This window comes from Peromyscus leucopus, chromosome 5, assembly GCF_004664715.2.
Source record: "Peromyscus leucopus breed LL Stock chromosome 5, UCI_PerLeu_2.1, whole genome shotgun sequence".
Classification (NCBI taxonomy): domain Eukaryota; kingdom Metazoa; phylum Chordata; class Mammalia; order Rodentia; family Cricetidae; genus Peromyscus; species Peromyscus leucopus.
The window spans coordinates 58,228,808-58,517,165 of record NC_051067.1 but is presented as its reverse complement, the minus strand read 5'-3'; the positions used below and the strand labels follow the sequence as shown (position 1 = coordinate 58,517,165).

General features: G+C 43.0%; 1 protein-coding gene and 2 pseudogenes across 4 annotated transcripts; 1 reads left to right on the top strand and 2 right to left on the bottom strand.

Moving 5' to 3' along the window:
* Positions 1–61,168: 61,168 nt before the first annotated feature.
* LOC114708825 lies at positions 61,169–61,590 on the bottom strand (annotated as a pseudogene).
* A 4,492-nt stretch (positions 61,591–66,082) lies between these two features.
* Positions 66,083–252,641, top strand: Sfmbt2 (Scm like with four mbt domains 2). Of its 4 annotated transcripts, none has more exons than XM_028891484.2 (21): positions 66,083–66,364; positions 87,145–87,291; positions 94,762–94,856; positions 97,136–97,376; positions 147,272–147,360; positions 149,331–149,577; positions 154,106–154,203; positions 174,542–174,643; positions 179,355–179,502; positions 189,491–189,573; positions 197,212–197,338; positions 204,869–204,982; positions 206,784–206,826; positions 208,585–208,655; positions 211,262–211,401; positions 221,118–221,227; positions 230,379–230,554; positions 232,862–233,028; positions 234,196–234,459; positions 235,635–235,763; positions 247,792–252,641. In XM_028891484.2, the coding sequence occupies exons 2-21, from the start codon at positions 87,195–87,197 to the stop codon at positions 247,930–247,932; spliced, it is 2,682 nt and encodes an 893-aa protein (XP_028747317.1). In that variant the 5' UTR covers positions 66,083–66,364; positions 87,145–87,194; the 3' UTR covers positions 247,933–252,641. The 4 variants fall into 4 exon arrangements, with proteins under 4 accessions (XP_028747317.1, XP_028747273.1, XP_028747284.1 ...); XM_028891440.2 differs by having other exon boundaries at positions 66,085–66,364; positions 211,259–211,401; XM_028891451.2 differs by lacking the exon at positions 66,083–66,364 and adding an exon at positions 66,604–66,907 and having other exon boundaries at positions 211,259–211,401.
* A 22,510-nt stretch (positions 252,642–275,151) lies between these two features.
* LOC114708816 lies at positions 275,152–275,724 on the bottom strand (annotated as a pseudogene).
* Between the last annotated feature and the right edge of the window lie 12,634 nt (positions 275,725–288,358).

Genomic DNA, 288,358 nt, shown 5'->3' with positions numbered 1-288,358 from the left:
ATTTGAGTCACTGGTGTGACTGATGGCCAAGGAACTTTATGTAAATTCTAAAGAAAAAGTGATGGTGGCCCCCATCTGTAATGTGGATTATTTGCATTTTAATGTCACTGAGGTACAAACAGTCCGCACGCTTCTGTTTTGGTAGCTGTTACATAATTATGCTGCCCAAATAAATGTACAAATTCACCTCAAAGAATACCGTAAAACGAACCAGAAAATCCAGTTATAATTCCAGAGCTGTCACTTTTGGTTGGTGACTCTTCTCTGTGTTACTAATCCTCTTTGAGCCTTGATTTCATTTTTTGAACAAAGGACACAGATAATAGTATCCATGTATATTGTCGGAAGGTCAAATGGTACGTGTGGCACGGGTCATACACATCTCCGTGGCCTTTTTATCTGCTTGTTTGTTGGTTTAAGAACTGAGGGTTGAACCCAGGGCTTTCTACATGCCAGCTAAGCACTCTACCTGACCTACCAGTCATTTTTTTATATTGCATTTATTATATTTATTTATTTTGTGTGTGAGAGAGACTATGTGTTCATGTAGTGTGTATGTGGATGTCATCGGACCATTTGAGGGAATCAGTTCTCTCCTCCCGTGTGGTCCAGGGGATTAAACCCAGATTCTCAGGTTGGGCAGCAGGCACCTTTACTTCCCTGAGCTGCCTGGTAATGCACTGCAGTGTTGTGCCCACAGAGGTCAGCCGAAGGCATGGAATCATCTAGAACTGGAGTTGTAGAGGGTTGTGAGCCGCCAGATTGTGCTGAGCACCCAGCCCAGGTCCTTTGCAAGAGCAGCCAGCGCTCTTAACCACTGAGCCATTCTTCAGGTCCGTTTTTTTTTTTTTTTCTTGAACTCAGAAATCCACCTACCTCTGCCTCTCAAGTGCTGGAATTAAAGGCTTGCACCACTACTCAAGGTCAATTCCGTTTTTAAAGAAAGATGGATGCTAGAGTATAAAGTTAAGAGTACTGGCTGTTCTTTCAGAGGACCAGGGTTCAATTCCTCTCACCTACATGGAGGCTCACAACCATCTGTAACTTCCATTCCAGGGAACCAGACACCTTCTTTCTGGCCTCTGAGAGCACTAGGCACACACATGGTGCACGGACACACACACGGGCAAAATGTCCATACACGTAAAAAAAAAAAAAAAAAAAAAGCCTGTATTAAAATTAGAATTGAAAATCTCACTGAGCCCAACGAATGCTTATAAGTGTATAAGCATGGACACATCTCCCGGAGCATGGGCAACCTGCCAGTGGACACACCCCCAAAGAAGAGGTCTCCCTGCCATCAGCAGCTACCAATTGCCAAGAGTTCCTCAGCGGGGGTGGTAAGCCAGCCGAACTTCCCGGGTATGTGCGGAGGTACTCACAGCACCCCAGTCCTAACTGTCATTCAAATTTCCATAAATCCCTCTAAGGTATCGATAGCATGAGACTTCCTTATTGAGCCAAGGGGACAAGGTAATGGGCCCACAGGGGGTGGGGGGTGGGGGTGGTGTTAAAAACTAACTGGAGCATCAGGAAATAGCTGCACTTCATCAGCACCATAGGCAGAAGTGATTTCTTCTAGAAGGCTTCAAAAGCAGTGGGTAAGAGGAGAGTGTTAGAGGATGCATGTGACCTTCCTCTTGGGACCACCAGCGTTGGTAGGAGTGAGCTGGAGCTGTTCTAGTTTTCACTGTCTGGGGAGACTCAGCCAGAAGGATGGAGAAGGACATACGGCGTGGAAAACAGTTTGATTTGTTTCCTTTTCTTAGAAACCCGAGCAGGAAATCGCTAAGAGCCTGAGTAAGAAAACATGAGTGTTTTAATTTTTAAAATTGTAAAATAGAAGTTGTCCTTGCTCATCATGTGATGTACAAACTGTCACTGAGCTTCAGGTAGGAGCTTCAAACAGTAAACCGCTGGCATTTGCCCTGGGTCAGAAGGCAAAGGGGAACAGGTCTCTTTTGAGTTGAAGCTGGGCTTGGTCACAGGCAGCAGAAACCTACAAAGTTAACAGTTGCTTAAGCAAGGTAAATGTTTGCCTCCCCACCACAGTCCTTTGCAGCTCTGTAGCACAAGCCGGGAAGGTAAGGCTTACAGACCGACACCCTCAATGCATATATAGATTTTTGGCTCCAAGGTCACTTTGTAGTCCAAAACAGCTGCTGTGGCTCCAGACATCACATTTTGAAGAACATAAAGAGAAAACTAAAGGGACAAGATAAAAGAGCTCTTTCCTGTCGTCTATGCTTTTCAAGGAAACGCCTTGAAAGTCCTGTTCAGCACATTTATTTATATCTTACTGACCACGGCTTAGTCATGTGACCATGTTGAGCTGCAAGAGTAACCAGGAAATGCAAATATTTAGCTCTCAGATAAACAGTGTTTAAGAAGGAGGAAATGAGTTGGAGATGTATATATCTCAGTTGGGAGGATACGTACCTAGGCTGCAGAAAATCCTTGGTTCCATCCACAGCACCACACAGAACCTGACATGGTGATGCACACCTATTATCCCAGCTCTGGAGAAGCAGAGGCAGGAGTCTCAGGAGTCTCAGGAGTCTCAGTCATCCTTGGCTACATGGAAAATTTGAGGCTACCATGGGCTATGAGAGGTATCACATCATAAAGTGGGAGGAAAAGGTAGAGCAATGTTGGAAGATACCCAACCTTAACCTCCACTCACACAAACACACATGAATACACACAAACAAAACACATTTGTATACACACACACATGCACACACACGTGCACCCCCATACACACCCATGTCACACACACAGGGATGGGGAGCTGTTGGTCTTTTATTTTCCCCCTTCTTTCTTTTTTTAATTTATATTTTAATTTTTTTCATGGTTTATTTTTATTTTATGTGCATTGGTGTTTTGCCTGCATGTATGTCTGTGTGAAGGTACCAGATTCCTTGGAACTGGCATTACACACAGTTGTGAGCTGCCATGTAGGTGCTGGGAATTGAACCCAGGTCCTCTGGAAGAACATCCAGTGCTCCTAACCACTGAGCCCTCTCTTCATCCCTTCCCCCTTGTCTTGCTGTCATGGTCTGGGAAGCCCCACAATCTTGCATCTGTAATCTGCAGACCAGGAAACCTGGTGGGTAGGGCAGCTCAGCCAAATTCTGATGACCTGAGAGCTAGGAGATCAATGGAATATGTCTCAGAAAGAGAGGGGTCAGCAGAAGATGAGATGAGATGTCCCCTACATGCACAAAAGACATACTTTATGAAAATGTACTTATATAACACAGTACTGCGAACAATGCATATACACAATGATTATTTTAAAAACATTTAAAAAATTCCAGCTTCAGGCAAAATCAAGTTGCTGGCACCTCCCCACCTACAGCATCCCTAGCATTGCATCTTTCTGCATTGGAGGAATTATTTGGATCCTTCTATACAACTTTAACTCCTCCATGAGAATAGTTGGAAATAATTGTTTGGCAGATTCTTATTATTTGGAGCAATAATAGTCCTATACCTAAGTAAGAAAAAGGAATACAAAAGAGGAAAATGAGCATAAGACAGACAAGAAGAGCTAATATGGGAGTCTGAGTTGGTTCAGCTCAGGCGTTTTTTATGAAGCAGTCTGTCAGCCTGAGCTTTCCCCAAATGGAAACGTGGCCTGCTTCAGAGCTCCTGCTTAGAGCCCACACATTACAGAAATGGATCAGACTTACAGAATTCTATGTACTATAGTTTTCTGGTTATCTTCTATTATCATAAGAAATGAAATCAACAAAACACCAAGATATGGGAAAGGGGATTATTGTGTCTAAAGGTCAAGGTCTTCATTGCCAAACTTTGACTTCAAAATGGCTGTCTCTGTTTGTGAAAGGCCATGAGGAAGCCCACCTTCTTCAGAAATTTTCTGTTCAAGTTGTGGGTTTTGTGAAACTCATGTATTCCTTGCAAACCTCCAGATGACTTTAGGGCTCACTCTACACAGACATGGAGACATCTTCCTCGGTTTTGTGATGCTATTATAAGTCTTTGCACCTTCAGAGGACACATTCCCTAACATAGCATAACTAGAACTTGGCAAACCAAAGCAATCTGGAACAGGAAATTGGGAAATCAATTAGTTACCTTTGCCCTTTCTGTAGCTTCCCTGTGAAAAACTGGGAGCCTGGAGCAGATGCAATGTGTGATTCCCTCTGCTTTGCAGAAATTCTGCAGTGAAAACGCTCATCAGCCCTGATATTTCTTTTTGCTTTCATGTCGGCCTCCTTGATGATATGGCCAAGTTTGAAAAGAATGGCTTTTTTCTTCTTTCTGGATTTTTGTTTGTTTGTTTTCTGAGCATTCTCAAAATAGGAATTCTCTTTCAAACTGTTGCTCAGATGGTTGGCTGGCTGGCACAGCACGTGGACGCCTAATTGCTTCAGAAATGGTGATGTGTAAGTGTGAACACTTCCGCGCTTTCTCTGATTTTCGTCTTGCTTCCTGAGAAGACTGATTGTAATGCAAACCTTTGATGGTTGATCTCTTCTACTGAGTTAGAGTTAGAAAAAAAGAATTTAAAATGTTCTTAAAATGTTACAAGTTGCTACATATTGTGTTTTTTAATGGAAATTTCAGGCATATGGAGGCTAGTTCAGTTTTCTTTGGCATCTTGAAAATCGCCTGGGATTGGTTTAAGTTTTCCTGTTCTTCCTCAGTTTCAAAATACTTAAATTTAGAAGGTGCTTTACAGGGTTTCACAGGTCAAGGACACACGCTTCTGACAATGTCCTGCTGTTAGGTCAGAGAAGATATTTGCCCATATATTGCCTTTTTAACTCACTGCCCTGGAATTCAAGATGATGTTATGGCTCCTTGGCTTCCTAAGTATTCACCCACTTTGCCTAACTGAAGTTCTGAGTCCAGCCTGTAAGCTTCAGCATTCTTACTTCCCAGGAAGCTAACAGTGAAAACACATCTGTTGAGGGTAAATCATCTCAAGATACAAAAATACATAATCCTGAAAGAGAAAGTCTGCAAGGGATGCCCGTGTCTCCCATCTCTTGCCACATGGTCCAGGGTAACAATTGCTGACTTCAGAATTAATATTTTTTTCTGCTGTGCTGGGAACCTACCCTAGGGCCTTGTGCATAGTTATGTAGGGACTTTACTGCCCAGCCACTTCCCTAGTCCCTACTAGGGTAGCTTTGGAAAACATTATGTCACCTCTTAAGCCTCAGCTTCCTCATTGTGAAAACGGGGTGGTAAAAGTAGACGTTGGAGGTTTGTTGTGTGCAAAGTGCAAACTAGCTTTTTTTAAAAAATAATTTCTGTGTGTGTGTGTGTGTGTGTGTGTGTGAGAGAGAGAGAGAGAGAGAGAGAGAGAGAGAGAGAGAGAGAGAGGAAATATTCAGGTGCCCAGCAAAGTCAGAAGCACTGGATCCCCTCGAGTTGGAGTTACACCCGACATGGGCGCTGGAAACTGAGCTCTGGTCTTCTGGAAGAGCAGCAATCACTCTTAGCCATGAAGCCATCTCTTTGGAACCCCCGAAGTATTTTAAAAGCACCCTTCTATGGTTGGTTCTTTCTGCTTGGTAATGATTGCCTCAGCACCCTCTGCTTCTAGTCACACAACCCTGCCACTTGTTCTTTTAGAAATCCCAGAACGCATGTGGTTCTGGAACCAGGCACATCAGTGCCTCAAGATGAATGGAACCCAAAGTTGTCAGTTATGAAGAGCTCAAGACCAGGCTGGAATAAACGGAGCAAGCAAACAAGCAAGAAACACAAGCCCCCAGCACCTAATAATCCTGCAGGAAAGAGAAAGTATCATAGCTGACTGTTTCCTCAGTGATGAACGGCGTGGATGTGACTATAGTTAGGTATCTGCGAATCCCAAACCAAACTGTGATGCAGCTACATTGAGAAGGGCAGCTGAAAATGGAGGTGGGGAGGTGGGGGTGGGGGTGGGGTGGGGGGTGGAGGGGTGGGAGTGAGGGTCAGGGCAGTGAATTTCCAGAATAAGAATTCAGCGAAACAAAATCTGAAGAACCAAGATGAAGCAGAACTATCCTCTTTCTGAAAATGGGAATACTTTCCTACCAAAAGAGGCAGCTGAAAAGATTGAAAATTCTCATTTCTAATTATTTGTGTATATAATTTTAATAAAAATGAAAGTGACGGGAAAAAGCAGCCAAGTGAGAAATATTAATTATGACACTTCCCGAGTAAGCATCCTTCAACAAATAAACAAACCAAACTCGCTTTAAGAAAGAAATCACATCTCGCTCGTGTGACGTGAATTTTTTTCTCCTGTTTTTTAAATAGTCCTCAATAGAAAAAAAAAAACATATTCCTAGCCCTGAGAATTATATTACTAAGTCAAAATTTAATAAAGTATGAGGTATAGTGAAGGCTTTGGTTTCTCAGTTGAAATGTAATTTTCTTACAATAAAAAAGTGCACTCATGAAATGGCATTTTGTGTGCAACTTTTACACTGTAAAGCTATAAACAATGGAGAGTTCTCGTCATTCCTCTCTCCTCAGACTTTTCCTTCCTGCACTCCCAGACAACTCTGCCTATGCTCTGTTTCCTTACATTACTTATATTTATTCTTATATAATGGGTATGAACGTTTGGCTTGCATGCATGGATGTGCACTATGTGAGACCAGAAACGGGCATCACATCCCGGGCACGAGTTCCAAATGTCTGTAAAGCAGCTATGGGAATGCTGGCATCCAAAGCCTGGTCTTCTGGCAAAGCAGTACTGTGCTGTCTCTCTAGCCCTAGACTTACCTTTTTCTGGAGTTTTATGACAAAATGAAACATATTGAGCTGGTTTGAATGAGAGATGTCTTCCACAGTTGAGGTATTTGAACACTTGGTCCCCAGCTGGCGATGTCTGGGAAGGTTGAGGACCTGTTAGGAGGCAGAGCCTTGCTGGAGGAATTTCGTCACGGGGTGGGTGGGGTTTGAGAGTTGTGTTTGTCATTGAAGATGTGATCTCTCAGCTTCCTGCTCTGGCCACAATGCCTGCTACTTACTGCCGTGCCTCCCTGCCATCATGGACGTTCATTCCTCTGGAACTGGAAGCCCGAATCCACGTTTTCTCCTGTAAATTGTTTTGGTGGTGGTGTTTTAATCACAGCAAGAGACATGTAACTAAGATACACATAATCTGTACATCTTCATTCCTGGCTTCTCATTCTGCAGTCAGATACAGCCTAAAACTCACTCAGTGGTCATCACAGGCCTCCACCTCATGGCGGTCCTCCTGCCTCAGCCTCCTGAGTGAAGAAATGACAGGAAAGAGTCCCTATGCCTTGCATGTTTCTGGCTTTATTTTAGCATGTTCGGATTTTGTCCTTGCTTCCATGTCCTACTGTACGAATACACCAGAATTTAATATTAAAGTATTTTTAAACAACTCTGGACAGTCAATTGTTGTTGTTGTCTGCAAGTCTCTTGATGATAGCTCCTCTTCCGTCCCAGGGAAACTCTCCATGGTCAATTATCAAAAAGGGAACAAGGAACTGAGTGGAATCAGCTGCTTCTAGGTAACCCAGCTCAGTTGCTTAGCAACAAACTGAAAAACTGTATTAGTTTAGTGGGTTCTGAACAAAAAGGTAATCATCTTTTATCCCCAGATAGATAAGAGATGATGTTATTCCAAGCGAAGTGTAGGGGAAATAAAAACCACGGAAATAGAAAGGAAACACATTTGGTAAATAAAGATATCGCCTGTACTCACACCTCTGGGTCTCACTAAGTGTTCTGTGAATGCTAAAGAATCTGCATTTATTTTAAATACCATGGAAGAGCATTTAAAATTAAATGCCATGCAAGGGTATGCAACATCTTTTAAAAGACACAAAAAGGTGATGCAGGAAATAATTGACTATTCAAGTTTGAAACAGAAAAAAAAAACAAACCACGTGACTCTTGGCTAATGTTATTTCTGCAGAAAATCAAGAAGATGCAGAAGGGGAAATTTTGTCCTCTCTGCGGCTCCTTCCAAGCGGAAGTCAAGAATTCCAGCACACACTGTTATCCCACTTACCATACTGAGTGAGTAACCTCTTCCCCACCATAAAGGCAATTGACGCACTTCTGTTCATGGGAGTTCTAAATCTGAAAAAAGCATTACAGGGCTGAAAAGAAGGCTTGCTTGGTAAAGTACCTGTGGAGTGAATGATGGATTTAAGTTTGGATCAGCAGTCACACACACACATACACACACACACACACACACACACACACACACACACACACACACACGCCGGGTGTTGTGGTACATGTCTGTAATCTCAGAGTCAGGGAGGAGGAATCAGGGGACCCCTGATGCTCACTGGCCAGAGCAGCTCACTCACTAGCCAAGTGGAGAGCTCCAGGTCAGTGAGTGACCTTGTCTTAGAAAATAAGGTAGAGAATTCTTGAGGAAGACACCCAGCATTGACTTTTGGCTTCCACAAGTGCATGTACATATGTTAACCTGCACCCACAAGCACATGGACATGTGCACACACACACACCACACACACGTAGAGCATTGTTGGCAGTCTTGCTGACAAAAGTTCCCTGGGTTTGGTTTTTAGCTCCCCCAGGACTTTGACCTGTTGGATGCTCTGACATCCTTTTCATTACTGGTTCCTCCTCCCAGCATCAGACAATATAACCCTAGCAACAAAACAAAACACACAGACAAACAACAAAAAAACCCAACCAAACAAACAAAAAACTCAGCTGAGAGTGGTTTTTTTTTTTTAATGGATACTCCCAGCCATTTAATGCTATGTCAAGTAATCAGAGATCATTTTCACTTAGTTTAATTGTAAAGAAGAAAAAAAAAGCCCTTCACCCTTGCTTTTCAGCTGTTCTCAGGGTGGATCTTCCTTGTCAGTCCTGACAACAGATTCCTTGTTTAAATCATGCCTCAAGGGAAGGATGTGAAACTCTGATGATGTGGCTTCTGTCAGTGCCTGGCATCTGGTAAAAGGCAGTTTCAGAGTCTCATTCCTTATAGGGACAACGATGATTACCAAGAAATTCAGATTATACTTCCCTAAGTTCCAGGATTAGAAGGTTACTTCTTCCATCAGTGTGTCTAATTGTAGCCTTCCCAAGAATATATACATGTATGTATGTGTGTGTATGTATGTATGTATTCCATCTCATTTCAAATGCTCTGATCTTTTCTGGTTTTGAGTTGTAAAAGACATCCACATGTGGTATGAGTTGGGTGTGCTGTGGAAACATACCAAGGCCCATGAATAAAGAAGTTTGTAAAATCAAAGTACACCCTCTCCAATTAATGATAACTGAACAACCAATGCTGCTGCAGGGTGGGCAATCTACCTGGGATCAAAGAGAAGAGATGTGACAACTTTTGAATGAGGACGTGTCCAGTTTTTACCTGCTGCTGGTGACATTTTATGGCTGTGGTTTCTGCTCAGGGAGATTTCTCCATTGGTAGAAAAGCCTCAATAGAAAAGTGTGGTTTCATACATTATCACACTCTGAGTCACAGCGGCCACATTTACAGCAATTTACAGACATCTGTTCCTCTCTGAGTTCAAGAGACTTGCAACTCCCGGTCTGGTCTGTGTATTTTAACGTACACAAAAGGAGAGATAATTCTCTTCTTGCTTACTTTTTAGCTTTGTGTTCCTGGGGGATAAATAATAGTGAAAGAAAAAAAAATAGCTGAAGGCTTTGGTGACATCTGAAGAATGACGTAAAAATCAGATTTGTGTCAGTTAGAAACCAACAGCGTCCCAGGGTGGGGGAGGGAGAAACAGCTCTCTGGACAGCAGCAATGAAATGGAAACTGAAAACTGCTGCTGGGCAGAGTGTGAGCCAGTTAGAACAGATGCTGGTAGGCTTCCCTGGCACGTGCAGCTAGGCTGGGTAGCACACTGAGTTCACCAGTATTTGTAAGTGCTTCCTGTGTGTAAAGCATCATGAACACTCAGGGACAGTTCTTTAGAAATTGCTTTTTCAAAGATTCTTCAGGATCCTGCAAGGAGAGCTATATTAGTCAGAGTGTGTTCAGAGGGTAAAGGACACGGATGCTGACTGAGCTCCAATGTCCTGAGTGGTCTGGCCAGAGCCAGGGATGGCATGGAGCAGAGACTACTTACTAATCTGTAAAAGCACAGTCACCAGAGGCTGGAGAGATGGCTCAGCAGCTAAGAGCACCTGCTGCCTTTACATCAGATCCCAGTGTGCTTCCAGCACCCACATCTGGTGGCTTACAGCTCCTCTAACTCCAGCTCAGGGGATCTGACACCCTCTTATGCCTCTAAGGACACCGCATTCACATGGAATAGGTTTATATGGATATATACACAAATTAAAAACAAACCTCTCCTCTACCTCTCTTTGTCTCTCTGTCTCTGTCTCTCTCTCTCTCTTTACCTATATTCACTAAAAAGGTTTCTGCACTAACTTTGAGGATTTATCGCAACGCTAGTGAGAGCAGGCCCGTGGACTTGCTGTCATGGCGTGTATGGTCTGGAATGAACTTTAAATAGGATTAGTGGTGATTATAAATAGAGAGATTGGAAGCTAAGAAACGAGTATGTGAAATGGTCAGAAATAAGGACTAGTATTGGGGAGCTGTAGGTAATACAGGGGTGTGTGTGTAGGACAATATCCCTGACTGTCAGGAGGCAGATGGGGAGGGAGTCGAGGAGAAGCTAATAGAGCTGCACCAGGGCGTCCTTGTCCCCAGAGTTTGTGTTCTGGGTTGGGTAGGGACATGAGAGCCAGGAGTCATCCACACATGGAGTTTTCACCTAGCTGTACCCACTCAGGCACCCAGATACGTCCACCAACGCACTTCCTAGTGACACACCAGGTGTCTACCGTCAAAACCAGTTGTGCCAACAGTGACATCTTCCAGGGATTTCTATGAACGGAGCAGTGGCTTCTCGACTGGACAGACTGGTTGATATCAGAGCCTGAACTGCAGCTGAAACATTTTCAAAGTCTCTCCACCTGCCACAGGCTCTCAGAACTTCTCTCTCGTTTGCGAAACTGGCAAAACCAGATTGCAGGGACAGAGCTGGCTCTGGATTTACCAGAGCAGCGTTATGATGGTCAAGAGTGGATGGGTTTCACCACCTTGGCACCACTGGCATTTGAGTGTGGGTGGATCTCCACTGAGGAGGCTGTCCTGTGTCCTGGGAGGGTGTTGAGTACCAGCCTGGGCCTCTGCCCACTGAATGTCGGTCATATGCCCTTCCCTGAGTGTTGACAACCGAGAGTTCCTTGACATTATATCTGATGATAGAGAACCAGCCCTGGCTGGCAACCACTGCCGCAGCGTATTTAGACTTGATGATAATGTTCCCCACATTGTGTAACTGGCGTCTCTAAAGCCGGGGTGACGTTGCAGAGACAAGGCTGAGTAGAGTGGTGTCTGGCAAGGGACACCACACTGAGTGAGTCCAAAGGCGGACCTTCCTGCTCTGGCCCTCATTATTTTTTAACTGTGAGTGGTTATGGGAGAAAAAGATCAGCTACTCTCTTATCACAGTGTTTCTTGTGTTCACTGGATTAAAATAACTTATTTTATATGTTGTATGTGAGTGTGAGTGGGGTGTAGACACCCTTGGTGAGGTCAGGAGTCAATATCAAGTGTCTTCCTTAAGTACTCTCTATTTCTTGAGATAGAGTAGGTCACTGAACCTGGAGCTTGCCAATTCAGCTAGACTGGCTGCCCAGCAAGTCCCCGGATCCTCCTGTCTCTGCCTCCCAGTGCTGGAATGACAGGCATCTGCTGCTGGGCTCAGCTTTTTCCATGAGTGCTGGGGATTCTGACTCGGGTCCCAGAGCTTGCACAGGAAGCATTTTACCCACTGAGCGTTCTCCCCAGATCCTTCACGTCACCTCTCGCTTTCTTGTCCTGTTAGTAGGAATAGGGATGCGTTAGGCTTTAAGGAAAAGGGAAGCCACTGTCTGCAGTGTGAGAGAAAGGAAGAAAGAAGAGAAACCACTGTCCGGACGGTAAAAATGGAAGAAAGAAAGGAAGCGACTGTCTGGAGTGGAAAGAATGGAAGGAAGAAGTGAAGCCACTGTCTGCAGTGTGAGAGAACGGCTTCCAGCCCAGAAGGAAGGAATGGGCTGATGGAGGGAAATGAACCAGCAAGAAAGACTGAGTGAACTTCCTGATGTTTCTCCTCCTTCCGCCGCCGCCTTCTCTTTCCCTCCCCTTCCTTCCTTCCTTCCTTCCTTCCTTCCTTCCTTCCTTCCTTCCTTCTTTCTCCTTCACTTTCTCTTCCTCCCCTCCCCCCTCCTTCTCTCCTCCCCCATTCTCATCCTTCTGGTCCCCTTTTCTTTCTGAGTGGTCAGGCAACTCACTAGCCATGAGCACTTGCAAGAAAAAGAGCGACCCTGATGAGGTGACGATGTTTAGGTAGTTTTTGTTTTGTTTTGTTTTTCCTCGTCCTTTTTTGTATTTTGCAAGGGTTCAAAATTTTTACCCAACTTATAAGGCGTCAGATACTCATAAGCACACGTGCGAGAAATGCGTAGATTTCTAGGAATTAGTCCACTTGAAGTAATTAGCCCACAATGCCAAAGTCATTCTGCCTTCAGAGGTTGCTGTGGAGAGGAAGTGATACTCACCACACAGATTCCAGCTTCTGATAACAGGAGGGAAGGCCATTGCAGGCATCTTATTTTGAATACGAATTAGTAAAAGTTAAACAGGGAGTTATACTTTGAGCACCGTAGTTTATGAAAGGAACAACCTGCTTTCTCCTCCTATGAGTGGGAGACAATAGTGCTCAGAGCACAGGCAGAGTGGCCAGAACCCACAAGCATTGCAGAAGTGGTGAGCTTCAGGGCAGGGTCTGATCTCGCGGGAGGTGCGGCAGCTGGTGTCTTATCTGTGGGACTATGATTTACTCTGAACACTCATGCTGTTTATACAGTAGCAGTGTTCATCCTACAAAGAGAAAGCCCACGGAAAGGGGGTGTTTGGGGGCTGGGAGAGTAGGTCAGGTGGTAGAGTTCTTGTCTTGCAAACGTGAAGGTATGAGCTTGACCTTCAGAACATATATATATATATATATATATATATATATATATATATATATATACATATAAAGCCCAACATGGTGTTTATGATCCCAGTACTGGAGGGATGAAACCAAGAGGATCTCTGGAACTTGATGGCTAGCAGGCCTCGCCTGATAGGAGAACCACTCATGCCAGCCAGGGAAAGAGCCTCCCTCATCTGGAAAACAAACAAAACCACAAAAACCAAGACAGCTCCCCAGGGGTGATACTGGAGGTTCACCTCTGGCCCCCATGTACATGCACATACATCTTCATACACATATACAGTAATACACATACCCGCATATACATACACATATACTACAGTGCCCCCATGGGATGCTTGTGGAAAAGCAGAGCAGACAATTAATAAAATAGAAATAAGCCAATAAGCTGAGTCTGCAGAGAGCATCATCAAAGCTACACAATGGAGAGAGGATAGTATAACCCTCCTTTGAGACATATTTTTTCTGAAGAAGTTAATATTTCTCTGTTTTCTATAAGAGAAGATCTTGACTGGGCGTGAGTCTTGTACAAGAACCACTCATAACGTTCCAACATATTTGTAGAAATTCATACTAAACCAATTAACAACCACTTATAACTGAAGCAAAGGGCTGGTGTAAGTCCTGATATCTTTTAGGACTGTGGCCAAAGTAAAATGAGGTGACCTCAGTGCCAACATCCTAAACATGGTAAATGAAGAAAGCAGTTGAAAGCTTGCATTTTTGTACTCTAGTAGGAAGTCTTGACCATCTGAACATTACCCATCAGGACTGGGGAGAGATATAAGAGTTGTTATTATCCCTATAAGGAGGTGTGTCCTTGCTAGAGGAGGTGTGTCTCTCTCTGCTTCATGGTTGTGGATCAAGATGTGAGTTCTCAGGTGTTCCTTCACTCTGCTATCATGGACTCTGGCCATCTGAAACTCTAAGTCCAATTATACACTTTGTTTTATAAGTGCCTTATAAAAGTGTTTTATTACAGCAATGGGAAAGTGACTAAGACAGAAATATTATGTTTTTCAAATATTAAGTGCTCCCCTGGCTGTGCGACCGTAAGAAGTGGCTGGGCCACCTGAGCTTCTGTTTCTTCATCTAAAGCCATGAGGTGATGCCTCGTGACGACACTGGTCCTTGAGCTTGAGAACTGAATGGTTGCCAAGCCATATCTAGAAAGAAAGAGCTGGGATTAGCATGAAGAACCAGATACTTGGCAGGAAACGGACAGGCAAGAGACAGAAGAAGAAACAAACGGTCTGAGGTGTCAGTTTAGCTTAGGATGGCCCTGGCTGCTACCAAAGCTGACCGCCATCTTTATCTGAACGATCTGTAGTTTTGGGCTACCTCATATAAACCCTAGTAGCCAGGGTACCTGAAACACGGTCCTCACAGTGGGGTGAGCTGGGTAGAAGTAGTTGGGGACTGTCAGTGACAACTTTGGCAGCTACTGTGGCATCCCCTGGCTGAAGGCCAGTAGTTCCTGCAAAGAGTCATAAACCATCAATGTTAAGACTATTGCTGTGTAGCTGGATGGTTCAGTCATTTCTCCACAGTGCCTTCAGCCTCCTGCTGGGTTCTGAGTCTCAGATGGGTCAGAAAAAAGCCTGCTAATGGCTGTCTCACTAACATGCAGCTAGAAAACCCGCTTGATTTCACTGCATCTCAGACCTGAGATGGTACACTTGGATATTTTCTGCCTTGTTTAAATCTACAGTGCACGCCTTTGATCCCAGTCCCTAAGAGGCGGGAAAATCTTTGTGAGTTTGAGGCCAGCCTGGTCTACAAAATGAGTTCCAGGATAGTCAGGGCTACACAGAGAAACCCTGTCTCAGAACAAATAAAAAACAAAATACAGCTCTTCTCTTTTAACCTGTAAATTACTTTATACTTCATTACCAAGTGTGTTGTGGGTAATGACTATCTGATGCAGGAGGAGCATGTGTCTATCCTCAGATATTTCCACCTAATTTGTCTTAAAAAAAAACAACAAGAGCAAAGTCCATTAATTAATGAGAGAAGACTTATAATAAGAATGCAACAAATAGTGTGCAAACACCTGTTTGGGAAATGGGTGATGGAGGTGTGCCTGGGGATGGAGGGGAGCAAAGGATATGCCTAGAGCCTTTCATAAAGGAAGTATATTAATCCCGAAGGATGAAGAGACACATCACAGGAGTAGTCTGCCAGTATAAACACTATCCCTCTGAAACCATGAGCCAAAATAAACTCTTTCTTCTGTAGTTGCTTTTGGTCATGCTATTCATAGTAACAGAAAAGTAACCAGTTCAAGGGGTGAACATGGTATGCAAGACAGCATCCCTTCAGTGGGGTGAATCACACCCAGGAGGCCTTGGAAGTGCAAAGACAGGTCCTCTCCCTATATCTCAATACTAGGGCTGCTCCCAGTACCCAGAGCACTTGGGACACACCCACAGCTATGACATCGGCCAGTCAGGAGGTGTGGCTTGTGACATAGCTAGAAAGAAACAGATTTTGCCAAGCCCTCAGAATGCAAGCTAAGTGTGACCAGCTCAGGCCCTGTGTATGCAAACGAAGAAAAATCCCACTGTGCTGGCAGCTCTTTGGACACCAGACACTTGTCCACTGCAGATACCACAGCAGTGTAAACTCCAGGAAAGATGAGATGCCACAGTTCAGCTCAACCCAACCTCCAAGTAACTTTCTAGGACCCAGAGGAAAAAAGAAGTTCTAACATCTCATTTGCTTTTCTCTTGGTTTTGCCATTGGGAACCCCACCTTCCCTTCCCCAACACATACTATTACTCATTTAAAACTACTACACATTTTAAACTACTCATTTGTCAGTATTCTTAGTTTACTGTGCTTTTAATCAATTTCATTTTTGATAGCTGCTGTGTGACAAAACTTTCCCTGTATAGATGCTATACACACATCTTCTCACCCCAAATAGGGATTTCACAACAGACTAAAGTACGGATACCACTGAAGTCCAGCTTGGGGAACCAATGGGCTTTATTGGGTTACTTACAGGAATATGGGTGAGGGGTTACTTACAGGAGCAGAAATGACTCAGTCACCAAAGCCCATTCCAGCATGGATGACACCCCACAAAGCTAGGATCCTGGAGCACACTACACACCCTGCAGGCAGCTCAACAAGCTGTAGATTGTCCTTTCCAGGTGCCTCAGTTGGTCTAAAGTTCTTCCAGGCAGCTGGTCTGGTGGCAGCTCAGTTTGTCTGAGATGGACTCTCAGCTTTATTTTATTTTATTTTTGTTTGTTTGTTTTTGACATAGGGCTTCTCTGCCTAACAGTCCTGGCTGTCCTGGAACTAGCTCTGTAGACCAGGCTGGTCTCGAACTTACAGAGTTCTACCTGCCTCTGCATCTCGAGTGCTGGGATTAAAGACCTGCATCACCATGCCCTGCAGACTCTCAGCTTTTATTGCGTACTCTGGCAGGGAGGGGCCTAGTGAATCTGGTCAGTTTCAGGGACTTCCTGAAGCCATTTTGAGTTGTTTGCTTTACAGCTTTAGGAGCTTCTTGCAGGAAGGAAATTGTTACACAACAATAATATAGATTGTCTAAGTATTAAATGAGAGTTCATACAAGTAACAGGGCTACACCTGGCACACTGTAAATACTCAATAATCTCAGCTCACTCATATAAGTGGTTGAGTTTTTCAGCAAACCCTGGAGCTGGGAAGAAGTGGGTTGATGATGCTTTGTTGCTGTAACTGGTTGAGCTGACACCAGGACCTCTTCATTGCTTTAACATTCAGAGTGAGTTTTTTACGCACTTACCCTTCAATACATGCCCTGTGGCTGGAGTACTCCACAGCACACAGGGGAAGCCCCAGTGCTTCCCCGCCTTGTCCCACAGCTGCACAGGCTCTCTTGGGAAGGATTCTCTCTTTTGCACTTCTTTCAGTCTCCAAAGGGACCATCAGAAGATGCACACTTTTCATAGTTTTTTGCTTTACATAGTTTGTTAAACTCAGTTTCACTTCTGTTTCAAATGCTCCAGGTTATATTTAAAACTGTTTCAAGACCAATATGACTGCGGTTCTTGAGTTACTGGGAAAGATGGTTATTGTTAGCAACCTAGGAAGAGATAGAGTTAAGCTTTGTGGCTCTCTCTCTCTCTCTCTCTCTCTCTCTCTCTCTCTCTCTCTCTCTCTTTCTCTCTCTCTCTCTCATACACACACACACACACACACACACACACACACACACACACACACATGTGAACGTTAATGCATGCATGCACATGTACATATCATCTAACCAGGAACACCTCTATGAGATGCATCACAGAGCTGACCCGTCCAGCGCCCCCTACAGCAGGAATAATGCGTAGCCGCATAACTGAACTTGCTAACTGGGAGGCTGACTCTTAAGGAACACCACATTGTTTGGGGCAGAGGAAGAAACACTGCCTAACCCTCAGGCCAAACAGCTTTATAGTTTTTGCCATTTTGCATAGGTTTTTGTGCACTTTCCAAGTTGATTTTTTCTAAGTGGTAGGAAGTGTGGACTCACATTTATTTACATTATTGTGAATTTGCTTCTGTGTGTCTGTCTTAGAACCATTTGTTGAAAAGGCCATTCTTTCCCCCCTGAATTACATAGGCACACTTGTGAAAAAAAGTCATCTGACCTTAAATTGATCATAAGTATAGGATTTGTTTTTGGACTTTTTAATTCAATTTAACTGATTTTTCTTTTCTTATAGCATTACCGCACTCCCTTGATCATTGTAGTGCTGTAGCAACATAATCCCAATCAAAATCCCAGCTGTTCCTTTTTGTTTGTTTGTTTTGTTCTGTGTTTTACAGAAATCAGTAAGCCAGTCCTAAAATTCATATAAAATCCCAGGGAGACAAATAACCAAAACAGCTTTAAAAGACAAAAACAAAGTATGAGATGAAAACTTCCCAACTCCGCTCCAAGCGTCCCTCTTCCCGGGCCTATAAAGTTGACAACCAAGGTTAGCCATCCCAAAGGCTGACTACGGTCAAAGCACCTTCTGTGTGTGCATGGAAGCTCATGATGAAGCTTCCCATGCCCTTACTGTGCAAAGGTAACGTGTTCTGAGAAACATGCAGGTGATGTACATGGAGAGAGACAGAGCAAGAGAGGGAAGGAGAAAAAGGACAGGAAGGAAGGTACACGCCCAGGCACCCACTGGGACCTTGAGCTTCCTGATGCTGTGTCCCAAACATCACTTGAGCTAAAGTAACTTCAAGGCCTGAAAGCATGAGGCATTTGGTCACATGGCATCCAAAGCCAGGGAGTGCTTTCTCCTTTTTCGTCATTCTGGGACCCTTGCCCATTGGGAGTACGACCCATATGTAGGTGAGTCTTCTCTCTTTGGTTAAACCTTCCTGGAACCACCCTTGTGGGCATTCCAGAGATGTGCTTCTGTGGGTATTCTAAACCCAGGCAAGTTGACAATGAGTGTTAACATCACAGGCTATGATTCCCTGAACTGTGAATTGTGTGCCAATAGGCTTCTTCCTTTTCTTGTTTTGTGTGGCATGGACATCCAAGTCACCCAGCACCTAACGGATGCCGAACATATTGATGGAAAGACTGGATGCAAGTGCCCAGCTCGCTTGTTCTTTGTTCCTTCTGCCAGGAACCTGCAAGAGTTGAGAGTGCACTTTGAAGAGAGTTCTTAATTTTTCCTTGGTAATTTGTAGCAGAGAGATGGAGGATCAGTTTCAAAGCCCCAGTCTTGGCCTTGACTAAAAGAAAAGCCCTCTCGCTCCTGGTGATGCTGGCAGCAGATTGGTGAATCAGCTGTGATGTCAGACACATTTTCCTCAGAATGGTGTTCTGTGCAGTGTTCACATGCTGTGTGCTGGCACTGAGAGTCGCTGCCACCAGAACTCAGATACTTGAACAAAATCTCTTTCCATGACTCTTTGTAGAAATAGCTCGTTCTTTCCTGGCATTTCATCAGTGTGAGCAATTTAAAGGGAAGTATATTTTTGGTGAACTATGTTGCTTAGGAAACTTGGGCATCCCTATCCTTCCTAGTCTCCTGACATCTCTGTTAGTGGATTCTTGTGTTTGGATTCCTAAGGATTTTTGAACCAGACTTTCCCCTTATAACTACCTAACGTTACTGTCTGAGGAAACTGAGGCCCAGGGAATTTCGGAGCTGGGGAACCACAGGCTTTCTCACCTGTGCCCTGTTCAGCCCTTCGTCACCACCATCTGCTGTACGTGTGTTCTCATGATCACATGGGATATTGTGTCCAACTACACGACTGGGGTTCTGTATCTCCTAAGAGCATGTTTGTAAAAGATAATAACTGTTCTCGCTTGTTTCTTCAGTGTTGTAGTATTTGATTTGAACAGTTTATTACACCTATTTCACAATTAAAGCCGGCCAGGACGGTCCATCCACTCATGGCTCATTCTATCCTGTTCGATGCAATGTAGTTCACCTTGAGTGACCAGCCCCCTGCGTCTACAGCCCTGTGACAGCTCCTTTTTTTTTTTTTTTTTTTTTTTTTTTTTTTCGAGACAGAGTTTCTCTGTGTAGCTTTGTGCCTTTCCTGGGACTCACTTGGTAGCCCAGGCTGGCCTCGAACTCACAGAGATCCGCCTGGCTCTGCCTCCCGAGTGCTGGGATTAAAGGCGTGTGCCATCACCGCCCGGCGACAGCTCCTTTTTAAAAAGGTTTTTCTTTATGTTTATGTATGTGTGTCTATGTGTATGTGTTTACACACATGCTTGCAAGTGCATGCCAGCTGAAAAAGAGCATTAGGTCACCTGATCCTAGAGTTAAAGACAGTTTTGACCCATCTGATGTGGATGCCGGGGAACTGAACTCAGGCATTCTAGAAGAGCAGTGAACACTCTTAACCCCTCGGTCATGTCTCCAGTGCCCTGTGAGAGGTCTTAGTGCTTCAAAGATGGATGTCATGGGGATAGTCTATTGTTGATGCAACCACCATTCTTCCTGGGTTCCCTTTGTCTCTCCCTATCATAACCACCATTAACTTTTCGGTTTGAAAGGAAATGGCAGATAACACTAGATTATATGGTAGAACATTGTAGTCCTGCTTGGGAGCTGAGCCCACATGGCCGGCCCTCAGATGTGGGGAAAGTTTAAATTGCACTCCAGGTGTGGAGCAATCGCTTGTGAAACAAGTTTACCAAAGATAGTTCTCCTACTTATCCTCCAGTTAAAGTGTAACTCTTAAAAGTAGCTTTCAGAGTCACATTTTCCCTGTGGGGCCAGTTCCACCAGGTGACATCTGAAATCACCAGATGGTGATGTTGCAGATAAGTGGTCATGGAATTGGGTCTTTTAGCCTCTGACAGCACCTTTCAAGTTCTCCAAGCCCTCCAGAGGCAGGAACTGATAGTGAAACAAATCAAACGTTCTTGTTTGATCCTGGATGAGGAAGGGGCACAGGCAACCCCACCCCTAGCTGAGGAGCTATTCAGAGTTGATGGCTGCAAGGGAGGGAGAGTCAGTTTTCTTTAAGGGTATGGTCCCTTGTAGCTTGACCATGCCCCCGTGGATGACCCCACACTGTTGAGTATTTGGACAGCAATGGTTATGCTCAGTATCACACACACATACCACTCACTCACTCACTCACATATGACATTAAGTTGGAAGGGGAATGTGAATGGTACGTGCAGGATGAATCAAAATATGATTGAAATACATTGTATGCATTCGTTGAATTCTCAAAAAAAAAAACCAACCCAACAATTTTAACAATCACTGATATTTATACTGAAGCAAATATGTGAATAAAATCACAAAATATGAAGTTTATTGTGAATGATATTATGAACCCATCATTTATGTTCTATATGATACTTCATGTGAACTAATCATAAGTAATAAAATTACATTTTTTAAAAGTTTTTGTCTGGAGCAGAACAGAGAAAGATGTGGATGGGTTGGTGACACTGTCAGCCATGAGTCCTTTGAGCACGGCCTCTGCTGAGTGTCAGGACGGTAACCACATGCTTGAAGACTGGAACAGGCGGCAGAACAAGTCTGCAAGATGAAATCTAGGCTCTCGCACTGTCACTCACACTTGCTCATGTTGATCCATGTGACTGTGTGAATGATTTATAACAGTGTAATGGATACAACAGAGCTGCGATAGAAAACTCGAGGCTGCTCAGGGATATCAGGTTGGGATGCAGATGTGGTTGCTGTGGGTGTGAGGAAGGTCTTACTTAGGGATAAAGGAATAAAGTAGATCAAATGCAACCAGTAATTATCCTAGAAACCTGATGTTTGTAGAAGTCCTCACTCAACACTGATGTGTGTGTGTGTGTGTGTGTGTGTGTGTGTGTGTGTTATGTATATGGTGGAATCTATGTTAGAGGGCCTGTACACATGCACTTAGAGGTCGGAGGTCATTATTAGGTGTCTTCCTCAGTTGCTCTCCACCTTATTGTTTGAGGCAGGGTCTCTCACTGAACCTGGAACTTACTGATTCAGCTAACCTGGCTGGCCAGTGAGCTCCAGGGACCACCTGTCTCCACCTCCTCAGTGTTGGGGTTACAGTTTTGCATTACTGAGCTCTGTTCATTCAACGGGTGCTGGGGATTGAATTTAGGTCCTCATATTTTTGCAACAAGCACTTTACTGACCGAGCCATGCCCCCAACCCCTCTACACTGATGCTTGCTGAGTACTCCATATTGAATCTAATCTAGGCAGTAAGATAGCATTCGATGCTTTGATTATTCCTCAGTTTATCTAATAAATATTTATTAAAAGCTTATTTTGCCAAGCATTTTTCTAAACTCTGGATGTAATAAAATAGAAAAGAAACAGAATCTCTAATCTCTTGGAATTTGCTCAGTTAATATGAATTCTTTCTGACTTTGGAATACTTATATGTGAATACATGAAGTGGGCCTGGGTAAGAATAAATCCAACATTTATGTGGCAAAGATTGATGGGGCTATAGACTTACTACAAAATGCCTCTTGGAGGCCCCATATTTCTTTCTTTTTTCTTCCTTACATTTTTTGTGTTTTTTTTCTTTCTTTTCTTTTTTTGAGACAGTCTTTCCATGTAGCCCTATGTTCTAGTTTCATTCTGTTGCTCTGTTAAATCACTGAGATATAAAAACTTAAGGGAGAAACGAGTTTATTTCCGTTTACAGATTAGAGTCCATCAGAGAGGGAAGTCAGGGTCGACGCTCACGCAGGAAATTGAAGGAGAAACCATGGAGGAACACTGCTTGCTGGCTTGCCTGCATGTGCTTGTATTTAGCTAGGTTTCTTCGCCCAAGCGATGAAGCGCCCCACAGTAGGCTGCATCCTCCTGCATCAAGACAGTACTCCAGAGACATGCCCACAGGCCAAACTAATCTAGGAACCCCCTCAATTGAGACTCCCTTCTCAAGTGACTCTACGTTTTGTCAAGTTGACTGTTAACGTTAACTAGGACATCATGACTGGCCTAGAACTTACTATGTAGCTCCAGCTGGTCTTGAACTCAAGACCCTCCTGTCTATCCCTCTTGAACATTGTGATTACAAGTATGTGTCAATAAGCCAATACATTTATTTCTTGATGAGTGAGAAACAATGCTACAGTGCTATTTATATAATGTAATCTTACTTTTTCAACACACACACACACACACACACACACACACACACACACACACACAAGCACACACAATGTACCAAAGACCTGTAAAGTTAAACTTGAAAAGTCACTATGAGATAATGAGTACACTTCATCATCTTCTTTAGGATTTCCTGTATTGTCCAAGTTTTATAGAGTGATTGTGGTATATAATCAGAAAACACTCTTTAAAAACCATATAATTTCAGGTTGGAGAGATGGCCTAGCAGTTAGTGCTTAACACTCTTTCAGAGGACCCAAGTTTTATTCCACACACCCATGCCGGGCAGCTCACAAACCTGTAAAGCCAGTTCCAGCAGACCTGACATCCTCTTCTGGCTTCTTAGGGCACCCTTGCTCATGTGGCAGAAATACACATAGATGCGTACATATAAATAAAATTAATCTTTAAACACTTTATACACACATATAAAACATACACACACATATATATAGTTTAGTATTTTAAAATAGAATTTAACATTTGCAATTCATTTCTTATTATTAATTACTGCTTTTAGTTTCCTTAAATATTAGATAAGTTAGACTACTCTAATTTAGTGGTCCAAGCACTAGGGATACAGATAGAGGTATAATTCACAGTCTTTTTTGTTTGTTTGTTTGTTTGTTTTTTGTTTTTGTTTTTCGAGACAGGGTTTCTCTTGTGTAGCTTTGCGCCTTTCCTGGAACTCACTTAGTAGCCCAGGCTGGCCTCGAACTCACAGAGATCCGCCTGCCTCTGCCTCCCGAGTGCTGGGTTAAGCACTCTTTTTTTTTTTTTTTTTTTTTGGTTTTTTGAGACAGGGTTTCTCTGTGTAGCTTTGCACCTTTCCTGGAACTCACTAGGTAGCCCAGGCTGGCCTCGAACTCACAGAGATCCGCCTGGCTCTGCCTCCCGAGTGCTGGGATTAAAGGCGTGCACCACCAACGCCCAGCAATTCACAGTCTTAAAAGTGTTATGCTACATACTTTATTCATTCATCCTCATTCATCGTGCACGGGAGAAATGAATGCCAGATTTATTCCGTGTATCTACTTGGCTCCACACAACAGTAGGGCAGTAAAGTAGGGAATTGGGTGTTAGTTGTTTATCTGAAAAATGACCCCAGGAAGCTACATGGAGGAGTGAGGAAGTGGAATAAGAAGGAAGGAGACCTCAAGCTCGCACTAATGACGAAGCAGCTGCTGGGACCTCAGTCTTGCTCAGAACTCCAAATAATAAGCAGATTGTCCCCGGTAGTCGTTTCTCCAAGAGGCCAAGCAGCTGGGATCCTCAGGCACCAACCCCTTGTTGGTTAAGGGGTCACTTCTAAAGGTATCTGTTTCCAGGAATCTTTTACAGGATGAGCAGTCTGCTACCACCAGAGAAATCAGAGTTAGAGGGAAGGCTGATCTGTAGATGAGATTCTAGCATACTGAGGACACAGGAGAGTTCTATGGTGGACTTAAGGGACCAAGGACGGAACTGGATATATTTCTATAACAGTTACAAACCCAGTGCTTCACACAGATCATCTTCTTTTCTGTTTCTATAAACTTCTTCGCACATCATGCAATATTGTCGGACAGTTCTTCCTCAGACCTAAATCTTCTACTGCTCAGTTCTCCCACCTCACGCTTTCTGCTTTCTGGTCACATAGATATGGAGAGAGGGTGTAGATGATGGATACAGCATGAGATGTTGGTTGGTCCAGATTGGAATCACAGGATACCACTTAGGCATGCATACATTGCACTTTCCAAAAACACATTGAAGGATCTCCACCCACCTGCCTTGAATGTTTGGAAATTCGTTCTTCACACATGTTCAAGAGAATGAGGGTGCTGGCCAATATCTAGCAATACCCTGATGCGGGTCTCCCTTCCTTGTCTGGACTCACGAGCATCTTTTAGTTCTCTTAGTATCTAGTATTTGGTACACACTACAGTTTCACCAGAATGAGCTTGAGTCTGCTGTACAGACTGTTTCAGATGCGATTGAGTCTATGTAGTTATTACTAGTGAAGGAAGCAGAAGAGAACCCACATCCTTAACCCTATCCTTGCTCTAGTGTAATGAGCACTTTAGCTGGAGTAAGAACAGCTCAGAGCAAATGCTTGACCACCTTGAATGAAATATGTAACTTGGGATATAACAACATCTAGATCTGGGGAAAAAGTTTTCTTTTAGTTAATGTTATTCTACAACTGCTCAAAGCTAAGTCTCTGGCTGAACGGAGAATAGACACTCATATTTTGCTTTCCATGTGGAGTTGGCTCTAAGAAACTCTTCCCTCCCATTTAGATAATCAACAGTCAGAGATTCTCAAGTCCTACAGATATATCTACATGTGACCTACACATCTTAGCACATCTTCCTGTATACTTCAAATCATCAGAATGTGAATAGATTCACCCAAATAGATTTAGTATAGCACTTAGTGTGTGGCAAATCAAATTTATGTTTGAGGAACTTTCTAGAAAAATTTTTAACTTCTTTTTTTTTTTGAGACATTCTACTGTGTCCCAGGCTGACCTTGGTCTCCTGATCCTCCTGTCTACATCATAATACTTTTGTTGCTTAATTGGCTGAATCCACACTGAGGACCCAATAGGCATAGAGAGCCAACTGTATTTTGTTTGTTTGTTTGTTTGTTTGTTTTTTCGAGACAGGGTTTCTCTGTGTAGCTTTGCACCTTTCCTGAATCTCTCTCTGTAGACCAGGCTGGCCTCGAACTCACAAAGAACCACCTGCCTCTGCCTCCAGAGTGGTGGGATTAAAGGCGTGCACCACCACTGCCCGGCTCCTGTATTTTTTTATATGTCATTAGATTCCATAGGCACACGTGTGTAAAAAGCTCTTCACATATAATGAGTCCATTTGGGGTTGGACCTGGGACTGGAATTTCTATTGGTAAGTGCCCTCTAATTAAACTGCCCTGTCAATCAGTTTTTTAAAAATCTTGTCTCTCTGCAGAAAAGCACAGGAAAGCTATGTCTCTGTGACTAACCAGGCAGGCATGTGTCACCAGAATTGACCAATTGCCTTCAGCCATATCAATTAAATCCCCATTCTAGGTAGACTCAGAGAAGAAACAACACAGGTCTTGTTGCCAAATCCGAAGAAAGCATACCCTTGTAGCCAATCTCATCTCACCCACAGAAGCATAAGCATTTCTCAGCTCTAATGTTTCTGGGGTGAGAGGCACTTTGGGTATTTATTGTACACCAGAGAGCAGTTAAGCACATGCCTTTTAAAAGGCTGCATTTTCGAGCTCGCAAAATAGTGCATGGTGCTGAAGGACAGGGAAGGCTTTCTTCCAGTTAGGTTTTTTTTTTTTTTTTTTTTTTTTTTTTTTTTTAGACAGTCAAACAAGTTGGTTGAGAGCTAGAACTAGGTTGGCAGAGTGGATTTGAGGTCAATCGCCAGAACCCTCAGAAAAGGGTCTGGTGCCGGGGCATGCCCTTGTAATCTCTTCTCTGGGAAGATGGAGCCAGGCACATTCCTGGGGCTTTCTAAGCAGAGAGCTGATCCAAATCAGTTAGAGACTATCTAAAAACAACGTGGATAGAGAGTACGGAAGATGTCTGAGGTTAATCTCTGGCCACAGTTGCAGAAACACCAATTCAAAGAATTATACAGGAAAAAAATGTCTAGAAAAGAATTGGTATGGGTTCCTATGAGACACATGAGCCAACAACAGTACTAAATGGTTTCAGTAAAAGTTCCATCATTCATTCATGAATTCCTTTACTTATTAATTCTGCAGGGATTTATCAAGCACCTGCTGTAGACCAGAATCTCCTCTTTTGGGTGATGTCCAGATAAAGGAGATTCATTAGCTCTGGCCACTCCACAAGCACAGTGTACCAGCTACTTTCCTTGTGGCTGTGATAAAAGCCTGGTTTTTTTTTAAAAAGCAATTTAAAGAAGGAAGGTAGATTATGGCTTACAGTTTAAGTGGCTACTGTCCTTCAGAGTGGGGCAAAGTATGGTGGCAGAAGTGTGGGGTGGCTGGTCACAGCCAGGAAGTAGAGAATAGATGGAATGTGGGGCTGGGAAAGAAACCTCGGGTCCTAGTGGCCCACTTCCTCCGTTGAGGCTCTGTCTCAAGGCGTATCAGGAGCTGGGTGCCATGTGTTCAAACTCATGAGCCCATGGGACACATTTCACATCGAGCCACCACAGAACTGGAATTAGAGATATATTCTTGGAAAGGTGCACTTGAATTAGAGGAAGATTTCCTTTTTATGAAAGTTAGCAATAGGACAATGGATTTTACTATGACAATTTTATACATACTTTGTTCTTAATTCCCCTCATCTACTCCCCTCCTCCTAACCGTCCCCCTCTTGGCTCCCTTTCTGCCTCCCAACAACAGTCTGCTTCTTTCATAGTGTTTGTATGATATCACCCTCTGGCTTGGCTCTCCCTCATTTAAGATCTCATCTTCCCCCTGTTATGGTACTTTGCATGCTTTTATGATCTTTTCACTCCTCTGCACACCACACCACACACACACACACACACACACACACACACACACACACACCACACACACACACACACACACACACTAAAACCTGGGAATTGTCTTATGAGAGGAATCCTGGGGTGGTTGTCTTTCAGGGTCTCATCTATTTCGTTTAACATGAAGACTTTCAGTACCACTCATTTTCCTGCAGGGCCGGGTCATATGGTGACCCCACTTTTCGCTTTTTAGGGAGTATGCAGCCCTGGGTTTCTCTTCCCTCACATCTTCACCAACATATATTGCCCTTTATTTTCTTCATGTCAGCCATTTTGACCAAGTCAAGAAAGCTAGAACTTTAGGGCAAAGGTTGCTCTGTGATTAAGAGCTGGAACTGAGCTGGGTGGTGGCGGCACACACCTTTAATCCCAGCGCTCAGGAGGCAGAGGCCAGACAGAGGCAGGCGGATCTCTGTGAGTTCAAGGCCTGCCTGGTCTATAGAGAAAGTTCCAGGGTTACATAGAGAAATTTTGTCTCGAAAAACAAACACAAAATAACAACAACAAAAACAAACAAACAAAAAAGCTGGTACTGCTCCTGCCAAATACCAGGGTCTTCCCAGCACTCACATCGGACTGAACAACTACCCAGAACTCAGCTCACATTGGGCATCTGACGCCTCCAGCCTCTAAGGGCTCCTGCGCTCATCAGGCACATAACTACATAGAGACACACAAACCTTCACAAAACTAAAAACAAAATAAATCAAAATAAAAAAAGAAACTGTAAGATTATAAAAGAGGGTTTTTTTTCTTTTCCTAAAAAATCTCGAAGTAGCTTTAATTTGCATTTGGCTGGGGGCTAAGGACAATGAATGCTTTTTCAAATATTTAGTGGCCGTTTGTGTCCCTTCTGAGAACTGTCTCTTCACTTCCTTAGACAGCCTGGTGACTGGAAGATTTGACTCTGGTGTTATTTTTTGCCATTCTTTACCCATCTAGACCTCTCTGGACATAATAGAGTTGGCAGATGTCATCCTTCTGCAGACCTCTTTGCTCTGGTGGTTCCTTACCCTGGTGCAGAAGCTGTTTAATTTCATGCATTCCCATTTGGCAATTCTTAGCGTTATTTCTTAGGCTGTTAGAGTCCTTCCCATCAAGTCTTTACCTGTGCTTATATATTGACATGTTTCTTTTTTGTCTTTTTCCAGCAGTTTCCAAGTTTCATGTCTTATGTTAATATCTTTGACCCAGTCCTAATTCATTTTTGTCTGGGGTAAAAGACACAAACATAATTTTATTCTTCTGAATGTGACTATCTACTACTTCCAGCATCATTTATTGAAGAAGTTACCTTTTTTCTAATTTAGTATTTTTGTCAAAAATTAGGTGGAAGTAGCTGTGTGGTTTTGTTTCTAGATGCTATATTTGGTCCCATTGGTCTGCGTGATTATTTTTGTGTTTTTGTCAGGCTATAATTGTCACTATGGCTCTGTAGTATAATTTGAGACCAGGTATTACCATGCCCCAGCACTGTTCTTTGCATGTGAATCTTCCTCCTTCTTTCTCCTCTTCTTTCTTTTCCTCCTTTTAAACTAGGTTTGACTGTGGTGTCCAGCAATGCTTTAGTTACCATGCAATCTTAAGGGCAGCCAACTGAGGACCAAATTGATACAGAGAGGAGGAAGCTTCAAAAGAAATCGAGAAGAGCTTTTGTCAACTGTGGATTAAACTAGTATGTATGTAGAAGAAAGGGCATCTATTTTTATGCCAATCCTAATGCTTAAGGGGAGAGAAAAAAAAGCAAAGTGAAAACATTGCCTTCAAAGTAACTGGAGACATGCCACCGTTGCAATTCGGGTGATGCTAATAAGAGCCACACTGTTAGCCGGGCGGTGGTGGCACACACCTTTAATCCCAGCACTCGGGAGGCAGAGGCAGGCGGATCTCTGTGAGTTCGAGGCCAGCCTGGGCTACCAAGTGAGTTCCAGGAAATGTGCAATGCTACCCAGAAAAACCCTGTCTCGAAAAACCAAACCAAACCAAACCAAAAACAAACAAACAAACAAACAAAAAAAGAGCTACACTGTTTGCTAAAAGAAGCTACAGATAAATGATAACTGCCCAGAGGACAGTTAATTAAAATTGTAGCCGTTTAGAAAAGAGTCCCATTTGGCTTAGAATTAACAAATCAGTGAGAAATTCTTTACTGTTCTTCTCTTTGTTACATGACTATTCCCCCCGCCTCACCCCATCCCACTCCCCGTGACATCTGTCTCCATTTGTACAATCGCATTAAGGGCAACGTCACCCATCTCTGAATGGTGACAAACAGTGGGTAGTATTGCATTCTTTCATTGCATTCTCCTGAAGAGAGTTTGTGAGAGTTAACATGTTTAACTGAAAGATAATTTATGTGCCGGAAGGAAATAAGGAAATGGTTTACCTAGAGGTCCACAACCTCTGGAAGAGATATAGTGTTCTCTTCTGTGCCAACTTCTTCTCTGGGCTTCAGTACTAAATGTGAGCAATTAAAGCACAAATTAACATTTTATGAAATACATCTAAACACTTCATAGTCACAAATACAAAGCTGGAAAAATTATAAGTGAGGAACCTCTGTCTCAGAATAATTATACCCTTAACACTCTTTCTGGGTGCAAAGTCTAGATGTTTTCTTTAATTTCTCGTGGTGATTTGTTATTACAAAGTGAAAAATGAAGAGAAAGCAGAGGGTTTGGGAAAATATATCAGCCACTAAGCAGCCACTACTGGAGGGAAAAAAAAAAGAACAGTGATTTCTTATCGGGGAGAACATGACACTAATATTCATGACCCAACAGGAGCTCTGGGGACCAGACGTCTTTTTGTGCCCTCAGAATCAGACATCTGCCATTCCTTGCTGATGATGGCCACACTTTGACTGTTCCTTTTGTATCTGGCTTGCCCATCTGTGTCTCAGAGGTGGCTTTACTGTATCGGAGTTCTGGGTTGATGGTGTTTTTTCTTTTCTTTCTTGAAACTTACTCTTTTGTTGTCTTCTGGCTTGCATCATTTCTGATGAGAGGTCAGTTATGATTCTTATTGCTAACCCCGTGACTCCTTTGATTGTTAATCTTTTTCCCACACTCTATCCCAACTGGGCATGTCAGCCTGTGTTCAGGTTTACTAATGCTTTCACTGAAAATGCAAGTGACTGTTAATGGCATCCAGTATATTTTAAACATTTTGTCTTTGGGTCCTGAAATCTTTCTCCTGTCTTCTGAACTACTTCTGTATTTGCCAATTATATATAAATTCCCCTTACATTATTTAAAATGTTTATTATAATGGTTCTAAAATAATTGCAGCTGATTCCAATAACTGGACCTAACTACAGGTCTGTTTCTATTAACCGTGCTTGTGTTTTTTATTATCGTTCAGTATTTCCTGTTTATCTGCCTTAAAGTTTTTATTGCATCTAATATGTGCATGTAAAACACAGTGATGATCAAAATATGGTAACGTTTTTATTTTATTTGCCAGAGGATGTAGGACCTTTCTCTCTGAGAAGTTAAAGAGAAAATACTCAGGTTCTCTCTCTGGCTAAATCTGCCTTAGATCTGAACTGAAGCTTTAACTCCTTTGAGGTGATTTGTGTGCTAGCTCAGCCTCGTTCCTTCACTACTGCCTTCTTTTGATTGTCATCCGTATTTGATTTTCTGGGCTTCCGTTCTAGACATTTGTCTTGTGTTTTTAGCTGCAACTCAGTAGGATCCTGGAGTCCAAGCACTGGGGGAAGAGTCCCTGGGTCTTCAAAATTCTCCTCTTTGTTTTCGACCTTTTCTTTACTCATACTGCTTTCTAAGTTTAACTGTGAGAGGGGGGGAGTGATGTGAGAGTAATTGCCCAATATATTTTCACACTGAGGGCATTTCTGTGCGACCCACTCCTGAAGCCTCAGCCACCATCCACAGCTCAGCTGACTTCTCTTTCGGGTGAGGGCAGCCCTGCAATACCTAGATCAGAACTCATCAGGAAAGGAAACTGTCCCCATTGTCTCTTTACCCAGTGGAAAGCTCATTTTAAGGAAATATAGCTCAGAGGGTCTTCATCTATTCCTTAATCTTTGTTTGTTATTCCTGAAAATACTGTTATTTCCTTGATGTTTTGGTGTTTTGAGGGGAAACAAAGGCCTTTTGTGCTGTTGTGAAGTAGGCATTTGAGCCAATGATTTGAATTTTCTAAATTCAAAATATCACTAGGAGAAAATATAGGAGAATTTGTCATATAATCTTGGATCAGAGAAAGTCTTTTCGATGCAAGACACAACCTCAGATCCTCATGAGCTGTAGGGAAATGTTTTAATTTCCCTTCTCCTTTTAACTTTCTTTCTCTACAGATTTTCTATACATATATATCTTAAACTAATACTGTGAGGTATACCTAAAGCAAATGACAAAGGAAAAATTGGAAGATTTTTGTATATAGTCTAAAGGGGTTGGGAATTTTTTATATGCAATATAGAAGGAAAACAAAAAGTGGGCAGCTGATATTAAAAAAAAAAAAACCCTATAAAAAGAGCATCACATTAAAGCACCCCCAATCTCACCGGTAAGAACTTCAAATGAAACCTGGACACTGTTTTTCCTTGTCTCCTTGACAACGTTCAGTGCTAAAGAGGCTATGGGAAATCACCCCTCATGTATGTCATAGGTCAAGTATAAACTGGCATGATGCTCTTAGATGTACTTGTTCATGCTGCCTTAGAGCAGTGGTTCTCAGCCTTCCTAATGCTGCGACACTTTAATACAGCTCTGTGTGTTGTGGTGACTCTAATAACAAAATTATTTCGTTGCTACTTCATAACTGTCATTTTGCTACTTTTATGAATTGCAATGCAAATATCTGTGTTTTCTGATGGTCTTAGCCGACTCCCTTGAAACGGTAGTTGGACCCCCCAAAGGGGTTGTGACCCACAGGTTGAGAACTACTGCCTTCGAGTTTTGTTTGGTGATGTCAATCAAAACTATATAGTCATTATATGCTTTGATTAAGCATATAATACATGGGAGATGTACATAAAGGTTTATACAAGAACCTAACAACTGTTTTTCAGAGCAAAAGCTGAAAACAGTCCCAATAGGCACAGTGCAGGCTGGAGTAAGGGTGTGTAATGTAGTCTCTGAGTGGAATACTCTTCAGAAGGAAGTGGGGAATCCTACGTGCAGACATACAGAGACTGGGTTGGGGAGACGGTTCAGTGGAAAAAGTGTTCTCTGCACAAACAGAAGGATCCTCAGCATCCATGCAAAGGCCAGGCATGACCCCACAAGTCTGCAGCTGAGGAGATGGACACAGATGAATACCAGAGGCTCACTGGCCAGCCAGGATAGGCAAAAATGGCAATCCCCAGGTACAGTAACAGACCTGGTCTAAAATAATTAAATAAATAAAATGGGGAGAGACAGCAAGATGGCTCAGCCTCATCAGGTCAAAGTTCTTGCTGCACAAACATGATGACCCAAGTTCAATCCCTGGAACTCTCAATAGAAGAAAAGAACAAACCCCCGAGGGCTGCCCTTTGACCTCCAAATACATACCATGGCACACACACAGTCATACTCAGTCACACACACACAATAATAACACATTTAAAAAACAAGGTAGACAGGGATGGGAGAAAGGTCTCCAATGTTGTTGACTTCTAGCCTCCATAAGTACCAGCATAGGCAAGGTACCCCTTATATCCATTCACACATGTAGACCCACAAAAAGAAATATTATCAAGCAACATTGGCAGTTATGAAAATCATGACATAGAATAACATAATTTGTAGGTCTCCACTTATACAAAAACATGGGAATGAATTTATAGGGCTAACATTGGTCAGAAAGCTTGCAAAAAACTGCTGGTCGATGGCACTAGGAGTCTGACCTGGGAAAGGCCCTGGTTGTTTCATTTAAAATCATATCATTATTTGAATTGTTTTCATTTTAAGTCATATCATTATTTGAATTTTTTTTAAATAAAAAACTATGTTGTTTCCCTGAGCACAGAAAGTTACCACCGTTACAGAAAAGGGCCTGGGCGAGGGTTATTGTGCATGTGTGCCATGCTCCTTGTTGAACATCCTGGAGCCGGGTAAAGTGAGTTATGTAACTTGGAAGATTCTTCTGATGAACCTCCAAATGCTAGTCAGCTTAGTGAGCCCCATTCTTAACGCTGACCAGACAGCAACTGGTTTCACTGATTTGAGAGTGGACTTCCACTTTGGTGTGAGCTGAGCAGATACCTCAGAGGAAATGGGTGTCTTGTTTTGATTGAATTGTGACATTTTGGAAACCAAAAAATTTTGTTCTGGGAATCGATAGTGTAGTCTTGGCCTGGCCACTGCTTAGCATGGAACCTTCTAGCTCTCTTTTTCTTTTTTTCCTAGACCTCCTTTATAAAACATTGACTGATGACTATTTATCTTTCTAAAATTATGCACCTTAAAAGAAGAAAGGAAACTTAAAAAAAAAAAAACAGAATAAACACAACATTCCACATTTTAAAAATGTATTAACATCTGTTTCTGAACAACATTTCCAATGACAGATTATTGCCAAGCGAGCCCCTGCCCAGCAGCAGCCATGGTTTTGGCTTCTCTGAGCTTAGATTTGGAGGGTCTGGAAAGTTCTTCCCTCTCTGATCTTTGACTTCTTCCATTACTAGTGTTACACAAGCTCGGAAACACCCGTTATGGTGTGGGGAGGTAGATGGCCCAGTCAGGGAAGTGCTCCCCGCACAAGCATGAGGGCTCCAGTTCAAGTCCCAGAGCCTCCATGAAAAGCTAGGCATGGCAATGCATGCTTGGAACCCAGCACTGGGAAGGTAGAGACAGGTGTACCCCTGAAACTTACTGGCAAGCCATCCCAGTCTACAGCAAGAGCCTCCAGGCTAGCTAGAAACCTCTGCCTCGAAATCCAAGATAGAATAGGACTGAGGAAGACATGTAAAGGTTTATATCTAGCTACACACATGAGCGCACAGGCATGTACACACACGCACACACAGACACACACACACAATGCATTCAATATGTTTTTGGCTTGTTATACTATCTCTGGATAGATGGCAGGTACACATACCCATTTCATAGTAAATTTCATCTTACTCATTTAGGTAGAGAGAGCAGTGGTTACCCAGTGATATCAAGCACATCCTACTTTAATTAGAATGCTAGCAAGAAGCTACATTATGGCCTGACTATTTCTATTAAAATCTCCAACAAGGCTCCCAGGTGAGTGTGGGAAGTCCATGCCTTTGTCAGGAAAGCCATTGTGTATTGGTGTCTGAGGCTTCTGCGCTTACCTGCTGGACCTGGCCAACTCATTTTGATATACATTGATTATTTGCGGCACAGAGCCCTAGACTGGGAACACCATCCAGGAGAGCAACCAGCTCATCCGGGGGTTAGTTTAGCTTGCTAGGTGGACAGCGAAAGACCATCCATCACCAGGTGAAGCAGAGATGCCTGGCCCACAGCCCACAGGACTTCAATTAGGCCAAGACAAATGGAGGAGGCGGCAGTGGTGGCACCCTGCACTGTCTCCTGAGAAACACATCTGCAAAGAAAAGCCACCTCAGACCCCACGGGTCTGTCCCCAGCCCTGATCTGCAGACACACAGGGAAGGACAGAACCAGCCAGCCAAGGCAGCTCTCTCTGCCGTAGACAATGACCGGGCAGCCACATGGCCGGGTGAAATATATTTAGGACAGAGACAGTGAGGCTCCCTGCGTGGTGGTCCTGGTTCTGTTTGCTTGTCTGGGTAGTGCGTTTGTCTGGCAGCATTTGTGAGGAAGGAGCTGCTCTTGGAAACCAAAGCAGTGTTTTTACGAAGTCCCCTTTCCTGTGCGCTGGATCAATGGTTCTTAATCAGGGAGTTGTTGATTAAATTAAGGGGGCGGGTAAGTGCTGACAAGGTTGACCTGACTGCTCCTCTATCCCTCCCCTCTTCATGGACCATTTATAATACCATCCTATGCCAGTTCAATAGCGCGTGGTTCTAGTCTACAAGTAAATAAATATGCACATAATAGAAATCTTGCTATGATGTACTATATAATTTTGGAGTCCACCACTATACTCTCTGAATCATGTGTTCTCACACTCTCACCTTATTCTAAAGAGTGATGTGCAGAGACAAGGAAACCCCAGATACTGTGACCATGTAAGTACCTCCTCAGCTCAGTCAAATGCCTTGAAGTGTTTCTACGGGAAAACTTAACAAGCGGATACAACAAAATTAGAGTTTAGAGCTGGTGAGATGGCTCAGGGGGTAAAGGAACCTGCTGCCAAGTCTGAGGACGTGAGTTCAGTCCCTGGGACCCATATGCTTGGAAGGAGAGAACAGACTCTTGGAAGTTGTCCCCCGAACTCCACATTATGCCTTGGCACCTGCATACATTTTCCCTTGCACAGGTTTTACACACACACACACACACAGACAGACATGTAAAACTTACTTTTTTAAAAATAAGAGGTTTAGAAGAATAAAAATATTTAAAACAAATTACCACTATAAACATTTAAAGTAAGCATAGGATTTAAAATAATTAGCTTTCTATTCCAGATAATATACTGGTGTGAATGCTGTAACTTACTCTTCCGTTCATGCCACGACCACTTCTCTCTCTGCGGTGTGACAAATAATTTGCTTTCTTTCTATTAAAAAGAAATCGTTGTTAAACATGACTTATTCTTCAGTATGGAAAGGAAGGCCCTGAAGATTCCGATTCCACTCCCTATTTTGTGACACTGTAGAGGACGTCGCGCTGGGAGGGTCACGTCCACAGGTGCATCACTTGCAAACAGTTTCTCCAGCCCCCGCGTCCATCTTAGCCTCGCATCCATCTCACTTGAAAGCCATTTGACTTGTTTGTTGAAGGGAATATTTGTCTTCAGAACTTCCCCTCGGGCTATGGAGGGAAATGAATAATAGACGAGGACGCAGTGAAACGTGCACCGTATTTGTGTCGGAGACTCTTGGTTTCATCGGCTCCGTTTCTTTCACCAGGTCGTGACTTGAGCTTCAGGGTTGAAGTGTAGGTGCTGGGGAGATGCTCGGCTCCCCAAGCGCATGCCATGCAAGCACAAGGACCTGAGTTTTACCCCGCCCACCCAGGAACCAAGTAAAACACACAGAGATGGTAGTACCCAAGTGTAATTCCAGCGCTGGGAGGATGGAGTGGATCCTTGGGGCCCATCGGTTAGCAAGCCTAACCCAGTCTGCAAGCCCCCAGGTGGCAATAAAAGACGCTGTCTCAAAAATAAAAGGTAAGTGCTCCCGAGGAACACCTCCTGAAGTTGACCACTGTCACCTGTGTGCACCCACATACACAAACACACACACACGGTCGGGCACACGGGGAGGCCCACAGTAGTTCCTCGCCTTGCAGATCATGACACCTGGCTCATCTCCAGACCGACTCTTGTGATGGACACTGGCCATGTCGACTTGTTGAACTCGAGTCTCAGGCTGCCCTCTCTGGGTGTGTTACGTTCTTTCCTCTCTTCTCCCCCTCCCCTCTCCTCTTCTGCCTCACGAAAACCTAGGGCTGCAAACCTACCGAGAAAGTGTAGTTTCAAGAGCATTGGGTGGGAAGGTGGCACCCGGGCTTCCAAATTCAGGTAGTGGCTCATTTAGAGAAGCTGAATAAACGGAGCTCGAATCGCTGCCGGGCCAGCAGATTTGGGTACAGAACACAATCAACTGTTGGAAAAGCAAATCCCCAAATCCCTGTTCACTGAACACAAGGTCCTGAATTGGAAGGCAGGACTGTCGGCAGTGAGGGGGCTCTGACCACACCTGCTACACCATGGCCTAGGAAGGGGGTTAACTGACTGGCATTTGACCCTTAACCAGCCAGGGACCAGATCATCTATTCAAGCTTACATGGCCACTTCTTACATTTTGACTGTTTCCCTTCTCACAGATCTGCTGACAGGTTTACTGTTTGTTTACAGGAGTTGGCAGATTGTCTCCAGTTGAGGCAATATTTCATTGCCAGGTTATGACGTATTACTATTTGTACATATTGCAGGGCTTCAGTCTGCAGAGTCCTGGTGGCTTTTGTAGACTCTGGGTTGAAAAGTATTAAATGCAGGTACCTGAGACAGGAAGGATTTTTGTTGTTTTTAACTTTTGCTTTGAAAGTGAAAAATTCGTGGTGTGTGTGTGTGCGCGCGCGCGCGTGTGCGTGTGTGTTTGTGTGTGATATGTGCTCCAGTGTTATTACACCTGTGTGCATGTGCATATGGAGGTCAGAGGTTGGCATCAGGTGTCTTCCTCTGTCTCTCTCCATCATCATCTATATGACAGGGTTTCTTCTCAGTGTAGTCCAAACTGTCCTGGAACTCGCTTTCTAGGTGAGGCTGGCCTTGATCTCAGAGATCGACCTGCCTCTCCCTCCTGAGTGCTGGGATTAAAGGTGTGTGCCGCCACCACCCAGTTATCCATCTTATATTTAGAGACAGGCTCTCTCACTGAATGGAGAGCTCACTGTAGGCTGACTGTACAAAGGTGCCCCAGGGATCTGCCTGTCTTTGCTTCCCCAAGGCTGAGATGACAGATGCATACCACCTGTCTTTTTATGTGCATGCTAGGAATCTGGACTTGGGTCTTCATGGTCATGTGGCAACCGCTTACCACCTGAGCGATGTTTCAGCCCCAGACTTCATTTTAAAGCTGCTATTTTAAATCACACTCTCACTTTCCATTCCCCAGATGATGCAGACACGTTGGACTTCAGAACACTCTGCATCAGTCTCATCTTTTGCCTAGGCATTCCAAAAGGCATGGGCGAGCCAGATATGGCACACGTGATTTCAAAGGAGAAACAACGTGGGAAATTCGAGAGGATCATTTTTCTCCCCTGCCAGTCCTTTCGCTTTCTGGGGATGCTCCCGGAGACAGTAATTGCACTGGTAAAACCTGATGGATTACTTCACAACCAGGGGCAAATGGAGGCAGTGACCCGCCGTCTGCTCTCGCACTTTCTATTCTGGTCTCATTTTTGCCTCGCTTTACAAAGTCCCCCACCATTCCTACTCCCAGTTTCTTCTGTAATTGGTGCGAGTGCCTTTCCCAAAAGCAAGGCAGAAAACATGTTTAGAGGGTAACATAAAGGTCTGAGAAAGATGTTAGGGGACAGATCCAGGGTTGTGTGAAAGGACAATTGTCTCTATTCTTTGTTCATTGCAGAAAGTTAGGCTAACTGTTTTGCCTAAAGGGGTTTTATTGCTTGTCTCTTAAAAAAAGATGTTTTGTGTGTCTGTTCATGTGATCTCTCTCTCTCTCTCTCTCTCTCTCTCTCTCTGTGTGTGTGTGTGTGTGTGTGTGTGTGTGTGTGTGTGCATGGAAGGTGGTGTGTACATGCCTCAGCAAATGTATAGAAGTTAGAGGACAATCTCTGGTCTTGGTTCTCGCCTTCCATGTTTGAAAGAGAATCTTATCGTCATTTTTCTGCTGTAAACTGGGGCAGCTGCTCCCCAACTTTCAGGAATTTTCCTTGTAAGAACACGGGTTACAGAGACGCAGGTTACTGCACTTGGCTTTTGCATAGGCTCTGGGTATTTGAATTGAAATCCTCATCCTTCACCTACTGAACCACCTCCTAGCTCTATGGCTTGTCTTCATTGTTATCCCTGTTTTTGCCTTTTCTAATTTAGGTGACTGCGAAGCATTATTATTACTCTGAAAGTCACAGCCAAGACTCCAGAATTCACTGGCTTCATCTTTCACCCCAGGCTGCATTACGTAGTAACAGGCAAATCATGAGGCTTATCCGAGACTTGTAATTTTGATCACAAACATGAGAATGAGAGGTAAACAGAGTTAGAATCAGCGTACTGTTAAGAATGTCAGATGTGTTAAGTTTTCATAATATGCATTGCTGCAGTGGCCAGATTTTGCATTTGAGCTGCAGCTGCAAGATTTGAGTAACAGATCTGTCCATTTTCAAAATTCCTAGAGCTTAAGAAGCATGACATGTTCTGAACATCTTTGTTCTCAGCTCTCCTGTATGCCCAGCAGAGAGACACAGGCCCACATGGGGACAAGTTAACAACAACAACAACAACAACAAATCTTACTTCTTCCACTATTGGTACAGCTCTTACCAATATTTTAAGTCATAGGAAAAAAAGAGGGGTGGCATTAAGCACACCCGCCAAGGTCTATGAAAACTGTGCAATAGTTGTAGAAAATTTCTAAACAAGAACCTAAATAATTTGTCAGGGCTTTGGAAAGAAAGAAAGAAAGAGAGAGAGAGAGAGAGAGAGAGAGGGAGGGAGGGAGGGAGGGAGGGAGGGAGGGAGGGAGGGAGGGAGGGGAAGGAAGGAAGGAAGGAGGAGAGAGAAAGAAAGAAAATATGTTCTTTGCTTGAACCAATTGCTAAGTTAAGTGCCTGCTCCTCGCTCATTTTTATTAGCAGGCTAAATATAGTCTGTTTCGATGAAGGCCCTTTACAGCATAGAATAAAATGCGTTCATGACTCATTTTCCTCTTATTATCCTTCAATTGCTCTCGCTCTCAGCACTGTTGAAAGTGGACATTAGGCCCCAGGAGCCAGAACATAACAGAGTGCAATTGATGGTAATCCTTAACAACCCAAAGCGCCCAGACCTGCAAACACTGCACCTGATCTCTTAGTCAGTGCTGAGTCTCCCGACATTAACTCCAGTTTTTTCCTCCTGTAAAACAGGGAGTTCTCCTCTTCTCTTCCATACAGCACTCGCTCCTGTTCTGTAAGTGTCACAGGCCCTATTCAGTTAACTTAAACAATTTTCCCTTAACACACATGGTGGGGGGGTGGGGGAGGGTTCACAGAACTAAGGTTAATATTGCTAGAAACAACTGGACAGTCACTAAAAAAGTTCATTCACAGACTGGCTTCAGATGCTACATACAAGTGCTATTGTTTTTGGATGACTGCCAATAATTGTGTTATAAATTAATCCAAAAAGAGGGGACAGTCCCAGACCATGCATTTGTTTATTGCATGGATTACAACCTGTCTCCAAATATCTGCTACTTCCTCACGGTAGATTACAGCACCCTCATTATGACATTTTATCTTGATCCCTTGATGTAATAGAGAAAAGTTAGAATCGCATCTTAAGGAGATAAACAAGACTAGCTTTGGTACTTTAAGTTAATGTCACTTCATTCGTAAGTAGAAAGTTTAAATTTTCATTTGTAAGAAGCACAGGGCTTTCTCCCTGAAGCAGCAAGCTATTTATAAATCTCATAGTCCTTATGGGTTGGTAACACTCCTCTGTCAATCACAAGTGGAAACCCCACCTCCTACTCCCCATTCCTGAGTAACTCAGGTAAGTTCTCTGTGGCTCCACTTCCCTGTTGGCCAAATGAGTATATTTCTAGCCAGTTCTTCAAATTGTTGAGAGGATGAAGAAAGCATCCCCATAAAATACTTACCAAAGGGCTGTATTAGATACTCATAAAGATCAGACTGTCATATGGCATGCCCTTTTCCCCTTTGATTCTTTTTTAATGCTGGAATTGAAGCCTGGGCACCTTACACATGCTATGTGCATACTCTCCCACCTCACCACACCCCAGCCTTGAGATGGCTGCTTTGATATTTGAGCTAGGTCAATCCTCACAACATGATGGAGTCAGTCTTGCTGTTATTGTCCCAAGCATCAATGGGAAATTTGGTGAAAAGGAGTAACTAACATCTTCCACAGCCGCCTGTAAAACCTACTTCAGGTCCCAGTACAACATGCTTCACGTCTGAGTCCACGCTCTGAGAGCATGAGAAGGGCTTGGAAGGCATTGTACCTCTACTCGTTACTTGTCTTGTTGCTGTGAACAAAGACCTGAAAAAGCAATGTAAGGAAGCAAAGGTTTATTTTGATGTATAGTTTTACAATACAGCTCACCACAATGGAGGAGTCCAGTCAGCGAGAGAACAAAGCTGTTGCTAACAGTTCATCTATAGTTAGAAGCACAGGGAGATCAATGCTGGTGCTCAGCACACCCTGTTCCCTGTGATGTTCAACCCACGACCCCAGCCCACAGAATGATGCCACCCACATTTTTGGTCAGTTTTCCTACCTTAATTAATACAATCTGGAACCCCCCTCATAAATACGCTTGTGCCCTTGGTGATTCTAGATCCTGTTAACAGTGAACATCAACCACCACAGCACCTATGCTGTTCATACTTCTTGAGTCTGTTATGCCCCCAAAGGCAACCCTTTGTCCCCAACTAAAGTAAGAACCCACGGAAGCGAATCATCATTAAGGGATGAAATGGGAATAACACACTCATGAACACAGAATGAAGCTGCTCTGCTGCCTCCTCACCCACCACGGAAGGATGGGGAAAACTCTGTACCAGCCCACCAAACCATGGCATCAGGAAACCTTTCTTGTCCCAGAGAGAGTGAACTCAACTATCCTCAGTTCGTACCCGGTCACATAACCAGACAAGACCATGCTCTAGGGCTAGTCACTCCAATACCATTGGCTGAACGGATTGAATTCCCACAACACCCAACCTTGTCCAACAGAGCTATCCCACTGAAGTTTTTTGGGTTTTTTTTTTGTTTTGTTTTGTTTTGTTTTGTTTTTTTGAGCCTGGGGTCATGGAAGAAGTCCATCCTCACTGGAACCATATATTAGTGGTTAAGCGAATAAGAAACTTAATGTTTGGTTCTAAAAGTAACACTGTCACATCTTGGGTGGTTTATTAATACTGGAGGTAGCACAAGGGGTAGGTTAACAGAGAAAGGGCTTTCCTATGGCATTGATAAAACTGAAAAAATGAAACAAGGAGTGTCACTGGGGTCAGCCTCAGTCCTCCGACTGAATTTGGCTTTATTGTGATGAAAACTGGGCTTCAGGACATGTGGTGAAGATTTAAAACGATTGAAACACCACTTCCTCAGAAAGTCGGCTCCCTGGGTCAAAAAGTTAACTTAGCTCTGATTTTTATCCTTGGATAAATGACCATGGAAGAACTTGCTTTTATAAGATGAGCAGTCAGTGGCTTTGGATAGGACATCTGGAAACCTTAGGGTTTTGAGCATCCCATAGAAACATCAGTAACTTAATGAGCATTTGAAAGCAATTCAGTTGGGTCAGGTGGATTTTTAGCAGCCCTGTGAGCAGCTATGATGGGAAGCAGAAAGGGGAAGAAGAAACAAGAGGAACTGTTGGGAGAGTTGATCTTCAGAAGCTCTAGGTGAGACTCTTATCTCCTTTCTTCTTCTGCCTAATCTGCTCACATCCTCCTAGGCTCCCTGAGGTACCCCAGCGATAACACATCCTGCTCTGCCCTCGCTTCTCTATCCCCACCCACCTTTTGGAAGATGCCTGTCACATGGGTTTGACAAGTGTGATTGTCTTGTCAGCCCAGCCACACGATGTGTCTTTTGTTCCAAGTTCCATCCCTGACTATTTCCTCTGCTGCACCCCATGGTCCAGCCAATCTTCTCCCAACTAGAACCTGCAGGTTCCACTCTGGCCTCCTTGGTCTTACCTTGAACATGACTGGGGGCAACTCCACAGGCCAATGAGGACAAGCTATACCAGAGGAGTTAACCATTGCTCAAGGCCACATAGAAAGTTGGGCACCAGAGTTTTCTAACTTCTAGTATATGTATTTAGTTTAATTTTCATTCAAATTCATATTCTGTAGTTTCCTCCCAACCCACTACATTCCTTCTCTCTCCTGTTAGTTCTCCTTCCCCCAGGACACTTCAACACTAATGCCATATACTTCTACTATTTTATGAATCTTTATAAAATCTAGGGAGCGCAAAAGAGAGAAGACATGATATTTCTCTGAGTCTGCTATAGTTTGCTTAATATGATTATTTCCAGTTGAATCCATTTTCCTGCAAATAACACAACTTTCTTTTTTCTTGTGTGGAGCTAGGATGTGACTCTTGAACTCATGTTTCTGTTAGTTAGTAACTTGATCCACACCTATGTACCCAAGTCATTCTAAATCCATAATTCATGGTCTTAAAGCTCGACTCCACACAACACGGAAACACACCGCTGGTTGAATCCCTGTCCAAGGTGCCAATCTTATCAACTCTTCCCCATGCTTTGAAATTTGATGGTGCCAGAAACTTGGCTCATAGAGATGTGACACAATCACACTGGAGGCTGCTGTGACTTGCAGTTAGGGAAGAAGACACTTCTATGAAAAAAAACATGAACCCAAATACACCAACGATGAAGAACCAGGGAAGAGAAACTGATTTCCAAAGGTCCTTAAACTCTGAAGTGAAACAATGACTATCAATTCCTCTCCCCGCTATTTCTGTGTCCCCAGTCCTCACATCTGTATTCTTACTTCCAAGTTAATAAATGCCATCCCTTGAATTGAGGTAATTTTCTTGACAGTTTGAATAGCCAGCTCATCTTCTGAGAAAATGGGATGGATCGGGATGGCACTGGCTTAGCTAATGAAACTTAGATGACAGTCTGAGGAGAGCGTAGAGAAACTGGAGTGGTGTGTGTGTGTGTGTGTGTGTGTGTGTGTGTGTGTGTGTGTGTGTGTGTAGGGCAGTGTGTGTTCTTAGGTTGGCTCATGTCGTGTCAATGCTGAGTAGCTCAACATTTCCTTCTTTGATGGTAGCATTTCTACCTGGCTCCCTCAAGAAGGGGAATATGTGGCAGTGTGTGTTGCAGCCTCCATTCATGGTTGGGCTTGGAAATATTGTGAGCTTTGGTATCGAGGAGATGAGTGTTTATGTAGCAAAGTCTTTGATGAGCTGTGTGGCCTTGGGTGAATGATTAAACTCCTCTGTGTGTTTCTAGAGCTATATAAACACAGATAATGTCTACCTCCCCTGCTTTAGAGGAGAAAGTAATCAAAGAATGATTATTAAAATTCCTAGCTTCCAGCCGGGCGGTGGTGGCGCACGCCTTTAATCCCAGCACTCGGGAGGCAGAGGCAGGCAGATCTCTGTGAGTTTGAGGCCAGCTTGGGCTACCAAGAAAGGCGCAAAGGAAAGGCGCAAAGCTCCACAGAGAAACCCTGTCTCAAAAAAACAAACAAAACAAAACAAAAAAAAATTCCTAGCTTTCATAAGCAGATAAGGAAGAGGTGGTAGGTTTTTTTTTTTTTTTTTTTTAAACAAGTATTGGCTTCCCTTTTCTTTCAAAATCCAGCAGAGATAAATGTTTCCTAGTCCTCAAATGTAAATACATGCCAAGGAATCCTCATAGCCATCACACAGCATCATGCAGAGAGACGAATAGCCCCCCATGCCATAGTCAGCCAACTATCTCACTCAGCAAAAGGACCTTGGAGATGGATCAGTTTCTCTTTGTGATGTCCTGACAAAGGGGGGGTCATGGAAAAGAGATGAATAGACTTTTCCCAGAACATAGCCAGGATGTGGGAACAAAACAGGATGGAAACGAAGGAAAAGGAAAATGAAAACAGCCAGATTCCAAGTCTACTGGACTTAGAATTTTCAGTCTTATGAACCAAAATATTTCCAGAATTGCTTGTTTCATTTGAGACCTAGAAGAGTTATTTGTAAAACACTTAGGACCTGTTTCTACTACAGCAAGACTAAGCTTGTGACATTCCGTTTGGCCCTGGGGTTCTCATGCTGGCTGCCCTTCACTTTCCATGGGGAAAGCATTTGTTCTTCTCTCCTCAAACACACATCTCTGTCCCTTCCCCTGCCCCCCTCTACTCCCCTCACTGAGCACCCTGTTCTCTCTTTGTTTATGCTAATGTAATAACCTGTCCCCAGGGAGTGCCACTAAACATAACCTTAACTAGTCAACAACATAATCAATTATTCTCACTGGCGGGAACGGCTTGTTTACTTAATCTCTCTTTTAAAAACAGTCATTTCTAGAAAGGCATTTAATACCTTACTTATTTTGACAGCATCAGGAAACTCCATTGTTAATCAGAAGCATGTTAAATCAAACAGACATACATAAAAGCAACAGCCGAGATCTGTCAACCGGATCGACTTTTACAGCGTAAAGCTGTAAAAACATTTTATAAGGACAAGCCATTTAGGGTCCGGGAAACTCACACTGAAGGACAAAACTTAGGCCAGATGAGTCCAAAAGCAGAATCACATGTTAAACACCCAAATTTCTTTTAATACACTCTTTTTGTAGGAAGAGATTTCAGAATGAATGAATTTATAGGAACAATAAAATGTTGAGTTCTGAATCATGAAGTGTATTTGGTTGATTTATTTTGACAGGTGCCATTTAGTTTTAATGATTCAAATAACACTTTGTAGGGATTCTAAAAGTCTGCCCTGTGTGATTTATGTGTGCACTGATGAAATCCTGGCCATATGAATCTTACTGTATCTTACTGTTTAAGTCATCATTGAGGAGTTGATCTCTAGGTTTGTACGTCAGGGAAATGGTGCAATGCTGGCCTCCTCTACTTGATGATAAGAGGTTTTAAAAATGTCATTTATTTACTTTGTATGTCCATGCATGTATGTATATGATTGTGCATATGTCATGGTACATGTTTGGAAGTCAGAGAAGAATTTATTACAGTCAGTTCTCTCCTGCCACGTCCAACAAGCTTGGCAGCAAGTGCTCTTTCTTGCTGAACCATCTCACTGGCCCATTTGAAGTTTTTGTTTGTTTGTTTGTTTGTTGGCTTTTGGTTTTTTAGCATGTTTCTTATCTCAATTTCTTTCTGTATAGGGAATACTGAGAATTGTATTCGCTGTGTAATTATCCAAGCTCTGGTGTCAATTTTTGATATGACTGTCACAGACCACAGAATCTTCTTACACCAGTTGTTTTCCCAAATGGAAAAATAAAAAAGATGTTTCTGCTAAGAGAATTAACATCTGGAAGGAACTTTAAGATCTCTTTATGAAAGAACTCTTCCTGAGAGAAAAAAATGATATGCCTTATGAGATAAAAGAACAGACTATAGATTTCAAATACAGTGGAAGGTATTGAAGAATTATAAAAAACATAACAAAGGGATATAATTATCTCCAGAAAGACACATCACATATCACTAGATAGACTATAATGCAATGATAAAAAGAGTTAGTAAAAGGATGTTGGATGGAGCTGTGCAGGGTTTAGGGGCCACCTAGTTGGCTCTGATGGTCTGCTTGAGAAGACAGCCTCAATTGAGGAACTGCCTAGATCGTGTTGGCTCATGGGCATGCCTGTGGCAGATTGTCTTGATTATTAATTGATGTAGGAGGGCCCAGTCTACTGTGGGCAGTACCACTCCTAAGCAGGAGGTCCTGGATTGTGTAAGAGAGACAGCTAAGCAGGAGCCTGGGAGCAAGCCAGAGAGCAAGACAGCAAGCAGCATTCCTCTGTGGTTTCTGCTTGAGTTCCTGCCCTGACTTCCCTCAATACTGTTCTGTGAAGTGTAAGCTAGATAAACCTTCTCCTCCCTAAGCTGCTTTTGTTCATGGTATTTAACACAGCTACAGAAAGCTAACTAGGACAGGGCCTATGCCATCAGCATGAGCCCCTGTTTGGAAAGCGCTGAATCAAATAGAATTATTGTAGTAGGATATTTTGTTTGTGTTCTGACAAACACAGCTTGCCTGAAGATCAGAGGGCAGAGCTAGCCACTAGTTAACCAGAAAGGCCAGGCAGTGGTGGCTCACACCTTTAATCCCAGCACTTGGGAGGAGGAAGCAGAAAGATTAGGAGTTCAAGGCCATGCTGGGTTACATGAGATTAAACTAGTGTAAAAGAGAAACAGAGCCAGGTGGTGGTCCACTAGGGAGGTGGAGACAGGAATGTAAGGTGGGTGGAGACAGGAATGTAAGGTGGGTGGAGACAGGAATGTAAGGTGGGTGGAGACAGGATCTTGGCCCCACCACTGGGTCTGAGGATTCGTGGAGGTAAGAAGTTTCTAGTGGCTGCTGCTCTGCTTCTCTGATCTTTCAGCTTTCACCCTCGATATCTGACTCTGGGTTTTTATTCTTAAAAATAATTAGGATTGTGTTTCATATGATCCTGAAAAACAAATGCAGCCCCAGCAAGTTGACATCTAAACTGCAAGAACCCTGGCAATCACTAATCACTGAAACTTGGTGTGTGTTGGGGGGGGGGGGCTCATGTTTTTTCCTTATCTCTGGTTTTTCTTCTACGTATCATTACTGATTCCGAATTCTCAATCCAGAGTACCTTGTTCCAGCCTCCCTTATAGGTCTGAGTAGCCAGACAGTTAAGTAACGCCTGTGAATTCTTGTCTCCATCATGTCCTGGTCTTTGCTTAACGGAGAAATAGTCTACCTGTTTTACTTACATAAAAGCTTTCATTTTCACGGAACTTCCATTTCTTCCCATCAGCTGTGTTTGTTTAAATCGTGTTCACAAAATGACTGGATGTTTTTAGAAACCCACATATTTACAACCCACTTAGTGAAGAAAGCATTTGGCTCTCTGATGGTATTGGGCAACGCTGTGTTGCGTGCTACAAAGGAACAGATAACTGAAGCCAAGAGGGCTGAGTCGGTCTGTTCTTCATCTCTGTGATAAAATGTCGGACAGAAAAGGCTTAGTGTTAGAGGTGATGATATCAGGGCTCTGTTGAGGTCCATTAAGAAAATTCTATTTCCTCCTGGCCAAAGGAATAGATGGAAATATGACATTCTTATCTTCCCCAGAGACTGGAACAGTTTACACTATTGCCTTTTCTCTTAAGGGTTACTCTACCTGGGCTTGTCAATCACCTGACCATCCCCTAGGAAAGCTGATTCACCTAAAGCCATAATAAAGAGATGGGAGGAATAATTATCCCCTTAATTACATAATGATTTTCCTTCTAAGAAACCTCTCCCATGGTGCAGTGGGTTAGGAAGCTGTCGCCATGACGTGCCGTTAAGTCTGCCTGCTTTTCTCAGTCCTGACTTTAGACAAGCAGTTTTCTTCTTCTCTTCTCCCATCTCTCTCTTTCAGCATGGCTTCTCTGGCATTGGAGCTTTCTCACTGTTTTTCTAACCCTACCCGACTTTTGCCATCTGACTGCCTACTGCCCTCTGTGATGAACGTGGCAGCCTCACTGAAGTGATATGGCTTTCTCTCTCCTTCATCTTCCTCCTCCAGGCAGCTTTTTTGATTTACAGCTTTCATGCCTCGTTGTGTTTCTTGCCGATTCTAGTAAAAATGTCCTTGAACTTCCTTCTGAATCTGGCTTAGATTTTTTTTTTTAATTTATCTTTTTTTTTTTTTTTTTTTTTTAATGTGTATGAGTGTTCAGCCTGCATGCATGTATGTGCGCCACATGTGTGTGCCTGGTGCCTAGAGAAGCCAGAAGAAGGTCCCGGGTTCCCAGAATCGGGGTTAAAGTGTGTGAAGTCCTGGAAACTGAACCAGGTTCTTCTGCCGAGAGTGGCAAGTGCTCTTAACTGCTCATCTAACTCTCCAACCCCCTGAGTCTGTTTTCAAGCCATTTCGTTTTGTTAGAAATTTAAAACGCAAGGTGAATTCAGCCAGTAAACATTAACAGAGGAATTGGTGAGAGAGTGTGAGTGGAAAAGTGAAAAAAAAATTCCAGTTAAATCTTTTGCCCAGAGGAATATATTAAGAGACACAAGCACAATGTTGTACTCTGTGGGAAAATTAAACAAGATTCTCCAATGAAACCTGCGTAGAAAGTCAGGCTACTGGAATTAGGTACTACCTACATTGGCTGTTGTCTTCAAATTCTTCTTTCGTTTAAATGAATAAATGCCCCAATTTTAAGGCCGACTATTGTACACTTTAACTGTCTTTTGTTATTCAAGAAACTATTTCCATTTTTAATGTTTCTAAATACTAATTAATCATCTGACCCTCCCAAGACTTTAAAATTGAGGTCAGAAAAGTTTTTAAAATTGTAATCACTTGATTTCCCCTACAGGCCTAAACATAAATGCTTCTTTTTTTTTTCCCAAAAAGAAAAAGAAAAAAAATCTTCTAATAAATACCTAGTTGATTTGAAACTGTTTGGAAAAATCAATTGAGAAATTAAAATGATGGATAATCACAGTGTAGAGCTAAGATGTTACATTAACATTCATATTTTTAGAAGAGGATTGCATTTTAAATATGGCAATAATTACCATATCATAGAGAAGACAGCCTGTATTTTTTTAATTGAAGTTGCACCTGAGGCCTTCAGGGGTGGGGACCCTGATACTGGGGAAATTATCCTCACTAAGGGATGGTACATGCTGCTCAAGAAAGAATAAGTGTTCATAGGGGTCAGGAGGTATCAGCTGGCTACGTGGAAACAGAGGTAACTCTTCCATTTGAGAGAGCATCACCCTAAGCTTCTCCTGACAGCCACAAACCGAGCATGCCCAGCTGTCAGGGTGCAGCTCAATCGTCTGGAACAACATCATATTGGTCCTTCCTAGTCTTCCATGTAGACTTACGTCTTAAATTCACCCTGTATGGTTGGTTCTTTCAAAAGACTAGTTTTTATTTCCATCTGTAAAGAGAGAGAGAGAGAGAGAGAGAGAGAGAGAGAGGGAGGGAGGGAGGGAGGGAGGGAGGGAGGGAGGGAGAGAGGGAGAGAGAGAGAGAGAGAGAGAGAGAGAGAGAGAGAGAGAGAGAGAGAGAGAGAGAGAGAGAGAGAGAGAGAGAAGTGGAGCACGGTTTCATTTTTTTTTTTCCTCAAAATATCTTTAATTCTCAAAACAGAGTCCTATGAGAATGGAGAACTCTAAGCAGGATGGGGACCCCAGAGTGACAAAGGACTTGGGTGTGGCCAGTGCTCTTGGGGTGCACAGTGCCTGGTGGCAGTGCTGGCCTATCCAGGGCCACATCCCCAGAGACACTGGTCAACTGTTCATCAGGGTGCCAGGCAGAAGGGTGCTGGGGAGCTGGGACACAGATCAGCTAGCTCCCAGGGGTCCCAGAGCATGACCCACGCTGTGTGGAGTTCCTGTTTACTGTTTTTCAGACGAGGGTCCAGAACGCTGGCGCTGGACCACTTCTTGCTAAAATAAAGAGTCCACAAACTTGAAGTTGCAGTAATCCTCCTGCCTCAGACTCCAGAGTGCTAGGATCTAACCTGGCAACAGTACAGTTTGTTTGATTTTTTAAATAAGATCTCAGGATATAGCCCAGGCTGTCCTGGAACTCACGAGATCCACCTGCCTCTGCCTCCTGAATGCTAGGATTAAAGACGGGCCTGCCATTGGTTTTAATTTTTGTGGGTACACGTGCAGCTGCCATGGTGCGTGTGGGTCAGAGGACGGCCTGCTGGAGTCAGTCTCTCCTTCCACCAAGGGGGTCCACTCGGGCGGCCAGGCTGGGCGACGGGCGTCTCACCCAACAGTCCTCCTTTTCAGAATGGGGCGGTGTCCTGGGCTGGGATGCAGCAGGCAGTGTGCTGGCTGGGGAGGCGGCTCATCTGGGGATGCTGGGGATGCGCACTATGGCGAGGCTCCCCTGCGCTGGCTACTGGACCAGGCGGTCTCATTGGGTCGGATGATCTTCACGACCTGTCCTCGCTTGATCCCAAAGTAGCGTGCTACTGGGTCCCCGGCCTGGATCCTGGGCAGCTGGGGAGCACGGTTTCTTAAACTCCAGCTTGTATGTGTGCCACACTGGGATCTTGTTAAAACTGTGGGTCTGAATTCAGGAGGTCTGTGAGATGACCTTACAAGTCAGCTTTCCCTCTCAGCTCTAAAGTGATGCTTGTGATGCTCAGGGGAGCAAGACCTGAATTTTGGGCCTTACCAGGTCCTGCATTTCCTCTTATCTCTGTAAGGGACTTCTTCATTTGACCCAGGATTTCTGTTTCCATCACGCATTGCTTGAGTTGTCCACGGAGCTTAGAGCATTACCTCTCCTCTCCCTGGAAAAGGCTCAGCTTAGGTTTTTTTTTTGTTTGTCTGTTGTTTTTCTGGAGATGGGGTTACATTGTGTAGCCCTGGCTGGCCTTGAACTCAAAGTTCCACTTGCCTCTCTACCTCCTGAGTGCTGGGATTAAGGGTGTGGGTCACCGCCGCCGCCCAGCTTTAGATTTTGCTTTTAAAAAGTTCTTTAGAGTCAATCTTTGGGTTAGCAGATAGTAGGCATTCTCAAGTTTTAATAAAAGCCACAGGCTGGGAAGAGAATATATTCTGAACCAGTGAGAGGTCAGTGGGTAAAGTTATTTGTCATTCAAGCCTGACAAGCTGAGTTTGATCCCTGGAATTCAGGAAAAGGTTGAAGGATGGGAGCTGACTCCACAGTTCTCCTCTGATCTCCATTTGTACAATAGGTACCCTGGCCCCTCCCTCTCCACATGTCAGGCACATACACACAGTAATAGTGAATAAAAATAAATAAAAGGAAGAAAGGAATGAATGAATGAATGAATAATATTCACCTTAGCTGACGATCACAGGCTCAGGTTCTCTTCAGACTTCTCCAGCCATGGTTCATGTGATGTGTTCTCTTTCTCCCTCCCCATGTACATTTGAGTGTGTTCATGTGTGTGTAGGTGTACATGTGTATATGTTTATGGGGGTGCCAGAGGACAACCTTGTCTATAATTTCTCAGAAGCCCTACACCTTTAAAATTCATTCTTTTTTAGAGACAGGGTCTCTCACTTCCTCGGAATTCAAATAAGCAGGCTATCAAGAGTGGCCTGTCTCCATCTCCCCAGCACTGAGACTACAAGTAAGCACATACCACCCCCTTTTTTTATATACACATTTACAGGTTGTCGGGATTGAACTCAGGACCTTATGATTGTAAAGTGAACACTTTACTGGCTGAGGCATCTCCTCAGTCTATGATGCTTCTAATTGCCTTGAATATTTGATTGACACTCCATGAATACAAAATATTCACTGTATTTCCTTTCGGCTTCCTGGACTGGTAGATGGCTAGAAGAAAGGGCTGCGATCTGGCACACTAAGCTCAGCTGGAGATGCTGAGATAATTGAAGTGCAGCCTCAGCAACAGCACTGCACTCTTTAAAGTGTAGGTTTGTGCTTATTTATCCATTTCAAAGGACTTGAGTTCAAATCCCAGAGTAACGGACATGAGTCTGCTCTAGAGCTGCGCTGCAGGACGTGCCCCCTGGTCTTCAAATGACTCCTTCTGTTTGTGCTTTGGTTTCCTTATCTGTCAAGGAGAGAAAGTTTTCACAGTTAAGGGGATTAAGTGATGTCATTCTTGTCAACTATGAGAAACCTGTCACACCATGAGTGACTGTCATACAAGTTACAACTTTTGAATCTCCTTTCAGACTGTGGGCATTTGTTTATCTATGAAACGTGTAATTCCTGCTGCTATATACAAAGTATATATAGTAGTGATGATGACATCTAATATTAATAGAACCTTAGCACTTATAAAATCTTGGTAACTTGCACATTTTAGAAATATTAAAAATGTGTTGTACGGCCTGTAGACACTATGGAGAACATAAAATTGTGTGGGACCAACTGCATCATCGAAAATGTTCTATCTTGGGCTGGATACAGCTCAGTGGTAGAGTGCCTCCTAGGAGATTCAAGGCCAAAGTTTGATCCACAGCTCTGACGGAGCAGGAGGAAGAGGAGAAAAAGGGGGAGGAGAAGAAGGATGAAGGGGAGGAGGGAGAGGAGGAAGAGATGTCCCTTTGGCATAGTACCACATACCTATAATTAAAAGCAAGAGCGTCAGAAGAGAGTTCAAAGTCAGGCTGAGGGGAGAAAGGGCTTACACTCATGTAAGTGTGTTTTTCACTTCATAGCTCACATCTGTAATCCCAGCACGTAGGAGATAGAGACTAGAGGATCATGAGTTTGGGGCTAGCCTGGGCTACATACCAAGTTCCAGATCAGCCTAGGATACATAAGAATACATAAGGTTCAGTTTCAAAACAAACAAACGGACAGACAATTGAACACGTGAATGAATTGATGGAATTTAATAAGGAGAGAATGTTAGTCATCACAGAATTGTTCTTTCATTTTGTTCTTTCATTTTCTTTAACTTCTAAAGACTAAATTTTAACTTTGCCAAAATTATTCTGAAATTATTCTTTTCAAAGTGGACTAGTGTTATTGTTTTCTTGATTACAAAGGTAACATGTGGAAAGGCAGAGCCTACCTAGGGGAGACTGGGGAGGCAGGATTACTGTTAGGAAGGGAACAATAGGCTACCTTTGTTGCTGTTTTCTGCTCTCTTGTCTCCTTTCCATTTGAGCACTGCAAATATTATTTACCAAATTAAGTATTTTTCATAAATCAAAATGCATCTTATAATATATATATTACATAGTATAGAGAGTTAAAATATATATAGAAGGTGAAATTACTCATTTTACTATCATTCAATTATTATCTTATCTGTTTTCAATTTCTAAGAATCTTCAATTCCAAGCAGAAATGCATTTAAAAAAAAAAACCTGAGATTTAAAAAAAATGCTGAGATCATGCTATACATGCTATTTTAAAAATATCTTTCATGTCAAAATGGATAAATTGAGAATATAAGTTTTTAGTGCTTGTTTTGTTCTTTTGTATGTATGTAAATCAGTTGATTCAATCAGCTCTCTAGAGATGAGTTTTTTAACAACTGAGTCATAAATACGTGCATGTTTATGTCTTTGTCTTGTTTTCTTAGACCAGCTTTGATTGAGAGGTAAAGATACACATGTGAAGTTGAGACTTCTTGGACCCCAGCATCGGCTCAGCAGGTAAGATACCTGAAGTCACCAGTTCAATCCTTGACTCCTACATGGAAGAAGGAAAGGACTCACATGAAGGAAGGTGAGAATAAACTCCTACAAGTTGTTCTCTGACCTTCACATGCACACCCACATACACACACCTGCACATATACACTAAGTAAATAAATTCAGTTAAACTTTTCTTCTCTTTTTAAAGTTGAATATTTTCTTTTCTTATTCTTGAGAGGCAGGGTTTCTCTTTGTAACAGCCCTGGCAGTCCTGGAATTCGCTTTGTGGGCCAGGCTGGCCTCTAATTCACAGAGATCAACCTGCCTCTGCCTCCTGAGTGTCGGGATTACAGGTGTGCACCACCATGCCTACTTAAAGTTGAGATTTCAAATGATAGCAGGAGCAAAGAAATGCTGACTTTAGCTCTTGCAATTCTTCCAAAATGGAAGAGGTGCATTGTGCTTCAAGGCCAGGAGCACAAGGAATCGGACTGTGGAATCTGATGAGAGGTGGAATCTGAAGGGGATGAGGACAGCACTTACAATCTCCCATGGTTGAACAGAGTGTGCCAGGGAAGAAAATGGTAGGGGAGAAGCTGGATCTTGGACATTCTAGGTTGAATTTTGCTTTTGTTCCTTCACTTTCCAAAAGGAAAAACCTCCTCTCATCTTTGAAGCAGCTTTAGAGTTGTCTTTGCTTATAGTCCTGTAATGTTCCTGTGACTGTAGCTAATGTGCATCTTAATGAGGAGAGGTGGAATCTGAAGGGACAGCACTTACAATCTCTCAGTCAAGATGACAGCATCAATCCAAGAAGAGAAGAGAAATGGACGGATAGATGGAGACAAGACCTGATGGCAAGTTGGTTCTTTTTTCCTCTCTTTTCAACCGGAGGATATTTAGACTAAAAGTGGTGAAATCGCTTGTCCAAGATGATAATGGAATGTGGAATGAAGAGAATCTAAACTGTAGTTGGGGTTATTTGAACCATGTCAGACAAGTCCGAGTCTGAGTGGGCAGAGTGTCGAAAGCCTGGGCACAAGCTGGCAGAACGGTTTTCTCCATTGTTTTCTCCATTACTTCTTACGAAAGCATTTAGGAGTTCCCTCTGGGATAGTCAGTGCTTCAGTTTTGCTCTGGTTAGGCTCACATATGAAATGAAGGAGCATGCACAGTTTAGCTAGGACAGCACTGAGATGCCTTCAAGGTATTTACATCTGCACTGAATGGGAAGCAGACTTCTTGATCTTTATTTGGGTCTGCAAGGGGCAGAAGTGTCTGTCATTGCAGTGTTGTGGCCTCTGACAGAGGGGGGCTCCTGGGAAGATTGAGTTTGCACCCGAGCATTCATCCCTCCTCTGCCAACCCGTACTTCTGGCAGTCCTCATAGAGCCCAGTAGCCTCTTAACGAACCGCTCTTTACAAGTGACAGCCATTGAGCTCAGCATTATAATCAGGGAGGTAATAAATGCAAGCTTGGAGAAGGCCTGCAGTATAATTGGAAATCTGCTGGAAAAAAAGGAGAGAGAGAGGAGGGAAGGAGGGAGGGAGGAAGGGACGGAGGAGCCGAGGGACGGAGGGAGAAGGAAGATTTGTGAGCAAAAAGAGCTTTAAGATTATTTTATTTTTTGGAAGTGTGGAAGTTTCCAGAAAGAGAAAAGGTCAATTTGCAACTCAGTCTCAAGTTGACATACAAGGTTAACCATGAGAGTGCTCATACTCTAACTTCTGTGCCCCCACACTTTTGCAAAAGAGAGAAGAAAGCAAGTCTCAGGACTGATAGTGCTGGTCTGTTTGTTTTCTCCTGGGTTGTAGCCTACAGTGGTCAGTTTTCACTGTCAACTCGACACAACCTAGAGTCACCTGAAATGAAACTCTCAATGAGAAACTGTCTAGATCAGGTTGGCCTGTGGATGTGTCTATGGGGCTTTGTCTTAATTACCTTAATTATGTGAGAAGTCCCAGACTGAATAAGATAGGACCTTTCCCTGGGTTTGGGCCCTGTACTGTGTGAGAAAGCTAGCTGAATACTAAGCATGCACACATTGAGGCCCTCTGCTTTTGATTGTGGATGTGATATGACTAGCTGCCACAGAATTCTGCGTTTGCCACTCTTCTGTAAGAATGAACTATGACCTGGGATCTTAAGAGAAAAGAAACCCTTTTTCCCTCCATTTTTTTTTTCAGGGTATTTTATCACAGCAGTAGAAATGACATTAGGCGCAAGTAGGTGGTCTGAGCATATACCCATGTGACTTTCTCCCATGATAAATTACAAGTTCCTCTCTTCTAACTCCCCCCGTTACTACAGAGACCTTCTACATTAAAATGCTTGGACAAGGCCATTACATCAGAGGACTGGTCTTTTGTGGGATAATCTTTTTGCACACTGTGAAGATGTGTTTTTGCCAAGGCACCTTTTGATTAGTTTAATAAAGAGCATAATGGCCAATAGTTAGGCAGGAGAGGATAGGTGGGACTTCTGGAGAGAGAGAGGAACGGTGGAAGAATCTGAGAGGCGAGAATCTGTGTCAGCAGCCAGACACAGAGAACGTGGGATGTACTATATCGAGGAGAGGTAATGAGCATGTGGCAGAATTGCAGATTAATAATAAATGGGTTAATTTAAGTTATAAGAGTTAGTTGGGAACAAGCCAAAGCTAAGGCCAAGTTTTCATAACTAGTAAAGAAGTCTTCATGTCATTATTTGGGAGCTGGCAGTCCAGTTACACAGGTCAAAGGTAAAGAGCCCCCAACAAAAGCTATGACAGTGTGAGCTGTAAAATGCTCCTCATGGCCCAAGTAAGGAAGACTGTGGGTCATGGCTTTGGAGTTGAGAGTCCACGTCTTGGGAGGTTTGTTTCTGTCCAGTGTGCCAGGCAAAGGGTACACTCGACTTCTTAGGATGGTACTCTCAAGTCTGCTTTGAGATGGAGCTGCCAGTAACCCAGCAGGCGTCCTTGCTACAGGCTCCTAGGACCAAGGCTCAAGATAAAGTAAGAAGGCTGCTGCTGACAGAGGCTCCTGGTGGGCCGGAGCCACAGCTCTATAATCCCAGTTAGCGAGGAGGCTGAAGCAGGAGGACGCCAAATTCTAGGTCATTCTGAGTTACAGAGTGAATTGAAAGTCGTCCTGAGCAACTTAGTGAGACTGATCTCAAGACTGAGGAATAACACTCAGGGAAGTGGCTTTAGTGGGTAAAATACCTGCCTACCGTGAAGGAAGCCCTGGGTTCCATCCCAGATGTGATGGCACATTTCTTTAATCCCAGCACTGGGAAGCAGAGGCAGGCAGATCGCCGTGAGTGTGGGGCCAGCCTGGTCTACACAGAGAGCGACCCTGTCTCAAAAAACAAAAGAAAACTGTAAAAAGCAAAATAAAAAAGGGGGTGGACAGGGCGGTGGTGGCGCACACCTTTAATCCCAGCACTCGGGAGGCAGAGCCAGGCGAATCTCTGTGAGTTCAAGGCCAGCCTGGGCTACAGAGTGAGTTCCAGGACAGGCACCAAGACTACACAAAGAAACCCTGTCTTGAAAAATATGGGGGAAAAAGAGGCTGGGCAAATAAGTCAGAGGTAGAAAGCCTGCAAAGCCCCTTGGTTCAATTTCCACAATAACAATAATAAAAAAAAAAAATCCCAATTTGTGTTGTTCTTTATGGCTGAGACAGGAAGGAAGAAAACTACCCTGAGAAAGACCCTGGGACCTTTCTGCCTCTACACTGGATTATCCAAATGAGAGTCACACGGAGGCCTCTGCATCCTGCAGATTGTTAGAGTGCTGACATTCATTTGATAAAAGTAGCATTCTTATGAAAGGCACCAGCAGCCCACTGCTGTCACATCCCCACTGGCAGGATCCACCCTCTCTCCCCACAATGACAACACAAAGAAAATCACATCAAGGGCAAACCTGCATTTACGGAGCCCACGGGTCACTCAAAAGCCGTGTAAATAAACTTTGCTTTGAGAATCCCAAATCTGATCTACACTTTCTTCTAAGAAGTTAAGGAAAGGCCCTGAACGATTTCTAAACAATCTTCTCTCAAGTGTTCTTTCGACACCCTACTCTTGTTTACAGAATGAAGAAGGAGGTATCAATCCATAGACGACATTCAGGTCAAGGCTCTGGCCTTGACCTTACTTTGCAAATATTTACTGAGACTCTTCAAGGAACAAATTACTGAGGTCAATATCAGGTTCAAGCTATGATCTTAAGATATGTGTGTTATCACTGCCCAACGTTAGCTAGGCAATGGGGGAAATGACTCAGCAGATAAGAGCACTTGCTATACAAGATTGAGAACATGGGTTCGAATCCCCAGCACTCACCTAACCTAAAGTATCTGGTACCCCAGCACTGGGAGGGGTGGTGGAGGAGACAGAAAGATTTCTGGGGTTTGCTTACTACCAACCTAGGCTGATGAGAGACCCCGACTCAAGGAAATAAGTGGGAGGGCAATAAAGCAAGGCATCCTAAGTCTGCTTCTGTATATACATCCCTAACACACACACACACACACACACACACACACACACACACACACGCTAAATAATTTTCCTCAATTAGTAGGCAGAAAGAATCAAAACTACCTGGTGGCTTTTCAAAGTGGAAACTATTGGTTCATTCAACATGGTTTCTATTACCTAGATTGAAGACTGTAAGAAGAGATGAGGATATTTCTGTCTCACAGAACTTTTTGATTTTACAATTTTTCCTTCTGGTTTTCCTCTTCCTCTTCTTCTGCTATACCAGTAAGAGACACCCTTTCGAGAGTCACAAGAAATGGCATCCGTAGGTGGGCAAGTTGACTCAGCCAATAGTGGTGTTTGCTGCCAAACTTGATGACCTGAACTAGGTCCCCATGATCACCATGGTGGAAGGAGAGAACTGACTCCTATGAGTTGTCCACTCACCAACACACACACACACACACACACACACACACACACACACACACACACACTAAAATTTTTATAATTCTCTTCTATCTAAGAAGCCGAGGCAGTTTGAAATATGAGCACAGAACAAGTAACTAAACGAGATGAGTGGTGCTGACAATAACTTACTTGGATTAGGGCAAACTTTATGAAGCACCTGAGTAGGAAAGGGTGCAGATGGCTGTCTCTAAGTGTCACTTTGCCCAAGGACCAGCTAAGGCAAAAGCAGTGTTTGCTCCCATTTATGACTCAAGATTAAATTTTAATTTGGGGATTTTTGTTAGACTTTTGTTTCATTTCTGGTTCCATAATAACATGTTTCTATGGTTTCCTTTGATTTTTGATAATTTAGTTAATTATCAAGTTAAAAAGGGAGAGTAGCTCAGTTGGGAGAGTGCTTGTCTCCTGTGTTGGAGACCTTAGGTTCAATCCCCACTATTATATGAAACGGATGTCCACATCTGTAATCCTAGCATTTGTTAGGTAGAGGCGGAGGAGGTTTCTTTGCTGCAAGTTCACAGCTTTGGGCTGTCTCAAAAATAAATATAACAACACCAGCAAAAGAAAAATAACAAGAAAGAAAAGAAGAAGAAAGAGAGGAAGGAAGGAAGAAGGAAGGAAGGAAGGAGGACTATGTGGTTTCCCATCTGGAATTCTGAACACATTGCTTAGTTTGGGCAGGTAAAGTTAACAGTTCGTGCTCATGTGGTTGAACAAGTGTCATCAACTTATATAATTCTTCCTTCCAAACAAGGAAGTCTAGGACATTGGAGGTCTTCAGTATTGCTGAGTGAGTAGGTGTGAACACAGTCGTTACTGTCCTTGGTTGTTTGTGGTGATGGGACCTGAACCCGGGGCCCGGTACATGCTGAATGACAGTCCTATCACTGAGTCACAACCTGCCCCTTGTTTTTAGCTTTCATTACTTCCCATTCTTCTAGACCTAACTATAAATATTTATCTCTTCAATAAATTGGCTTAGGAAAACTTTGAAAGGGTTCCTTCCCTTCAAGGTATGAACATAAGGTTGGCACCTTCAAGAACTTAACATGGTATTCATTTCATGGGCACTTACAAATATTAAGAAAATTCTTAAATGGATGATAAAATATAGTACTCTCTCAAAGAGCTAGTTTAAGTGATTCATTTTCAAAATTGGAAGCAATTTCACTTTTCAAAGAGCATTCAAGTACTTTATATGCCCAACACTTAAAGGACAACTGATTTGAAAGGATTATATTTCAGCTTCCTTCTACATGAGATGTTGATGCATTATATTACATTAAACATAATCAGGACCCACGTCTTCCCTTACTACTGATGCTATATTCGCCAATGTTCTTTCTATTACAAACAAATAATAACAAAAAGACTACCTTTAGCCAGGTGGTGGTGGTGGTGGTGGTGATGGTGGTGACGCACGCCTTTAATCCCGGCACTCAGGAGGCAGAGCCAGGAGGATCTTTGTGAGTTCAAGGCCAGACTGGTCTACAGAGAGAGATCCAGGAAAGGTGCAAAGCTACACAAAGAAACCCTGTCTCGAAAAACCAAAAACCAAACAAACAAAAAAGACTACCTTTAAACAATTCAAAGGCAAGTCAGTATTTGCTTCCAGTAGATGGCAGTGCAGAGCAAGCCTTTGTAGATCTAGTGATACCTCTTTGATTATGAGAATAATTATTCTGTTATAAGGTCATACAAAGAAACTTACACAGTGACAACAAACACCTAGGGGGACTTTGTGCTGTGTTCTGTCACTGACATCTCATCTATACACAATAGCTAAAATATTGGGCGCCCTGCCACTGAAAGGACCTACTATATGTATGCATGAAATCACTTTTTGATGTTGGATTTTGCCTGCTTGTTTTAATTTGTTTATTTTATTTCATGTTATAAGTCCAGTGGGGCTGTATACATTAGCACAGTGCCAAATTTGATCTCATTCAGGCCGGTCAGCATACACAGAGGAAGGACTGTTCTAGAATTAGAAGCCATATCCCTGACCAATGTGTGTGTGTGTGTGTGTGTGTGTGTGTGTGTGTGTGTGTGTGTGTGTGTGTGTATGTGTGTGTGTGTCCGTGTCCAATACCTTTAATCATTAATATGTTGTGTTAAAAATGCTAGTGGCTCCAGAAAATGCCATTTCCCTAATTAAAAAAAAAAAATCACACAATGTTTCAGGTACAGTGATGGTAAGTTGGAACTCAGATTGTGTAACAAGGAATATATGTTTACCCTATTTTTTTTTGACACCACAACCTGCAAATGTGTTTATTACAACTGCCATCCCAGCATATGAGGTCCCACCTGTGGACCCTGAACATGGAAGCCACGGGAGCGGGCAGAGGAGTGCTTCCTCCCAATCCATCTCCAGAACTCTTGCAGATTAATAGCAGTCTTGATGAGTCCCAGTGAGAGTTGAGCCCAAGACTAGCTGTCCCTGGAACAGGAAGAACTGGTTTCCAGGGACCCAATGCCTGACCACTGCGAATTATGGTCACTTCTTTTACACGTGGCCACAGTCATACTTGCCCCTCACAACTTTGAGTATAACCCCAGGCAGGTCTTGGGTGCAGCTGCTCTCCATGAGGATCACATGGTGCTCCCGCAGGGTGTGGCCCTCCCGGGAAGGAAGCAGACGGCTTTCTTTGCCTGTGCTGAGGAGCTCTAGGCGGCTCTTGCGCTCCACAGAGGTGGCCTTCTTTGGCTTTCTGATAAATGTGCACAACACCACACCCTTCTGCTGTGGCATGCCCTCTGTGGGACCCAGACGCTTAGGGGGTTCCTTCGGGCAGGCAGCCTAAGCGATGTATCTGGTTCAAGGTGGCCATGGAACCTGTGGCCCAGAGTTGGGGGACCTAGGACCAGGCCAGGACTGAGGGACTTGGTGAGACCACGGAGAAGGTTGGGCCAGCACATCTGGCGGTATGGTGCATCCCTCACCAACCTAGCAGGGTCATAGACCTACACTATTTCTTAAAACCGTTTAGAAGAAATGTTACACATGATATTGACTAGTAGTTACTACATGCTATCATATATAAAAATATGCCTAGACAAGTGTCTGGGGCTAGGGATATGGCTCAGCTGGTGCTTGCCTAAGCTCAAAAGGCTCTGGGTTTGATCCCTAGAACCCCATTAAAAACAAATGTGGCCCAGCGGTGGTGGGGTACGCCTTTAATTCCAGCACTCAGGAGGCAGAGGCAGGTGAATCTCTGTGAGTCGAGGCCAGCCTGGGCTACAGAGTGAGTTCCAAGTAAAGGCGCAGAGCTACACAGAGAAACCCTTTCTCAAAAAAACAAACCAAACCAAACCAAACCAAAACAAAACCAACCAATAAACAAAACAAAACAAACAAACAAAAAACCCACAAATGTGGTGTTGCTTTCGAGAACTCACCATCCTCTAGTGTATAAGTGAGTTTAAGGTTAGCCTGGGCTATATGAAATCCTGTCCCAAAGCAAAACAAAACTCCCTTTCTTTCTCTTATCACTCAGCACATAGAGAAATAATGGAACAGAAGCCCAGGAAGGAAGAATTATGATCCAAAGAATATCTTCCCAGGACGATCAGGTGAAGAGGACCCTACAGATGGGTCTACTTGATTTTTCTTTCCTCTTTGTGACCCCCACAGTTTATGCTTTGCCCTATATGTAATTGGTAGAGATAGTGTTAGGATATTACAGAAAGCAATTTGTGGCATTGGGGTAAAGCGAATCACTAGATAATCTTTGGAATCTTAAAAGGCTTTATGGAACATCTAACCTCACGTCTTTAGTTTACTCACTGGGAAAAAATGCAGCAGAAAGGGAGGCCACTGGATTCCCAGAGGTCACACAGATAATTAATGATAAAGCAGGGGCCAAGGTCATTCGATTCTTGGTACTTTGAGCAAGCACTATAATGCTGGTAAGGGATAAAGAAGAAGGTGAAAAAGAGAGAGAGAGAGAATTTAGACTTGGTGACTTAGGAGAGAATGGAAAACGCTCTTTTACATAGTCTGAGAGAAAAGATGTTTTAGGGTAAAGGTTCCAGAAAGAGAAGATTGCACACATTGGTCAAATATTGGTTTTGGCTGTTAGCTCTCCTGATTTTGTGTAAGCTTCTATGTCCTGTCAGTTTTAAAGAATATTCACATACAAAGAGTTTCTGGAAAGGCGATTTCCTTTTCTCCTTTGAAAGAAGTGATGTTGTAAACAATGGATGTGGCTACGCAAAGAAGCAAGATTTATTTACTTACTTACTTATTTATTATTTATTTTAAGAATGCAACAAGATTTAAAACACTGTGTTCTTTTAATAAAAACACACTTTTCCAACTCTGCAAGTTCTCATGATGCAATTGTTAGGAATGTACAGATGATGAAGGAGAAACTTTTCTTCTCCTAACTTCCAATTTTTTCCCAGTGTCATCAAAGAAATGGAAGAGCACACACATATTTTACAGTTATCAAAACTAATGTAAGTATTTTAACATAGTGATGAAATCCATGGCTTAGCCAGAATTTAGGAGTGCAATAGTATCCATAGACAGTGCTATCAAAGACTTATTTGAGAGGAGATTTCCAGTGTTAATAATGCAGAGACAAATCTTGTATTAATCATGAGACTTACATGACTTTCTCTGAGTTGGAGTGCAATTTGTCTTTACTTTGAAAAAACAGTCTCTGTTCTTACTACTTTATTCTTGGCAGAGGTTACTGTTTTATTGATTTGAGGTGGATCCCACATTTGGAGTCCCACATCCCTAAAGGGTCTGGTTGTGAAGTAAAAATGGAAATTGGAAGGTATGGGAGTGGGATGAAGGGGTCGCTTTAATTGCCTGAGGGAATCTGTTAACCACTTTTCATTTGTCTCCATGGTGTCCTTGGATAAAAGGGAATAGTGGGAGGTGGTTTAAAAAAAAAAGAAAGAAAGAAAAGGCAAGGGACGTTAAGAAAAGTCACATGCAAAGAATGAATCAAAAGTAAAGGAAACTGAACTTTGAGACAGTTCGCTGTAGATATCATTGAAGTTCTTTGTGTAAACAATGCAGCCATTGTGTGCTGTGGTAGCGCAATGTTTTTATTTCTTAATCACGACAGGTAGATAAGTAAGTAAATAAATAAATGGAACTCCGAGCCATTTATTCTAGATCCATGGGCAAATTTACATAACGTGGTTCTGAATATCAACCATCTAAAGAGATTGCTCAATTGCCTTGGAGAATCGGGTAAGAAAATCAGATGTGTGTTTTCAATTTTTGATGGAATAACGTTCTATGGGGACTCATGACTTAAAATCAGTAAACAGACCAGAAACTGCGTACCGGTGGGTTACAACTCAAGTTTCTTGGCTGGTGGACTGGTAAAATTCGATTTCCTTCCAAACAAGAGCTGCCCGGAAGTCCTGTGGCGATCTGGGAGCTAGGTGGGCGGTCTGGGACGCACAAAGGAGTCCTGCTGCCTAGGGCGCCTTGCGCAGCCACAATCTGCGGCTTTGGGGAGTTGGGAGGACCCAGTGTGAGCTCCAGGCCATTCCGGTTCAAGAGCGCTTTGCATTGGGAGGGGGGCGGGGGATGGACAGGACCGTGACCACTGTCAGGACAGAAGAGCAGGTTGGGATTTGTGCGCTTTAAGTCTCCAAAGATGACTCTGAATCTTGTTCCCACCCCTCTCTGAAGGCTCCACTGTGTGTTGAATGAGAGAAAAGAGGTGACTTGAGATTTTGAGACCCAGAGCTAGCATTGGAATCCTCGGATTCTCAATGGATCCATCACCTAGAACCACCTCCGGGTGCTGAAAGGGGCAATTGCGGGTGCGGGTGGGATGGGTAATGTTCAGGGGTCTGATACTGTTGTTTTGGGGACTCTCTGCCATCAGTGGCTTTAAGGGGCATGAGCTCAGAACTACGGTTTGGTGTTTCTAAAAGTTGGACACCGGTAAGCTTCAGGAGTGGCAAACTCGGACTGGGGATTCAAGTGTGCACCTCAGAGAGTACTGACAATCGAATGACTGGGAGCTTTTGGGTCTCAAGTGGCTCAGGTACTAAATGGAGGTGTAAAGGCAAATGAGGCGCTTTAGAGCTCCTAACGAGTTCTTCAAAAATGTTAAGGAAATAGGATCTTCCCAGACTAGCAGTGCTCAGTCTCTCCTAACTTCCACCACCCTCCCCGAATCTCTAACCTTCGGCCACGGTTTTTTGCGGAGGTCCATCTGTGCTGTGGCAAGAGCCATTTCTGGGTACATCCCTTCCTGGTTCTTCCAGAAGAGCTAACGCCTCATAGTTGGTGATTTCTTCTGCTCAAGGTTAGCTCCTGGTCCCTTCACTCCATTGGAGATCTCTAGCCCTCACCACTCCTTAGGGAACCACACATGAGGATATATAAATATATGGCTGGGATGTTAGGATCGGGGAGGATGACAAAAATCCCAGGATGTGGTCGTTTTTTCAGCGAGTGGCGCAGAGAGAGATGGGCAACAGGAGACTGGGGGGATGGGGAACTTTTATCCAGTGTTTCAAAGGCAAAGACCTTGAGCAAGTGTGTCTGTTGTCTCCTAGTCGATGTTACCGGCTCTACACTCGCACTTCCCCACTGCTTCCTAGCTTCATAAGCCCGCGGATCTTGACTACCTGAGCGTCGCCAGCTTTTCCGCACCGGGAACATTTCGTTTGTGTTCTGTCCAGCCATTGCGCCTAAGACCGGGGAAGCTCTTCAGTCCTCCCACCACGTCTGTGACAAAGCGCGCGGGCTGACCCCGCAACCCAGGCTGCGTTGATCTTCTTCCGCACTCTTCGTTTTTCTCGATCTGGCCCAAGGATTCTTATTCCCACCCTATGGGAACCCATCCTGGCCACGAGAAGCCTGGAGAGCTTTGTCACACGCATCCCACTAGATCACAGCTGGTAGATCTCCCCGACAGTCCAAACTTAATTTCCAGCTTCTCAGGCGTGGTGAGAGCCCATGGAAAAACCTCTTCTAGATCCCTCGTTCCTCCCCCAAAAGCAGGAGACTTGAGAATCTTAGTAGAAAAAGCACAATTAAAGACCAGGGCAGGGCGGATCAGGCGGGACAATCGATTTTGTTTTGGGGTCCCCATCCTCCCCACTTAGGAAGCTCTTGGGCAGATATAGCACAAGTTTGTATACTGGGTCGACCAGGGGATTGCAAACCCAGAAAGCAAACAGCCGCGGAGGAATTGCGGACTTAGTCCAGTTGTCGGTGCAAATGGGTGTTCGGGGACGCTTGCGGTGTGAACTTTCTACCCATCACTTATGGAGGGAGTTTGAAGGAAAGGAGGGAAGGGAGCGGCCCCAGGGGGGCCGCGTGGCGTGGACGGTGCCTGCCTGGGAGGTGTCTGTGTATGCCAGAGCGTGGGGGTGGGAGGATTTCGCGCTGTGGGCGGAAGGAGTCTACCACGAACAGCAGGCTAATTGGCTTGAGACATTTTGCAAGCGCTGGAAAAGGTCGTTGAAGGAGTTCGCTGTACAGAGAGAAAGAGAAATCTTAAAAAAGAGTGCCGGGCATGCGCATAGAGAGGATGCCATATTGGAATGAGGCTGTAGTGGGAGCTGGAGGACCCGAGCGGGCGCGCTAGGGAGGCGGCGGGTAGAGAGCGAGTGAGCTTGGAGGGCGGGTGAGCACGACCAGCGCCCACTCCCGTCGCACCCGGGGGCCAGGCTCCACTCTCCGGGGCAGGACGAACTTCATCAGGTAAGACGCCTTCCCAGCCACTGTTCCCTCGCCTAACCCGGCCCGCAAGCAGATCTCTGGCCCGCAGGTTGAGTGCGCCGAAAGGCGTCTTTTTTCCAGTTTAGTTGGAGGAAAAAAAAAAAAAAGAAAGAAAGAAAGAAAAAGAAGGAGAAGGAGAAAGAAAGAAAAAGGAAGCCCGAACCAAGCTAGGGGTGGAGGTGGGGGAGGCGGGGGGTTGGGGAGGAAGGAGGAGAAAAACCGAAGAGCAGGGGCTGGAGAGGAAATGAGCAGCACTTGAGCGAAGCCTCTAACTCCTCTCTGCGCTCTGGGTTGTCATTTTTTTTTTCTTTCCCCACCCCCTTTCCTCTGGCTCCGGGCTCTGAAAAGCCAGGCCTTGCGGGAGTCTGTCCGGAGTTGCAAAGTGACCTCGTCCTCCTCCGGGTGCAGCCCGTTCTCTCCCGCCGCCCACCTTCCTTGCTTGTGCACTCGTTTTAGCGACGCAGCCGCCTCTGCCACCTACCCCGCGTTCCCGCGTCTCCTCGACTCTGGGGTCTCCCTCTTTTGGTGTGTATTTGGAGGTTTGGGGGACTAGGGAGAGGAAGGTGGTGGTGGTGGTGGAATTGGAGATCAGCAGGGGTCGGGTGGGGGCTGTTTCCAAAATCGCGCAGACATTTGGAATCGCCCGATTGGAAACATTTGCCTTGTGCAGCGGAACTGAAATTGTCAATAGTAGTTTCGGAGCGAGCTCTAGCAAGGGCGATCTTTTTGTTCATTTTTTGTCACCGTTTAAAGTAACATCCCGTCACTTGGGGCTTTCTTGTGTACACTCATCCCGTCTCTTTTCAGAATTACTAACCTGATCGGCTCTGGAGTTTATTTATTTATTTTTATGTGCGTGTGTGTCTTGCTGAAATCCTCTTTTTTTTTTTTTTTTTTTTTTTTTTAAAAAAAAAAAAAAAAAAGCAACCGTAGGGACTGCTAGATGTATGTTTTGATTTCTGACCTGGAGCGGTTGAAGGGGATTAGGTTCGTAAAGGGAGAACATTGGGTGTGGGAAGTGGTTGGTTCGCAGTGGCCGGACACACGTCCCCAGCCCAGTCCATACTTGTGTTTTCTTGGAAGCGCTACAGCAGCGGGGAAGGAGTCTGTAGACACCGTACCAGTTCCAATATGGCGGGCTAAGGTGGCTTTTAAAAACTGAAAATAAAGGTTTTGAGGTGGGAAAAAACCCAACTGAAGTGGCCACGCCTTAGTTTCGACTCCTTTTGGTTACTCCAGGAGCTTCTTTAGCGAATTAAGTAGGAAACAAGAGGGGGAGCGAGCTATTCCAGTTTTTTTTCCGTGGTTCATTTGTATCTAGTCCAGAGCTAGAGGGTCCAGGGTGGAGGGGTGCCTTGGGCCGGGATGAGGGCATCCAAGCGCAACTGCCTCGTGTGTGTGTGTGCCTGTGGAACCGTGTACAAGCCTGTATGTGCAGTCGCTAGGGTGTGTGTTAAAGAGGCCCCCTCCCCCACGTCAATGTATGTGTGCGTGCGTGTGCGTGTGTGTGTGTCTCCGAACGAGACTCTGCCACGTTCTGATGTGACAAACTGCTGAGGCGAGGTGCAAAATCCACGAGGGCAGAGGGAATGATTAATTTCGCCCCTTTAGGGGTCGTGTTTTCTTGTTCCCTCAGTGTTGTTGGATCCTGCGTGGACTAGGCGGAGCGAGGAGGTGCTTATTAAAAAGACTAACTGTCCAGGGTACTCGGTGCAATAGGCAAGGCTGCATGCAGTCAATGGGATTTTGTGTCCGGGGGAGATGAGGTTTGTGCCGAATTTAGTGATAGACTCGGGCTTTCCCTGCACTCCCCGCAAAGGTGAGAGGTTGGGGACCCCGGGCGAGGCTCACAGAGGATGAGGAAGCATGGACCTCCCAGCAGCAAAAGGCATACAAGGTCAACCTGAAGAGTTGCCAGGTCACTTTCGGTTTTCCCGTTCTAGGGAAGGTCAGGGATGGGAAGTGAATTTTAGGAAAAAATTGTCTCTTGCTCAGTTTAGCAACCCACCGGACTGCTGCGGGAGGGGAGCCCTCCATGGGTAGGCGCTCGGGGCTAGGCTGGAGTCTTGGGATGTGAATGGAAATCCGAGTGCTGGGGAAAGGTCTGCATCCGGGGTCTGGATGCGTCTGGAAAGGTCTAGAAGTGGAGTTTGGAGATAAAGATTGGAGCAACTCTGGGGTTCTTAGGAAAGCCAGTAAACCTAGACCTGGAAAAAAACCACTCAGAATGCATGATTGTAGTCGCCTAGCTTGGAAGAGGGGTCCCCGACAGGGGTCGCCCGTGTCCACGGCGCAGCAAAGGAGTAGGGTGTGCGCCGCGGGTCCAGCAGAAAAGACCCTGGGAGGAGAGTGGGCGTGAGCCACGTGCCAGTCGCTCGCGATCTCTGGGGAGGGTTGGTCCGGGAGGACGTTCTTCCGCCAACGAATGTGAAAGCGCAAGGCCAAGATCGAGGAAGAGGCATTTTAAAAGGATTGGATTAAAAACAGGACTGGCCAGGTCTGTAGTCACTGCAACAACGTGGTCACCTGGCCGTTGCAGGGACCCAGAGGGTGATTTTACTGGGTCTCGGACTCAACTCAGTCGGTGGTGGGGATGGGGAGAGGGGGATGGAGCGGTGTCTAGTCCGCTCCAGGGTGTCAGGTGGGTGGGAGATGGGCATTCGAGACTCCACCGCAGGTTATTTCTTCCCACTTGAGCGATTGTTGACAGGCGCGGGACAGGAAGCATTTCATCTTCCCAAGTGGAGCGCGCGGCGCGTCCCCAGCACTCCCAGCCTGCGCGTCCTCGGGTGGGGGTGGGGGCATCCGTGGGCTCAGTTGAGGTGAGGATAAGCACAAAATGGTTCTGTGTTTGCAAACTGCAATTTCAACCAGGGTTCCCTCCCCTCTTCCTCCCGACGTTGCTGCTGCTGAGGGCACAACTCATCCTAAGGCTTCGAAACCCACAATTTTGCACCGGGTCGGGCCATGGACGTGAGTATCCAGTTAATTCCAAAGAATACTCCACAGGGTTGTCGCAGGGCCCAAGTGTTCCTTTCTCATGGGGAGCGGCGGGAAGTGGGCGCGCGCGGGGGGGGGGGGGAGGGGAGGGGAGACTGGAGTGGTGCAAGCCACCAGCGCTGCACAGCGGGGACTTGGGGCACTCCAGTGGCTGACGTGTGGGGACCTTTGCGCATAAAAATCCTAGGGAGATCCCCGGGGCCCTGCGACGAGAGGCGGCGGGCGGGTGATCCTTCTTGATGTCAGTGCGGCATCCAGGAGTACCCCAGACAATGCCAGGAAACAGGGTTCCTGAGACACTTCCCAAACTTTTCAGTTTTACTTTTGGAATTTCAGGGATATTGAAGATTAGATGATTTAGGTGGGATTTCGGGAAAGGCTAGGGACGTTCGTGCACCTGTAGCTCAGTTCCAGGACTCCTAATCCAGTCCGGTTAGCTCTAGTTTGCGCCATATGCCTGGCTACCGCGGGTTCGGGGCACCCAGCCTACAGATGCTGACTGGGAAGGGAAGGTCTTAGCCCCCGGTGAGAAGGAAGCTACTTTGGACCAGGGCTCACTGCCCTTGTAAATCATTGTCAGTGCCCCTACTCTCACCCCTCCATCCTGTACCATAGTCCAAGGATCCGGCTTAACTACACCAAATGAAGGAACGCAGGCTCCATCAGGTTTGAGGAAAGGGCTACCTTCCTTTCTGGGGAGATGGTGGTTGAGTTGTTTGGTAATTGGAATAGGGTGTTTTAAAGGAATTGTTGGCCAAGCTGTCTTTGAGACAAACTCCTGCGACTTTCTCCCTACTGAACACTGAATTTGCACTCCCTGGGACCCTCCAAACCATCAAGAGATGCTTTTAGATCATTTGTCTTTGCTCTTTCCTGGGACAGTCAATGGCCAGGAAAAATGTGTGCATACCCTAATAAGTCATTTGTGCCATAGCAAAGTTCTACTGCTAGCAAGACTCACTCTTAGGCTGGTGTCAGACCCAGTGAGGAGGGATGGGCATCCGGGCCATCCTCATCTTAGGAAAAACAGCACCAACTACCCCTCGCTCTCTAAACACTAGCCTAGATCTGCTTCTGTGACAAATTGAGCGTTTCCCATCTCCAGTTAAGGTACAGAGACCATGGACCTCACACAGTAAGTTTGCCCGAGATATTACAGACTACATTTTAAAAAAACGATGGCCCTTTGTAGATATAAATAACTAGTTCCATGATTCCTGAAAAAAAAAAACTACAAAACAAAACAAGACCCCTTTTCTTTTTGTCAAAAGGTTTGCTGTATGTGTTCATCAAATCCCTTTTCTGCCCACTCTAGCTGAGGTGACATTTAACTCTTTTTTGGTCCTCATGCCAATAATGCCCCCAAATAACTGTGGGAAGAAACAGGAAGTGTAAGCAACATTGCTCTGAGCTGAACATGAGATTTGGTTTACTTAATATAGCATGCTCTTGAGAGTAAGTCCATACAGCAAAACCCCAAAGCTCTACTGTGGGATTTAAATGCCCTCCAGTTTGGTATAGTCAGTTTCAGTTTGGATAACACTTTCTCTCTTTGTAGTTCAGGATTTGGAACTTTTGTGTTTATGGAACAGTGTAGGTCTCACAAAGAAATTTATCTTGTCAGGAAGTTGAAGCTCATAAATCTTTTGTACCAAAATGATATTGAGGTTTGTAATTCAAAATATGTTTTTATGCCCCATTCCCAATTCATATCCATATTGCTTCAATAGCAGCTTGGTGTCTCACATCCACAATTGAAAGAAAACAGGGAAATTAAGTTCATTAAGTTTGATAACCCAGGAATGGCTGCCTAGTTTGTATAGATGAAAAATTGTTGATAGGAAGAAAGAGAGGAAATTTAGGAGGCATGACCTTTATTTAGTTTCAGAGTCTGTTGAGCTGTGTGACCTGGGATGAGTATTGTTATCATAGCAAGTCTGAGCCTTCTTGTCTGCAAGAGGGCATTGGACTGGAGTTTCCCTCAGTGATGTCCCTGTTACCATGAGGGACCAGAAACAAAGAGACAAAGACGAACATGCTCAAGCGATGCTTGAGCTTCCTGTCCCCAAAGTGTAGTAAAACACACTGGCCTTAGGTGACAGTTGTGTGACCTAAGGTCCGAGAGCAGCTGGTAGTTGTGGGTCACCGTGCAGAAATGAGTGCTGTACTGTTCAGTGATGTAAGGGCCACATGAGGCCTTGTCTTCATTTCTGCTCTGGAAAGTAATGCACATACTGGGTTTCGTGAGCTTTCTTTGAATGCGAGTCATGAAGAAATGCTTGATTTGATTTGCGACTACTTATGCCTAGATCTAAAAGGGGCCTTTCCAGAAAGCACTGTGTACACCACTATCCCAGACTTGGTGGGGGTTGTTTAGCATGCCTTGGCTAATGGCTGTAGTGTGTCTTTATGACGAAGGCCTACTGGTAGCCAGTGAAAGTGTTCACTGTCCACTGGGAGACTTAAAACTTTCTATCTCCCGTCTTTGGGTTTGGCTGCTGGGCAGTCCATCCTCTGTAAGATCGGGGCAGTTCTTTTCCTTTTGTTGCTTTTTATGATTTATTTTTATTTTATGTGTATGGGTGTTTTACCTGCATGGATATCTGTGCACCATGTGCGTGCTGTCCGTGGAGGCCAGAAGAAGGGGTTGGATCCTCTGGAACTGGAGCTGCATGTGGTTTTTAGTCACCATGTGGGTGATGGGAATAGAAGCCCAGTCCTCTACAGGAGCATCAAGCACTCTCTTAGTTGAGGAACCATCTTTTCAGCCCCTAGGCAGTTCTTAAAAATAATTTCTTACTAAAGTAAATGCTAACTGTGTTTACATCAGTGTAAAGATAGTTAATACGTAGGATTGTGTGTTGTAAATAGACACTCTGGATAGAACTTTGAATGTAACAGGGAATATTGCATATTCATATTGCCAGTTCAACTTTTTTTTTCTTCTGAAAAGATGCTGCCCTTGCTCTGACCACCTTGTTGTCCAAAAGCAATGAGTTAGAAGTGATAATATGCCACTGCACGTTGATAGTTCTCTGTTAGGCAAGGTGTGAACCCTGTGTTAAACCTACATTCCATTGCTGTGACAAATAGCTGACGTAAGGAAGGAAAGGAAAGGAAAGTGTATTTCAGCTCACTGTTCCAGAGTTTTCTATCTATAACCCTTGACTCTTGTTTTGGGGTCTGTGGTCAAAGCATCGTGGTGGTGGGGGCGTGGTGCAGAGACTAAGTGTGTGGGGATATGAGGGCACAAGAGACAGCTCCCAAGAACATGACCCTGGTGACCCAATTTCTCCTCCTGTTTCCAGATAGCCCCACCAGCTGAGAACTGAGCCCTGGAATACATGCGCCCCCAGGGAGGGCAGTTTATAGCCAAACCCCACCATCGCCAATAGGCTTTTCTTATAGGATTGGATGGATGTTTTTCACACTGACTAAAGAAAAATCCATTGTGTTTGTTTTTCTGAAAAAACAAAACAAAACAAAACAAAAGATAAACAAACAAAAACCATAAAGTAGTTTAAAATAGAAATTGTTATAACATTTGTAAAATAATTTGTAAATTGTTATAACATTTGTAAAATAGAGCAAATGTCAGTGTAGTGATCGGAGGAAGATGCATGAAGCTATTATTTAGTTAACTTACCAGCTCCCTCCCTCCCTCTCTCCCTCCCTCCCTTCCTGTTTGGTTTTGGCCCACCCTTTTCTTTAGTGTCCCTGTATTTGTTCAACACACACCCAGTGGTCTTGTTGGGGGGGGGGGAGGAGAGGCTCTCACAGAGTCTGGTGAATCATCAGAAAGGCAGAGGGATGGTCCATGGTTATCAGTGCGCTCTCTGTGCGCATAGGCAACCTCCCTGTACTTAAGGCGGGCACATTTTTATTCTGGGAGTTTGTTTTTCCCCCTGCAGTTTTACTTCTTGAGAAGAAGAGGAGTCAAACTGTGCCTTCTCTGTTCCCTGGTAACTGTAGTCATTTGGTTTTCTTCCCCCCACATTTGATCAAAACTAATCCATGAACTGAATGGTGTCGCTGGGGTCTGAATTTCAGGTGCACGGTCCTGCAAAGTCTCCTATTAATGGTAACTGAAATCAGCAACAGGTCACTTTGCTAGAGGGCATCCTGATCTAAGGATCCCAGATGAGCCTGTGAGCAGATTGTGGGTCAATCTGATGGCTCAAAACTTCTCTTAATGTAACGGCTGCTGAGTTAATCATTGGCTGTGTGGCAGCCACTCGTCCTAGTGTGTTGCGTTCTTCTTTTGTCTTTGTTTTGTTTTATGGAGACAGGATCTCATTCTGAGGCACAGGGTGGTCTTGAACTCTTGCAATCGTGTTGCCGCAGCCTCCTAGATGCTGGAATGTTGGGAGCCAGCATACCAATTACATATATTTGTTGTAGTGAGAAGTGTGTGTGTGTGTGTGTGTGTGTGTGTGTGTGTGTGTGTGTGTGTGTAGGCCAGTGGTCATTCCTTAGGTACTCTTACCTTGTTTTGAAGACAGTCTCTCTCATTGCCTTGGAACACTCATGGACTGAACTAAGCAGGCTAACCAACAAGCTCCAGGGACCTACTGTCTCTACCTCCTTAGTTCTGAGATTACTAAAGTGTGCTACCACGCTGGACTTCCTCACACGGATTCAGGGCACTCAGCCCATCATATTTGCCTGGCAGGCACTTTACTGGTAGATATCTCCCCAGCCCTGCCTTCAGATATCATAAGCAGTGCTACGGAAATTTTCTTGCAGAACTCTAAGTCTCTGCTTCTTTGTCTTTTGTGGTGTGTGTCTCCAGAATCTAAGCTACATCTCCAGGCTAGTGAGGGGTTCTCTCCGTTTCCTAGCTGGGAAGACTAAGGCCCTCTTTTATTTCAGTACATTCCTTGTATTTCCTTTTACCATGTCTGTAAGGAAGGGAAGCAGGCACGGAGACTCCTGTGAGTTGGAGTGGGAAGGGAGATTTGAGAAGGCTTCCAGAACAGCTCTGTTTTGCAGCTCAGAGCACAGTTCTTGGAGGGGTTAAAAAGTCCATCTCATGTTGGTAAGTCGTATTACTGTACACTATCAGGCTGGTCCAAACTACAGCCTACGGGTTGCACATGGCAAAGTACAGCTATGAATGTGGTCTGACTCCGAACCTTAAGATACTTTGCTTTCCTTGTGTGGTCCAATCGTGCGACTTTTGGGTATGACAGTAGTAGGTGACAATTTCCTGTTGCGGAGTAACGAGACTGGACAGTCTGTCTTCTGAAAATTCCTATACATTTTCTAAATTCTTTCCTAAGTAAATTAGGGTGTTTTTATTTACTCTGCAAAAATCTTCAGTTTACTTAGTGAGTTCCCCATGCATTTAAATGATATAATTTGTTAAACTTTGATGTATATGCAAATTTGTGTCTTAAACACACAAAAGTCCCTAGACTTGTGTGTATTCCCAGCCAGATGGTGGAGCTCTGTAGGCCTACTTTCTGGCCATAGCTTTCAAGAGGCTGCCCCCAAAGTTGGTGCTTAGTTTTAATGTTCTGGTTGCCAGTTTGAATGGATGCTTTGGTGTATGTGTTGATGTAATCTGTGTGTGTTGTGTGTGATATATGTGTATGTTTGTGTGGATAGGTGCACACGTGTCCATGCCTGTGCAAATGCATGTGGAGGCCAGTGGTTGACGTGGGGTGTTTTCCTCAACTGCTTATTTTTTTTTTTTTTTTTTTGTTTTTTCGAGACAGGGTTTCTCTGTGTAGCTTTGCGCCTTTCCTGGAGCTCACTTGGTAGCCCAGGCTGGCCTCGAACTCACAGAGATCCGCCTGGCTCTGCCTCCCAAGTGCTGGGATTAAAGGCGTGCGCCACCAACGCCCGGCCAACTGCTTATTTTTTGAGACAAGGTGTCTCACTGAATCTGGAACACATTGATTGATTCGGTTAAACCGACTGGCCACCAAGCTCCAGGCATCTGCCTCTTCCCACCGCTATAGTGCTGGGACTGCAGCCCAGTGCTGCCCCCAACCGGCTTGTTATGTATGTGCTGGGGTTCTGAACCTGTGTCCACATCCTTGCCTGGCAGGCACTTCATTGACCAGGAAATGGTTCCTTATGCATTGTAAGCTTGGTTGATGTCATCTGTCAAGCAGTGCTGCTGAGCATCTGTTTGGCTTGACGCTCTCGATCCATAAACACCACCCCAAACACTGGACTCTGGTTATTAGATAGTCTATGCAGTCCAGCTCAGAGAAAGTTTTCTTGTAAGTTTCTCCACTTTCTGAGTTCTCTGCACTGAGTCGCCACTGTCTGGCTTACCGTAATTGACTTACACGTAGATGCACAATGTGTGGTAGATAATTTGTTCACTCACTATGTGACCACTTGGGAAGATGCTGTAATTTATTCTTTTTTTTTTTTTGGTTTTTCGAGACAGGGTTTCTCTGTGTAGCTTTGCGCCTTTCCTGGAACTCGCTTTGGAGACCAGGCTGGCCTCAAACTCACAGAGATCCGCTTGCCTCTGCCTCCCGAGTGCTGGGATTAAAGGCGTGCGCCACCACCGCCCGGCGTAATTTATTCTTTTTAACATTAGCAGAACATGAGAGATCTTATATTTGGGGGTTTGTTCAGGGTGTCAGAACCAAGAAGACCATGTCTGTGCAGATTCTAAAACTTAGGTTTCTTCTTGGGCTAGGCTTGGTGGTGCACATCTTTAATCCCAAGACTCAGGTGGTGGAGATGGATGGATATCTGTGGATTTGGGCCAGCCCCGTTTACCTATTAAGACACTGTCTCAGAAAAAAAAAGAAAAAAAAAGGCTTTAAGCAAGTTTATTGAGAGATAGACAAACAGTTCCTGGTAGCTAGAGCACAATGGAAAGCAGTTGGCCCTCCCCTCCCCTCCCCTCCCCTCCCCTCCCCTCCCCTTCCCTCCCCTCTAACTTCTTTTACTTGAATCTAGGACCAAGTTCAATCCTTCGTGACTTGGTGCACATTCCTGGTACAGGAAACCCTAATTTGGTACTCTGATGCCAAACCCTCTTGTATTCAGGTTGAATTTTCTAATCCAAAAATCTGAAATGCAAAGTGCTCTGAAATTTAAACCTTTTGGAGATCTGATGGGACACTGCACATGGAAAAGTCAACACCATGAAGTTCTATTTCAGGTATATAGTGTTAGCAACCCTGTCTAATAAATAGCTGGGTTTGGAGGTACCTGCCTGTGACCCCAGCACGACATTGGGAGTTCAAGGCCAGTCTTGGCTGAATACACAGACAGTCTCTAAAACAACAACAAAATCCCCTGATATTAACTAATTCAGGTTGTGTGTAAAAGGTGTTTATGTAGGAAACATAAATTTCATATCTAGACTTGGCTCTCTATCATATCATATTATGCATTTGTATACTCCAAACTCTGAGAGAGAAAAAAAAATCTGAAATCCAAAACACTTTTTGTCCTGAGCATTTTAGATAAGGGATTCTCAACTTGTGTGGTATTTAACTGGGTAGTTCACAATCGTATCTTTCTTTATAGTGAATAAATAACTTGTAACTAACTAGTTGATAAATAAATGTACTTTCAAGTGGAAGTGCACTAATCTGAACAATGAAATTTTTTCCTTCTCATAGAAGGCCGTTATATTTCAATCCTGTTGCCGTGATAAAGTTCCCTGACAAAGAGCAGCCTAGGGGAGAAAGGGGTTTATTTGGAGTTTTAAATTCCAGGTTATAGTCCACCATTTAAAGGAAGTCAAGGAACTTCAAACAGCTAGTCACAGTCGTCCACCGTCAAGAGCAGAAAGAAATGAATCTGCTTGTTTGCATGTACTCGGGTGAATTTCCCCTCTCTATACCATTTGGGACTCCCTTGTCTAGGAGATGGTGCTGCCCACAGTGAGCTCAATCTTCCCACATCAATGAATTTAGTTAAGATATTTCCCTGTAGACATGCCTATAGACCAGCCCAACATAGACAATCCTTCACCAAGCCTCTCTTCCAAGGTGATGGATTCTGGGTTGTGTCAAGTTCATAAATAAATCTAGCCATCACAGACACTTACTTTTACATTTTAATTGATCATTTTTTGCTTGTGGTATGTATGTGTATATGTGTTCGTGTGTGTGTGTGTGTGTGTGTGTGTGTGTGTGTGTGTGTGAATGAATGTTTTCCTCACCCTCTGTATTTTGAAACAGTGTTTCTGACTGAGCTTAGATTCTGATTCTGCTAGACTGGCTGGCCACCCAGTACTGGGAGTGTGGGCATGTATTGCTTCATCTGGCTTTGTTTTATGTGGATCCTGGGACTCGAACTCAGGTCCTTATGCTTGCACAGCAAGCACCTTACCAACTGAGTCATTTCTCTAGCTTAGGAGGCTCGTTCTGCACAGGCCCCTCTGTGAGCAGCTGACTCTGCTCACTGTATAGTCCTTGCAGCAGACATTGTCTGAGGACCGAGGAAAGGAGGCCCATTAGAAACAAAAAGTTGCTTTGGGAGGTGGTGGCTGCCTCCAGCTCTGGTATTTCCTCCTGGAATGCCTATTATTTCCAACATATCTTATATCCTAGTATTGGGGTAGGCATCTGATTGCAAAGAAATTAGCATTTCTTATGCTGGGGCAGCAATTTGTGTCAGATTTCAATCTATTTAGAGTGAAAACCAATGAAGTCTGGTTGAAGAATGGAGAGTAAATTGCTGTCCTAATCAAGGTAAGTCAGACTCTGTGCTGATGGTAGATGGCATCATTCCACGGACCTTCTGCCCCAAACAATCAGGCCATCTCATTTGACACAGGGAGGAGGCAGGGCTTGTCTGTTCTTAGGAAGGCTGAGAGTTGTCTAGTGAAAGCCGGAAGCGATGTACTTAGTCAGGCATTATTAGCAGAATGAGCCGGGTGACAAGGTGACTATAAATAAAAGGGATGGTGGTAGCGCTTGGCACTTAACACCGCTTTGCCTCCTCAAAGCCATTTGCAGGAGCGTTCTGTTAGGGTCCTGTGATTCCCGGCTGTGTGCACTTGGTTTCTTAGGAAGAAGTTAGGATTTCTCAGAGATCAAATTTTGGTTCCAAACTTGGTTGTGCTTTCTTTAGATTCCTTTGAGATTTTCCTCTTTGACTGGAATCTTCCAAAGGTCCCAGGTCGGTGTCCTGAGCTCATTATGAATTCCTAGTGTGGAGTGATGAAGCTGCGATTCACACATGCAGGACTTCACAAGACTTTAGTGTAAATCTTTGCATTTTATTTTACTTTTTTTCTCCTGAGTTGGGGAATGAAATAAGTAACTGCATGGTAAGCACAAATCAAATGAGCTTTTGGAGAATGAAGTATGTGGAAGTTAGTGGAAGAGCCAGGGAAGAAGCTGAGAAAGTGCTCTTGGTGGTAGATTAGGAGAGCAAGGATTAATTAAAAAAAATAAAAGGAGAAATGGCGGAGGGCCAGCCTTTGAATGAATGAATAGTCGAGAGAAAGAGGAAATGAAGGTGAGGAAATTAGCAATAATTCCATAAAGTGTCCCAGAACTAAAGAAATCGACAGAAGTCAGCGAGCGACCCCAAACCCTCAAATAGATTGCCTAGACACAGTGTTGTGACATTTCTAAGCATCAAAAGACCCGGATTTCAGATGACATCAAAGCTCTTGTGGGTGGAGGCTGGCAGGCGGTGGAGGGCTGCCCTCCTTTTGAGGAAAGATGTCTTTCCAATTGAAGATTAAAATTTCTTTACATTACGTTTTTATTCATTTTGTGTCTGTGAGAGTGTGTGTGTGTGTGTGTGTGTATGTGTGTGTGTGTGTGTGTGTGTGTATGTGTGTGTGTGTGTGCACATGTGCCACAGTGTATATGTAAAGGTCTGGGTTCCTGGGATTGAACTCCAGTCTTTAGACTTGGCGGCTGTTGCTTTTATCATGCTAACCACCAACTTAAGATATCTTTATCCACCTAAACTATAGGTTAAACTATGAGAGCACATTAAAAACATCTGCAGGCAGACAAGGCCTGGCGATTTCTCCACTCAGTCCTTTCTTAGGGAGCTACTAGGAGTGTGCTCCAACAACAGCAGGGAGAAACCGAGAGCAGACATCGGCAGATCCTGAAAAAGTGAAATCTCTAGACATCATCTACATCCAGTTAGGGAAGCTCCAGTGTAGATCGGAGCAGACAAAGGTACTAGTAGACACTGCCACAAATGGAAATTATTACTATTTCCATACTTAATTTATTCTTTTACTTTGTACATGTGTATATGTATGTATGTGTGTGTGTGCACATGAATGTTCATGTGGAGGACACAGGTCAACATTAAGTGTCTTCCTCAATTACCCTCAACTTTGTGTCTTGAGGCAGGGTCTCATGAACCTACCGAGAGCTCACTGATGGGCTAGACTGCCTGTGCAGTGAGCTCCAGGGATCTACCCTTAGCTTCTCACCAAGTGCTGGGTTACAAATGCCTGCCACTGAGCTTGCCTTCCTTCCTTCCTTCCTTCCTTCCTTCCTTCCTTCCTTCCTTCCTTCCTTCCTTCCTTCCTTCCTTCCTTCCCTTCCTTCCCTTCCCTTCCCTTCCCTTCCCTTCCCTTCCCTTCCCTTCCCTCCTTTCCTCCTTCCTTCTCTCTTTTCCTTCCTTCCTTCCTTCCTTCCTTCCTTCCTTCCTTCCTTCCTTCCTTCCTTCCTTCCTTCCTTCCTTCCTTCCTTCCTTCCTTCCTCTTCTCTCTTTCTCTCTCTCTCTCCCCCCTCCTTCCCTCCTTCTTTCTCTCTCTCTCCCTCCCTCCCTCCCTTCCCCACCCCTCTCTCTTTCTTTCTTTTGAAACATATGTGCTAGGGATCCGAACTTGGGTTCTCAGTTTTCCTGATTGGCACTTTGTAGATGGAGCCACATATCTCCCTGGGCCCTATATTCTTTATTATGGAGAGGAGCTGTAATTGCAATTTTGCTGGCTTCTTTATGTTCTTCAGAGTTAGCTCAGGCAATGGGTGATTTCTGTTCTGTTTTCTTGTGGAATTGAAATGTCTGGATGAGCACATCAATGCGTACTATAATTCTTTTTAAACCAGAGAGATAGCATTTGCAATGCGAATAGTCTTTTCAGCAAAAACTTTTCCTACTTGATAATAAGCATAAAAACATTACCCTATTCATTATACAACCATTTTTCTTGCTCTCAAAGAATTGTTACAGCATGATAAAATGCTCTCTATGTAATGTTAGATGAAAATTGGGTTAGATTCTGAATTTTTTATGAACTCACAAAATGTGCACCAAGAAACCATCTTGAGAAGATAGAAACACATGCAAATGATTTTCCTAGGTGTTAGGGTTAAAAGTGATTTTCCTTTACTGTTTTTATTTAATTTTATTTTCCTGGATGTCTGTCAAGACTGCATTCACAATTTAGAAACTGTAAACATTGTTGAAAACCTGAAAACGTGACATGCCATTTGCCCAAAGAAACATTTTTTCAGCCATGTGAGAGGGCATAAAGAAAGGCTGGCGGGGCCGGGAGGGTTGCTCACTGAGGAAGGCCTTGCTGTGTGAGCCTGAGCTCCTGAATGCGACCCCAGCACCCACGTGAAAAAGTAAGCTGTGCTTATAATCCTGTCTGGGGGGAGGTGGAGCCAGGCAGGTCCCTGGTGCTTACTGACTGATTCTGTGAGCACCTGCAACACCTGCCTTCTCCGTGTGGCTTCCAGGTACACTCACTTCCACATCCTTGTACGCACACATGCACACATACCCATACAGAGAGAAAGGCTTGGAGTGATGTGAGGTTTAATTCTCCAACTCATCCTGGAGATTTTCTTTGTTGCCAGTATCGTTCCCTTTGAGTTCTATTTAGAATGATCCATTTGGTACATTTACATCAGTGTCTGATTTACAGATTATCCTTCTGTGGTGTCTTGTGAGATACAAATGGATACAGAGTTGAATCACTGTGGAGTCACACACTTTATCAACACCTCCCCCCATTCAATAGGTGTCAGAGAAACCACCGAAATCTGATTTATTCATAGGTACATTCATGCCTCCCCACCCTTTTCAGAAGCTATGTGTCTGACAATATTTTTCAGGTGGGATTTTTTTTAAATTTACAAATAAACAAGAAAAGTGATTGCAGTTTTAGAGTAACATAAACAGGTTGTTTTCTACGATTGCTTCTCCTTTGACATTGTCTGCCATCAAAGCCAGCACACTTGGTAACAGTCTAGTATTAGAGGAAGCTTGTCACATGTTACTTGTAGAGGGAAATGGGATTGCTTGTAGTTTCCTAGGCTTTGAAATCCCTAGTTCTCTTTTAGCAAGCTTGACATTATTAAATTAAATGAATAGTTTTTTTTTTAAGAGAGCCAAGAATTGGCGGTGGTTTTAGGATATGTTTCAGTCTCAAGTGTGGCTTCCCAGTGCTGGGGTGTCTAGTATGCAACTGTTGGACTCCTGGGGATATTTAAGGGGTGTGTGTGTGTGTGTGTGTGTGTGTGTGTGTGTGTGTGTGTGTGTATCACACACACCCTGTTTTTTGTTTCTTTATTTAGATGAGAGCGTTTTTATTGTACAGAGTGTGATGTGCCATTGAACTGGAGTGTGTTCTCTGCCTTGGAGTTGGGCTTTGGTTCTCTGTGCTCAAGGCTGCTCAGTTGCTGTCACTATTGGCGTGTGTTCTTCCAGGATCAAGATGTGCACACTCATTTAAAATCTTGCTTTTGTTCTTTGTCAGTTTTTTTTCTGGATTCTTTGTTTTGTAGAAGTTTGTCTCCAGCGGACCCAGCATCCCAAAGTCAACATGGTAACTCCTCCTATGCCATAAGATCTTTAAGTTTAGTTAACAGGAAGTCTCCAAGTCTGTCCACAGCAGGTCTTAATGATCCATATGACATCAAGTCTTTCAGGGAATGCTTTCAACCTGTAAAATGCCTAGGGGTTTAAAGAGCTTCTTCTCAGCTTCCAAAGTGAGTCCTGTCTGAGCTCATATCCACCCCCACCCTGAATCTACCCACCCTTGTTTTTTTCTTCTCCAAGAAAGGGTCTCCCTCTCCAAGAACTCACTCAGTAGGCCTGTAGGCCCCAGGAGTCTGCTTGTCTCAGCCTCTGCAGTTGCTGGGATCCTGTAAGTGTCGCGTGCCTGGCTTTTCTTTTAAATACCTTCTGGTCTGGGGATTATTTACTAGCAGATCTTCTTGCTTGTAAGGCAGGCAGTTGATTAGCTTAGCTATCTTCCAATTCCAGATATTTAAATATCAATTTGCTTTAATGAGGCCCTGTGGAACACACCTATAATCTCAGTACTTGGACAGTGAAGGGAGTAGATTCATGAATTCGAGTGTCATTCTTGACTACATAGAGAGATTGTGACTAACCTGAGCTACCCGAGACTCAGTCTCAAATCTTCCTTCCCCAATCCCCAGATTCTGAAATTGAAATCCAGATCCTTGGTTATACTAGCTAGGTTTCATGTGCCAGTAGCCACATGTTACTGGGGGGTACCATGTCACCAGGCAGGTATAGAAAGTTCCTTTGGATGGTGTTGACATTCAAAATTGGTAATTCCATCCTGATTTTAGAGTTTTCTAATACCACCCAGTGAGTGTCCTTCTAGACTCGTTTTCTCCCTGACAAAGCTCTGCTTAACTCATGCTAGAATTAGTTGTATTCTGTAAGTACACCCCAAACAAAGGAAAAAAGGAATAATTCGGCTAAGAGAGGGAGAAGGTTTACTGTATTAAATGTGGTTCAGATAAAATGATAGTCTGATGGAGAAAATACACAATTAATACTGGAGAGGCATCATAGCTCCTCAGCCTGTTAGAGTTGAAAGGGATCTTTGATTGCCCGTAATCAAAACTCTTATTTAACTGATGAGAAATTTGAGGCACAGAGAGGTTCATTGATGTCCCACAGCTCCATAATGGCTTAGTTACTCCATATTCAAGTTAGTGGTTCTTTTCACAAGGCCAAGGAGACTTCTGCAGTAAGTTCCCATGCTGCAGTTCCGTGGCCGCTCTGCTCTGGAGGCGAGAGGAGCCAATTGTCATGCCTCGGCACAGCTTGCCGAACTTTCTTTGTATGTCTTTGGAAAAAAGAATTCTGCCACATTTAAATAGACACTTTGAACTTTGGTTTTGAAATTATAGAGTTTATTTAAAAATAGGGGTAAAAAAGGATGGGAGTGGAGCTTAGTGGAGGATTTAAAGATGAAGGCACACACTCACACATACACATGCACACATTCTCTCTCTCTCTCTCTCTCTCTCTACACACACACACACACACACACACACACACACACACACACACACGCACACTGAAAAAGAAATATGCTTCCTTATTAAAAAAAATAGCTCTTTTTGTGGGATGGAGGTGAGAGTATTGTTGTTGGGAAAAGGATTTGGTTTTTAAAATATCCTTTTACTAGCCAGACATGGCCAACAGGCCTATAATCCTAGCATTTGGTGCATGGAGGCCGGAAGATCAGGAGTTCAAAGCTGGACTTAGCTACATAGAGAATTTGAGGCTTATCTGGGCTCTATGAGGTCCTGTGTAAAAAGTACCAACAAACAAAAACTTAAGCAAGCATCTTTATGTGAGTGAGTGCGTGCGTGAGTTCTTGTGCTCGAGTGTGCATGCGTGTGTGCATGCATGCATGTGCCTCTGTGTGTGTCTTTTATTTTTGTTTTTGTGGAGGGTCGGGGTGGAACGCAGGGCCTCCCACATGCTAAGGAACACTGGAGCAGCAAGCTAATCTCCAGCCTAAAATACTCCATCTTTATTTTGCTGAGCTTAATGGATTAAGTATTTTCACCAGTAAGACTCGACCTCTCATCCCATTTAAAGTAAAATAGACTTTAAAAAAGGAAGGTAAACAGAAATTTCTGTGAAGTAGTGTGCCATTCTTAAATTTAATAGGTTTCCCCCAGAACTATTTCCATAGGCTACATTAGTGGCTGAGAGCTGGCTGTGTAGTGATTTATTCTAGCCTCAGTAGCTACATGCTGTGAAAAGATTGTGTTTTGCTAGGATTATTTCTTCTGTGTTCTGTTGATTACGCTTGTTTTCTTTATTCCTTCTCCGCTACTTTAGTTTTACCCCATAACCGTTGCCTGCACTTTCCTGTCTTTAGTCAGCCCTTCTGTCAGTGAGCTTTCCATTGCTGTGACAAAATACTCGAGAAAAACAAAACAAAACAGAAGCAAGTTTCATTCTGGCTCATAGCTTCACCGCAGGTATCAAGAAAGTGGAGGCCCAAGGTTGTCAGGAGTCCCACTCAGTCCTTATTCAGCGAGTCAGGGTCTCTCAGATAAGCCCAGAGGTCTGCAAGCTGGCTCAGTTTGCCAGCCAGCTTGCTCTGGGTTCCCTTCTCCACTTGCATGGCTTGGGATTATGGACAGGCTGCCGTTCCCACCCAGCGTTTATGGTGGTTCTGGGGATTCGAACTCCAGTCCTCAGGCTCACATAATAGATGCTTTAGCATCTGAGCCATCTCCCCAGCCTTCGATTTAATTATTGTTCTTTCTCTTTGTATCATCAACATCTTGGTCCTGTATCCTTATGCTTGCTTCATAAAACATAAGCCTCTGTGCTTAGAGAATATTGAATGAAGAAAGATAATCCAGTTGTTTGGAGGTGCTTTGTGTCTTTGCTTGTTACCCCATTTTCTTATTCATGAGCAAGATGCTCAGATGACTGTTTAATGAACCACTTCAGGCGGTCTTATACTTCCTAGTCTGAAGAAGGCATTTTCAGGAAGTTTTTTTTTCCTTCGAGACAGGGTTTCTCTGTGTAGCTTTGCGCCTTTCCTGGATCTCACTCTGTAGACCAGGCTGGCCTCGAACTCACAGAGATCCGCCTGCCTCTGCCTCCCGAGTGCTGGGATTAAAGGCGTGCGCCGCCGCCGCCGCCGCCGCCGCCGCCGCCGCCGCCGCCGCCGCCGCCGCCGCCACCACCACCACCACCACCACCACCACCACCACCGCCCGGCTTAAAGAAGGCATTTTCATCCTTTATACTTTAATTGAGAAATAGCCTGGGCTCCTTCCAACAGTGTTTGGTGAGTTTTGATGGAACAGGTGGATAAATAAATATGCATACAATTAAATTTTAGTTCTGGGTGCCTGCACTTTGTAGCCTCTTCCTAGTGACTGGAGCTGTTTTTTCATTTTCTTACCATTGCACAAAGAATTCACACTCCATTTATACACACATACACACATGCATACACAGGTATATATATCAAACAATTATGGTTTTTATTCTATTATTTTTTATTGAAAATAGATTCTTCTCTTATACAATACATCTGGATCACAGTTTCCCCCTCCTCTACTCCTCCCAGCTCCTCCCACCTCCCCTCTCCTCCAGATGCACTCCCCCTTCATTTCCCAGATCCATACTCTATTATGAACCTACAGCTGATCAGAGATTTAACGGTTTTCTAGGAAAGGAAACTTAGTAATGTGTGTGTGTGTGTGTGTGTGTGTGTGTGTGTGTGTGTGTGTGTGTGCGCGCGCGCATTAAGGAGGTGATAGTCTTGGACCACTTATTAACATGTGAGCTACACATTATTCTACTGTTAGACATACATGTACTATATTCTTTCTAGTTTTGCCTTTAGCTTACTTTAGTTTTTATCTACATGTGAAAATATACAAATTATATATATAATTTTAAAAATTTGTGTGTAATACAATATGTAAGTACATATAAATTAAAATTTTTTTAGAGAGGACACATGTGTCCCAGGCTGCCCCTGCTATGAAGCCAAGGATGACCTTGAGTTTCTGATCCTCCTACTTTTCCTCACAAGTCCTGAGCTGGGATTCCAGGTGTGCACCATCACTTCTGGCTTGTATGGTATTGAGATCAAATCTAGAGCTTTATGCACTCTAGGCAAGCAATCTCCCAACTGAGTCACATCCTTTAGCCCCAAATGAATAAAGATTTAAAAATGCAGTAGGGGGGTGGGGAGGTGGGAGATGGGGTGAGGGGGTGCAATCCTTTGATTCCAGTACCCAGGAGACAGAAACAGGTGGATCTCTGAGTTCCAGGCTAGCCTGGTCTAGAGAGGGAGTTCCAGGACAGCCAGCGCTACACAGAGAAACCCTGCTCCATGACTGTGTTGTCTACCAGAGCTGAGCATGTCCGTCTTAGTAAACATTGCTCCTGGTATCTTTTGGTCTCTGGCATAATGAACTATGTTGTAGGATCCTATGGGACCTGTCTGTGATTTTACCTTTCTCTTCCCAGACATAATAGAATGTAATCGAGGAATGGCAGAGCTATAGTATGATGGGGGAAATTCTTACCCATTTCTAACTTGTGAAAATAAGCAAACCAATGCGTCAAGGCTTATATAACTGTTCTCAGTCCCAACTCACTGTGAGACAGGATGACTTCTTACAGAGTCAGGAATGCATGTGGAGGGCTGGGGCTGAGGTGAGTTTGTAACATCACAGCATCAAGGGAGAGATGGCTCTCTAGCTGTCTGATGCCAGCCTGCGGGATTGGCATTTAGATCCTATTTGTTGGTGAAAATTGTGTCCATGTTAGTGATGCTAATGGCCTCTAGACAATGACTCATTTTGCCGTGCTGTGACCTTTGCTGTTGATGCTGTGTGGAGATGTGATGTGTCGCCGTTCGGCCTCATTCCTGGTGTTTCCAGTCGGCAGCTGCACTACCCTGCTTCTGAAATGTGACGATGAGTTGGTGGCCACGCTGCTAGGGTTGTGGTACGTTAGGAGAGCTAAAGGAGTTGATATTTTGAATCCGATTGAAGTCCTCCGATCTTCTGTTTTTGGTGGCCCCTTAGGCAACTTGCCGTAGGATGAACTAAGAGAAGAGGACCCAACACTGGTCAGCATGGAGAGACGTTTCCCAGTTTCCAAGATGCAAAACTCATCCTCACCATTGGAAAAGCAAACTGGCCCAGCAAATGGGAATGGGGATCTTGATTCAGGTAGGATTCTGTATGTTTATTTCTGAAAATGTGGCTCATGGACCAGTATTTTCCTGAGATGCTCAGGAACAGTGGGTAGCGTGTCTAGAGCGGATCGACCACCAGCTCTTGGTGTTTGCTGTACTAGTCAAGTCATATGTCTGCAGATACAGCAGCTTTCAAGTTATGATGATTTTGGGTCAGTATTAATACTGACATTACAAACAGAGTGTGCTAGGTTACAGCCTGGTGACATAGCACTTCTAAGTCTCAGTGCCTTCTGCTAGTCAATGTCTATGAACATCTGTGCTGACCTGACAGCTGTTACGGTGCCCTTGTATCTAGTGACTGTACTGTTCTTCAGTGCTGCACCTCAGCAGTGTCCAGGTTAGTTTTCATGGGAAAAGAAGAGCTGGGGTATAACACATTACTGACATACCCTCCAAAGTATCGAGCATAGCATTGGAAAGTATGTAGTGTGAAAGAAATTTAGGTCATGCGCATTTGTGTGATGTAATTGGATAAAACAAAGGAAAAAAAACAACAACAAAAAACCAGATTGTGTTTGATTGGATTTTAATATTTAATGAATTTATAAATGCATCTCTAAAAACATTTATGTGATGGTTTATTTTAAAAGGATACTTCTTTTTCTGAAAGTAGACTTGCATGATTTATAGATCAGCAAATTAAATAAGGGCAAGAGAGCTCTATGAATTGGTAATGTTTGCTACAGTGAATTCATACAAAATGTTGCCCGTTAACTTAGGGGGAGAGTTGACCACTGTCTAATGAAATTAGCAAGTTTGCCTTCACTTTAAAATAATAAAGTGTGTATGCGTGTGTGTGTGTGTGTGTGTGTGTGTGTGTGTGTGTGTGTGTGTGTTCACTCATATGCTGTGGTGCTCATGTGAAGGTAAGAATTAGAAGATGACTTGGAAGAGTGAAGTATCTCCTACCTCATAGGTGGTGGGGAGCATCTTTACTTGCGAGCATCTTTACTTGCTCAACCAGCCATCTTGCTGGCCCCATTTTCATGTTGATCAAACTAAGTCAATGATGGAATCAAAAACTGCTTGATATCATTGAGCTTGTTAGATCAGGTTTCCCTATTCCCTCTTTCTCTGCAAAGCTATAAAAACTGAGTATCTAATAGGATAAAGGCATGTAGCATCTCCCCTAGGATGAAGCCAGTCCTCCTGGTTCTTCTATATATAAAAAGGGAGGAAGAAACGTCTGTAAGCACAGGGTACCTTGCCCCCTGCAAAAAATGAAAATGTCTTTCTGAGCGGTCCTCACCCCCCCAAGGCTGAAGGTTCATACTAATTGTCTTTTGTTGGAATGTAGATTTGCCTCTCTCTCTCTCTCTCTCTCTCTCTCTCTCTCTCTCTCTCTCTCTCTCTCTCTCTCTCTGTCTCTCTGTCTCTCTCTGTCTCTTTCTCTCTCTGTGTGTGTGTGTGTGTGTGTGTGTGTGTGTGTGTGTGCAAGCATGTACATGAGGTTGATCTCAGGTGTCTTTTTCAATGCTCTCCACCTTATTTATTTGTATTGATTATTAATAATAATTCAGGCAGAAGTTTGTGGGTCACATGTGGGGGTCGGAGGACAGCTTTCATACTCAGGTCCTCAGGCTTCTGCCATAAGCACTTCCCACTCACTGGACTTTTACACCAGCCTTCCACCTCATTTTTGGAGGAAAGGTCTCTTGTTGACCTAGTGGGGGTCTGCTGGCTTTACTTGACTGGCTAGCCTGCAAGTCTCAGGGGTCCTCCTTCTCTCTGCCTCCCCAGCACCAGCATTACAGGCATACACCACCTATACTTGGCTCTGATGTGGATGCTGGGGATCTGAACCCAGGTCCTCAAGGATGTACAGTAAGCAAGTACTTTACTGACGGGGCATCCCTTCAGACCCAGTTTCATTTTCTTCTAATGGTGCCGGAGATTGAACCAATGGCTTTGAGTATGCTAGGCGAGCAAGCACTCTGGAACTACCCCCTAAGCCCCAGTCTTTTTATATCTGCTCGGTAAAGTGATCCTGCACTTTGGAAGTTCCTGGGCATTTCCTTTATTTTTGTAGTGCATCTTCTGCACGTATCGCTCTCTGTGGCTGTGTCATTTTCAATGATAAGTTTTCATTTTCACACAGCTGCCATATTTCTCTCTAGCGTAAGTAGATTCTGAAGCTCATTACTGATAATCTACTGTCAGGAAATTATTCTTACTGACAAGTTCTTCAAAATGATATCAGAGTCTGGGGGATTCCAGGCTGAAAACCCGTCATAGATACTCATTCATGATTTGTTCTTTACTCTCATGTAGTGAATGGTTTAAATCATACAAGATGCTCTGATCTTTAATACTGAGATTGCTAAATGATTCTAAGTTATGTTTATCTTTTTCAGCTTCTGATCCACATCTTTCCCCACTGTGCTAAGGGTTTATGTGTCCCTGTTTCTTAGTATTTCAATGTTTGTGATAAGGAAGCTTTGATTGTGCTACAATTTCTTTAGATTCAATTAAAATTTTTGTGTGTGAATTTCATACGAGTGCAATGTATTTTCAACATACCCATCCCATCTTCTATCTCCAGCTCCTTCCGTGTTGCTCCATTGCCTCTTTCAAATTTATGTCTTCTCTAGCTATAATTATTGTTGATATACCTATTGAGTCCCTTTAGTTGCTCATATGTACTCGAGTGTAGAGCTGACCACTTGGGCATGGGCAGACTATCAGGGGGCTTTTCCCAGAAAAAAAATCCAGCCTCTCGCTTGGTAGCCATCCTCTGCCTGAAACTCTTCAATTATGGGTGGGGTCTATGTGCCCCTCCCCCACCCACCCTGGCATATTGGCTGGTGTGGTCTTATGTGGGTGAGCATATTGTCAGGAGTTCATGAGTGTAACATAGTGCCACACATTTTAAAAGAGAGTCTAAAACCTTATAGACAACACAGGCTGACTTAATGATCAAAATCACATCTGATAGATAATAACATGATCAAGTATGACTCTTCAAGTCATTATTTTTTTTAACCTTCCTTTCTAGATTCATTTATGATGATAATCTGGTTGTGAACTCACTGGGACATGCTTAGGGATGCTCGGAACCTTTTTTTGTTTGATTTTCAGATGAGCTTTCTGCATGTGCAGAATAAGGCATATTTGATCTATTCAGTGGGCTCTAGATGAACTTGTGAATTAGGACAAATGGCATACAAGCATGGTTTCTATTGATAAGTGCTCATACTTTAGAGTCCCTCGCATGTTAAGGATTAAGCTGAATTAATCTTCAGTCCCGGTAAAGTGGCTGCTTTTTCAGGCCCTTCTTACAGATGAGGTGGGCTTGTGTGAGTGGTGTGCTGGAAGCAGGTTTAGTCTCAGGTCCTGGAGTTGGTGTCCTGACGTCATCGGAAATCCTCACCCCCTCCTCGTACATCACTCAGATTCCTTCTTCTTCTCTTCCTTTCCTTCTCCGGAGCTTTGTTACGTGACACATGAGGGCGTCTCCTTAGCAAGTGACACCACCCAAGAGACTGTAGCTTGCCAGGCCCTGCCATGCAGGTTCATAATCCTCACGACTTGAGGGGTTGAGACGGAGATGTGAGTTTGAAGCCAGCCTGGGTTACAGAGTATGAGACTACCCTGGGGACTTGTTGAGACCGTGTCTCCAGAAAAATGTATAAATGGGGTTGGGATTGTAGCTCATTGTATGAGATGTGGGAGGCCCCTGGTTCAACTCCCAGGACAGAGAAGTGGGGGAGGAGAGAGAGAGAGAGAGAGAGAGAGAGAGAGAGAGAGAGAGAGAGAGAGAGAGAGAACATGAGTAAGTCTCTACAGTTCTCTCCTGAAAAAACTGTCCTGACTAATGATCAAGGGACAGAACTCTAGTCTTGTGGCTTCAGGGCCTTTTTCTTTGCTACGTTGTTCAGTCCCCTCTGTCCCTCTGTCCACTCTGTCCCTCTGTCCACTCTGTCCCTCTGTCCACTCTGTGCCTCTGTTCCCTCTGTCCCTCTGTCCACTCTGTCCTTCTGTCCACTCTGTGCCTCTGTTCCCTCTGTCTCTCTGTCCACCCTGTCCTTCTGTCCACTCTGTGCCTCTGGCTGATTCACCCCCTTGCAATGATGATTCTTCTGTGAGATCCATCCCAGCTGGATTGAACTGAGTAGTTTTCTTCTTTCTTTCACTTTTGGCTTTTCCTCAGGAAAGCTCAAATCTTAGCTGGGATCAATAACTCAAATGTGAAGGCTGCTCTTGAAATAAGATAAAAGGGCATTCCCTCCCAGAAACAAAGAGAGTGTGTGCCTGAAGTCAGTGCAGATAGACAAATAGTCCAGGATCCTCAGGTCTCCCCAGCAGGCAGAGCACCCTGAGGCACACGGGAATGAAGCCCACCAAAATTCTGAGTGTCTTCAGTTAGAATAAAAGCAAGCAGAACAATGTGGGGACACCACAGTAAGAGGTTCTTTGACGTGGTTTGTGTAGGCCTGCTCAATGTCATTTCCCAGGGGAGCCTGTGGTATTGTACATGCAACCAAGACCAGTCTCTGAGTAAAAAAAAGGAAGCAGAACCACATGAACTTGAGTCTTCCAAATCATAAAAAATAGTAGGGCCGGAAAGGAAGCCCAGGCAGTGGAGTCCTTGGCTCTAGAGCATGAAGACCTGAGACATGAGCCTAGAACTCTGCTGGGGAGGCAGAGATGCGGAGATCCCTCAGGCCTGCTGACCAGCCACACTCTCTTAGTTGGCGAGCCAGTGAGAGAGCCTGTCTTAAAAAAGAGGTGGATGGCTTTTGATGAATGACAGTTGGCATTGACCTCTGGCCTCTGCACATGCCCAGTTGCAGGCTTACTCACACAGATGAACGCACTTATACATGTGCGCACACCTAGAAAGTATATGAGTATTAAATACATTTCTCTCCGTATGTATTGTCTGTGTTAAGAGACAGGGCTACTTACATGATTGTGCTTTGCTTGCTTACACGTAATAGTTCTCCTGCCTCAGCCACCTAAGCCCAACGCTTGGCTCTCACTGGGAATATATCAAAGAGGCAGGCCTCTTCAGTTTAGAAGAACACGAGTCAATGCTCCATTTTTTTTTTTTCAAGACAAAAAAATGTGTAGCTTTGGAGCCTGTCCTGGAACTTGCTCTGTAGACCAGGCTGGCTTCAAACTCACAGAGATCCGCCTGCCTTTGCTTCCTGAGTTCTGGGATTTGCCACCACCACCTAGCTGAGTCAAACACTCTTAGAGAAGTTCAGGGCTTACTCTTCATTCTGAGAACTAGTTCTTGGAAGTCAATATTAACCCTTTCCCACCCTACTTACCTCCCCCACCCCCCTTTGAACTTTAGGCTGCAATTGTGTGTTTGGTCAGATCCATGGTGGACTGGCCACTATAGCTCCTTTCTGAGTTATCTAGACTGCTGTTTAGATTTGTGCTGTTTTCCTCTCCTGGTGCTAGGAGGAGCTACCAGCATCTAGAGATGATTTAGTGTCTTCTTCCCATCTCTTTGCACATTTAAAAAATTACCTAGCATGCGAGTTTGTTCATGCAGAATCTGCCGGTTTTCAGAGCCCTGTATTGTGGCAGTTACAGGCTTTACTATCCAGCCTTGTGAAGCCAGGCTGCCTTCAGATTGTAAAGTGAGCTTTTCTCAGGTTTTATTAAGAAAAAAAAATGTATGGGGCACTTGTTTACCATATTTTTATTCTAAAGTCACTTGTGTTCTAGCTTTTCATAAGACATTCTCTTTGTGTTTATTCTGGAATATTCTGGTCCCACAGATAGCTTTCTGTTAAAAAAACAAAAAACAAAATGAAGCTGGAGCTGTTTAATGAAAACGCTTGTTTTCTTTGTAAGGTGTGAAGTGTTCATAGCAGCTTTTCATAGCTGGTTTTCATGACATCATGGGGAAATGTCTCCCTAGTTCATTTATGGTGGAGGGGACTGTCAGAGTCTCTTTGGCAAAACGTTTTGGGTTTAAGAGGTTTATGGATCAGCTGTAAATACTTTCTCTGGTTTATGAGATCTCTCATAAACATTGTGTGTTTATAAACCTATTGCTCATTGGGAGCGCCTTTAGAGAATCAACTGTTTGGGGGCACAGGCCCGAGGAGGGCTTGTATGTGGCAGATTTGAACAGGCTGGCTTAGGAGTCAACCTAAGTTTTGCATACAGCTTTATTGCTCCAACAGCATGGCCGGTGTTGCTGGTGCTGGACATACCGTTTTTGTATCATTTGATCTCATTCAGGGTCTGACATGTGGTTTACTTTCTGAAGTGCTTTTGTTTACCAGAACTACTGCATGCTCCCTGTGCGCTTCTGTGTGTGTCTTAGATGCTCCAAGTCCTGTGGATCCCCTGCAGCTGGAATTATAGGTGCTTGTGAGCTGCCTGATGTGGGTGCTGGGAACCAGACTCAGCTCCTCTGCAAAGGCAGAAGCACTCTTTTTTTATTTTAATAAAATAATTTTCCTTTTTTTTTTTTTTTTTTTTTTTAAAAAAAAGATGTATTCATTTATTATGTATACGGTGGTCTGCCTGCATGTATGTCTGCAGGCCAGAAGAGGGCACCAGGTGTTGTTATGGATAGTTGTGAGCCACCACGTGGTTGCTGGGAATTGAACTCGGGACTATCTGGAAGAGCAGCCAGTACCCTGAACCACGGAGCCATCTCTTCAGCCCCGTGCAGAAGCACTCTTAATCACCGAGTCCGCTTTCCAATTGCTTTTTCTTAAAATGTTACCGAAGTCACAGTTTTATAAAGGTCTGTTATTTTCCAGTCTGCAGCCTTAGTGGGCAGGTAGTTTGGTGCCTGTGTGTATCTTGGCACACACTTTGAAGTGTCCTCTTCTGTTTCCTTCAGTCTACTCAAACGGAGCTGTCTACTATGGCTAGTGTTAGGCTAATCCACATTAGCTTTAAGACAACTCTTACTTGTTTGACTCGAAGCACAAATGTTGCTTTTAATTTTGACCGGGGATCCAAGTGTTGTCGCTTCTTGTCTCACTGTCTCTGTCTCTATCTCTCTGTCTTTCTGTCTTTGTCGCTGTCTCTTTCTGCAAGCCTGACATCAAAGCTGGCGAGCTTCAATTACTCTCCATATTATTTATTGGTTTGTTTGTTTAGGCAGACTCTCTCATTGAATCTGGGGCTCACTGATTTAGCTAGATTGGATGCACAGCGAGCCGCAGGGATCCTCCTGCCTCTGTCTCCCTTTGACTACATACATATGTGTGTTACCCAGCATGGCTTTTTATGTGGGTTCTGGATATCTGAACTCAGGTCCTCATCCTTGGACAGCAAGCAGTTTACCAAAGGAGTCATCTCTCCGGCTCCCCTTCCCCCTTTTAAACTCAATATTTCTACAACAGCAAGGTGAAGCTTTTCAGAGAGTTCAGCCATCTCCTCTAAAGCGCTGAATCAGTCTGTGTCTCCCAGGCACGCCTTGCCCTAGTTCTGATATTCTCGTTTTGTTTTGTTTCCACAGAGGAAGGTTCCGGCCTGGAGGAAAATGGCTTTAGCTGGGGAGACTATTTGGAAGAAACAGGCACCAGGGCGGCGCCACACTCATCCTTCAGGCATGTAAGTCAAGCCTTGAGCAGCTCTTCCCTTCTGGTCTGTGGGAGGGAAGGGAAAGGGATCTCTTGGGTGATTCAGGAACCAGGCAGAAGAGAAGAATGAAAATGAAGCGGAAGAAGACTTTATAGGAAGAAGGAGAGATGGGGAGGTTTGGTTGTTCCTAGGCAGCTGCACATGAAATCGGCCACAGTTTGAGTCTCACAAAAAGCCGGCGAGTTAGGCAAGATGTTACATTGATGTCTTCTTTGTAGGTGTGATGACTGTATATTCTTTTATAATCAGGTGATATTTGGGGCTTGGGACTTGATTCAGTTGATAGAATGCTTTCCTAATAGCGTGAAGCCCTGGGTTTGATCCCACCATGGCCTAAAATGGGGTGTTGTGGTGCATCTGTGTATTTCTGGCACTGGGAAGGTGGAGGCAGGAGAATTAGTACTTCAATCTCAGGCTAAATAGGGATCTCCAGGCTAGCCTGAGCAATGTGAGATTTTTTTTTTTAAAGGTTGATACTATAATTTTGAAAAGTCACATTAGAGTTTTCTAGGCTTTAGAGAGAAGGTAAGTTGGGTGGGAGGAATCATGATAGATATTCTGAAAATGTATGTCTCACAAAGGTCATTCTCCTTAATAATATCTATTTGTATAATCTGGCTAGCATGTCCACTGGGGGACCCACCTAAGAAAAAGAAACATGAATTCTTGCCAGATTTTTCTTAGGTGTGAACTTTTGTTTCTACAGCTCTAGCATGGAAAAGATGATAGTCCCCCAAACTAAATTCTTACGTGCGACTCTTCAGCCAAAAAAAAAAAAAAATTTACTTCTGAGAGACCTGATTTCTCATCAGCCTACCCCAGCAACAACTGAGCCTTCTTAAGCTTCTCCTGGCTCCTCAGCTGGAATAAGAAAGCCACATTAAGTTCTACTGAGAAGTGGAGTGTTCTTTTGAAAGGGAATTTAGGACCTCAGGAAATGTGTAAGATTGCAGCGCCCCCTTCTTCTCTGTACTCACCAGGCTGTTGTTTATTCTGGTCACGGTTGTAGCCATGTGGTGAAACCAGGGGCTGCGTTTTCAAGCCCAGCGAAAGCCGTGCCTCTCTGGCTTATACAGCTGGCATCACGACCCTGCAGAAGCCCGGCTGACGAGATACTGAGATGGTCTGGTGATTTCCTGAAGGCAGTTTGGGAAAGAAGGGTGATCGACAGCTTTCCCCTTCTTTTCTGTGCAGTGAAGTCATGTCTTCAGTCATGAGTCACCTCCAATTCTCCGATTCTCCACTTCTCTCAGGTCCTTTTCAGCTGAAGTATTTGCCCCCCAAAGGCTCTCATGAACATGCGCTCATCTTTCAGGATGTCTGTATTCCTGAAGGATGATGCCAGCAGCTACCCTTCCAGATGCAGACTGTCCCAAGGCATGCGTGCAAGATTGACAGGGAAAGTAGCCTCAGTTTCACAGATGACCAATTCCTGGTCCCATTGCTTTCTTGGCTTTGGAATGTAGAGACCTCCAGGTTGGAAAGCTTTTTTTAGTTTTCTTTTTCATCCTGGTGGTAGCTCCTAGAACACAGAAAACTTGAATCACATAGAAGAGTACTCTTCTGCAATTGAGATATGCTGTTCATTGAACTCAAGATCTTGATAGCCTTTGTTCAAAAACACTAGCCCTCACCTTTTTACCCTCCATGTAACCCAGTCTAGTCTCAAATTTACCATGTAGCCAAGAATGACCTTGAACTTCTGATCGTTCTGCCTCCACCTGCCTGCTCTGTCTCCCCCCCAACCCCCAGCCAAATGATGTAGTGTTGGGATCACACTCCAGAGTTCCTTCATGCTTGGCAAACATCCTACCCACAGCAACATGTTCATTCCTCATTTACTTGTGCCCCACTTGGTGTTGAGCCAGGGTCTATTTGTGTCCCCAAGTTGACCTAAATTTAGGATTTTGTGCCTTGGCCTCTAGACTGCTGGGATGATGGGTGTGTGCCACCGTTACTGGCTCATTCACGTTTTGTGGTATTAGGTTCATATTGAAATGACAAACTGTTGAATTTAATGGGTAAAATAAAACTTGTTATGAAAATCCGTTTTATCTTTCCTTTGAACATGGCTTCCATAAGACTTAGCCTTGTGTTGGAGGCTCATGTTCTGTTTGTCTTAAGTACATGCCTATGTTAGGGCTGCAGAAGTTCTGTTTTAAAACGTCCTCTGCTTAAGTAGTTCTCAACATCTTTTGAGGCACATGGCTAGTGTGATTATGGTTTTCTTGTGTTTCTGATGTCTCAAGGTGGAAATCAGCATTCAGAGTAACTTCCAGCCGGGAATGAAGTTGGAGGTGGCCAATAAGAACAATCCGGACACTTACTGGGTGGCCACCATCATCACCACCTGTGGACAGCTGCTGCTTCTGCGTTACTGTGGTTATGGGGAGGACCGAAGGGCTGACTTCTGGTGTGACGTGATCATAGCAGATCTGCACCCTGTGGGGTGGTGCACACAGAACAACAAGGTGTTGATGCCCCCGGATGGTGAGCTCACATATCGAAGGCTTTGCTATCAAAGAGGTTGCTTTTCATAATGCCTGTCCTTGCTGAAAGGGCAGAGAGAACCTTCTAGAAAACCCTGAGTGGGTTTAGTGAAAAGGTTTTCCATTTCTTTAAAACATCTGGGGTTTTATTATTTAGCAGATACTGTGGGGTAGGTGGTGGGTGGGTTTTTGTTTACTAGAAATGCTATTGATCTTCAGCTAGTTAGGTCATACAGGAGGAAAAATGGTTTAAGACCAATTCTTAGGTTGTCTTTGGTTGGTAGAAGAGGAACTTAAGCTGGATGCTAAGGACACACACACACACACACACACACACACACACACACACACACAGAGACAGAGACAGAGAGACAGAGACAGAGAGAGAGGCTCTGGGGATTAGATGTATTGCTTTTACTTTTCTGCCATTTTAGAGAATTGACATTTGAAACAGCCTTCTTTTTTTAAAAAAATTATTTATTTTTAACTATGTATGTGTCTGTGTGTAGCTGAGCGCACCTGAGTTCAGGAGCCCAGAAGAGGGTATTGGATCCCCTGGAGCTGGATTTACAGGTGATCGGGTTGTGAACCACCTGACTTGGGTGCTGGGAACCGAACTCGGGTCCTTTACTATAGCAGTACATGGTCCTAACCACTGAGCCACTTCTCCAGTCCCCTTACATAGCATCTTTCCAAAGTTTGCTTGTTTGCTTTGTTTTCTCTTCCCCGCCCTTGCTTTTGACAAGGTCTTACATAGCCCAGACCGATGACCTTGCCTCTGATCCTCCTGCCTCCACTTTCTCAGCGCTAGGATTATAGACATTTGCCACTACTGGCCCATTTATGCAGTGCTGAGGATTCAAGCCAGGGCTTCCTGCTTGCGCAGCAAACACTCTACCAACTGAGCCACATCCGAGGCGCTGCGTTTAGTTTTTGAGCTTTATTACTGTGGGGAGACTGAGGTTATGAAACAGAAAGAAAGCGAAGCTGATGAGAACTGACATCACTCAGAGCAGTGGTCCAAGATCGTATAGACACGAGATTAGTTTAGTCGCCACAGAACAATGGTTCCTTATTGGGGCAGGTTTTCCCCCAGGAGACATCTGGCAATGTCTGGGAGTACTCTTTTGGCCCCAATGAAGGGGAGATGCTACCGATACCTAGTGAGAACAAGCCAGAGACATCCCTGAACCTCCTCCAATGCACGGGACATCTCCACAATTGAGTATCACCAGGTTCAACCTTCCTGAAGTGCTGAAGTTGAGGGCTCCTGCTGGGAAAGAAGGCACTGAAGAAGCTCCTATGGGTCTGTGAGAACTGAGTTCGACCAAGTATTTGACTCTGATCTCTGTCTTATTGTATTATTACAGCATCAGTGGTTTCCAGCGCTGTTGCTACTGTCTCCCAAGGCTATTATTCCATGATCTCTGTGCCCAGATGGCTGCTCCTCCTTTGGAGTAATCTCTTCCCCTCTCCTTCTCCATCTTCCTTCCCCTCCCCCTCTCTCCTCTCCTTTCTCCTCTCCCTTTCTCTTCTCACCACTCTTCCCCTTCTCTTCTCTCCTCTCTCCTATGAATCCCCCCGCCACCTCCACCCCAACTTCTGGTATGATTTTTCTGATATGGAAGAATGGTCTGTGGCTTTTATTTCATCCCTTTGTTATGCATAATTGATGGCTTGCTAAAGAGGGGTCATAAAATTGGCTGAAGCTCAGAGTTGCCTTTCTGTGACGTTTGTCAGGGTTGAATCCATTGCCTTGACCTCAGCTGACATCATGACCCCTCATTGTCCCAGAAGAAAGAGAGAGAGGGCATCCTTTTAGATTGTTGTGTCTGTTCTGTCCTATTCCTGGAACTACTTACCTCTTTCCTCCTCCTCTTCTGCCACTGGTCCCTGAGGACAGAACCGATCTGTGCTCACAAACAAGGCTGTTGGGACCTTTATGTCACTCTGTGTGTGTGTTTAATGTAACTTAATTAATGTTGCAAGGACTTTGAGAATACTAAGCAAACACTCTACCACTGAACTGTGTCCTGAGCCCTGTATAATTTTAAAACATAATTCATGTACCATAAAAGTCATCCCTCTAAGTTCAGTGATTTTTACCGTATTCACAAGATTGTGCAAACAGACTATCAAGGTCTGGGGTGATTTTATCACTCCAAAGTTATTCCCCTTTCTCACCTACTATAACTTACCTCAATCTGTTTTTTTTTTTAAATCACATTTTAAAATTTATTTGTATGTATGTGTGTGAGTGTGTGGAAGTGTACACATGTGTATGTGTGTGGAGGTCAGAGGACAACATAAAGGAGTCTGTTCTCTCCTATGTATGTCCCAGGTTTAGCAGCAGACACCTTTTTTTCTTCTTTTTCTTTTTCAAGACAGGGTTTCTCTGTGTAGCTTTGGTGCCTGTCCTGGAACTCACTCTGTAGACCAGGCTGGCCTCGAACTCACAGAGATTTACCTGGCTCTGCCTCCCAAGTGCTGGGATTAAAGGCATGTGCCACCACTGCCCAGCTGGCAGTAGGCACCTTTATCCTCTGGGGCGTTTTACCTTGCTCTCCCAAGCCTGGTGGTACTTTACAGTAGCTGCTGCTTTTGTGACCCCGTCTATAGAGTTTTCAGGTCCCGTCGTTAGTACTCTAAGAGCTCCTGGGTTCATCTGGGATGGTCCCTGCTGTCCCTGGAGAGACAAGGCACTGTGGATTCATCAGCTCCCCTCTCTCACTTGGAAGAAAAATATGGCAGTTGTCAAAGTCTCAGAAACACCATCAAATTTGTATCCTGCAAACTCTGTGCTATTAGCCAAGACAAAGATGCCCTTAAAATGACAAGATGAAAATGAAAAATGGAAAAATCCTAGGAAAAGGGTGACCATTAATGTGATGGAAAGATGAGAAGTCTTTTCAAACAAGAGAGAGTGATGTTAGCTTGAGGATTTTTTTCAGTGCTGTCTTGTAAAGAACTTAAAAAAATTTACTATGTAATCAATATGACTTGGGCATCTTTAGTTCAGAGAACAAAGTCAGGAAATAGCAGGTTCACGGGGCAAGAGGTTTTATTGATTTCTGTGGGGAGGGATAATTATTGCTTCATAACCAAAGGCACTGGTTGTCCTACAGGGAATAGGGGGAATCTGTGTTTTGAATGGGGATTTTTATTGTACGGTTTTCTTAGTGAGTTAATACTATAAATACTACAGCTGTGCCTGGATGATCTTTATCTTTGTTGTGGTTGAATTGAAAAGGCATTGCAAAATATGGAATAGCAATCCAAGACCCTAATGTTTCTGTCTGAGAGGCTTGTATGTGCATACAAGGGTCGTGTGTGTGTGTGTGTGTGTGTGTGTGTGTGTGTGTGTGTGTGTATGTGTGTATGTGTGCGCCCGCCCATGTTTAGCAAAGGATAAACTTGGCTGTCTTTTTTCAGGTCTATCCACTTTAAAATATATATATATTAGACAGGGTCTCTAGTTGGCCTTGAACTCTCCAGTTAGGTTAGGCTGGCTATCCAGCGAGCCCCAGGAACTGCCTCACTGGTACGGAAATTACAAGCACATGCTGCGAGGCCTGGGTTCTGGAGATCTGGCTTATGTTGTTGAACTTTTAAAGCAAGAACTTTACAGACTGAGCTATCACTTCAGCCCAACTGAGTCCAAGCATCCCAGGAATCAAAGGAAGGGATGCTGCAGCGGACTAGAGATCTGAGATTTTAGGAGCAGCCATCACTAGCTTAGTTCCATGGTTGAGTCCCAACCAACATTCTCTGGCAGTCTGTCTTTGAAGTGGGGCCTTCTGTATTGTAATCTCAGGGGGCTACCTGGTCCACCCTCCCTGCATTTGGGATTCCAGTTAAAGGAGAAAAGTAGGAAAGTGTGACTGATTACTTTTCTATTTTAGGAGTGAGGCATGGAGTTTGTTTTAGGATTAGGATGCATCCATGTCAGCTGAGAAATCTACAGAAAGCATAGGCACAAAATGCCAGTGTCCTTGTTGGATCATGGCATATATTCTGGTTTTATTTCTGTTGCTGTGTTGAAATACCCTAACAAAAGCAGTGTGGAGAAGAGAGGGTCTATTTGGGTCACAATTCCAGACTACAGCCCAGTATGATAGAGAAGTCAAGGCAGGAGCTGAAAGCATCACAGCCGGTCAAGAGCAGTGAGCGAATTAACACATCCTTGTCGGCTTCCAATACTGTTACACAGCCCAGGGTCCATCAAGTGAAAAGATGCCGTCTACATTCAGGGTGGGTCTTCCTACCTCAGCTAACACCTGCATAGTCCCCCACAGACTTATTTACAGACCAAGCTGAGAAAATTTCTCAATTGACTCCATCGGTGATTCCAGATTGGGCAAGTTAACAATGAAAACCCATCAACCGTGATTTATGTAGGATAGAAGATGCTTGTGGTTGCCTGGGTAGAATGTCCTTTAATCAGCAATTGAGAGTTTAGTTCCCCTTTTCAATCTAGATAACTGAGAGTTTCTAGTTCCCCAGTGAGTGATCAGGGAACGAATGGTAGCTGACTCCTTGGAGTAGGTGGGCTTTTGCCTACTGTTCTGTGGGAGGAGAAAAAGGAGGATGGGAGTGGCTGAGTTCAAGATCTTTGGATTATCTGAAGTTGTCTCTGCATCAAAAAAAAAAAAAAAGAGCAATTTGACTGATCCATTGTTTGATACAGGGTTTTTAGGGGGCACTAGTGACTGAACCCAGAGCTTTGTGCATGCTAAGCAAACACTGTACCAACTGAGCTACATCCCCAAATCCAGATTTTATTATTTCAGATGCCAGTTTGATAGGGTACAAAGACCTGGTTACAGTACTATGTTTTCCTGCTGCCCTGTTTTAACTTTATCTTTGAATGAATGTAGGTCTTCATAAATATGTTAAATTTAGCAAGGAAAGTCAGTAGGGCAGCATTCCCAGTTCATGTCATTATGGTGTGATTCTCATCAGCAGTCGGAGAACTCCATTAACAAGGACACGCTCAAAGACAGCTGAGTTCAGTGGCCAATTGGCCGTTGAGAGAGCCGTGTTCCTGCTCCGGGGCTACCCAGTGCTAATCTTTCATATTAAAAGTATTAAGAGACGTACTACATTAAAGCCTCACTAAGTGCAGCGAGGGATTAGAGCTCCTATTAGCAGAGCAAAATGGAAAGCGTTTTGGCTTAGTAAATCAATAAGGCTTGATTTATTCATAAGTGTGTGCCACGCTCGCAAAGGGCAGCTGCCAAATAATTATTGTTTATGGTGATAATGTACGGAGATCATTTAATCCAATGACTGTTTTCATTGTTATGTATTCAGAAGTAGCGACATTACCTCTTAATGTCAGGGGCCCGGGAGCTTTGGTTCTCTGATGCTCCAAATGGTGCCTATTGAATTCTTTAAGGATGCTCCTGTGTGAGATTGCAGGTGAATATTTGTGAAAGATGCAGGACAATAAAAGCCCCCGGATTCTAAACAGGCAAGTATTTATGTGTGCTTTCGACTGCTGCACTAAGAGTGTGTGTTGGAATTACAGTGCCTTAGGAGTCCTGCCACTAATTTTTATTTTCGCCATTATTAAAATTTCTGTAATTTGAATTGCAAACACCTGCAGGCATGCCAGAATGACTGTATTTACCATTTCGAAGTGGAATCACCATTACCGGAGTTAGTTAATATATATATAACTTATTTGAATAAAGGAATGTTTATTCATGAAGTATGAGGAGAAAGTGTGAAGATGGCCGTCTGTCATGTGGGTAGATCTGCCAAGTCCTCTGGCGTGGTGAGGACTCTAGTTGATTGTAACGGAAGTGTTGCCACCAGGTGGGACACAGAACTGAAATGTCCTGACACAAGGACACACTTGTCCACAGCCATTGTTTAAGCATGGCTACGAGGAAGAGAATTTGAGGTTTCATGAGACTATTCATTTTTAGTTTATTGTTTTCTTTTCCTATTTTTTTTTGTGTGTATGTGTGTGTGTGTGCGCACATGTATAGTGTGCTTATGTGGTGGGGATACATGTGAGCAGATGTATGTGCATCTTTGTGCCTGGGCATGTGAAGGCCTGAAGGTGATACTCGGAATCATCCTCCATTTCTCTACTGTATTCTGTGAGGCAGACTCTCTCACTCAAACCCAGAGCTTCCTACTATGGTTACCCTCAGGGGATTCTCTGCATTCTGAGGATGGAGTGGTCAGACCAGGCTACCATGGCTACCCGATATTTACATAGGTTCTGGAGATCCGAACTCTAGGGAGCATTTAATCACTCAGCCATCTTCCCAGCCAGAGAGTATTCATTTTAAAAACTTAAAGATTTAAAGTGACATTTTAGTAATATTAGTGATACTTAATGACTTTTTCCCTTTGGAGATCCTGTTTATTAACAAAAATTGCTAATGATTGTGGCCTCAAGCCCACAGTCCTCCTGCATCAGCCTCCTGAGTGCTGGAATTACAGATTCCTCCTACCATGCTAGCTATGCCAGTCGGTCCTCTAATTGAACATTTGGAGTTGGGAAGCAGGGAGACACTCATTTACTATTAGGTAATTTGATGTGAAGAGTATAAAATAATATTGGTATGAGAAAAGATATAGTATATTTGATAAATATGACAGTAAATAAATTAATAATAGTTGTATTTTTAAAAAATCTTTTGGTCAAAAGTCACTTTTCTTATTTTTCAAAGTAGAATCTTACTCCCTAGCCTCGGCCTGCCTGGACCTCACTATGTAGATGGCATTGACCTTGAATTTGTGACAATCTTCCTGTCTCAGGCTCCTCTAAGTGTTGAGATTATAGGTGTGTGCCAACACACCTGCTTCCAAAGCTAGCTTTTCAGAATGGTGCATGAGAGAAGAAGGTGCTGGCCGACAACAAAGTAATCCTTCAATGTGGGCTCAGGAGATCTTTTAAAATAACTCCCACGGGTTTGAAGCATTTTTGAGCAGGTGCAGAGTCTGTGTAGACTTGTGCCATAGTGTAGACTAGAGTGAAGTTGGCCTGTGAACAATCATTGAGCATATATGTATGTGAGTCTCTCTTTCTCCGTCTCTCTCTGTCTCTCTCTGTCTCTCTCACTTTCTGTATATTTTGTCTTAAACAATAGATCATTTTCAAATAACATCACTAAAAACAAATCTTTGGGCTCTGAAAAAAATTAAAAGGCATATAGACAGTTGAGTCTACCTTCTACAGGGCAGCAATTACCTACAGCAGCCACCTCTTTAGATGGTCATTTGTTTCCTGGACCCTTTTTTTTGTTTGTTTGTTTTTGTTTGGCCTGGTATGTCTTATATGTGTATTCTTTGTGCCTGAGCATCAGGCATGGGATCAAGAGGATTGCAGATATCTTTGTACAGTCTCCATGCATGCGACTTCAGATCGGAGCAAACTGTTGGATCAGCAATCTCAAGCTTTCTCTCACTTCAGAAATGTCCTGCTTAACCTGACATGGTGGCACACACCTGTAATCGCAACACTTAAGAAGGTGGTGGAGGCAGGAAGATCAGGCATTCAAGATCAACCTTGTCTACATGGCCAATTTGAGGCCAGCCTGGGCTACATGAGACCTTGTCTCAAAATAAGAACAAAGTCCCAGATGTAAGAATTCAAAGAAATGTGGTGAATGAGATCTATGAAAGGACTCCTGAAGAAACGGGAACCAGAGTTGTGCTTTAGCGTCTGGAAGGAAAAACAACGGAGACCAAGGGAGTGGAGGTGGTTTTGATGGTTCTTCTGTAGAGCAGACACATTAATGAGGGAACAACGAAAACATTCTGCTCTGTGGATTTCAAATCTGCAGATTCAACCAACCACACAGAGTGAGAATATTAAAACAAAAAATGTGCATGTGTTCTGAGCAGGTACAGACTTTTTTCTATTGTTCTCTAAACAGCACACCCCAGCATCTATTTACATTGCTTTATATTGCATTAGGTACTACAGGCAATCTAGAGATTCCCACAAAGCCCATGTGTAGGCTGTATGTAAATTTCACATGATTTTACATAAGGACAGAGCATCTGTGAATTCATAGAGTCCCAGATTCAATCCCCTTTATGCATCAAGGGGCAGCTGTACTTTTTCTATACAGTCCAGCATGGCTGAATCTCATGATACTCTTGACTCAGCCTTTTGTGTGCTGGGATTATAGGCATGGGTCACTGTGCCCAGCTAATCTTTTCTCTTCGGAATCCCTGTTTGGTGTTAGTGTTGTCTCTTGACAGTTACTGTGCCCTATTCTCCCTTTATCATTGTCTTGTACAGTGAAAAAAAAAATCAGCCTGGAATTTTGTGTTTGTAGCATAGTGCTCTAATTAAAGGTGGATAGATAGATAGACAGATAGACAGACAGACAGACAGACAGACAGACAGATAGATAGATAGATAGTGCATATGTGCAGGCATGTTTACATATATGTGTATGTCAGTGTGGAAGACAGAGGTCAACCTTTATCATTTTTCAGCCAAGAGCCACGTTGATTTTTGAGACAGTGTCTCTCCTTGGCCTGAGGCTGGTTGGTTTGGTCTAGGTTGGCTGGTCAGTGATGTGCCTGAGCCCCTGGTGATAGGATTATAAGCGCATACAGTCATGTTCAGTTTTTTTTTTTTTTTTTTTTTTTTAATGTGGGTTTGGAGGCCATGAACTTAGTCCCTTGTGCCTGTACAATAGGTTCTTGGCTGAACTTAGCCACTGTCTCAGCTTTCCAAAGCAGACTATTTCTTACTACATGCCTATCTATTGTAGTTCTAAGTGTTTAATCCTGTCCTTAGAAAAGTCATGTAAATTGGCTGGTGGCTTTTTTATTTCACATTTGAAGAGAATGTGGCTGATCCTAAATCAGATGACTTGCAGTATAGATTTAACCCAAGGGTGACTATTCCCAGTCTTGAAACTAATGATTTGAAAAAAGTTGGGGTGGGGTGGTGTCAATCATGGTTTGGTTACTGGTAAAATTCTATAAGATTTTGTACGAGAATGAGCGACCTTGTAATATTAGGAACAGTCTCTGAGACAAACCGTCGGCCCCTTCTTGTGATCTTTAAGAGCAGAGTGGGAAGTTGCTTGCCCAGAGTGTTTCCCATCTTGTCTTTTTTGGCGGCAAATAAACGGAAGAGCTGTGGTCTGGAACTGCTTTAGCGAATGGTAATCATGAAATTATGTAAAGTTATGTAAATTGGATCAGATGCTATTTGGGTTTTCCCTTGTTGCATGAAAACTGTAAGCGCAAAGCCAGGAGCAGATTTTCTTTTCTTCTGAGTCATAAGTGCACTTATTTTCTGTAGCTTCTCAATTGAGCGACATATGTACTATAAACGGAGCATGCGTGCGGTTGTGTGGACCACTAGTGTGAGTTCCTCTGGTGTGTTTCTTTGGCCTCTGGTCACTCCTTCCCCTGTTATGTCTTCTTATCTCCTTCACTGTCAGAGCCCTGCTCTCACTTGGCCAATGCCTCCTGTTGCCCTCCTTTCTCCTCATCCAGAGATCCTGTTCCTATCCTGCTCAGATGACATGGCCTCAGTCACAGGGGGCTCAGCTCCATCTGGCCCAGTTCCTGCTCCGGGTGGACCATCTAATGTCCTACATGCACTTGAGGTTCATTCTGTGGGGCAAGTTTCGTGGCACCTGCAACACACAAGTCCTCTGGACTCAGCTTGTTGGCTGGGTTTTGTCCTCGATCCCACTTCGTTGTCCTCCTTTGTGTCCACCCTGAGCCCAGAGTCTCCAGCTCTGCCCACTGCTCTCTGTCTCTCAATTAATCCATTGGACTGGTGAGCTGTGCCCAGTGTGGTTTGGTCTTTTGGTCTTCAGAACATGCACCTCTTGTACTTTTTATTAAATCTGGCTCATGGATCAAAGTTCTGGGTCATGCCTCCACTCCATGGCCACATCTTCTCCAGTGATTCTTCCACTCCAGGGCTGGGCCTCTAGTGTGTGGTCAGGTCTCCAGTCCCGGCAGCTCCTTCATTCTGGACTATCTGCAGCCTTCCAGTCTGCAGACCTTCCAGAAGAGAGTTTGCCTTCTCACCCAGCCGTAAGGGAAGGCTCGGCTTGCACATGTCTTCTGAGCCCGAGATTATCTTAAGGCTCACTGAATACAATTTCAATTTAAGTCTTGAGCACTAAAATGGTGGGATTCAGAGATTAGGACTCTCCAGAGAGAGAGAAGTGATAGAATGTGAATATATATGTATATATGTATGTGTATGTATGTATATATGCATACGCACATGTGTATATGTATGTATGCATATGTGATATATATATATATATATATATATATATATATATATATATGAATTGGTTTCGGCTAATATGGTAAGTCTGAGATCAGATGTCAAGGACTGGAACATAAGACTCCACCCAGGAAGGAGACTTAAGAAAGAATTACAGTGTGAGACCAGGAGGCCCTCTCCTGTACAGACAGGAAGAGCTGAGGATGCAGGTGAAGCCCTAGGGCCTTTCCTGGAAAATTCCTTCTTGCTAAGATAAACTGCACCCTTTGTTCTGGTATGCCTTCAACTGATTCAACGAGACCCACCCAAATGAGGGAGGCAACCTGCTTAACTCAGAATGCTGAGTCTGGGGACTGTGAATTGTGATGTTAACATCGTCAGAGTGAAAGAAAAATCAGTGGCCAAATGTACTTCTCTAAGAGATCTTAACTATGATGGCATTTGTTCATGTCAAGTATCACTGAAGTGCTGCATTGGCAAAATAGCAAGCATTACTCCCCCCACCTTTTTTTGGGGGGTCCTACTTATGATCCTAGCTATCCTGCCCAGTCAGAGAAGAGCTGGCAACAGTTGTATATATTATCTGGTGAATATTTTATCATATTAAACAAAACTAGATTTTGTGTTTACATCGTACTAATTCATGTTACTCTCACATACGTAGATGTTGCTCCAGAAATGGTATAGGTGAAAGATAATTTTAATTTTTTTTCATGTTGGCAGTGGGTAGACATGGACTCATTGATAGCATTACGTAATTTTTTTATGAGCACATTTAATTAAAATCAAGTGTGAAAAAAAATCTATACAAATTATTAACTTTAATTGTCTTTGATTTTGGATATCCATAAATAAAATTCAAATGTACATATTTTCATAGATAGATTCAAATGATAAAATAATAGACATTCTGTGCAGTAGCTTTTAGAAGGAAAATAGATAGAAGGAATCTGTTTTCTGGGGACTGTAAAGCTCAGTGGGTAAGGTGCTTGGCTGGAATGCAGGAGGTCCTGGGTTTGGGTCCCAATACCACATAACACAGGACATGGTGGCACATGTTTGTAATCCCATCACTCAGGATGAAGAAGCAGGAGGATTAGAAATTCAAGGCTACATAAGACCCCCTCCTTACGTGTATCTATACTACTTTAAGATTTTGTTCCTTCAGTTTGCAATTTTTGATGAAATATTTAAGATATTTCTGTGAATAGTTATATCAAAATCTTGACTTTTATCTTGACAATGATTTTGCTGAAATGAAGGCAAACGAAAGTCAATGTATTAGAGTAAGATACAATTGTTCATGAATTAGGTAAATCTTTACTTTGTTTCTCATCTAAATGTTGCTGGCCTATTAGGACAATACCCAGACTTGGCCTGTAATTACATTTAGTCAGCTTTGGCCTTCTGCCAACTTCGTGTGTCATGTGCTCTCTCTCTCTCTAGTTTTCCTCTCCCCCCCCCCTTGTTCCCTCCTTCCCTTCCTCCCTTTCTCCTTCTCTCTCTCTCCCTACTTCCTGTAGATCTGGGGTGTTATGTGTCGGTGTGGTATGTGTAATGTGTATACTGGGTATGAATGTCCCCCTGCCTCCTGCAGATCTGGGGTGTTATGTGTCTGTGTGGTATGTGTAATGTGTATATGGGTATGTATGTCCCCCCACCTCCTGTAGATCTGGGGTGTTATGTGTCTGTGTGGTGTGTGTAATGTATATACGGGTATGTATGTCCCCCTGCCTCCCACCTACTCAGTTACTAATAGGGAAACTAGAGCTGACACAGAGAAGCCAGTGCACTGACAGGCAGAAATTCTCATAGCTATCAGCAGCCGCTTTGGGTTCCCTTTAGTGCTGGGGTCATATACATGCTAAACGTGTGCTCTGTCACAGGGTGATACCCTCCAGTTGACTCACAGACTGTATTACTGTTGCCATGGAAGCAGAAACATTTTCCTACCAGTCTATGGGCAGTTGTTTATTGATGGCTTACATTTTCTGTTCTTGTTGAGACCATGTGATACAGAGATTACTAAGCTTACTAAGATTAGTAAGTATTAATTGAAACACATATGTAATACAATCAACTTCTAGCCAGTGACATCCCAGTTCCCTTCATCTTTGCTATGGCTAATCCACTGGGATAGCAGTCTTATATACTTTTAAATTTAATTTTAATTTCTTAAGCCCTTTTTTAATATTAGCATACAAAATAATGGATATGATTATGACATTTTTACTATACTTTGTCCCTTGTGGTCTGTGTAATGTGCATATGTGTAAACTTCATACTTATTTCCATAGTAGCTGAACCTAAGCTCTCACCATCAGTGAATAAGGGTTCCTCTTCCCCTCACACCTTAGCCAACATTTATTTGTTTGGTAACAGCCAAGACTGGGGTGAGATAAAGCAGTTTGAATTTGCATTCCACTGATGCTCAACTTCCTAGTTTAACCATTGATGACCAATGTAAATACCAGGCAACTTTTAGAGATGTGTAGAGTTGAACGATCCAGTGCCAGCATGTTTTTCTTTCTTAAGGTCAATGGCTTTTACCTCAGTCTTTACCTAAAATGCGGTGACAGGGACATGTGATCAGCAGGAGCTTGCATTCTGTGGATTCTGACAGGGCCCTCCTAGACTGCTGCAAAGACATGTGTCATCCCCCCGCCCGCCCATCTCATTAGCTGGAAATGCTTCTTTCCACTTTGGCTACTGTCCAGAGTACTGACTGACAAAAATTCTTTGTTGTTTTCCCCGTTCCCTGAGAATTTTTTTACCTGAGTTATTTTGTTAAAGTTGTTTGTAGATACAAGCTCTCATTCATCTGATTGTATGAGTAAAGACTTGTGCACGTTTTGTAGTCAGAAGTATATCCGTTTGGAATTCCTTTACCGTGTAAATGTATAAACTTGGATGAGGTGTCTCAAAGTTTCTAAACTTTCTGACCCTCAGTCTGTCAGGTATAGATTGGGGCTGAAGATCATGGCCTGTTGATCATTTTATATATTAAATTTGATTTGCATAGATTCCTCAGGGCAGTGCGAAGAATATAAGAGACAATAAGAAATTTGTATTTCTCCCATTCATTGCCCTTTTGCTTGAGGGTGGTGTTTTATTCACTTTTTAATTTCTTATAAAAGCTTGCACAGAGTTAAAGCCCAGGAGTTCTTATGCAGATAGGAAATAAAGCCTCTGAGCCAAGCCAACAAAACACAACACTAGTTAATACTGGTGTTTCTGTGTAGTGTATTGGAGCACTCTGTTGTGTGTGAGCATGCATGTGTGCGAGGGTGTACAGGAGAGGCCAGGAGACAACCCCCAATGTCATTTCACAGGAACACTGTCAACCTTACTTCTAGACAGAGTCTCTATCTTGGCATGGAGCTTGCTCATTAGACTATCCTGATTGGCCAGTAGACACTGAAATCCACTGTGTGTGCCTCCCCCATGTTAGGGCTGCCATCACGTGCCACCACTCCTGGATGTTTTAGGTGGGTTCTGGGGCTGGGCACAGGTTCTCATGCTTGCAAGGAGAACTCTTTGCCAACTGAGCCGTCTTCCCACTCCTGGAGATGTCTCTGTAATCTTCCTGTGCTCATATATGTGATAGCAATTGTATTCGGCTCTAAGACCTGGTTCATATCGGCACATGCACACGTAGAAGCAGGGAGAACTAACAAGTCACACTTACTTGTATCAGAAATAAATGACAACTGTCAGCCTGGGCGCTAAGGTGAGGACAGCTGGGATAAGTGGATGTTGCATGCAAGCACATAAATACCTTCTCCGTAGAAATGGAGAGCCCACCCGTAGATCTGGAGGCTGCGGGCTGCAGACCGAAGTGTCAGCCGTGACGTAATGAAGCAGAAGAATTGACTTTTATGAACTCAGTTCTCATGAAACTTGTCAGACTTCTATCTACCAAGTAGGAAGTTCTGGCAATAGCTAATCTCAGGAGTGAGGTCTGGTGTAGAGAAAAAGATGGTTGTCAGCAACTCTCTCTCTTTGAAAGACAAATGCTTGGGAGTTCAAATGTGTGATAGAACTTTTCTCAGGTATGTGGACAAGAGCAGTCTTTATTCTGACTCCTTAAACTGGTAAAGCCCCTAACTAAGGCCAACATCAGGAGCCTGCCAATATTGACCCAGCATGTGGGTGTTTAGTTAAACAGTGTGTTCTTTGAAATGTTCTGAGCTGTGGTGATAAGCTCGTGGTCACTTGGGAAGTTATTTAGCAGGCATGGGGCAAATGTTGGGAAGCTGTCATGCTTGTAAAACAAGGCTTACCTGGAAGGGTTGCAACAGGTGCCTCCAAATGGAGAATCCACGGTCCATCCATATTTGAGTCTGAGGCTTTGGATTGGCCAGAACAGACAAGATCCTCATCAGCATGATGCTTGTTTGCTAATTGTTGTTGCATAGCTGTGGGTAAATTCATGGCAGACACAATTTAAATGAGATCATTAGTAGAGATTATTTTTGCTCACAGTTACAGATGGTTCATTCTACCCAGAGCAGCTAGATAGGACATCATGGAAGAGGGGAGTGTGTGTGGTGGAAATCCATTTAATTTATGGCAGCCAGGAAGCATAGACCAAGACTGGAAGGGATTAAGGACAATGTGTTCCCAAGAATCTATCTTCAGTGGCTTACTTCCTCTAGAGAGGCTTCACTTCCTAAAGTTTGTTTCCACGGGATCCTCAAACAGCTGGACCAGTGTATTCAAAACATGAGCCTGTGGAAGACTTTTCCTATTCAAACCATTCAGGACCCCTTAAAAAGAATCTTGAGCTGGGAGTGTGTTCTAGGCTGAGAAACCTACTGGGAAGGATCAAGACATCTCCTGGTCTCACTGAGTAGGTAGAAGCAGACAGGGAGAGAAGGCATGAACACTGAGTCCACGCCTGACTTCCTGAATGAAGCAAGCTTGGTAGAACAGCTGTGTGTCCTGACTCTGATGGCTTATTTCAGCTTAGGATCCACTTGTGAATGACAACTTTCTTATCTCTTTGAGAAAGTAGTATACACAGGGGATTCCTAAAACTTGGGTCATGGTAGCTTTGGTCCTTAAAATATGGTCCCTAAGCATTAAGTGTTCTAGGTAGGTGATTGGTAGGGGCAGACGTTGGTGAACACAGCTAAGGGGCTTCGGAGGGTGAAGGGAATCCCTGCAGCACGCTGTTGTGCTAGTGCGTACTTTTGTCTACTTTAAGTGCCAAACAGTAGTTCCACGAACCAAAGCAGTTTTGAGACTGAATTCTGAGGGCTACTGAGTTCATATAGCCAGTTGAGGGATTGAGGGACAGTGCGAAACATTTGGAAATTGAACTGGGACAGTTTTTAATGACTAGATGGTTTTTATTTTCACATTGATGACCTTTGGGGCGAAGGAAGGAGCCTGAGATTCTCTCTGCTGTGATTTCATGTGAGGGAAGTTAAAAATGGACTTGATATTTCAGAATCAGAGCAGAATGGGGACCAGAGAGGTGACAGGTGGTCCCCATAGTCGATGTTGCTCAGTCTCATACTGCAGGGTCTCACCTTTACCCTGATTGAGATAGATGGCTGCCATTCTTACACTTCTGAATGTACAGGCCCTGAGGAGCTTGTGTTCTTACATGCCTGCAATTCCAGCACTCGAGAGGTAATGCAGGATTGTGAGTTCAAGGGCAGCCTTAACCATATAGTAAGATCTTCTTTTAAAAAGAAAGAGACAAAGCTAAAGTTCAGTAAGCCCTGTCTCATGTTCAGTATTATTGCTACTCTGAGTACACTACAAAGTTGTCCCCAAAGCCTCAGCATTGGAGAGCTGACTTTCCCTTTAAGAGGCTAATGTTTAAAAGGATATGCCTATTATCCAAAGAGTAGCACAAATTTCATTTCTTTTATATCCAACAGCTTTTGGAATTGAATAATTACACAAATCAAGGCACAGTTGTCCTTTGAAATGTTTCTGTGGTTTGCAGTAAGCCTGTAAGCTAATATTTCCGAAGAGATTTCATCAGAGGGAGGGCCGAGGAAGTGAAGAGAAACTTGATTTTGAGAAGTTTTGTAATTATTTGTTTGATTATCTTTTATCAAGGAACAGAGCTGCTGCTGAACGTAGTTGATTACACAATGTAAAAATTTTAGAAAGCTCATGACATATTTATACAACGGCCTGGAAAAGACCCCCCCAGAACCTATCGTGAATCATAAGAAGTGAATAACCATTGAACTAATCTGTAATTACTTTTTTCCACAATGAACAGTTACATCATCTGATCCTCATCCGTTCAGCCTGTTTCTCAGACAGTTGTGTGATGAATCTCTTTTGAGGCCGTCACATACTGAGGCCGTCACACACTGCAGCAGCCTTCCAGTGCCTACACCCTTCCTCCCCACCCTCCAAGGCAAACAAATGAGGCTCATTCAAAGTTACCAAAGGCAATAATGTATGTTAAGAACTTTTCCTCTCCGCTCTCTCTCTCTCCCTTTTTCTCCTCCCTCCCTCCTTCTTCTCTTCCCCGCTTCCCCCCTCTTTCTCTCCCTTCCTCCTCATTCCCCCCCCCCATCTCTCTTCCTCTCTCTCTTCTTTCTTTTGACAGTCTGGCCTTGAAACTAAATACAAAGTTAAGGCTGACCTTTGACACTCTTGCCTCCACCTTTCAAGTGTTGGGATTACAGGCATGCACCATCAATGCCAGTGTCAGGCTAAAGACTCCTTTTCTTTAATTTTTTAAAAAAATTTTTAGTTTTTGGTTCTCTGGAGACCAAGGTGTGGTGTACAGATCTTGCTTAGTGTTATTTGCAACAACATTTAACAGGATTTGTTTTGTGAGATGAAAGCCAAGTTCATTCCATGATCTTCAGCTGCACATCCGATGTGAAATTTGTTAGTCCACCAAAACTGAAGTCTCCGATGTACATGGATCTTTAGATTTATAAGTATTGCTAATGGTTCCTTCTGTGAACTGTGAAGTGCTAATGTGCTTTTCTCGGGTGGATTTCTGTGAAGGATATCGCAGGGACTGTGTTAACATAAATAATCTGCCAGCAAATTTACATCAATTAAAAGTCCTATTAGGAGAGCTGGCAGAAGTCTGTTGATGTTGAGTACACTTATGTAGAGATCAGACTTAATATTTCTGAGGAACTTGTCTGTTTCTCACCTTAACTGATCTTTCTACTAACAAAGGGGACAGTTAACATTTAAAGGAGTGGGCTCTTCTATTCAGGGAATGCTCTGTGTTCAAGTTTTACCAAGATTTTAGGTGTTTTATTTTTTTTAAATAAACAGATTTGCCCACTTTTGCAATGTTTTCCCCTACTTCTAAATAAATGAGGCCCCCCCATTCCTGTTTGAATTTTCGTTCTTGAATTTTCCTTGGGGTTTTATAGCGAAAAGCAATTTTAATAATAATAATTATTATTAATTATTTTATTATTATTTAAATTAGGCAAGGCTGGGCTGCACAGACTTGCCTGATTGTCAGAGAATGTGGGGACATCAGCTCCCTTGGAGATAATAGCGCAGAGAAGAGGAAGGACCCGGACAATGGTCACCGCGCAAACTCAGTTAGCTGAAAAGACTTGAGCAGGGGTTGCATGTATACGGAGCTGGCCTCAGCCTCCTTGAACCCCGGAGCCTCTTGCCTCCACCTCCTGAGTACTTTTTGTAGAATGATGGGTGTAACGTTGACTAATTTGTGATCGAATTGCTGCAGGAGATCGTCTACTTAGATAATGAAGACCCATAAATAAGTACTGGCTTTGCAGGCTTGAGCTATCATGCCTGGCTTACATGATACCGAGAACGGAACCCAGGGCTTCATGCGTTGTAGGCAAGCACTCTACCAACTGAGCACTATCCCCAGCCTTGACCAAATTGTTTCTTCCTTTTTTTCTCAATTATTTAACACCGAGGGATCAAAGCAAACTTTATACGGCCTGCAGTACAGGTGTATAGTTCATTGTTAGATGCAAAATTAGGCCAGAAGTCAAAATTTAGACTTCAGTTTTGAAATAAGGAATAAAAATGAAAGAATTTGGAAGTGTGAGGACTGCAGAATTAACCTTTTCAATACCTTTTTATTTGCCTAAAACATGGTAGGAACTGAGTGTTGTGCTAAGTCCTTGAGAATCACATGGTGTCTTCTCAGTATTGAACATTTTGGGCTACTCTTGATGCTGGAAGAATCAAAATTTCATTCCTGTGTGTGTTCCTGTGCAGAAACAGATGAAGGGTGTGGTGGCTAGCCTTGGTTGTCAATGTGACCAATCCGGGAAGAAGGAACCTCGGAACTTCCTCCATCACATTGGCCTATGGGCATATCGACTTGGCGTTTTCTTGATTGTTAATTGATATAGGAGAGGCCAGCCCACTGTGGTCACTACCCTCCCTAGGCAGGTAGGCCTAGGCTATATAAAAATGTAGCTGAACATGAGCACAGAGACTGGCGTTCCTCCTTGGTCTCTGCTTCAGTTCCTGTACTTGGATTCCTACCTGGAGTTCTTGTCTTGGTTTCTAAATCATTTCTTCCCCTAAGTTGCTTTTGACCAGTGTTTTCATCAGAGCAACAGAGAAGCAAGCTCGGACAAAGGGTGAATGTCATTCAAGCCAAAGCTTGATGCTATCATGTTGTGATGGTATTTTCTGCTGGCCCAGGGAGAGGGAAAACAGATTTCTGTGTGTGATTACTTACTGCAGGGCATTTGACTCTGAATGTGTTCTGTAGATGTAGACTTTGTGTAGGATGAAGGACACAAAACTGATTCGTTTGTGATCTAATTTTTGTGAAAGGTATAAGAATGTTCTTGAAGGGATTTATTGACTTTTAGGAAGGTCTTTTGAACCTACCACTTCTGGGTATACACTTGGCCTTTTGTAGGACCCTGGAATGTTCTCCTTTTTCTTTTTGTATTGTTAGGGTTGGAATCTAGGGTCTTGGGTATGCTAGGTAAACACTTTATCCCTGAGCTACATCTCTAGCCCTTCAATTCTTCTTTGTTTGTTTTAAATTTGAGATAGTGATACACTAAGCTACCCTGCTGGCCTTGAACACAGTCCTTTTTCCTCAGCCTCCCAAGTAGCTGGATTACAGGTATGATTTTCCATGTTGGAAGACCTTCAACCTTGTAAGGTGTTTTGGCTCTGACCCTGAGGGGAAGTCACGTGGCTCCTTGGGCAAGAAGTGGAGTCCTTAGCTTTTTGGTTCATGCGTTGGCAATTTCTCTTCTCTTCAGGCTGTCCTGAAACCATCTTTGTCAAGCCCTTAGCTTGTTTGGTAGGTTTCTTTTTTCTCTTGATTTCTCAAGATTATATCATAACCTTCTTTGACTGTTGTTACCCATAAACCGTAGCTCAAAAATGTTAATTGTAAGAGCTGGGATATTTGTTCATGAGAGAGCCCTTACCTAGCAAGTTCAACCCCAGCCTGCCAAAACAATTTAACTATAAATTTTAGATGAATGAGAATTTCTTTGCTCCTTCTTCTTCGGTAGCCTATCTGTGTGTACAGCTCTAAGCCATAACATGTAAAAAACTTAGTTGAGCATTAGGAAGACAGACCAAATATGTTCTTTTTCTGAAGCAGCTCACTGCATACACAAACAGGATGAGGAATTAAATCAAGAAGGCATGAAAGGTCCCCTGACTAATTTATTCCAATTAAACTGACTGTGGCTTCCTTCAGAAGTGTATGAATAATTGTGACTGGTACTTGATTTTTAGATTGGCAGATGAGAGTCATAATAAAGATGAACATTTTCTTGCCTCATTTTTAACTTGAACTCTCAGAGACTCTTACATAACAACCTACTAAGATACTCAGCTTCCACAGGACCTGACAGGGTAGATGTTGCAATCAATGTTGTTGTATTTCCTGCTCTCAGCTCTGTTGTCCCCATTCTCTGAATGGTGTGCTGCTGGGTTAGAATATCAGCTTCTCCCAGCTATGTTAAGATTGGTTCTCTGTGTCCTTTATTCTTCTGACGGGTTTTGACGTATACATCTCTTTCCTCCTTACTCCCCTTCACAAAGATATTAATAGAATTTCCTCAGAAGGTGGTGTAATGGTTTAATAAAATTAATGGTTTAGTGAAATAGTTTTTCTTTTGATTTAGCCCCATAATGGCTTAAGTAGTGGCTTATTTGAGCAGTTATTTCATGATAGTTTTAGGCAAAACAAAAGCAGTGAAAACATTAATGATTATAAACTTGAATAAATGCACATTTCCTGGTAACTACAAGAGTTGTTCCTGTATGATTCAGTATTGTGGTTTCTCAGTCTTATTCCCTTCTAGAAGCTTCCCCTTCAGTCCATGAGTTAAACTAACTCAGACAAGCACATGTGCACATGCCTAACTTGCTGTAGTAGCTAATATGTAAACTAACTCATACAATACCTACTAGTTTGCTTGTCATACAAATATTGTGGTTTTCTAGATTAATATCTGGTTATTATTATTATTGAGGTTTACATTTGAAGATCTTGGGGTGCTCACTGTGGACGTGTGATAAATTATTTTTAACGAGACAGTAAACTGTCTTCAAATTCTCAACTCTCTGTTGGCATGTTCTACTAAATTGTGTGCACCACAGTTTCTTCCTGTGGTTTATAGCTTTCCTTTTTTGTAATGAATGGCAGAATGTCTCTCTAATTCTGCTTTGAAGACTTTTTTATTATGGGAAATTTAAGTATATCCAGTAACAGGCAAAACCTCGTATGTTTGTTCCTCAACACTAACCACGATCAGTTCAAAGCCCATCTTTTTGTTTAATCAATACACCGCCCACTTTCCCTGGCTTTTACTGCTTAAAAGCAAATCCTAGACATCATATCAGTTCATCTGTAAATATTTTAGCATGTGTCTCTAATAGATAATTCTGCACATGTGTGCGTAGAATCATTGAGAAGGCATGGCAATTTAAAGGAAGGCTTTTTATTTATTTTCAAGATGTTTTTTAAGAAGTGGAGCCAAACATTGATTTAAAAAACACTCCCTTAGTGGAACTTAAATGCCCCTTCCGAAAATCTGTGGAATGAGTAAAACCCAAAATTAAATCAACACCTCTTCTCAGCAAACTGTACCAAAAATTAAAACCAGAAGGGTGCACTTTCTTCTAGATTTAAAAATGCTGAAGGTTTGCATTTTCTTTCTATGGTGGACCTGGAAATATACTAAATATAAATGTCGTAGGTTTAGTTCCAGACATAATAGCATACATTGCAATCTCATCACTGGGGAGGCTAAGGAATAAGACTTGTGAGTTAATGGTCAACCTTGTCTATAGACTTGTATCTCAAATACAAAATGACAATAACAAAACAGTAAATTAGTAAAGAAATTTAGTAGCTCTAGGTTTATAAGACATGGTAGTGGTGGTCTTGTGTGTCCAAAGAGCTCATTACTTCCCATTTTTTGTTTGTTTTGTTTTGTTTGTTTTTGGTTTTCGAGACAGGGTTTCTCTGTGTAGCTTTGCGCCTTTCCTGGATCTCGCTCTGTAGCCCAAGCTGGCCTCGAACTCACAAAGATCCGCCTGGCTCTGCCTCCCAATTGCCGGGATTAAAGGCATGGGTCACCACCGCCCGGCTCTACTACTCCATTTTTTCATTTGTGTATGTTCAAAAGAAAGTCGGCTAATTTTTAGTACTCATGAAAGACCTTTCTAGATCTCATTTTGAGAGGAGTTAGGATACTGAGAAAGTTAAGTCACTGTGCTGAGTGAATTGATTACTTGCTATGCTAATAATTTTTCTCATGGTTGTGACCAGGGCTTATTTTGGTTTGTAGATTGAAATGGGAGATAGTTCAAGAAGGCATATAGTCTGTCACAGCAGGGAAGGCATGACTCAAGGCGAATGAGGTAGCCAGTCCCATTGCCTCTGCAGTCAATAAACTGAGGCACACAGTAAATGGGACCTGGTTTTTAAGACCTCAAGGCCCACCCCCCATTGACTCACTTACCCCAGCTAGACTCTACCTCCTAAAGGTTCCAGAATCTTCTAAAACAGCTCCACCAGTCAGGGACCATGTGATGAAACACAGGAGCCCGTGGAGGATGTTTCACCTTTAAAATGCAATGCATGCTAAAGCCAAGGTTACTTGTTCTAACTCCTTCCCCTTAGAGAAAATGTGTGGATTAGAAGACTAGGGTCTGCTCAGTCATCAGCATTACAGACAGGAGTTGATACTGTATCACAGAAGTGTGGGCGTCTCTGCTTGGTTGTTGAGCATGGTCCTAATAACCGGTAATGTTGCTTATCACCTAGAATGAACTTGAAATCAAGTCAGGTCCTTCTACAATACATGCATGCCTTTAGATTCTTTGTACCCTGGAGGATCCCTGCAATCCTGTCCCTAATAATTTTCATGCTAACTGACCTTCTGAGCATGCACAAGTAAGCATGTCTGCACACCCATACGTACACAGACACACACACAGACACAGACACACACAGACACACACACACACACACACACACACACACACACACACACACACACACTGTTCTCCACTAAAATGACTTTCTACTTAGACATTTGGTAACTGTAAGGTAAAGTATTAGATTCAGGAACATAATTGGGTTTGTATACTTAAAGATTGTTTTTCATTAGTACTGTACTGATCAGCTTTCACCTCAGTCTCTTGTTCAAATGGAAAGTGAAAATTATTTTTCTATTAGAAACTGTACATAGGCAGACATGTGGTTAGACAGTATTGATAATTAATTGCATGTGTTGCAGAATAATGGAGGCAGGGAAGGATCTTAGCATGTACAAGATTTATTAACCTAGTACTCCTGATGGCATATTTATTCCTGCACACTAACATGCTTTATGATAAAGATTTGGTAGGCTGAGTAATTGTATTAGAAGATGATGGTGTGGGAAAGGGAGGGGAGACATGGAACATGAGGCGCTTTAGCACCTCCATAGAGGGTTTCTTGCTTATGTCTCTGGTAATTTTTGTCTAGCACAGTATCCCCTAGAATCACGTGGGCATGCCTTCCTGACTTACCCTGTGTGGAGGTCACATGCTTAACACATTCAAGGGCAGGTGGCGTAAGTCTGCATGGCCACTGCATGCTGCCTTTCTCAATTTTCCTTCTTCATTCATACAAAACCAAAATGAACGAATTAACATTTGATTTTCATGTTTATTCCTTCTAGAGTTTGAAAACCATATTTCTAGAACTATGAAAGATTAAAAAGTGTTTTCTATTTAGTTGCAGTTAAAATGTATTTGGTGTGTACGCGTGTTTGCCTGCTTATGTGTACGTGCACCACATGCTACGTCCTCAGTGCTGGAGGACACCTGAAGTGGCCGAGTTCCTCGGAGTACAGACTGTCGGGAGCCACCTTGTGTGTTCAGAACAGCAAGTCTCAGAGTCATCTCTCTAGCCCCCAAATATGAGAGAATTGTGGTGGAATTCATGCCTGTGTAAGGAAATTCACTGTTTGGAATACAGCATTCCATCTAGACCATTCCTTGTCTAGTCAATATGAATCCAGAAAGGATTGGCTCCCTTGTTGCTACAGTGTGAAGCAATTTTAGAAGTACCGAACACCTCTAGTGCTTTCTCAGTCCACATCCATTGAGAGGCTAAAGTTATCACGCTCCCCCCAAAACCCCACTCAAGTTTGGACTGGACTTGCACAAAACCAAGGAACTGAAATAATGATGAGATTGAACTCAGTTTCCTTCCATTTTAGGAAAGATGTCTGAGCATGTCAGAGATTCTATTTTAGAGCCTGAGTCTCACTGTTGAAAGGGTCCCAGAGAAGCGCTGAAGCCTGACCTCAGTTCACAGCCGTGTCTGGAAGTAGAATAGACAGAACCATGAAAAACTGAAGATAGGATCTTACAATTCTTTTAAGAAACATGCAAATGTCTGGGTTAAAGGCTTAAAAGGAAGGGGGGCATGTCCTAAAGGCCAGTTTATTTAGCAATTTTCCAAATGTTTTCACTGTGTACCCTCTATAACATTCCAGATGGTTTTACTCCAAATCACTGTTCTGATGCTCATAAATGCTCTCCTGAAATGTTGGTTGCCTTCTCCTTTTAAAGGGGAGATAGCCATTTTAATTTCAAAGAAGAGGCTCCCTTCTTCCCTCCAAGAAAGATTGTTAATTTGTTTTATATTGAGAGCAAACCTGTAATAAAATCTGTCGTATTGTTAATTAAAGATCGCATTGTGGGTCCCCGGAGAGCAGATCTTGTGAACTTTGGCATAGGAATGTTGCTTTGGGTGGTGTATTTAATTCTCTTCAGTGATCCAACTGGGAGAGGAACTAGGTGCTTGGCAGGTTTCCTTTGCCTCCAAGCAGAATGGCTGATTGATAATTCCATCATTTGCATTTGTGATGGTTAATCTTCATTTCACCTTGAGGGGAATTAGATTTTCCTAGGAGTCACAGCTCTGGTAGTGGATGTGAAGTTTAACTGATGAGGACAGAGTCGATCCTAAATGTGAGTGGCAGCATGCCCTGGGAAGGGGCGGCAGACAGAAGAAAGAGGAAACTGGGAAAGCCCCCGAGCACCAGCACCTGACTTTACTTCCTGCCCGTGGAAGCGGTGTGTCAGCAGCCTCTCACTCCTAAGCCTTTTTGGCCACGACAGACTGCATCTTCTAAACAAAGCAAACCTTTCTTTCCTTAAATTGCTTTATCAGTTACTTTGTCACAGTGGCAAGAAAAGTAATACAGCAGCACATATAGAACCACTAATGTAAGTCTCTCAGTGAAGAAACCTATTTGGAATTTGCCTGGTAGAGGACACGCAGTTTGTGATCCAAGGGACCCACACATCGAGTCCCTGCTTCAGGAAAACAAGGCATACCGTTCTCTGAATAGAAGGGGTAGTATTATTGAGTGTTTTGAAATGGTACCAGTGGTCAGCAAGTGTGACTTCTTTGTGACTGTTGATCTTATATCCTATAGTGACATGTTCCTTTGATAAGAAAATACTTGAGTAATTCTCGTGAAAAAAAAAAAAATAAGTGCAGACAAAAGGTTTCCAAAGACAAGCTTTCCAGTGACTTGAAGTCATTTCCACTCTGGTTGTCTCTGGGTGTATGTCTGAGATGGAGAAGAAGGTCTGCAACCCCTGGCTCGCCAGCTTGTTTCGTTCATACCATGGGCCCAGACATTGGAGAATAGCTCATAAAAGGAGTTGAAATCCCTCAAGGAAGCACCAGATAAAAGCTAGTCATTAATTAATTTTTAGGAGTCAGCAGCTGCACACTCAGGCATCTAGTTTGATAGGAAAGGAAAACAAATGCCTTGGTTTTAAATTGCCTTGTGTGTATGACAGCATATTAAAGTAATGAGAGCAATTCATCTTGCCACGATGGACTTGTCAAGCTTTGATTCCCCACCCTGCCACTCTCTTCTCTCTGCATATGTGTGTATACTGCCTGTTAGTTTCTATGTGTGTGTCTACGTGTGTGTCCAGTGGACAGTCACATGTGCATGTGCATGTGGAGGTCAGAGGTTAACATCAGGTGTCTTCCTCCATTACTCTCCATATTGTATATGTAGGCAGAGTCTCTCACTAAACTTGGAGCTTGCTCATCCTGGCTAATGTAGCTCGCCAGCTTGCCTCTGTGATCTCTAGTCTGTGCCTTCTGAGTGCTGGAATTGCAGGCGAGCCGCCACATCTCCCCAGTTACTGTATGGGTGCTGGGGACCTGAATTCTGGTCCTCAAGCGTTTGTGGCAAATTTCTCATCTACTGAACCACCTCCACAGCCCTTCTCTGTCTCCATCCCCTTCCCTTTCTCTCTCGGCCAGTTTAATCCCTATGCTTTATGTACTATAAAAAAGATAAAACAATAGTGATAAGAAAAACAAAACATGAAGTTATCACAAGCACGCAACTCTACTGATTGCTCAAGATACCCAGACACAAAGCTGCCCTGCCAGAGAATGTTTGCCTTTCCCAAAGGTTTATGTCAAGTAATGAAGACACCCCTGGGTGTGTCTCCTAGATGGTTCTAAATCCAATCAGGCTGGCAATGAAGATTAACTATCACATGGTCCAAATGGCTTCTTAAGGGAAATTCCAGAGAAAGCCTAATCTCTAGGCAGAGAATTTAGTGAACACTGGCATGGACATCCTGACAGGAGTCCCCCATGCTCACACTGCTAGTTGTGAGGGTATGTTCCTGGCACCAGGCAGAATTTGAGAAGCAGACCTGCACACACACAGTCAACAGATATGTGTTGAAATAATTCATATCTTCTCAGTGTTCTTTGTAATTCTTGGGGAAGTTTTGTTTTTTGCGGTGATTCATGCCTCTGTGACGTGATCCCACCTTGAATTGCACCCTCCTCTCAAGCTTAGGATGATAACACTATGCAATGTTCTTGGAGCTCCTTGTCATTCTTCAAGAATTTACAAAAAAAAAAAATTCAAGTATATTTTTCATCCAAAGAACCACTTCAGCCCTCTCCTTGGAATTACCAGGGGTTTATATCATGTCCTTGCTAATTGAACAGAAATTGAAGCCTAATAATTAATGTCACTTTGTACATTAAGTAGTACAGCTTTCCATGGAGATCTGACTCTGAACTTCTACACTCTCTCTGCCGAGAGGGTCAAGAAGGCCATGCAATTATGATGTTGATGTATACATTTTGATTTTTGTTTCTAATGATGGATCTCATAGCTATACCAATAATCTCCTATTTATTTAAGTAGTCTATTCATGGGATGTGTGGGTGGCTCTATTCTGAGACACCCTGCGCCAAAGTCCACTGAGGCTCAGTTATTAGATGACAGCCCTCCTTATCTAAATGCACATGGTGATGTTTTCTCCTCTATTCTGTTGCTCTTAAAAAGTAAAATTTTAATCGGGTTATAATGAATGAATTCCATAACTCATGCTGGATTGTGATCCATAGTTTTGAAAATAAAGGTCCAGTTAATACATGCATATGGGGTTTCTGATTCTGAGGAATTTATCCCCCCTTTCATGCAAAGTACTCTAGGAGGGGACATTAAATCAAATTCTTTGCAGGAGTCCTCTGGTGGTTTGAATGAGATGTCTCTCATAGTCTTAGGCATTGAATGTTTGGTCCCCAGTTGCTGGCGCTATTTGGGTTGAAATAGGTGTGGCCTTGTTGGAGGACGTATGTCACTGCAGTCTAGCTTTGAATGTTCGAAAGACCATTCCCAGTTAGTTGTCTGCCTGTTTGAGGTTCATAATGTGAACTCTCAGCTGCTGCTTTTGCTGCTACACCTGCTACATGCTGCCTCTGCTCTCCTATCATGTAAAAAGTTCGGAGTATGGTGTTGCATGTCTATAGTCTCAGCTTTGGAAATACGGATAGGAGGATCCCCTGGAGGTTGTTGGCCAGCCAGAACTAGTAAGCTCCAGGTTCAGTGAGGCACCCTGTCTCAAAAAGATAAGGTGAGGAGCAATTGAGGGAGATGCCTGATATTGACTTCTGGCCTCCACAAGTATGTTCCCATATGTGCATTTGTACCTGCACGCACACACATCTACTACATAAAACATGTCCACATACACCTGCAGATTTTGTTGGTCAGTTCTTATGCTATAGTAGATGAACCAATACACAGTCCAAAGCTCCTTAAAATAAGGACAATTGGTAGATGGAAACACATTCTGGGAAAGCAGGCAGAACACTTCGCATTAATACCAAATGATTAGTGAATATGGGAGCTCTTTGTCATACCAGATGCAGCAAAAGCAATCATAAGCATCCACAAAGCTAAGCATTAGCTAGTGCGTACTGGATTTCACGTTTCCTTCTTAGTCTTGGCATTGATACATCAACTATCCATAGAATAAAGAAGTCTGGGTTTAGTTCTCATTTCCAGTTTGGTGAATAGTTGCTATAACTTGGAATTGAGAGATGCTTTTATTTAAAATAAATATGTTAATTGTCATAGGGGCAGAGCTGTTGCATTGACCCTGTCTTCTCAGGCTGAGGAGATAAGCCATTGTGGCACACTGTGGCATCCCATAGTGCCCCGAGGATTGTTGCTGCTGGGTTAGTGTGAGCCTACCCTCTGAGCAGCCAGCGAACTGAAGTTTCCTGGGGAGGACACAGCCTACTCCTGGAGGAGCTGGATGTGCCCAGGCTTGTAAGGGCCAAACCTTGCAGGGATGACAGGACAGTTTTAAGAGGAGTTCGTATTCATCTTACAAACAGGGTTGAGCTCTGTAACATGTAAATGTCAAATTTATCATTAGAGAAATAAATAGATGCACCACCATATTCGGGGATGTATGTATTTGTGGGTGGTATGACTGTCTGTAGGGTTGTCATGTTTAGCAAAAGCCTTTCTATTTAGAATGTGGCCATATGACATCAAGAAATTCATGTGAGTTTGAGACCAGCCTGGTCTACATACAGAGTTCCAGAATAGCCAGGGCTACATGATAGAGAGTCACTGTCTCAAAAAAAAAAAAAAAAAAAAAAAAGTCATGGGCACCTCAGGCAATAACAACTGTTTTGAGAGGAAATGGTTGTGGAGATAGCTTTCAGGTGAGGCATGTGAGGTAGACCTTGAGAAACATCAAACATCTTCAGCAGGCAAGCAAGACTAAACTCATCAATTGCCTGATTTCAGGCACTGTGCTAGTTATCTTCATGGTGCATTTATTTGTCAACACATTATCACCATTCCTATTTTGCATGCAAAAAGAGGGAACACCACACCGGCTGGGTCCAGGGTTCCTTGTCAATCCAGTAGCACAGAGCCGCTGCTGAGCTAACCCTTAGTGATGACCTTGGCTGGCAGTCATCCCCACCTGATTGACTCCTCTGCTTTGTGGGTGCCAGCCGTGGCCCGTGACTTAGCTCTGGGTTTATTCGGCAGCAGGTCGTAGGCAGCCTGTGACCCACTGTTTTGGTCTTCCTGGATGTGGGCTTCAGGCTCTGAGCTGCTCATCCCTATCTGACTTTCTCCTGGGATCCTTTGGTTTAAGGTTCTCGCCTGCAGGGCTCAGGTTCTGCTTGCCTCTCTTCTGGTCCACATTTAAGTTATGTACTGAGCCCTTTTCAATGCCTTTCCCCAGCCATAAGCATTACTATTCCCTTTGCCAATCTGATAAAAGTACAAGAGTCCCATCCACTAATTAGAACATGGTGTAAACAGAAGTCTTGGTGAGGGAGGTCAAGCATTTTGTCTCCTGTGAATTTTTTTACCATCTATTTTCTCTGTGTGTTTCTTTTTGCTATGATAAAGTAGGCCAAACTCAACTTCCCATTTTCCCCAAGAACTGGGAAATATTTCCAGTTTTCCTTGTCTGGTCATTGTCCAGAGACGTGCACTTATACCTGCGTGTTTAATTAGTGACATCAGATGTTTATATAGGGCTTACTGTGAGGTTTGACACTGTTCCGAAGTCTTCTTTTGTGTGGGGGGAGAGTATAAGTGTCAATGTACATGTGAGTGGATGTGGAGGCCACAGGTCAACCTTGGGTATCATTCCTCAGGAGTAATTTCCCTTGTTCTTTGAGTCATAGTCTCATTGGTCTGGAGCTCACAGATTCAGCTAGGTTTACTGTCAGGCAGGTCCCCAGATACGCATCTGCCTCCCTTTCCTCGGTTTTAAGATTACAAGTGCATCTACTTTGCCTGGCTTTTTCACGTAAGTTCTGGAGGTCAATCTCAAAACCTCACGCTTTCACGGCAAGCTCTTTAAGACTAACCTGTCTTCCAAGCTGTGGGCTGTATTGTTCATGTTGAGCCTACCAGTGGAGGGGACTGTCACTGTCCCTGTTTACAGAAGAGACACAGGAAAACCAAGTGTTTCATACTAGCCACACAGATAGTAAGTGTGTAGGTCAGATTTAAACTCATTTGAAATTATTTGGCATAAATTCTAGTCAGTGTCCTGACTGGTGAACCAGATCAGTTAGAATGAAGACACATAAAGAGATTTATTTTAAAGGGCAGTCCCATGATTATGGCAGCTACATCGGCTACTCTTGTATCCTTGGGACAGAAAATCTGTCAAAATCAGCTTACAGGTTTGTTTTGTCGCTCAGTTCTAATTCATAATTTCTAAACCTGTGTCCTTGAGAAGAGACTCATGATGGTAGGACCATGTGGCAGAGTTGTTCAAATTCTGGTGGATCAGGAAACAGAGAAGGGGTTAGAGGCAGGAGCCAGATGACCAGAACCTGCACGTAGTGACATGCTGCTCCCAGCTATACCCCACCTACTACAGGATCCACAGCCTCCTAAGGTATCCCCACTAGCCTGACATGATCATCCAAAACCTGAGCCCATGCAGTCCATTCCAGATTCTAACCCAGATCTGTCTATGGTTGGCAAGGTAGAGATTCAGGAGAGCTGATGGTGGAGTTTTGAGTCAGTCCAATGCTGCTGAGAATCAGAAGAACTAATAGTGCAGTTCCAGGACAAAAGCCAGCAGGCTGTCGACCCAGGAAGATGAGGACTTCAGTTTCATTGGAAGGCAGGAAAAAGCCATGCTTCTAGATGAAAGGCAATCACCAGCAGGGAGTCTTCACTCAGTGGAGGTGTCACCTTAGATTTCTTCTTGTTTCTACAACTGACTGTATGAGCCCACCTCCATTGGCAAAGACAATCTGCCTTATTAACTCAACTGATTCACATCTTAGTCTTATCCATACATACCCAGAACAATGTTTGAGAAGGATTTGGACACCATAGCCAATCAACACATGAATAGCTATCACATTGGATCTTACCAGCTCCTTGTGAGTGTGTGTGTGTGTGTGTGTGTGTGTGTATGTGAGCGTGTGTGTGTTTGTGCATGTGAGTGTGTGTGTGTGTGCATGCATGTGTGCACAAAGGTGCGGGTGTGTGTACACAGCATGTGTGTGGTTATAATGTTCTTGCCCTTTTGAATAGCTGTACCAGGAAAGGCTGTGTAATATTCCCACTGAGTGAGCTTGAGTTCCAAGTCCTAGGAATATTGCACTCATATAGAAACAGAACAGGTGATTCTTGCTTGTTCCTGAGAGGATCTGGGGTTTTGTTTGCATAGTTGCCTTTGCATTTGTTGTCTTGAGGTTCATCATGTGGCTTTGCCATAACCAATCATGAAGTCACAGACTTGCTCTGGGAATGCCTTGTGGCTTTTTCTGTAAGTGATAAGGGGCAGATGCATCATTTTGCTATGGAGAAAGTAAAAACTGGCTGAAGCTGCTGGGTATTACCAGCTGATCAGTACCATGCCTTCCAGTTAAGACTCATCTCTCTTTTTTTTCCCCTGAAAATAAATAGTAGTTTGGAAATAATTCCAAAACTTAACAGTGATTCTGTATTAGGCTTTTATTAAATTTTCTGATAGATGTTTCAAACTGGATTAATTTCAGTGTTGTTTGGTTCAGTTTTCTGTTGTTCTTGTGTGTGTGTGTGTGTGTGTGTGTGTGTGTGCAGGTGCACATATATGTGTGGAGGTCAGGTGTTAACACTGTATATTTTCATCAGGTGCTTTGCACATTAATTTTTAGGGAACAGTGAGCTCCAGTGTTCAGCCTCGTGCCGCCCCTGTGAACCCCAGGTCAGCTACCTATGCGACCCCAGCCAGCTTTTTACACAGGTGCTGGGCACCAGAGCTCAGGGGCGTGAGTGTGTACAGCAGGCACTCTACTGGCCAAGTGTCCCCAGTCCCAACTTTACATTATCAAAAAATGCAAAAGTCATAAAAATGAACATAATACGTAAATAAATGTGGTAAAAATGAACAATTATTTTCCTTACTTTTCTTCAAACTCAGTAACTGCTGAGAAGATGTGCATTTGAGGGGGTATTATCCAATTCTATAAAGATACTTTTTTCTCATGGAAATATTTTACAATGGAAATGCAAGTGAGAAGAGAAGGGTCTCGCCTTCCTCAATGTTCTTGTGGTGACATCAAACAACACGGAGAGCTCAATCAGCTGGGTTTCTCTGCATCGCTTGATTTATTTAGTCAACAATGGGTGCTTGCTGCTTCTGCGTTGGCGAGCACAGCTTACAGTGTGAATTTGCTGTACTTTACAATTTCTTTTCTTTATGACCAGCAGACATATGGGTTGTTCTGGGCTTGGCTCAAGAGGATAGGGAATAACCGCTTTGAGGACAATCCTCTCAAGCCAATTGGCTTCACTGTCCTTTTGGGAACAAAATTCAGCATATTGTATAGTTTTGTCCTCAGAGGTAGGTGGAAGGTTTCATGTTGACTTGTTTCAACTATTTGATATCGCCAACTACGGAAGCGTCCACAGACTTTGTCAACCTCCTGCCAATTTTTATTTTTTCTGTTTTGTGAAATTCAGTTATACAGTATAGCCACCTGCTAAGCGATTAACATCTCAGTTTTAGGGCTTTGTGATGAACTCCAACTTCAGGCTTTATTACTTCCTATCCAGGAAGAGTCAGTAACCGCATTTTAGTACAGATACCCTTTCTGACAGCTGCCAAAGAAACAACCATTGAACTGAGGCTGCCTGGCCCAGAGCAGTTCCACTTGGCTAATCTGATAATTATTGGTGGGTATCTATATAAGAATGTCTAACTGAAGCCCCAGAGGTGATTAAAGAGGAGGCTATTTATGGCACATTGCCTAGAAAGTGGGATCTAAGGCAAAACGTTTAGGTTTCCCCATTCAATGTTACTTTGCTAGCCTCGTTCACATCGAGTTTGAACACCTCTGGACCACTCCACTGCCCTGATTTGTGTCCGGTAAAAAGGAAGAAGATGGTCACTCGGACTCACTTAGTCTGAAGCCAGTTTTAGGGGTGGATGGACTGTTGCAGTAACCTCACCTCAGCCTTCCAGAACCAGACTTACATCATTTCTGCATTCGCATGCTGTTTGCTTATGTCTAGAAGATGGTCTGATTTTTGTAAGTAATTTTTAAAAAATCATTCTGGGCCAGGGAAATGAAAAGATGTTTTTAGCTATTGATTTTTGCAGTGGAAGGAAATAATTTGAATGCGTTACAAATGATCTTTTCAGGCACCACTGTGCCAGCCTTTTTCTTGAACTGTCCTCTTGCTACAGCACTGAAATAAATCTACTTTTTAAAAGAGGCATTAAAAAGGGCTGTGACAAGTGTAGTTTCAGCAGATAGATTTAGCCCATGCATTTTATCTGCATAATCTGATTGTAATTTATATATCTTCAGCCCAGATAAGGCAAAGCCATTTCTTATTACCAAATTCTTCTCATTGTCAACATGATGTGAGCGGGATATTGACTGTAACTGAAGGGTGGTGATTAATCATAGCAGCTTGCAGGGAGATCATTTATTGCTTTGTGTAGCTGAGTGACTGCTGGTGGAGCTGTGAGTCAATCAAGATAAACCCAAGTGGATTAGTTGTTCTCGGATGACAATGGACAGTGTGATGGATTTATTAGCCATATTCTCGATTAAAGATCTCTTTACATTCTTAGCCAGGCAGATTGCAAATAGTAAAATAACGAGTTACCCTCAATGGAAGAATCTGCTTGTTTCCAAAGTAGAGTTGAGCCAACTGAATGTCACAAGAGAAGATGAATTACGAAGATACGGCCACTGGTACTACTCAACTCACGATTAGTTTGGTCAAGTTAAAAAATGGCAATTGTGTTCAGAGTAGTTTGGGCATTTGCTAAATGAGGAAGAAAAAGAGTCATCTTGTGTGGTTATCCAGGTTGTACAATGACAACTTTTTTTTCTAATTTATAGGCAAATATGATTGCCCTGACCATCTCACTCTCTCACCCCTTCACTTGGCTGCCTGTTTTTTTTTTTTCCCCCTTGAAGAGCTTGTATGTTTTTAGAGACTGTATATCCACTTGGTATTAACTAAGGTTGATTAGTAAAAGAAGATTCTAGGGGGCCAGTAAGATGGCTCAGTGGGCAAAGTACTTGCCACAGAGCCTGACAACCTGAGTTCTACCCTGGTACCCACATATAGGTAGAAGGAGAGAGCCAACTCTACAGACGTGTCTTCTGATGTACACATACGCTATGTGACACCCACTCAACCAACACAAACCAATACAAGTCACACACAAACACAGTAGTAATAGTAAATACAAATGGCAGAGAGTAGAAGATGCTAGAGAAGATCCAGTCAGGGAAGAAAGAAACTCAGCAGACGTTATCAAAATCAGATGGTGGCGAGTCCTGCATCATCCCGTCCATTCATCAATCCCCTCACTGCCATTCTTCGGTATTGAAGATTGAAGTGGACCGCCTACTTTATTAAAATGCTTTGAGTACCAAATAGTATGTAAGTCAATACCCTTCTGTCTCTTTCTGTGCGTGGGGAGTCTAGGACAGGAGTCAGAAGTGCGTGTGTATGCATGGTGTTGAAGTGCTCTAACGATGGGCACAGTCGCACAGTCGGAAGAGTCAGCTCGTGGTTGTGAGTACTCAGCTCCTGACGTTTCTCCAGTCTTCACATCTTCTCTCACTGTGCGTCCTTTCTGGCCTATGATGTGTGCTGGTTGGAAAGGCATTTCTTCTGTGTGTGCATATGGTGTCTGTGTATAGACATGTATGCACTTGTGTATGTAGGTGCAAGCACAAATGTGTGTGTGTGTGTGTGTGTATGTGTGTGTGTGTGTGTGTGTGTGTGTGTGTGTGTAGACCAAAGATTGATGTCTGTTATCTTGTTCACTTGCTCTGCACTTCACCTTGTATTTTGAGACAGGGTCTCTCCCTGAACCTGACACTCATGGGTTTAAGCTAAACTGTCTGGCCTGCAAGTCCTCAGGGATCCTCCATTTAGGCCTGCTCCAGTCTGAGCGTATAGATAAGTAAGTGTTCCAGGCTTTTTCTATGAGCACTGTGACTTAAAGCAGGTCTTCATGCTGGTGTGGCAAACCTTCGCTAGCTGAGCCTTCTCCCCAGCCCCGGAGAGGCATTTCTAAGGCTTTAATAAACTCGTGGCATTTGGCTGGAGAGCAGTGAGACCATTACGTTAATATATATGTTGGAAACTGTTTTCCAAGTGCTCTCTGTCTGAACCATTGGTTTCCAATTGGGGAAGATTTGCCACCTAGTTACCTTCGAAACTATCTGGGGACAAGTTCTGTTGTCATAACAGGGGCAAGTATTCCTGGCATTAAGAGGGGAGTTTCAGGAGACTGCTAAGAATATGTAGCACGTAGAATAGCCTCCTGGCAAAAACAAAGAATTATCTGGCCCCAAACGGCGTAAGTGTTAGTCTGAGACACTGGCCTCACTGTAGCTGTCTCTGGGCTTGGTTGCTAAGAGCTTATAGTTCTTGGGCAAGTGGCTGGTAGGTTGTACTTTGAGTCAATGTCTTCACAGGGACCTATTGTGTTCTTTTATTTTTGTTTTGTCGTTGTAAACCTCAAATTGCCCCATCTTCCCTTGGCTGAAGAAATAATAGTTGCAAAGTGATTAGGAAATGTGTTCTCCTTCCCTCATCTGGCATGAATTGTTTGTTTCACAGAAGTTGATGAATTGCTGCTTCTAAGGCAGACACGCTGGCTTTTGTTTGTTAACTATAAATCTCATCTAGTCTGGTCTCAGTGTTAACGAGACGAAAACCATCAGTTAATATCTGTTACATTTCATTGTTTGAAACTAATTGTTAGTGGTAAAGCTTCCTTTTACAAATATAATTTGATCTCTTGTAATTGGTGGAAGAAAGCTTGGGGAATTGGTCCAGGCTCTGATTACAGTAGGCCTTTTCTAGACAGGCCACATGCAATAATCCACACGACGTCTGTTGATGTGATTAAGCAGGCAGACTTTATAGTCAATGTTCAAAATGACTCAGCGCCAGCACCGGTACCCCTTCACATATTCCAGCCCTTTTGTGAGCCATGCACGGTGCCTTTGCGTGGTACACTACTGCAGCATTTTTGCTTTGTTTTAAGGGTCACACAGGGCAAAACCTTAGGGATTTACTCATTTGAAATTTCCTGTTTACTCAGTGAGAACAAATGGAGAGATGGAGTTCAGGGTTGAGGAGGTAGCTCAGCTGATAGAGGGCTTTCCTATGTAGCATGCGTGAAGCCTTAGGATCTTCCCTGAGCACTGCATAATCCTGGCAGGAGAGCACACTCAGGCGATGGTAGCAGGAGAATCCGAAGTTAAAGGCTATCTCGGCTACATGGAGAACTCGAAGCCAGCCTGGGCTCCCTGAGACTGTGTCCAAAAACAGTACGAAATATAAGATAAAATAAATAGTGCAAAAAAGCCCATCACACACTCAAATCGACTCCTCATTATTGCCGATCACATTACTTTGTTCATTTCTGTGACCAAATAAAGCAATCTGGGAGGAGGTTTGTCTTGGCTCATGGTTTGAAGAAGGACAGTCCAGCACAGTGGGGATGGCATGGAGGTGGGAGGAGTTTGCAGCTGTGGCTGACTACAGGAGCGTGACCGTGTTTGCTCCCGTCTGGTGGGTCAGGAAGCAGAGAGAGGGGACTGGTGCCCGGCCTGCTTCCTCCTTCACTTCCTCCTTTCTTACCTCCAAGCTCCAGACTGTGGGATGGTGGCACCTAAATTCAGGGTGACTCTTTCCCCCTCAGTGAACACCCAAACGTGTGCCTCAGTCTCCTAATGTGAGCATCCTGGCAGAAAAGAAGATGCTCTAAAGAGACACCTGATGCCCTTAGCAATGGATCCCGAGGGCTTGGGACTTTCCTAGGAATCTCATGCTGGGAGAAGGAAACCCTGATGCCAACTAAGGGGGGTGCTTATCTCCACATGGTATACACACACGCACGTGACACATACACACGCACATACGTACACACATTTGTACACACTCTCACACTTATGTACACTCATGCACACAAACACACCACACATGCACACATACTAGCATGCACACATGAGCATACCCACACAGCCTTATATTCAGTTTTACGGGCTCGTAAACTTTATGAAATCTCTTGTGGATGGCAAGTTAATACCATTTACTTTAGACTAGGATGTAATAACCCAGTCAAATAGGCTTTAGAAATGGATTGTCTGGGAGTAGAGAATTGGCCCGGCTGTTAGATGTTTGGTTAGGCAGAGTCTTACAGGTTTAAATGTAGTAGCTCAATAACTTGAGATTTGGGTAGCATCATGTGCAAAGGGTGTGTCTTGGTTCCCATGTGTCTCTAAGGGTGTTCAGGGCACGAGAGAAGAGCATCATGGTTAGGTTTGGATCACTACTCTAGGCAGAGGCTGAACAAATGGATCACGTTGGTTCCTTGTTCCCAGGAGAGCACCAGGAAGATAAGGACCATTACAGTTTCTGTGAGACACCGGGTCTTTCCAGGTTGTGCAGATTTCTAGTTGTTTTCTGAAGAAATAAAAAAGTCTACCCATCACTGGTTAAGGGGAAAGTAGATTCATTGTGAGCTCTAGGCTCTGGTAGCAGGATGTTGTGGTACACAGTGACAAAAGTAATTCAGGACCACATCTGCCCACCCCAGTTGAGGTGGAGGCAGCCTTTGGGCGGAAGTGAGAGCACTCTTCATTGAAGATCAGTCAAGAGAGGACAGAGTGCAGGAATAAATGCTGAGAGATATGTGGGAGCAGGGCAGGGTGCAGAAATGTATTGTAAACATTGTTTACAAATATACAAGGTGACCTTATTTGTTTCCTTTTGTTTTTTGAGGGAGGGTCTCGTGTAACTCAGGCTGACTTTCAGCTCACTAGGTGGATAAAGGCACACTTGAACTACTGATTCTCATCCATTCATGTCCATTTTATGTGATGTTAGGGATTGTATCTAGATCATCCTGCATGCTAGGCAGTCATTCTATGAAGTGAGCTCCATCCTCAGCCTTTCCATGTGATGTATAGACCAAGGTCACAGTCTTGGATGTGCCAAATGTGGTTGTAGCCCTCACACAAATGAATGCCCTAGTCGTAACAATTTACTATGTAATTCCATTTCCTCTTCTTGTTTGAAGCAGTGATTTGACTTTGTTAGTTGTCTGGGTTTTAGTTTTGAAATTTAAAAATGTGACTTCTCAATTAACTTCCTTTTGAATAAATTCTAAAATTGGCTTATTTCCCTCTCGTAGCTCATTGGGGGTGTGATCATGTTACCATCGTCCTTGCTAGTACATGTGACCTCTGCTTCCTCGCTTTCCCTCCTTCTCCTGACCATCTCCCTGCCTTATTCAGTTTCTCTCCCCCCTCCCTCCCTTCCTCCCTCCCTCCCCTCTCCCTCCTTCCCTCCCTCCTTCTGTCTCTTCCTCTCTCTCTTATTGAGTCCACAGACCCCGCATCCACAAGTGATCACATTTAACACATCTACAGCTCTACCAGGTTGATACTGTAAATCCAGTTTTATAGGTGAAAACCTACACCTATAGGCTAGATGTTTTTTTCTAATGTCACACAGCCGTTATGGGATGGAGCTTCCATCCAACTCAGCAGGGCTGTCAGAGAGCTGCCATTTCCTATATTAAGTGGCTTTCTCAGCGGCCACAAGTTTATCTCAAGTTTCTTACTAGTTACTGTCTAAGGTACACTTGTAGGAGTGTCACATGATTGATCTTTCTTTTGGCAAGTACTTTTGTTCTTTCCTGCTTGTCCACTGAACTTTTTGAATAGAGATAATAAGGCAGTTGTTAATCAGAGTCCTCCAGGGAAATAAAACAATAGGAAGTATGTAGACATACCTGCACCTATACACCACATACACACTCACACGAATGCACACTCACACTTAAGATTATGGAGACTTGGAAGGTCATAAACCTGCCAGGGGAGTGTAAAACGCTGGGGACTTAGGAAAGAGTGGCAGTTTAAGACCTAGGGGTGTCTGCTGAGCCCCCCCCCCAGCCCCCCCAGGATGATGCTCCATGGCTTTCTTTGCTCTGGAAGCTAGGTCATTTTCATTTGGTGCCTGCACATAGTGTATACATGTGTGTATGTGTTTGTGTGCATAAGCAATCACCTCTGTGTATGTACGCGTGTGTGTGTGTGTGTGTGTGTGTGTGTGTGTGTGTGTGTGTGTGTGCATGCGCGTGTTGGGGGCTGCTGGCGACCCAAACTCAGGTCTTCATTTTTTTTTTTTTTCAAGACAGGGTTTCTCTGTGTAGCTTTGCACCTTTCCTGGTACTCACTTTGGAGACCAGGCTGGCCTCAAACTCATAGAGATCGCCTGCCTCTGCCTCCCAAGTGCTGGGATTAAAGACGTGTGCCACCACCGCCCGGAGGTCTTCATTCTTATACAGCAGGCAGTTTACTGTCTAGCCATCTTCCCAGCCCCACTGATTTTTTTCATTCAAATGATTAGATGAGGCTCACTCACCTTAGAGAGGGCAATCTGCTTTAGAAGCTTAGAACACATCCTCACAGAAACACCCAGAATCATATTGGACCATACATCAGGACTCCATGGCACAGTCAAGTGGACATATAAAATCAACTATCACAGATAGTGACTGGAATGCTGTTAACCAGAGACAGGCACATTGCATCAGAGAATGTAGATGTTCATCTACAAAGGGCATGAAAATGTTAATTTTTTCCAAGTCCTCCTCTTTTTAAAACATCTATCTTGGGAGAACGTTGGAAAGTATTTTAATGGCAGCTCTTTTGCTCCAGCAAAGAAAGCAGCTTCTCAGGAAGAAGTGTGTCAAATATGAAGAGGAGACAGAGCAAAGAGAATAAGAATCTTGAAGAAGCCAAGTTTCCATTTAACTTAGAGCCCTGGACTTGAGGGAAACGTCAATTCCCATTCAGCAGTTTCTCTGCCCTGGGAATGAATAACAGACCTATAGGAAAATTTTCCTAGTGAAGAGAGGGGAAAAGCTAACTCTCTGTAGGGTGTTCTGTAAAAACTGGAGATTGTTTAAAGCAGTAGCAGGAACGTCTATAAAAATGAGGTATTAACAGCTAGAAAAGACCTGGAGCGAATGGGCAAGGACAGGAGGCACCCCATATTTTACTGGTTGAAAAAAGTCTCCAACCAGCGAATAGTTTTAAATTAAACATATTAAGAATAAAGTTTGAAATTCCTTATAATGGTTTTAGAGGCTGTTTTGACTTCTTGTTTCTAACAGACATACTGTGGAGTAACGTGGGTTACACTTCCAGGGTCCTGAAAACAGCTTGTCTATGCCGTTTCTTCTGTAAATCTTGATCATTTTGAGTCCTAAGAGCATGGTGGGAACTTCAGGGAAAGATGCCCATGGTCCCTTTGGTCTGCTGTCTCTATTTCTGTATCCTAGGGGCTGAAATTAAAATTATAGATGATAATTTACCTCATGTAATAGCCATCAGAAAGAAATGCAGTACGTTGTTAAGGCTTTACCTCTGATGCTGAGCTGAGCTGAGCTGAGCTGTACTGACAAAGGTGTGCACAGTGCTTGCGGTGGCAGTGACTTTAGTCTGGATTTGAGAGCTCCTCGGAAGATGAATTGAACAGATATACTTTGTAAAGGCAGCTAACTTGACAGCCCTTCTTGCAAGCGAACACTAATAACTGTAACAAATGCCTGCGGTGTGCTGTTATTCTAGGGGTTGGGTGTATACCTGTGAACACAAGGGCTGTGGCAGTGCATAGCTCTCTTGAGAAAGTACAGATGAATTCAAGCATGGTTACACACTGTGACGGGTCAGAGCCGGGGACTGAGGGGGTGAGTGCCGTGTATCACAGATCAGGGAGGACCCGTGAGGAATGGCTGGGTGAGGTGCTGAGAGATGGCCAGGAAGCTATGTGCTTACTTTCATGCACATGGAAGTGTGTTTGCTGAGCCTTCGTGGGGTTCATTAAATTGAGAAGATCTTAGAGAAATATTAGGGTTGCAAACAAAGAAAGGATAATGGAGAGGAACCAAATTACAGAGGACACTGCCAAGCTTCGAAGTTTGACCCACAGGGTTCAGGAACTGAATGAACCCAGGCTCATGCTGAACACCGGGTTGTATTGATCAAGAAATGAGTGTCCAGTATATATGAAGAGTTCCTTTAAATCAGTGTACTCCGTGTGTGAATATGTTATATGTGTGGCCTGAGGTCAATGTTGTGTGTCCTCCTCCATGTCTCTATTTTTTGAGAAAGGGGCTGCTATAATGGAGCTCACTGATTTGGCTAGGCTGACTGGCCAACCAGCTCCAAGGATCCCCTGCATTTGCCATTCCAGCTTTGGGATTAAAAGGGAGTGCCAACACGCTGCTTTGTATTTTATGTTGGTGCTGGGTTCTGAACTTGGGTCTTCATGCTTGCATGGTGAGCACTTTAACAGTGAGTTATCTTCTGAAAAGAAGAATCTATAGAAAAGCACGCCTTAGATGCAAATAGGGAACTCCCAGAAGGGAACCTGAATTGTCATAAGATAGTGATAATAATGACAATCAGTGCAATGAAAATGAAAATTTAAAAAAATGTCAAGTTTTATATACTTGACACTGGTGGACTTGTGAAGTCTTATCCTATAAAATACTGGCAAGGATGGAGGGAGAAGGGAGCTTGTACACTGATGACCAGAGTTTAAATTGTCAGAATGACACAGTAGAGTAGGTTGTCGGTATCTGACAAATCCTTTGTTGTTTTGCTCATAGGAATGAATTCTAAACAAACAGTGTCATAAAAATAAACGGTCTTCTTCAGACTTCATCTCATCCTAACAGCAGCCTTTGACACCATTGATCTCTGTTCTCTGAAGTAGCTTCACTTGGTGGTAGCCTTACTGGAGACAGGGCTGTTCAGCTGAGTCTCCTCTGCGCACATGGCTAAGGGTAAACTTCACAGCCTCATACATGGTGAATTTAAGAAGAAGTTTCAGGAACCTTTTCTCATTTCCACATTCTCATCTTGCTTCCTCTGCATCTGGCTGGTGACTCTTGACTCTGCCCTTCCTCTCCCCAGAATGTTTAGTTTGCTCGCCCTGCCTATACTTCCAGTCTGACTGCTGACCAATCAGCATTTTATTAAACCAATTTTTTCCCATGTAGATTCTTTTTTTTTAATTTTTTTCCTTTTATTTTACAATACCATTCAGTTCTACATATCAGCCATGGATTCCCTTGTTCTCCCCCCTCCTGCCCTCCTCCCTTTCCCCCCAGCCCACTCCCCATTCCCACCTCCTCCAGGGCAAAGCCTCCCCGGAGGACTGAGATTGACCTGGTAGACTCAGTCCAGGCAGGTCCAGTCCCCTCCTCCCAGATTGAGGCAAGCATCCCTGCATAAGCCCCAGATTTCAAACAGCCAACTCACGCAATGAGCACAGGACCTGGTACCACTGCCTAGATGCCTCCCAAATAGATCAAGCCAATCAACTGTCTCACCTATTCAGAGGGCCTGATCCAGTTGGGGGCCCCTCAGCCTTTGGTTCATAGTTCATGTGCATGATGAGAATGTGGAAATGAGAAAAGGTACCAAGCCACATGGCTAAACATAGATTAAAAATTATAGATCTAATTAATATAAGCTTCTGTATAGCAATTTGGGAAGCAACTGCTGGGTATTTGGGAGTGTTGGTGGAACAGAAACTTCCATCTACAAAAAGCTGATTCTCCAAAATACATTGCTTAGTTGTAGTGGTAAGTGTTATTTCAAGATTGTTACTGAACTGCTGGTATTTGTTTATGCGTCTTTTCAATAGAGATAAGAAATCATATATAATACAATATTAAATGTAAAATTATATTTCCATACTTATACTACATAAAATATGTAAACCAATAATTCAACATAAAAAAAAAGAAGTTGTTTCAGGAAAGGGAGGCAGCTAAAAAGGATCCAAAGACCAAGAACTTATGAAGAAGAAGGCCTGTGGGTCCCCATGCCCTTATCCCACAGAGATGCCTTTGGTCCTGTGTGTGCACTTTGATAGGAAGATTCTTCCATTGGTGGGTTTCCTTCTGGTGAGGTAAACCTGGGAGCAGCCTTGTAAATATTTAACAATTTCAGTACAGCACCAACCGGGGTCAGGAGAGGAGGCCATCACCAATGATAATCAAATGATTACTGTGTTCTTTAAAGATTTTTATTTGTCTTTAAATATTGACTTATTGATTTAGTATGTGTGTGTGTGTGGAGGTGGGGGTGGGGCTAACAAGTGGTGGCCCAGGGAACTTGTGGCATAAGTTCTCTTCTGTGGAGAGAGAACCGTGTGGCTTCCTGGGAGTGAACTCAAGTCATCAAGCTTGGCAGCATGCGCTTCTACCTTCTGAGTCATCCTACCGGCCAGTGTTTCTGTTTTGTGCCATTTATTTTTAAAACTCTCAAGTCATCACAGTGACTGCCTCAGTAGCTCTGAAATGCTGTTGCTGTGAAGCCCTACTTTTTAGAACACAGTCACTCTGGCTGCTCCCTTTGCGATCATGCAGGTGTGCTCACACAGCTGAAAGTCTTGAAGAGTTCATTCAAAACTTTCCCTCCAGCTGTCTTTATGTGACTATAGGCAGTTGTGGTTTGAACGTAAAATGGCCCCCATTGGCTTGTGTGTTTGAACTTGGTCCCTAGCCAGCAGTGGTGTTTTTGAAACTGTGCAGTATTTTAGGAGGTGGAGCCTTATCACTGGAAGTAGTCACTGATGTGACCTTAAGGTTCCATACATTGCCTGGCCTTTTCTTGTCCACAGATACAGTGTGACCAGCTGCCTTACACACCCACTGTCATGTCCCTCCATGATGGGTCTGTACTCTAACCACGAGACAAAATAAACCCTCCCGTGCACCTGTGTGTGTGTGTGTGTGTGTGTGTGTGTGTGTGTGTGTTAGTGGGTATTTGACCTAGGGCTTTGTGCATGCTAGACAAGGCTTTACCACTGACTTATACCCCTAGTCCTCTTTTCAATTTTTATTTTGAACCAGATCTTATGAAGTTGCTGCAGCTGGCCTTGATCTCATGTTGTGACCCAGGCAGGCTTTAAATTTTGTGCTCTGCCTGCTCTAGTCTCTCCCGTAGCTGGGATTACAGGCCTGTGGCACCAGAGAGTGCTAAGAATATTTGCATCTGTCCACCTGACCAACCATTCTATGTGGTTTAGTCTATTTGTATACAGGGAAAGTTTCAGTCCTGTTGAGTAATAAGAAGGTCTGTCCTGTTTGTAAAACCAGTTTTACTTGAACACAATATGAAAATATCAATGCAGATTCTTCCTCAGAACCTTCATGGGAAAGATCTCTGTAGTTCTCATCTTAGTGGAAATAAGCTCATGTATTTTTCATCCAGCACCATTACCACTTTGTTTAACTAAGTATTTAAAATCCTTTTCTGACTTGTCAAAAGTTGCTGCCCAAGCTGTTATTGTAAAGTTTAGTCTTCTCAGGGCTGGAGAGGTTTCTAAGTGGTTAGAGCACAGGCTGCTTTTCTAGAAGACCCAGGTTCAATTATCAGCACCTACATAGTGGTTCATAACCATATACATATAGTTCATAACTCCATAACTCCAGTCCCAAGAGACCCAACAGCCTCTTCTGGCATCTATGGGCACCAGACACACACATGGAGACTAGACAAAAGACTCTTACACGTAAAAACCAGGTCTCTCTAGGTTTTCTGTTGCCTCACATTCCAGACTGTATGTTGCAGAGACCCCAGGAAAACCTTTGTCATAAGAAAGAAGGATGAAGATAAAAAAAAAAAAAAATACAGTCCCCAGGAGTGAAAGAAGACCCAGGGAATAGGAGAGTGGAAAACTCCCAAATTACTCTAATGAAAGGGTTCAAAAAATTTCACTTGTTACCAAAACAAAACAAACAAACAAACAAACAAAAAGATCCTATAAGGAAGAAACCACCAGAGACTAAAGAACAATCTTACAGTCCACAGGATACCTTCAAAGAAGGCCTGGTGGAAAGTGAGTTGAAACAATTGTTCATGGAGCCCAACCAAATATCCTGTGTTTTTAACCTCTGAGAGACAGGCCAGCATCCCAAACCATTTCAGTGTTGGCCTGGAGGATATTCAAATGAAAAGCCCCACCCTTTGCATTGTGACTTCCCTCTGCCTCCCGGATGGGTGGAAAGGCGTGGTGTAGCTGGTGCTCTCTAGTTCACTGCGTACGTGGGAGGTTGAGGGACACGCACAGCCGTTGTGAATCCATGTGACACTCCTCCCTGCTTGCTCAGCAGAGGCTTCTTGGTGCACGGTCCCCTCCCATCTGCTCAAATGGACAGCTGTACCCTTGGGCTGGGCTCTGGAGAAGGTGACATCCTTATTAAGAGGCAACCTCTCCTTGAGCTCTGTGTTGACATTCACTCGATTGGGTTTGAAATCCAGCAGAACGGGTGCTTTTCCGGAGCGTGCAAACGGACAGGAATCTCTTGCCTGTCACTACGATTATTGCCTTCTAATCCTAAGAAAGCTGCTGTGGGATTTGGGGCCATGCCTAAATGTCTTCACAAAAAGTCTGTGCTCTTGTTTTCTATATCTCAGTGTCACAATGAGGGTTCCTCCTCAAATGACACATTTGTGGAGTAAAACTTGGAGTTTGGAAAAAGTTTTGTGTTTACTTACCGTAACTGAATAGAACTTTGGAAAAAATTTGGAGATATATGTATATTAAGATCTGGCAATGAGACAAGAGTGGCAGTTCAGTCCTTAAAGCTCTTGTGGCACAAGCCTGAAGTCTTGAGTTCGATCCCCAGAACCCATAGTAAAAGCCAGATGTGCTGGCAGGTGCTTGTAATCTTAGTGCTGCAGAGGTGAAGACAGGATCCCAGAGCGCATCCTAGCTGGCGAGTTCTAGACCAGTGAGAGACACCATCTCTCAAAAATGTGGTGGATGATGCCTGAGGTCAGCGCTAGGCTGACCTCTGAGCTCATCATGCAAGTACAGATATGTACCTACATACACACACACACACACACACACAAACACACACACACAATCACACACATACACACAGTCACACAGAGACACACACAGTCATGTACACATATGCATACATACACACACATGGTCACACACACAGGTACACAGAGGCACACATACACACACATAGACACATACACAGTCACACACACAGACACACCCACAGTCACACATGCATAAACACACACACAGTCACACACACACATGGTCACACACACAAATAACATGAAAACATAAAATATAAAGATCTGGACTGTGTGCCTCTTATGAATTTCTAGAACATTCTATAGATTGAAACACAGGTTGGTAATTGACAAGTCCTGGTAGAATTTCCTTCAGCTGGAGTTACACAGCTCTGGCTTCCAGCCCTTGATCATTTCTTTCCCTCCTTACAGCACATGGGTGTGTTATAGATGGTGCAGAACAGGTTATATATAGGCTTTCTGACAGTTAGTGTGTAGTATAAATACCATGGTAGAGATTTAACCTCCTTTCCTGTGAAAATTTTCTTGCATCAATACACATCTGATTCTGAGTCTTAAAAGGAGATGTGTTATAAACTTTTATAGTACTAACCTTGCGTGTTGCAGTATAAATGGGCACAAGAAACAAGGCCCATCAGCTTCCACTGCAGTGAACTCTAAGGGATTCCCCAGGGCACTGGAATTGTTCTATAACATAGCCAAATTGGAAATTGCTTAAAACATGTACAATTGAGAGAGCTGTAAATTTGTTTTACTTAGTTTTATGTTAGGGACATATTTACTTGTTCACGTATTTTCTCATTTTTCATGTAGGTGTGTTTGTATGTGTTTAGCGCTGATGTGCCTGTGCCTGTGCCTGTGGAGGCCAGAAGACAACCTGTGGTGTATTCTCAGGATCCATGTCCACCTATGGTGGGGTTTATTAGGATAGGGTTGTCATTTGTTTGAAAATTCAGAGCTTTGAAGGCTAAATGCTACCTGAAACAATTCTTTTAAAATGCACAAAATTCCTGAGAATTGTTTCACCACCATTTTTAACTTATGGCTATCAGTGTACTTCTGTAGGCTACAAATGCGTTTTCCCTGTCCTGGATATTCAGGATCCCTTCCAAGTTTCTACCTAAACATGGTAAGGGACAGTCTGAAGACTTCAGTAGCCCAGGGCTCACAAGATGCAAATTTCAGGACTATCTTCATGGCTACCCCCTCTCTAGCTCTCAGGATAATTTAAATTCCACAATTGTCTGTGTCTTCATAATGTGTTTGCATAATTTAAAATTTTAACATAAATGCTGACTTGGACTACATGCTTATTGAATGACCTTAAGAGGAAAATGAATTTGTTTTCTGTTAGACGTAGACAAAAATTCTGTGAAGCGTAGTGTTGGAGGATATTTGATCATACTGTTAAACTTGAGACTGTGGCAATAAAATCAACCTTGGATGGGGTGGGGGCCGGGCAGAGCCAGCAACTACTGGACAGGAATTAGCCATAGATAATACAGAGAAGCCAGGAAGACGGATAGAGAGACACACAGGAAGGAGCAGGGATGGACTTGGAGATTGGCAGTCTTTTTTTGGTTGGAGATGGCTGGAGAGATGCTCTCTTCCTGGGTCTCTGGCCAAAAAGGTTGCTTCTTGGCCTCTCTGATATAGCAGGTTTTCGCCCCCACATCTGACTCCTGAGTCTTTATTGGTAAATAGAATGACAGAGACTTAGTTAAAAACTGTATTTGATGGCAGCAGGAGAATTGGTACCAGTGGGACCAGAGATCCCGCCAGGCTGCAGCCTGAGCTGCGGAGCGCTGACTGTGGAGTCACGGGTCGCAGATGATATAGTAAAATACCATTAGACTCAGGTACAGCTGCTAAGCCCGTGGAAAACCAGCAGCACAGGGGCCCTTACTGCTTTATTGGTGTTGTGATAGGGTACAAAATTTGTATTTCTAGATACAGTTGTATGTTTTGACATTTGGAATCGGCAGATACTTTCCTGCTATTCATCCTGCCTAGGACTGCTTTATCTTTTTATAAAAATTGGGAGCATTGCGGATTGCAGTGGAAAGATCCCTTGATGTACGGCACGTGGGTTGTTGGAGGCTTGCGGCTGATTCTCTTCTTGTTTTCTTCGGTAAGAGCAAGAGCTCCTTAAGGACAGCCTCGTGGAAAGGAGAGAAACTGGGTAATGGGAGGTCTTCGTGTACAAAGCACATGGCAAGCGTCAGCCAATTTACCGCGTGTGTCTTTATTTCTGGTCTCCGTCGCCTCTGCCATGCAGGAGGGCTAATTTTATGAAAGGCATCATTGGCTGGGGTTGTAGCTTAGCGGCAGGGCACTTGTTGAACATTTTTGAGGCTCTGGGTTCAAGCCCTCATCAGTGTAAGAAAAAAAAAGAACTAAATTATTTTTAAAAACTACTATAGCATTGAAAAAAATGATTATTATATTTTCTATTGATGGCAACAGTTCGCATAGATATAATTTTCCTCCACATAACAATATATATATATTTTTTTTCACATGAGTGTGCATGTTTAAAATAAAGAAAATGGCATTCTAAATTGTGGGGGACCCCTAGGTGTAAAAGAAGAGGTAAGAGCAGGGCTTGGGATGATACTGTGGCACACAGGACTCTGATTTCAGTCCTTGTAGGTGGTAGGAGCATCATAGGTGATGGTTGTTAGTTTGGAACTTGATCCTTCATGGATTCTGGGCGAGTGTGTGCATGAGATCCATATTTATGATGGGTAAAGATGGGGTGTGCTGCTGAACTCCATTCTGATGCCAGTTTTGCTAAGACTGTTGAAACTTTAAAGACAATTTATTTTGTTTTTAATTAGTGTGTGTGTGTGTGTGTGTGTGTGTGTGTGTGTGTGTGTGTGTGTGTGTGTTTGTGTGTGAAAGTCTGCGAGTGCAAGTGCCGACAGGGCAGAAGAGTTGTTGGATCCCCTGGAGCTGGACCTGAGGTGTGAACTGCCCAACATGGGTGCTGGGAACCCCCCTGGGGTCCTCCGCAAGAGCAGCAAACCACCTCCCCAGTGCTGAGATGCCAAGCACAAGACACCAAACCTGGCTTTTCCTCTCGCCTTTCCTTTATTGTTTTTTAATGGTTGTGGAGATGGAACTATAAAGTTCTCATGCTTTCACGGCAATCACTGGCCAGATTGAACCACCTCCTCAGTCCCGACTGCCTTTTTCACACAACGTCTCCGACGCACGCCATTCATTTTTACAGCGCTGTCCGCCGTGTTTTCCAGCCCATGCTTTTGTCCCTAGACACAGAGGCACCTGGTTTTCCTCTTTTGTCATCTTTGTTTGCACTCAGACATTCGTAGTCTTAAAAGATTGCTCTCACACAGAGACCTCCAGTTTCTGAAACGTCTGTGCTGACGGACGTGTCCAGCTGTCCACTGAATGTCTCTTCTCTGTGAAGTGTGCTTACCTGGAGCCCTCCCACCCCTTCTTGATTTCAGGCTGCCACTCATTATCGTACACTGTTTCTTCTCTCTTGAAAAACCCCTCTTTGCCTCCTGCTCTACACACCTGTTATACAGTCAGGGCCTGGCTTTGTTTGCACACTGAGAAATGTGCCTCTGATGCTCTAGCCCTCCTCAACCGCTTTCTCTTGGAATTTTCCAAACCGATGCTATGTCTTTGTTGTTGCTTCTGACAGGTGTCTAAATGGGTGTAAACCCTAAGGGCCACAGGTTCTTTCCCTCTCTAGATGCCCAGGTGCATGGTAGGTATGGTGTTCATGCTTGCTAACAGATACGTGACTGCAATTTCATTATTCTTTACTTAATCATCAGGCATAAAATTCAGAAAAACATTGACGTAAGCTCGACACACAGAAAACTGCAGTGACCCTTGAGTGTCTGATACTCCACTGATGTGTTGAAGGGTTTTGTTTTCTCCCTTGTTTTACTAGCAATCAAAGAGAAGTACGCAGACTGGACAGAATTCCTCATACGTGATTTGACTGGTTCTCGGACAGCACCTGCAAACCTTCTGGAAGGTGTATGTATTGCTATTATTCATCTATTATAGCCCTGAAGCACCCTGGTCCTGTGATCTCAAACCTAGAGGCACCTTTACATATATCCTTCTGCAGATACATGTGGGCACAGATGATTTTATTCTCACAGCTGAACTTCCTGTTTTTTACTGAATTACATAGGTGATGGACTTGAGTGGTATTGACTGATGTTTTCCTGTGTTATAATCAATACGTGGGAAGTCTTCTCTGTTCGAGTGCATTAGATAGTTATGTATTGGGATGTCTTCTCATTACCCTTAAGCCTTATCTTGTAGGATAACTTTTCGGCAGGTGATGACGAAGCAGATTTATGTTCTTACTGTAGTCTTCTGGAGCCCATTAATAAGTAGCAACATTAGTTGTTCATCCCGGGTGCATAATATCTCCATGATCTCACATGTATGTGTCACCTAAGACTATTGATTAGCTTTCTCCATAAAATAAGAGGAGACACGGTTGACTGTATTGGAATGTAGCTAAGGCAAGTGTTAGGCATAGAAGCAGAGTAGTTTAATCTTGAGTCTTGATGCTTTGTTTGAAAACATTATAATGAAATATTAATAGTTCTTATGTGTACTTGAACAGAAAGACAAAGGCAGTGTGTCACATGTAATTATTAAGTTACCAATTCTGTCTCAAGGGTACCCCAGGAAAGGGGAGCCCTAAGTGAATGGCTGGGAATAAGATGTGGATTTTTGTTATCATTACTATTATTGTTATTATTATTATTAACATTAATTTTCTTCCTTGGTTATGGTATTAATACATAAGACAACCACCATGTGATCTAGTGTTCAAAAGTGTTTTGTGTTAATTTCGCCTGATATATTTATCTTAATGGCTAACTTTGACCATTGGGTTAAAAGACTACAATGATGATTACTCGTTTCATAGGGACAAGTTGCCTTACCGTGTTAATTGTTAAACATATTTGCCTAAGACACTGACTAAACAGATACTCTCCATATGCCAAGAAGGTTCCTCAGAAAGGGCAGTACTTAAATGTTCCCAAACCAATTGCCCGGCTAAGTAGTAATTACTCTCTTCACATGCCAAGAAAGTTCCTCAGAAAGGGTAGTGCTTACACGTTTTCCAAACTAATGCCCAGGTTAATTAGTAGAGTAACCTCACATAATATAGCCAGATGTTAAACAGAAAACAAAAAAAAAATGCTTGATCTTCTAATCCCAGCACTGAAGAAGCAGAGGAAGGCAGGTTCCGGAGATCCACTGGCTAGGCATCCTAGTTAATTGAAGTTCCAGGCTAGAAAGAAACCCTGTCCCTGTTAGAATAGTTGATGATGACTGAGGAACAGCACTTGAGCTTGTCCTGAGGCCTCCACTCATGCACAGGCATGTGCACCTGCACTATCCATATACCCCCCACACACACACAATAAGAAGTTGAATGTAAGTGAACACACACGTATATTAACCGTGTCACCTGTACACATCTGCACTCATTCACTTCATCGGTGATGACAGGGGTGAACTTCTTCTCTTAAGGGGTCACGGTATAAATTTATAGCACTATAGTAGATACATCTGTCAATTTGAAAAATAGATATTTTGTTATCAGGTATTTTAGCTCTGGGTGCATCTGAGTATAATTTATTGCTTTAAAATGTACTAATTTCTAACAAATGCAATTTTATTTGGGAAGGATAATTTGTGTGATAAAATACCAGCATAAACTGTTATTTTCTATTTACTTGTGATTTTTTGTTGTTGGGAAATGATGTCAGCTTGTGGATGTGTGTGAGGGAGGAAAGGGAAGCGGGTGTGTGTGGGGGTGATGGTTGAACAGAGGATTGGGGAGGGGGGTAATGCCAGACTGTTTGGCAATAGCTTGGATGATGGTGTGAGAAAAATATTATCTTCTGCTGTCATCTGTTTCCATGAGAACCTTAAAGTCAAGTTTAAAATACGGAGTTTTGCTTCTGTTTAAACAGCCTCTGCGAGGGAAAGGCCCTATAGACCTCATTACAGTTGATTCCTTACTAGAGCTGCAGGACTCCCAGAACCCCTTTCAGTACTGGATAGTTAGTGTGATTGAAAATGTCGGAGGAAGATTACGCCTTCGCTATGTGGGATTGGAGGACACTGAATCCTATGACCAGTGGTTGTTTTACTTGGATTACAGACTTCGACCAGTTGGTTGGTGTCAAGAGAATAAATACAGAATGGATCCACCTTCAGGTAAGAGCTGACACTTTTCCTCTGTGACGTGCTTGAGATAGCAACCTCCTGTGGGTGTGTCTCGGAACGCATCCTCTGATGTGTCTTTTACATGCCAGTGTGTGGATTTTAATTGTGTTGACTTTGCTGTTCCGAGGTTTTTCACCAAAAGTTTGGTAAGAGGTCAGTAGGCAATGAAATGTGCTGGGCCTAGGACCTGGGAACTCTAATTGCACCCACGCTACTCCCTACAACTTTTGGTGAAAAACCTCGGAACAGCAATGTCACATTGTTAATGCACCTACATAAGCCAAGGAAGAAATACTTCTTTCTGATAGAATTTTATTCTGTGGTCAGCTTTACAGGTATATTTAGAACAACTAATTAGTCTATGGCTTCTTTAAAATTGCTACTGTGTTGGTTGCCAGTGTGAGTCTTGTGAACGTGAAAGTGAGAAGTTATATTTACCGCATCTGTCACTCAAGGGCTCTGATTGTGGAACATTTCCTGGTTCTGGACCCCGTGTATTTACATCTGTGGTAAATCTGACAGGCAGATAGATGTGTAACCTGGTCTTTTATAATAGCTGTATTGTTGTTGTCGACATTTTGATACTCAGCCAAGAAATCCTTTTATACCTTAAGCATTTTGGGTGATAACAAACAACATACTGTGAGAAAAGATTGAGCTCAAGTTTGCCCAGGGATTCATAACCTGGCAGGAAAAATTTACTTGTGGGGAAAGGTGGCTGTGTAAATCTCAGCCCAGGGCCTAATTGCTTTATAAATTCTGGAAGGAACTTATCCTTGCCAGTGCAAGGATTTATAGTAAAGCAAAGAGTTTCCAGTTGCTTCTTAGGTTCTTTCTCCTGTCTTTTTTCTGTGAATCCCAGGACTAAAAGTCAAAAGCTGAAGGGGAAAATCTCCCTTTAAGAAACATTTGCTTGTGAGTCTTCTCACTTTGGATGATTCTGTCTTTACAATGCATGACTAGACCGTGCTTATCTGTCTTAGAAATTTCAGGACATAACGCTGATTTCACAGAAGAGTTCATGAGTTTGTCTAAAGACTGGACAAGTGATTTGTCGACAGTTTATTTCTCCAACACTTAAAGTGTTGGTGTGAATGGTTGTATATGGGAGAGAAAGTAAAAGGCAAAATGTCACTCAAATATAATAGTTACAAGATGAAAACTGGAGGCTGCTACCTCCTTCAGTGAAATAATACCCCTGAGAAAAGAGGCAATTATTACTCCGATTTTACACATGGGAACAGAACCCGATATGTTATATCTGTGTAAATTAATTTCAAATCTCAGGGTACCTTGCGCCACTTAAATGGTAGCACCATTTCCTGAACTGAAATGGCATAATGAATACAAATTCAGACAGTATAGAAAATATTAGGCTGATTCTCTTCTTCCCAGACACTAATAACCCAATACAAAATTACCAGCACTCAAAACTGAGTTGGGTTGCGGAGGTGGCATTGGGGGAAATAGAGTAGACTACATGTGTACATTGAGAGGAAGGCTGTGGAAACTGACCTTGCTGCGAGATCCCCTCTGCCATGCCTTTTCTCCAATGTCATCACCATGCTTGTAAATAATCCCCGCTTCTCACTTTGTGTTACTCTCTTGTTTTACTTTCTAAAGGACACTTTCTTCCTCAACTGTTCAGTCTGAGCAGATAGAATAGAAATAGGTAATAGCAAGTGGCTGGGTCGTTGTTCATTGGAAACTCTGGGAAAGGTACTGGATGTTATACTATCTACTTCTGAGGATCTAGCATTGTGGGACTTTCCATGTCTAGCCTGAACTCTGGCACTTGAGAGCAGACAGACAGCAAATGAAGGCATCCCATCCTTCAGTATGGGGGCAATTATGCAATTGTGCTCTGTGTGTGAGATACATCAGATGATTGACAAGTGATTTAAACCATGGTCAGAGTGTTGGGGCTAGCCTTTGGTTTTCCAAGAAGGTTGTCAAGTCAGGGATAGGTTGGGAAGCCCACTTCTTCAGCTGCAGATGTTTAGAAGACATGATAGATGTTTTGGTCTTACAGAAACTAAGGAAACAAAATTCTGTCCTTTTCTAAGTCGAGACTTTTTTTTTAAACCTCTCTCACATTGATTTCTTCCAAAAAGAAATCATTCTTTCAAACATTTAGGTAGATCCTGGAATCAGAAAATTTCAGGATAGAACTGAAATACTTCTTGCCTAAACTGTTCCTGTTTTCAAAAGAGTTGGTGTGTTTGAATTTTTTTTTTCTTATATTGCCCAAACAAAACACCAGAGTCTGGGTTGCTTAAACAGTGGACGTTTATTTGATCACAGTTCTGAAGTCTGGAAAGCTGAAACAGGAGTGCCAGATTTCTAGGGATCTGGTGAGGGCTCCCTGGCTTCTACTGGCTCTTCGTGGAGTTCATTAGCATACACTAATTCTCTTAAAGGGCCATCCCACCAGACCCCTCTTAAGCCTCATGACCTTCTACAGCTTTTTCTCCAAATGTCACACTGGAGATTCGAGGTTTTACGTAGGAATTTGGAAGGACACAGATTCAATTCATAACATTTTCCAGTACTTCCTGTCTCCTAATTACCATTGCTCAGTCTTTCCTCATTGGTACGGAGAAGGAGGGAATAGATTCATGGTGATGGTTAGACATCTGGAAAGGGGCCCCTTCCACAAGGCCTCCATTTACTTATGGTTAGTTATTTATTTTTCTATTTAGGGTGATGTGGTTGCTTTCTGTAACACTTTCTACCAGAACATTGCAAACTTTTGCATGAAGGGAGATCTCCTCACTTTCCTCTAGGCTCCTGGTGACAGATGGGTGAAGGCCATCTTTTTAATTGTTTATGACTTCCCACGACCAGTAAATGGAGTCTGATGAACACTGTTAAATTCCCTGCAGTGCAGGTCATTTCGAGAACATGTTTTATGTCCTTTTAATAGACCTGTTTATTGTTCATAAATTCGCTGGTGTACCCAGGGTGGCTCTGTCTGCTAAAACACGCACAGGGAACATTGTGCTCTGTGAATTGCATCCTGGAAGTGTTTCGTCTTCACAGGTGGCAGAGAAGGCTGTCCAAACCAAGTTTTACCTTTGCAGAAAAGATGGTGCCTTGCCATGGTGTTAGATCCCATCTGTGTTAGTGACTTTCCTCATTGCTATGACAAAACACCCAACCAAAGGAAAGAAGGCTTACGTTAGCTCTACTGAGGAAAATCACATGTATTTCTGTTCCTACATAAAAATGCCAGATTAGGGGAAAATATTCTCCTAGAGGTAGAAAGTCCTATATGAAATGCTAGAAAGAATCTTAGGCAAATAGAAGATACTGTGTTCGAAGTCACCTTCTGTTCAAGACAGCAGACAGTGTGTTGGTAACTTGGCTAAGTCTGATAAGGTCTTTCAGCAACTATAATTATATCCCCCCAAATACAAAATAAACTCCTATAACATGGGGGCTTTGAGCTCAAGGTGAGTTTAGAAACTGTAGAGATCCAAATATATGGCTTCATGCTAAAAAGCAGACATGCAAGAAATTAAAAATATAGCCTGAAGGTTTAATGTTGCCTTTTAAGTGTGCTTAAATTCATATTCATATCCCAACAGTCTGTCTGAGGCAGTGAGGGTTGATATAGGGACGATATAAACACATCTACTTCCAGTGAGAGCTTCCACAAATCCTATTTTGATAAGGTCTTAAATCTGTTGTGATCAGGCCATAAAATTCCCCTACAGTTTCAGCAATACATGAAAACAGTGCTCAACGTGTTTTTTTCCCCTTTTAATTTTGCATGCAGCCTGTATAGCCTCTGTGTGTAAATCTTCCCCCTCCTCCAATGCCTGGGGGAAAAATATGGGCGACATGTGGTATGTTAGGAATATTTCAAGTATAAATATAAAACTTGGTTTGTAAATTTTAATTTACCTTTTAATAATTTTTCTGACTTATATGGCCGTGTGTGTGTGTGTGTGTGTGTGTGTGTGTGTGTGTGTGTGAGAGAGAGAGAGAGAGAGAGAGAGAGAGAGAGAGAGAGAGAGAGAAAGAGAGAGAGAGAGAGAGAGAGAGAGAGAGAGAGAGAGAGAGAGAGAGAGAGAGAGAGAACTTGAGATTTAATGGAGAGTGTTATAATAACTGTGGGTGCTGGACCAGCGCTATTCAGAGGTTAGAAATTTACCAAAGAATGATTTCTCCATCAGTGGGAGGATGTTTTAGGTGATACAAAGAATCGTGGCTGTAGACGATGGAAGGTCTTGCCAATGGGATTAATGCCACTCAATTACTTACAGAAGACAACAGAACACACACAAATGTTCCCCGAGGAAGAGCCCTGTTAAGCAGTCTCCATTTCTGATAGCAGAATCCCAAGCCAACCGCTCTTTAGTTTCCGAGAATTCCTTTAGCAGGTGGCTGCTCACGCGGAAGTGTGAGCACTGACACTTGCTATGGTATCCTAGGAGCAGAGGAAGACAACATTTAAAGAACCAACTAACAGAATTACAGTCCTTAAACTCTTTGTGGTTTGCTATTGCTACAGAACTCTATCCTCTAAAGATGACTTCTGAATGGAAATGTGCTCTGGAAAAATCCCTAATTGTTGCTGCAGAGTCTCCTCTTCCAATGGAAGTATTTAAGGTGAGTTGTGAATATTCTCTCTCTCTCTCTCTCTCTCTCTCTCTCTCTCTCTCTCTCTCTCTCTCTCTCTCTCTCTCTCTCTCTCTCCTTTCCTTGTTTCTTCACACCCCTCCCTCCCCTCTCCCTTTTTTCAAATATAAACTAAACTGTTGGGAGGCTGTGGAAATGGCTCAGGGTAATGCAACTGCCATGCAAGCATGAGGTCCTGAGTTTGGATCCCAGCACCCATGTAAAGCTGGACATGTTGATGCACATCTGCAGCTGGATGTGTTAAGGCATATCTATAACCCCCGCACTCCGTGGTGTTAACGCACACCTGTAACCCCGCACTCCTGTGGTGTTAATGCACACCTGTAACCCCGCACTCCTGTGGTGTTAATGCACACCTGTAACCCCTGCACTCCTGTGGTGTTAATGCACACCTGTAACCCCTGCACTCCTGTGGTGTTAATGCACACCTGTAACCCCTGCACTCCGTGGTGTTAATGCACACCTGTAACCCCCGCCCTCCGTGGTGTTAACGCACACCTGTAATCCCAGCACTCTATGGTGAGATGGGAGGCAGAGACAGGATGGGCCAGTTGGCCTAGTGCTGTGAGCAAGAGACATTGTGTAGACTGACAACTGAGGATGTCTTCTTGTTTTATAGGCATATTTTATAGGTGTACTGTGGCATGTATGTGCCTTCACACACACACATGGGCACACATGCATGCACACATCATATGTACATGCATATTGTGCATATACATCACACATACCAATTTGAAAAAGTAAAGGAAAACTACTGTACGGCAAATCTTGTTCCATGGTGAGGAAACTGCCTGCTTTGCCCATTTCCATTTTAAACTCTGCAAATTGTGTCTGCTCCCCATTACTACTTTAAAAACGACTTTTCATAAATATTCATGTCATGGGATGTTGATTAAAATATTTTTGTTTATTCTGCTCTCTGATGAAAATCTGTTTCATCTCCCCCCCCCCATTCCATACTGAATCGACAGAAGAAATTACATCAAGTCTAATTTTACTGTTTTCTTTAAGGAATTAAACATGGTCTGTGGGGACAGTTCAGTGGGTCAGGCTTGCCTCGCTAGCAGGAAGACCTGAGTTCAAGTCCCTCAGGGCCATGTGAAAAAGGGGGACACGGCGGCACACACTTGTAATCTTAGCACTTGAAAGGTAGAGAGAAGTGGAGGTGGGGGCTGTGGGAGGAGGGAGGGAGGGAGAGAAGGGCGAGGGAGGGAGGGAGGGGGGGAGTTTTTTTCTTAGACTCAGTTTTCTCAATGTCTGACGAGACTTGTCTGGAGTGTCTGCTCCGCACCAGGCTTTTGCCGGGTCCTCCTACAGCAGCAAATGGAGAAGGAAACATAGTTTAACTGCAGTGGATTGGCAAGCTCTTAACTTCTAGAATCATATTGCCACCTTAGGCATGGCCATTTTAGTCTGAGGGGCTTGGGAGTGGGTGTTGATCTTCCAGGTGGGCTCGTGAGAGCCTCCAGAGTACTCACTGTCCTCACTTATTTTGCGAGGCCTTGTTTTCCATTGCTTTTGGAGGTAGCTGGCGTTCTAGCTTCTGAACCTTTAGAGGAGTATGCACTGTTAACGGGGTTAGTGCCAGACCTTTGTGCTGAAGACGTCAGTTTGGGTTTCACTGAATTGGTTAAATTAGATCCTTGTTCCTTAGGGTGTTGTGTGTGTCCTTAGGGTGTTGTGTGGTGACGAGTCTCCCTGGGTACCTCCTCATGGTTTTTGTTGTTGTTGTTTTTAATTTTCTAGCTCCTTTTCACCTGCATTGTTTTTTTTTTTCCTGTTAAATTTTTACTCATCTTCCAATCTCAACTATTAATTCTCAGAGAAATTCTGTACCTGCGCTCCTCGTCTGAGTCTCCAGCCTCGATGAGGCTCTGTGATCAGCTAGCTCCTGGGTATCGTATGTGCCACAGTAATGTGTAGTCATTTGTGTGGTTCTGTGTCTAACAGCCACCGCTTTTTAACTAACTTGAAGCTCCAGGAAATAGAGGGCTATATGTTTTGTGCATGGTTGGAAACATAATTCCTGGCACTTAATAATGATTTGTCAAATAAATTAACAGATTCTTGAATGGACCACATGCATTTAACTCACTAGATTTAAAAATTCCTAGTTAATATACTTATGGATTAATTGAACATATAACTGTACTTAGAACAGTGAATACTAAGACTTGAAAGGCAGAAACATTAATAATCTCGATCCGTTTTTAATTAAAAAGGAACCGATTCATTAAACATTTACTGGGTAGCTATTCTCTGCAAAAGACCATTATGTCTTGTTGCCCTGATTTCAAGATTTAATTTAAGTTGGTCTGCATTTTCTAAAATGCAGTCATCTTCTTTCCTCACTTTAAACTCATCCTATGAGAATTCAGACTATTTTTTGATGCATTACCATTTCAGAATTACCATTGTACTCAATGTTCTGCTATAACTAAGCATAACTTCAAGAGTAGGTGCTGAATACCTCATGGGGCTTAGCACAAGGAGGGTGTATGCGGTAGGCACTTCATAAGGAAAAGTTGGCTGTACTCAGTACTGGTGTTGTTAAAGTGTGTGAGATACTTTTTAGAATGTCTTATTTTATTTGATGGAAGAGAAGAGAAGAGGACAAGATAATTTTATTTGCATGGAGTCCATATTTAATTTATAGGCCTTGAGAAAAGTTTGTTTCCTAAGGCTACTGTAAAAAATTGCCACGGACTGAGCGACTTTTAGAAAACAATGAGTTTACTTTCTCATACTTTTGTAGGTTATAATTTAAATCAGGCTGTGAACGGGTTCAGAATCCACCTGAAGAGAAATGTGTTTGGCAGTCTGTCCGACTTTTGGGGCACCTGTCACATCTAAAATCCCTTGGTTTGTAGTGACATCAGTCTATTCTTTCCTCTTAGCTTCTCATGATCACGTGACCTCATAGCCTGTGTGTCTGTCCACATTTCCCAGTTCTACTAATGACACTGGCCATTGGAACAGCCCTTATGCTAACCCAGAACGACCTCATCCTAAGTACATTCGCAAAGATCTTGTTTCCACATGAGGTGTCCTATTCATGGGCTCCAGCAGATGTAAACCTGAAGGGGATGAACTTTTTTATCCAATTCCACTACATTTCACATACAGTTAGTAATTTTATTTAAAAAAATGCTCTGCTGAATTGCTAATTATGTTCAGAGGAACTACCAGAACGTGTGTGGTGTGTGATGAGGTCAGATGGTCTCTACAGTTGCTTCATGCCTTTTTTTCCCTCTCACATGGATTGTTAAGAGTCCCTGCAATATTCTTCTGTAGATCTCTATAAAACTGACCCCCCCCCACTTTCCTTTTCATGCTATATGTATGTATACATGTGTGCATGGGTACATGTATACGTTTGTATTCCAGTGTGTGTTGAGGACAAAGGTGAACATGGGTTACCTTCCTCAGCTGCTCTCCACCTCGTTTTCTGAGACAGTATCACTCAGTTTGGAACTCAGTCATTTGGCCAGACTAGCTGGCCAACGGGCTCCAGCCATCCTCCTGCCTCTGCCTCCTACTAAGTGCTGGGGTTACAGGCACAGGCTGCCGTAGCTTTACATGGGTTTAAGGCTCCAAACTCAAGTCCTCGTGGCTGCACGGCAGACACTTTACCAACCGAGCCACCTCTCCAGCCCCGATAAATCTCCATAGACATAGTAATGATGATATATATATATATATATATATATATATATATACATATACATATATATACAAATATATATGTGTGTGTGTGTGTGTATTCTCCCCCCCCCCCCCCGGTTATGATCAGGGTTTCTCAGTGAGCAGACTTCTCTTCCTATCGTTATAGCACCAGGAATATATGTTTGAATTCAGCAGTGACTCATCTGGGATGCATGTTGTTATGGAAAATTGCCATAGTGTTCTGCTGTTATGAGATATAAGTCAAAGCTAAGCACATTTAATGGCCAGATATGAGCAGTGTTTCCAGGCAATTCTTTTTATTATTTTTACACTTTAGATAAAGTAGGCGGTTTGAGGGAATGCATCTCATTATGCGCATCTCCTTTCTTTGGGCGATGTATCCTCACGCTCCGCGTCTCTTCGCGCAGTCAGTCATGTTCATGAGCTCCGAATTCCCTCTGCCTAACACAAGCAGAAACAATACACCAAGAAGCTCATCAGCAGGCTTTTTGCTGTTCTGCACCTGGATCCGAGACAAAACACCGAATAACTTTGAGATTGTGCCATTTTGAAGGCATTCTGACTGACCATTTATGGACAATAGAGACAATCCTCAAAATGTAAACTCAGTTGAAAGATGAGCAGTTAATGTCATAAGCTAAAATAAAAACTGAGGGACATCAGAAAATATACTTTATTGGAAAATGAGTAAGGATAATAAGGATTTCTCCCTGACAACCCGCCTAAGGATTTAGTGCTTTCAAAGGTTTAGTAAAATGATTCCTATTCTGGAAGGAACTTATTCTTTAAAAATGGCAGAGAAGGGCTGGGGTTGGGGATGTGGCTCCGTGGTGGTGTGCAAAGCCCAGGGTTTGGTCTCCTGCACCTCATACACCTGATGTGGTAGCACACAACTGTAATCCCAGCACCGTGGTGGGAGAGGCAGGAGAACCAAGGGGTTTGGGGTTATCTTGGACTACTTGAGTCTCTGCCTCAAAAATAACCAACAACAATAATGGCATGGGGGATCATGTTGCACGGTCACATGATTCTTACTTAGAACACATTTGCCTGTGTTACCATCTGGGTGATTTCTGCTAGGGCTCTGTTAAAGATCCCTTTATATGTGGACGCAAACGTCAGTGATAGAATAGCATTCACCTGTTTGCAGCCCCTGGGTTAATCCGCCCCCCCCCCCCCCCCCCCGGTTTGGTTAACTGACTTATCCCCTGCCACTGTGCTATTTTTATCTTTTAAAAAGAGCTATCAAGAGGTTTTCCTCCAAGCTCCTTTCTACCATTAATGAAGCTCCGATGGACATGTCCATCCAGCTTTGTGGTCAACAGTGTTTGTTGTTTCAGTTTTCTAGTTCAGTGTCTGCACAGAAAGAGAGTGGCAGGCAGGGGGCGGGGTGTGTGGGAGGGTTTGGAGAGGGGAAAGGGAAGAGAGACAGGTTTAATTATATTAATCCAGAAAGATAAGATAGATTCAAATATATATATGACTAAAAGGCTTGTGGGAACTTGGTTTCAAAATAGAGCCAATACAGAATAAAAACTAAGAGTTGGTCCATAATGAATAACCACATGCTGCTCTGCAAAGCTTTTTTTATGGTCTTTGAGGGATGAGACTCAGGTCATCAAGCTTCTACCACGAGCACCATTCAGCCACCTCCCTAGTCCTCCTGATTCTCTCTGACCCTTGGACCTATGAACTTCCATTGTGTTCATGTTGTGTGATGTTGTGTGTTCCCTCTTACATAGATTCAATTTCCTCATTAAACAGACAATGGAAACGCAGTGTGCTGGAGGAATGCACTGACAGAGTTGGTGTTCAATGATGGGTTCTGTTTCTAGTCTGCTTATTTTCTTTCTCCCTCTCACCTGACTCCTGCCTACCACAGGTATCGAGGTGTTATCACCAAACAGTTGAGACATGGCTGAACAGTGAGGTCTCATGCTTCCATATTCTTCTTTATTGCAGCTGAGGAGAGGGCTGTTTTTATGTAATATGTACACGGGAAACTTGAGCTATGATTGCCTTTGTTATTGCTTCTCTGCCCAATTCCTCATCCGTCCCTATGGGTATCAGAGAGGTCAGGATAGCAGGTTTTTATTTCACCAGAGTTCTTAATAGATCAAAAGCACAGCTGGAGCTTGGGACGTGGCTCACTTGGTAGAGTGGTTGTCTCGCATGCACAAAGCCCTGGGTTTGATTCCTACCACCACATAAGCTATGTGATAGGACAATCTCAGCTATTCAGAGTGGAATGAGGAGGGTCTAGGCCAGATTTGGCCAACAGAGCAAGCTGAAGGCCAGCCTGGGACTCATGTAACCCTGTTCGAAAACAAAGTATGTCTAGTCTGAGTACAGTTGTGCATTGTTTAACAATAGAGGTGTCTTCTGAGAAAGACATACTCCAGTGGTCATGACATTCTTTGAACAGCACAGAATGTTCTTCTAAAATCCCAGATGGTGTAGGTCACTTTTCACAACCTTTTCACACATACAGTTGGAATGTGTAGTAAACAGGAGATGCGTGAGGCTGTTGCCGATGTAACACGCATTTTTAATAAATAGAAGGCTATGCTCTAAAATAGCAATAAAGTATAGTATAACAAAATGTATAAACCCACATCACTCTCTTCCACTCTGTTGTCAAGTATTCTGTGCTAAATATGATGATGTGCCCAGTATTTCCTTATGACCCTACAGTAGGGTTGTTTACATGGGGCCACCGTCCTGTGACATTTTACTGTCTACAATGTCTCTAGGCCATAGAACATTTTCAGGTCAGTGATTAGGATCGTTTGGGGCACTGTTGTACAGGTGGTTCTTCATAACACAGCAGGAGGCTGTACTTCCATAGTGTCCTGGCGTGGTTCATTTTCTGTCATATTTGACACAAAGAGCTGTTAAGCAGATCCAAAAGTACATCCAGGTAGCTGTGGGAGACAAATGCACCTTTCACCTTTGCCGTCTGTAAATAGAGTTGTCACAGTGGCTGATCTAGTTTGGTGAGATTGGCCGGCACGAGGTGCCTCTAATCCGTGTGTTGTGTTTGCCTTCTGAATTTGTTACGTTTCATAAACACAGCAAAGGGGCAGCTGGGAGAGGACTAGTTGAGGCCATTTGTTTTTTTGTACAAAGATCCCACGCACACGCTTTCCTAAGAGTTTGTTCATGTTGCTGGAGAGAGGGCTGCGTTGGTAAATACTTTGCAGTGCCTTCTGAAAAAGCGGGGAGACATGGTGTGAATTCTAGTCTTGGGGGGGAGACTTTTGGGCCTCTGGGCCTCACTAGCCAGGCAATAAAGCTCTAGGGATCTGTCAAAACAAACAAACAAACAAACAAACAAATAAAATATAAAGGAAGAAAAGAAAAATACAAGGTGCCTGAGGAACTATCCCATAGATTTCTTTCAGACCTGCATCCACATGTGCACATATATGTGTGTGTGCATACCCACACTCACACATACCTGCACAGAAGAGTCTGTTCATGACACACCAAAGATTCTGAACCTTCTAATTTCTTTAAACTTTACTTCAGTGTTTTAGCCCTGGCTGGCCTCAGACTCGTGATCTCCCGATTCAGTCTAGCGAGTACTTGGATTGCAGATGTTTGCCACTTGGTGGTGTTTTCATTTCTTCTGTTTTCAAGCTTCGAACCCTGTCAGGGTGGTGATAGATTTAGCCCAGAAGAGTGAGTCTCTTCTCTGTTTTGGTGTTCAAGACTTAGGTTGGGGACCAGAGAGACACCGAGTGTGGCAAAGCAAGGAATGCTCTTCTTTTTCCTGTCTGGTATAGCCAAAGGGTTATAAGAAAGGACGGGGCCGCCATGTTCTGTGCATCAGAGTTTATGGTTTCTACCTTGTCTTTTGTTCAGCGGTGTATATATAGCAACAGTGAAACGTGTGTGATAGCTATGCTTTGCCTCAGGAGGGACTCTTAGATTCTCCTGGAAGTGAGTCCTCTGTGTGGAAGCAGAACTTTGGCCAAGGCACTGAGCAATACATATTTATATCACAGTGTGTTTCCTTCTCGTGTCTGGAGGCCCCAGTAGTTCTTTTAAAGGAAAGGTGTGTTGACTGCATGGCGCCTGCCATCAGGTTAGCTGTCTTTTTGTGATCTGCTCAGTGTCAACTGCTGAGCTTGTGAGGGTTGGAGGGTCATGTTTGTAACTGGCTTTCGTCTCTGGGGCCTTCTCTCGCCATCCAGGGCTGGCAGGCTCTGTGACATGTGACGCATAGGCTCTCGGTCTGTGAAAATATTAAGCTGATTTCATGTCCATCTTTTGCTCCTCACAGAAAGGGGAGTTAGAGGAGTTGGGGTGGCTGTGGGTAAAGTGCATGTCATACAAACATGTGGACCGGAGTTTGGATCCCCAGGACCTACACAGAAAGCTGGGTGTGGCAGAATGTGTGTGTTTGTGTGTGTGTGTGTGTGAGATGATGCATCAGAGACGGGCATATCTCTGGAATGTCTGGAACTCATTGGTTAGCCATCCTTACCAATCTGTGAGCTTCCATGTTTAGTGAAAGATTATCTTAAAAAAAAAAAAAAAAAACTAGGTAGAGAGCAGTTAAAGAAGAAACCAGATATGGCCTCTGGTCTCCACACATGTTGCACATGTGTGCAGAACACTTGAATTTATATATCATACAAATATATGCATACCCCCCCAACACACACACAAATGAGAGGCAAGGCTTGCTTGTGATAATTGTTTGTATTCTCTGGGTTCTTGAGCCCAAACATGAATTACAGAACAAGAAAGAACCACAAGGGCCATGGCATTTTGTGAGTATTGGAGAAAAATCGTAGATGAAATAAAAAGGGCAACTCTGATCAAACAAGAGGTGTAATATAAAAGTCACAAAACACACATGCAGAGTTCACTGCAACAGTCAGGGGCCGCATGCTTCTCTCTGCAGTCTCTTATGTAGTAACTTGATTTCTAATTTTAAACATCGAAAATGGAGGCATTATGTCAGCTCTCCATTGTCTATCTGGGAGCTGTCACTTCAGAGTGGCTTTAGTTCTTTTTGGTGTGGGGAAAACAGGGTGACGTTAGCGTTAGCACGAACTTAATGTAATGGTTATGTGGTATGTTGGGAGTGCCAGGACTAAATCTCTATTAGATGTATAGTTTCAAAGGACTTGTTCTACCACATTTTACTTTTTTAAGATTTAAACTCCAGCCATCATTGACAAGAATAGATTAGAATCCTTTCATCTATGGGGCATTTTATTGTGTATTTATGTCACATTTCAAGGAGGCATTTTACTTTCCATAAAAATGCACAGGGGTGCCTACGTATAGTCTAACGTGCACAGTGTCTGTCTTGAACAGGAAGTTGCAAATAGCAGGGACTGTGGCGGGGAAACCAGTAAGACAAAGTGTGAGCTTCTCATTTGACCTTCATACCATTCATACCTTCAGAGGTTTACATGAGAACTACATGGCAAGGTCATGCAACCTTGACCTTGATCAGTGGATGGATAGATCTATCTATCTATCTATCTATCTATCTATCTATCTATCTATCTATCTATCTATCTATATATCTGTCTATCTATCCATCTATCTATCTATCTATCTATCAATCATCTATCTATCTATCTATCTATCGATCATCTATCTATCTATCTATCTATCTATCTATCTATCTATCTATCGTCTATCATCTCTCTAGGCACCTTTGAATGCCATGAAATAACAGCAAAGGCAAACGAAGAAACAAACGAAGCCATGGGTAAATCCCATGTAAGCCACCATCCTTTTCCAATGGAAACTCCTGAGGTGGTTTTGGTGAAAGTCCCTAATTGTTGAGTACCAAGTGATCAGAGACATGACTACATGGGTCATTTCCCATTCAGACCACATCACATTGCTGCCGTGAGAGTCACGCGGGATAGGAAGCATTTGAACCTCTGCCGTCCTCAACTACACACGTATTTATATCACTATTCCTTAACACCGCATCATGCTCAGAGTAGTGGTATGTTTGCCGCTATACCCTTTATTCTCAACAACATCTTCTAACATTACACACTAGGCCCCCAGAGCGATGGCAGGTAATAAAAGCAATGGGCTTGCATACAGACGGCCACAAAGACCGGACTCCCAGATCTCTTATTGAGGGAGCATTGAAGTGGATCAGTGCTACAGGAAATGTTTTTGTGTCACTGGGCCAGTAGGACTCTGGGCTTCAATGATGAGTTAGTGCTGGAGGGGAAGGAAGAATCGGTAGGTGAGAGATTCCGGGAACATTCACGAAAAGTGACAAGGAAGCATGCGACACTTCAGGGGTCTTGTTGAACATCTGACTTCCTTCTCTCCACCCAAGTCCGAGGTTCCTTGTGGGAGGGCTGCGGTGGGGGTGTGGCGTGGCTCATCAAAGAACATGACGTAGTGTCTGGTGATGTTCTGGTTGTCACAGCGAGGTCTCCTGTGTTGTTGGCATCTAATGTGCCAAATATTCGGTGAAATATTCTATGGGGCAGTTTCCTACAAGGAATGACCTGGTCCCCAAAGTCAGCAGCATGAAATTCTGAGAAATTCTTACCTAAGGAACGATGACTTTGTGACCTGTGACCTGGAGAAAGGATGACCAAGGAGCAGGTGTGACCTGGGGGAGGGCCTTGGAGCTGGCTGATTGGCTGCTGACACCTTATCGTTTGCAGTCTTCCCGCCATGCCGAGCATCGACTAGAGCTCCCTGGGTCGCTGTGACTTGTCATGAAAAGGTGGAACTGTCAGTCAGTTGGCTGGGTGAATCATTGTTCCTTGCTAACTCCTCCCTCTGTGAAAGGTGGCCTCTCTACAGAGAGACAGCTTAGGATTTGTCTCCTGTTTCCATGGCGATGCTGGAGTTGCAGTTAGGTGGTCCAGATAAAGGGGTGCCTCTGGCTAATTGTGTCCTCCAGGGTGGTCAGGGTGGATGTGGAGCTAATAGGGCAGCCTCCCCCAGTCTTGTTCCTTTTCAGCCCATACTGCCCAGAGCGCTACCCAGGGAACTTAAAAGGGCCTCTTGGCTTGTTGGCAGCGAGTTAATGAAGCAGGAGGAAGGAAAGAAGAGAAATCAATGTTTATGCATAGAAATTGGACACTAGGTGTGCTTTGTTTATTTGTTTTGAGTGCGTATGCTTGTGCGCATCGACATGAGTGCATACACATATGTATTTAATTGTGCTTGCCTGTGCATCCAGTTTAAAGGCTGGAGGATGCACTGAATGTTTGCCTTTCTCGCTGTTATCTTTTGCAAGAGGGCCACTCACTGAGCCTAGAACTCACTTTCCAGGGAGCCCTTGGGAGCCACCTGTCACAGACCTTCTAGCAGTGGGGTTACAGAGATGTGCTGCTGTGCCTGGATTGTTTGTTACGGGGGTGTTAACAAATTCGAACTCAGGTCCTCATGATTGTACTGGAAGCCTTTCATGAGCCATTGCCTCATCCCCTGAGTTTCCCCTTCTGGCGCTGTAAGAAAGGGAAGATATCTTGCTACTTGCCCATAGTTCTGTGTTGCTAGGTGTTAATCGGTGGAAGATATTCCTAATGCCTGTGGCTTTATGTATTTTTTTTTTTTATCAAATAATGTAGTATCAGTTTTGCACTTAACCATGAAATAGCCCTGACATAATCACCTTTTATGAGTTGTGTGGTCCAGGTTGGTGTACGTAATACTTCATTTCTTCTTACTATTTTTTAACTTGATTGAATGCACCACTCGGAGATAAAAATTGCTTTTTACAGCTGTGAGCATCAAATGGAAAAGCTTATCGCTGTTAAGTGTATAGATTTTTTCATTACATTTTTGTTATAAATATTTCACTGGCTAAATTCAAATCAGTATGATGGAGTTGAAACATAATAATATTATTGATTTAATAAATGCTGGCATTCCAATGTCATTTCTTGATAAAATTAATATTATGTGAGTCGTTTTCTAACGAGTACATGAGCAATAAGCCATTCTTCAAACAAAAAAAAGGAATACTATGAAACAAATGGCTTTTTTAAAAAAGTGTGGCATATGCTGATGTGAATAAAGTTACCAGAGTTCATTATATAGCAATCTGAATGTAGTGCTAATTAAAACCTTCCTTTAATTTTACTGAAGCCTATTCTTAGATATTAGGCAAGTTATTAAGGACTTGAAGAAAAACCTATGTGATGTTTAATTTCCCAATAGACCAAAAACTGGCATGTTGGAACTAAAAAGATTAATATTGTGCAGTATTTATTTATTCATTACTTTTGTGTGTCTGTGTGAGTGTGTGTGCACTGTGTGTGTGTGTCTTTCTCTGCACTCATTCTGTTCTTCAGAGGCAGGGTCTCTCTCCTTTTGAACCTGGGTTTTGCATTTTGTAGGCAAAGCTGGAAGTCAGCAAGCCCCGGGACTCCTCTTGTCTCTGCCTCACCTTTCCACCTTGGAGCTTGCGATCACAGGAGTCTGTCTGTGAGATGTCTGGTTTATTATGCAGATGCTGAGATTTCACTCTAGCCCTCAGCACTGGGCACCAAGTGCTCATAGCCCCAAGCCATCTCTCCAGCCACACTCTGCTGTACTTTTGTGTAAGCACAATAGACTAAATGATTTAAGGACTTTAAAGAAGTCAGGGGTGTATAAATTACATACGTATTTTTTTGTTTAATTTCATATCAACATAATAGCAAGAAAATTTCTTATAGCCTTCAGTTCTGGAAGTTAGGCTCAGAATTTGGTTTTGTATGGGGATAATTGTCTTGCCTTTTTGCATTAAAATCCTCATCAAGTACATTGAAATTGTGTTGTGGTAATAGTTTGAACTCAATTTCCTCTGCCACATTCTGCATATGTTTGCATCATGTGGGATGTATTGATCTAGTGAAGTGGAGATGGAGAATCTGAATTAGCCACATGCTCCATTCTAAGAGTATGACTTGACGTTTCCCCAAATCTCTATAGTAAATGTGTGTGCAATGAATGAATGTTCAAGGTCAAGTAGACACCTGGGGCATGCCCGCTCTTTCTTGTTTTCCGTTTTCTTTCTCTCCCTATCACCTTCCATAGATTACTAATCATAGTAATTTGTATGTTTATGAAGGCCTTCATTATTCAACCCAAAGCTTGATCAACCCTGCCAAGAGAGTTTGGCTCTCAGACTTCCCAGATGACTCTGTCAGAAGCTATTTTTGATTCCTGAAGAGTTAACTATTACCCTTTTCTGGGAGCGGCAGTCACCTTCAAAGGGAAGATGTTACCATATGCTGATGTTTATAGCAATGGGGTGACCACTGTCTTAGCTGGTACACCACAATTGATAGTGATGGATCCCCAGCCTCTGCTTCTGAGAGGACAAAGGAGCTCTTGTCAGAACTGTAAAGCTGAAATACCAAATGCATGGAGGTGTGTTCAGACCTATTCCTCCAGAGTATCACTTCATGTTTCTCATGGCTTGGATGTTTATATTCAGTTTATACTGCATCTCGAGCCTGTCAATGTCAGAACCACATCATCCGCCCTGCTTGCCCTTCATTGTAGCTTAGTGCTTAACATACAGTGTTTAAAACACCACTGACAGATAGAGACTGATGTGCAGTCACTGATGAGATTAGCCTGTCGTGGTTCACACTGATAATGGTAGCAGGAAATAGGTATCGATGAGGGATGACTGATGAAGCACCAAAGGCATTTTGCTGCACACATTCCTTCCTTCATCCTTACTCAATGAACCAGCGCACAAAAGTAGAAAGGATATTTATCCATTATTGATGAGGGCCTGGGGCTGTAGCTCAGATTGGAAAGTGCTTGCCTTGCATGCACGAAGCCCTGGGTTCGATCCCCAACACAAACCAGGTGGAGTGGCACACACTTGTCACCCCGCACTGGAGAGGTGGAGGCAGGTGGACCAGAAGTTCGGGGTCATGCATCACTATGTAGGGCGTTGGACTCCAGCCCGGGCTGCATGCAATCTTGCCCTGAAAAACAATTGGCGAAGACTATGGCAGGATGGATATTAACATTTTGTGAGGCCATTCTAATATCAGAATTCTCTCTGTTATACATTTTCCCCTAAGCCATTGGAGGTTGTGCATAAACAGTCAAAATGAGAGGTTTTTAAGTAAATTATTATTAATAGCTGTCACTTTTCAACTAGGTATAAATAGCTTTTAAAATTTTAGGGAGCCTACAGTTTACAGGATTTTCTTTTCTTACAAGTTGTTGATTTTAAAATTACATTTAATTAATTAATTAATGTGTGTGTATACACATACCTGTGCTCCAATGCACATGTGGAAGCCAGAAGACAACTTGTGAAAGTCTGATTCTGTCCTTCACCACGTGAGTCTCCAGCCACCACGCTTAGCAGCAGACCCCTTCACCTGGCAAACCCTCTCACAAGTCCAAACTTTCAATGTATTGCTTTAAAACACTGGCCTTGCAGTCACGCTGTTTGTGTTTGAATTTGGGCCCTGAGTGCCTGCGTTGGTCACTAAACCTCTCTGTGCCTTAGCCTCCTCTCTGTAGGATAGGTACCACTCTACTGACCCTGTGAGGGTGGACCACCGCACAGAAGTGCTTACAAGTATTCCTAACCTCTTAGGGATGATTGCTTCCACCTACCAGATCTTAGCTACATAACCAAGTCAGACTTAGTACAGGTCAATGGGTGCACATGGTGAGACCTGCTTGGGTCTTGGAGGAAGCTGACTTGGTGAGTCCTGAGCAGATAAAAGGCCAGGTATTACAGATTCCTCTTCACTATGGCATGCCACTGAAGCTTGTCCCCAAGAAGAGGTGGTCATGGTGGCCTGCTAAGACAGTCCTCCCATAAAAAAGAATATTGTTTAGTTTCGATCAATAAAAAACTACTTTAGAGTAAAATGAAAATGGGGGGCTTGGACTCTAGCTACGAATGACATCCCAGGTATTTGTTACAGGAGAGTAGTTCTTCAGTAAGCCATTTAAGTGGACTCCAGTCCATGTAAGTAAGCAGGGTTTCTTGATGTGACAGGCATATTTGCAAGTGTCCTAAGGACTTAGTGCTCTGTGCTGGTATCTGTGGTACCGCCATCTTTGATTCAGGAGTTGTAGGTAACTTTCTAGAGCTTTGTCAACAGTGCAGTCTCTCTCTTAAGCCACATGAGTTTTCCACTATCTCTCAGTGGAAACTGAGTTTGCATATTCTCTCCAGGAACCCAGAGCTCTCTTGTAGCATTGGGGAGAGGTAGCCAGCCGTTTGAAGAGGAATGCGTGGATTCTGACTGCCTTACCAGCCCCACTGTGATTGAATTTTAATGACAGTGTCTTCTTCCTGCTTTCTCATAAGTGATTATGGATGTCCTGACACATACATAGAGCTCTGCTGACTTCCGTGGTCACTAGATAGTGTCAAATTCCTCAATTATCCTTGGTATTTTTTTGGGAGTGCTAAGTGACTTCTTTTTACTCCATACACTATTTTCACCTCTCTCCAGCCTGTAAATATAAGTTGCATCACTCCAGCTGACTCCCAGAGTCTACTGTTTCTCTGTCTCTGTCTCTGTCTCTGTGTCTCTGTGTCTGTCTGTCTGTCTGTCTGTCTGTCTCTCTCTCTCTCTCTCTCTCTCTCTGTGTGTGTGTGTGTGTGTGTGTGTGTGTGTGTGCTCATGCATATGGAGGCCAGAAGTAGAATTCTAGTGTCTCCTCTATTATTCTTCACCTTATTTTTTGAGACAGAATCTCCCATTGAACACAGTGCTCACTAATCGGCTAGACTGACTGACCAGTGAGCTCTGGGGGATCCACATGTCTCCACCCAATCAGCTCTAGAGTTACATATGACACTATATGATTTCGTGTGGGTTCTCAGATCCAAACTCTGGTCCTCATGATGACACAATAGGCACTTTGCCCTCTGAGCCATGTCCCCAACCTTTTGTACTCACCTTTACAGATATTTGAGTGTCTTGATCATTAGATATTTAGAATTGTAAGTTACAAGCAGAAGAATATGACTGGGACCTCTTCTAAGCCTTTGTCTTTGTGGGTTGGGCTTTTTCTGTTGTGTTTCCCTTTTCCTTTGCTATGTGATATTTGCATGCCTCTCTTGATGCACATGTATATGTTCTACGTGACATCCAGTGGTCTTCTCTGTCTTCCTCTAATGAATGAATGGTAGAGCATAAAACTGGATAGATGTTGGGAAATCATCTGGCTTTTTTGTTCTGTATTTAGTTTGATAGTTATTCACTGAGGTCTTTCTGGGATGAACCACATGCATAAACAAGAGAGTCTGGAATTCACCAGATAGTACTGTGTATATAATATGACCTCTTTCATTGTTTTTAATTTTTTCTAATGGCTAGAATTTTTCAGTGCAAACTCCTTAAGAACATATGCCGTTTTTAAAATAAAGTTTCTGGTATTGGAATTGGCCAATAATAGAGATGGTAGATTTGTTCGAACTCTTATTCTTGGGTGCATTTTGTCTTGAGTCTTAAATTACCATTATGCTGGCCTAACTATTTTAAATGGGTAGGATTTCTGCATGGTTATAGAAGGAGAGTTTTGTTAGTTTGTTGGTTTGCTTTAGAGCCTGGTTAAAAAGTGGTCTTAGGGCTGGAGAAATGGTCATTCTGTCAAGTGCTTGCCATGCACACATGAGGACTGAGATCCCTCAGCACCTATGTAAAGAACTTGGTGTGGCAGAGTATGCCTCTAACTCCAGTGCTGGGGGTAGGGTCGGGGTAAATGTGGGGACCCAAGACAGATGGATCCCCGAAGCTCATTGACTAGTCAGCTGTTTGATTGACTAGCTTCAGCCTCTCTCAGAAAATAATGTTGGAGAGTAGTGGAGAAAAGACAGCCAATGTTGCGTGCGCGCGCGTGCGCGCGCACACACACACACACACACACACACACACACACACACACACACTGACAAAGTACAGACAGAACACATGCCCCCTCCAAACCACACACACAAATGATCTTGAGAAAGTGGACTTGAGGATGCAAGGACAAGTTCAGATCCCTTCAGAAAAAGAACCTCTCTGCATGTTTTATTTCTAAGGACAGACCGCCATTGATTGGTTCTCACCAGACAACTGTACATGATACAGAATCAGATAAGCAACTCATCTACAATGCAGAGTCCCCTGAGCCACAGAGCTTTTTATGTAGTACCAGGAACATTGGGTGTAGCAGGATGGATGTGGACTTAGCTAAAGGCATCTTCTAGTCAGTGATCAGCATCAAATTAAGATTCTGGGACAGAAAGGCTTTAGAGTTGTGGATCAGCTCTGCTTGGAAAACTGGCTCAACTGCCACAGCAGAGATTGGTGTGAAAGTTGACAAAGCAGAGCTGGTACAGATGCTGGAGCTGAGGGCTTTAGCCTGGGTAGACCAGAAGTCTAGATTGCTGATGGGCCTCTTCTACAAAGAAATTGAGATGGAAAATTCCACAGAGAGCTCTGAAGATTAGAGGCGGCTAAGAAGTTACCATTTGCTATGATTAGTGAGCAAGATCACACGCAGGTTTAGCCGAGCAGCTTTGCACAGTGAGCAGAAGGCCATATCGCAGCAGAGAAGCTAGCAGCAGAATCCTGAGACATCAGTGCCTTCTCCCAGGCCAGTCGTAGTTACCTGGGACATGTCTGTATTGTCAACGCAGCCCAATAATAACTGCTTTAACTTGTTGAGGACATACATGCCAGGAAGTCTAACTTCAGAATAGAAGGATAAAGAGTTTTGTTTAAAAGAGGAAAACACTTACCTGCAAAATCCACTAGTGTGACTCAGATCTCATCCATAAGTACTGAGGGTGTCAGTGCAGGAGAGCATTGATTTTAATCTTTTAACTCAGGTGTCAATTAGTAACTCCTGTGTTTAGTAACCTGCAGTTTGCAGCCCTGCTTTGTTTCGTCTGTGTTAATTCACATTAAATCCATGGACTGTGGCTTTGAATTCCTTTTCTTTTTCTAAAGTGCCTTTGAAAGGAGGTGCTTTGTTCGCCACACCACCTGTATCAAAGACTTTCTCCTCGCTCTTTTCCTCAGGCTTCTAATTTTGTAAAGTGTTGATTGTTCGTTCTTAAGGAATTTATAAAGTTTGTCATGTAAACAACAAAGTCACCATCTGCTTTTGAGAGCGTTTCCTTATGCATGCAATTTTTATAAAGTGTTGATTGTTTATTCTGAAGGAATTTATATAGGTTTTGAATGAGTGAGGTCCTTTGAATGTCCCCTGACATGTGACTGCATCTCTTCTGTTCACCACTCCCCCCCCCCGCCACACACACACACACACACACACACACACACACACAGCACCAATCCCGTCACCCAGCCCCTGAATGTGTTGTCTTTGGATGCAGAGAACTTCATAGATCACTGTGAAGATATGGAAGTGAAAGGATCTGGGGCTGGAGAGAAGGCTCAGCTGTTAAGAGTGCTTGCTGTTCTTGCAAAGGACCAGAGTTCGGTTCCCAGAACCCATGTCAAACAGCTCGCTACCATCTGTATAACTTGAGCTCCAGAGCTTCTGATGTTCCTTCTGTCCTCCAAAAGACATTTGCACAAATATGTGTATGAGCCTGTGTATACATACACAGGTGTACACACAGGTGTGTACACATGCTCATACACACACAGGTGTATATACATGCTCTTACACACACAAGTGTATACAGTTGCTCATACACATAGGTGTATACACATGCTCATACACACACAGGTATGTACACATGCTCATACACACACAGGTGTGTACACATGCTTATACACACACAGGTGTGTACACATGCTTATACACACACAGGTGTGTACACATGCTCATACACACAGGTGTATATACAGGTGTATATACATGCTCATACACACATAGGTGTATACATATGCTCATACACACACAGGTGTGTACACATGCTCCTACACACACAGGTGTATACACATGCTCATACACACAGGTGTATATACAGGTGTATACACATTCTCCTATACACACAGGTGTATACACATGCTCACACACACAGGTGTATACATATGCTTACATACACACAGGTGACACACACACTAAAGAGAAGTGTAAGTGTTGGATGCTTATATTCTATCCTCTTGACAAACTGGAGAAGTATTAGAGAGTTTTGTTTATTTACTTTTACGAATTTTCCTTGTTTTCAGGAGATAGGGTCTCACTCTGTAGCACAGGCTGGGGCTAGAACTCAATATGTAGTTCAGACTTGCCTTAAATGTAGTCTTCCTGCCTCAGGCTCCTAAGTGATGATATTATAGACATAAGCCACCACCTCTCAGGGGTGGGACATGCTGGAGGAGGCACTCACCCCTGCTTGCACACGGGGAGGATAGAGTTCTATACTGGATATCTTCCTTTGTAACATTCTACCTTATTTTTCAGACAGGGTCTGCCTATCACTGGACCTGGAGGTAGCCATTTCAGCTAAACTTGCTGGCCAGCTAGCTCCTGGATCCATCTGTGTCCACTCACTCATCTCTAGGGTTAGAGACATTTGTAGTGCAGCTGGCTTTTACATGGGTGTTGGAGATCTGAACTCGAGACCTCACGCCTTGAATAAAACAGTTTATCAGCTGGGTCATCTCCCCAGGCCCTCCAATGGAGAATGTTATAAGGAGCTCCTCCTTACTGATCTCCTGTTGGACAGAGAGAATTGGTTAACTTTGGGGGAAAAGCTGGAACACAGACACACCCATCATGACTCTCTCTAATTCTTAGAGTTGGCTAGAGAATGGCATCATGAAATTCATTCACAATTCACTTGAGATTTCCAGCTCCAAGAAAGCAGTAGATTCTAATTTATGTATTTGGAAATAGCAAGTTTTTTTTTTTAATGTGTTAGTACCTCAGGGACAGACTGCAAATTTGTTAATTTATCCATAACTACATATACTGTGTGTGAGGTATGAGGTGACCTCCAGTTCAGCAAGATAAATTCTGATATCCTGAATCCAGTCAACCTCGTCTTTAACTGTGTGGCTGAAGAAGATATTACAGTTTGTTTTCTCAAAGAGGCAAGGAAGCCCCAGGGCTCACACAGCAGGTTTCAGGGAGAGGTCAGAACTGGCAGACACTATTAAAAAAGGAAGTGCAATGCTTATCATTATTGAGTAGGAGTCAGGGTCAGACTGTCCCTAGGACAGCTGCAGGGTCACAAGCACTAGGATCATGGACTCAACTAGTGACCAACCCAGCCACCAGCCTGTTTGGAAGGAGAATAGGAGAGTTTCACTGGTGGATGTCCTGACTTGTAATTTGGTGGCAAAAGGTCATGCCTTTTTTCTGAAGATAATCCCACTGGGTTTCAGATGACTGGCAGCCACCGCTATTGTGTGGGGCGTCAGCAGAGAGCACCTGGCAAGATCAGAGCAATGTAGTGGCACGTGAGTTATTTTGCTTCATGTAAATTTAAGCATGGCTGTGAAGGCATGCTGCCTCTCCCCTGGAAAAGCAATTTAGCCTGCAGAAAATAATTAAATCCAGTGTCTTGCAATAATTAGAAATTTGAAATGGGGAGGATTAATTATTTCCATCAGATTTCAGTCACTCAAGAAAATGCTCAAGAACGAAGGCCAGACAGTTGCCAAGTTAATTCACATTGCTGTGTCCTTTAACGTGCTTACCTTTGTCCCTACAGGACCATGCAGACCTTCGAAGCCATTTCTTCACAGTTGGGATGAAGCTGGAGACAGTGAATATGAGTGAGCCCTTTCATATCTGTCCTGCATCAGTGACCAAGGTGTGTTTTCTGCTTTGCTCCTTGCAACCCCCCCCCCCCCCCAATCACATACGTCTTCACAGGTGCGCAGAGGCAGGATGCAGGATGCTCCTGCCAGGAGCACGCCTGGCAACACCCAATCAATAAACCAAAGGGAGATGAACCTCCTTCCCAGTTCTTTCTGTGAACGGGGGCAGAGGAGTCTAACCACATACCTCCTTCTTGCACGTACAGAGTGACTGTTCTCTTAATAGTTGTCCACTGTTGCATTTTACAAGCACTGTAAGGTTAAATTACTGGGCTCAGTGGATAAGAGCTATTTCAGTGCAAGCGCGAGAAACTGAGTTCAAACCCCCCAGATTCTATGTTAAAAGTTGCATATTGCATGCCTGCAATCCAAGCACCTACAGGACAGGAAACAGGAGGATTCCTGGGGCTTGCTAGTCATCCAGCCTAGCCAAATCCAACTAGCCACCACCACCACCAACAACAACAACAAAGGCCCCAACACAGGTCCAGAGTCAGTGAGAAACCTTGTTTCCAGGGGAAAAGGTGGAGCATGATAGATCAGGACACCTGCCATCCTCCTCTGGCCTCTGCACATGTGCATGGAATGCACACACCCACACACAAGTGCACATATAGGCCTGTGCCACACACAAGTGAAAGACTAACTTGCTCCGCCTTCATGACTGCCTATTTGTATTTAGAAAATACCTGGAAGTAGTGAAAGCAGGTTCTTATTTCCTCCTAAACTAGCATTTCTGCTCTTTTTATTATCACCTGTTTTCATTGGCTAAAGGAAAGCACGTGCTTCCGAGACTGGCAGTCAAAATGAAATTCCTTTGCTGTGTAAAGTTGTTTTTATGCTGATCTGGTAGTCTCTTAAGATTATATGATTATTAAGATTATCTCTTCTTCATAAGAGAAATCCCAGTGGTTCTAACAATGGTCAAATTCAAATGGTGTGCTTCCCACCTTAAATATTAGCTTTTGCTAAGTGGCAGGAGACGCTGACAAGCTTAGCATTTTTAGCCAAATGTATCTTTCAGATAATGACCTTTTATATTCAGAGGAAGAATTTGATTAAAGATTCAAGGTCGGTTGAATTTTAATTTCTATTTCCAAAGGAAAGAGGATCTGAGTTACTACTATTCATGTAGTAACTCAGACATTATTATATTTGAGCCCTTCCTTCCTTCCTTCCTTCCTTCCTTCCTTCCTTCCTTCCTTCCTTCCTTCCTTCCTTCCTTCCTTCCTTCTTTCTTTCCTCCCTTCCTCCTTCCCTCCCTCCCTCCATCCCTCTCTTCCCATCTTTTTCATGATTTGGTAGAATATCAGAAAATTAATGGTGACATTGCATTAAACATGATTGTAATCATGACATACAGCTTTTTTTCTTTTCCTAAATGTTTCTTATTTATTGAGCACATTAGTTTTGTAAATTAAAGATGTATTAAGGGGAAAAGTTGATGTGCTAGATAACATTGGGCTTGAAACTCAGGCGCTCCCTCTGTTCTACTACCTATTACAAACCTTTGATTGGAAACAGTGTTTGCTGTCTTGACTGTGTTTCTGGTAGCTGTCACCAATTTCCCCTAGACTGGAGAGTTGTCCCTCTGTCTTAAAACCTGTCCAGAATTCCCTTGGTGCCAGAGTGGGGTGGTGTAGCAATGGCAGCCACCCACTTTTCTGGGTATATGGACTTGTTTAAAACACTGCCGTACCAGCTTCCCATGCTCTCTAGAAAATAAGCCAGCCGAGCTGGTGTGCTCAGCCCACAGTGGTCTCACTTCTCATATTTCTATACCTTTAAATGACAGCTATATTCAGTGCTAGACAGTGACACATTTCTTACAGGTAGCCTCAAATATCGTCAGTTTGGATCGACTTTCAGCAACAGAGGTTGCGATTTCACAATTAATTCCCCTTAAATCACCTCACTGGGAGGAGGAAGTATTTGCGGTTATTTTGAAACTACACGTTCACATTACTTTTCTTAGCGTTTATGTCAGAGAGGAAATGCTTATATCATTCTTCTCATACATATCCCATTCTTCTCTTATCGCCCATCTGTTATTTTAATGTGTGAGCTGGAATGTGTGGTTTTGTCTACCAGAACCCCTGGAGATAAGTAGGTTCAAGTATGCCTTATCAGAATATTTTTCATTTTAACAGTATTTATAATTATATATATTTTCACTGGTGGGGATTCCAGGAGTTGATATGATCATATTTCATGGTAGGCATGTCTGAAATTCTCAAAAAATACATCGAATGTATTTCTCTAAACACTGAAAAATGTCTTAGAATATTTTGCTTGAGAATATAGCACACTGTTGTCATTACTTTTTACAGTGGACGTTTCACACACATGCATCCCTTTGAGGTGTTTCCTCTTGGCAGCCCTATTGAAGATAGAATAACTGATATTAACGCAGAGAAAATGCAGAGTGTCAAGTGACCAGGCGTTAACAGTGTAGCAGGACTGGTTCTAGTATTTCAAACACTGGAAGATGAGGTGTTAACTCTGGCGTATGAGAAATGTGTTGATTAGAGGACAGGACACACAGGGAATTCAAAGTCAGGGCCTCTGGTCCCATCACTTCCTCTCCTGTCTCTTCTATTTCTGTTCCTGCCCTTCTGAGCTGTGCAGTCTTGGGCGCTCCACTTCCCAGACGTGTGAGCTCTCTACCAGAGGGAGCACAAAGCAACGATTTTCATCCCTGGGAACACAAGTCCTGATAGATGTGTCGGGAGCCACTGAACTTTTCTCTGAAATGTTCTCACATCAATGTGCAGTTTGATAGGTTCTGAAACTCTTTAGACAGGGTCTGGCGGTGCTTAGATACCCTGCCGCTGCAATATCCTAATGTGTGTGAGGACTTGTGTGTATGTGTGGTATGCCTGACCACAGTAATCTTGCAGATAGTTACTGAGGGGTCAAAGGCATTGCTCTGGACAGTGAGGCATAGACCGAGCCCCTGTTGTTATAAGGTATACATTATACTGGAGGGAATCAGACAACAAAGAAAATTAATGAGTAAATAAATACAGTATAATGTATGCTAAATACTAAGGAGACAAATCTCAAGATGGGGTTAATGAAACCTGGGGCTGATGGGGAAATGGGATTTTATTTTTCTAATTTTTGTTTTATGTGTATGGATGTTTTGCCTGCATGCATATCTGTGTACCGTGTGCATGGCTGGTGCTTGCAAAAGCCAGAAGAGGGTATCAGATCCCTTTGAAATGGAGTTACAGGGAATTGAACTCGGGTCCTCTGCAAGAACAACCACTGCTCTTAACCACTGAGCAAATCATCTCTCAAGTCCAGAGAATGTGGTTTTAAATACAACCAGGGGTTAATATCCTGGACAAGCTGGCCATATTCATTCTTCTTTTAAAAATTATTATCTGTTTTAGAACAGGATCTCACACAACACAGTCTGTTCTTAAACTCCTGACCCTCATGCCTCTCTCCGTCTTCAGGGGTTGGGATTACAGGCTGGGCCACCATGCCCATCTTGAGTCTCTGCTTCTTAAAGTAGACTTTCGAAGGCAACCCTCAGTGAGAACAGTTAGAACTAGTTACTGGAATCAAAATGAAGAGGTGCAGATTGGAGTCGCTCCTCCTGCTTAATGTTCAAGTAGATTTGTCTAGAATATTCTTCGTAATGGAGGGAGCTCAGAAACACAGCTGGTAAAAATGGAAAGATACTGCATCTTTCTCTCTTTCTGTGTGTGCACCTGGAGTGTACATATGTGTGCCTGCATACATGTGCAAGCTTGTGGGGTGTGGGACATCCGATTTTGTTTCTGCTTGGAGCTTTGTTTCTTTTCCTTTTCCTTGTGGTATTGGAGATCCAATCTAGAACCTGACACATGCTAGGCAAGTGCTCTACCACTGAGCTGTGTCCTGAGTCCTTTGTAGATTTAATTTTTGCTCGAGGCAGTCTCACTAACTTGAGCAGGCTGGTCTTGAACTCACTCTGTAGCCCACACAGTTGGGAAATTTATGAACTTTCAAACCCCCTGACTTGGCCTCCTTAGGTAGGCTGATGGACTTACACCGCCAGACCTGGCTTGTTCATTTTTTATCATTGACATTTTTCTCATATTCATTGTATATTCATGCACAACACATTTTCTATGCCTTTGTGAATCATTTGATGAATAAAAGAGGTCACTGTCCTCAAAGAACATTTGATATTTTGGTGGTGATGGGTGGCAGGTGGTGATGGGAACATGGATTCAAGGCAGGTTTTACATACATGACTTCCTCTCTGGCTATAGTATGTTGTACTTTGAAGGCTGTAATTCATGAGTCTAGAAGTCTCCCAGCGCTGAACTCAGAGGTGATGAAGCAGCTGGTGTGAGGAGTTTGGTCTTTTGTTGAGGCTGGGGTGCCATTTCAGCCTTTTAATACCCAGTTTAATTTTCTATATGTCTGTCTGTCTGTTTGCTTTTCTTCCATGTGAGGCCCTTGTTTTATATTTCTGTCTTTAGTTTTCCTTTTCTCTCTCCTGTATATTTTAGTTATGTCTCTCTCCATGTATGTGATCACACGGCTAATTCTACCTTTGGCCACTAGATTAATTTAGTAATTTTTACAGAAATGTTGGTTTACATTACAATTCCATAGGACATGCTCAGTGTCTTTGAAACAGTGGCAGGATTTAGATGTGTAATACAGAAAAATTAACTTGGACTCCATTTTTTTTTCTTTCAGGTTTTTAACAATCATTTTTTCCAAGTGACTATTGATGACCTAAGACCCGAACCTAACAAACTCTCCATGCTGTGCCATGCAGATTCTTTGGGAATTTTGCCAGTACAGTGGTGCCTTAAAAATGGAGTCAACCTCACTCCTCCCAAAGGTTTGTATCCCATGAAATGTGTGGGGTTGGAATGATCTAGGCTGCTGATTTAGGAATGATCATGTCTCTGAAATGACATCATCACATTTACATGGAGAAGTTGCAGTGTGAATTGGACCATGATGGAAGCGAAGAGTTCTTCCTTAGCTTGATTGACACAGATGTCAGCAATAGCTCCACCCCCTGGGGGGTTGCTGGGTTGGGATTTTAGCCTCAATGGCAAGGCCCTTCCTCCACTAGTTACTGTATAGCTGCTTCTCTCTGATGCTATGTAGTGAGTGATCCAGGCAACAGTGGTACCCAGGGACTGAGTTAAAGACACGTAAGTGTCTGAGAAGTCCTTTTATATGTAAAACAAAATGCCAATGGTGTATTCCTTTAGACTTTAGTGTGCTTTCTCCATTGCTCAGATACTCTTAGGATCCAAAAATTTAACGTAATAACACATTATGGTAATTTACTTAATGCTATAATATGATCCCATAATTCACTTCATGTGCAGTTCATTACAACAATTCACACAAGGCCAGGTTGCATTAATATACTTTTACACTGAGATCTGAGAGCCACATCCTTAATAATGCCCTTGTTTGTAATGTGGGTTTTTTTATGGCTACCTGCCTAAAGTTTACTCAGGGGGGAAAACCATAAATGAGAAGTGAGGCCCTACATAGTGGTGTACTCAGACAGTAGAGGCAGGAAAGCCCGAAATCGAAGCTCATCCTTAGCTACATAGTGAGGTTAAGGCCAACCTGGGCTACAAGAAAACTTGACTAAGAAAATAAACTAAATACTAAGCAAAATGAAATATAAGACTGTGAGAGGGTATGCAAAGGGAAGAGCAGGAGAGAAAAATGACAAGAATAAACTTGATGGGGCAGATTTCAGCAGACTACCTTAAATAAAAAGAGGCTTTATGTTAACCTTTTCAGATCTGTAGGGATTATGGGATTACTTCTGATGTCATGTTTGCTAGCTGGCTCTCATGAACTATGCAGTCATTGGCTTGTGCCGTGCCTGGCTTATCTGTGGCATCCTTTCCTTGTTGGCCTCTGATCCTCTTTTTTCTCCCATACTCCTCTCTATGGAGGAAGTACTTTTGTGTATCTCCGTTTCAGCTCTTGACTCTTCAGATTACAGTTGCATAGTTCTGTGGGCTGTTGACACAGCAGTGAACTTTCTTGTCACTGTTTGAAATTTCTGCGTCACTGTGTCCTCAAAAATCCTGTTATGAGGACACTTCAATTGCTGACAGTACATATAATGTGCCATGCCCAGAGAAACAAGAATTTGAGTAACAGACGGCAGCAGTGGTCTCCACACCTGCCCCTGATGACGGTGGAAAAAGCTTCAGTCTGTGAGCGCTCTGGGCATTTCTGTGTGGGTTTGTTCTTGTTGTGACCTGAACCAGATGAAAAGCTCATGCTTCAAAACTGTCACAGGGACTTCATGGTAGTCTCTAAGTGGCACACGGAACCAAATTGTCCATCAAACTCTTACACATCTATATAGAAGCTTCTACTCTGGGTGGTTTATTGGGGATTATTATGATTTCTTTCTCACTCTAGAATTTCCGTGTCTGACTGGCCGCTTGCACAGTTTGAAAGCCCCCAGATTCCTCTTCATTTCTTTTTGACTTCTGAACATGTGGTGGAATGGACTCCATTCATCAGAAGAGAGCTTAGATAATGGAAATGCTACTTGGTTAGATTTCACAAATCTCTACTTAGTAATCACATCTATTTTAGAATTAATAAAGGACAAACACGTATATGCTGATTTTGACTATTTGATCAGTTCATTGTGACAGAGGCTTTTGTGGGCATCCATGTTAAAGAATTTTTGAATACATACCCTGTGAAATGTCTGAAAAGAGACTGTTGATGTCTATATACAAGCTTGAATATTTATTAGGAAAATACGTGTAGCTATTTGGCTACTCATATTTATGATACTAAGAAAATTATTTTTTCATTAATATAATTGAACTCTTAAATCTACAATGACTGATTACACACACACACACACACACACATATACAATGAAGTATTTTCTGTCTTAAGAATATTGGTGTGTGGGTGTGGATGTGTATGTATGTGTGTTCACCTGTGTGCAAGTACACCTGAGGCCAGAAGAGGGTATCAGATCATCTGGAGCTGGACTTACATGTGAATGCACACTGCCCAGTGTGGATCCTGGGGGCCAGACACTGGTCTTTGCAATGATGTCACCTCTTTTAACTGCTGAGCCCTACCTGTCCAGCTCCAAGGTCTTTATCCTTACTGACCGTCCACCATTACAGGTTTTTCTTTCTGTCACCCAAATGCTTCTGACTCTCGGGTGAAATTGTCTTGCACATCCTTCTTTACCAATCCTTACAAAGGTGAAACATGCCTTTCAGCAGAATTTGAAAAAGAAAAAAAATGTTTCCTCATGGATCTGATAATTTTTAATAGGATATTGACTTATGGTGATTAGTACTTGCTAAAAAGAAAACCCCAGTGGCAAGCCTTTCAAGCACCGAAGTGGCAAGCACCTTTAGTTAAAGAGCCAGTGGTGACCTGTAGCTGTCTGCGGGCCGTGTGGTGGCTTTACTGAAATAGAAATTTTACTTATCTAATGAGAAAAAAAGAAACTTATAGAAAAATGGACAAGGATTATGTGTGTCATCTAAGGAAAGTACAGTTTTTGTTTTTTGTTTTTTTTTTGTGTGTGTGTGCGCACGTGTTTGTGCATGCCAGTGTGCACGCACACAGGTACATCTGGAGGCCAGAAGCCACCCTTAGCTCTTGATCCTTGGGGCCTTTTTAAAATATATGTATTTTATTTATTTATGTCTTGACGTTTTTATAGAACATTTTTTCATGCAATATATTCTAATCGTACTTTTCTCCTCCCTGATGGTCCCCAGTTCCCGAAGCATCCAGCTTGATGCCTTTTCTTTCTGTCTTTAAACAACAAATAAGCAAGCAAGGAAACAAACAGAAACCCAAGAAATACACACACACACACACACACACACACACACACACACACACACACACAAACAACTCACAAAAACACAAAATCGAAAGCAAAGAGAAGAACAGCAGCACTTGGATTTGATGATTGTAGAGAAACAAAAACTCTTAGTCTTGGCTGTGGGATTATAGGTGAGTGCGGTGGTGTGGAATACAGACCAAATATTCCAAATATTTTGCAGATTATGAAGAGTACACAGGAGGATGTGTTAACCATTATATTTAAACCATAGATCATATTATATGAGGGATTTTAGCACTCAAGTGGAAGGTTTTCATATTTGAAATGGATCTTAAAAGTTATCTCATTTAAACCCCAGTCATTTTCCCCTCTGGGGAATCCAAGTTCTGTTATGTTAAAAGATTTCTGAAATCCGAAGAGGGTGCCTAAATCCCAGCCTTATAATCTCAAGTGAATGCTTTTCTGCGTAACTACAGCATGCTTTGCTGCTGTTCCATGCCTGGCATTCCCACACAATCCATCCTTCAGGTCAGTTTGGATGGCCCTGGGCAGGGCTGGCAGATTTAGTGGGCTGTCACTTTTGCATGGGTAATTGTTCTATGCTTCAGAGCAGGTGGTGAATTACAGTTTGAAGGTGTAATTTTCCAAATGTTGATGGTTATACCACAGTTGTGGCTTTGTTTATTGGGCTCCGGTTTCATCTCATGTGGGTAGATTATATTTATTTTGGTAATTGAAGTGAATGTGAATTTAGAGGCATTGGTACTGCTGGGGTTTGTCCTGTGGTTTAGGGGTTTCCTTCTGAGGTAGTTCAATCCATGTCTTATCTTACTCTGAGTGCTGGGAACCCTGCTGCAGGAGTTTTCAAACACCATCCCATATTTTACTAATATATGAAAGAAGAAGGATTTTTTTAAGTCTGTTTTAAGTTTGAGCATTGGGGTTTATAGTTAGAATGTGTAAGATATAATATGCATATCCCCAGGAGATTTCAAAGGTTTTCCCGTGTGCTTAGATTTTGTGGAAACTGAATACTTCTTGCAATTGGATGTTGCCTGTTCTCGGACAGATTTTAGGTAGAAAGGCACACAGGAGAGAGACTTGCCAAGAACACAGATCTCTTTTTATGTTGTTTTGACTCTGCTCTCTTTTAAAGAGAAAGGAAAATATATCTGCTCCAGACTCTGGAGACAAGACTTCTAAGCTAGGACAGCCAGGAACTTCTCAGTGGCGTCCACCTCGGTGCTTTGCTGTTATACAAAGGATAGAACCTTAAAGAGTTGATCCTGTTAGTTTAATCCAATAAAGGACTTACAGTATTGTAGGCCCTACCAAAAGTGATTAAACAGATACATAAACAAGTAAACTAGAATATAGGATTCATAGGGTATGAACCTTCTGGGCATATAATACTACAGATTAGTTGTAGAATTCAAAGAGGAAGAATTTCAAACTGAGTGGGGTCGGGGGCTGTGTTGGGTGGAAAACATTAAGCCTTTAGATTTGTGTTGTAAAATGTAGGAGCCAATACTGAAATAAACTGCTCATTTTAGCACTTTGCTAGTCTCTAAGTAGACCATTTAATAGACATATAAACTGTTTAATGTAATTTAGGAAGGAGAGGCATATTTAATTATTATCAGAGCACAAAAGAGTGACTTTCTAATTCCAATTCTCTTTTCCTAAAGAATATGAGCCACTGGCAGTTGTCCTCAGTCATTTCAAAAATTCCATTTTGTCACCCATTTGCTGTGTTGTAGAGAATAATATATAGGCATTCAGCCAGGCGTGGTGGCAAACACATAATCCCAGCACCTGGGGGACAGAATCAGGAGGATCAGGAGTTCAAACTCATGCTTAGCTACATAGTGAGTTTGAGATCAGCCCGGGGTTCATGCAACCCACCCACCTCTCTCTGTGTATATGCATGTGTCTGTAAGTGTATGTGTATATGTGTGTGTGTACATATGTACACACACACACACACACACACACACACACACACACACACACGGATGGCACTCATTGATGCATTCAAATGATGTTAGCATTTTGCTGTATGTGATTTAGAGTTTCAGAGATTATGATGTACTGGGCTAGTTAGACGGTTCACTCGTTAAGTGAGAACACTTGTTGTACAGGCTCAGCAATCTGAGTTCGATCCCCAGGACTCACCACATATGCACACGTCATGGTGTGAGCCTCTTGGTTTGGGGGCACCTGAATTTTTTTTTTTAACCTTTGCAGATTGTGATGTAATTAAGTTAAAAAAAATATCCTTCATCTGGCACTGGAGGCAAGACTGCCTGCCTGATTAATAGATATGGACAAAGAAGCTTATTTCTCATCTTCTGATTCATTCTCCACCAAAGTGGTCACTTTTAATTGAAAAGAGTTAAGAAGGTGAACCTGAGTTGCCTTTAATATTGAAAATATTTCCGGCTGTTAAAAACTAAGAATCCTTTTGTCTTACTTACTCATTCTTTAAGATTTTTAAAGTGTTATTTCTTTCTACCAACACTTGATATTTATATGATATTGGAGTCTATTTTTAGAGATATCTGTGTCTCCTAACATAATTCACAATAGCATGTTGGTTTTGCTTTTACGCAGAGAAGGATTTTAATTGGCCCTCAGTGTCCTCTTACTAAATGCCTCCCAGCCTAATTCCTATTCTGCAAGCGAAGCTTTGTGGCTAGTCTTCATGCCAGTCCAGCTCTGGTTCCTCGCCTCTTGCCTCGCGTTCCTCTGCTTTTCTGAATGATTCCGTGAAGAGAAGTAGAAAGAAGAACTCGGATGGGATGGATGAATGTCCATCTACTGTTTTCAGTGACCATGGACAGAGTCCTGAGATGTGTAGATGAATATTCAATACTTTGCATGGCTCCCATTTTTGTTTTCCGTTGCTGTTTGTGTATAAAACACCAGCACATGGTCTTCTTATATTGGAAAGTCTAACTGCTCTGCATGTGTTTTCTATTATGACTGTACCATTAGGATTGTGTTCTCACCAGCTTATTCTATCCCAGCTTTACCATATTCCAATTCACACCTGGGTGTTTGGGCTCACAGATCCATTTCCATGCAGGGCCTATCCCCCACACCCTCAAAGAGCTGGGTCTCTTTCCTCTGTTCTGTGACTCATCACCATGCATCACTACACCTGACTTCCCTTCCCTCCCCTGCCTTGCCCTGCCTCTCCTCCCCTCCCCTCCCCTCCCCTTTTCTTCCCTCCCCTGCCTTGCCCTGTCTCCCCTCCCCTCCCCTTTCCTTCCCTCCCCTCCTCAGTCTTGCCCTGCCTCTCCTCCCCTCCCCTCCCCTCCCCTTCCCTTCCCTGCCCTGACCTCCACTCCCCTCTCCCTCTTTCCTCCTCCTCCTCCTTCTTCTCTCTCTCTCTCTCTCTCTCTCTCTCTCTCTCTCTCTCTCTCTCTCTCCCTCTCCCTCTCCCTCTCCCTCTCCCTCTCCCTCTCCCTCTCCCCCTCTCTCTCTCCCTCTCCCTCTCTCTCTCTCAAAGCACAGGTTCTGGATAGAACTCAGATCCTCATGCTTATAAAGCAAGCACTGTACTAGCTGAGTCCTCTCTCCATCACAGCAGACTTTTTAGATTGGTACCTCCTCTGCCTTTTCTGATAACCCCGTTCTAAGACTCAGGCAAGGAGCAGTCCTTGAGGTAGTATTGACTCACCTCTTTGTACCAAAGTAAGGCCTCCCTCAGAGGCTCTGCATTTGGATAAAATCTAGATTGGTGAAGCTAAGGAGTATGACTTTGGTAGGGGTCACTCCGCATGTGACACACAATCTGACTATGCATTATACTAGAACAAAGAAGCTAGACTAACAATTTTTTTTATTGCTGAAATCCTTTCACAATCATGAGTGAAAACTTTAAAAAGTACAAAGAGGTTGAAGACATTTGCCACAAGTTCAAAACAATTATTTTTCTTACATTTTTCTCTTCTTCCATAGTTTGCATAACTCCAGTAATTCCATATGTTGGCAGTTAGTCTTTTTAGCCAAAGCCTTAACAATTATTTTTTCATGATTTTCCCCCCCAAACCACACAGTTTCATGCCTGTATGATATCCTAGGGGCTTAGAGATGTCTTGGGTAAATCTCATGTCATTTTTTGTTAGTGCAAAGTTATTTCTGCCTTCTCTAAAGTTTCATAATCTTCCCATACATTTCCTAAAATATAATCCATTTTTCAGTTGGAGGGGTCATTTTATGGGATAAGTTCCTAGGGATGAAACTGTGTCAAAGGGCGTAACTCTTTTACACTGTAACTTTTTCCAAGGCACTGTCCATTTGCACAACCATACTTAATGGCTGCAAGTAGAGCTGCTGGACGTCTGTTAATTTTTATCACAGAATGGGTCATCAACCTCTTCCCCCTCGCACCCATACCATTTGGAATGTCGTCATTCAAAATAAATAGCAATAAAGACTTAAATACTTTTAATGGCTGCCCTTCACACAGTCTCCCTAGGTGGCTTCTTAGGAATTGTGGTAGCTTGAGGCGTTTTATTTCCTCTTTCCCCCCTCCCCTTTGCTGTTTTCTTCCCTCCCTCCTGGTTTACAACACGTTTTCCTGGCTGTGCTTAAGCCTCAGTACTTCTTGTTCTGTCTTAGTTGATGAATGAGTGTAATTGACCCCTGTTGTCTCTATTATACAATCCATGGCAATTTGTTTTTTATGTAGTAGTTATTTTCTGAGCTGTCTCAAAACTGCCTTACAAAAAGAGCTCATTATCAGCCCAAAGGAAAAGAATTTTAAATGACGGAATGAATAACAGTCCCCAAGAGCAGGGGGAGGAGAAGTCTAAGCCATTCCAATTTTCAAGTAAATGAGTGAGTTTTAGGGTCAAGATAATTAATTGCTGCTTAGATGAAGCCCAGTAAGACTTGATTATATCTAGAAATTATTAGATTAGAAATGGCTTCCCCGTGGACACTGTTGCACTCTGGATGTATAGAAGGGTTGAATGCAGGTCCAAGATGGCCCTCTGGGTGACATTTGGCAGCCCATTCGAAACTGGCTGTAGAAAACCCAGCTAAACATGTGTATGTGACAACCAGGGGTGACTTCTGAGTCAGAAGATTTGATCTGAACAGATATGAGCCATACAGAACACCCAAATGCAAGTCATACATTTGTATGAATATCAGAAAATACTTGGTACTGGAGAGATGGCTCCGTTGGAAAGTGGTTGTCTCTCACACATGAGGACCAGAGTTCAGTCTCCAGGACCCATGTGAAAGGAGCCATGTCTGGAGTGGCACGTGTCTGTAATCCCAGGGCTATGGAGGCAGAATCAGGTAAATCCCCGAGGGCTCTTTGGCCAGCTGTCAGAGGCTGCTTGTTGAGTTCCAGGCCACTGGGCACTCCAGTTTTAAACAAAACCAAACATAGGTGGCATTAAGAAACAATAGTAAATGTTGTTCTCTGCCCTCCACACACATATTCCTTCCTGAGTATACACAAACTCAAACAGACATGAAAACATTTGGCCATTCATCCCTTTTGAATTTTCCAGCTACTTCCACACCATAATCCCATGAAGTTTTAATTTGTAGCTTTGTGTATGTGTATGTCTGTGAGTGTGTCCCGTGTGTGTGGTGGTGACTGGAAGCCAGAAAAGGGCCTGGGGTCCTCTGGAGCTGGGGTTACTGAGATGCTTGGCTTAGGTGTTGGGAACCTCTTAGGTCCTCAGGAAGAGTAGCAAGTGCTCACAACCCCGAGTGCTCTCTCCAGCCCTCCCACCAACTTTTGTTTTTATTCGGTTAACAGAATTAACCAAGGAAGTAGCAGAATTACAGGGAAGCAAGTCTACATGGAAGCAAACGCTGACTTTAGCCACCTCAGCTTGTCTGAGCCAGCGGGCCCTTGTTTTTAGTACACGTAGCCCTGCTGGGTTGGGGGAAGAGCAGAGGGGAGTTTTAAAGTATAAACGCAGACAGAGCCACTGGAGAAGCAGAGGTTTGTGTGACAAAGTCCCCCTAAGAAAGGAAGGAAGCAGGAGGGTAAAAGGCCTTGGTACTGCCCTGCTGAGGGTGCAGAACAGAGACCAGGGCCTCTCTGTGGTGAGGCTTTGAGGTAGAGGATTCTGGGAGGGGCTTGAGAAACAAGTGTGCTGACTTTAATTGAATCACCCAGATCTTCCTTTATGTGGCTTCTTTCTCCTGTCCTCCTTCTCCTCCTTCGTAGTGTGTGTGTGTGTGTGTGTGTGTGTGTGTGTGTGTGTGTGTGTGTGTGTGTGTCTGTGTGTCTGTGTGTGTCTGTGTGTGTGTGTCTGTGTGTGTGTCTGTGTCTGTGTTCACCTTGGCAAACAAGACAAGGCCTGGGAGAAGAAGAAAGCACCTCTGGATCCTAAATGAGCAAGGCCTAGCTGGGTGGAGCACCCCACCTCATACACACGTAGTCAGTGCAGTCACCCTGACGCATGGTCTTGAAAGGAAGGGGAGAGGGTGTCTGTATTTGTTTACTTTGATTAGGAAGAATGGGCAGGCAAAAGTACACCCAGCCTCGATGGCAGCAGTATCACTGGTAACTTCACCTAGTGCCTGCCCTCTCTGCCAGTTCAAGTTCCCCAAATAAGTCCTTAAGAGACTTCTGAAGCATAGTTTTGGCACAAGTGCCCCACATCCCCCCCTCTCTCTTTCTCTTGCTCTCACCCCCTCTCTCTGTCAGATTCTCTCTCTGCCGTTCTGAGCAGCAAATCTCCCCATTGTCAAGGGTCTGTCTAAGGCAGATGGTTGCTACCAACTTCCTTCGCCAGGGGTCAGGTCCCAGGTAAGCGTCTGATAGATAGCACACCTCCCTTACCTGTACTGAACACTTTCCGCTTTCTCAAATGTTTCATGTGATCCAGGAAACTCAAGAGCCGTGAGGCTCTCACAGACTCCACTCTTGGCTTCTAAACTTAAGTTTTCCTAAGATACCCGATCCAGGCTGATCCTTGACACGAATCCAGCTCGGCTAAGGCCTTGTGTGTTTCCTTCCTCACAGGTTACTCGGGCCAGGACTTTGACTGGGCAGATTACCACAAGCAGCACGGGGCAGAAGAAGCACCACCCTTCTGCTTCAGAAATGTAAGACACTTCCCATTGGTTCCCATTTGAAGTTGTAGATGCAATGCCGTGTACACTGCATGAGTTGTTTTTTCCCCTGTTCGATGATCAGATGTGGAGGTCGGCCTTGCACAGCAGGACCGTGGAACCATCACAGGTTTCCAAACAAGTTTCATTTCATGTTGTGTGGATGAGGCCAGGCTGCTCTGGTAAGCTGACTAACAACTGCACGGGAGCTGGCTTGAACATGCTGGAATTTAGTTTCCACTTTTGGAAGGGTCAAGGATCAGAGATGCTTTGCTCCTGAGGTTTATCAAAGGGTGTAATCCTGGGCTGGGAATGGAGTTTAGTTTGTAGAATGCTTGCCTAGAGTGAGTGAGTCAATTCCCAGCACTGCATAAACCAGGTGTGGGAGTGAATGCCTGTAATCGCAGCACTTTGTAGGTAAAAGCAGGAAGAATAGACGTTCAAAGCCATTCTCTACTCCATAGTGAGTTCAAGGCTAGCCCAGGCTACAAGATACTTTGTTTTCAATCGGTAGATAGATAGATAGATAGATAGACAGACAGACAGATAGATAGATGACAGACAGACAAACATTTTAGGAAGTGCTTTCATTACTAGTAAGACATCAGCCGAGCAGCTTTGGGAAGTGCTTACTTTAAACTGTTAGATTATTGTCATTGCAGTAGTATTTTAGTGACATAAACTGGAAATAGATAAATAAACTTACTCAGTAGCATGAGGTGGTAAAGTTTGGTGAAGTAGTTGGCAAAATCGGTCCTTTAAGTTTCTTCAACCATGGAGACCATGGCAAAGGATCTGAGCTGTTACCTCTGTTTTAAAAATGAAGTGAGTATCGCCAAGTGTGTTCAACGTATTTGTAGTTAGGAAAGTAAATCCCTTATGCTAAGAAAAAAATGACACACCCCTTTTACTTCTGACCTGCAGCTCCCACACTGCGTAGCATTTGCAAATCAAAGGCTTGCTTCTGACCCTGTGATCCCAGACTTATTGACTGACTGTCCACCCACACAGATGTCTGTGCCACAGGGACAACAGAATTCAAAGGGCAAGAAGGGAAGGCATTGGCTTCAGAGAAGCTTGGCTGTGCATAAGTCAAATTGAGATGATGAAACATGAAGTAGTTTGATGACTGAGTTCATGTGTGCTCCTAAATACAGAGCAACATCAGCAGCAGGATTCGAAATAAGGACTCATTTGACTATCTGACCTTTCAGTTAACGATATTAACCTATAGGAGCAGTTTCTCTGTAGCAGCATGGCACTATGGGTGTGTGTGTATGTTTTAAACTGTGTGATGGAGACAGGCATGGCTATGTTCCAGGACCCCTTGAGGCTTGTCAAGTCTAGTGACACATGACTTTATACTGTGCTGATGTCACTCTCTCAGAATCTACTAGCCTGCCTTTCACAGAGGACTGCGGAAATAGCCCATGATGCCTCAAAACCCGTTGAAGATTGTGCTTTCTACCTCACGAGAGAAACACTCCTTCCCTTGATTCTAGCTTTGGAAAGAAAATTTTCACATCACTCCTTGTTCCATTTTTAGAGTGTGTTTCTCCCATGGCAGCATAATTCCACAAGAGAGAGAGATTGGGGATAGGGGGGTCCTAGAGGTTAATGTTAGGTGCCTGCTTCATTCAATCCCCACATTTATCTATCTATCTATCTATCTATCTATCTATCTATCTATCTATCTATCATCTATCTATCTATCTATCTATCTATCTATCTATCATCTATCTATCTATCTATCTATCTATCTATCTATCTATCTATCTATCTATCTATCTAAAGCAGCGTCTCTCTTGGAACCTGGAGCCCACTGGTTTCTGTTAGACTGACTGACCAGTGAGGCCCAGGATCTTTCTTCCCCTCCCCCTCCACTGCTGGCATTACATAAGCTGCCACCCACAGCTTTTTCCATGGATGTTGGGGATCTGAACTCAGGTCCTTATGCTCAAATGGCAAACACTTTACCTACTGAGCCATCTCACCAGCCCTCTGGAAATTTCCTTTTATCCAGGAGTGTCTGCATGGCATTTCATTCAGGAGCAATTAACCACATGCCAGGTTGTCTTTGGAGCTTCCAGGATTCAGTCACCAAGATGCAATCTGGCTTAATGAATTTGCTGGTGTATTCATTAGGAGTGCTTTTGTTTCTGGCTCCCCATTTATTTAATAGACAGGAGTGTTGTCTGCCTGCTGGCTTATGCATTGCATAGTGGCACTCTGCTGAATCTGTTAGCTTGCTACGAGTGCTCTTTAATGGAATGCTTATTACGAATTCATTTTTTAATCACGCATCTCATGTGTACTAGAGGAGAGCTGTGGAACTGGATGTGTGGAAGACATTTCCCTTGGGGACGTTTTAACAATCAGAGTTGGTTCTAGGATGGATTGACATAGCCAAATGCTTAGTAAAGGAAACTCAGAGGTAACAGTTTTGCTATTGATCTTTTATAAATTACCCTCAAGCAGCGAGAGGAAATGAAAAGAGGTTATGTGGTTGTAGCTTTGCCTTATTAAGTGAGATAAAATACTTTTTAACTTCAAGGTTTTCCATGAAGCCATCCAGCTGTGCTATCAGAAAGAGGCTTCATACATAATTGTGTGAATAAAAGAGGGTGACTTGTGTGTTAGGGGGACCATAAAAAAGTCCACCATAAACATCTCTGCCTCTTATTTCCAGAGACATATACAGGGAAGGAGGAAATTGACTTTTTTAAGCATGCAGGACATAATTTTTGTTCTGATTACATAAGGATACAATTGCCTTTTCAACTGCTTTTATAAAAAGACACTTAAATCTAAATGACTCTGATATCTATCCCCTTAAGAGTCACATAACGATAGTCTTTTATTGGTTCTAGAAATCTGTTTAGATGAGTTTATATATTTCAGAGTAGATATGTTTTTATAGTACTCTAGCATATTTGATTGCAATTTATAGTAGCTACTGTTTGGCGAAAGTCAGATTTATTTGAGAGTAATATTTGGAGAGAAGTTTGCTCATAGCACTGAGAAAACTCGTACAGAATTGATCTTTCTGAAATAGCTATTTAACTCCAGACCTAGTATCAAAAACACTCACTTCAAAGTTGTGGAGCATGAATAAAAACAACCAGACATGTTGTGGAGCGGAGCAAGCAGTTGGAAGGAAGGCCCATGAACAGTTTTCATATTTCTGTACTCACAGTGTGAAGATAGCGTAGGCTGACAGCATGTAAGACATTAAGGAGTGGTGTGAAACTTGGTCTTTCTGCCCTGATAAGTCAGACTCCAGAGTCCAGGCAAACACAGATGCTAGAAAGTAAGATAAAATTTCAGACAGTGGAGAACCAGGGAGCCAAAGCTCAGAATCCTGTTCATTAAATGTCACCTGCATCATTGGGGAACTCTTGAATCCTCCATGTCCCAGAAGGTCTCCAGTTAGCCCAGGTGAGGAGAGAACAGAGTGGGCATTTAAATTGCTTCTAAGGAGACAGAGTTGGTGGTATGAATTCAGTCGAGAAGATGGTTTGCTAAAACTGAGAACAGAAACAGAAGCAAAAAACCCATACATAGCCTTGTGGGAATATAGCGCAATCCCGAATTTCTGTGTCATCGCATTTAGGACATGCATGTTTCAACTAAGGCGTACAAAATCTGGGAAAAATGTATTCCTTCTGAGAAGGAAGAAAAAGAAAAGAAAAACCCACCATGATTCTGATGCTGGGGTTAGCAGACAAATATTGCACATCCCCTATTGTACTGAAAACTCAGGGATGGAAAGTGTGGTCTTCCTATGTGATACCCACACCAGCAGCTTTAGCGCCCCCTAGGGGCTTATTGGAAATGATGATTCTTTAATTCTCTACGTGTTTCTGATACACCCTGGAATTTGATAACAGTAAATGTAAAGGAAAGTATCCTTGTTAAGCATGTAAGGATAGGAAATAAAAGCTGTCAAAGCTAGAAGCTCTAGAATTGAGAAAGATGTCTGAACTAAAGGGATTCTTCAGTTTAATAGCAGAATGGAAATTAGAGTTACTGACCTTGAATGTAGAAATTACAGGAGGCACAGAACAGAGAGGAAAGAAAAAAATGTCAAGGGAGAATGAAAAAGACAGATGAATCTTAAGGAGTAGTCTCCTGTGAGATTGGAGACCTAGGAGTGACTGAAGGAAGGTGAAAACAGATACCTCCCCTAGCGTATGAAAGACAAAGAAACGAGAAGCTACTGCTTAGTAAGCAGGGCTTGTGAAAGTTAGAAGCACGATGATGCTTCCCCAGTGTGATGGTTAGTTTTGATTGTCACCTTGATACAATCGAGAATCGCCTGGGCAGAGAGTCTCAGAGATGGGTTTTCTTTATCGGTTGGCTCATGGGAGATTGTCTTGATTGCCTTAACTGATATGGGGAGACCCAGCCCACTGTGGACAGTGTCTTTCCTTGGGTGTGATAGCCCACTGTGGACAGTGTCATTCACTGGGTATGATAGCCCACTGTGGACAGTGTCATCCACTGGGTATGATAGCCCACTGTGGACAGTGTCATCCACTGGGTATGATAGCCCACTGTGGACAGTGTCGTTCCCTGAGTTTGGCAGCCTACTGTGGACAGTGTCATTCTCTGGGTTTGGGTCCTGGACTGAGCAGAGAAAGTAAGCAGGGTAATAAACACTCACGTGTTTGTTCCCTTTGCTCTAACTGTGGACATAATGTAACTAGCTGTTTCAAGCTGTTGCTGCCTTTACTTCCCAGATATGATAGGCCATGTGCTGGAATTGAGTTAAAACAAATGCTTTCTCTCCTAAGTCACTTTTTTGCCAGGATGTTTTGTCACAGCCACATAAGCCAAACAAAGACAACTAGGTGTAAATGGAGGTGGAGTTTTCTGTCCCCACTGCCTGTTCCCAAATATCCAGCAGCACCTTCCCAAAATCACCACACGGAGACTTCTATTAATTATAAATCCTTGGTCAATAGCTCAGGCTTTTTATTAATTAGCTCTTACATTTAAATCAACCCATTGCTATTCATCTATGTATTGCCACACGGCCATGGCTTTACTGGTCCTCTGACATCTTACTACTTGGGCAGTGGGCTCGTATTTCCTTTGACTCTGCCTGTCTTCATCCAAGTCCTCAGTTTCATTGTTCCACCTAACCTTGTCCTGCCTTCCCATAGGCCAAACAGCTTTATTATTAACCAATGAGAGGAATACGTATTCACAGCATACCGAAGGGTCATCCCACAGCAACTAGGTAACTATTAGAAAGGCTGAATTTTGGAACACAGCCATGCCAATGCTCCTGGGGAGTTACAGCCACTAGGACACTTGTGGGAATGCAGAAGTGAGGAGACCACTTTGCAAACCAAATACCATAAAAGATTTAACACCCATTTTTTATATCACCTCACAATTCTGTTTCTAGAGAAGTGTAAATTTATTGTGAAGGGTTGAGCTTGGTCTACCCAATTCATATGATCATATCTGAAACCCTCAAAATGTGATGATGTTTGGAGTGACGATGTCTAAAGAAATAACTATGATAAGATGAAGTCCTAATCCTATGTGACCTGTGTTCTTATTGAGAGAGTAAGTCAGGACCCAAATACACATAGAGGGATGACCATGGGAGAACACAGGTTTCACACAGCCATCTGTAAGTCACAGAAGGAGACCTCAGCTGGAGCCAACCGGGTGAAAGATTGATGTTGCAGTCTCAGCTTCTAGGACTTTGAGATAACTAATTTGGTTGTTTAAGCCACTTAGTCTGTGGCATTTTGTTAAGGTAACCTGAATGGTTTCATGTACTTCTGATCATACAAAAATGTGTATGTGCCTGCAGGGTTGTAGCAGCTTCATTTACAATAACTAACTAAGTTTTGAAAATGGTTCAATGTCCCTTAACCAACAAATGGATTGATAAATTGTAACGTGTATACATTAACTACTCAGCCATAACATAGAACAAACTACGTATGATCCTCGCAGGAATGATCCTCAAATGCATTTTACCAAGCGTGCTGGTTTCATTTCTGTTGCTTCAATGAAATATCTTGACCAAAGCTACTTAGGAGAAAGATGCCAGATTATAGTCCATGGGACCAGAGAAGTCAAGGCAGGGACTTGAAGCTGGTCACTTAACATGCACAGCACCAAGAAAAACAACCCCCTCCTTATGTTTTTATGTGTTGCCCTTGTCTACGGTTTATGACCCAGCCCACGAAATGTTGCCATTCACATTTAGAATAGGTCTTCCCTCAACCAACAATCAAGACAGTTCCCCACTCACCCTACACGCTCCCAGACCAACATGATCTGAGTTATTTCTCACGAAGATTCTCAGGCCAACATGATCTGAGTTATTTCTCACGAAGACTCTCTTCCCAGTTCATTCCATGCTGTGGCAAGTTGACTTTTAAAATTAACCATCAACTAAGTGAAGGAAGACAGACTCAAAAGGTTTTATAGAATGTGACTCTATCTATGTGATAATATAAAATAAATACATGCAATTACAGAAACAAAAGCCAGATTCATGATGGCCACTAGGAACTGGGCGTCAAGGACTGGGTACACAGGGCTAGTGTGAGGTTGTTCGGAGGAGGTGGTGAAGGGCTGTTTTGCACCGTGACTGTAGTTGTGGGCGAATATGGTTGTGTGCATTTGTCCAAAAGCTTCATCTTTGTAGATCAACCAGTACACCCTAAGCAGTGAATTTTACTATATGTATTTCGTGTGTGTGTGTGTGTGTGTGTGTGTGTGTGTGTGTGTGTGTGTGTATGTGTGTGTGTGTGTGTGTGTGTGTATACAGGTCTGTGGACAATGTCAGGTGTCATTCCTCAGCTATGGTCCACATTTTTTTTTTTGATATAAAGTCTCTGTTGGCCTGAAGCTCTCCAAGGGGGCCAGGCTGACTGGTTAGCTGCCCCAGGGATCTGTCTGTCTCCTTCCCCAGAGCTGGGATTGCAAGTAAGGGCCACCACACCTTGCATTTTTTTAAACATGGGTTCTGGGGGTTGAACTTGGGTCCTCTTGCTCACATGACAAGTACCTTACTGACTGAGCTATCTGTTTGTATCTCCCAGCCCCTACTACATATACATAAAAAATTAAAAGTTAATTAGAAAAGTAAAGACAAATAAAAGTAATAAGAAAATAAAGACGATTTCAGAAAAATGAAAACTAAGGAATTTGTTACCAACAGGCCTGTGCTATAAGCTAAAGGGCATTCTTTAAATGTCCTTTAAAAGAAAATGATACCAGATGGATACTCCATCTGCCTTGTAAAACACCCTAGGTATGATTTTAGCAAGGAATATAGAAGAGTAGAAAAATGATGTGTTTTAGAAAGCTCATAGAATTGAAGTTCAAACTATTCGAGAAAGAATGTGTCCATAGCCTCATTCATTTTAGCAAGATGTCTCAGGTGTCCAGTGTGTGTGTGTGTTAAGCACAGTTCTGATCCTGACCTATGCAATAAAGAATGCATGGCCCTTCACTCTTGAGCAGTGGGGAAAGCAAGCCTGTCTGTCTCAGCAGTAAGATGCCATTGTGGCTACTGTCTTCACTGGCCAGTTCTGTAGTTCCTCACTATTCTCCTCTGAGAGCCGCTGGCTCAGGCCTGCTTTCTTTTTCTTTCAGGCAGCATTCAATCGGGGCTTTTCAAAGAACATGAAGCTGGAAGCTGTGAACCCCAGGAATCCAGCAGAGCTGTGTGTGGCCTCTGTGGTCAGTGTGAAGGGGCGGTTGTTATGGCTCCACCTAGAAGGTAGGTACAATAAGCTGCTGTCTAGGAGTACTTGGGGGTCCTCCCCAGAGGATGGGGTACAGGAAGATTCAGCACTCTCATAAATGCCCCTCTTGTTACCCTCTGTTTAAACAGATCTTAAATTATTCAGTGTTCTTAAATAAGTGAAACTAATCAAATACAAATTCATTCTGAGGCGCTCATCTTAACTAATAATTTCATGAAATGAGATGCTGGCGAGATAATTATGTTTGGAACACACTGGTCTTTTTACATCTATGATTATAAAAGCTAATGTTGCAATTAAATTAATATGAGTCACTAAAAATGGTATTTGAGGTCTTGGCCATTATGAGTATAAAATGATATATTTGCATTTTAATGTGGGCAATACCCTTCATTTTGTTTTCTTTTGTAGATGTTTAATTTTTCCTCAAAATACTAACTGATAGTTTCTCTCTCCAAATACACTTAAGCTTTTTTCTTCAATGATGTTGAAACTGTTCTTTACAGATAGTTTATTTTAGAATATGCAGAAAATTCACAGTGTAATATATTTTGTGAATAGAACTTTTGAGATTTAGGTACAACATTGTGTCTTCCATGCATTGCATTTTAAATTAGAAATAATTAGAGTGGATTTAATCTCTAAGGATTTCCAATCTTTTCATAACATAATGACAGAACTCAGATGTTTGATGCATATGCAACACAATAAGAACAGATAAGATTATAAGAGACTTCTAGGTCTCCTGGTATATGCATTGTAGCTAGAGTTTTCCTGCCTTGCCAACACTCAGGACAAATCTTTGTCACCCACCAGTCCCACAGCTGCTCAGACCCAACCAAGTAAACACAGAGACTTATATTACTTACAAACTGTATGGCCATGGCAGGCTTCTTGCTAACTGTTCTTATAGCTTAAATTAATCCATTTCCATAAATCTATACCTTGCCACGTGGCTCATGGCTTACCGGCGTCTTCACAAGCTGCTTGTCATGGTAACGGCTGGCAGTGACTCTCTCCATCTTCCTGTTCTTTCTTTTTTCCTCTCTGTTAGTCCCGCCTGTACTTCCTGCCTAGCCACTGGCCAATCAGTGTTTTATTTATTGACCAATCAGAGCAATTTGACCATCTCACAGCAATGCATCATTTATATCTTATGACATGTTCCTGTCATTATTTGTCTTAGTTGCTTTTCTATTTTGATACAACCCCATGACCAAGGCAACTTATACAAAGGAAGCATTTAATTGAGCTTATGACTTCAGAGGGTTAGAGTCCATGATGGTGGAGCAAAGGCTGCATCACGACCTGCTGAGAGTTCACATCTTGACCTGCATTCGCGAGGAAACAGTGGGAATGGCAAGAGTCTTTTGAAACCTCAAAGCTTGCTCCCCGTGCCACACCTCTAACAAGGCCACAGCTCCTAATCCTTCCCAAATAATTCCAGGAGCTGGGGTTCATTAGGGACATTCTAATTCAAACCAATACACTATTGGGAAAGAAGGTGTGGAAGAAAGGGCTAGACTTGGTACTAATATCATGTGATCCTTATTTCCTGTGGAAGCAAGTCTGAAAATCACATACCAAGTTCTCAGGTTAGTTTATAGTCTCATAAACACTACAGTTAAATAGATTGGAAGATGTGAAGCAGTCATCTTAGATGTCATTGTTTTCCAGATAGTAATGTAAACATTGCTGTAGTTTAGGTGCCCAAATCCATCTGAATTAAGTGGAATTCTGAGAATGGGTTTCGCTTTGTGGATTCCTAGTGAATGGTTTCTGCTTGGAAGCAATCGAAGTCATGGGCAAAATGGTGATACTTACAGTTACAGAGGGGACACCTTTGATTTTTGTTGCTACTTGTAGACTCAGATCAGTTGCTATTGGAGCCACAAGATCACTCCTGTGGCTTCTCATCACTCATGTATCTTCTGTGTGTGCTGAGCCACACTAACGAGACTCTGCATTAACTGCGAGACAGAAATGGTGACGTTAGAAGCCTGTGTTTCCTCTTTATTATTTAGCACATTATGGTTGAGATTCCGTGGCAGTCATTATTTATTTAGCAGTTTCTCCTTTTAGTATACTTTGCAGCTGTTAATTACCTAACACAAACAGCGGTAAGAGTGTCCTGATTTTTATAGCTGGAGAAACCAGCTAAGCCATTAGGATCTGCCTGGGAGTCATTTTCAATGCTCTTGACATTTTCTGTTGCTTAATTCACTAGACGCCGCAGCTTCCTACTTCTTAAGAGAGTGATGAGCAACATTTAATGCATGCTTAACATTTTTGACCATACTTTTGTTGTTGTTGTTCTGATCTCCTCAAGATACAAATTTTGGGTTTTACTGGAAAAAGAAAATCTACCCAAAACAAAAAAATAACCCCACCTCACGTGCATTCTTATTTTTTTTTTTTACAGTGCTCTGTGTATTGAAAACTAGGAAGCAAAAATTTGAAAAAAGAGTATCCATTTTCCAGACCTAATTTATATTTTAAAAAAGTGCTTGTAAGCAACTGGTTGAATATTTTCTAATGACTGTTGAACAGTATATGGCATTAGTGGTCAAAATCATGCACCTGTTTCTTAACTTAAAAGATATTTGCTGTGACAGTGTGAGAACCTAAATTTGGATGCTGAGTACCCATGTAAAGAGCTTGATGCTGAGTGCTCATGTAAACAGCTGATCCAGAGTGCTCCTGTTATCTTAGGACTGGGAAGGCAGAGGGAGGTATATCCCAGGGACACTCTGGTCAGCCAGTCCAGCTGTGTTGATGAGCTCCAGGTTCACTGGAGAGACTCTGTCTCAAAGTCAGATGGCCAACACTGTCCTTTGGCCTCTATATGTGTGTGAGTGTGCTAAGGTGTACACACACATATACACATGCACACACACATCATACATTAAATTCCAGACCATCTTCTTGGTTCCGCATGAATTTGGTTTTTATTTTGTTTTGTTGGGACTTTGACCTTAGAGGTCCTTTTACCTTCTAAAAGTGACAGCACAGTGGCACCGATTTCTCTTCACTTCACAATTTTATCTACACATAGCATCCCTGTCCTTGGTCCTGGGGATAAAATGGTAGAGCTTCATTATGGTCACTTTGTGGCTATTAAATTACTTTATAGGGTAATCATTATTCTGATTACAGGCCATTTATTTGACACTTTAAATTTATAAAAGTCTTTACAACAATGTTATTAGTTATTTTAATGCATTAAATCAGTTTGAAGTCTTTTCAGTGCATGGCTGATTGACCACTTTTAGTTAATTAAAATGATCATTTCTAGTTAATATTTGACTCCTTAAGAAGCCAGATCATTCTTTAAGTATCTTTAGAAGGTCTTTTGTTAGAAATAAATCAATGAATAAAGTATATGAGATTAATGTAATATTTTTAGTCCACACTGGAAAAAGATTCTAATTCTCACACACCACTGACTGGAAGGGAGACATATTGTACCAGGGATTAGTGTCTTGGGATGGACCTGTACTGCTTTCTCTCTTCTCGTTATTCTAGTGTAGGTAATCCTATCTAAAGCTATGAACACTGTTCCTAGATAGCGCCATACTTTCAGTTTTAACAGCTCCAGTACTGCAGCCGTGAGCTGGACTACGTGCTCGTCGGTTGGTCATCTCACAAACTAGGGAACCTTACCCCAGGTCACTTTCTTATGCAGCAGATGTAGCCCGGCGGTTTACGTGTTTTCATGGTTCTTTTGTCCTTCAGTGGGGTCAGAGCATTGTGTTGCCTTCTTTGGCCTCTTTTGTGGCACCGCTTTCTCAGAATCCTTTCTTTTGGATACATTATGAGGTATAAGATGCCAGTCCCTTATCCAAAATGCTTGAGAGCAAGTCTTTAGGATTTTTGAATATTTGCTTGTATGTGGGATCCACATCGAAATGTGAAATCACATCCCCCCCCCCTCTCTCTCTCAGAGACAAGTTGGGAGGAGAGGGAGGGGTCTGAAAGTAACTTTATGAATATTTTTAAGAGACTGTACAAAATAACCAAATTTCATACTGGATTGCTTTCTTTATAAAGTGTCATAATGGCACTCTGAAATGTAAAATTTGGTATCATTTTGCATCTGGGAGTGTGTGGATTAAGCATTGTCTACCTGTTTATCTGTGTGTAGAACTTTATTGCACATTTCATGGGAGACCCAATGGTACTCAGCTCAAATTCCCAGTGTTTAATACATTGATTGCTCAAGAAACTTGAATAACTTAGGTTTGTGTTCAGAGTTGTTTAAAATTTAGAAATTTTAGTTGTAAAAGGTTTTGTGCCTTTGAAAAATTGTGGCAAAATAAATACAGTGTAAAGTTTACTCTTTTGACTAAACTTTTTGAAGTGCCTGGGCATGTGGTATTAAATTAATGAACATCATTACGCAACACCATCAGCATCCATTTGCAGAACTTTCTTATCTTCAGATGGAAACTTGGTACCCATTGCCCTAAACTCCCACAGATTTCACTCCATCTTTAGCCGCTGCTGTTCTGTCTCTGCTTACTTCCTATAACCCCCATGGAGGTAGTCCTGCAGTACTTGTCTGAACATAGTTTTGTGCAAGATTTACTACTAATACTAATACTTTTATGCCTGTATCTTATTCCATAATGATTTGCTTTGTCCTTTATTTGCCTGCATATGTGTAGCAGTGTGCATGTACGTATGTTCATATGTATGTAGGTGCACATGCATAGGTGTGTGCACATGCATATGTGTGTATGCACTTTCATGCAGAGGCCAGAAATTGGTGTTAGTTTGCCTTCCACCTTACATATTCTCTCATTTGAACCCAGAGCTTGCTGATTCAGGTAGTATAGTTAGCCAGCTTCCTCGGGGGTTCCCGTGTCTCCTCTGCCAATGGGTCTGGATTCCAGACAGACCACCCAGCCCAGCTAGAATTTATTCGAGTGGTGGCGAGCCAAACTTGTGCCAGTATGGCAAGCACTTGGCCGAGTCAATCATCTCCTCAGCCCCATCTCGTCTCTTTATTCTTCACAGACCTGGCCACTTCATTGGCAAGATTATTAAGATGTGAGAAGCTCATGGGTTATTCGGAGTTAAAACATTGCAGTCAGAATAGCACTCTCTTCCTGAATAGACGTGGTGCTTCTGTTTCTCATCCTTGCAACTCATTTTCTTGCATGAGTTCGGTAGTCATCAGTCCGACTGTGACGCTAGCAGCTCCAGTCTGACCAGTGCTGAGGGTTGCTGATGTAGGGACGTCCACAGTTCCAGCTGAGGTAGCACCTTTCCTGCACAAATCTGTTCCTTCAAGGATCCTAGTCTCTCTCCATTAGAAAGAGGAAGTACCCTCCAACACGCTAATGTTATTGTTAGTGTTATAAGCTATTCTGTGTGACCCTGTTCCCACCTCTCCACCACACCCAGCACAGTGTCTATTCACAACCTCTTGTGCACTTTGCTCCCTCAATGCTGCTGAACAAACAGGAAGAATAAATATAGTTTGTTACAGAAACCAATAGCAGTTTCAGGGGCCGCCATCTCTTAAGAACTTCTTTTCTTCTTGACTGTGCTGGAGATTGTGGAAGCCGTGTGTAAAAGAGAACATCCACAAAGGTACAGAACCCACAAAGTATCTCACTGTTGGTCTCTTCTCAGGGGATACCACCGTTAGTATTTCACATTTACTCTCAGATTTATTTCATGCATACATAATTAGACATGTCATCACCCCTTGAAAACAGCGTTACGTGCCTTACACTCACAGGCTCAGCCTGTCTTTCCTCACTCCACGACACATCTTGGAGATCATTACATTAAATATTTAAATAGCCGCAGATTGTTCCATCACTTGAATACACCCTACCTTATTTCAGCACTTTCCCGTGGAGGGGCTGTCTGCTTCCTAATGGGTTTTGAGATGGACTTCTACCCAAGTGTGAGAGGGAAAGTGATGCTGAGGAGATGCAGCTGAGACAAAGGCAGAGCTCAGCTGTGGTCTCATCTAGAAGGATGTTTTCTTTTCTTTTCTTTTCATAACTATTTTTGTTCCTTCAAGAATTCCATGCAGTGTGTTGTGCTTACATGCGAAGTGACAGATAATGCCTCGAGTCTTTGATGAAGCCTCTGGGCTTGCTTCTGTAATCCCAGGAGTGCTGGAGCGAGCGAGCGAGCAAGAGTCCTGGACACATGCATCATTTCGTAAAGCTGTTGGGTCTCCAGGCTTGGAAATAATAAGCTTGCCCTCAAAAGGTTATCTGGAACCTGGCCAGATGTATCTACACTTCTGTGATAAACACAGCAATTGATAAGGCTGATAAAAGTAAATAAGCAATTGCTACTCACCATCCAGAATGGCGTTTAAAAGATGGGGGTCAGGAAAAATTTTCGTGGGTGATACCCACATTGCTTACTTGAGCATGTGTTTGTTCTCTCTCTCTCTCTCTCTCTCTCTCTCTCTCTCTCTCTCTCTCTCTCTCCCTCCCTCCCTCCCTCCCTCCCTCCCTCCCTCCCTCCCTGTTTCTCTCCCCCCCTTTGCTATGGTATATATGGATGTTGCATATGCATACACTCCAGCTGCTTTCATTCATCCTATTCACAGCCTGTGTGTACCTGTACAGATGGCAGGGAGGGACTTTGGTGCCTTCCTCTGCTTTCTTTCCATTGTATTTCCTCAAGACATGGTCTTTCACAGAATCTGGAGCTCGCCATTTTGACCAGGCTGCCTGGCCTGGTGAATAAGCTCTTAGGATTTAACCTTTGGGTGGGGAACATGAGGATGCAGAGACAGGTGGATGCCTGAGGGTCACTGGTGAGCCTACTTAGGATCTCAGGGTAAGGGACCCTATCTCAAAAACTAAGGTACAGGTGCGTGTGGCCAGTGACATTGGAGGTTGACTTCTTGGCCTCCACATGGGAGTGCACTCACACACATGCAATTGCACATACACAAACATGAATACACACATACATATACACATACACATACATATACGAGTCACTCCAGTCAAAGCTGAGAGACAAACACATCCTCTCAGGAAATCGCCTTATCTCTAGTCTGTTCCTAAACAGTGGTTTCCCTATAGTTGTTGCTTTTGGCTGTAAAGTTTGCTTTTATTTAGTTGACAGTTACTCTTTGCTTGGTGTGGAACAAATTCTGTCACGGTGGCTTACAAGTTGTACCACATGTCTTTAATTTCACAGCTACTCTTAGGAAAGGGGACATCTGGTCCCTTTTTGAGCATATCTGGCTCTGATCCAATTTTTCCCAGCATCCTTCTTCCCTCCTCATTTTTAGGGCAATATATATCTTTTTCCCAAACTCCTGTTTTATTTGAAACATCTCAGATTCTCACCGTTAAGTAATTTCAATATTTGTACCCATCTTAAGACTACACAATGTACAAACCATCCTCTATGCTATTATCGTTTTTTTAAAACATTTGCAGGAATGCATTTCTGAGTCTTAGGGATGCTTGTGTGTGTGTGTGTGTGTGTGTGTGTGTGTGTGTTTCCTTCTGTTTATTTTTGGTACCCATTATGTTGGTTTCTTCTCCACACAGGTCTGCAACCTCCAATCCCAGAGGTCATTGTGGACATGGATTCCATGGATATATTCCCCGTAGGCTGGTGTGAAGCGAATTTTTACCCTTTAACTACACCACAAAAAACAGTTTGTAAGTGTTGTCCAGTGGGATGGGATGATCGAACACATAGTGTCCACAATCTTGGTGAATAAATGGGGGAGTTGGTACAGGAAGTTGTGAAAATAAAGGTCCTAGATGTCCTAAGGAATGCCTATGTTATTATTGTCTCAATTATTCTTTAAGTGGTGATATCAAACAGACATTTGGACATATTTTATAGGCGACAGTAAGGAGTCAATTAAAGGAGGCCACGTAATTCATTGTTTTGACTTGGGAAAGCAGAGATTAAACATCACATTTTTAATTTTCTTTTCCCCCAGTTTTTGAGAAAGGGTCTCACTATGTTCCCCAGGTTATTTTTTACTTTGTGTGTATGTATGTGTTTATGTGTGGGTATATGTACATGTGAGTGACCATCTCTCCAGTTCCTCTGTTAATATTTATTTCTAACAAATGATTATCACCTTTATAAAAAGGTAGGCCTTAGCTTGATTTATATACACTTTTGTTGTTAATCAGTCTTGATTCAGATAATTCCGCATTTTCTAACAACAGCATTTTTTTTCTAAGACAAAGTCTCACTATGTAGCTTTGGCTGTCCTGGAACTCATTACATAGACCAGGCTGGCCTCGAACTCACAGAGATCCGCCTACCTCTGCTTCCTGAGTGCTGGGATTAAAGGCGTGCGCCACCATGCCAGTCATAGCATTTGTTAACCATAATCAGATTCCTGCAACTATTAGAGTTTGGTGGGATAAGAGTTCGTTTGCCTCCTGTGCAGCACAGTGTGTGCGTGAGGAATGAACACAAATATTGGAGTTGGAGAAATGGCTGGGTCCGGTTCCCAGCACCACATCAGGCAGCTCAAAACCACCTGAACCTCCAGTTCCAAGGGATCTGGCACCCTTGGCTGGAATCACATACACATAACCCCACATAGACACACTTGCATAATTATAAACAAAAACAGTCTTCAAAGAAATAGTGCCAGAGTGTGTTCTCATCTCCCCAGATCATTATTTGCTGGTTTATTTGAATATTTGACCATGCACATTGCGAACTGCCTGTTCCCCTCCCACTAATTCAGCGTTTTCTTCTCATTGAGGTTGACTTGGGGCTATATTATTTTGGAAGTATTCTTCACCTTATCACAATTTCTGTCGAGCTTGCAACAATTTATCTTAATGTGTGTTTATGTGCAGTACAATATGTGTTCTCCTTATCGTCCTTATTAAAAGTGACCTTTAACATTAAATAGTCAGTGTAGTGATAAGATTAAATGTACTTACAAAATTTTCATACTTGATAAAACCATATCTGTTCTATGCTAGTAGATAGTATGTAAATTTGTGGCTTGACTTCAGCAACTTTTTAGTTATAAGAATAGACCCAGGACTCATCTTAATAAAAAATGATAGTAATTAAGGATTTGTCCTCAAAACCTATCCTCATTATTTAGAGGCTGAAAAGGCTTAGAGAAATGATTCCTGTCCTATTCAGAAATAATGAGGGGCTGGGGAAGCAGCTCTGTGGAGACAGACAGTGCATACCTACATGGCCGCCTACCCAGCATGCACTGAAGCCTGAGCTCGGTCAGGCCCGGCACTGCACAAACTGGGCGTGGTGGTGCACCCAGGTAATCCTAGCACTTCGGAGGTGGGTCCTGGAGGACCAGACATTCAAGGTTGCTGGCAGCTACATATCCAGTTCTAGCCTGAATGAGGCCCTGTCTCTAAATAAATAAAACAGGGTGCACTTTTACACTAAGCTATTAAAAAAGGACTAACCTCACTAACAATGTCATTTTCATTTTGTTTTCCTGTTTTACAGTAGAAAAGAAGAGAAAGATTGCAGTTGTACAGCCGGAAAAAAAGTATGTCTTTCTTCTTCCTTTTTTTCCCCTCCCAAATTGCATGATTAGCTATAAAGAGCCTGTGTGATTTTCTTGGGGCCTTAGCTAACAAGCATGTCATCATCGATGGTGACAGCTTTTATTCCTTGTGCAGTTTTTATGTGCAAAATACAGTGTCCAATCTCAAAGCCTTCTACAGCCCCCATGGTTATTTCTCACTTTTTATTCCACGCTGATGGAAACTACTGTCTCTGGTACTGATTCTTGGTGGCCTCATATGACAAGTGTGGTTTATAGATGGGTGATCTGTTTTGCTGACCGTGAGCGCCTAGTGGCAAAAGACTTCAGTGTCACCCAGAACCCCCTGTCACGCAGCTGGCTGAATGTGAGAAGCTGCTTTACCCCTTGACATCTTAACATTCCCATTTAAAAACAATACTTCCGAGTTTTTTAAAAAATATTAAATTTGGTTTCGTGTAAAAATTGTGGGTTTTTCCATTATGGTGTGTAATTTTGGGGGAATGAATGTTTTAGGGTAAAGTGTTATTCATGTGGGCAGGGTGTATTTGAAAAATTGGAACTTCTGGTGAGTCTTTTGTGCATTATAAGGTATTTAAAATACATCCAAATGTTCTGTCTACCTGAAGTGATTGTGTTTTCTTAAGGAACAAAAACATACGGTTATAAAGTTAACTGAAAACAGCACCTTTTCGTGTATTCAGGCTTACAAATAAATCAAAGAAATGAAACAAATATTTGTACCAATAATTGACTGAGGATAATGGCTTTGAGGATATTTTATGTGTGATCATCACTGAATGCCATGGGTCGGGCTTGTAACTGTGCTCCAGTTTGTCTATGTAACATGAAGCAGATAGATTAACAAGAGACTCTTGATTGAGTCCTAATTTGCGGTTCATGGATTCATGATCCTCTCACCTCACATGGATTGCTGGGCCTTGTCCTCACTATTTCTGATTTAAGCTATCTGGGGTGTGGTCTGAGAATCTGGATTTCTACAAATTCCCAGCTGGTGGCAGTTCTGTGCATCAAGGAACCACACAGTCTGTTATCCACTGCTGTGGAGGATGCACCCCTCCCTATCGTAAGATATCTGTTGTGGTTTATTTGACATTTAGGTCAATTTTCAAAAACCATGATTGCTATGCAGACAGCACAGATGAGCCCTCGTGTGTCCCAGCTTTCCTATGTTCCTATAACACACACATACACACACACATACACACACACACACACACACACACACGGATTTATTTATGAACTTTCTATCTCAACTCTTAACAGAACAAGCCAGAATTAAAATTTTAACAATCACCAGTCTATAGTTTTTCCTCTTGAGTCTTCTTTTTAGTATGGTCGTGACCCTCATAGGCACAGAGTAAGGATGCCCAAAGTCACCTCAAGGTTGTTTTCAATTAGACAATTACAGTGGAAAAGTCTGACATTAATTATATGTCAGTTGTATCTAGAATGTAATTGAAGACATTATACTAAGTTCAGAAGAAACTCATTGATCAGGGCTGGCCACTCGGGGGCACTTGAGCCCTAGACTTTTTAGGGTCATCAAATGGATTTGAAAACCAATTTTCCAAAATGACCTCCTTATTTAGTTTACTGGTGCTCCTCTTGTCCACACAGCCTACCTTACAATGACTTTTATCTTGAATTTGCAGCATAGTCATTTTAAGTGATGAAAAAAAATTCACAATGCACTCCTTTCTTCTGTGCCCTGTAATAGTTGATTTTCTATATCCACAGATTGTCATCCACAGTGCCTGTTGAGAAAATACCTCATGACCTTTGCTTGTTCCCTCACATGGACACTGCAGGTAAATGGGCCCCTTGAAGGACTCGATCTCATGCCACTGTGTAGCTGTGACTGGAGACATGCGTATTGTTTCAGTCACTGCATCTCGGCTTTGAGCCTATTTTCTCTTCCTCAGTTGCTACTCACTAACAGATAAACCTTTTTAAAATTTTTATTAAGCTAAAGTTGTACTTCATCTTTACTACTGTTGGATTAAGAGCTGTAGACAGGTCCTGTAATCCTCAGGAAAAGGATCTGTTTGCTATTTGGCCATTACAAATCAGATTGGCAATCTGTGTCATGGACCACGGTGAAGAAAGGGAAAACATTGAGCATTAGTGTTGGGCATTCCTTTCTTGACATTTTATCACAGTTCCACTTGACCCTTTTGAGACATGGTCTTGCCGTGAAGCCCAGGCTAGCCTTGAACTCTCAATCCTACTGAGTACGGGGATTCCAAGTATGTCACTGTCTCTGGCACCTTTGCCCCAGTGACTCTTACATCCCACTCACTGTTGATTTATTCATGGAAACCTGAGTCTGAGAAGATAATTGTGACTGATAGATTTGTTAACACACTGTTACATCTTTGTGAGATACAATTGTGAGCTGCCATTGGACCTCCAAATGTGACTACAGATATGTCTGCACGAACTGGTACTTGACTTGGGGGGTTCTGTGTTCTTGACCAAACAAAATCTGCTTTGAATTCCAGGATTATGGTCTACATGGTATGATTACTCTCATTAGCTGATGTTCTTTTTGCAGTAAAGGGAACAATTTTATAAGTAGACTAGATGAACATTTAACTAAAAGTCTGGGTAATACTACCAAAAATTATAAGGAAATTCAGTTGTGAAGTTAATTATCCAGCTTGTTGTATAAAACTCAAATTTCAAAGTGCTCTTTTGGAAAACCACATCAGCTACTGTTTTATAGTCCACTGCAGTAATGTTACTCTTTTTCATACATTCAGGGTAAAATCCCAACCTATCTACTGGGTCTTAAGTTTAAGAAACCAGCCTTTCTGAACTGTTAAATTACCTTCACACAAATAGTTGTATTTCTGAAGAAATACCGCTGTTTCTGTGGCATATCTTGGGTAAGAGCTGAGTGAGGACACCAGAGAGTCATTCTCTTAGCCCAAAAAGGGACTTCATTATGTATTTATAAACACCAACAAATTTTAATCAAGCCAGATGTGGTGTTGCACAGCTGTTATTCCAGCACTTGGGAGCCCATAGCAGAAGAGCTGTGAGCTCCACACCAGTCTGGGCTACAGAGCTAGAGACCCAATATGCCCCGCTGAGTGTGTCAAAGGATAGGAATTCAAAAGCCATCGGTGGGGTGCATTTTCTCTCCATCATATTGGCAACGCGGAGAAGCCTGGCAATGCCTCCTAGGCCTGGGTGTGGGACATCAGCAGCTCTAACACGATGCTGTTGGGAATGTCAGCGGTTGTCACTGTAGGGAGCAGTGTGGTCATCTTTACTAAGAGTGTGTCTACCCGGATGGATGGACAAGCCAGTGTCCCTCTTGCTCATAGGCAAGAAGTTGATTTTTGAAGACACATTCCTCAAGTCATTACTGGATGACTTAAGGAAAAGCTGAGGAACGACAAATAAACTGGTGTATCCATAAGAGGAGTGACTTATGTATAGAAGTGAAAACTGAATGTTTTGAGATTGTTGGCAAATTTGATATAGTTTTATTGACTTGTGATTATAGGAAACTTAAGTAAGCTAACAATGTGTGATAGAAAACCATCCACTAGATGTTTTTGTAAAGACCCCAGATGCATATCATTTACTGCACACTTCCATGTGTTGAGAAGTGGTTTATTAATTTGTGTGAGAGTGATGAATAGCATCTTTCAGGGTGAGGGTTCTTTCTAAGGCAGAGGTTCTCAACCTTTGGGCCACAACCCCTTTGGGGGTAAACGACCCTTTCACAGGGGTCACATACCAGGTATCCTGCATATCAGATATTCACATTATGAATCACAACAGCAGCAAAATTACAGTTATGAAGTAGCAATGAAAATATTTTACGGTTGGGGGTCACCACATGAAGAACTGTGTTAAAGGATTGCAACATTAGGAAGATTGAGAATCCCTTTTATAAGGGTCATGAGGGGAGTTGCTGGGGTAGAACAGTGGATCTTATCTCTATGACGGTAGCTGTTCTTGGGCTGTGTAATGATTCCTGGTTAGTCATTCTTATAGCCTGCTTCTTTCTGTATCTCAGATGCTATATAATCTACAGAAAAGTCTGTGTTGATGTAATGGGAAAAATAAGCAAAGTGTAAAAGTATCTTTAAAAAGTGTAAAAGTATCTTAAGACACTTTTACAGACCTGGCAATGTGCTGGTGTTAGGACACAGGGCACCTTTCTCAAAGGAGAAAACCACGTTTCTGTGTCATACTTTGAAACTCAAGTCAAGCTGCCCAATTAGAAACATAACAGCTCTAGCTCTTGGGGAAGCAGGGACCATTCAGAGCCCCTTTCCACTCCAGATTCTCTACCAGTCAAGACGAGATCTTTGGATCCAGCACAGGTCTTGACAGCACCATAAGTCATGGAATAGCAATCCCCAGCATCCACCCTGTCGTTCTTCTCTCCCAGCAGGCACTGCCAATGGGAAGTACTGCTGTCCTCAGCTCTTCGTCAACCACAGGTGTTTCTCAGGCCCCTTCCTGAACAAAGGGAGGATTGCAGAGCTACCTCAGTCAGTGGGGCCTGGCAAGTGTGTGCTGGTGCTTAAAGAGGTAAGACATTTATCTGAACTGTTCTCACAAGAGCTTTGCATTGTGTTCAGTTTCCAAAGGAGATGTCTGATCCCTTGAGTCGATTCGGTTTAGTTCACATCCAGCAAAGCACCTCTCATCTCTGGGGATGGAACACTAGAGATTCGAAGATGAAAAAGCGACATCCTTACCATAAAAGACTCACAGTCTAATCAACGTGCTCTCCCCCATGAATTAGGGGGGATATGTTGTGATGTATTTAAATCAAATGTTCTAGGAAGACAGGAGAAGGAGGATATTGAGTGAGCACTCAGGGCCAAATAGTTCAAGCTTTTCAAGGAAGAAGGTACCTTGGACAGCCAAGGGACCTCATAGGCAAGAGTGAGTGGCTAATATCTTTTCTTTTCCTTCTCTGCTTTTTTAAAAACAGGGTTTCATATATTTCGGGCTGGCCTTGAACTCACTACCTATTCAGTGGTGACCTAAAATTCCTTATGTCTCTCCCTCCATCAGCCAAATGCTGGAATTGTAGGTACACACCACCACCCAAGTTTTTATGTAGTGATGGTATTTAACCCAGGGCCTCCTGCGTTTTACCAACTGAGCTGCCAACCCAGCCCACATGGCATCTTTACGGTCCTCTCTCTCCACAGTGCCTGCCTGGTACCTGTTCTTAGACAGTAATAACCTGCCTGGTCTCTAAGTGTGTTCACCAGTTTTGTGTTGTTGCTTGATCCAGGCCAAGCCCCGGCTACCCAACACCCAGAGAGTACTTCCCATTTCCTTCCTATCTGGGGAGGTGACCTAGTGTAGAGGCTAACCACGAGGAAGTAAATGGACATTGGAAATCCTTCTATTGCATGTTTGTTTGTTTGTTTGTTTGAGACAGTTTTCCTGTGTAATAGCTCTGGCTGTCCTGGAACTCTACTTGTAGACCAGAATGGCCTCGAACTCACAGAGATCCACCTTCCTCTGCCTCCTGAGTACTCAGATTAAAGGTGTGCACCACCACTGCCTGGCATAAACCAACTTCATTTTATTAATTTTTGTGTTCCATTGGTGGTTTGCCTGCATGTGTGAGAATGTCTGAACTGGAGTTACAGAGAGTTGTGAATTACCATGTGGGTGCTGGGAATTGAACCTGGCTCAACCCAGCTCCTTTGGAAAAACAGCCACTGCTCTTGACCACTGAGCCATCTCTCAAGCCCCGCTTCTACTGCATCTTACTGGTCCAACTTCAGGGGGTATCTGGTGAACCCACTGGGATAATAGAATAGTTTCTGGACTCTTCTAGGAACTCTCTGCTCTCACCCTGCACATACCAGGGCTCTCTCTAAGAAAAATGGTATCACTATGACATTTTTATTGTTGCGCTGCCAGGATGAATACTCTTTAGAGCACAATTCTGTGGCTACAGAATTTACCCACTGACCAGTTGTTTGCCAGGCAGCTGCTAGGAGCCGGGTGCTCTTGCTGTCTGAACCACTGGATCAGACCCAGCTCTCTTAGCCTTCTGTCTATCTGATTTTCCCATTTAGTTTTGGGAAACTTATATGATCCAAAGCTAAATAATCGTAGGTGTAGTCTAAAGAGAGATGGGAGCACAGTTTTCTGAGAGCAGAGGGGAAGGGGGTAGGCGGACTAAGATATGTCCAGGCAACATTTGGCTTGACAGAGGTAAAGTACAAACTCAACTGTACAGAATGGGTGGGCATCTGGGGAAGATTCTGGCCAACAGGCCATGCCTGGCTGGAGCCGAGGACATTAGGCTGTGGCTAACCAATAGGTATAAAAGGGTGTGTTATGTTTTAAGACTAAAACCCAAGAGGATTCAGGGTTGTCTGGTGCTTCACCATCTGGTAGCACCAAGGAGCTCAGAGGAAGCTGTGTGGGAGTAGCTTTCTTGGTATTCCAAGCAGTTTGAATGTAAAGCCTGGGTTGTGGGGATTTCTCAGAGTGCCAGCAGGCTGACGTAATTGGACTGTGGCTAAGGTGGCATAGTTTGTTTGCCTGTATTAGTGCCCAGTATTGATTGACAGGTCAGGAACGCCAAACCTGACAGAAATACAGTGACTAACCTAGTTTCTTTGCGGGCGCCTGCAAGCCTGATTCACATGGCAGGTTCTGGTCGCTAACAGGAGACTCTCTATCATCTGCCAGCCACGTTAACCAACAACAAGAGCTTGGCTTTATTCTCTCTTTAGGGGCTGGCTATCTTACTTGACTAAATGATTTTGTTTTTCAAGTCAAAAGTGGTTGTTCCCAATCATTTTCTGATAGCTTGCCAGCTACCAAATTTAAAAGCCTAGCCAGAAGCAGTTTTCTGATGACAAAAGTTGATTTTTGCTGATGATTAAAAATATGCACAGCAAGATGGAAGGAAAAATAAATAAATAAAAAGCAAGCGCTTCAGTTCTGTGAGTGGAAGAAAAATGTAAGTTCCACCAAACCAATATTTATGCTAATGCTCTTCCTTTGGTGCCAGAGCCTCTGCATGGCTTCAAATTTCATTTTGCTTAAAGAGAACGAGGTAATTGAAGCAGAGACAGATGCCTTGCTTTTCCGGGCCATCGGCAGTATTGGAAATTTAAACACTTTTGTATCTTCAGAAAATGTGAAACGGGAGTTGTTTTCTCTGTGGCTGGTCTGCTCTAAGTAGATAGTGTCTATAGGCAAATGCAAGAATGGTATTTGGAAAGGCTAGCTGCAAGCTGAGGAGAGGGGTCCTGAGATTTGTGTGAGGGGGTCTATAGTTGGAGAGAAGGAAGCTTCTAGAAAGTGGTGGCTAAAGCATGCATCAACTTGTTTTCTGGGTATTAGACTTGGGAGGGCTTTGTAGAGATTCAGAAAGCAATGTATGACTGACCTTGACTTCAGAGATGGTATTGAGAGGAGATAGATTTAATTAAGCTGGAGCCAGAGTCCATTCAACTCCCAACATTCTCTAAAAGTAAACTTGGGACCTGGAGTGGGTCTTGACCTTCTGGTGTTATGCATCAAGTCAAGTCTTATGATGACTCCTATATGCTGGACCATTTTATGGGCATCATAGAATTATCAGGGACAGATAATAGTGATGACATTTGTCATAAACCTGCATGCTCAGTCAAATCATTGCCAGTTGGGACCATCCATTATAACAAATCATTCTAACTTGCTGTCTTCTCCAGTATGCCAAGGTCCCTGACACATAGACAAACCATTTTATGTAGTATTATTCTAAGACTGTTAGTATCTTGTGCCATCCCCTGAATCACCTCGTCTACCTGTTGCATTTGGTTTATATGCAGTGTGTTCCTGGGGTGTGCACATCCTCATATTAAAGGGAGAGCCAGCCGGCAGGGATATGAAACTAGAGAAACAGAATGTTTCATCTGCTAACTCAGGTCAGTGTGTCCTGGGATGAGTATCTCAACCTGTGATAATGAAATGGGAGAGTACCACCCAGGTGTTGCCGGCAGAAATGACTCTGAAATTACTCAATGTGGCGAATAATTGTTCCTTTGTCTTTAAGGAAACTCAGCAGGCTGTGATGATAGAATCCCAGGGTGGCACATGAAGGTTTGGTTCTCTATGTCATTTCAAACGGGGAGACTCCGGGGGTCCCTTTCCATGCTCTCCACATCATTTAGGATGTATTCAGCTGGCTGTCACTCTGTGATTGCATAAGCTCTACACAGGTTTGACCTCTCTTCTTTGGCAGCCTGGACTGTAGAGATAAAGAAAAAAACAAATAAATAGAGGAAAAACCGACATATTGTAAATGTCTACTAGAACACAAAAATAGCACAATCTTGTCTTCCCTCTTTCTTTTTCTGGTGCTAATTCTTAGGAGAAAGGTTCACAGTGCTTGTACCTGTAGGAAACTTTTGGATGTGATAAGCCTCCATGAATGTATCACTTCCTTGGATAAGTGTGATGAGCCTCCATGAGTGTATCACTTCTTTGGATAGGTGGGATGAGCCTCTATGAGGGTATCACTTCCTTGGATAGGTGTGATGAGCCTCTGTGAGGGTATCACTTCCTTGGAGGTGATGAGCCTCCCTGAGTATATCACTTCTTTGCTGTGTGACTTTCTACTCTAGTGAGTTGAGGTTGCTGAAGAAGCCATGAGACTTGTAGGCATGAGTCTGGTCAAGAGACTGAGTGTGATAATACGTATCAGGTCCACCAAGATGGGCATCCTGTTTCTTATTGAAGAAATACAGATATAACCCTGCTCCATACGATCTTAGTTCACCTACTCAATTATCACCACATTCACCTGTCTACCCCCATCTCAGTATCTGCCCCCTGCCTATTTATCCGCCTGTCTAACCATCTGTCTGTGTATTATTTGTCTTTTAGTATCCAAACTCTGTAACTTTCCATCAATTTGTCTTTCTCCCACCATCTATACCTGTTTGTTATCTGTATTTTTAATTCGTCTTTGTTTGTTAGCACCTGTCAGCCTGTCCATCTATTTATCCAGTTATTGTCTAGCTGCATTATGATTATATCTGTCTCACTTATCTTCTCTCTTCCTCCTGCTCATCTATCATCTAACTCTATTATATATCATCATTATGTCATGTATCTATTATATATTTACAGCTACTTATTTATATCTATATGTCTACCTATTTGCCATCTATCATAGTATCTGTCTACCTTCTATTACCATCATTATCATCTATCAAATACTTGTATCTGTCTCATTATTTATCATCTATCCATTTCTAACGTGTGAAGGCAGATAGCGGTCTATTTGTAGAGCTGATGGCAAATGAGGATGGCTATTAAGCCATGTTCATCAGTGAAACAGACAGAAGTTGGCGTTTAAGTAACAGGGATGGTCTTATATTATTAGTTTTTTATTAGCATCTGTTAAATAACAATGGATTTTATTGTGACCTTTTCATATGTAAATTTATTGTATTTTGATCATATTCACCACTGAATATGTCCATCTAGTCCATCCCCCTTTTTACTGATACCTTCCTATTGTCAACTAGTCCCTTCTACTTCAATAGTTTTTGACCAATGAATTAGGGTGACTTATAGTAATGTGGGTGAGTGGTAGTTTAAAGGAGGATGGGCACCTTACCCACAACTGCACCACTGAAGAAAATGAATATTCTCCCAGCAACCCTTAACTAACCTATAAATCCTCAGGGAAGGGAAGAGCCTCTTATGTACCCCTCTACTCTATCTGGAATATTCTGTTCCCAGACTTATGCAGACTTATTCAGGTGACCATAGCTGCTAAGTGTTACAGAGTGCAATGGGTGTGTCATTCCCAGAAGACAGCGTCCCACAACACTCCCCTTCCTCCAGTTCCTAGATTCTTTCTGTCCCTTCTTACACAGTGCTACTTGAGCCTTGGAGAGAGCACTATAGATGTCGCATTTCGGCTAAGTGTTCAATACTCACTCACTCTTAGTAACCCATTGTGAATCTCGATAGTAATGGCTTCCCCCAGTAACACTGGACAGAGTAAAAGCCTTGTGTCGCTGAATCCCAGGTAAGACAGTCATCAGAATCAAAGGCGAGGCACACATGCCTCATGAAGGTGTTCTGCCGTGCTTTTGCTGCTACTGCCAGAAGTTAATGTTGAACATCAACCCATTAAGAATAATGCAGCAGTCTTGGGTGAGCGTGTTCATGATAATGCATGTGCCTGGCTTGTGATGCAGGTGTTTGTGGGATGCCTGGTAATGTCTGCAATGCACAACTAAAGGATAGTGCAAGCTGCTTTTGCTCTTGTGGCCCTCTCTATTGTTTTCCCATATGGAAGACATGATACACTTATTGAACTTTCACATCATACCATAGAGGAGGACTTTGTATCAACGACAATCTAAAACCAAAGCTATCTCCTTCCTGAACCCCCATTCACCCTACTGTATGGTATCAGATAGATTCTTGTCATTAATTTTCAGTGCTCTAGCTTCTGGTTCCATATTGAAATTTACTGAACAAAATTTAAAAAGTCGATCAGACACTTGCCAGTGCCAGTCACAGTCTAGCTACAGAGAATGTGGTGGCATGGTGCCCCTGCTTTCTGCCTGCTTAGATTGACAGTATAGTGATAAGGGAGAGGGCTGATGATGAGGAAAGGAAAGTGGTCTTATGCGGAGGGTACTCAAAAGAGGTTTCTGTGGAGGGACTTTTGGAAAGATGACCTGAGAGAGAAAAAGAATGGGCTATGTGGGTATTGTCATATTTCATTACTGTAGCGTACCTGAGACCATCGGTTTATTAAAAGAAAAAAGAATATTTGGGCTCAGAGTTGCTGAGGTTCCAGTCATGATCCAGTTGGTCCAGTTGCTTTGGGATCTTTGGCGAGATAGTCCATCATGGCGGGGAGCACTTGGTGGAGGAAAGCTATTCACCTCCATGCTGTGATAAAGTGATAAAGAGAAAGAAGACAGGGCTAGGATTCCTTCATCCCACTCCAGGACACATTCCCAGTGACCTAAAGATCCTAGTACCTTTCATTGCCTGGCATTGGGACCAAGCCTGTACCATCTGGGCCTTTAGGAACCTTACAGACCCAATTCATTGCAAGAGAAGTGGATAGCCCTTAAGAGAACTTTCTACAGTTCTTAGCTAAAGTGGCAGAAACCAAATAAGCAGGGGACCAACAGTGTCAGGAGCCTGTCCCTTCAGGGTCACAGAGGCTGAGCTCAATGTGGTAGCAACCATAGGGAAAATGACCAGGTAAATGAAAGTGCTCTACATACAAATGGAGAAAGTCATTTTGCCCAAAGACCTGTAGCTTCACAGGGATCTAACTGAGATTTGATCCCAGATGTATCCAGCTAGAGAGGTCATTGCTTTTCTCCCATAACCCATTAGAGAGGAACTTGCTTATGGCAATATGTTTTCAACATCCCAAACTCCAAAGGATGCAGTGAGCCATTGCTTTGTGGTGTGGATTTTCTTTTGGAGTTACTCAGACATCTTGTTTGACAGTGTCCTTAGCTGAGGGTGGGCTTTATGCTTTTTCTAATCTCTTATGGAGAACATACTGCATTGTATTCTGATAGTTTGCAAGGCAAAGTCGTTTGGTTTAACTCTGCCTAGTGACAACAATAACTATCTACTTAGTTCTTATTCTTCCATTTGTGTGCTTGTGTGTACTGCACATTTGCATATATGCATATTTACGTAGGTGCTGGCATGCATCTGGAGGGGTGTGAATGCATTTGGAGGCCTGAGGTGTCATCTTCTACTGTATTCATAGAGACAGCACATCTCAGTCAAACCCTTATCATATGGCTAGTTGGGCTAACCAGCTTGCTCTGGGATCTCCTCTTTCTGTCATATGAGGCTGGGATCACAGGTGGGCCACCACCCCTAACTAGCATTTATGTGGGTCCTGAGACCAAACTCAGGTCCTCACACTGTCTGCCTATCTCCTTAACCACTGAGAAGTTTCCCCAGTCCCCATGTAGTTCTTTTCATTGGGTAGCTCTATTTTCTTCGACAATCATGGACACAGCCACTGTGCATATCAGCATGATAGCATTCTAGAACCCTTGTTGAATTTGAAGACAAATGGGTTGGTATTAGGAAAAGCCATGAGAAAAAAATCTATATTGGGTGCTTTTTCAAATTTAATTGCTGCTTCTTTCTAGGCTGAATTGAACTCTGGAAGGCATGTTCTGATTCTATTCACAGTCACAAAATGCATTCTGATATGCAGCAAACGACAACGTAGCTCTGGGGTTTTCTCCGCTAGTCACAATGAAAAGAACGAACTGAAATGTGATTGCCTGATGATAAATACTTCACTTGGTACTGCGACCAGCTCTAATTAGATTTATTTTTAAACTCAGTTTTTAAATTGCACTGATGGCAAACAGAAAAATCAGGTGATTGTTTTAAAGCAGAAAACAAAACGCACCACAGCATCTTGTATTGCCTTGCTGTTCCATCTAAACCCCCTGGGTTCAAGTATGCCTCTTGTTGGGGATAGTCTGGGCCATTGGAACAAAGCCCAGTGCCACCTAGGGCAAAGTGGGTTGCATAGTAACTGTTTAATGCAATTTGTCTCTCTCTTTTGGGAGGTGTAAGTGGTCATGTTTGTATACATGTATGGGAAGATGTGTGTGTATATGCGTTTAAGTACACCTGGTGGCCAGAAGTCGACTTTGGATATCTTCCTGACTTTTTATGCAGGTACTGGGACTTGAATTCAGATTCTCAAATTTGTGTGGCAAGCACTTTGCCAATGAAACCACATCCCTATCTCTGAAAGCTTCATTGTTTTCAGAGGTTATCAGGGTATATCCATCCCTGGCAATATTTTCCTAATGTCACCTCCTTTATGTTGATTGATTTCCACCCAAGTAGGCATGGGGGCAGCAGTACTTATCCATCTTGGAACTGTTTTTCTCACTCTCTGTCCTATGTGGTCACCACACATGCAGTCTGTGTGCCTTTAGCCTGATGTGACTATTTACACCTTTTCTGGACTTGGGTAAACTTGAGAAGAGGGTGGTACCATGAAATTCTCCTACCTGTCTGTATTCCTAGCATCCCATGGAACTGCCACAGAGGGCCACTTTGTGGAATTTGCCACTTGATTTCCTGTTTACTTCTTCATACTGTTGATGAAGTTGGGTATCAGGAGTGTGGAGTATGGCAGAGCTTGTGAATGCTTAGAGTTAATTATGCAGGCATGGTGACACATTCCTTGAGAGGTAGAAGCAGGATAATCAGAGTTAGAGGTCAGCTTTGGCTATATGAGATGTTGTCTCCAAAACACAAAAATGAGGAAATCATGGCTTACTTAGTGAGAGGCCAGTGCCCAGAGGTCTAAGTTCCACGACTGTTTTAGTAAATCAGCACACTGAGAATTGCTACGAACACCTCTCTTCTCTAGAGTCTGCTCCTTTGAATAGTATAGTATAGAAATGTCTGGTCATTCTGGGTACTTTGCTATAGGCAATTACCACATGATTATTTTCTTGGACTTCAGATTTGGAATTGAGCGTGTTATTTGAAGATATATAATATTGGATAATGTTAAATGCCCCAGGCTACTGCTTAAATACACACCCAAGAACACTATCAAATTAAATGTCCATTAAGTTGAGGCATTGTTAGCTTTCAGGAATTCCTAACACTTCTTACAGGTATCTGAAGTCTCCCCCACAGTGTTAGCTCAAACATATTGTTTTCTTCATTGGTTAAATAAAGAAGTACAAGATTAATGTTTATGTTTAATTAGTTGTATTTGAGGGGATGTGCACAGGAATACAGACATTTGTGGAAGCCGGAAGAGGGTGTTGGAGCCTTTGAGTTGGAAGTGCAGGCAGCTGTGAGCCGCTAGGCATGGGCACTGGGAACCATATACAAGTCCTCTGCAAGAGCGATACCTGGTCTGAACCACTGAGCCGTCTTTCCAGACTCCAACATAGGTTTTTAAAAACAGAATGAAAGTCTCAGGACCCTAGTGAAGAAGCATCCAGTTGGAGAATAATGAACTGATGAGTTCTGGAGCATCAGGCACTCCTGCTAGTGAGCAGTTTTGAATTTCCAAGCCAGGGTGGAGGGGGGTTTGTGTTTTCTGATTGGTGAATTAGTTCCATATTGCCTCAGTGCTCTATTAGGCTTCATCAGAGCCCTTCGCTTAATGAGATGTAAGGCAGAAACCTCTTGTCGACAGCGTGGTTTTCAACACGTTCTTGTCAAACTCAACAGGAATGGACACAGTTGTGGCTGATTTGGTATCTTCCTCCCAACAGGTTCTTAGCATGATAATCAATGCCGCCTACAAGCCTGGGAGGGTATTGAGAGAATTGCAACTGGTGGAGGATCCACACTGGAATTTTCAGGAGGAGACACTCAAGGCAAAGTAAGTATTTTCAATTCTGGGAAACAAAGGATTTGCAATATTTCCCCTGCTGTTTTGAAACTTCTCACCCCTTGATTTGATATTGCCCAGACAAATAGAAACAAACTGAAAGTCTCTTGTATCCATGTGCTACATGTAGACTTATTATCTGGATTAGTTTTTGTTATCTCCATGATGAAATACTTAATGAAAGAAACTTCTGGGCTCAAAGATTTATTTTTCCTCATGGCTTCAAGGAGTTCAGCCCATGCTCAGCTGGCTCCGTTTCTAGGCATATGTTGAGACAGAATATTGTGGCAATGAGACAGTGTGGCAGAGTTATTTACATCACAAGTGGACAAGAAGCCGAAGGAGAAGAGGGATGAGGTGATTAGGTATAATCTTCCAAGACACTTCGCCGGTGACCTATTTGTGCCAGCTTGGTACCCCCTTCTAAAGTTTCTACCACCTACTAACATAGAACTGTCAACTAAGGACCAGATGTTTAATAAATGGGCTTTAGAGGGACATCTCACATCCAAACTGTAACAGTGACATTTCTTCTATATTGAGCTGCCTTAAGCATTAAGATTGCTAACATGAAATGCAGATTTGCTTAACTAATATTTTGTGCATGTGTGTGTTTTATGTATATGTGTGCATTGTATATGTGCAGGTATGTGTGTGTCTGTGTGTGTATCTGTGTGTGTATCTGTGTGTGTGAGTATTATGCAAATATGTATGAAGGCCAAAGAACACTTTTGAGACAGGGTCTCTCATTTTCCTAGAGTTTGCCATGTAGGCTCTGCTGGCCTAACAAGAAGCCCCAGACATCTTCCTCTTTCCTGATCCCCAGCTTGAGGATGACAGGCATACATCACCTCATCTGGCTTCTTTGCATGAGTTTTAGGGCTTGAACCCAGGTCCTTGTGCTTGCAAGACAAGCATTTTACTGACTGAGTCATCTCCCCAGCCCCTTAAGTAATAATACATTTTAATTGCTAAACATTCAGAAAAAAAAAAAAACTTACTGTGTCTATAAGCCAATACATGATTTGTTACAAATGAGAAAACACAGAGGCAGTGATGTTCCCTATCATCACTGCAGGATGTTTGTTAAAAGTCCTCGATATTTGCTATTGTGACCTGTTTCTTCCACATAAAAAGTTCTCTGCTTTGGAGTGGAAAAAGCTAGAGATAGAAGAAACTGATACATCTCTTTGGCTTGCATTAAATAAAATGGCAAAGAATTCTAGGCTCACATATTGGCTGACTTTCTTTTATTTGGAAATTGGGAAGGTGATAAATTTGCTTCACTCGACATCTTTATTTCTTTCTCTTTTTCTTTATTTTCTTTTCTTTCTTTTTTTTGTGGGAAGGAGTTTTCAAATCCAGGGCCTCTGTTAGTCAACCTAGTTTTTTAAATTTTAGTTTGTGGCAAGTATCACTAAGTTACCCAGACTGGCGCGCGCATGCTGTGTTTCTTGGGAGACCTTGAGCTTTCAATCCTCCTGCCTCAGCTTCTTGAGTAGTTGGGGTTGGAGGCATGTGCCAGCACACCTGGCTCGCTTTGCATTTCTCCATCTCTGAAAAGGAGAGCAAGGCCATTGACATGCTTGCTTCTGGTTATAGAAGAGACCATAGGAAAAGGCCCCTTTCTCAGGGGAACTTCATGCCGAGTGTTACTTAGTGTCTGGTCTGAGAAGGCTGTTGCTCTTCTGTGGGTTTCCATGTGCCGTAGAGATCGCTAAGGATGACTTTGGACTTCTGATCCTCTTGCTCGCACGGCCCAAGTGCTGACATTACAGGTATGCACCAACACATCCAGTTTAAGCTATGGGGATGGAATCCAGGACCTTGTGCATGATGTGTATGGCCAGTATAGTTTCCTCTGTTAATAACTTTTTCTGGTACTGTGTATGGGGCTAGTGTAACAGTTTATGGTCAGCTACCTACTCAGCATTCCTGGTGTCAGCCCTGTTATCTTCAATTCCATGAAAGCCATTTATGGTCTAACAATGCCCTGTCCAATCACAAGGGGAAGGGAATGAAGGACAATAAGGAGAGGGCTTATTTTTACAACACTGAAAGCCAGTGATGGGCAAAATTATGTCATCATTCCAAGAAACTCTTACAGGAGCTTCACCCATAGCACAGAAGAAACAAAGCAAATTTTTTTTCCTCTTAGTATTCCATGTTCTATGTTCTATAAGGGGGGTCATCTGCCATAACAGTATTGTTTCTTGAGTCCTATTAAGCTGATGCCAGAAGACTCCAGCAAGTATTTGTGTAGAGAAATCCTTACTTCTCACTTTGGGATTTTTCTGTACCATTCACCATAACCCAGAGGCACTTAACAGCTACGGAAATAACCAGAACACAAACATCTTAAGTCTCATTAAAAGCCCTGCTCTCCCTAAATCAGCCAGAAACTATTCCATGACAGGAAGAGTTCATTTTGCAAATGTTTGCACTTATTTTCATGTCGCTGAGTCGATGGGAGCTTTTATTAAATTCAGCCGGGTAGAATTGAAACCGACACCTTGCTTTCCATCCTGCTCAATTACAGAGGCAACAGATTACCTCTTCTATTGAGGGTGGCAGGGAGGTCCTCAGCAAAGCCTTACGCAGCATCTTCTCGGGAGGAAACGCCTGTCTGCACAGGCTTTCTCCTTGCCTGATCATAGCCTTCCTTCTGAGCAGCTGCTAATGATGACAGCTGCCGTCAGCAGGAGCCTGCTGGTGACAGGTCTGTGGGTCGTGCCACCTCTCCTTCTCATGGCAAACGACAACTTTCCAGATCCTGACAACTTGGCTGTGCTTTTCCTCTATGCAAATGGGGACAGACTGGAGAGGGAGCCAGCTTCTTCCTCCTCCGTTCTGACAGGCGGGAGTGGTCTTCATTGTGAATGAATTAACTTAGCAGAGGTTAGACCTGACATTTGCGACTGCAGTTGTCTTTACTGTCTGAGCTGAACTGTAATGTTACAGTGTCTGCTGGAGTCGAGGTCTGTGATAGCTCTCGGGGAAGTGTTTGTTGGGATTGCTCACTGTTGTTGTTGTTGTTGTTGTTTAAATGTCTTTATTAACATTTATGAAATATATATAATAACTAATTTTATTAGGACATTTCTCTTCATGTATATAAGGAATTTTGATTCTATTCTCCTTTATTCCCTCGTTTATCTCCAACCCACTCCACAGATCCCGTTCTTCCCAACTAGTTGCCTTTCCACTACATCTCCTCCTTTTGGTCCTCCTCCTCCTGGTGCTCCTGGCCCTCCTCCTCCTGGTCCTCCTCTTCCATCTAGTCCTCCTTCTCTGCCTGGTCCTCCTCCTCCTCCTGGTGCTCCTGGCCCTCCTGGTCCTCCTCCTCCTGTTCCTCCTCCCCCTGGTCCTCCTCTTCCTGATTCTCCTCCTGGTCCTCCTCTTGCATCATGACCCAGTGGGTTTCATAAGTGTTGTTTAAAGGCTCATGGGTAAGAAGCTTTTACTGAATATGAACAACTTGCCAGTGACTGTACCACAGAGAAAAGTGTCTCCCTCCCTCACTCACTGGTTTTTTTCTTCTTCTTTTATTGGGGGATGGCATTTTCCTCAAAGAATAAATAGATATTTTTCCTGACAAGATAAATTTGCCTTTCAGAAGATTTTCACCTGTAAATAAAAAAATAAAATAAAATGGAACCCAGAATCATCACTTACAGTAGTCTATTGGTATTTTTCTTCCCTTTCCATCAGTTACACCTTTCACACTACTAAGGAAATGGTTGCAGGATTTGGAGCACTGTAGGAAGTGTGGCTTGTCATTGTCTGAAAGCTGGACTGCCTGTCCTGACAAAGTGAAAGAGCATTCTGACATTGTTTGTTGAAACTGTTTTTTAATGGAACAGTTTCCTTCGGATAAATGTAAATATTCCAAACTACTCGCATTATTCAGAATTTTAAGATGAGAAAAAAATTTTACTCTCACCTTTAGGGGCATCTAAAACAATTGAAATGTTTTCAATGCATCCAAAAGTTTCTTCGTATTTTACCTCTTCTCTGAATGACTTTGAGCCCGTGTTAGGGGAGCCAGGGAGAAGTTTACAGATTTTTCTTTTCCAGGCTCCTGTTGCCGCTTTGTTCTACTTGGTTGTGGTGTGGGCAGGGGCAGCAAGGCTACGTCAGGCCTTGTTTTGGTGTGAGCGGTGTTAACTGTGGAGTGCTCACCTCTCCCACAGGCAGGGGCTGCTTTTGTGATCCTTACTTCCTGGCCTCTCTCCCTTAGCCATTTCACAGGCTTCTGTGTTATGAACAGAAGGATGTATTGCACCATCCTGGGGGACTTGTGTGAAAAAGGACTCCCAAACAGAGATGTTCACTGGAACAGATTGTGTGTGTGTGCGTGTGCGCACTCATTTGTTACTTTCTGTTTACCTGGCTCAGAGAAGGACAATTTGTGCTCCTGGAAATAGATCTGATGATTGACCTCAAAGCCAGTGACTGCCTAATTGAGGAGCTTGCTGCATTGGGGATGTGAGTGGGGTGTTAGTAGTAAATGAGTCAGCCATGTAGCTCATAGAGATGCTTGCTTAATGAGCTTGGGGTCATGGGTTTCAACCACAGCAGTGTGTGTGTGTGTGTGTGTGTGTGTGTGTGTGTGTCACAGTCTGTCATAGTGTGTGTGTCACTGTGGTGTGTGTGTGTGTGTGTGTGTGTGTGTGTGTGTGTATCACAGTGGTTGTTACATCTGGGAACTGGGGTTCAAAGTGGTAAGACTGCAGGAGTGGCTTTCTGTGCCTCTGCTGTACAGTGTTGGTGCTAGGCTCTTGCTTTCTTGCTAGACTCTGGAATTTGCTTTGTGTTGGGCTGGAGGACTCAACCTTCTTGCTCAAGTACTCAGATGCCAGCCCGAGGTGCCTGTGGCTTTTCTGAAGCTAGCATCTCCAGGGCAAGTGGAGCAATAAACCCAGATTCCTGTCCCAGCCCACCATGCCAGCATCACCCTGGCCTTTCAGTCCCATTTACAGCTCCTGCCTCTGACCGCAGGAAGCCTGCTGTAAACACACAGTAAGAAGCAACTTCAGGCAGGGAGGGCTTGCTTTGGCTCACAACCCAAGGGCAGTCCATCATGGTGGAAAATACGCTCCAGCTGTGGTGGCAGGACAAGGCAACTGGTCACCCTGGATCTACGGTAGGAAAGCAGGGAGACGAATGCTGGTCTAAGCTGGCTTCCTCCTTACTGCTTTTTGTTCAGTTTAGGACTTGTGGGCCTTCTTTCTTTAGCCTCTCTGGAAACATCCTCACAGACATATCGGGGCGGTGTCTTCTAGCTGATTTGAATCCTGTTGACAATGACTCGACCATGCATATCGGCCGTCACACCTGCACTTGCTAACTACAGTATGTTATTTGATCAGATGGCCAACATCACTTCAGTATCCTCCCTCCCTCCCCCCTCTCTCCCCATATCTCTAGTCCCACAAGCAAACAGCCTCCTCACCACTACCCCACTGCAGTCTCCCCCTCTCCCAGGACTAGTGCCTCTTAGATGGATTGTATTAAAAAGTCTAGCACCTTTGGTAGGGAGGGGAGGTGCAAGACTTGGCAGATGGTTGGTGACCTTCAGGATACCTGCCATTGGTGGCTCATGAGCTGCTCTGGGACTAAAGAAGCCATCTGGATTGCCCTGAGCCCAATCACCAAGCCTTTTTTGCTTCCTCCATAGTCAGTGGTTAGATGGGAGCTGTCCTGGAAAAAGCAAGGCAGCTTTGGACAGTTGAGGCAGACCCTAAAGGAGCATGGCTGGTTCTGTGTGCCTGCAGCATCCTGCCCTCAGAGTTGGGGCAGCCAGAGTCTGGAGGAACAGTGTCTTGTCAGGTTACAGCGCTCTACCCATACACTATGCTCTTCTTCCTCAGTCCCTCTACCACCATGGAATTCAGATAGACATGTGAAAGGAAGCCATCATCATTTGACTGTGGTTTAATTCTCATTTCGGTGCATTTAGATGAGTAAAGCACACGCTTCATTATAAGACAGTACAATGACATATGTATGTGGTTGTCATAATGAAGCCCATTACTTTGTGTGCCAACTTTAAAAGGTAATAAGACAAAAGGAAAGGCTTGTCTCCACTGATTCTGCCTGAGTAGGGAGGGAGATAAATGGCTTTCCCCTTGGCCACAGGAAGCAGCCCTGCGCTCTTCGTGTCTCTTCATGCACCTTGTCGCTGCAGGGTTCCTACATGGACACGCTTTGTCTCCGAGTTCCCCTTACACAGTTTGGCATCTGACCTGGTTTCCACATTTCCCCTGCTCTTTGTGTGTCATGTTATTTCATTTTTGATTTCAAAGAGACTTTAAGATTCTTGATATCAAGGTCTTTCAAGCAGAGCTGTAGGGCCACAAACAGGTAAAAGATAAAACTTACAAGGGGAAAATGTACCTGTAAAAAAATTATATTCTCTGTTTCCCACAAACCTGGGGATATACTGTGTTCTCAGAGCAGGATTATTCTTGTCATGAAACGCAACAACAGTAGAAAGCGAGACCTTCTCCCTGCAAAGTGCATCCGAGCAGCCGTCCCGGGGCGCAGAGAGAACAGTCTCTCTACAGAGGGCCCATGAAGGTTCCAGAGGAAAAAATCAACATTGATGCAAAGCTGTTCGATTTAAAGCATCATTTTGTCTACAAAGCATTGGTGTGAGTTCTTCCCATATACAAAGGCAACCTCAAACATCAGAGGAATTGAAGAACAAGGAGAACAGAGGTCCCAGGACATGAGAGGCCAGAGAATAAATACAAAGGACTTTTTCCAGTTAGAGCTTAATTTTATTTTTGCTGTCAAGACTTTGGAAAATGAATTATTAGGGAAATCATACTATAGCCTCCCCAAAAGACATTAATTAGAAAAAAATCAAGATGAAATCTGTTAAGAAGTACTTTTTTTCTTTTTATTTCTAATGTATTTTTCTTTGTGATCCAGATCAAGGTTTTTAAAGATTGATTTTATTATCTTTAATATGTGTATATGTGGGTGTCTATGGGGTGGGTGGTAATGTGTGCACATGAGTGTAGGTGTCCATGCAGACTGAGGCATCGGATCCCTCGGGAACTAGAGTTATAAGGGTTTGTGAGTTGCCTGATGGCACTGGGGACTGAACTTGGGTTGTCTGAAAGAGCAACACTCACTCTTAACTGCTGGGCCACCTCTCTAGCCCTGGTCAAGGGTTTTAAACAATGTTTTATCTTCTGGTTTTGAACATGATGGTCTCCTTATCTTACAGTATCCATTCTTTGAACACGTCCTCTAGGCTCTGTGGCCTCGTCTATTTGAGATTTGGGTCCCCAATGAAGGGTTGATTGTGCATGCATCCGGAAAGATGAGTTGCACTTCTTTGGGGCTGGCAAACTAAAGCCATGGTGGGCAGAAAAGTAGATGACTTCTCCAGAGTGATTTTATTTATGGAGCCACCTGTTACTCTGTCAGCCAGGAGAGAGACGGAGATGCTTACTCTGATGGCCAGGGTTTGGTGGAGCGCTTTGCTATTCTGTATGGATCCTTAGATACTTCTAACACACAGAAGCCTGTCTGTGTCACCACAGTAGCTTGCTTGTGGTCAGTTTGGGTTCTGTGGGTACTAAAGCTGCTGGCATCCCCAGTTCCAGGACTTCTCAGGTGGCAGGCTGACTTCACAGGGCTGTAGGACAGGGTTTTGTTAGTTTTGATTTTTCTTATAAAATCTTTTGCACTTCTCTCCTCTTGATGGTGACCTTGCTTGCCTGCTACCATGCTGCACAATGCCCACTTATGAATAATAGAGATTGTCTCTCATTTCAATAACGTGCTGCGCCGTCTTGACAAAGATGCCATTTCAATGATCTGATTTTTCGTAGTTTTTCAAAGCACATTCACTATCCAATATGCACTCATGCTTTCAAAAAATAAAAAAGGGACACCCATTAGATATCATTAGCTTCAGTCTGAGGACCACGACCATTAGATGTATCCTAGGCTATACTATGTCGTACTAGGCTTAGCTATGAGGCTCCATGTAACATGGTGAGAACCTGCTATGTAGAAATCTTTACTACAGGAGGTTTAACCCTGTTACCCTACCCTTTGTGCCCACCAGAGGATAATTCTCAAACATATTCCCAGTAAGATTATAAGGAAGTATCAAGAGAAAGCAGAAGCTACACACATTACGCTATGTTGTTAGAAAATAGAGATGTCGGTTTGGGAATACACTCGCTCTGGTTTGTTTTTGCTGTCGCTGTGACAAAATGCCTAACCTGAGAAAAAGTAGGGAGGAAGCACTGGTTTGGGCCCAGAGTTTCAGTCCATAGCGGAGCAGCGCGGCCGGGAGTGGATGGTAGGACAGAGATGCTCATCTCATGGAAACTGTGTATGAAGCAGAGCCATCAAGAGGGACTAGGCACAAGATAGACCTTTCAGAGGCCCACCCTGCTGGCTCATTTTCATCAACTAGGCCCCACTCCCAAAGTCTCCACCTTCTCTCATTAATGCCATCAACTTATGAACCCACTGAGGAATTAATCTGTTGATAAAGAGACACCGTATGATCCAATCATTTCCCAAAAGCCCCAGGGCTGACAGCCATACATCTAACATTTAGGGAACAACTCAGATTCATCCCTTAACAATGCTGTGTGTCTCCAACCCTTGGCTTGTGGGCTGTGTGCACCCTGGGAGAGTTACAAATGAGGTCCAACACAAAATCACAAACTTACTTGGAACTTCATGAATTTTTTTAAAAAGATATATTTATTTTTATTTTATGCATATGGGTGTTTTGCTTGTGTGTACTTCTATGCCCCATGTACCTACAGTGCCCTCAGAGGCCAGAAGAGGGGTAAGATCTTCTAGAGCAGGAGTTCCACGTTGCTATGGGCCATCTTGGGGGTTGCTGCAAACCTAACCCCAGTCCGCCGGAAGTACAGCCAATGCTCTTAACCACTGAACCATCTCTCTAGACCATCAAGCCATTTTTATAATGGAACTTTTGTTAATAACTTCGTGTGCAGTTCTCATGTGTGAACTTTGTAGGTGACAGGTGACAACACCCGTGTCTCTCACAATGCCAGATGGCTAGAGGTGCCTTCCAGTCTAACAGATTAAGTCTGAAAATGGACTCACCATTCCTTCTCTGTCCTTCATTTTCTAGGTACAGAGGCAAAACGTATAGGGCTGTGGTCAAGATCGTGCGGACATCAGACCAGGTGCAACATTTCTGCCGCCGCGTGTGTGCCAAGCTGGAATGCTGTCCGAATTTATTTAGTCCTGTGTTGATTTCCGAGAACTGCCCAGAGAACTGTTCCATTCACACCAAAACCAAATACAGTGAGTCCAAAGGGATCCTGAGCTATGGTGTGGGGTACTTTTTTTTAACGCTTTTTTTTTTCACATGAATAACTGCAGAACTCTTTACGGTCTGTGGTGCAGGTCCATACATGTTTTAGCCTGACATAAGAAAGGATGGGATGGTTCAAACCTGGGGGGATTGTCATCAGAATATTTTGAGAATGGAGAAATGACAATTTCAGAAGACCAACTGATTCCTAAGCCATGTGGGTGGAAACAGGACATGATACACTGATTATTAGTAATGTTTAGAAACTCTAATTAATTAACTTCTTGTCCTTACACTCAGGATTTGTAATACTACTTTTTTTGGTTTTGTTTGTTTGGTTTTTTTGTTTTGTTTTGTTTCTGAGACTCGGTCTTTCGTTCTGTAGCCCAGGCTGGCCTAAAACTCATTATGTAACCCAGGCTAGCCTCACACTCTTAGAGTTCCTCCTACCTCTGCCCCGTGTGTTGGAATTACAGATATGAGCCACCACGCTGGCTGACAGTTCTTTCATCCAACAGCAGCAAAGTCTCTGAACAACCACACTGGCCAACAGTTCTTTCGTCCAGCAGCAGGAAACTCTCTGAGCGTTTTCTTACTGGCCCAACCCTGTCCGTTTCTCCCTTACTTAGCTACTTCCCTCAGCACTCTCTCAGGCGTGTCACTGGAGGATTCGGAAACATCTCCCTTCCTTCCCAGATGCCTTTGCTTCCCCACTGCTGTGCAGGACTCTGAGGTGGCCCCCCTTCCCCAACCTGTAGTACTTGCCTCTGCCAACTCCCAGCGCCCTGAGAGACCTCACCTCGGCCTTAGACTGACAGCTTCCCCCAGCCCTTCATTTCCTCTATTCTGAGAACTTCCTTCTCCCATTCTTGAAGGGTTTACCACTGTAGAGGCCTCTACCTGGGGCATCTCAAGCTCTGAAAACTCAGTCTCCAGCTTCTGAGCTTGCTAATCTCCCCTTAGTTCTCTCTGGTCCCGGGGCCGTGACAAGGAAGCCCAGGCTCCAGCCACCTACTAGAGTTTAAGGACGCACACAGTGTGGTCAGTGCTCTGTGAACTGCAGGCACCTGTGACATATCAACTGCTTTGTTGGAACCAGGGATATGAGTAGGCTCGAGATCCTCTTCACAGTGTGGCTTTGTTCTGTACACAGACACAGGTAGACAGGCACACACATACAACTGTGCTTGGCAAATTAACCTTCTACTCCCAGTCCCTCTGAAAGTCAGAGGGTCATCTGTTCTCTCTATTCCATTTCTATGCCTTTCCACCTACATACTTAGTTCCCGGTGAGAGGGACCAGGGCCTAGAAGCCGGTCTTGCACATGCTAGACCAGCATTCTGCCACGAGCCACATTCCCAGGCCTTGATGTTTTGAGACATGGTGTGTTCATTTCTGTTCCTTGTGGCTGTGATTGATCAAACTCTGACACAAACAACTTAATCAGGCAAGGGTTTATTTTGGCTCACACTTCCCAGTGACAGCCCACCATAGCAAGGACGCTACAGTGGCGGGAGTTAGAGAGAGGTGGCCATGGTGTGTCTGTAATTAGAAATAGAGAACTGGGAGTACACGCAAGTTCTCAGCTTGCTAGCTCGCTCTTAGTGCAGTCCAGGATCTCAAGCAGTGAATGGCACCGTCCTTGCTGGTGAGTCGTCCCACCTCTCAGTTAATTAAGTCAAGATAACTCCCCACCTGCAAGGTCATAGGCCTTTCTCGGATGGTTCTAGATTCTGTCAAGTTGACCACCCTAATCATCACATAGAATGTCCCTTTGTGAATTAGGCTGGCCTTGAACTTCAGATAAAAGTCTTTTTTGGAGACCTACACATACTCTATCCCTGGAGGTTCACGTCATCTCCCTGCTCATTTCTGCATCACCGTACCTTTGGCCAGTGGAAGGGTTTGCTGGCCAGCAACTGCTCCCGGAAGTAACTGCCTTGCCTGAGGACTTCAGTTGCTTTGACTGTTGACCTTGCAGATATGGTTTCCTGTAGTCCCAGGACACCGGGGAAGAGGAAAGGGGTGGGCATTGTGACCTGGAAGTGAGCTGAAAGATGATTCTGGATCTCATTTAACAAAACTTCAAAAGGCTTAGACCCTTCAGTGTGAATATTGCTGTCACTGGAAACTGAGCTACAATGGGAGGAAAAACAAAAGGAAAACAAACGAACAAACAAACAAACAGCCATTGGATAGAATTGTGACTACTGAGGGCAGGGATCTCCCAGCAGGCTCTGCTCTGTGATGGACCTATTATTGCTTGTACTCAGTCAGACCATCTTCTTCCCTATAGCCTATTATTATGGAAAGAGAAAGAAGATCATTAAACCCCCAATTGGGGAAAGCAGCATTGAAAGCGGGCATCCAAAACCAGCCAGGAGAAGGAAACGTCGGAAATCCATCTTTGTGCAGAAGAGACGAAGATCTTCTGCGGTGGACTTCCCAGCAGGCTCCGGGGAGGTACGCTAGCCTTAAAGGGCTCCCAGCATTAGAGGAGAGATGTTTGGTTGGTTTTAATTTTACTGTGTGTGTGTGTGTGTGTGTGTGTGTGTGTGTGTGTGTGTGTGTGTAAGTAAGAGAGAGGGAGGGGGAGGAGGAGAATGAGAATGCAGGCTTATGCCTGTGTCTGCCATGGTGCACCTGTGGAGGTTAGAAAACAAATTCTGGGAGTCTGTTTTCTCCTCTCACTGTGGGATCCCAGGATCAAAGTCAGGTTGTCAGGTTTGTACAGCAAACCCTTTTGCCTGCCGGGTTCGGTTGTTTTGGGGGATGGAAGAGATCAGGCCCAACCTTGTGAAGGCTGGGCAAGCACTTTGCCATCCAGCAACAACCTAGCCCTTGCAGGTTCTCTCTGTGTAGCTCAAAGTGGCCTTGAACTGCGTGTGCATGTGTGCAGTGTGTATGTGTGCGTGTGTGCGTGTGTGCGTGCGTGCGTGCGTGCATATGTGTGTGTGTGTGTGTGTGTGTGTGTGTGTGTGTGTGTGTGTGTGTGTGTGGACAAGAGGTCAACCTCCTCGGTTGTCATTCCTCAGGACAAGGTTCATCAGGAGTTTTTGTTTTGTTTTTGAGGTAGGTTTTTACCTAGAACTCATCACTTTGGTTCAGCTGGTTGGCCAGCAAGTCATAGGGATCCACCTGCCTCCGCCTCCTCCAGGCCCAGCTTTTCCACATGGCATCCGGGGATCAAACTGAAGTCCTTACGCTTGCATGACCAGCGCGTCACCTGTCAGGCCATCTCCTCAGTCCCTGACTAGTTTTTTTTGAGAGATGGTCTCAGCATGCAGTTTAGGCTGGCCTTAAATTTACTAACCTTTTGCCTCATCTTCCTGAGTCCTGGAATAGAAACCTGGGACAAGACACTCCCTGACAGCCCCTTTACGTACTGAGAACCAATTGCATGTGTTCAGCTACTGGTTAGGAAAAGGCTGTGTCAGGAGAGTCTTTGGTACCTCGGGCTCTCTTTCAAGGCCTCCGTGGACAAACCTTGCCAAGAGCTCTGTTCTGGGAAGGAAAGCCACGTCATCCGGTCATCCGGGGCTGGCAATTGGCTGTCTATGAGCGTCACCTTACTGCTCTCACTCAAGTCCCCGTCAGCACGCCCTTACTAAGCACATCCCTCCCTCTCAGGAAAGTGAGGAGGAGGATGCGGAGGCCCCAGAGGATGACACTGCGAGTGAGGAAACGGGTTCTGAGGTCCGAGATGACCAGACAGACACCTCGTCAGCGGAGGTGCCCTCCGCCAGGCCCCGGAGAGCTGTGACCCTGCGCAACAGTTCAGAGGCCGTGAAGCGGCCGCCAGTGGAGAGGCCACGGAGGGTCCGCCCAGGGCCAACCACTACCTCTGCTGTTGAGGCAGACAAGGCCCCGCCTGCTAAGCCTGAGGAACCAGAGGTAAGTAAGCTCAGAGAGTCATGGCTTCTCTTTAAGAACGTGGACGCCATTCAGGAAAAACCTCTTTCAAATATCAGAAACGACCGTAGATGCTCTGTCAAAATTCCCAAGTCTGAGAACAAAAGAGTGATTTTTTACCTCTGGGTTGAAAGGGCAAGGAAGCATCAGAAAGACGTTCCTAGGGCTGGAAGAGCGTCTTCATGTCTGGGTAATTTTAATATCCCAGAGCTTCCAATCAGGTGGGTGGAGAGGGTCCGGTCCTGAAGCTGTGGGTCTCACATTGCCATCTCCACATTTCCCGTTTCCACACTTGACTTCTGCAGCTCTCTCTCCTCCGTGGGACACCTCTCTATCTCCCTCGTGCATTACATCAGCATACTGGACACTCCCTAACCGTATAGGTGGCATGTGAACAGCTACACAGGTCCTTGGCACCATCCTAATGAAAGCGAACGGTGACAGTGAGCTGGGCTGGACTGTGTGGGTCTGGCTATACCGCTTAGTATCTGTTTGCATTATAATCAGTGATGATTCCTTAGGAAGCAGGCCCTAGATTTTCTGAACTAGGCGGTCACTATGCCATGGGGTGGGACAGGTGTGCAGGTTCATAAGTGTGCTTAGAGGTCAGGGGTCAACCTCAGATATCATTTCTTAGGAGCCTGTTCACTCTTCACTCTTCGTTTATTCTTTTGTTTTGATTCTTTTATTTTTTGAAAAGGGATTTCATGCCTAGAGCTTAGTAGTTTAGGCCGATTGACCAGTACGTCCCAGGATCCTCCTGCCTCCACTTCCCCAGCACCACCAGTTTTTTGTTTTTGTTTTGTTTTGTTTGTTTGTTTTTTAGTGTGCGATCTCGGTATTGGACTCAGGTCCTTATGCTTGCGTGGCAAGCATTTTGCCATCATCTCCCAGCCCTGCTGTACCTTTTGTTGTTACTATTCTTGAGCCTTTGAAGACAGCCAGGTCATTGCAGGTGTGGGAGTCACCAGACACAGGTTGCTAAGAAACTCCACAGAGACTGAGCTCTGTCACTGGCTGTGTGTCCAGCAAAGAGATCAAGAGAAGTAGGAGTTCTGGTCCCGTGGTGTGGAGTTGAGGCACACAGGTTGTTAGAAAGATGAAGCTGGCCCTACATCTTTCTGTTCAGTAACAGTGCCCTGCCCCCTTCCCTGCAGGAAACAAAGCAAGAGGATGAGGAAAGGCTGATTCTTGAGAGCAATCCGCTGGAGTGGACGGTCACAGACGTGGTACGATTCATTAAGCTGACGGACTGCGCGCCCTTGGCCAAGATCTTTCAGGAGCAGGTACAGTGGCTTGCTATGTCTAAAATTTATTTTCTGGACTCCAGGTCTTGTCTCTCAGTGTTTGCATGTCTCTCTGTGTTGAGCATAAATATATGTGTGTTCATGTGTGTGCACTTACTTGTATTTGTGTGTGTGCATGTATGTGCATGTGGCTGTAAAGCCCAGAGAACCACAGGGAGCCTGCCATGCCTCAAACGATGCCACCTTTTAGAGACAGGTTCACTCTCTGACTTGGAACTCACTTAGTAGGCTAGGCTGACTGGTCAGTGAACTTCAGAGACCCACTTATCTGTGCTCCAAAAGTGCTGGGATTACAAGCACGTACCAGGATGCCTAGTTTTGTAAAAGTGAGTTCTGGGGATCAGTTTCTTCTACTCACTAGGCAACTTCTGTGCTGACTGAGCTGTCCTCCCAGCCCAGAGACTAGATCTTAAAGGAATTACCTATCTTATCTGGCTTCTTTATGACTTGCCAGGTAGGAGTAAAGTCTCAGGTGCCCTTCATCTGCATGCTACAGTTGATACCTGTAAGTGGGCTCATCCATAGTGCTGAGCACCTGACGTGGGGGTCTTGTTTCTGGTTCTATTTTTTTTTAAAGATTTATTTATTTATTATGTATACAGAAGAGGGCGCCAGATCTCATTACAGATGGTTGTGAGCCACCATGTGGTTGCTGGGAATTGAACTCAGGACCTCTGGAAGGGCAGTCGGTGCTCTTAACCTCTGAGCCATCTCTCCAGCCCCTTGTTTCTGGTTCTTAATTGTCTCATAGGGATGAGGGTTTTCTGACCAAGACGTAGCTGGTACTGCCAGGCGAGTGGTGACCCTCTAGGCTCCACCGTCATTCACAGCTGTAGCTCACTCTCTGGTACCAGTTTCTGTTGTGCTATTGCTGTGATAAAGCACTGACCAAAGGCGACTCAAAGAGGAAAGCGTTTATTTCATCCCACGGCTTAAGGCATTTAATGAAGGGTTGCCGGGAAGGAGCTCAAGGTGGGAACCTGGAGGCAGGAACTGAAGCAGAGACCTGACAGAACTGGCTTGCTGGCTTGTTTACCACATCCAGCTCAGGGAACTTTCTTAGACTGCCCAGGGCTACCTGCCCAGAGGTGGCACCACCCCCATGGGCTGGGCTCTCCTACATCAATAATGAATGAAGAAAATGCCCCCAAAGAGTTGCCTACAGGTCAGCCTGATGGGGACAGTTTTTCAATTGAGGCTCCCTCTTCTCAAATGATATTAGCTTATGTTAACTTGACAAAAACAGCAACAACAACAAACGAACCAGCACAGCCTCACTGAGTAAATATGTCTTTTAAGGCCTAGTATTATTTATATACTATTTTCCATATAGTTGATTAAAGATATGCCTATCTAACCTCTTTTTAGATTTAACAAGCCAATAATTAGAGAAGATAAAATTTAAACATTAAGACAGAAAAAAAAAAGTCTGATTTCCCAATCATAGAGGGAATTTTCCATCTTTTGGTCCAAGTCAATGCAGTAATATGTTGTAAAAAGCAAATTAATGAACATCCTCGTCCTCCACTTCCCACTCCCAAGAGTATGTTCTTGGTATCCAAGCTCTCCTGCCTTGATATCCATGAGACAAAGTGATTAATTGCATTCATTCTGGAAACTTCTGCAGACTCCAGAGAAGGTCATGTGGAAGGCATGAACAGGAGCCAGACAGGAGGCCCGGCTCTTGGCTTTCTGGCATTCACTGCTGTTCTTCTCCGGGCACAGACAGGGAGGCAGACAAGGAGATGCACTTTCTGACCTAAAGGAAGAGGGTAATGACCTCTTCCCTTCATTGCAACAAACAAACAAGACAGGAAATGGCGAACAGTGCTGTAGCTCAGCTGGCACGGGGCTTATTAATAAAAGTTCACCCCCATCTTAGAAACAAACACAAAGAGCAAGAGCCAGAAAACCCATGTAGAGGACTGCCCGGGGCAGATTCCCCAGTCTGGTGCTTAGTCATAATGGCACCACCAAAAATCGACAAAAACAAGCGGAAACCTGTATTCAAGTACATGGCAAATTCTGTCCATATAAGTTTAAATACGCCACCATGTATATGTTGGTCCATGTGTACATTCAACATAAACTGACCAAACGCCTACTATATGCTTTATAATGTCCAAAACATGACAACGAAATGTGGCATTCATAAAATCGGGTTTGACTTTGGTTTAGTCTCCAATGTTCCATTTTCATTTTAGAAACATTATTCTGTTGTGAGCAGAATAAGGGGTAGATTTTTGTCATTTCTAGATCCTACGTTATGTGGGAACTTAAGAACATCTGTAGCATGAGTCGTTACCCGGCTCCTGTGTTGATACGATGTGCGAAGTTTCCGTGAGAGACTGGCTTGTGGGGAGGGATTAGCTAAAACACCACATTTACAGTCTTCCTTTCTCTCACTGCTAAGTCCACTTTCCAAAAACATCTCAGAATGGTTCAAGGAAATGGACATGGCTGGCACATGCCCACTGTAGATTCAGAGTGGGCAAAGGCTTCCTCCATCCACCTCCTCCGACATCAGCTAAAAGCTTAGTCCTTGATTTAGACATTAGGTGGGCTTTAATGGATGAGTCTTGTTCCCAATTAATTTTGCATTTCACATTAGGGATTTTCAACTGTTTAAAAAAAAAAAGTTGCCTGCTGGGCTGTCTAAAGTGTATGGACACTTGAGTCCTTTCTGGCCCATTAGACTTTTAATGACTTATTTTTACTAATTTGTTCTATCATCATTTTGCCCAAATGACAGTGCTCTGATTGGGTGAGGCCTCCAGCATTTTCTGAGCTGTCAGATGAACTAGGTGTCTGCAGACTATTCAGCAGCCTGCACAAGAGATCACAGTGTACAGAATGATAATAGCTGTGTGCGTTCACGCCTAGGGATGTTAGGAATTCAGAGATGGTTCTAATCACCAGGAGCGATTGCAGACATTACACACTCCCCATTACCAGCATATGGACCTTTTATCTCTGAAATGTTGTGGCAGTCTCTTAGTAAAATCTATTCTCTATAATTTCATGCTGCAAATCTGAACATTATACAGTGAAAGTCCATGCATCTGTAATGTGTTTTTAAACACACAATCCTGACTAGCATGGTCTATGTGCTCACTCACTGCCGATCGGTCCGCTCACAAGAGAAGCAGACTGCCTGAGTGAGTCGTTTATTTTATGAAAACTTTAGAGGATTGTTGACAGCTTTAGTTGTCTTTGAGGGGTTCTTCTTCTTCTTCTTCATTTCCATTGGCCTACATGCTTGTCCATTTTCGTCTTTAGAGGAGAGAAGTTTACCTCTTGTCAGTCCCTGGTCGTGTGGGTCTATTTCTGAGCTCCTGTGACAGTATCATCACGGAGTGCCATGGTGAAGCAGAACTGCATGATTACTGGTCAAAAGAAAGCAAACAAAGACCAGAGCAAGATTCCAAAGCAAGTGCTCGGTGACCTATCCAGTGCATCCATCTGGATCAGGACGTGGTCCTCTGGATCAGGTCACTAGCCTAAAGTCCATCAGCTTAGCATTTAGGAGGGACCCTTTATATTCATGCTCTCCCAAGCCAGATATCTCCACTAAGGAACTGCCATGTCCTAATCAGAACTCTATCCAAGTAAGTGTCCGTTTTCCATGTCCTAAGTGTGACTTTCAGGTTGGGCATCATGTCGTATCTTATTCCTTCAAAATGTTCTGCAGTTATGGTGAGTCCGCTTAATTTTTGTGTGTATTTTATTCAAGTCCAAAATTAGTCATCCATTAGTGATTCTGTTCAATATAACAACAGATCTGCCAGAATTTATAAATGACACAGGAACATATTTATAAAAATTCAATCAACTGTGAGTCTGGCGTATAACCTATATAATCTATTAGGGGAAAAAAGAGCAAACGTCTTCCAAACTGAACCAAAGATTACCTCTGAAACACCTGGTACAGGGGGATTCCATGCTCACTCTTCTATGCTTTACAATGCTTTACAATGTCATATCTGAGTCCCCCTTTACCCAGCTTTTTCCTGTTTACACCTTTCTCTTTCCTAGCTGTCTATGAGATACAACAAGCATTGACTCTATGGAATCTACAGCAAGAGTGAGTCCAAAATAAGGGTTAACCTAGGGTTAGTCTTTGCATGAGAGTGACAGGCAGACGGTTCAGTTGCCAGACCTAGCTGTTTTCAGCAGGCAGGCAGCATAGAAATTCGAAGTCTGGTTGTATTCGGAGTAGCATGGTCTTCTCAAAACCATGAACCCCATGAGTCATATTTCCCATCATTTAGGGAGAATGGGAAATGAACTCAGAACATAGAAGTACTAATCATGGACATTCAGCTGGTTCAAATATAGACAGACTGCATTTTAAGCACTTTGTACCTCTAGATAGCAGGACTAGTTTTGGGTGAATTTTTACCAGATAAGAAGGAAGGAGAAAGTTCACTAATTAATCAGATTGTTTAAACTTAACCCTTTCCCTCCGCACATCATCTTATAGAGAGGTTTCTGTTCAGCTTAGTTCCAGATGTCCAAAAGCTGCTTCTGTAGAACTCAGGTAAACCAGCTCTTAGAGAGTTTCAAAGTCGTGGCCTCTGTCTGCTTCTCTTCCAGTTTGCCAACCTTGTCATCCACACCAGGCGGTATAGACTCTTTCCCACACTCCAACCCATGACTTTAAGGCTAAAACCCCCTATAAACCTGGGGCTTCCATCACTGCTGCTGGATGAGTGGGAGAGGGGACCTAAATGTTCCTTCCCATTTGTTCTCTTCAGAGGAAGTCTAGCTGGAGAAGTGGCCATGCGCTGGGGCCAGGACAGGAGGGGCATCTGATCTGAAAAGGTCAGAGAATGACATTTCAAGGTCCTTGACATCATTTTTAAGTGGCCTCATCCAGCCTGCATGGCGTCTGTTAGGTCTGCCATTCTCCTTAATGCTGTGACCCCAGGGCAGCCTTTACCACCACGTTGCACAGTGGGCTATGGAACCCTGCCCTGGAGAAAGGATGGAAAGAACATAGTGTTTCTTTGGACAATTAAGCTGACTGCCCAGCATCTTCTATGTCAGGTCACTGTGGAATCGTTTTCTGAATTGTTTCTTCATCTCATGACTTTCATTAATCTTATGTGTGAATGTATGTGCTCATGTGTTCACGTATACATGTGCACACGTTTGTATGGAGGCCAGAGTCAGCATCTGGTAGCTTCCTCAATCATTCTTCACTTTATTATTTTTGTTTGTTTGTTTGTATTTCGAGACAGGGTTTCTCTGTGTAGTTTTGGTGCCTGTCCTGGATCTCGCTTTGTAGTCCAGGCTGGCCTCAAACTCACAGAGAGGAGCCTGGCTCTGCTTCCCAAGTGCTGGGATTAAAGGTGTGCACCACTACTGCATGGCTTTCACTTTATTTTTTTTAAAAATTCTTTTAAAAATAGTGTCTGTCTGTCTGTCGGTCTATCTCTCTCTGTGTGTGCATGTACATGTGTGTGTGTGTGTGTGTGTGTGTGTGTGTGTGTGTGTGTGTGTGTGTGTAAGTTCGAGTGCAGATGTCCACAGAAGCCAAAAGAGAGCATCGAATCCCCTGGAGCTGAAGGTAGAGCTAGTTGTGAGTCTTCAGCAAGAGCAGCAAGTGCTTGTAACTACTGAGCCATCTCTCCAGGCCCTCCACCTTATTTTTTTGAGACAGAGTCTCTCACTAAATCTGGAACTCTGGGATGGGGCTAGACTGACTGGCTAGCACACCCCAGAGGTCTTACCATCTCTTCCTTCCCAATGCTGAGATTACAGTCACGCACAGCTGCACCTCGCTTTCACAGGGATGCCGTGGCTCTGAACTCTGGTCCTCACATTTGTATGAACACTTTAATAATGAGCCATCCCCAGACCCGGTTTTCTTTTACAGTACTCACATCCAGTAGCTGGAATGCATAATTTAAAGAATGTACACATAGGAGCCAAACATTTCACCTCATGGTTTGCTAACAGAATTCTACATACCTACAACCAAAGTTTATTAGTTCTATTACCTGCATACCTTAATAGATTAAAAAGAGTTAAAAGGCAAAACAATATCAGTGGGGTGTGTCTGGTAGACAGAATCTTCTCATTATTTCCATCTCTTCCTTTAAGCCTCCCTTTATAGAGTGTTCTTATTTCTGTAGTTAAAACGTGTTTTTAAATTGCTGACTTATTGTGATGTGGACATACATCTACTTTGGTAAAGATGTTGAGTGCCCCTAAGCCCAATTTATTCTAATTCATTTTTCCTGTTTAGTAATTTTATTGTGACAGTTTCATGCCTGTATTTAATGTATTGTGCTTTCTCTCTGCCCCCTCCCACCTTCTCTTACCTCTCCTCTGTCTCTATCAATTCCTCACTCTATTTTTTTAGTGCCTTTCCCCAAATCAGGACTTTTGGGTATGTAGCCATTTCCAGGGACACCTGTGTTTGGAACTATCCACAGGAGTCTGGTGGGGTCATCAGTGGGAACATGGTTAAGCAGTGAGAGGTAGGGCCACCCTGAGGCTTTCCTCCATCCATGCCTGACTGTGGAGGGGCCATTTCTTGTGCAGACCCAGTCCAGGTATCCACAGCTACTGTGAGTCCATGATTGTAATGGCCGTGCCTTGCCCAGAAGATAATTTTGAGGTTCTTTCCCCTGCTTTCTGCTACAGTATTCCCTGAACCATAGAAAGGATAGTTTAAAACACCTGTTTGGGACTGAGCACTCATCTGTGCTTATTCTCAGCATCTTGAACAGCCATGAGTCTCTGCATTCACCACTCTCCACTGAGAAGAATGGCTTCTCCCATTAAAGCTGGGAGTAGCATTTGTCTATGTGTAGAAACATACATATTTAAAAGGCAGCTCGACAGTATGTCAATTTAGCCAAACAACAGTATTCAGCTCCCAGTTTCCAGCACACATGACTCAGTACTTATATTCTATTAAAATTCTACACACTGGGAACTCCATTTATAAGGAAGATGAGAATGCTCGCAGATGTCCCGTCATTCCCTAAAATGTTTTCCCAGTACCTCACTGTTTCCCCTCCATATCCTCACCCTTCAGCATGTCGGCCATTTTGGGGAACAGTCACATGCCTTCATTGTGCCTACTTAGCAGGGTGTAATACATCATAGGAGAGTAAAACCTCCAGAGAGAAGATTTTTTTTCCAAGTCTAGAGAGGATTGTTAACAGGAGGAGTTGGAATGTGGAAGGAGAGAGGTAGAAATGATGTAAATACAGTACTTACATATGAAATTCTCAAAAGAATTAAAATTTTAAAAAAGAGAGGATGCCATTGATATCTTCATAGCCAATCATATACAAACTAACTCCTCATTGTCTTGGAATTTAGAGTGACCTCCTTGTACAAGGTGCTTTTTGAACAGTTGACTGATAACACTGGAGGAAAATTCAACGCCCCACATGTTTATATGGGCAAGCTGCAGTTTAAAGTACTTCTCACCTTTGAGTCTTGGGTCTGGTTTTTAAAATTAATTCTTCTGAGCTAAAATGCAGAGTGAAAGGTCTCTCTGATCAATCACAGTGGTTAGCTTTAGTGAGTGAGCCTATGACTAGAGCTTCATTCAGCTGTTAGTTCCCATTCTGCATCCCTGAGATGAAAGGTTAGTGTCTGTGCAGAATTCAAGCAAGCAGGTTCTTGGGGAAGAGCTTCAGAGATGTTCTCTGTCGTGTCTGCTCCGGGTCGCCCAGCTTCAAATTCACATTGTGGAGTATATATTCTCCCCCCCTTTCCATCAACAGATTCAGAACCGATTCCCCTTTTAAACATAGGATTGATTTGAGGCAGCAGGTACAGACACGATTTGGAGATGCTCAGACCAGAGGAAAATGGTGGTGTCACTGACAGTTAGGAGGTTATAGTTTAAGCAGAGAAATTGTAGAAATTGCATTGAATTGGGTTATGGAAAAGATGCCAGTTACAGTAGCCCAGGAAACCATCACTAGCTGAACAAAAGACTCATAAAGCTGGGTGGGGAGGTGGATATCCCTGTAGAATGGGGAGAGTGAAGTAAGGTTGGCACTGAGGCTCCTGGAGCAGGCAGTGACTGCAGGGTTGGAAAGAAACCGTGGGAGCAGAGACAGGGCAGGTATGGCTGACAGTGAACGACAGTGGATAATGAAACATTTTCCCGAAAACAACAGGAGATGACATCCCACAACAAAGACTGTGTTTCCCCCTCCAATCTGGACTGTAATGGAGCAGCTCTTCACCATTTGATCTTGAGGACCAACTTTATTATTTATTATTTCTCACCTGTGTTAAACACCTATCCATTCATAGAATGTTTGGGTATTGTTTGTATTCTGGATACTGTACCCAGGTCAATCAAGTATATGCTGGGTGAGCTAAGGGTTTGACAGTCAGGATCACTATGGTACTGTCTGAATGTGAAGAAGGTTGCTTGTCCAGTACATTTATTTCAAGAATCAAGTAGCCAGTGTTTACAGAATATTTTTTGAAGTGAGCCATACTCTGGCAGTGTAAAGAATGGTACATTTTTGTGGGTGATTTAAGGTACCTGGCATGACCACTTTAGCTATTAGGAAGGAATTGGTGGTCTTAAAACCTCATAAACTTTACATTTACATTTTATGCTCAGTAGATATTCCATAAACTCTTCCCGATAGTCAAGGAAAAGTTTTGGAAAAGACTTAAAAGTGAGGTGGGCTTCTTCATGTCCCTGGTGATCTGGATCTGTTATCTACTTAAAAGTCACTTGCGTTGAGGGTAGAGCCACATCAGCCACCAATATCAATATCTCTTGCTTTGTTGATGCTTGCTCCAAAACTGTGCATTGGGCACTCTAGGAGCGCCCTTGCTGACTTCATTACCTTGATCTGCACCTTTCACTTCCCGTTTCTCCAACTACTGCCATTCTTAGCAGTAACGGCGCAGAAAGGTGAAGTGACGTGGAAGAAGAATATGGGAAAAGAAGAAGTCCATATATAACATGAAAACACATGGGAAGCTCATTTGTTTTCTGTATGGCTGTGTATGAGACTGATCTACTTATTTTTGAGGTTTGATAAGGTCATATGTGTCTTTATTCAGACATAGCTTATTCCATTAGCACAGCCTGTGCTCATCTATAATTTAAAAATAAATAAATTCACAGTGATACTTTTAAGTTAGTGTCCAATTTTTACTGCTACCGCACTTATCCTGTAATATTGTGGATTTGGGGTCTAATCAGGTAATAAACTCCCTTGCTCCTGACATCAGTCCTTAGATAATAAATGATACTTCTCTTGTCATTTGGCTCCTCACTGCTACATTCTTTATGTATTTAGGGACTTTTCTTATTATAGCTTTAGAAAATAAACAATCTCTTTAAGATGGAAGATCTCTATATGAAATTCGTTGACAGGTGGTTTCTATAATATTGCCTAGGCAATGGTGAAAGGCTGGGAGTCCTTATGGTTCATGAGAGCCCAGAGTATAAGACGTCATGTGGCTGAAGTTCTGCCATGCTGAGTTCAGTTTGTTACCACTCACTCTTAGCATCACTTCAAGCCTCTGATCTCACTAATCCTTAGTTATTCCTGCTGGAATATGAAGCCTGCCTTAGGAAATAGGAAGAGCAAGTTGCAGTTAAGCTCAGCCACACAATCAATGGCATCTACATGAACAAACCAGCTTACAATAGGAAGCAAACTGGCGGAGACATATGCTAACAGAATGATCTAGAGCTTTGGAGTGAGTTTTGGTGCCCTTCCTTGTAGAGCAGATTTAACAATCACTTGGTGGTTATCACTACAATATGGCACCTATTGTGTAGATACAGCAAGGCGTAGTAGAACAGGGAGAAAATAGTACTAAATACGAGTGCATCTCACTCTGAGGATTGGGTGTGCACACAGGTACGTGTGGGTGTGTGTTTTCATGATGGACATTTGCTTCTAGGTGTAGGATTCCTTAAGCAGTTTTTAGAAATCTAATCTGTCTATCTATCTATCTATCTATCTATCTATCTATCTATCTATCTATCTATCATCTATCTATCTATATCAGCTCTTGCTATAGAGCTCTGAGCTCTGGCTAGGCTTGTACTCATTCTTTTGGGACTTTGGATGTGGCATTTCTTCCTAAGACTGCTAAGATGTCTGCTGAGACGTCTGTTGTTATCTTACAATGATTCCCTAAGGTGTACCTTGACACTTTTTCGTGCTGTTTTAAAATTCTCTTTCTCATGGGTAGTTTGACCACACTGTGCCCTTTTTGTGGTCTTTTGAGCCTCCTGGACTTGAATGCCCATATTTTTCTTAAGATTTCAATTGTTTAGAACTATTATTTTATCAATTCGATTTTCTGCTCCCCCTCAGACACCCATTTGAATATTAGTTCATTTAGTGGCATCTCCTAAGGCTCAGCTGCTTCCTCTCCCCCTCTTTCCTTTTGTGTCTGAATGTGTTATCTCAAAGGACTTCTCTTCAAGGTTGGAGTTCTTTCTACCTGCGTGGTTGCTGAGGCTCCCGCCCGTATCTGCTGCTGTTGAACTCACTCAGCTCTGTAGCTCCAGGGCTTCTCTTTGGTTCTTCTTCCTAATCTTCATCACTTGGCTAAATTTGTCATTTCAGTAGGAGCTGTTCTCCTAATTTCATCGAGTTGTCTGTCTGTATTCCCTTGCATTCCATTTAACTTCCACAGAGCCATTCTTTTGAATGAAAAAAAAATGTTCATCTTGTTCATTTCTTTAGGTGTCTGTTGCTTATTCTGGGGTTCCTCCAAAGGCATCATGTAGTTTTGATTTTTTTTCATATTTTTATGTATCTGTATTGATTTTTATTGTGCATCTAGCAGATCCTTTAGCTCTAATAGTTTTGGAGGGTAACTTCTTTCGTAAAAAAATTTCTTCCAAAGATGTTTTTCAGGGGTGATTGATTGGCATATGACACTGACTTGGGTTCCATTTGAACATAGAACATAGTCTGATGATTTCATCAGCAATAAATGATGGTTTAGGGCATGGTACATGTGGCACTAGTGTTATAGACTGGCCATTTTTATCACTATGTGGCAATGGGAAAATATAAGTGGGCCAGGTAGATACAGCCCACATGTCAGTGTGTTTGTGTGTGTCTGTCTGTCTATCTGTCTGTCTGTCTGTCTGCCTGTCTGTCTATACACACACACACAAGCACGTGAGTGTGTGCATGTATTTTCCTCTAGAAAATTACAATATGTAGTTGACATTTCCATTTTTGGTGTCTTATAACCTGTCCTGTGATATCACATCTTACAAACTAGTAAGAAAACTTTTACTTTTTAGTATCCAGCCATTTTATGGTGCTCAGATTAGCATAGAAGGACCTGGTCTGGAAAGAAGTTGCTGTCCCAGAAGGGGATACTGAGCTTGGGAAACAACCTCTGGAACCTCCTACCTGTTCCATTGCTCGTCTCCACCAACAGAAGCTTAGGAATTTCAGAGGAACTAAAATATTCTTAGCAAAATTAGTTGGAGGGTTGGAGAGAGAGCCCACTCACTGGGTAAAGTGCTGGCTGTGCATGCCGGTGACCTGAGATTTTATCCTCAGAACCCGCATGAAAACACGAGACAACAGTGTACATGCGTCTGCAATCCCTGCACACTCCTGTGAAGAGCTGAGAGACAGAGACAGAATTCCAGGCCAGCTAGCCTGGCAGAGATACCCTGTCTCAACTGTCTCAAACATGGTAGAGGGTGAGGACCAAGACTCAAGGTTTTCCTCTGACTTCCATCTATATCGCTGTTCTCTCTCTCTCTCTCTCTCTCTCTCTCTCTCTCTCTCTCTCTCTCTCTCTCTCTCTCTCTCTCATATGTGCACACACACATTTTTATTAGCACAAGCATTCAGTAGTTACCAAGTTAATCATTACCTATGATAATATGCTCCCAAATTCAAAGCAGTAAGAGCAGCTCTTTACACATTTGGCTTGTGTAAAGGACAAAGCTTGACATGGCAAACACATCCTCCGAGTATGTCCTCCTTCTCTGACATGGTTTTATCTCCGGCAGGACATCGACGGCCAGGCGCTTCTCCTGCTGACTCTACCAACGGTGCAAGAGTGCCTGGAGCTGAAGCTGGGGCCTGCTATCAAGTTATGCCATCAGATCGAGAGAGTTAAAGTGGCATTCTATGCCCAGTATGCCAACTAGCTCAGCTTGCTTGGGGTGGTGCCTGATTCTAATGATGCTGTGTTTCTGAAGGTTTCCAGAAGTGAGACCTTGATTTTCTAGGTGCTGTGAAATAAATGGTACATTCATTGAGGATCTCCAAAAAGCAAGAAGCCCACGACCTCCTTCATGCACCAGCCTGTTTGATAGTTTGATGTCTCTAAAGCACACAGAAGGACCACAGCAGCAATTTCTGGGACTGTAGTGAAAGTTCTGTCTCAGAAGTTTCCCGGCTCTGGACTTGCTTTTTGATCTCTGAGTTTCATTTCTCTCCCACCCAAGCTAGGCAGCTTCCTGTAAGCCAGGTTTCCTTACACTGAGGTCCACGTTCTTGGAAAACTGAGGTGGACTGAGTGCCTCCATGCAGAATCCCTGACTTGCCGCCAGTTTTTGCCTGACTCACTCTCAGGCTCTTTCACAGCTCTCTCTGGCCCACACATGCAGACTGCTGTGGTTTAGAGTCACCGACTACCCCATTCGATCTCAATGACACCGCCTTTCTCCAACACAACTGCCGGCGCTGTTTCAGGATGCCGCTATAACACGATGTGCTAAGCTCTGTCCTCTATGTCAGAGTGCCTTTCACAAGTATGGCTGCTTACAGCAAAAGCTACTCTGTAAGCAGAGCCCAGAACATTGGCAGTGGCAAACACTATCCATAGTCTCCTGCAGAACCATGGCTTCACTGTTCTGAGATCACTGTGACCCGTCAGGAGGAGGTCAGCTTAGGGAAATACCAAATTCTGTATTAAAGAAAAAGCTTTCAGAGGGCCAGCATGGGAAGAGATTTGAGGAAGCATTTTGTGAGCTAGATGTATCTACTTAGAAATGGTAACACAGCTGGTCACTGCAAACAAGCCCCTCTGCACCTCCCTTCTGCTTATCTGGCTTGCCACACGGAAAGCCAGCAAGAGGAAGCGGCGATGCCTAGCATGATATAGCCGAGAGAACACTGGGTCTGGACTCTGTCTCTCTCCATCCTGCCTTTGCTGATGACCAACTGCATGTCTTTGGGGAACCCCCACCACTCTGGACTCAAGCTCCCATTGAAGGAAAAGGCAGATCCCTTAGTAGTGAGGCACTGGGTAGACCATCTCCCCCTGCCTTCTCGTGCTTGCTAGAGAGGAGTCCGGGTGGACCAAAATAGGAAAAGGAGTGGGGCCACAGAATTTAACCTGCCAGTTCCCGCGTTTCACTCTCTTTGAGGTTGCTCATGAAATTTCACTAAGTCATCTATAGAATAATCAGTGATTATAAAGTTTGCCCAATCTTTTCTGCCCAGCGCTTCCTCTGTGTTTTCTCATAAGTGGTTCAACATGTACTTCCAAACCCCAAGGAACTGAGGTACATTATGACATGAAAGTCACCTCCCTGCCTTGTCTTTTTAAAATCATGCAAGGAAACCAAACTTTTACTCTGTTTAGGAGTAAATGTTGATTTTGATTTTGGAAGCTTAACTTCCCACCTATATGGATTTTATTGTTTTGCTTTCTGGTTTTTCATGTTTTGTCATAATTATGTTGGTCTTTTCTCTCTGACTAGTCTCAACTGTCCCATCACATAGTGTGACATGCTGCTTGTATTTTAGTGACAGTTTAAGGCATGGTGATCTGTCAGACTTTGAGCACTGGGCTTGCTTATGTTAACTGCTCTCAGCATTGTGCAGTGGTTGCTGATGGAACCAGAAATCAAATTATTTGTGGTTGGGACTCTTCCCTAAAGCTGGTTTTCTATTGTCAAGCTACAGACCTTTGGTGAACGGGTGTGCCCAGGGACAACGATGGTTAGATTGTGTCCTTTGTGGTGCTGTAAGGATGGAGGCGCCCCATGCTCTTGCCTGCATGGTTGCCTTGTAGTTGAATTTCTCTCTTTTGTGCTACACGTTGAACCTTCCTCAGTTGGCCTGCCTTCTCAGCCACATGCTTTTGGCCATAAATACTCAATTTATTGGTTGGAAAGGGTATCTATGTCAAGATGGTGTGGCATCTCTCCAGTGCTGACTCCTTGATCCTTCAGTGTGCTCTTCTCAAGATGAGCTCTTTCTTTACATCTGAAACCCGGATGCAGCTGTGGCATTAGTAGCACACAATAGGCTTTGAGAGCAAATGTCACTTTCTCATGCCATTTCTGGTAATGACACCGAGGAGCAGGTGTTGCTTCAGAACATGGGAGATTTTTCTAGACATCTTCTAAGCCCACAGAAAGAGCCAGAAGAATATTAACAGAAAACCCAGTCAGGATGTGGCCGCCATTGGTCAGAAACCCTTCATCCTATGGAACCACGAGTCCCAGCCTGTCCTCACCCTTCAGCCGTGCAGTTTAATGTCAATGCCTCTCTGCATGGTATCATTCCCTTCAGGCTCACTGTTAGTCTCCAGCTTTGGCAAGGAAGAGATGGCAGTAATCATACCAGAAGAGTGCCCAGCCAGCGTCCACCCCCATCATAGTGGCTCTCAGTGGCAGTCAGCCCAGCCCTCCAGTAGACTTGAGAATTACGAGAGGATTGAAGGGGGTGGCGTTCTTCTGGGAGATGCCAGCATCCTCCAGAGCTTTGTTTCAGGATGGGATGCTCATCATGCAGACGAGAATTTTGTTACCAGATTGTAAAGTGGGTTTTGTTTCTCTCTAGACTCACCTCTCCCCTGCTTCTGTCTTAAACATGGGGCTGATTCCCAAGGAACAATTTGTTCTGTATCCCCATTACTATGGCAGAAAAAGAAATGGATCTTACACACATACTCCAAATACCACCACAGCCTGTACACCAAAAACATTCTACTCTAAATACGGTCAAACGATGCCCTCCCGCGTATTCCTTCCTGAATGGTATCATTTCATTATCTCTCTGATTATCTTCTGGGACCAGTCCTCTCCTTCATGTCCCCACACCTTGGGTACATCACACCATTCATTGCCTCCTATAACCAGCCAAGCAGACGCCCTACCGTCTGTGCCATGCAATCGAGGAATGGAAATGTCACCTCAACTTAAATAATGACAGTCCATCATTTATGTCCACTCCAAAGTTTAGCGAGTTTATTTTAGCCCTTAACTTCCCGGCTGCATTTGTGCTGTATTGTAAAAAAATATCCTGTTCACAAAATAAAACATACCCCGATCAAAGCCGAGTACACTGGCATTGCATATCTTTGCAAATCATCAATGGTGTCCTTCAACACAGCATCTAACCTAGAGCTCACAGAACTGGTCTGTCACTTTTCAAATTAGATGCCTTTGATCAATTTGACTCACAGACAGTATTTGAGCTCTATTTAAGTCCCTAGACCTTATTTGATCATATTGGAAAAAAACATTTCCTGTGTTTGCTTTGATTTGGTCTTCAATAAATTAAAATGATCCACACCCTAACACTGCCACATCTGACCTTTACTGCCATCTTTACATGGTTCCTTTTGATCAGCCTTTTGAAGATAGGTCCCTCCTAATCTGTCTCAATTTTGAGGGTTCTATGAGACAGATACTGGGTTTGTCTTCTATCTTACACCAAACATCCCTCCTGAAAGTTGTCCCTTAGATTTGGAAGCACTCGGGGTTTTCATACTTATTTTATATAACACCCATTTATATTTATTTCTGTATATAGAAATAGAACAAAACAGTAGTAGGATCTTTGTTGTGGTTTGACATTGCTGCTTTTGGGTTAGGATAGTGAATTTAGGTTCCAATCACTCTCTATTCTGTCTTTGGAGAGCTGTGATTGAGTGTGCAATTATTTGGAAGGAGAAAATGTAAATTAAGGTATCTGTAGTGTTTATGGAAGAAGTCTCTGGGTGCAATAATTAAGTAACAAGGAGAAGCTGAAATGGCAACCATACAATCTAGCGATTCTCTTGCTCGCGATTCCTTTCTCCTCACAAATTTTCTGAAAATTACTCTCTTTAACTGGGTTAGCTTTTTAAGTTGCTTAATTCTCATAGCTTTTAATACTAGGGTGGTTTAGAGGTATCCAAAACATGCTATTACAAAATGAAACTGTGGTATTTGTGACCCATTTAATTTACTGAAAAGTTGTAATTGCTGTCCTGCCTCATCTCCTTGGGTTTTAGTTTTAAAAAGCCTTTGTGGTTTAAATGATAAATAATGATTCAGTTTTCTGAACTATAGACTTCCTTGTTCCGTTTTCTTTCTATGGCTAGGACTCAGCACCAGTGAGGATGCGGGTCATGTCACAGAACCAAGGTAGAACAGCGCTTTGGGAAGGGCAAAGAGAAACACAGAAGAAGGAAAAGTCTAGAACAATATTTTGCTAAAAATTGATTTATGATGAAAACTGATGGGAAGGGGTTTTTTTTTTTTTAATAATAGAAAAGGCCAACACCATACCTGTCATTCAGAATGCAAGCAAACACGGTCTGTGTAAGCAGTCACTGATGGCGGGAGCCCTTTATTCTTCACGCTCCACCTTGAAGTTTGTTTTGAAATTTGGTTCATATCTTGGTATGTTTTGGTGCATAAAAGAGAAAAATATCAGTTTATTTACTTTTGAAGTTTAAAGGACAAAGGGCATGCTCTCAGTTTGTTGTAAGATTGTATTCTGTATATATGTTTCCATGTACATAAATGAAAATATATATCAGAGTTATATTTTAATTTTTATTCTAAATGAAAAAAACCCTTTTTACTTGAAAACATGGTAAGCCACATTGTTAATAAAGTAAACATAAATTCTATGGTGGTGTTTGTGTTTATGTGTCAAAGGTTATTAAATATATGTTTGGGGCTTTATTAGGGTCATTTTCTTCTGAAGTCCTTGTTTTATTTTTGCATTTCATTATAGCATCTACTGTTAAGTTGGTTAGAACCATGGATCTCAAAGTCACCTCATTATTATATATTTTACTCAAACAATGTGTATCTAGTCTGGTTTCATTTTTGTTGCTTTGATAAAACTAACTAAAAAGAAACTTATGCAAAAAAAAAATGATTTGTTTGACTTACACTCCCAGGTCACAGATCGTCATTAAGGGAAATCTAGACAGGAATGCAAGCAGGAACTAGAAACAGAAATCAGTGCCTACTTCCTCATTCGTAGATTTATGCTTAGCCAGTTTCCTTATACGGCCTAGGACCACCTCAGATCTGGAGAAAACAGTGCAATGGAGCTTTGGGAATGACTCATTTGGTAAAGTGCTTGTCTTACGATCATGATGAACCAATTACAAGTTTAGAACCCAGGTAAAATTACCTGTCGTAATGTTGCACACTTGTTATCCCAGCTCTGTGGAGGTGGAGACATGTGGATCCCCAGGGCTCACAAACCAAGGACTCTAGGCTAACTGGTGAACTTCAGTTCAATGAGAAACCCTGCCTTAAAGAAGGTGAACTTCCTGAGGATAATTCCAAAGATTGTCCCCTGAATTCCACACAAGTGCATTTGTATGCAGATACACATGAACATGCACACACATACACATAAAGCAGTATCGTCTATTTTTATATTGTTCCTGACCTTCCTGATTTCAACCATCTTTCCTTTTCTAGGATTGCCTGATACTTTGGAAGAAAGATGGCTTTATTTCTATAGGTGCCCCAATTTACTAACCATATCGATACATCTTAGGACTTGCTATCACAAGTCTTGAGTATCCACGTAAGAGAAAAACCAGCCTGTTGCTGTGGTGCCCCACCCCTGAGATCTCACAGGAAGAGAATGCCCTTCCTTGACTGTCAGTGTGGCTTCCATCACCCAGGGAGGGTAAGAAGGTAAAGAGAGTTAGACCCCTGGGGAATGGGCCGGAGAGAGCAGTCATTTCTCCTTTAATCCAATCTCCAGTGACTCCACTTTAATTCCCTTTTGATCCTGTTGACATTTAAAATCCACATATATAAATTTTTGCATTCTTTTAATTATGGATGCCTTTAAAAAATAGATTGATAACACAGGTTTTTACTTTGCAGTTCAAATTGCTTTCAATCTTGAAATCCTTTTGCCTCAGCTTTCTGCGTGCTAAGATTATAGGTGTGTGCCACCATGCCTGGCTTACATGAGGTAGTTTTTATTTGTCGGTTTATGACTTATTTAAATACAAAGCTTTACCAGAGAAAGCAGAACCTTTAAAGCACAATAAGGAACATCATTTGTTTTCCCCAGTATACCAACAGCAGATAGAGTAGTGTACTGCTGAATAAATACAGCCATCATATTTCTATTTATACTTGAATATCCTTGAAAACAGAAGTCTAAACACTGACTATATGAGAAGTAAAATCTGAACACTTCCAAATCTCTAGATTGAATAATTCAAAGCAAAAAAAATTGTTCATGTTGTCATGAGAACTCTATTTTTATTTTTTTCTTCTACTTAGCCAGGCTGCGTACAACTCTCCGTTCACTAGAAGTTATTTCTCCTTTATTCTGAGGTTTGTGGTACAACTTAGGAAAGCAAAATGCTTACTAGAGATTCCGAGAATGTTATGTTTTAAGTGCTGATTGTGTGAACATAACCTTGGCTGATTCCATGTGACGACCAGTAAGGTGAGAGTACTACCTGAGCTACAAAGAGTTGTCGGAATCATTTCATGAAGCCATGTTTATGACATTGGCTCAAGCCTAGGTCACAGCACATCTCTGTTGAATGTAGTTCATTTGTTATATCAAAGTTTAGTGTCATTTGTAGATGACATGTCCAAATGATATATCATAGTAATAAATAAAAGGAAGTTTTGCTTAGTTCTTCTGATGATAGCCCAACATACAATGAGTGTTACTAGATTTGTTCTGTGTTAGAAATTGACTTCTTTACTGTGAAGTTTTGGAATAATAAATATAATATAGTGATGTATATATTATATAAGCACATACACAAATATTAGGCATGCATATATACAATTAAGTATGCATATATGTACGTTATATATGTAGGTGAATATGTATGTATATATGTATCATGGGTGTGTGCATATATGTACATTTGTGGTGTGTGTGTGTGTGTGTGTGTGTGTGTGTGTGTGTGTGTGTGTGTGTAATGTGAGGTGGTATGCTTTCCAGTTCTATAACACAAGACTTCAGTTTTCTATAAAAGGTAAAGAATTATGCACCTTTACATGGTTAACAGGACTGAATATGAGACAAATCACTGTGTGATCCTTAGCCCAGAGTAGGTGCCTCAGATTCCCACCTTCATGTACCATCCATTCCTGAGTCCCTGACCATTTATTTACCCATTGCAATATCTTGGCCACCTTTGGCTGACTGCATTCATACCCATCTTATAGGCATCACCAACTAGACAGGAAGCCATAAACAAGATAGAAATGCCAGAGTGTCTTGGCAGTGTTGATATTGAAGTCAGAAGCTAGGATTGGGTCTTATAGTAGAAATGTCATGCATCTAGGACTGGGGCAACTCCAGGATCCTTTTAACAACACAGTTCCAAGAAACATTGATCATCTCGACATCTGAATTTGCCACAGTGTTTGATGGCATCATGCCAGTTCTAACTGGTTTATAAGAATATCAGCAAACTGCATCAAGCCAGAGTCAGTAGGTGACCCCCCCACACCAATATTTAGAGACATGTTACATGGCTAAAGATTTTACAAGTCCAGTGAATTGTTCCCAAAGCTCCCCTCCAAAGAATGAATTGTGGTTTCTACATTTTGCTTATATCTAATGCATAACACATGGCTGGCCTCAAACTTGTAATGTAGTCAAGGATAGCCTTGAACTTCTGATCCTCCTACCTCCACCTCTGGAGAGCCAGGGTTACAAGCATGTGCCATCATACCCAAATGATGAGTTTTCATTACTATCCTGAAACTTGACTCCTAATATTCATTGTCTTCTTTTATATGGTGATTGGTGAACACCTTGAAACCTTGAACACCTTGGCAGATACAAGTTGAATATCTTGAGAGTTCCGCTATATCCCTAGTACAAAGAGAGATTGGTCATAGTGGGGTTATTCATGGATTTCTTCCTGTTTTCTCAGCACCAACTTATGTTTTCTGGGTAGATACAGATACTGTTACTACTTCCTCTGCCAAGACTTCCAACTCTCATGGCATCCCACAAGGTCATTGTCAGCTCCATGGTAATAACCACAAACCACGCTGGCATTCAGAGCCCATGTACCTGGGAGATCAAAGCTTTACTTCCGTATGACATAAGGGAGTACTTCAGGTGACGGAACTTGGAAATGTTTAAGGAGTAACCCCATAACTTTCACCAATGACATATAGGTTGCATTAATAAATCCTTCTCAAGAAGGACAGTTATCCCCTGCATGACTGCTCCATACAGTTTGTCCAGAAACAACTCACAGGCTTCCACCTTACAATGCACCATTTTCGTTTAGTTTCCAACCTTCCATGCCTAACTCTTCAGCTTGAAATTGCTTCCTGCCCCCTCAGTTTAGAAGCTTTTCCTCAGGGCCTCTTTTCTAGGAAATTCAAACAAAATGTAGGCATTTGAAAGCGGCTATTATCATAGTCATGCAATGTGCAAACAATAATGAAATATTCTGGCCATAACTCAACAGACCTGGAAACTCCCCAGCCTTCTGTAATTGGGACACTCATAATACAAGTCTTTTCAGAATTAATACTTGGGTTAGAGGTGAAAAGTTTTAAAGTACTCTTTCTGATTATTAAAGCAGTGTGTTTATATTACAGAGCATTTGGAAGGCAAAGGTGTTATTAAGTTGCCCATTATCTCATTATGTTCAATTATAATTTCATCATGTTTGCATTTATATTTAGAGCATAATATTGAAATTAAGCCATCTATACCATTTGAAAGATTTTCATTGGTATTCTGCAATCATCCTCAATGAGGTGACATTAATATTCTCAAATATTAGCACCTTTGTTTTTAATATACTTTATTTTTATCAATTAATTTCATTCTTTGTCAATCTCATGTGAGTGTATAATGCATCCTAACGACTCCATCCTCTCATTATCTCATCTCGTTCCCACCCTGACAAACGCCCTCCTCTCTAACACCCCCTTTCTTGGATTCGTGAGTTTGGGTTTTATTTTGTGACCCATTTACTTTAGCTAGGGCCATTTGGGTGATACTCGATAGCACTTCTATTTTAAATGCTTAAATAAGCCTATGAAAAATCCAACATGATCTAGTAAATGTACAGGTGTTGCCAACCTGGCTTCTAAAGATATTGACATTTTGCTGCATTTGCTTCAGATTTACGTATATTACCTCATAAAGTCAAACTCCCTACATCTCCCTTATTCCATCTCTCTTCCTTGAATTTCAGAGATAACCATCATTCTGATTTGGGTGTTATAAATTCCGAAGCATGCTTTTGAATGTCATTGTATTTCAATGTAAACCTTGTCATGGATCCTACTTATGTGGCTCTTCAAAACTCCTGGTTAGTGTTACTTCATCATGTTGCTTATGTGCTATGCTGTGATTTGTTTCTTTTATTCAGTAATGCATGTATGTTGTTATAGATGCTTTTAATTTATTTATTTGTTTTCACTAGTGCATAAATTTCAAAGAATAGGTATCATGACTTGTGCACTTGTGCATCTATTCAGTTTTTCTCAGTTTTGTGCAGTTTCATAGATGTTGCCATGAAAATTGTCTGTGCATGTTTTCCTGTACACAAGCAGCAGTGTAGTGTCTCTGGCAGAACAGAATTAATGGCCACTGGGTGAGGGGCAGTCACATTCCTCAGTGATATAGGCACAGGTAAATTGTCTTTGCTGAAGAAACTCCCCCTCCGTGCTCATGCCGGTAACTCTGATTAAATTCAGTAGGTCACACAGATTTTTTTTTTTTAATTTTAAGACATGAAAATGGGAGAGGGACTTGTTGGGAAAGAAGATGGGGATTGGTGGGAGCGGGGAGGGGATGAGAGCATAATGGAGAGAATATGATAAAAGTACATTTATCCATATGTGTATGATACTGTAAAAAGAATAAATGCATTAAAAAAAACCTACCACCTACAGACAAAGCTGGAGCAGGGACTGCTCATACACCAGTGGCAAGAGCTCGAAGTAAACTCAGCAGGTCACATCTAGAAGTGTGGGGAAGTGCTCAGTCCACAGCCCTGCAGTCCTGTCTCCAGGGACTCTTCCAGCCTTGCCACAGTACCATTGATGGGGTTTTCCTTCTTGAGTAGCACCCACATGCACAGTGTCACCCACCCTTCACTGCATATATGTGGTCAAAGGACCAACTCCGCCTTTCCTAAAAGGCCTCCGCACATGTGCCCATGGCCTCTCCTCTTTCCCTTTGTGTTTACCACTTTGGTGAATTACTGAAAGATGGTGGCTCTGTCTGAAACTCAGATTTTTATAGTTGGAGAAATCTTACCTCAAGCTCCTCACCTCAGCTCTTCTGAAGTGCTTGCCACCACAGAATCAGGCTTCTACATTCAACTCCAAAGCCCAGCACATTGTGGCACGCTTTGAAAATGGAATCATTTCGCAAGGCCCTTGCATCAAGGCTATTCTATGGTATTCATCAAAGGAAGCGCTTCTGTGCTACTGCCTGGGCCACAGGGGTGCTTCCCAGCCCCCCGCCTGGGACCACCATCTTGTCCTTCATACCATTGCTGGTCTGCACAAGCATTTCTCTCTTTTTCTTTTCTCTTCTTTTCTTTTCCTTCCTTCCTTCCTTCCTTCCTTCCTTCCTTCCTTCCTTCCTTCCTTCCTTCCTTCCTTCCTTCCTTCTGTCCTTCCTTCCTTCCTTCCTTCCTTTCTTTCTTTCTTTCTTTCTTTTAGCTCAGATATGTCTTAGTGATTTCATCTGTTGGTCTTGTGTGCTTCAAGAGTGGAGATGTGTCCAAGTTTAAACATATAAAGCTATCTTTATTAAAAGTCTCTCCATGTTACCAAGCAGCAGGTGGCATGGGGTGTGTTCTGGGAACGACACTAACTCGTGATATTGCAGCTATTTAAAAACGAGTCATTGAAGCCCAGATGAACATTTATATTGGCAAGGGGTCCATTTAAGTTACAATTCCCCAAACACTTAGCTAGCTGACATTTCTAAATGTCTCTTCCACATAGTAAAACTTTCATTTTAGAAAAAAAGAAGGGGGGTTAAAAATAAAAGTTTTGCATGTTGTCCTCTTTGCATTCTCATAAATTCCAGAGTCTGAAAGAGGCGTCTTGAATGGAGTAAATGTGAGAACAGATCTTGTTTTGTCCTGTCACTCACAAACAAGTTAATAAATACCACAACTTGAATGAATTGGTCCAGTCTTTTCAAAGTAATGATGGGGTGAATGCAGGTATGTGCACCACTTATCAACTGGACCCATTGGAAACAGGCAACCTTAATGTGTAAATGGTCTGAGTTTACTTAGGTGCACCCACTTCAGCCCTAATAGTCCTATGCAGTTCATTCCCATGAGCAGAAATGAAAACGTTTTATGGACATTTAATAAGGATTGTGATGACAACTTGTGTCATAATAAGCTTAAGAAGCATTTATTTATAGGATAAGATCATTTGTATCTGCCAAGTGGGGTATGTTTTTCTACCTGATAAGTGGGGTTCGCTAGGCTAATCACATTAGGAGAAAGACTATCTTTGTTTCTACTAAAAGTTGCAGAACTGTGAAGAAGGGACCAGGTGGACAGAATGGCAAAATGCAGAATGGCAAGGGACCCTTGCTGTAAAAGCAAAACCAAGGAGTGGGGAGGGGTACTCACATGTGCACATGATGTATGTGTGTAAACATGGCACATGATGTGCATGTGTGTACAATATTGACACAATAAAATACTATTATGGGGGCATTGACTTAGACAGTAAACAAGCCTGGATGTGCTGGGGCCATAAATCAAAAACCTCTCATGAGAATGTGACCCTCCCAGGCTCGGTCTCCTGGAGGTTGCCCTGTGTATTAGTGACTTTCCTTGTTACTCTATTTGAATATCTGACATGAAGCATACTGGGGAGGAGGGGATTTACATTGGGCTTGGTGCTAGTCCCTGTTCAGCAGCATCTATTGTCCCAAAGAAGCGCAGAAGCATTTACTTCCAAAGAGTCTTCATCAAAAATATCACACACACAGCCTTGATACAGTCTTTGAGGGACTTCCCTCTGAAACTCCACAAACCAGGCCTCCTTTGCCTGCATTTCTTTCCTCAGTCTCTTCAAGCCCATTAAGCCTGGCGTACTTAATAGCCTTTCCAGCCCAAGTTCTGAATTCTTTCACAACCGTCCTCCAAACCAACACAGAGAGGCCCACCAGAGCCAACATCCCACTCTCCAATACCAGTTCTGTTCTGGTCTGATTTCTACTGCTGTGATAAACACTGTGACCAAAAGTGACTTGGGGAGGAGATGGTTTATTTGGCTTACACTTTCTGATCACAGTCCATCATTGGGGTAAGTCATGCAAAGAACTCAAGGAGCAGAGGCAGCAGCCGTGGAGAAAACCTGCTTACTGCCTTGATCTCCAAGGCTCACTCAGCTTGCTTTCTTATACAGCCAGGACCAAGGTGCCCAGGGGTGGCACCATCCACAGTGGGCCGAGTCCTCTTGCATCTGTTAACAATCAGGAAAATGTCCCCCAAGACTTTCCCACAGGCCAATCTGATGGAGACAATTCCTCAGTTGAGTTTCCCTCTCCCAAGATGACTCCAGCTTGTGTCTGCTGCAGAAACCAACCTGCACAAAAATTAATAAACAAAATTAATTCATGTCTTTCATTTTTGGAAAGGCTTATTCCATATTGTCCAGATGTGCTTCAGACTCCTGGGCTCAAGTGATCCTCCAGTCTCAGCCTCCCAAGTTCTTTGTCTGCATGCCTTGCTTGAATTCAGAAGTCATTCTTTTTTTTTTTTTTCCGAGACAGGGTTTCTCTGTGTAGCTTTGAGCCTTTCCTGGAACTCATTTGGTAGCCCAGGCTGGCCTCGAACTCACAGAGATCCGCCTGGCTCTGCCTCCCGAGTGCTGGGATTAAAGGCGTGCGCCACCACCGCCCGGCTATTCTTAATAGTAAAACTATGAACTCCCTGTAGGAAGGTAAGAAGCTTCACAAAGAGCATGATTTGGAATTTCAGAGAAAGAGAAATATTAATATCCAGGAAACAAATAAAAAATAAAATTTTAATATAAAAATGCAATTTAAGTAACCATAATTTTTTATAGCTTCTACCCAATTGACCAATGATAAAGTGTGATTTAACCATTGGCAGAGAAACAGTATAAAATGAATCACAGTGCACCAGGCCCACTGCTGAGACTATGAACCTGTTAGATGGGACTGCAGACTGGAGATATGGCTCAGTGGGCAAAGGGCTTGCTTTGCAAGTGTGAGGACCTGAGTTTGAATCCCCAGAACCCACATAAACCTAGGCATGATAGACAATGTCATCAATTGCAGAGAAGTTTGGGAGCTGTCCTGGAGCATGAAGCAGCTAACCACATCACTAAACAAATAAACAAACAAACAAATGACAGACTCACACACATTGGCTCACACATGAACACACATGTACACGCACATACACACAATAATGAGACTGTTAAGCTAATGTTTGTCTGTTAGGGTTAAATTTCATCATTTTTACTTAAAGTTTTACCAGGAAAATTTAAAAGACAAGTAAAGGAGTAAAAATATTTTAAAATGACATCTAGTTTTGATACTTCAGTTTTATTGTACCTACAGACATTAAGCCAAAAGAAATAGTGTTGAAATAATTACGTGTATAGAAGGCATGTATATTGAATGCTAACTGAAGCATTGTTGAAAATAGGGAAGATCTTTAAATAAATAACAATATAAATCTATGGTGAAACTGCAATTATTAATAAGGATCGACTTTGCTTTATTAAAGTTAGCTACATTAGTGAGACATCACTATGGAGAAAAAGGGGTAGAGTATCATATAGTCCCTTTCATGTGAAAAACAAATGTATACATGCATTTATGTTGCATATTGATATTTGTACTCAAAGGCCTACAAGAATCACAGTTACTCTTGAATTAAGAAGTTACGATCATCATTTATAGTCTGCATAGATATAAAATGTATTAGTTTTTTTAAAGTTTGTTAATAAATGATAATTGGTGTGTGTGTGTGTGTGTGTGTGTGTGTGTGTGTGTACCCACGTACACACACACATAGGCAAATAGAGGCAAGAGGCCAATTCCAGATGTTGTTTCTCAGGAACTGTCCACCTTGAATTTTTAGACAGGATTTCATGGCCTGGAACTGAGCCACTAGGCTAGCTTGGTGGCCAGGGAACCTTGGGGACCAATCTGTCTCCTCCTCAACAAGCATAGACCATCACATCCGTGTTTTTGTGTGGTCTCTGAGAATCAAATTCACATTCTCTTGCTTGCTTTTCAAGCACTACCAATTAAACTCTCTCCAGCCCCAGCTGTATTTTTGAAGGTTACAAAAGGAACTAGTCAGGCCTCAACATCCACCTACACTCGCCATCTTTCCCATTCTTATGGTATGGCAGGGAAGAGGCTGTTCATGTATTAGGAGTCAGGTACCTATTTTGGAGTCATTCATCTCATAAAGCCTGAGCTACCCACTGTATGGTCTTTCTTTCCATCTGCCTATTTGCAATGATTCTCATACAGTTCAAGAAGCCCTATGAGAACCAGTTCTAGGTGTCATCAAATCTTTGTTTGAACTCACAATCCTATGCCAGAGAATGCCAGGCTACATTGAGTTATGAGTTCTCAGTATTCTTGTATAGCCCTAATGAGGCCTGAACAAGCTGGGTGGCTTTCTCTCCAAGGTCACACAGCTTGGTTCTGTCCCTAGTAACTGTGTGTTTAATAAACAGTTAACTGAATAACCTTGAAAGCCGCGTTGTTTAAAGCCAATGAAGTGTGGAGGAATGTGAAGCACACGTTGAGAATGGTCAGGTTGTTGGAGTCTTTCTGGTCTAGGCAGCGGCATTGAGAGTGGAGGGGAGGAGATGGGGACGGAGGTGACTGAAGCCAGGACAGCTCCTGCAAGGCTTCCATCCCGGCTCCAGTTTGCATTCTCATTTTGTACGCTAAAATCACAAGGGCAAGCAAGCCAGACTTTACAGAAGCTTTCCAGGCAGTGAGCAGGTTGTTAAGAGCTACAGCCCGTTGTTTCAGCTCTTCCTCCATGTCAGTCTGTCCCAGGTAGCAAGTGAAGTTGTGCTTGGCAAGTAGGCACTACAGGCAGTGCTTTCCATAAATCACTAAACAAATCAATAAACCAATATCTAAAAGGTCACTTGTCTACTTTATTTGACTTCAAGATCAAACCTTTTTTTTCCCCCTTAGAAATCGGAGGATTCTGCTTGTCTGCATGAGATGGGAGAGACTGCCCTCTTACTATTGGTGAAATTATTAAGGCCACTCACTTCACGTAGTTAAAAGGGAAGTTTATTTTGTGGGGTAACTTACAAATGAAGGGATAGTTTACAGGGTCTGGAAAAGGTGTGGCACAGTCCGGTGGTGTTCTCTGGAGAACTCTGCTCAGTCTACCTCCAGCATCAAGGGTCCAGGAACCAAGAGAGTTGGTGCATCCAGATCTCAGGTCTTCAGGGTCCTCCCTTGGCCCTGCCTTGTAGGTGTGACAGTTACTGAAGCCTTACTGTGGGTTGGAACTTCCAGATCAAAGCTGGAATGGCTACCCACTACATCTCTCCCTTTTGTCTAAATAAGAAGGTTCTAACCTAATACGAGATTATATACAAAGGAATAGTTATCAAATATTGCCCAAGAGTAATGAGGGATAATGACCTAGATAAGATGGAACTACAACCAATGTGAACAATATCAAGCAAGAAACACATACTAAAATCCAGAGAAGTCTAGAGCATAGATAAATGGCATGTTACAAAGATCATTCCAAAAGGTGTCCTATACTAAAGAACCTGAATCTAATACTTAATATGTTCTATCTAAGATAATATATATACTAAGTTGTAACTATAACTGCTAGTCTTCAGTCCCATCAAAGACCTGAGAAGGAATATAATGGTACCTGAGAAATGAAAGATGGATGCAAGCAACTTTCGGGAATCTTGCAAGAGTAGTCACCTAATGTACCAGCCCAGCTAGCTCAGTTGGCAGAGCGTGAGACTCTTAATCTCAGGGTCATGGCTTCGAGCCCCATATTGGGCACCAGATATTGGTGAAATTATTAAGGCCACTCCACGTAGTTAAAAGGGAAGTTTATTTTGTGGGGTAACTTAAAAATGAAGGGATAGTTTACAGGGTCTGAAAAAGGTGTGGCACAGTCCGGCAATGTTCTCTGAGAACTCTGCTCAGTCTACCTCCAGCATCAAGGGTCCAGGAACCAAGAGAGCTGGCGTTACTGAACCAGTTACTGAAACCTCAATGGGGCTTGGAACTTCCAGATCAAAGCTGGAATGGCTACCCACTACACTCTTACTTACCTCCTGGCCTACTAAGGTGTGGTGATTAATATTGATTGGATCTGGAATCAGCTAAGAGACACCCTCTGGTGTTTCTTATCGTGAGGACATTTCCAGGAATGATTAACTGAGGGAAGATGCTCTACCAGAATGGGTGCTGTCTTCCACCCTGCAACAGCTCAGGCATAATGGAGTCCAAAGGAAAGTCAGCCCTCACTTACTTTCCCATCTTAAGCGTGTCTGCTCTGATGTCACTGCTGACAGCACCACCATCCTTCATCGACAGTGGAACCCAGCTTCTTTGGTCTTCGATGGGAACTTAAAGCCAGCAGCTGTCCAGGAATCTTCCAGGCTTTCAAGAACTGTTGAGGCATCCAGGGTTGTGGACTGGGCATTTACTGGATTTTCAGCTTCTCTAGTATGCATATGGCCCTTGTTGAACTACCCAGTCCTTCTCATATACACTAGTCAAATATATCCCTTTTCTTATATATATATATATATGTGTGTGTGTGTGTGTGTGTGTGTGTGTATGATTTTGTAGCTCCATCCATTTGCTTGCAAATTTCATGATGTCATTGTTTTTCACAGCTGAGTAATACTCCATTGTGTAAATGTACCACATTTTCTTTATCCATTCTTTGATTGAGGGACATCTAGGTTGTTTCCAGGTTCTGGTTATTACGAATAATGCTGCTATGAACATAGTTGAGTAAGTGTCATTGTGGTATGATTGAGCATCTTTTGGCTATATACCCAAGAGTGGTATTGCTGGGTGTTAAGGTAGATTAATTCCCAATTTTCTGAGAAGCTGCCATACTGCTTTCCAAAGTGGCTGTTTAAGTTTGCACTCCTAACAGCAGTGGAGGAGTGTTTCCCTTACTCTACATCTTATCCAACATAAACTGTCATCAATTTTTGGTCTTAGCTATTCTGACAGATGTAAGATGGTATTTCAGAGTTGATGTGATTTGCATTTACCTGAGGGCTAAGGATGTTGAGCAATTCCTTAAATGTCTTTTCTGCCATTTGAGATTCTTCTGTTGAGAATTCTATGTTTAGATCTGTATCCCATTTTAAAAATTGGATTATTTGGTATTTTGATGTCTAGTTTCTTGAGTTCTATATATATTTGGGGTTGGTGAAGATCTTTTCCCATTCTGTAGGCTGCCATTTCATCTTATTTACTGTGTCCTTTGCCTTACAGAAACTTCTCAGTTTCAGGGAGTCCCATTTATTAATTGTTGCTCTCAGTGTCTGTGCTACTGATGTTATATTTAGGAAGTGGTCTCCTGTGCCAATGCATTCAAGGCTCCTTCCCACTTTATCTTCTGCCAGGTTCAGTGTAACTGGGTTTATGTTGAGGTCTTTGATTCATTTGGACTTGAACTTTGTGCACCGCGAGAGACATGATCTATTTGTATCCTTCTACATGTTGACATCTGTTTATGCCAGCACCAATTTTTGAAGATGCTTTCTTTTTTCCATTGTACAATTTTGGCTTCTTTGTCAAAAATTAGGTGTTCATAAGTGTGTGTATTAATGTCAGGGTCTTCAATTCAATTTCATTGATCCACATGTCTGTTTTTATGCCAATACCAAACCACTTTTATTACTATATCTCTATAATAGAGCTTGAAGTCAGGGATGGTGATGCCTCTGGAAGTTCCTTTAGGACACTGAATATTTCTCTCCAGGATTTGTTGTCATTTGCAGTGTCAACTTCTATTCAGTCTAAAATCCTCACCCTGTAGCATGCCACACAAACCACACTAGCAGTACTAACCATATTTGAGCAAGCGAGTCCCCACACACCACTTGGAACATGATACCCTTTTAACATGTCATTTAACAGCTGATGAGAAACAATCCTGGGAAACAAAGGAACCCTTTATGGAGAATGAGTCCTTAGGAAAGAGGCAAAAGTGAGTGTTCTGAGGGTCCTTTGATAGCATGGTCACCCCAGCAATAATGATAGGCATTTATAGAAAGGAAACTTCAGATGTGCTCAGATTTGCATAAGGAGCGAGACAGAAAAAGAAATTGTGGCAATCAGTAACACAATGAAAAACATGAGTGACAATGAAATCTCATTACAAGCTTTGAGTGTGGCAAGTCCAAATCATCATTGCAAATCAGCATTCTTCCAGCTTCAGAGAAATAGGGTAAAAATACAAGCTAACAGAGTGCCTAAATCTCACCAAATATTTACCTATGCCAGGCACCACCCTGTTAGATAGGGCTTCATTCCAATTGACCCTATCTAAACTTCAGCTATCTTCCATAAACTTCATTTCCTCCCCACTTTGCTCTGTTTTCTTTCTTTTTCCTAGAACTTATAACTTAATGCTGTACATTATACTTGTTTATGTGATTTGCTTCTGTTCTTCCTCCCAGAGTAGAATTTTCTCACGCTAATCCCCTTTCCTTCCCTCCCTCCCTCCTTCCTTCCTTCCTTCCCTCCCTCCCTCCCTCCCTCCCTTCCCTCCCTCCCTCCCTTCCTCCCTCCCTCCCTCCTTCCTTCCTTCCTTCTCTCCGTCCCTCCATCCCTCCCTCCCTCTCTCCCTCCTTCCCTCCTTTCTGTCTTTCTTTCTCTCTTTCTGTCTCTCTCTGTCTCTCTGTCTCTGTCTCTCTGTTTCTCTCTCTCTCTCTCTCTCTCTCTCTCTCTCTCTCTCTCTCTCTCTCTCTCTCTCCTCTTTCTCTGCTGAGGTGACAGCATACAGCAGAAGGCCAGTACTCAGACCACATTTGCTAAATGACTGAACTGAGCTCTCATTAGGCATTAACGTCTTGAATCTTCCAAACAATCCTTTGAGACAGGTACCAATTCTCCTTCACTTACGAGTGAGGAAATGGGAGATTGAGCAGTCTCACTGGACTGTGATCAGAAAAATAAAGTGGAAGAGAAGCAGGATTAGAGATCTAGTTCAAATTTTTTTAGGATAGAAATATTTTCGCTTTTATTTTCTGACTCATTAAATTATGCTGGGAGACATACACTAAAGCTAACAAGCTATTTCTAGTCTAAAAATATGCCACTCATGTCTACTGGTGCTCTCCAAAAGAACCATCTCATAAGAAAATAGTTCATCTTCTAGCAACAGATCGCTTTTCAGCAAGGGTTGATGGAAAGAAAGGTGGATGCCATGTGAATCCGTTCTCACAGAACTGGTGTCACATGCCAGATTCTTTTTTTTTTTTTACATTTTGTATGTTTTTTTATTTGCTCCAGGTGGGACACGCCAGATTCTTAATCTGACTTTTGAAGACACCCTCCAGTCATAACCACAACCCTATGAAATGTGTTTTGTGCCTGTATCTATGACCAGAATACTCAGACACCGATATTGTACCATGGCAACCTGAAATCAAAAGCAGACAAATATTTTTTAAAAGCAGGTACAAGAATACAGATTTTATTCCCTACCACACAAAAATGAAAACAAATAAACAAATGCAATAGCAAAACACCCCCAAGTTGAAAGGCATAGCAGAAGGAAGAAATCAGCGGTGAACAGCTCGATCCACCCAAGCAGGACAGCTGATTTAGAAGAAAACACTCTTGGCCCATCAACCATGCAAGTACATGAAGCCAAAACAGACTTCAGAATTTCAAGGAAAATTTACCTCATATAACATTTTTCATTTAAAAGAGAATATACTTACTTTCATGTGTCTGGGTGCTTTGGTTGTATATATGTTTGTGTATCAAGCGTGTGCCTGGTGTGCAGATGCCAGAAAAGGGCAGATGTCCTGGGACTGGAGTTACAGCATGTGAGCTACCATGTGGGTGCTGGGAGTTGAATTCAGGTCCTCTGGAGAAGCATCCAATGTTCTTAACTGCCAAGCCATTTCTCCAGCTCGCTTTTGTTTTAATGATAGCCCTTATCACCTCTTCCAAGAAATATTGGTATTCCGTAAACAAGGACTGTCTGTGCTCTGGCCAGTGTTTAAGGAGAGAGGGAGACTGTGACTGGAAATGCTCTACATACTTAACGTTCTGGAGGTCAGCACCTCTCTGTGACAGAAAACAGTGAAAACTCTCTGGATAAAGGGAGATCTCTTCAGAAATGGGGGCCTTTGGGTCTGAGTTACCTCGGACCAGGATCCAGCTTTCAGTCTAATAACCCATCTCAGACGCCAGGGCACCTGGATTTGCCACCTTGCTCAATTTAAAACATTTAATCCCCAAACAGCCCTTCGAGGCATTCTCTATTATTTCCACTTTCAGATGAGTAAGCTGTGTCATAGAAAGGATAAACAAATAGCTCTCATATCAGCTAATTACTGGCAGGCTAGAAGCTTGTGTCTAGCTACAAAGTTCACTGTAGTTGGCCTCTCTGATACATTGTCTCTTTAAATACATTCATAAAGGCCATGCTGTTAACACACAGATCATTTTGAAATTTCTATTATAATCATTATGATTGACTACATATGTTAGTTCCTTGGTACAGTCTTGATCACATGAAAATTGCTCAATCACAGCTCTATAGGGTAAGAAAAGTAAAATGTAAAAAAGACTTATGAACTCTTGAATCTGTTGTCTAGGTTGGACTAAAGAGAGAGGCTCAAAACTAACCCCTTCCATTAATCAACAAACCAGCAGCTGAGAGTATTTCAGAAAAGTATAAGTATAACCCAGGTCTGAAGACGCACTCAGTGAATACTTGCTGATGGGGTGGAATCAGGCTTTTATGAATGACGTGGCATGGGAGCTAACTGCAAACCCCACCTGAGGAGCCACTTGATGAGGCAAAGCAGACTTCAATGGCGGGATGTGAAAGCAGTAGCATGTTATTGGAACCTCCCTGCTGCTGGGGCTGGCAGGGGGCTGAGGAGAACACAGTCAAGTGCAAACAAGGTCCAAATAGAATTTCTTCAACTTAATAATTTTTGAAAACTGTCTTCCACAGCTGGCATGTTCAATGTCCTGGAAACCGCGCCGAGTCTTTGCAAGTTGCCTCATTTAATCACTACATAAATTCGCAAATGCAATTTACAGCATTCAGTAAACTCATCATACCTGAATCTTCCACACTTACCATTTCAGCATTAAAATAGTATTTAAGATTATCCTCTGGAAAATTGTGTTGTGACAGGCTGAAATCAAATAGTTGAACTTCAAGGAAGGGAAGGGAAACAGAGAGAGGCTGAATGAATGGAGGGTAGCGCCGGGCTTGTTCTTGAGAAATAACTATGGTCTTTTCAACTTTCATTTGAAATGCAGCCGTTGGAGATTTGGTGGCAATTTGAGAAGTCAAAATTTCTTATTAAATTGTGCAGAAATTGACAGATTCTAAACAAATACAGAGAGTAATCACTAGAGAGCACACAATAACTTGGCTATATGAAAATTACAAATTATAATATCTTCCTCCTGAGTAAATGAACTATGCAAAAGAACACTGCATAATACAATAGAGTTCTTGTAATCCCTGGGCAGCAACTGTTAGCTAGTTATTTTATCACTGTTGCGTATTTCCTCAGTTAGTAATAAAGGCACAGAATTAAGTTTAAAATGAATTATAAAATTCTCTTAAAGTTCAGTTTTTACATAAAATGTCACCAGGAAGTATCAAAACACCCTGCCAACCAATGACATAAATCTTTTTAAATGTCTGTGTAAACCTTGCTGAACAGTCTACTTTTTTTTTTTTCATATACCATAATGCCTTTATTTGTGACAGAGCATTTCTCTAATCTGCTTTCAGCCTGTTGGTGTGCATGGAAAATTTAGCTCTGCCAAAACGTTTTTACAATCTTGATGCTATCTTAATAAGATTGTTTCTCATGGTGTGCATCTGTGGAAGATGATATAGGAATACAGTGCTCATGACAATGGTCCTAGTCCGTTCATCCATTGTTTCCACACCCCCTCCCTGCTTTCTTTTGAGACAAAGTCTCAGGTAACCCAGGCTGGCCTTGAACTCACTACATAGCCAAGTACTACTTTGAAGTTGTGATCCCCCTTCTACCACATCATAAGATTGCAAGCATATGCCAACATGCCTGGTTTTATACTGCACTGAGAGTCAAACCCAGGGCACAATGCATGCTAGGCAAGCATTCTACAAACTAGGCTGCATCTCCATCCCATTCATCACCTATTATTTTATTCAACAAGACTTTAGTATTGCTGTTTGGTAGTCTCTGCTTACAAAACCCCAAGCTCAGTTTTCTAAAATATGTAACACAGGGATCTCTGTCTTTTAGGCATTTACAGCCTTTGGGAGTCACATTCTCATTTTCAGGAGAACATTCACTCTGAGATAACAACCGCAGCTAACTCCTGATTATTCCCAAGGCATACCCACTATCCCATCTTGTACACCTTTTCATTTCTTGTCAATCTTACCCTTCACCAGTTTCCCTTGTATCAAATGGACACAAAAAGGAACCTTCACCAGTTTCTCTTGTACCAAATAGACACAAAAGGGAAGATCCCACCAATCTGTACCTGGGAAGTCTAGTCAAAGCTCTGTAGGGTGGGCAAGGTCTGGATATTGCAAGAGTTGAAATCTCCTTTTCCCCATGAAGAAACTGGAGTTGCATTGTTCATCATGAGTGTTCAGGTCTCAGTTTTAGCAGGTAATACTTGGTGTGAGCAGACTGTCTTCCTTCATTTATTTTTTTGTCCTCCTACCGCCAACTATATTACTGTTTCCTACAAAACGTGAAACATACTAATTCCTCCCCAAATGAGATAGAAACTTCATGTTTTTCAGCTATACATCTTCTAATGGAAATTAATCATGTAATATTTCCAGGATTGGCAGTCAACCCAATGGAAACTTCTAGAATGTGGAGTCAGGCAAGATGCTGAGACTGGATCAGAGTCTACATTCAAAAGACAGTGGCAGTCCAAGTGGCTATAATCTTGAATGTTCAGGCAGGTGTCAAATGCCAAGAAGGGTCAATGGGCTTAGGACAACAGTAATCACAAACATTTCTTCTGAAAGCCCTCGACCAGTGGCTCTCATTCTGTGAGTCATGATCCTGTTGGGAGTGAACGACCCTTTCACAAGGGTTTTATATCAGATATTTGCTGTGTGATGTCTTTCTGTATGCTGTAAACGTGTGTTGCTCTGATTGGTTGATAAATAAAGCTGCATTGGCCCATGGCAAGGCAGCATAGAGGCACACCGGAAATCCAAGAAGATATACGGAGAGAAGAAAGAAGAGGAGAGAAAGACGCCAGCCTGCCTCCCAAGGAGCAACATGCCAGCAGAGCAGTAATGCCACAGCCACATGGCAAGATATAGATTAATAGAAATGGGTTGATTTAAGATGAAAGAACTAGCTAGCAGTAATTCTTAGCCATGGGCCATAGAGTTTGTAATTAATATTAAGCCTCTGAGTGATTATTTTATAAGTGGCTGCAGGAATGAGGGTGAGAGAGATTTGTCCCAACTTCAGGCCAGGCAAGACACAGGACATCTTTCAACTACAGGTATTTACTTTATGATTCATAACAGTAGCAAAATTACAGTTATGAAGTAGTTATGAAAATAGTTTTATGGTTAAGGGGGTCACCATAACATGTGGAACTGTATTAAAGGGTCATGGCCTTAGGAAGGATGAGAGCGATTGTCCTAGAAAGAAACAAAAGAGTGGGCAACACTCACACATGTTTCAAGATCAAGAAGCCTATAGAAATGTAACCAGGGAGAATTCCTTTGCCTTCTGAAAAATAAAGAGCTGATCATTGAGACAAGACTAATTGAGAACAGAAGGATAGCATTTTATAGCAACTTGGCAAAACTAGACATATCCTTTCAGAATATCCCACACACGTCTCTACACTTGATTAACGCTTTATGATGATTAAAATGCATAAAATTGGTAACCTATCACCAATGGAGGCAAGGTATGTGGAAATGATTGACATTTAACTGGAAAGGAAGTAGTGTATGTTTTGGTGCAGTGTATAAGAATTAAATAAATATGAATTAAATGTAGTCAAATAGAAGGAATAAATTGTGGTAAATAAAACATCTACTTCTGAGACATCAAGAATACAATTCAGATGAGATTGGATGTGTTCAGGGTGGTTTAGCTGTAGACCTACATTAGAAAAAAAATCAATAAAATTATTCCTAATGATATTCTGCTATACTTTTACATCAGTGTCTAGCCCAAGCATAATTAGAGAGACTTCTTCCAGTAGCTGATAGGAGCAGATTCAGAGACCCACAGCCAAACATTAGGTGCCCAAATCCATTGGGAGATCTCCATCAGAAGATCTCCTCCAGGAACCCTGTGGAAAAAGGGGTTGTAGGAAGAACTGTAGGAGCCAGAGGGGTTGAAGACAGCATGAGAGCATGGTCCACAGAATCAGTTGAGCAGGGCTCACAAGGGCTCACAGAGACTGAAACAATAATCACGGATCCTGCCTGAGTCTGTGCTAGGACCTTTGCATATGTTATAGTTGTTAGCTTGGTGGTTTTGTGGGACTCCTAACAGTGAGAGTGGAGATGTCCCTGACTCTTTCTCCTGCTCTTCAGACCCCTTTCCTCCTACTGGGTTTCCTCACCCAGCCCTGATACAAGGTTTGTGTTTAGTCTTATTGTGACTTGTTATGCTGTCTTTGATGGATATACCTGGGAAGCCTGCTCTTTTCTGAAAGGAAACAGAGGAGAAGTGGAGGGGGGTGGGGAGGGAGGTGGTGAGGAGGGGAAACGACACTGGGAGGAGTGGAGGGAGGGGAACTGGTCAGGATGTATTGTATAAGACAATACTTTAAACAGAAAGAACACAATTCTGGTGTTATTTACCTCGTATGTCCTTTTAAATTTTAATTCAGTAAACACCATTGTGTAATACTCCTGCATGTGTATTGCAGTGTGAATGAAAGATACCTATTCTCTATTACCAACATGTTAACGTCAATGCATGCATGAGCAGAACGAATAACTTGGATGAAAAGAACTAGGCTTTCCTCTGGTCTGAGTGGGAGGCCCAGGAGGTGACTGCAAGAAGATTGAAGATTAGCACGACCTGGGCTTGTCAAGTATAGATGGAGGAAGGGAGACTGCAGGTGATTGCAGACTAGGGGCGAGTTCATCTGATGAATTTTAACAACAGCAAAATTGGTAGAGGGTGTGTGCAACACAACTGATGAAAGTCCCATTTAGAGGTCTAAGATGAATGAGGTGTTAATGAGGCTGAAGGTGAAGACTGATTGATTTAAAAAGCATTAATTTCAGTGCAATAAAAGGATGAGTTGATATTACCATGTGTGCCAGATTTTCCTGGCTACTCTGGAAAGGCCTGAGACCTCTGGACCAGAAAATTCTCATAGTTCTTACTATGCAGATTGCAGAACCTCATTATTGCATCCTTTCTGCTCAGAGCAGGCTCATGGGCTAAACTTGTTTTCCACCTATTCTGTAAGTCCCCAGAGACCACACTCATTCTCTTCTATCTACCTATATCTTCTATCACCTAGGGGACAAACTCCCACCCTCACCTCACATCTATGGGGAATTATATAGATTAGGTTAGCCTCTGGGTTTGCTTGTAAGGACTATCTACACTAGGTAAGTTGAAATGGGAAGACTCACCTTACTGTTGGGTGGCACTGTTCCATTGACTGGCATGGAAAAAGTGACATGAGCAGTAGTCTCCCTCCCTCCCTCCCTCCCTCCCTCCCTCCCCTTTTCCCTCCCCCTCTCTGACCACAGATGCAGTAGAACCAACTACCTCAAGATTCTGTTTCCATGACTTCCCCAGTATTCCCTGGAACTGTAAATGGAAATAAACCCTTCTCTCTTTAGATTATTGTTGGAATATTTTGTCCTAGCAGCAGGAAAAGTAACAGATATATTCCATCTCTAACCAAGCATCAGAGTTCTATCTTGTTCCATTAGTATTCCATGGATATTAGCCCAATCTGAGGATCATCAACTCCCTGTGTAATTTTTGAGTATACACAGAAGAGATGGCAAGGTCTCCAGTTGCCCATGACCTAATTAGCCAGCTAGTGCCTACAGTACCCGGGAATCACTCAGCAAGACCACAGCTCTCACATCCCTATTCCCTCGGTTCAGAGTCTTTGATGCAATTTAAATGGCGGGACAGTGCATGGCTCATTTAATTACCCTGCCATCTTTATAGAATGCTCTTTGAGTTAATTTTATCTCCATGAGTGTAAAGCACCGAGAGACTTCTCATAAACAAGGAGTTGCCTCTGACAGTTTCTGGGAAGGAGCCCCCAGGGGTGGAGGATGGTGATTTATAGAGCACTAACAGTGCTACAGAACAGCCTTGCCACCAGAAGTTTCTAGGGCTTAATTACTGTCTTTCAATTTTGAGCTAGAGTTAGACATCAAGCATCATTCACCAGAGGAAGAAAGGTGGAGGATACATGATTGTACAACTAGCAACAAACTTGAAGGAAGATGTCAGTATTATTTTGTCTCCAAGGTCTTATAAAGACATCAGCCTAAATCAGTTGTTGTTCTTTCTAGGGCAAATTTGACCAATGCACTCTTCCTATGGTCCATATTTTCCACAAAAAACAACAACACGTTGGGGGCTCAGTGGGAAAAGGAAATGCCAAGTAAGCATGAGGACCCAAGTTTGATCCCCAGCACTCACATAGAAAGCCAGGTACAACCATATGTGTGTAATCCCTGCATTGGAAGATTTGGGGAGGCGAACATGAATTCATGGAGCTCACTGGCTAGCATTCAAGACTAATGGATGAGTTCCAGGTTCAGTGAGAGACCCTGTCTCAAAAACTAAGGTCAATAAAAATTGAAAAAGACATCCATCACTGACCTCTGGTCTTCACACATATGTACACACATCCATAGGTACTACATGTATATGTGCATACACATACAAGACATACATTTTTTTTTCCGTCGTGTGAGGCCTTTAGTAGGAAGGTACAGAGCACACAGCCCTGCCCACAGGTTACATTCAGGGAGAGAAAAGGGAATAAATAATCATCAAACAGAGGTGAATACAGGCTTCTCTTCCAGGTGACTAGGGCAGAGGTCCAGCTCAGCAGACCTGGATCATCATCGAAGTTACCATGTTATCAAAGGCCCTTGACTGGATGCTGTCTCCGGGGTTGTAGAAGGGGTTGCACATCACGTCCGTATAGGAGTTATGCAGCTTCCAGAACATACTGTGGATCTCATTGTCTCAAAGGGCCATATTGGAGGAATCCACCACCATGACAAATTTCACTTTGGAATTAGTCACATAGCCATACACTTGTCGTCCTCAGTTGGGTAGAGCAGGCCCAGGTACAGCTCCCTCTGGTCCACCAGTGCTTTTCCCATGGCAGAGATCTTCTCATCCACCACATCCAGGGACGTGTGCACCATGTAGTGGAACTTGAGCTCATTCTCCATGGGAGTGCTTCGGATGTACAAAGGGTAATTCTCCTTGGCGATCACCGCGATGCACACCGCCATATTGGCAGGCCGTGCGCCGCATCATCGACACACATATTTTTAATTTAACTGAAGTATTCCATCCATAGAATGTTGTGAGATGTACTGGCTCCTAAAAGGATACCAGTATTTTTACTTTTTATTCCTTTCAATCTCTGACCAAAGATATCAAAAATATCAATACTGTCAGAAAAATGTTTACAAACTTTTAATCTTTCTTTCAAACCACTACTTTGCTATCCTCTTGAACTGTGTAAGATACAGGTTTAGGGGAACTCAGAGCACTGAAAACAGGAGATGTAAACAAACCTACAAGCAACACTGACTTGACAGTTTTAAGAACTAGTCCTTGAAAAGACACTAAGGTATCAGCAAGTCTGGTGTCTCTCGAGGGCCTGCTTCTTGATTCATAGGTGGTATCTCATAAGTTTCTGTACCTCGATAATAAGTTTCTCCACCAATGCAGTAAGCCAGTTCAAACTGAATTAAAAAGTAAAAGAGCAGGTTTATTTGGTTAAATCACCCCCAGGTGACCCACAACCCCAAGAGATCATGGCAGTAGGAAGAGGGCAGGAGAAAAATCACATGGCTGGTCTAAAGAAGGAGGCTTAAATACCCTGTAGTTGAGGGGTGGTGATGTGTGTGCCACAGACTGGGTTTGTACCCAAGTATGGTATGTTTTTAGGCAGGGTCTTGAGCAGCTAGCAACTTCAGGGCAGGAGCTGCTTTGGAACTGGCTTTTGTCAGTTTTTCTGCGAGGGTAGCATTTGGAGAGGAAGGAATGGCTGGATTATGCAGGGGTGATCTGGAGATTCTAGCCTAACAGTATCTTCTCTGTACCCCTACTTGAAGGAAGGGGTGAAAGAGTTTTCTTGGGAGTCCCTTTACAATTGGGAGCTTTCTCCATTTCTCTTGTTTATGCAATGAAAAAATCTTTTTATTACAGTGATGATTATACTTTAAGAATTTAGCATCATGGAGCCTGAGAGTAGGATTCAGAAATCAGTCATGAACGTGCCGAAAGAAATGTGAGTGCTGCGTTGAGCTGCAAAGATGTCTGGAAATGTCAGACTCTTATTTTCAGCCACCACATCCAACATGTTGGGTAATCACTGGCATTTGGATGCCAAGAGCCCTTTGAAAGGAGAACCTGAGGCAGGGGTGATTTATCTTATTTCTTGGAACTCCCTGGTCCTGATTCAGTGTCTGGCAATATTTGGTCGAGTTCCTCCAGGTACACAGTATCACTGTGGCCTTGCTCAAATGGCTACCACTGTTTTCCTCTAGACTTGACAATTGTGCAATAGCCCACCACCACATCTCCTGGGGGAGGAGTTCCCAGGTTTCTCTAGGCAGCCACAGACACCTCCTTCTCAGCTTGTTTTGTTCCTCCTTATCTCCTTTGTCAGCTTTCCTCCAATGGGCAGTGAACTCCAGAGGTCAGGGTAGCTGCCCTTTGGTGTGCACACCCCACAAGCTGGCACATGGTAGGTGCTCAGCAAATATTTACAGGCTGTCAGTCTGTGGGGGGAATCTATAATAAAATGCCATACACTGGATGGGTTATAAACAAAAGGCTTCTATTTCTTACAGCTCAAAGTTGCCAACAGAGTTGGTGTCTGGTGGACAATTGCTTCCGAGTTCATAGATGGTGTCTTCTTCTTTTTTTTTTGGTTTTTCAACATAGGGTTTCTCTGTGTAGCTTTGCGCCTTTCCTGGAACTCGCTTTGGAGACCAGGCTGGCCTCGAACTCACAGAGATCCGCCTGCCTCTGCCTCCCGAGTGCTGGGATTAAAGGCGTGCGCCACCACCGCCCAGCATAGATGGTGTCTTCTTGCTGCACTGTCACATGGCAGAAGGTGGGTGAGAACTCTGGGGATGGATTGTAAGGTGTTAATCCCACTCACACCATAAGATGTAATCATCAATCACTCAGTGTCAGTCTTACTTTCTAGTCATATCACTAAGGGCTGGGTTTTCATAGATATGTTCAGGAAGATCACAAACATCTAGGACACTGAGGACAACAGAATTCTCAGTCACAGCCTTTTTTTTTTTTTTTTTTTTTTAGCTTTTGCACGGATTTTGAATATCAACTTTCTATATGCACAGTGTCATTATTCTGGTAGTATGGATAAATGCTGGTCAAAAACCTGAACTGTACTAGTGGGTGGGTGGCTGTTGACTTGATATATATATGCTACAGGATTGTATTCTATTACTTTTTAATTTTATCTGTGTTTGTATGGGGATAGGAAGATACCCCAGTCAGTAAAGGTACCTGACAGGGAATGATGGACACAGTGTGCACTTGTAATATATATATATATATATATATATATATATATATATATATGACTAAGATATATAACATCTTAGCTACAGAACACAAAGTGAGAAGTGTGTGCCTAAGAAGAACTCCATTCCTGTGCCCAGTTTTGTTAATATAGCAGGAAGTTGGTGATAGTGAACTGATAGCGGACTGAAGGACATTACCAAAGGACTGTCACTGAGCAGGGCTTTGAAGGTGGAAAAGAACACCAGTTAGCAGAATGGAATGGTGCTGGAAGATAGGCCCCCTCTGCAGATGAAAAGGATGAGTCACACCACCCTTCATGGCTTCACTGTTCATCATCTCACTGAGTTCTCGGGTCCTTGGAGTGCACAGTACCAATTATGTGCTCCAAAATTTATGTCAATCTTGCTGGGAGCCAAAAATTGTTCTGTGAGGTTGTGAACTGGAAGAGTGAACTCCTGAGGCAAAAAGCAGCAGAAAATTATACTTGATTTCTGAATAGCACTTCCCCTTTCTGCTGTGTATGTTTTTTTTTTTTTTTTTTTTGTGTGTGTGTGTGTGTGTGTGTGTGTGTGTGTGTGTGTGTGTGTGGTGTACTCAGTTCATGATAGAAAGACTAAAGGAAATGACTTAGGTCACTTAGGTGGAGTCATTTGTTGGAATCCAAAGGAGAGTGGCCCTAAGCCCCCCACCCTGTAGTAACCAAAACCTACATGTGGCCAAGTCCCTTACATAAAATTCTATAGTATTTGTTGTGCAAGAGGATGGCTCAGTAGGTACAATACTTACCTCATTAGCATGAGGACTCATTTGATCTCCCACATTTAAAAAGGCAACTGCAGTAGCTCATTCTTCTAATCCCAGTGCTGGAGAGTCAGAGTCAGGAGTGCCCTTGGGGTTTGTCCAGTCTATCCAAACCAGTGAGCTTCAGGTCCAGGGATAGACCCAGTCTCAATAAAAATATTAAGGAGGAAAGCAGCTAAGAGAGACATTCAATGTGGACTTCTGGCATATACACATGTATGAATATACCTGCACACACATGTGTACACATACAAACACAGATAAAATTAAAAAGTAATAGAATACAATCCTGTAGCATTTGCATCAACCTTGGCATATTCTCCTGGGTACTTTGAATCATCCCTAGGTGACTTATAATTCTTAATATTGTGTGGGATGTTTAGTTCTAATTGTGAAATTGACACAACCCAGAATCACCTGATAATAGTCTTGAGTGAAGAATTATCTTAGAACAGGTTGGCCTATAACTCTAGGCAGGGTTGATTACTGATATCAGTTGATGAAGGAAGGCCCAGCCCACTGTGGGCAGCATCATTTCCAATGCAAAGGATCCTGGACTAAATAAGAATAGAGAACTTGAACTGAGCAGTAAGCATGCATGCATCTATTTCTCTTTGCTACTGACTGTGGGTGTGACTAGCTGTTTCTAGTTCTTGCCACTGTGACTTCTTTGCTATTGATGGATTATAACTTTTAACCATAAACTGAATAAAATTTTCCTCCTCTAAGTTGAATTTTGGAAGGCAATTTTATCATGGCAGCAGAAATGAAACTACAATACGATGTAAATGCTTTGTAAGCAGATTTAGTACTGTAATGTTTAAGGATAATTAACAAGACAAAACTCTGTTCATGTTCAATGCATATGTGTTTTAAACTTTTGATTTGTGTGTGTTTGAAGTCATGGACTGTGAGGGCCAATGATGTGTGTTCATAGCCTGTCAGAAACTCTGTGGCAGAGGGAACAGGTGATTATGCCATCATTATTGGCTATCTTGTAAATGTCTTGTTACTCATTTGGGTTTTAGTTCTCTCTTTTGCAGGAAGAGCAGTTTAAGCTTTCCAGTGCCTCAGTTTTTCAATATGATAACACAATTGTGATAATAAAGCAAGTCTTCATTGTCCTCTAAGATTACTTTGTTATTAAAATATAGGTGGCTACTAAATAGTGAATTGCTGACTTTTGCTTCTAAGTATCAGGAAGTGAGATTTCTGCCCTGTTTTGTTGTGGGTGTGGGTGTGCATGGTTGTATGTATATGTGCACTCAAGTGTGCATGCTCATGTGTGTACATTCACATAGAGACCAGAGGTTGACATCAGATGTCTCTCCTCAATTGCTCTCCACTTAATTTTTTTGAAAGGCAGAGTCCCAAACTGAACCCTGAGTTCATCAGTTTGTCTAGGCTGGCTGATCAATGAGCACCAGGTATCTGCTGGTCTCCACACCCACTCCTTCCCCAGTGCTGAATATTACAAGTGCACACTGTGTCCATCATTCCCTGTCAGGTACCTTTACTGACTGGGGTATCTTCCTATCCCCTACTTTAATGTTTTAACACTCAACTTATTAGCTAATGACATAAAGAGAAGGGACATTAAATTAGATGTGTTGAAGTTCACCACACTACATTCTATATGACATGAACAATATAGACAGCTTACTGGGTTGAACAAGTCTCTACCCTATGCAAAGTTTTCCATGCCCCATTTTTAACAAGTACACTCTCTAAAACATCAGAATCTTTTATTTTTATTTTTCTTTAACTATTTTCAAGTCATTATAAGTAAAGTGTCATTGGTAACACAAATGATTCACATTTTCATAAAGCTCTGTGGTCTTGGCTATGAGTTAAACAGTGTGTGTTATAAAACTGCACTGTATTTTACTACATCATTTATGAGTCTAAAATATTTGTAACCATAGATTGAAAAGCTACTGAACAAGTGGACCAGAGTAACGAGAAACATGGGTGATAATTTGTCAACAGAAAAAGAAATAAGCCGTGCAAAATGCAGATGGGTGCAGTGGATGCCACACCTTCTAAATGAGCCGCTGGGTTAACAGGGGACCTGGCTTTTATTGCAAAGTGTCACCATGGGAGTCAGGAAGGAACTGGGGTTTCTGATTATCTAATCTGATTGACACTCAGACCTAGAACTCGACTCCTGTGTCTGGCTGGTGGTTGTCACATGGGCATGCATGTCTGGCTGAACAGTTTTTGTAGTGCAGATCTCGAGATGTTTCAAATGAATTACAGTTTAAAGGATAGGATGGGTTATTAGGAATGCTTTTTTTAAGATATGATTTTCTGAGCAAATAGAGATAACTGGTCTTAAACCTTCTTGTTACAATCCCCAAGCTCAATTATAGTGCAGCTATAATTCTAGAATCCTCTAAACTGCACCCTTGTATTATTCTCTTTAACTTCAACAGCTGTTCATTAGTTCAAAAGGCCTTGCCTTTATATTAATCACAGTTTAGTGGATATAGGAAAAGATATTCACTCTGAACAGCTGCTACCTCTTTGGAACAATTCTTTTTATTTTTTATTATATTGACCTTTTGGAAATGAGACATAACTTTCCCAAGTTTTTTTTAATTATTCTCTGAAAAGCCATTACTCTGTTTTTGCTTCTTGCAATGATATTGTCAAGGGCACTTGCAATAAAACCTTCCATAATGCCACCAAGACTGGACAAGGGAAACCCAGAAAAGGGTCTTTAGTCTACAAAAGAGTGGAAGAAAAAAGATAATAAGACACACACACACACACACACACACACACAGAGAGAGAGAGAGAGAGAGAGAGAGAGAGAGAGAGAGAGAGAGAGAGAGATGCTGTCCTATGGAAGGCCATTTGATTATATTTTTAACCATACAAATAATAATCATCCTTGAGCTCTAAAATACCTTGGGGTTCAAATGAAAGAATATTATTATCTAACACTGGTGGTGTTTAGGATACAGATGCAGAGATTCATAAGTGTTGATGTGATGGTTACTACTGATTTATTAACTTGACACAAATTAGGGTCATCTAGAAAGTGGGAACCTCGGGCTAGAACACACCTTTATCAGATTGGCCTGTAGGCAAGCCTGTCAAGCATTTTCTTAAATAATGATTTGTATGAGAGGACTCAGCCCACTGTGGACAGTGCCACCCCTGGGCAGGTGGTCCTGGGAGGTATAAGAAAGGGGGCTGAACTTGAGCCTGGGGAGACAGCCAATGAGCAGCATTCTTCTAGGATCTGTGCCTCAGTTCCTGCCTCCAGGTCCCTGCCCTGCTTAGGTTCCCACTTTAGCATCCCCTGATGATGGACTATAAAGTATATGATGAAATAGACCTTTTCCTGCTTGTGTTGCTTTTTACCATGGTACTTATCACAGCAATAGAAAGCAGACCAGGACTGTTGACGTTGCAGGTGCATCAGAAGCGGCGAGAGCTGTAGTACCCACTCTCTGTTGCTACATCAGAGTATTAAAGAAGCTGTGATTATATCTTATACATTTTTTCCTTTGGGAAAAAAAAAGCATTCCCAATTGTTGGCCTGTGTGTGCCAAAAAGCTGTTGTTGGAGGGTGCCACACAGCGGTGGCACGTGCTCCTGATCTATCCATTTTGGTAAATGTAGCTTAACAGAAGAAAACAGCAGTTTTTTGGAAGAACCTCATGCCATGGAGTGAAACTTCTGAAAATGTCTCTCTTCTTACATGAAATTATTTGAAGAAGCTAGTTTCAGGGAGTCACTGGTAGAGATTTTTATATTTCAGACTTGGAAAGAATCCCTCAACAACCTGAAAATATTGAACAATCGAGTTGAGTTGCAGAGTGGATAGGATTTGTTGAATATATAAAGTGCTGCACCTGGTGATCAGTAAAACTAAACTGTTGGAAGTCTTGGGAGAGAAACTTATAATGCCGACTTCAGCAAACATTTAGGTGTCTGGTAAAAGTGACTAAAAATAGAAAGTTTGGGGTTCATCCAAAGACTTTCACCATCTGGGTTACTACAGCCACTAAATCCAGACTGAAAAACAGCTGAATTCAGATGCAGAGCTGCACAGTGCTAAATCATAAACTATATCATTAGACATTTCAAAAATAATGACAAATATTTAATCTTATGATCCCTTACAATATATTAGTGATAATCGCATTTAGCTAGAAGATATTTTTGTACCAACAACAAATCGCCCATTGTGAGAATTTTAGGCTCATCATGTTCAAGCTTTTCTCTGTCTATATTTTGTTATTAGTGTGTCATTTTTGCACTGAAAAATATTTATAATGGATAATATGCATGTGTATTGGGTAATATACTACATGTATGTGTATACATTTTACAAATAACTTGCAAATGTATAGATGCTTTATAAGTAAAATGCAGATTCTTTGGTTATGTGGGGTTACATGCTGACAAACTCAACATTTGTTGAAAATACAGTAAGCTTTACAAAGATTAATACATATAATCCACTGACAATAACAGTTCAGTTATCCTAGGTTATCTGTTATGTGTTCCAGACACTTACACTAGTCTATAGGTGAGCAAAATCATCTAATACGAGTAATTTTCTATTTTATTTTATTTTGGAAGGGTCTTTTTTTTTTTAAGATTTATTTATTTATTTTGTGTACAGTGTTCTGTCTGCATGGATGCCTGCAGGCCAGAAGAGGGCACCAGATCTCATTATAGATAGTTGTGAGCCACCATGTGGTTGCTGGGAATTGAACTCAGGACCTTTGGAAGAGCAGCCAGTGAGTGCTCTTTACTGCTGAGCCATCTCTCCAGCCCCAGAAGGGTCTTTTATAGCTCTCACCCAGCCTCAAATTCTCTATAGCACTAGGATTGTGGGTGTGGCTCCACTATACTCAGTTTTCTGCTGTTCTGGGAATTGAACTCAGGCCTCCATGTATGCAGGATGGCACTCTCTATCTACTTACCTTTATCCTCAGCCTCACAAATCCTGTTTCATAATAGCACATCATTTATTGGATATTGGAACTAAAAAAACCCAAAATAAACAAACCAAACTAAAGCCTGCCGATGGCTGCAAACGGCTAATGATTTCCCAGCGTTTTGAGGGGATTGTACAGCATGTTGTGGAGTCAGGAAATGATCAGAATTCAAAGTGCATTTCTGAGTATTGTTAAGTTGCCCCATCTTAAAGCTGGAAAGAAACATTTAGCAGCCTGAACCATACTGAAATTGAGAACACACACAGAGAGAGGGGGGGTGGTATTTGGGGAATACATTTTTTTTTCTGTAGTTTAAAGACTTCATGTACAGAGGAAAGATTAGAGTTGGGTCAGAAGTCCTATTCAAGCTCTGACTCTGAGACACAATATTGTATACAAACCATGTAAGTGACTGGGGCTGGAGAGTGGGAGGTACATACTGCCTTGGAGAGCTTCTGTGAGGATGTGACTTCCAATGTTGGCTGCCTAGCATGTACCAAAGTACACTCAATAACCTGTGGTGAATGTTAAAAGGCATGAAGACCATCTGGCCAGTTATTTATTTTTGTGGGGGAGGAATCTGAGGCCAGAGGGACAATGGGATGGGTCCATGGATTTGAACAAATTGTGGAGTACTGCTCCTGGAATTCAGTGTTGAATTCTTTTGAGATCTCACATTAGTTTTGATTATAACTAAAGATTAATTTCTTAGAACAACAGATCCTTAAGATTTCTCAGGAGTCTCCTTCTAGTGTGGTATGGAGAACTGTGTGACCTGTATGCAAAGTGGGTAAGGCATTCTTGTCTCAGTGATTTTCAACCTAAATTACCAACAGGTTGATACTTCCTTAATTTTAATTTCTTCTTTCTGCTGTCTGTCATTGTCCACATCAGGAACATTCTGGAAAGAAAGAAGATTTAAGGGTAGAGCTTGAAAAGTTCTTCCAGGCTCCAGATTATATTAGATACTTTATTAGTCAGTATTCTCTGGAGGAACAGAACACAAAACTGCTAGAATGTGCACACACACACATACATGCACACACACACACACACACACACAGATGTGTTAGAGTGGCTAACAGGCTGTGGTCTGAGGAGTCCAACAATGACTGTCTTGGGATGAAAATGTCAAGGCTCTGGTAGTTGTTCAGTTCATAGGACTGGATGTCTCAGCAGTCCCAATATGGTGCTGGAGTCCCAGAGAGCTGCCAGTCTTTAGTCCACAATGGAATCCAGAAAAAGTGGGTTCTAATACCTGCGAAGGAATACCCCAGCAACAGGTCAGATAAACTTGCCAGTGATAGTGAGGACAAGTAGGCAAAACCAAAGCTTCCTTCCTCAATGTTCTTTCATGTGGGCTCCCACCGAAAGGCCTGGCCCAGAGTTAGAGTGGGTCTCTCACCTCAAAATGTCCAGTCCAGAAAAAGCCCTCACAGGCATGCCCAGCTGCTTGGGTTTAGTTCCAATGATGGTTCCAGATGTAGTCAAGTTGACACTAAGATCAGCCAGCATGGACACCAGGAAGAGACTGATGATGGTCTGAGTGTTACTCACTTGAAGTAGCTCTGATACATTTGCTCTGAATTTTGTGGGAGTCTTTTATCTCTCCGAGAATTTGATCAACTACTGTCGCTCATTCTATTAGTTACTTTTCTAACTACTATGACAAAAAACCTGGAAAGCAACTTAGGGATTAGCAACAGAAGGATTTACTTCGGCTCAGAGTTTGAAGATCAAGTTCACCGTGTGTTTTAGAAGGAGACAGGGGCTTCTGGTCACATTGTGCCCACAGTCAGAAGTGTGTAGTGATGATATCTGCTTTACTGGACTATCCAGTCTAGGATCCTAGCCCATGAAATAGTGCCACTCACATTCAGGATTGGTCTTCTCTTCCCACCTATGCCTTTCATGAAACACTCTTGCAGACTTAGCCAGAGCTTTGTTTCCCTGGTGATTTGCAAGGCCCCCAAGATTACCCATCACAACACATCCCTAGAAAGCACATATATGACCATGTACATGCTATTGTACACAGGGCTGCAGAAATCAGCAGCTCCTGGAGCTTGTGTATTGTCTGCTCTATCACCATGTTTTCCCATCTACCCAGAGGGGGAAGTCATGTGCATGTCTGACAATTCAAATACACAGCTTGGTGGGACCCATTTATAGAAATTCTTCCCTGTAATTTGGTTTCATGTCACTGACAATGAGGCCAAATCTGTTTCAAATATGTTCTTATGTTCTACTTTAGTTGGGAAATGTAGCCAACACCTAGACGTGGGATTCCAAACACGTATGGTGCTCATTTAAATATTTTTATTACTTCATTACATCTCTCTATGTCTGTCTGTCTGTCTGTCTGTCTGTCTGTCTGTCTGTCTCTCTCTCTCTCTCTCTCTCTCTCTCTCTCTCTGTGTGTGTGTGTGTGTGTGTGTGTGTAAGAGGGCATCAGATACCCCAGAAACAAAGTTACAGACAGTCATAAAAGAGTCACCATGTAGTGTTGCTTACATGATATTATGCTGATGCCTTTTTGTTTTTGTTTTTTTTCCCCGAGACAGGGTTTCTCTGTGTAACAGTGCTGGCTGTCCTAGAACTCACTTTGTAGATCATGCTGACCTCAAACTCACTGACATCTGACTGCCTCTGCCTCCCAAGTGCTGGTATTAAAGGCATGTGCCACCACCACCCAGCTGCTAATGCTCATGGCATTTCTTCTTGGAAAGTCATAATGAGGCTCACTCAAAGCTGCTGCTTTCATTTGAGACATAAAGAAATGAAAGCTGGGAGAAGAAAAGTAGTTACAGAATGAGTTAGATGTCCAACTCTAGCTTACAGCCCTAACAACCACACGTAAAATGTGAAACAGCAAACACTGATGAGAGTATCTCCCTGAGTTTCTCCACCTGCCTGTACAGAGCTACCTGCCTCTAACTGTTATGGATTCACCAAGAGAATGGAGCAGAGGTGTTGTCTATGGTCTGACCATCTGTGTCTTAGCCATAAATTGGAGTTTTACTATTAGCCAGTAGAATTTTTCGCTACTCCTCTACACTCTGCCTGAGGCATTATCATGCCATGCACTCCATGGTAGTGAACACTGGTACCACCTTACAATTTGAATTCAAACCATCTCTCAATGCAAGTCATGGGGAAATCCATTCTAGTTCCGAATTTGAAGCAAGAAAAATATGAAAAATCCATGGGGGAGGGCATCTTGTTTATTTGAAAATTTTAAATGACTATCAGCTGGGTAGGGATGCTACAAACCAAACAGCACCAAGGCCTCAAAATGTTTCTATAATTGGCTGACAAAAGTGAGTGAAAATATCATAGCTCAAGCGAACAAATTGTGTTAATTCTAGGAATGTGTTTATTGGTGGCAAATCAGCCAATGCTCCTTAACTAAAAAAAAAAAAAGATTGTGTGCTTGTTTCTTTGTTTATAGCAAGACTAAACCTTGAGAGTAGAAACTGAGTCTGAGTCTCAAGATTCCTCCGTATGATGAGGACAATGAGTTGATTGAAATGCTGTGGCTGAGTGATAAGGGATGGTGTGAATTCTCTTAAAGGCAACTTTTTGATAGTGCTCACAAATCACACGCCTATGAAAGTGATATATAAACACTCGCTGCCAGGTGGAGTCAAGAGGAATAAGATCTGACAGAGCAGATAAATTTAAGTGCATGTGCCTCTTAGATGGTGACATGTTGAGACATATAAATGGCAGGGCAATTCGTGCCCTGGAATAGTTGCTTTGAATGATTGGGGAAAATGACTCCCTTACTCTATAAACTCACAAATTCATGCCAGTCTCTCATTAGTGTTTGGGAGAAAAATAAAGGCTGTCTTATGTCCTAGTGTGATGTAGGAAGGGTTCACAGCGCGAGCTTGGAGTGGAGCAGGACTTGTAACCTATCTTTTAGAGGTGACCTCACAGAACTTCTGAAATCCGATTCATTTCACAGGCTTTTGTTTGTTTGTTTGTTTGTTTGTTTTAGTCTATATTCTTGAGAGAACAAGTGGATGCTAAGAAAGACTAGCAGGAATCTGATTCAATTACAGAAATGACCTCCTTGTAGGAGAACTGTTTTCTGCAGTGTGGTCCAACTGTGACGAGAAAGGATTAATGGTCCATCAGTCACTGAGGAGACTGCCTAATTTCCAGTTTTTTTCCCCAAGAGATATTTTACATCCTCAGTGGATTTCAGGCTGGTGAGTGACTTCTTTGTTCTACTTACAAATGTCCCATGGTTTGCAGTGTATGTAGGAAGAAACCAATGGCCTTGGCCAAGAAGACATCTTCAACATCATTCTTACTACTTTGTGCCTGTCTTATTCCAGCCACCCCACCTGTCAGTGTCCTGAATACATGGATCTCAGCCTTCCACAGTCTTTGCACATGTTCTTCTATGAAGTATCTATCCATAGTCTCCCTTGTACAGTTAATACTATGCATTCTAAACACAGAGATGTCTTAGCTTAAGGGTCACTCAGTTACTTTTATATTGCTATGGTCAAACATCTGGAAGAAACAGCTAAAGAGAGGAGAGGCTTATTTATTTAGCTCACAGTTCAGGGGGATCCAGTCCATGGTGGTAA

Bases quoted from the DNA above. Each gene is read 5' to 3' on its own strand.
- Sfmbt2 (XM_028891440.2), top strand. From the start codon at position 87,195: ATGGAGAGACGTTTCCCAGTTTCCAAGATGCAAAACTCATCCTCACCA. The intron at 197,339-204,868 runs GTAGGTACAATA...TTCTCCACACAG, and splicing joins GTTATGGCTCCACCTAGAAG to GTCTGCAACCTCCAATCCCA. The intron at 234,460-235,634 runs GTAAGTAAGCTC...CCTTCCCTGCAG, and splicing joins CTAAGCCTGAGGAACCAGAG to GAAACAAAGCAAGAGGATGA.